The following is a 286220-nucleotide window of genomic DNA, read 5'->3' as shown; positions in this document are numbered from 1 at the left end:
TTCTCTGTGGTCATCCTTGTCAGCATCGGTCTCTTGGTGTACCGTCCTTCTCTGTGGTCATCCTTGCCAGCACCGGTCTCTTGGTGTACCGTCCTTATCTGTGGTCATCCTTGCTAGCACCGGTCTCTTGGTGTACCGTCCTTTTCTGTGGTCATCCTTGCCAGCACCGGTCTCTTGGTGTACCGTCCTTCTCTGTGGTCATCCTTGCCAGTACCGGTATCTTGGTGTACCGTCCTTATTTGTACTCATCCTTGCCAGCACCGGTCTCTTGGTGTACCGTCCTTCTTTGTGGTCATCCTTGCCAGCACCGGTCTCTTGGTGTACTGTCCTTCTCTGTGGTCATCCTTGCCAGCACCGGTCTCTTGGGGTACCGTCCTTCTCTGTGGTCATCCTTGCCAGCACCAGTCTCTTGGTGTACCGTCCTTCTTTGTGGTCATCCTTGCCAGCACCGGTCTCTTGGTGTACCGTCCTTCTCTGTTGTCATCCTTGCCAGCACCGGTATTTTGGTGTACCGTCCTTCTCTGCGGTCAACCTTGCCAGCACCGGTATCATGGTGTACCATCCTTCTCTGTGGTCATCCTTGACAGCACCGGTCTCTTGGGGTACCGTCCTTCTCTGTGGTCATCCTTGCCAACACCGGTCTCTTGGTGTACCGTCCTTCTCTGTGCTCATCCTTGCCAGCACCGGTCTCTTGGTGTACTGTCCTTCTCTGTGGTCATCCTTGCCAGCACCGGTATTTTGGTGTACCGTCCATCTCTGCGGTCATCCTTGCCAGCACCGGTCTCATGGTGTACCATCCTTCTCTGTGGTCCTCCTTGCCAGCACCGGTCTCTTGGTGTACCGTCCTTCTATGTGGTCATCCTTGCCAGCACCTGTATTTTGGTGTACCGTCCTTCTCTGTGGTCATCCTTGCCAGCACCAGTATTTTGGTGTACCGTCCTACTCTGCAGTCATCCTTGCCAGCACCAGTCTCTTGGTGTGCCGTCCTTCTCTGTGGTCATCCTTGCCAGCAGCGGTCTCTTGGTGTACCATACTTTTCTGCGGTCATCCTTGCCAGCACCAGTCTCTTGGTGTACCATCCTTCTCTGCGGTCATCCTTACCAGCATCGGTCTCTTGGTGTACCGTCCTTTTCTGTGGTCATCCTTGCCAGCACCGGTCTCTTGGTGTACCATCCTTCTCTGTGGTCATCCTTGCCAGCACCGGTATTTTGGTGTACCGTCCTTCTCTGCGGTCATCCTTGCCAGCACCAGTCTCTTGGTGTACCATCCTTCTCTGCGGTCATCCTTACCAGCACCGGTCTCTTGGTGTACCGTCCTTCTCTGTGGTCATCCTTGCCAGCACCAGTCTCTGGGTGTACCATCTTTCTCTGTGGTCATCCTTGCCAGCACCGGTCTCATGGTGTACCGTCCTTCTCTGCTGTCATCCTTGCCAGCACCGGTCTCTTGGTGTACCATCCTTCTCTGTGGTCATCCTTGCCAGCACCGGTATTTTGGTGTACCGTCCTTCTCTGCGGTCATCCTTGCCAGCACCGGTATTTTGGTGTACCGTCCTTCTCTGCGGTCATCCTTGCCAGCACCGGTCTCTTGGTGTACCGTCCTTCTCTGCGGTCATCCTTGCCAGCACCAGTCTCTTGGTGTACCGTCCTTCTCTGCTGTCATCCTTGCCAGCACCGGTATTTTGGTGTACCGTCCTTCTCTGCGGTCATCCTTGCCAGCACCGGTCTCTTGGTGTACCGTCCTTCTCTGTGGTCATCCTTGACAGCACCGGTCTCTTGGTGTACCATTCTTCTCTGCGGTCATCCTTGCCAGCACCAGTCTCATGGTGTACCGTCCTTCTCTGCGGTCATCCTTGCCAGCACCAGTCTCATGGTGTACCGTCCTTCTCTGTGGTCAACCCTGCCAGCACCGGTATTTTGGTGTACCGTCCTTCTGGGCGGTCATCCTTGCCAGCACCAGTATTTTGGTGTACCGTCCTTCTCTGTGGTCATCCTTGCCAGCACCGGTATTTTGGTGTACCGTCCTTCTCTGCGGTCATCCTTGCCAGCACCGGTATTTTGGTGTACCGTCCTTCTCTGTGGTCATCCTTGCCAGCACCGGTCTCTTGGTGTACTGTCCTTCTCTGTGGTCATCCTTGCCAGCACCGGTATTTTGGTGTACCGTCCATCTCTGCGGTCATCCTTGCCAGCACCGGTCTCATGGTGTACCATCCTTCTCTGTGGTCCTCCATGCCAGCACCGGTCTCTTGGTGTACCGTCCTTCTCTGTGGTCATCCTTGCCAGCACCAGTCTCTTGGTGTACCATCCTTCTTTGTGGTCATCCTTGCCAGCACCGGTCTCTTGGTGTACCGTCTTTCTCTGTGGTCATCCTTGCCAGCACCTGTCTCTTGGTGTACCGTCCTTTTCTGTGGTCATCCTTGCCAGCACCGGTCTATTGGTGTACCGTCCTTCTGTGTGGTCATCCTTGCCAGCACCGGTATTTTGGTGTACCGTCCTTCTCTGCGGTCATCCTTGCCAGCACCGGTCTCATGATGTACCGTCCTTCTCTGTGGTCATCCTTGCCAGCACCAGTCTCTTGGTGTACCGTCCTTCTCTGTGGTCATCCTTGCCAGCACCGGTATTTTGGTGTACCGTCCTTCTCTGTGGTCATCCTTGCCAGCACCGGTCTCTTGGTGAACCGTCTTTCTCTGTGGTCATCCTTGCCAGCACCGGTATTATGGTGTACCGTCCTTCTCTGCGGTCATCCTTTGCAGCACCGGTATCTTGGTGTACCGTCCTTCTCTATGGCCATCCTTGCCAGCACCGGTCTCTTGGTGTACCGTCCTTCTCTGTGGTCATCCTTGCCAGCACCGGTCTCTTGGTGTACCGTCCTTATTTGTGCTCATCCTTGCCAGCACCGGTCTCTTGGTGTACCGTCCTTCTTTGTGGTCATCCTTACCAGCACTGGTATCTTTGTGTACCGTCCTTCTCTGTGGTCATCCTTGACAGCACCAGTGTCTTGGTGTACCGTCCTTCTCTGTGGTCATCCTTGCCAGCACTGGTCTCTTGGTGTACCGTCCTTCTCTGTGGTCATCCTTGCCAGTACCGGTCTCTTGGTGCACTGTCCTTCTCTGTGGTCATCCTTGTCAGCATCGGTCTCTTGGTGTACCGTCCTTCTCTGTGGTCATCCTTGCCAGCACCGGTCTCTTGGTGTACCGTCCTTATCTGTGGTCATCCTTGCTAGCACCGGTCTCTTGGTGTACCGTCCTTTTCTGTGGTCATCCTTGCCAGCACCGGTCTCTTGGTGTACCCTCCTTCTCTGTGGTCATCCTTGCCAGTACCGGTATCTTGGTGTACCGTCCTTATTTGTACTCATCCTTGCCAGCACCGGTCTCTTGGTGTACCGTCCTTCTTTGTGGTCATCCTTGCCAGCACCGGTCTCTTGGTGTACTGTCCTTCTCTGTGGTCATCCTTGCCAGCACCGGTCTCTTGGGGTACCGTCCTTCTCTGTGGTCATCCTTGCCAGCACCAGTCTCTTGGTGTACCGTCCTTCTTTGTGGTCATCCTTGCCAGCACCGGTCTCTTGGTGTACCGTCCTTCTCTGTTGTCATCCTTGCCAGCACCGGTATTTTGGTGTACCGTCCTTCTCTGCGGTCAACCTTGCCAGCACCGGTATCATGGTGTACCATCCTTCTCTGTGGTCATCCTTGACAGCACCGGTCTCTTGGGGTACCGTCCTTCTCTGTGGTCATCCTTGCCAACACCGGTCTCTTGGTGTACCGTCCTTCTCTGTGCTCATCCTTGCCAGCACCTGTCTCTTGGTGTACTGTCCTTCTCTGTGGTCATCCTTGCCAGCACCGGTATTTTGGTGTACCGTCCATCTCTGCGGTCATCCTTGCCAGCACCGGTCTCATGGTGTACCATCCTTCTCTGTGGTCCTCCTTGCCAGCACCGGTCTCTTGGTGTACCGTCCTTCTCTGTGGTCATCCTTGCCAGCACCAGTCTCTTGGTGTACCATCCTTCTTTGTGGTCATCCTTGCCAGCACCGGTCTCTTGGTGTACCGTCTTTCTCTGTGGTCATCCTTGCCAGCACCTGTCTCTTGGTGTACTGTCCTTTTCTGTGGTCATCGTTGCCAGCACCGGTCTATTGGTGTACCGTCCTTCTGTGTGGTCATCCTTGCCAGCACCGGTATTTTGGTGTACCGTCCTTCTCTGCGGTCATCCTTGCCAGCACCGGTCTCATGATGTACCGTCCTTCTCTGTGGTCATCCTTGCCAGCACCAGTCTCTTGGTGTACCGTCCTTCTCTGTGGTCATCCTTGCCAGCACCGGTATTTTGGTGTACCGTCCTTCTCTGTGGTCATCCTTGCCAGCACCGGTCTCTTGGTGTACCGTCCTTCTCTGTGGTCATCCCTGCCAGCACCGGTATTTTGGTGTACCGTCCTTCTGGGCGGTCATCCTTGCCAGCACCAGTATTTTGGTGTACCGTCCTTCTCTGTGGTCATCCTTGCCAGCACCGGTATTTTGGTGTACCGTCCTTCTCTGCGGTCATCCTTGCCAGCACCGGTATTTTGGTGTACCGTCCTTCTCTGTGGTCATCCTTGCCAGCACCGGTCTCTTGGTGTACTGTCCTTCTCTGTGGTCATCCTTGCCAGCACCGGTATTTTGGTGTACCGTCCATCTCTGCGGTCATCCTTGCCAGCACCGGTCTCATGGTGTACCATCCTTCTCTGTGGTCCTCCATGCCAGCACCGGTCTCTTGGTGTACCGTCCTTCTCTGTGGTCATCCTTGCCAGCACCAGTCTCTTGGTGTACCATCCTTCTTTGTGGTCATCCTTGCCAGCACCGGTCTCTTGGTGTACCGTCTTTCTCTGTGGTCATCCTTGCCAGCACCTGTCTCTTGGTGTACCGTCCTTTTCTGTGGTCATCCTTGCCAGCACCGGTCTATTGGTGTACCGTCCTTCTGTGTGGTCATCCTTGCCAGCACCGGTCTATTGGTGTACCGTCCTTCTGTGTGGTCATCCTTGCCAGCACCGGTATTTTGGTGTACCATCCTTCTCTGCGGTCATCCTTGCCAGCACCTGTCTCTTGGTGTACCGTCCTTCTCTGCGGTCATCCTTACCAGCACCGGTCTCTTGGTGTACCGTCCTTCTCTGTGGTCATCCTTGCCAGCACCAGTCTCTTGGTGTACCATCTTTCTCTGTGGTCATCCTTGCCAGCACCGGTCTCTTGGTGTACCGTCCTTCTCTGCTGTCATCCTTGCCAGCACCGGTATTTTGGTGTACCGTCCTTCTCTGCGGTCATCCTTGCCAGCACCGGTATTTTGGTGTACCGTCCTTCTCTGCGGTCATCCTTGCCAGCACCGGTCTCTTGGTGTACCGTCCTTCTCTGCGGTCATCCTTGCCAGCAACAGTCTCTTGGTGTACCGTCCTTCTCTGCCGTCATCCTTGCCAGCACCGGTATTTTGGTGTACCGTCCTTCTCTGCGGTCATCCTTGCCAGCACCGGTCTCTTGGTGTACCGTCCTTCTCTGTGGTCATCCTTGACAGCACCGGTCTCTTGGTGTACCATTCTTCTCTGCGGTCATCCTTGCCAGCACCAGTCTCATGGTGTACCGTCCTTCTCTGCGGTCATCCTTGCCAGCACCAGTCTCATGGTGTACCGTCCTTCTCTGTGGTCATCCCTGCCAGCACCGGTATTTTGGTGTACCGTCCTTCTGGGCGGTCATCCTTGCCAGCACCGGTATTTTGGTGTACCGTCCTTCTCTGTGGTCATCCTTGCCAGCACCGGTATTTTGGTGTACCGTCCTTCCCTGCGGTCATCCTTGCCAGCACCGGTATTTTGGTGTACCGTCCTTCTCTGTGGTCATCCTTGCCAGCACCGGTATTTTGGTGTACCGTCCTTCTCTGTGGTCATCCTTGCCAGCACCGGTATTTTGGTGTACCGTCCTTCTGGGCGGTCATCCTTGCCAGCACCAGTCTCATGGTATACCATCCTTCTCTGTGGTCATCCTTGCCAGCACCGGTCTATTGGTGTACCGTCCTTCTCTGTGGTCATCCTTGCCAGCACCGGTCTCATGGTGTACCGTCCTTCTCTGTGGTCATCCTTGCCAGCACCGGTCTCTTGGTGTACCGTCCTTCTCAGCGATCATCCTTGCCAGCATTGGTCTCTTGGTGTACCGTCCTTCTCTGCAGTCATCCTTGCCAGCACCGGTCTCTTGGTGTACCGTCCTTCTCTGTGGTCATCCTTGCCAGCACCGGTCTCTTGGTGTAGAATCTTTCTCTGTGGTCATCCTTGCTAGCACCGGTATTTTGGTGTACCGCCCTTCTCTGTGGTCATCCTTGCCAGCACCAGTCTCATGGTGTACTGTCCTTCTCTGTGGTCATCCCTGCCAGCACCGGTCTCTTGGTGTACCATCCTTCTATGTGGTCATCCTTGCCAGCACCTGTATTTTGGTGTACCGTCCTTCTCTGTGGTCATCCTTGCCAGCACCAGTATTTTGGTGTACCGTCCTACTCTGCAGTCATCCTTGCCAGCGCCAGTCTCTTGGTGTGCCGTCCTTCTCTGTGGTCATCCTTGCCAGCAGCGGTCTCTTGGTGTACCATACTTTTCTGCGGTCATCCTTGCCAGCACCAGTCTCTTGGTGTACCATCCTTCTCTGCGGTCATCCTTACCAGCATCGGTCTCTTGGTGTACCGTCCTTTTCTGTGGTCATCCTTGCCAGCACCGGTCTCTTGGTGTACCATCCTTCTCTGTGGTCATCCTTGCCAGCACCGGTATTTTGGTGTACCGTCCTTCTCTGCGGTCATCCTTGCCAGCACCAGTCTCTTGGTGTACCATCCTTCTCTGCGGTCATCCTTACCAGCACCGGTCTCTTGGTGTACCGTCCTTCTCTGTGGTCATCCTTGCCAGCACCAGTCTCTGGGTGTACCATCTTTCTCTGTGGTCATCCTTGCCAGCACCGGTCTCATGGTGTACCGTCCTTCTCTGCTGTCATCCTTGCCAGCACCGGTCTCTTGGTGTACCATCCTTCTCTGTGGTCATCCTTGCCAGCACCGGTATTTTGGTGTACCGTCCTTCTCTGCGGTCATCCTTGCCAGCACCGGTATTTTGGTGTACCGTCCTTCTCTGCGGTCATCCTTGCCAGCACCGGTCTCTTGGTGTACCGTCCTTCTCTGCGGTCATCCTTGCCAGCACCAGTCTCTTGGTGTACCGTCCTTCTCTGCTGTCATCCTTGCCAGCACCGGTATTTTGGTGTACCGTCCTTCTCTGCGGTCATCCTTGCCAGCACCGGTCTCTTGGTGTACCGTCCTTCTCTGTGGTCATCCTTGACAGCACCGGTCTCTTGGTGTACCATTCTTCTCTGCGGTCATCCTTGCCAGCACCAGTCTCATGGTGTACCGTCCTTCTCTGCGGTCATCCTTGCCAGCACCAGTCTCATGGTGTACCGTCCTTCTCTGTGGTCAACCCTGCCAGCACCGGTATTTTGGTGTACCGTCCTTCTGGGCGGTCATCCTTGCCAGCACCAGTATTTTGGTGTACCGTCCTTCTCTGTGGTCATCCTTGCCAGCACCGGTATTTTGGTGTACCGTCCTTCTCTGCGGTCATCCTTGCCAGCACCGGTATTTTGGTGTACCGTCCTTCTCTGTGGTCATCCTTGCCAGCACCGGTCTCTTGGTGTACTGTCCTTCTCTGTGGTCATCCTTGCCAGCACCGGTCTCATGGTGTACCATCCTTCTCTGTGGTCCTCCATGCCAGCACCAGTCTCTTGGTGTACCATCCTTCTTTGTGGTCATCCTTGCCAGCACCGGTCTCTTGGTGTACCGTCTTTCTCTGTGGTCATCCTTGCCAGCACCTGTCTCTTGGTGTACCGTCCTTTTCTGTGGTCATCCTTGCCAGCACCGGTCTATTGGTGTACCGTCCTTCTGTGTGGTCATCCTTGCCAGCACCGGTATTTTGGTGTACCGTCCTTCTCTGCGGTCATCCTTGCCAGCACCGGTCTCATGATGTACCGTCCTTCTCTGTGGTCATCCTTGCCAGCACCAGTCTCTTGGTGTACCGTCCTTCTCTGTGGTCATCCTTGCCAGCACCGGTATTATGGTGTACCGTCTTTCTCTGTGGTCATCCTTGCATGCACCGGTCTCTTGGTGAACCGTCTTTCTCTGTGGTCATCCTTGCCAGCACCGGTATTATGGTGTACCGTCCTTCTCTGCGGTCATCCTTTGCAGCACCGGTATCTTGGTGTACCGTCCTTCTCTATGGCCATCCTTGCCAGCACCGGTCTCTTGGTGTACCGTCCTTCTCTGTGGTCATCCTTGCCAGCACCGGTCTCTTGGTGTACCGTCCTTATTTGTGCTCATCCTTGCCAGCACCGGTCTCTTGGTGTACCGTCCTTCTTTGTGGTCATCCTTACCAGCACTGGTATCTTTGTGTACCGTCCTTCTCTGTGGTCATCCTTGACAGCACCAGTGTCTTGGTGTACCGTCCTTCTCTGTGGTCATCCTTGCCAGCACTGGTCTCTTGGTGTACCGTCCTTCTCTGTGGTCATCCTTGCCAGTACCGGTCTCTTGGTGCACTGTCCTTCTCTGTGGTCATCCTTGTCAGCATCGGTCTCTTGGTGTACCGTCCTTCTCTGTGGTCATCCTTGCCAGCACCGGTCTCTTGGTGTACCGTCCTTATCTGTGGTCATCCTTGCTAGCACCGGTCTCTTGGTGTACCGTCCTTTTCTGTGGTCATCCTTGCCAGCACCGGTCTCTTGGTGTACTGTCCTTCTCTGTGGTCATCCTTGCCAGTACCGGTATCTTGGTGTACCGTCCTTATTTGTACTCATCCTTGCCAGCACCGGTCTCTTGGTGTACCGTCCTTCTTTGTGGTCATCCTTGCCAGCACCGGTCTCTTGGTGTACTGTCCTTCTCTGTGGTCATCCTTGCCAGCACCGGTCTCTTGGGGTACCGTCCTTCTCTGTGGTCATCCTTGCCAGCACCAGTCTCTTGGTGTACCGTCCTTCTTTGTGGTCATCCTTGCCAGCACCGGTCTCTTGGTGTACCGTCCTTCTCTGTTGTCATCCTTGCCAGCACCGGTATTTTGGTGTACCGTCCTTCTCTGCGGTCAACCTTGCCAGCACCGGTATCATGGTGTACCATCCTTCTCTGTGGTCATCCTTGACAGCACCGGTCTCTTGGGGTACCGTCCTTCTCTGTGGTCATCCTTGCCAACACCGGTCTCTTGGTGTACCGTCCTTCTCTGTGCTCATCCTTGCCAGCACCGGTCTCTTGGTGTACTGTCCTTCTCTGTGGTCATCCTTGCCAGCACCGGTATTTTGGTGTACCGTCCATCTCTGCGGTCATCCTTGCCAGCACCGGTCTCATGGTGTACCATCCTTCTCTGTGGTCCTCCTTGCCAGCACCGGTCTCTTGGTGTACCGTCCTTCTATGTGGTCATCCTTGCCAGCACCTGTATTTTGGTGTACCGTCCTTCTCTGTGGTCATCCTTGCCAGCACCAGTATTTTGGTGTACCGTCCTACTCTGCAGTCATCCTTGCCAGCACCAGTCTCTTGGTGTGCCGTCCTTCTCTGTGGTCATCCTTGCCAGCAGCGGTCTCTTGGTGTACCATACTTTTCTGCGGTCATCCTTGCCAGCACCAGTCTCTTGGTGTACCATCCTTCTCTGCGGTCATCCTTACCAGCATCGGTCTCTTGGTGTACCGTCCTTTTCTGTGGTCATCCTTGCCAGCACCGGTCTCTTGGTGTACCATCCTTCTCTGTGGTCATCCTTGCCAGCACCGGTATTTTGGTGTACCGTCCTTCTCTGCGGTCATCCTTGCCAGCACCAGTCTCTTGGTGTACCATCCTTCTCTGCGGTCATCCTTACCAGCACCGGTCTCTTGGTGTACCGTCCTTCTCTGTGGTCATCCTTGCCAGCACCAGTCTCTGGGTGTACCATCTTTCTCTGTGGTCATCCTTGCCAGCACCGGTCTCATGGTGTACCGTCCTTCTCTGCTGTCATCCTTGCCAGCACCGGTCTCTTGGTGTACCATCCTTCTCTGTGGTCATCCTTGCCAGCACCGGTATTTTGGTGTACCGTCCTTCTCTGCGGTCATCCTTGCCAGCACCAGTATTTTGGTGTACCGTCCTTCTCTGCGGTCATCCTTGCCAGCACCGGTCTCTTGGTGTACCGTCCTTCTCTGCGGTCATCCTTGCCAGCACCAGTCTCTTGGTGTACCGTCCTTCTCTGCTGTCATCCTTGCCAGCACCGGTATTTTGGTGTACCGTCCTTCTCTGCGGTCATCCTTGCCAGCACCGGTCTCTTGGTGTACCGTCCTTCTCTGTGGTCATCCTTGACAGCACCGGTCTCTTGGTGTACCATTCTTCTCTGCGGTCATCCTTGCCAGCACCAGTCTCATGGTGTACCGTCCTTCTCTGCGGTCATCCTTGCCAGCACCAGTCTCATGGTGTACCGTCCTTCTCTGTGGTCAACCCTGCCAGCACCGGTATTTTGGTGTACCGTCCTTCTGGGCGGTCATCCTTGCCAGCACCAGTATTTTGGTGTACCGTCCTTCTCTGTGGTCATCCTTGCCAGCACCGGTATTTTGGTGTACCGTCCTTCTCTGCGGTCATCCTTGCCAGCACCGGTATTTTGGTGTACCGTCCTTCTCTGTGGTCATCCTTGCCAGCACCGGTCTCTTGGTGTACTGTCCTTCTCTGTGGTCATCCTTGCCAGCACCGGTATTTTGGTGTACCGTCCATCTCTGCGGTCATCCTTGCCAGCACCGGTCTCATGGTGTACCATCCTTCTCTGTGGTCCTCCATGCCAGCACCGGTCTCTTGGTGTACCGTCCTTCTCTGTGGTCATCCTTGCCAGCACCAGTCTCTTGGTGTACCATCCTTCTTTGTGGTCATCCTTGCCAGCACCGGTCTCTTGGTGTACCGTCTTTCTCTGTGGTCATCCTTGCCAGCACCTGTCTCTTGGTGTACCGTCCTTTTCTGTGGTCATCCTTGCCAGCACCGGTCTATTGGTGTACCGTCCTTCTGTGTGGTCATCCTTGCCAGCACCGGTATTTTGGTGTACCGTCCTTCTCTGCGGTCATCCTTGCCAGCACCGGTCTCATGATGTACCGTCCTTCTCTGTGGTCATCCTTGCCAGCACCAGTCTCTTGGTGTACCGTCCTTCTCTGTGGTCATCCTTGCCAGCACCGGTATTTTGGTGTACCGTCCTTCTCTGTGGTCATCCTTGCCAGCACCGGTCTCTTGGTGAACCGTCTTTCTCTGTGGTCATCCTTGCCAGCACCGGTATTATGGTGTACCGTCCTTCTCTGCGGTCATCCTTTGCAGCACCGGTATCTTGGTGTACAGTCCTTCTCTATGGCCATCCTTGCCAGCACCGGTCTCTTGGTGTACCGTCCTTCTCTGTGGTCATCCTTGCCAGCACCGGTCTCTTGGTGTACCGTCCTTATTTGTGCTCATCCTTGCCAGCACCGGTCTCTTGGTGTACCGTCCTTCTTTGTGGTCATCCTTACCAGCACTGGTATCTTTGTGTACCGTCCTTCTCTGTGGTCATCCTTGACAGCACCAGTGTCTTGGTGTACCGTCCTTCTCTGTGGTCATCCTTGCCAGCACTGGTCTCTTGGTGTACCGTCCTTCTCTGTGGTCATCCTTGCCAGTACCGGTCTCTTGGTGCACTGTCCTTCTCTGTGGTCATCCTTGTCAGCATCGGTCTCTTGGTGTACCGTCCTTCTCTGTGGTCATCCTTGCCAGCACCGGTCTCTTGGTGTACCGTCCTTATCTGTGGTCATCCTTGCTAGCACCGGTCTCTTGGTGTACCGTCCTTTTCTGTGGTCATCCTTGCCAGCACCGGTCTCTTGGTGTACCGTCCTTCTCTGTGGTCATCCTTGCCAGTACCGGTATCTTGGTGTACCGTCCTTATTTGTACTCATCCTTGCCAGCACCGGTCTCTTGGTGTACCGTCCTTCTTTGTGGTCATCCTTGCCAGCACGGTCTCTTGGTGTACTGTCCTTCTCTGTGGTCATCCTTGCCAGCACCGGTCTCTTGGGGTACCGTCCTTCTCTGTGGTCATCCTTGCCAGCACCAGTCTCTTGGTGTACCGTCCTTCTTTGTGGTCATCCTTGCCAGCACCGGTCTCTTGGTGTACCGTCCTTCTCTGTTGTCATCCTTGCCAGCACCGGTATTTTGGTGTACCGTCCTTCTCTGCGGTCAACCTTGCCAGCACCGGTATCATGGTGTACCATCCTTCTCTGTGGTCATCCTTGACAGCACCGGTCTCTTGGGGTACCGTCCTTCTCTGTGGTCATCCTTGCCAACACCGGTCTCTTGGTGTACCGTCCTTCTCTGTGCTCATCCTTGCCAGCACCTGTCTCTTGGTGTACTGTCCTTCTCTGTGGTCATCCTTGCCAGCACCGGTATTTTGGTGTACCGTCCATCTCTGCGGTCATCCTTGCCAGCACCGGTCTCATGGTGTACCATCCTTCTCTGTGGTCCTCCTTGCCAGCACCGGTCTCTTGGTGTACCGTCCTTCTCTGTGGTCATCCTTGCCAGCACCAGTCTCTTGGTGTACCATCCTTCTTTGTGGTCATCCTTGCCAGCACCGGTCTCTTGGTGTACCGTCTTTCTCTGTGGTCATCCTTGCCAGCACCTGTCTCTTGGTGTACTGTCCTTTTCTGTGGTCATCGTTGCCAGCACCGGTCTATTGGTGTACCGTCCTTCTGTGTGGTCATCCTTGCCAGCACCGGTATTTTGGTGTACCGTCCTTCTCTGCGGTCATCCTTGCCAGCACCGGTCTCATGATGTACCGTCCTTCTCTGTGGTCATCCTTGCCAGCACCAGTCTCTTGGTGTACCGTCCTTCTCTGTGGTCATCCTTGCCAGCACCGGTATTTTGGTGTACCGTCCTTCTCTGTGGTCATCCTTGCCAGCACCGGTCTCTTGGTGTACCGTCCTTCTCTGTGGTCATCCTTGCCAGCACCGGTATTTTGGTGTACCGTCCTTCTCTGCGGTCATCCTTTGCAGCACAGGTATCTTGGTGTACCGTCCTTCTCTATGGCCATCCTTGCCAGCACCGGTCTCTTGGTGTACCGTTCTTCTCTGTGGTCATCCTTGCCAGCACCGGTATCTTGGTGTACCGTCCTTATTTGTGCTCATCCTTGCCAGCACCGGTCTCTTGGTGTACCGTTCTTCTTTGTGGTCAGCCTTGCCAGCACCGGTCTCTTGGTGTACTGTCCTTCTCTGTGGTCATAGTTGCCAGCACCAGTCTCTTGGTGTACCGTCTTTCTTTGTGGTCATCCTTGCCAGCACCTGTCTCTTGGTGTACCGTCCTTTTCTGTGGTCCTCCTTGCCAGCACCGGTATTTTGGTGTACCGTCCTTCTCTGTGGTCATCCTTGCCAGCACCGGTCTCTTGGTGTACCGTTCTTCTGTGTGGTCATCCTTGCCAGCACCGGTATTTTGGTGTACCGTCCTTCTCTGCGGTCATCCTTGCCAGAACCGGTCTCATGGTGTACCGTCCTTCTCTGTGGTCATCCTTGCCAGCACCGGTCTCTTGGTGTACCGTCCTTCTCTGTGGTCATCCTTGCCAGCACCAGTCTCTTGGTGTACCATCCTTCTCTGTGGTCATCCTTGCCAGCACCGGTCTCATGGGGTACCGTCTTTCTCTGTGGTCATCCTTGCCAGCACCGGTCCCTTGGTGTACCATCCTTCTCTGTGGTCATCCTTGCCAGCACCAGTCTCTTGGGGTACCGTCCTTCTCTGTGGTCATCCTTGCCAGCACCGGTCTCTTGGTGTACCATCCTTCTCTGTGGTCATCCTTGCCAGCACCGGTCTCTTGGGGTACCGTCCTTCTCTGTGGTCATCCTTGCCAGCACCGGTCTATTGGCGTACCATCCTTCTGTATGGTCATCCTTGCCAGCACCGGTCTCTTGGGGTACCGTCCTTCTCTGTGGTCATCCTTGCCAGCACCGGTCTCTTGGTGTACCGTCCTTCTCTGTGGTCATCCTTGCCAGCACCAGTCTCTTGGTGTACCGTCCTTCTCTGTGGTCATCCTTGCCAGCACCGGTATTATGGTGTACCGTCCTTCTCTGTGGTCATCCTTGCCAGCACCAGTCTCTTGGTGTACCATCTTTCTCTGTGGTCCTCCTTGCCAGCACCGGTCTCTTGGTGTACCGTCCTTCTCTGTGGTCATCCTTGCCAGCACCGGTATTTTGGTGTACCGTCCTTCTCAGCGGTCATCCTTGCCAGCACCGGTCTCTTGGTGTACCGTCCTTCTCTGTGGTCATCCTTGCCAGCACCGGTATTTTGGTGTACCGTCATTCTCAGCGGTCATCCTTGCCAGCACCGGTCTCATGGGGTACCGTCCTTCTCTGTGGTCATCCTTGCTAGCACCAGTCTCTTGGTGTACCGTCCTTCTCTGTGGTCATACTTGCCAGCACCAGTCTCTTGGTGTACCGTCCTTCTCTGTGGTCATCCTTGCCAGCACCAGTCTCTTGGTGTACCATCTTTCTCTGTGGTCATCCTTGCCAGCACCAGTCTCTTGGTGTACCATCTTGCTCTGTGGTCCTCCTTGCTAGCACCGGTCTCTTAGTGTACCATCCTTCTCTGTGGTTATCCTTGCCAGCACCAGTATTTTGGTGTACCGTCCTTCTCTGTGGTCATCCTTGCCAGCACCGGTCTCATGGGGTACCGTCCTTCTCTGTGGTCATCCTTGCCAGAACCGGTCTCTTGGTGTACCGTCCTTCTCTGTGGTCTTCCTTGCCTGCACCGGTCTCTTGGTGTACCATCCTTCTCTGCGGTCATCCTTGCCAGCGCCAGTCTCTTGGTGTACCGTCCTTCTCTGCGGTCATCCTTGCCAGCACCGGTCTCTTGGTGTACCGTCCTTCTCTGCGGTCATCCTTGCCAGCACCGGTCTCTTGGTGTACCGTCCCTCTCTGTGGTCATCCTTGCCAGCACCAGTCTCTTGGTGTACCGTCCCTCTCTGTGGTCATCCTTGCCAGAACCAGTCTCTTGGTGTACCGTCCTTCTCTGCGGTCATCCTTGCCAGCACCGGTCTCATGGGGTACCGTCCTTCTCTGCGGTCATCCTTGCCAGCACCGGTCTCTTGGTGTACCGTCCTTCTCTGCGGTCATCCTTGCCAGCACCGGTCTCTTGGTGTACCGTCCTTCTCTTTGGTCATCCTTGCCAGCACCGGTCTCATGGTGTACCGTCCTTCTCTATGGTCATCCCTGCCAGAACCGGTCTCTTGGTGTATCTTCCTTCTCTGCGGTCATCCTTGCCAGCACCAGTCTCTTGGTGTACCGTCCTTCTCTGCGGACATCCTTGCCAGCACCGGTCTCTTGGTGTACCGTCCTTCTCTTTGGTCATCCTTGCCAGCACCGGTCTCATGGTGTACCGTCCTTCTCTGCGGTCATCCTTGCCAGCACCGGTCTCTTGGTGTACCGTCCTTCTCTTCGGTCATCCTTGTACCGTCCTTCTCTGCGGTCATCCTTGCCAGCACCGGTCTCTTGGTGTACCGTCCTTCTCTGTTGTCATCCTTGCCAGCACCAGTCTCTTGTTGTACCGTCCTTCTCTGCGGTCATCCTTACCAGCACCAGTGTCTTGGTGTACCATCCTTCTCTGTGGTCATCCTTGCCAGCACCAATCTCTTGGTGTACCGTCCTTCTCTGCGGTCATCCTTGCCAGCACCGGTCTCTTGGTGTACCGTCCTTCTCTGCGGGCATCCTTGCCAGCACCGGTCTCTTGGTGTACCGTCCTTCTCTGCGGTCATCCTTGCCAGCACCGGTCTCTTGGTGTACCGTCCTTCTCTGTTGTCATCCTTGCCAGCACCAGTCTCTTGGTGTACCGTCCTTCTCTGCGGTCATCCTTACCAGCACCAGTGTCTTGGTGTACCATCCTTCTCTGTGGTCATCCTTGCCAGCACCGGTGTCTTGGTGTACCATCCTTCTCTGTGGTCATCCTTGCCAGCACCAGTCTCTTGGTGTACCGTCCTTCTCTGCGGTCATCCTTGCCAGCACCGGTGTCTTGGTGGACCATCCTTCTCTGCGGTCATCCTTGCCAGCACCGGTGTCTTGGTGTACCGTCCTTCTCTACGCACCAGTCTCTTAGTGTACCGTCCTTCTCTATGGCCATCCTTGCCAGCACCGGTCTCTTGGTGTACCGTCCTTCTCTACGCACCGGTCTCTTGGTGTACCATCCTTCTCTGTTGTCATCCTTGCCAGCACCAGTCTCTTGGTGTACCGTCCTTCTCTGCGGTCATCCTTACCAGCACCAGTGTCTTGGTGTACCATTCTTCTCTGTGGTCATCCTTGCCAGCACCGGTGTCTTGGTGTACCATCCTTCTCTGTGGTCATCCTTGCCAGCACCAGTCTCTTGGTGTACCGTCCTTCTCTGCGGTCATCCTTGCCAGCACCGGTGTCTTGGTGTACCGTCCTTCTCTACGCACCAGTCTCTTAGTGTACCGTCCTTCTCTATGGCCATCCTTGCCAGCACCGGTCTCTTGGTGTACCGTCCTTCTCTACGCACCAGTCTCTTGGTGTACCGTCTTTCTCTGCGGTCATCCTTGCCAGTACCGGTATCTTGGTGTACCGTCCTTCTCTGTGCTCATCCTTGCCAGCACCGGTCTCTTGGTGTACTGTCCTTCTCTGTGGTCATCCTTGCCAGCACCGGTATTTTGGTGTACCGTCCATCTCTGCGCTCATCCTTGCCAGCACCGGTCTCATGGTGTACCATCCTTCTCTGTGGTCCTCCTTGCTAGCACCGGTCTCTTGGTGTACCGTCCTTCTCTGTGTTCATCCTTGCCAGCACCAGTCTCTTGGTGTACCATCCTTCTTTGTGGTCATCCTTGCCAGCACCGGTCTCTTGGTGTACCGTCTTTCTCTGTGATCATCCTTGCCAGCACCTGTCTCTTGGTGTACCGTCCTTTTCTGTGGTCATCCTTGCCAGCACCGGTCTATTGGTGTACCGTCCTTCTGTGTGGTCATCCTTGCCAGCACCGGTATTTTGGTGTACCGTCCTTCTCTGCGGTCATCCTTGCCAGCACCGATCTCATGATGTACCGTCCTTCTCTGTGGTCATCCTTGCCAGCACCAGTCTCTTGGTGTACCGTCCTTCTCTGTGGTCATCCTTGCCAGCACCGGTATTTTGGTGTACCGTCCTTCTCTGTGGTCATCCTTGCCAGCACCGGTCTCTTCGTGTACCGTCCTTCTCTGTGGTCATCCTTGCCAGCACCGGTATTTTGGTGTACCGTCCTTCTATGGGGTCATCCTTTGCAGCACCGGTATCTTGGTGTACCGTCCTTCTCTATGGCCATCCTTGGCAGCACCGGTCTCTTGGTGTACCGTCCTTCTCTGTGGTCATCCTTGCCAGCACCGGTATCTTGGTGTACCGTCCTTATTTGTGCTCATCCTTGCCAGCACCGGTCTCTTGGTGTACCGTCCTTCTTTGTGGTCATCCTTACCAGCCCTGGTATCTTGGTGTATCGTCCTTCTCTATGGTCATCCTTGCCAGCACCAGTGTCTTGGTGTACCGTCCTTCTCTGTGGTCATCCTTGCCAGCACCGGTCTCTTGGTGTACCGTCCTTCTCTGTGGTCATCCTTGCCAGTACCGGTCTCTTGGTGCACTGTCCTTCTCTGTGGTCATCCTTGTCAGCATCGGTCTCTTGGTGTACCGTCCTTCTCTGTGGTCATTCTTGCCAGCACCGGTCTCTTGGTGTACCGTCCTTCTCTGTGGTCATCCTTGCTAGCACCGGTATCTTGGTGTACCGTCCTTTTCTGTGGTCATCCTTGCCAGCACCGGTCTCTTGGTGTACCGTCCTTCTCTGTGGTCATCCTTGCCAGTACCGGTATCTTGGTGTACCGTCCTTATTTGTGCTCATCCTTGCCAGTACCGGTATCTTGGTGTACCGTCCTTATTTGTGCTCATCCTTGCCAGCACCGGTCTCTTGGTGCACTGTCCTTCTCTGTGGTCATCCTTGTCAGCATCGGTCTCTTGGTGTACCGTCTTTCTCTGTGGTCATCCTTGCCAGCACCAGTCTCTTGGTGTACCGTCCTTCTCTGTGGTCATCCTTGCCAGCACCGGTCTCTTGGTGTACCGTCCTTCTCTGTGGTCATCCTTGCTAGCACCGGTCTCTTGGTGTACCGTCCTTTTCTGTGGTCATCCTTGCCAGCACCAGTCTCTTGGTGTACCGTCCTTCTCTGTGGTCATCCTTGCCAGTACCGGTATCTTGGTGTACCGTCCTTATTTGTGCTCATCCTTGCCAGTACCGGTATCTTGGTGTACCGTCCTTATTTGTGCTCATCCTTGCCAGCACCGGTCTCTTGGTGCACTGTCCTTCTCTGTGGTCATCCTTGTCAGCATCGGTCTCTTGGTGTACCGTCCTTCTCTGTGGTCATCCTTGCCAGTACCGGTCTCTTGGTGTACTGTCCTTCTCTGTGGTCATCCTTGTCAGCATCGGTCTCTTGGTGTACCGTCCTTCTCTGTGGTCATCCTTGCCAGCACCGGTCTCTTGGTGTACCGTCCTTCTCTGTGGTCATCCTTGCTAGCACCGGTCTCTTGGTGTACCGTCCTTTTCTGTGGTCATCCTTGCCAGCACCGGTCTCTTAGTGTACCGTCCTTCTCTGTGGTCATCCTTGCCAGTACCGGTATCTTGGTGTACCGTCCTTATTTGTGCTCATCCTTGCCAGTACCAGTATCTTGGTGCACTGTCCTTCTCTGTGGTCATCCTTGTCAGCATCGGTCTCTTGGTGTACCGTCCTTCTCTGTGGTCATCCTTGCCAGCACCAGTCTCTTGGTGTACCGTCCTTCTTTGTGGTCAACCTTGCCAGCACCGGTATCATGGTGTACCATCCTTCTCTGTTGTCATCCTTGCCAGCACCGGTATTTTGGTGTACCGTCCTTCTCTGCGATCAACCTTGCCAGCACCGGTATCATGGTGTACCATCCTTCTCTGTGGTCATCCTTGACAGCACCGGTCTCTTGGGGTACCGTCCTTCTCTGTGGTCATCCTTGCCAGCACCGGTCTCTTGGTGTACCGTCCTTCTCTGTGCTCATTCTTGCCAGCACCGGTCTCTTGGTGTACTGTCCTTCTCTGTGGTCATCCTCGCCAGCACCGGTATTTTGGTGTACCGTCCATCTCTGCGGTCATCCTTGCCAGCACCTGTCTCATGGTGTACCATCCTTCTCTGTGGTCCTCCTTGCCAGCACCGGTATCTTGGTGTACCGTCCTTATTTGTGCTCATCCTTGCCAGTACCAGTATCTTGGTGCACTGTCCTTCTCTGTGGTCATCCTTGTCAGCATCGGTCTCTTGGTGTACCGTCCTTCTCTGTGGTCATCCTTGCCAGCACCAGTCTCTTGGTGTACCGTCCTTCTTTGTGGTCAACCTTGCCAGCACCGGTATCATGGTGTACCATCCTTCTCTGTTGTCATCCTTGCCAGCACCGGTATTTTGGTGTACCGTCCTTCTCTGCGATCAACCTTGCCAGCACCGGTATCATGGTGTACCATCCTTCTTTGTGGTCATCCTTGCCAGCACCGGTCTCTTGGTGTACCGTCTTTCTCTGTGGTCATCCTTGCCAGCACCTGTCTCTTGGTGTACCGTCCTTTTCTGTTTTCATCCTTGCCAGCACCGGTCTATTGGTGTACCGTCCTTCTGTGTGGTCATCCTTGCCAGCACCGGTATTTTGGTGTACCGTCCTTCTCTGCAGTCATCCTTGCCAGCACCGGTCTCATGATGTACCGTCCTTCTCTGTGGTCATTCTTGCCAGTACCAGTCTCTTGGTGTACCGTCCTTCTCTGTGGTCATCCTTGCCAGCACCGGTATTTTGGTGTACCGTCCTTCTCTGTGGTCATCCTTGCCAGCACCGGTCTCTTGGTGTACCATCCTTCTCTGTGGTCATCCTTGCCAGCACCGGTCTCTTGGTGTACCGTCCTTCTCTGTGGTCATCCTTGCTAGCACCGGTCTCTTGGTGTACCGTCCTTTTCTGTGGTCATCCTTGCCAGCACCGGTCTCTTGGTGTACCGTCCTTCTCTATGGTCATCCTTGCCAGTACCGGTATCTTGGTGTACCGTCCTTATTTGTGCTCATCCTTGCCAGCACCGATCTCTTGGTGTACCGTCCTTCTTTGTGGTCATCCTTGCCAGCACCGGTCTCTTGGTGTACTGTCCTTTTCTGTGGTCATCCTTGCCAGCACCAGTCTCTTGGTGTACCGTCCTTCTTTGTGGTCATCCTTGCCAGCACCGGTCTCTTGGTGTACCGTCCTTCTCTGTTGTCATCCTTGCCAGCACCGGTATTTTGGTGTACCGTCCTTCTCTGCGGTCAACCTTGCCAGCACCGGTATCATGGTGTACCATCCTTCTCTGTGGTCATCCTTGACAGCACCGGTCTCTTGGGGTACCGTCCTTCTCTGTGGTCATCCTTGCCAGCACCGGTATTTTGGTGTACCATCCATCTCTGCGGTCATCCTTGCCAGCACCGGTCTCATGGTGTACCATCCTTCTCTGCGGTCAACCTTGCCAGCACCGGTATCATGGTGTACCATCCTTCTCTGTGGTCATCCTTGACAGCACCGGTCTCTTGGGGTACCGTCCTTCTCTGTGGTCATCCTTGCCAGCACCGGTATTTTGGTGTACCATCCATCTCTGCGGTCATCCTTGCCAGCACCGGTCTCATGGTGTACCATCCTTCTCTGTGGTCCTCCTTGCCAGCACCGGTCTCTTGGTGTACCGTCCTTCTCTGTGGTCATCCTTGCCAGCACCAGTCTATTGGTGTACCGTCCTTCTGTGTGGTCATCCTTGCCAGCACCGGTATTTTCGTGTACCGTCCTTCTCTGCGGTCATCCTTGCCAGCACCGGTCTCATGATGTACCGTCCTTCTCTGTGGTCATCCTTGCCAGCACCAGTCTCTTGGTGTACCGTCCTTCTCTGTGGTCATCCTTGCCAGCACCGGTATTTTAGTGTATGGTCCTTCTCTGTGGTCATCCTTGCCAGCACCGGTCTCTTGGTGTACCGTCCTTCTCTGTGGTCATCCTTGCCAGCACCGGTATTTTGGTGTACCGTCCTTCTCTGCAGTCATCCTTTGCAGCACCGGTATCTTGGTGTACCGTCCTTCTCTATGGCCATCCTTGCCAGCACCGGTCTCTTGGTGTACCGTCCTTCTCTGTGGTCATCCTTGCCAGCACCGGTATCTTGGTGTACCGTCCTTATTTGTGCTCATCCTTGCCAGCACCGGTCTCTTGGTGTACCGTCCTTCTTTGTGGTCATCCTTACCAGCACTGGTATCTTGGTGTACCGTCCTTCTCTATGGTCATCCTTGCCAGCACCAGTGTCTTGGTGTACCGTCCTTCTCTGTGGTCATCCTTGCCAGCACTGGTCTCTTGGTGTACCGTCCTTCTCTGTGGTCATCCTTGCCAGTACCGGTCTCTTGGTGCACTGTCCTTCTCTGTGGTCATCCTTGTCAGCATCGGTCTCTTGGTGTACCGTCCTTCTCTGTGGTCATCCTTGCCAGCACCGGTCTCTTGGTGTACCGTCCTTCTCTGTGGTCATCCTTGCTAGCACCGGTCTCTTGGTGTACCGTCCTTTTCTGTGGTCATCTTCGCCAGCACCGGTCTCTTGGTGTACCGTCCTTCTCTGTGGTCATCCTTGCCAGTACCGGTATCTTGGTGTACCGTCCTTATTTGTGCTCATCCTTGCCAGCACCGGTCTCTTGGTGTACCGTCCTTCTTTGTGGTCATCCTTGCCAGCACCGGTCTCTTGGTGTACTGTCCTTCTCTGTGGTCCTCCTTGCCAGCACCTGTCTCTTGGGGTACTATCCTTCTCTGTGGTCATCCTTGCCAGCACCAGTCTCTTGGTGTACCGTCCTTCTTTGTGGTCATCCTTGCCAGCACCGGTCTCTTGGTGTACCGTCCTTCTCTGTTGTCATCCTTGCCAGCACCGGTATTTTGGTGTACCGTCCTTCTCTGCGGTCAACCTTGCCAGCACCGGTATCATGGTGTACCATCCTTCTCTGTGGTCATCCTTGACAGCACCGGTCTCTTGGGGTACTGTCCTTCTCTGTGGTCATTCTTGCCAGCACCGGTCTCTTGGTGTACCGTCCTTCTCTGTGCTCATCCTTGCCAGCACCGGTCTCTTGGTGTACTGTCCTTCTCTGTGGTCATCCTTGCCAGCACCGGTATTTTGGTGTACCGTCCATCTCTGTGGTCATCCTTGCCAGCACCGGTCTCATGGTGTACCATCCTTCTCTGTGGTCCTCCTTGCCAGCACCGGTCTCTTGGTGTACCGTCATTCTCTGTGGTCATCCTTGCCAGCACCAGTCTCTTGGTGTACCATCCTTCTTTGTGGTCATCCTTGCCAGCACCGGTCTCTTGGTGTACCGTCTTTCTCTGTGGTCATCCTTGCCAGCACCTGTCTTTTGGTGTACCGTCCTTTTCTGTGGTCATCCTTGCCAGCACCGGTCTATTGGTGTACCGTCCTTCTGTGTGGTCATCCTTGTCAGCACCGGTATTTTGGTGTACCGTCCTTCTCTGCGGTCATCCTTGCCAGCACCGGTCTCATGATGTATCGTCCTTCTCTGTGGTCATCCTTGCCAGCACCAGTCTCTTGGTGTACCGTCCTTCTCTGTGGTCATCCTTGCCAGCACCGGTATTTTGGTGTACCGTCCTTCTCTGTGGTCATCCTTGCCAGCACCGGTCTCTTGGTGTACCGTCCTTCTCTGTGGTCATCCTTGCCAGCACCGGTATTTTGGTGTACCGTCCTTCTCTGCGGTCATCCTTGCCAGCACCGGTCTCATGATGTACCGTCCTTCTCTGCAGTCATCCTTTGCAGCACCGGTATCTTGGTGTACCTTCCTTCTTTATGGCCATCCTTGCCAGCACCGGTCTCTTGGTGTACCGTCCTTCTCTGTGGTCATCCTTGCCAGCACCGGTATCTTGGTGTACCGTCCTTATTTGTGCTCATCCTTGCCAGCACCGGTCTCTTGGTGTACCGTCCTTCTTTGTGGTCATCCTTACCAGCACCGGTCTCTTGGTGTACTGTCCTTCTCTGTGGTCATCGTTGCCAGCACCAGTCTCTTGTTTTACCGTCTTTCTTTGTGGTCATCCTTGCCAGCACCTGTCTCTTGGTGTACCGTCCTTTTCTGTGGTCCTCCTTGCCAGCACCGGTATTTTGGTGTACCGTCCTTCTCTGTGGTCATCCTTGCCAGCACCGGTCTCATGGTGTACCGTCCTTCTCTGTGGTCATCCTTGCCAGCACCGGTCTCTTGGTGTACCGTCCTTCTCTGCGGTCATCCTTGCCAGCACCAGTCTCTTGGTGTACCATCCTTCTCTGTGGTCATCCTTGCCAGCACTGGTCTCATGGGGTACCGTCCTTCTCTGTTGTCATCCTTGCCAGCACCGGTCTCTTGGTGTACCATCCTTCTGTGTGGTCATCCTTGCCAGCACCAGTCTCTTGGGGTACCGTCCTTCTCTGTGGTCATCCTTGCCAGCACCGGTCTCTTGGTGTACCATCCTTCTCTGTGGTCATCCTTGCCAGCACCGGTCTCTTGGGGTACCGTCCTTCTCTGTGGTCATCCTTGCCAGCACCGGTCTATTGGTGTACCATCCTTCTGTATGGTCATTCTTACCAGCACCGGTCTCTTGGGGTAAGGTCCTTCTCTGTGGTCATCCTTGCCAGCACCGGTCTCTTGGTGTACCGTCCTTCTCTGTGGTCATCCTTGCCAGCACCAGTCTCTTGGTGTACCGTCCTTCTCTGTGGTCATCCTTGCCAGCACCGGTATTTTGGTGTACCATCCTTCTCAGCGGTCATCCTTGCCAGCACCGGTCTCATGGGGTACCGTCCTTCTCTGTGGTCATCCTTGCCAGCACCAGTCTCTTGGTGTACCTTCCTTCTCTGTGGTCATCCTTGCCAGCACCAGTCTCTTGGTGTACCGTCCTTCTCTGTGGTCATCCTTGCCAGCACCAGTCTCTTGGTGTACCATCTTTCTCTGTGGTCCTCCTTGCCAGCACCGGTCTCTTGGTGTACCGTCCTTCTCTGTGGTCATCCTTGCCAGCACCGGTATTTTGGTGTACCATCCTTCTCTGTGGTCATCCTTGCCAGCACCAGTCTCTTGGTGTACCATCTTTCTCTGTGGTCCTCCTTGCCAGCACCGGGCTCTTGGTGTACCGTCCTTCTCTGTGGTCATCCTTGCCAGCACCGGTATTATGGTGTACCGTCCTTCTCTGTGGTCATCCTTGCCAGCACCGGCCTCATGGGGTACCGTCCTTCTCTGTGGTCATCCTTGCCAGCACCAGTCTCTTGGTGTACCATCTTTCTCTGTGGTCCCCCTTGCCAGCACCGGTCTCTTGGTGTACCGTCCTTCTCTGTGGTCATCCTTGCCAGCACCGGTATTTTGGTGTACCGTCCTTCTCAGCGGTCATCCTTGCCAGCACCGGTCTCATGGGGTACCGTCCTTCTCTGTGGTCATCCTTGCCAGCACCAGTCTCTTGGTGTACCGTCCTTCTCTGTGGTCATACTTGCCAGCACCAGTCTCTTGGTGTACCGTCCTTCTCTGTGGTCAACCTTGCCAGCACCGGTCTCTTGGTGTACCATCTTTCTCTGTGGTCCTCCTCGCCAGCACCGGTCTCTTGGTGTACCGTCCTTCTCTGTGGTCATCCTTGCCAGCACCAGTATTTTGGTGTACCGTCCTTCTCTGTGGTCATCCTTGCCAGCACCAGTCTCTTGGTGTACCATCTTTCTCTGTGGTCCTCCTTGCCAGCACCGGTCTCTTGGTGTACCATCCTTCTCTGTGGTTATCCTTGCCAGCACCAGTATTTTGGTTTACCGTCCTTCTCTGTGGTCATCCTTGCCAGCACCGGTCTCATGGGGTACCGTCCTTCTCTGTGGTCATCCTTGCCATCACCGGTCTCTTGGTGTACCGTCCTTCTCTGTGGTCATCCTTGCCAGCACCGGTCTCTTGGTGTACCATCCTTCTCTGCGGTCATCCTTGCCAGCACCAGTCTCTTGGTGTACCGTCCTTCTCTGCGGTCATCCTTGCCAGCACCGGTCTCTTGGTGTACCGTCCCTCTCTGTGGTCATCCTTGCCAGCACCAGTCTCTTGGTGTACCATCCCTCTCTGCGGTCATCCTTGCCAGCACCGGTCTCTTGGTGTACCGTCCCTCTCTGTGGTCATCCTTGCCAGCACCAGTCTCTTGGTGTACCATCCCTCTCTGCGGTCATCCTTGCCAGCACCAGTCTCTTGGAGTACCGTCCTTCTCTGTGGTCATCCTTGCCAGCACCGGTCTCATGGGGTACCGTCCTTCTCTGTGGTCATCCTTGCCAGCACCGGTCTCTTGGTGTACCGTCCTTCTCTGTTGTCATCCTTGCCAGCACCGGTATTTTGGTGTACCGTCCTTCTCTGCGGTCAACCTTGCCAGCACCGGTATCATGGTGTACCATCCTTCTCTGTGGTCATCCTTGACAGCACCGGTCTCTTGGGGTACCGTCCTTCTCTGTGGTCATTCTTGCCAGCACCGGTCTCTTGGTGTACCGTCCTTCTCTGTGCTCATCCTTGCCAGCACCGGTCTCTTGGTGTACTGTCCTTCTCTGTGGTCATCCTTGCCAGCACCGGTATTTTGGTGTACCGTCCATCTCTGTGGTCATCCTTGCCAGCACCGGTCTCATGGTGTACCATCCTTCTCTGTGGTCCTCCTTGCCAGCACCGGTCTCTTGGTGTACCGTCATTCTCTGTGGTCATCCTTGCCAGCACCAGTCTCTTGGTGTACCATCCTTCTTTGTGGTCATCCTTGCCAGCACCGGTCTCTTGGTGTACCGTCTTTCTCTGTGGTCATCCTTGCCAGCACCTGTCTTTTGGTGTACCGTCCTTTTCTGTGGTCATCCTTGCCAGCACCGGTCTATTGGTGTACCGTCCTTCTGTGTGGTCATCCTTGTCAGCACCGGTATTTTGGTGTACCGTCCTTCTCTGCGGTCATCCTTGCCAGCACCGGTCTCATGATGTATCGTCCTTCTCTGTGGTCATCCTTGCCAGCACCAGTCTCTTGGTGTACCGTCCTTCTCTGTGGTCATCCTTGCCAGCACCGGTATTTTGGTGTAGCGTCCTTCTCTGTGGTCATCCTTGCCAGCACCGGTCTCTTGGTGTACCGTCCTTCTCTGTGGTCATCCTTGCCAGCACCGGTATTTTGGTGTACCGTCCTTCTCTGCGGTCACCCTTGCCAGCACCGGTCTCATGATGTACCGTCCTTCTCTGCAGTCATCCTTTGCAGCACCGGTATCTTGGTGTACCATCCTTCTTTATGGCCATCCTTGCCAGCACCGGTCTCTTGGTGTACCGTCCTTCTCTGTGGTCATCCTTGCCAGCACCGGTATCTTGGTGTACCGTCCTTATTTGTGCTCATCCTTGCCAGCACCGGTCTCTTGGTGTACCGTCCTTCTTTGTGGTCATCCTTACCAGCACCGGTCTCTTGGTGTACTGTCCTTCTCTGTGGTCATCGTTGCCAGCACCAGTCTCTTGTTTTACCGTCTTTCTTTGTGGTCATCCTTGCCAGCACCTGTCTCTTGGTGTACCGTCCTTTTCTGTGGTCCTCCTTGCCAGCACCGGTATTTTGGTGTACCGTCCTTCTCTGTGGTCATCCTTGCCAGCACCGGTCTCATGGTGTACCGTCCTTCTCTGTGGTCATCCTTGCCAGCACCGGTCTCTTGGTGTACCGTCCTTCTCTGCGGTCATCCTTGCCAGCACCAGTCTCTTGGTGTACCATCCTTCTCTGTGGTCATCCTTGCCAGCACTGGTCTCATGGGGTACCGTCCTTCTCTGTGGTCATCCTTGCCAGCACCGGTCTCTTGGTGTACCATCCTTCTGTGTGGTCATCCTTGCCAGCACCAGTCTCTTGGGGTACCGTCCTTCTCTGTGGTCATCCTTGCCAGCACCGGTCTCTTGGTGTACCATCCTTCTCTGTGGTCATCCTTGCCAGCACCGGTCTCTTGGGGTACCGTCCTTCTCTGTGGTCATCCTTGCCAGCACCGGTCTATTGGTGTACCATCCTTCTGTATGGTCATTCTTGCCAGCACCGGTCTCTTGGGGTACCGTCCTTCTCTGTGGTCATCCTTGCCAGCACCGGTCTCTTGGTGTACCGTCCTTCTCTGTGGTCATCCTTGCCAGCACCAGTCTCTTGGTGTACCGTCCTTCTCTGTGGTCATCCTTGCCAGCACCGGTATTTTGGTGTACCATCCTTCTCAGCGGTCATCCTTGCCAGCACCGGTCTCATGGGGTACCGTCCTTCTCTGTGGTCATCCTTGCCAGCACCAGTCTCTTGGTGTACCTTCCTTCTCTGTGGTCATCCTTGCCAGCACCAGTCTCTTGGTGTACCGTCCTTCTCTGTGGTCATCCTTGCCAGCACCGGTCTCTTGGTGTACCATCTTTCTCTGTGGTCCTCCTTGCCAGCACCGGTCTCTTGGTGTACCGTCCTTCTCTGTGGTCATCCTTGCCAGCACCGGTATTTTGGTGTACCATCCTTCTCTGTGGTCATCCTTGCCAGTACCGGTATCTTGGTGTACCGTCCTTATTTGTGCTCATCCTTGCCAGTACCAGTATCTTGGTGCACTGTCCTTCTCTGTGGTCATCCTTGTCAGCATCGGTCTCTTGGTGTACCGTCCTTCTCTGTGGTCATCCTTGCCAGCACCAGTCTCTTGGTGTACCGTCCTTCTTTGTGGTCAACCTTGCCAGCACCGGTATCATGGTGTACCATCCTTCTCTGTTGTCATCCTTGCCAGCACCGGTATTTTGGTGTACCGTCCTTCTCTGCGATCAACCTTGCCAGCACCGGTATCATGGTGTACCATCCTTCTCTGTGGTCATCCTTGACAGCACCGGTCTCTTGGGGTACCGTCCTTCTCTGTGGTCATCCTTGCCAGCACCGGTCTCTTGGTGTACCGTCCTTCTCTGTGCTCATTCTTGCCAGCACCGGTCTCTTGGTGTACTGTCCTTCTCTGTGGTCATCCTCGCCAGCACCGGTATTTTGGTGTACCGTCCATCTCTGCGGTCATCCTTGCCAGCACCTGTCTCATGGTGTACCATCCTTCTCTGTGGTCCTCCTTGCCAGCACCGGTATCTTGGTGTACCGTCCTTATTTGTGCTCATCCTTGCCAGTACCAGTATCTTGGTGCACTGTCCTTCTCTGTGGTCATCCTTGTCAGCATCGGTCTCTTGGTGTACCGTCCTTCTCTGTGGTCATCCTTGCCAGCACCAGTCTCTTGGTGTACCGTCCTTCTTTGTGGTCAACCTTGCCAGCACCGGTATCATGGTGTACCATCCTTCTCTGTTGTCATCCTTGCCAGCACCGGTATTTTGGTGTACCGTCCTTCTCTGCGATCAACCTTGCCAGCACCGGTATCATGGTGTACCATCCTTCTTTGTGGTCATCCTTGCCAGCACCGGTCTCTTGGTGTACCGTCTTTCTCTGTGGTCATCCTTGCCAGCACCTGTCTCTTGGTGTACCGTCCTTTTCTGTTTTCATCCTTGCCAGCACCGGTCTATTGGTGTACCGTCCTTCTGTGTGGTCATCCTTGCCAGCACCGGTATTTTGGTGTACCGTCCTTCTCTGCAGTCATCCTTGCCAGCACCGGTCTCATGATGTACCGTCCTTCTCTGTGGTCATTCTTGCCAGTACCAGTCTCTTGGTGTACCGTCCTTCTCTGTGGTCATCCTTGCCAGCACCGGTATTTTGGTGTACCGTCCTTCTCTGTGGTCATCCTTGCCAGCACCGGTCTCTTGGTGTACCATCCTTCTCTGTGGTCATCCTTGCCAGCACCGGTCTCTTGGTGTACCGTCCTTCTCTGTGGTCATCCTTGCTAGCACCGGTCTCTTGGTGTACCGTCCTTTTCTGTGGTCATCCTTGCCAGCACCGGTCTCTTGGTGTACCGTCCTTCTCTATGGTCATCCTTGCCAGTACCGGTATCTTGGTGTACCGTCCTTATTTGTGCTCATCCTTGCCAGCACCGATCTCTTGGTGTACCGTCCTTCTTTGTGGTCATCCTTGCCAGCACCGGTCTCTTGGTGTACTGTCCTTTTCTGTGGTCATCCTTGCCAGCACCAGTCTCTTGGTGTACCGTCCTTCTTTGTGGTCATCCTTGCCAGCACCGGTCTCTTGGTGTACCGTCCTTCTCTGTTGTCATCCTTGCCAGCACCGGTATTTTGGTGTACCGTCCTTCTCTGCGGTCAACCTTGCCAGCACCGGTATCATGGTGTACCATCCTTCTCTGTGGTCATCCTTGACAGCACCGGTCTCTTGGGGTACCGTCCTTCTCTGTGGTCATCCTTGCCAGCACCGGTATTTTGGTGTACCATCCATCTCTGCGGTCATCCTTGCCAGCACCGGTCTCATGGTGTACCATCCTTCTCTGCGGTCAACCTTGCCAGCACCGGTATCATGGTGTACCATCCTTCTCTGTGGTCATCCTTGACAGCACCGGTCTCTTGGGGTACCGTCCTTCTCTGTGGTCATCCTTGCCAGCACCGGTATTTTGGTGTACCATCCATCTCTGCGGTCATCCTTGCCAGCACCGGTCTCATGGTGTACCATCCTTCTCTGTGGTCCTCCTTGCCAGCACCGGTCTCTTGGTGTACCGTCCTTCTCTGTGGTCATCCTTGCCAGCACCAGTCTATTGGTGTACCGTCCTTCTGTGTGGTCATCCTTGCCAGCACCGGTATTTTCGTGTACCGTCCTTCTCTGCGGTCATCCTTGCCAGCACCGGTCTCATGATGTACCGTCCTTCTCTGTGGTCATCCTTGCCAGCACCAGTCTCTTGGTGTACCGTCCTTCTCTGTGGTCATCCTTGCCAGCACCGGTATTTTAGTGTATGGTCCTTCTCTGTGGTCATCCTTGCCAGCACCGGTCTCTTGGTGTACCGTCCTTCTCTGTGGTCATCCTTGCCAGCACCGGTATTTTGGTGTACCGTCCTTCTCTGCAGTCATCCTTTGCAGCACCGGTATCTTGGTGTACCGTCCTTCTCTATGGCCATCCTTGCCAGCACCGGTCTCTTGGTGTACCGTCCTTCTCTGTGGTCATCCTTGCCAGCACCGGTATCTTGGTGTACCGTCCTTATTTGTGCTCATCCTTGCCAGCACCGGTCTCTTGGTGTACCGTCCTTCTTTGTGGTCATCCTTACCAGCACTGGTATCTTGGTGTACCGTCCTTCTCTATGGTCATCCTTGCCAGCACCAGTGTCTTGGTGTACCGTCCTTCTCTGTGGTCATCCTTGCCAGCACTGGTCTCTTGGTGTACCGTCCTTCTCTGTGGTCATCCTTGCCAGTACCGGTCTCTTGGTGCACTGTCCTTCTCTGTGGTCATCCTTGTCAGCATCGGTCTCTTGGTGTACCGTCCTTCTCTGTGGTCATCCTTGCCAGCACCGGTCTCTTGGTGTACCGTCCTTCTCTGTGGTCATCCTTGCTAGCACCGGTCTCTTGGTGTACCGTCCTTTTCTGTGGTCATCTTCGCCAGCACCGGTCTCTTGGTGTACCGTCCTTCTCTGTGGTCATCCTTGCCAGTACCGGTATCTTGGTGTACCGTCCTTATTTGTGCTCATCCTTGCCAGCACCGGTCTCTTGGTGTACCGTCCTTCTTTGTGGTCATCCTTGCCAGCACCGGTCTCTTGGTGTACTGTCCTTCTCTGTGGTCCTCCTTGCCAGCACCTGTCTCTTGGGGTACTATCCTTCTCTGTGGTCATCCTTGCCAGCACCAGTCTCTTGGTGTACCGTCCTTCTTTGTGGTCATCCTTGCCAGCACCGGTCTCTTGGTGTACCGTCCTTCTCTGTTGTCATCCTTGCCAGCACCGGTATTTTGGTGTACCGTCCTTCTCTGCGGTCAACCTTGCCAGCACCGGTATCATGGTGTACCATCCTTCTCTGTGGTCATCCTTGACAGCACCGGTCTCTTGGGGTACTGTCCTTCTCTGTGGTCATTCTTGCCAGCACCGGTCTCTTGGTGTACCGTCCTTCTCTGTGCTCATCCTTGCCAGCACCGGTCTCTTGGTGTACTGTCCTTCTCTGTGGTCATCCTTGCCAGCACCGGTATTTTGGTGTACCGTCCATCTCTGTGGTCATCCTTGCCAGCACCGGTCTCATGGTGTACCATCCTTCTCTGTGGTCCTCCTTGCCAGCACCGGTCTCTTGGTGTACCGTCATTCTCTGTGGTCATCCTTGCCAGCACCAGTCTCTTGGTGTACCATCCTTCTTTGTGGTCATCCTTGCCAGCACCGGTCTCTTGGTGTACCGTCTTTCTCTGTGGTCATCCTTGCCAGCACCTGTCTTTTGGTGTACCGTCCTTTTCTGTGGTCATCCTTGCCAGCACCGGTCTATTGGTGTACCGTCCTTCTGTGTGGTCATCCTTGTCAGCACCGGTATTTTGGTGTACCGTCCTTCTCTGCGGTCATCCTTGCCAGCACCGGTCTCATGATGTATCGTCCTTCTCTGTGGTCATCCTTGCCAGCACCAGTCTCTTGGTGTACCGTCCTTCTCTGTGGTCATCCTTGCCAGCACCGGTATTTTGGTGTACCGTCCTTCTCTGTGGTCATCCTTGCCAGCACCGGTCTCTTGGTGTACCGTCCTTCTCTGTGGTCATCCTTGCCAGCACCGGTATTTTGGTGTACCGTCCTTCTCTGCGGTCATCCTTGCCAGCACCGGTCTCATGATGTACCGTCCTTCTCTGCAGTCATCCTTTGCAGCACCGGTATCTTGGTGTACCTTCCTTCTTTATGGCCATCCTTGCCAGCACCGGTCTCTTGGTGTACCGTCCTTCTCTGTGGTCATCCTTGCCAGCACCGGTATCTTGGTGTACCGTCCTTATTTGTGCTCATCCTTGCCAGCACCGGTCTCTTGGTGTACCGTCCTTCTTTGTGGTCATCCTTACCAGCACCGGTCTCTTGGTGTACTGTCCTTCTCTGTGGTCATCGTTGCCAGCACCAGTCTCTTGTTTTACCGTCTTTCTTTGTGGTCATCCTTGCCAGCACCTGTCTCTTGGTGTACCGTCCTTTTCTGTGGTCCTCCTTGCCAGCACCGGTATTTTGGTGTACCGTCCTTCTCTGTGGTCATCCTTGCCAGCACCGGTCTCATGGTGTACCGTCCTTCTCTGTGGTCATCCTTGCCAGCACCGGTCTCTTGGTGTACCGTCCTTCTCTGCGGTCATCCTTGCCAGCACCAGTCTCTTGGTGTACCATCCTTCTCTGTGGTCATCCTTGCCAGCACTGGTCTCATGGGGTACCGTCCTTCTCTGTGGTCATCCTTGCCAGCACCGGTCTCTTGGTGTACCATCCTTCTGTGTGGTCATCCTTGCCAGCACCAGTCTCTTGGGGTACCGTCCTTCTCTGTGGTCATCCTTGCCAGCACCGGTCTCTTGGTGTACCATCCTTCTCTGTGGTCATCCTTGCCAGCACCGGTCTCTTGGGGTACCGTCCTTCTCTGTGGTCATCCTTGCCAGCACCGGTCTATTGGTGTACCATCCTTCTGTATGGTCATTCTTACCAGCACCGGTCTCTTGGGGTACCGTCCTTCTCTGTGGTCATCCTTGCCAGCACCGGTCTCTTGGTGTACCGTCCTTCTCTGTGGTCATCCTTGCCAGCACCAGTCTCTTGGTGTACCGTCCTTCTCTGTGGTCATCCTTGCCAGCACCGGTATTTTGGTGTACCATCCTTCTCAGCGGTCATCCTTGCCAGCACCGGTCTCATGGGGTACCGTCCTTCTCTGTGGTCATCCTTGCCAGCACCAGTCTCTTGGTGTACCTTCCTTCTCTGTGGTCATCCTTGCCAGCACCAGTCTCTTGGTGTACCGTCCTTCTCTGTGGTCATCCTTGCCAGCACCAGTCTCTTGGTGTACCATCTTTCTCTGTGGTCCTCCTTGCCAGCACCGGTCTCTTGGTGTACCGTCCTTCTCTGTGGTCATCCTTGCCAGCACCGGTATTTTGGTGTACCATCCTTCTCTGTGGTCATCCTTGCCAGCACCAGTCTCTTGGTGTACCATCTTTCTCTGTGGTCCTCCTTGCCAGCACCGGGCTCTTGGTGTACCGTCCTTCTCTGTGGTCATCCTTGCCAGCACCGGTATTATGGTGTACCGTCCTTCTCTGTGGTCATCCTTGCCAGCACCGGCCTCATGGGGTACCGTCCTTCTCTGTGGTCATCCTTGCCAGCACCAGTCTCTTGGTGTACCATCTTTCTCTGTGGTCCCCCTTGCCAGCACCGGTCTCTTGGTGTACCGTCCTTCTCTGTGGTCATCCTTGCCAGCACCGGTATTTTGGTGTACCGTCCTTCTCAGCGGTCATCCTTGCCAGCACCGGTCTCATGGGGTACCGTCCTTCTCTGTGGTCATCCTTGCCAGCACCAGTCTCTTGGTGTACCGTCCTTCTCTGTGGTCATACTTGCCAGCACCAGTCTCTTGGTGTACCGTCCTTCTCTGTGGTCAACCTTGCCAGCACCGGTCTCTTGGTGTACCATCTTTCTCTGTGGTCCTCCTCGCCAGCACCGGTCTCTTGGTGTACCGTCCTTCTCTGTGGTCATCCTTGCCAGCACCAGTATTTTGGTTTACCGTCCTTCTCTGTGGTCATCCTTGCCAGCACCGGTCTCATGGGGTACCGTCCTTCTCTGTGGTCATCCTTGCCATCACCGGTCTCTTGGTGTACCGTCCTTCTCTGTGGTCATCCTTGCCAGCACCGGTCTCTTGGTGTACCATCCTTCTCTGCGGTCATCCTTGCCAGCACCAGTCTCTTGGTGTACCGTCCTTCTCTGCGGTCATCCTTGCCAGCACCGGTCTCTTGGTGTACCGTCCCTCTCTGTGGTCATCCTTGCCAGCACCAGTCTCTTGGTGTACCATCCCTCTCTGCGGTCATCCTTGCCAGCACCGGTCTCTTGGTGTACCGTCCCTCTCTGTGGTCATCCTTGCCAGCACCAGTCTCTTGGTGTACCATCCCTCTCTGCGGTCATCCTTGCCAGCACCAGTCTCTTGGAGTACCGTCCTTCTCTGTGGTCATCCTTGCCAGCACCGGTCTCATGGGGTACCGTCCTTCTCTGTGGTCATCCTTGCCAGCACCGGTCTCTTGGTGTACCGTCCTTCTCTGTTGTCATCCTTGCCAGCACCGGTATTTTGGTGTACCGTCCTTCTCTGCGGTCAACCTTGCCAGCACCGGTATCATGGTGTACCATCCTTCTCTGTGGTCATCCTTGACAGCACCGGTCTCTTGGGGTACCGTCCTTCTCTGTGGTCATTCTTGCCAGCACCGGTCTCTTGGTGTACCGTCCTTCTCTGTGCTCATCCTTGCCAGCACCGGTCTCTTGGTGTACTGTCCTTCTCTGTGGTCATCCTTGCCAGCACCGGTATTTTGGTGTACCGTCCATCTCTGTGGTCATCCTTGCCAGCACCGGTCTCATGGTGTACCATCCTTCTCTGTGGTCCTCCTTGCCAGCACCGGTCTCTTGGTGTACCGTCATTCTCTGTGGTCATCCTTGCCAGCACCAGTCTCTTGGTGTACCATCCTTCTTTGTGGTCATCCTTGCCAGCACCGGTCTCTTGGTGTACCGTCTTTCTCTGTGGTCATCCTTGCCAGCACCTGTCTTTTGGTGTACCGTCCTTTTCTGTGGTCATCCTTGCCAGCACCGGTCTATTGGTGTACCGTCCTTCTGTGTGGTCATCCTTGTCAGCACCGGTATTTTGGTGTACCGTCCTTCTCTGCGGTCATCCTTGCCAGCACCGGTCTCATGATGTATCGTCCTTCTCTGTGGTCATCCTTGCCAGCACCAGTCTCTTGGTGTACCGTCCTTCTCTGTGGTCATCCTTGCCAGCACCGGTATTTTGGTGTAGCGTCCTTCTCTGTGGTCATCCTTGCCAGCACCGGTCTCTTGGTGTACCATCCTTCTCTGTGGTCATCCTTGCCAGCACCGGTATTTTGGTGTACCGTCCTTCTCTGCGGTCACCCTTGCCAGCACCGGTCTCATGATGTACCGTCCTTCTCTGCAGTCATCCTTTGCAGCACCGGTATCTTGGTGTACCATCCTTCTTTATGGCCATCCTTGCCAGCACCGGTCTCTTGGTGTACCGTCCTTCTCTGTGGTCATCCTTGCCAGCACCGGTATCTTGGTGTACCGTCCTTATTTGTGCTCATCCTTGCCAGCACCGGTCTCTTGGTGTACCGTCCTTCTTTGTGGTCATCCTTACCAGCACCGGTCTCTTGGTGTACTGTCCTTCTCTGTGGTCATTGTTGCCAGCACCAGTCTCTTGTTTTACCGTCTTTCTTTGTGGTCATCCTTGCCAGCACCTGTCTCTTGGTGTACCGTCCTTTTCTGTGGTCCTCCTTGCCAGCACCGGTATTTTGGTGTACCGTCCTTCTCTGTGGTCATCCTTGCCAGCACCGGTCTCATGGTGTACCGTCCTTCTCTGTGGTCATCCTTGCCAGCACCGGTCTCTTGGTGTACCGTCCTTCTCTGCGGTCATCCTTGCCAGCACCAGTCTCTTGGTGTACCATCCTTCTCTGTGGTCATCCTTGCCAGCACTGGTCTCATGGGGTACCGTCCTTCTCTGTGGTCATCCTTGCCAGCACCGGTCTCTTGGTGTACCATCCTTCTGTGTGGTCATCCTTGCCAGCACCAGTCTCTTGGGGTACCGTCCTTCTCTGTGGTCATCCTTGCCAGCACCGGTCTCTTGGTGTACCATCCTTCTCTGTGGTCATCCTTGCCAGCACCGGTCTCTTGGGGTACCGTCCTTCTCTGTGGTCATCCTTGCCAGCACCGGTCTATTGGTGTACCATCCTTCTGTATGGTCATTCTTGCCAGCACCGGTCTCTTGGGGTACCGTCCTTCTCTGTGGTCATCCTTGCCAGCACCGGTCTCTTGGTGTACCGTCCTTCTCTGTGGTCATCCTTGCCAGCACCAGTCTCTTGGTGTACCGTCCTTCTCTGTGGTCATCCTTGCCAGCACCGGTATTTTGGTGTACCATCCTTCTCAGCAGTCATCCTTGCCAGCACCGGTCTCATGGGGTACCGTCCTTCTCTGTGGTCATCCTTGCCAGCACCAGTCTCTTGGTGTACCTTCCTTCTCTGTGGTCATCCTTGCCAGCACCAGTCTCTTGGTGTACCGTCCTTCTCTGTGGTCATCCTTGCCAGCACCGGTCTCTTGGTGTACCATCTTTCTCTGTGGTCCTCCTTGCCAGCACCGGTCTCTTGGTGTACCGTCCTTCTCTGTGGTCATCCTTGCCAGCACCGGTATTTTGGTGTACCATCCTTCTCTGTGGTCATCCTTGCCAGCACCAGTCTCTTGGTGTACCATCTTTCTCTGTGGTCCTCCTTGCCAGCACCGGGCTCTTGGTGTACCGTCCTTCTCTGTGGTCATCCTTGCCAGCACCGGTATTATGGTGTACCATCCTTCTCTGTGGTCATCCTTGCCAGCACCGGCCTCATGGGGTACCGTCCTTCTCTGTGGTCATCCTTGCCAGCACCAGTCTCTTGGTGTACCATCTTTCTCTGTGGTCCCCCTTGCCAGCACCGGTCTCTTGGTGTACCGTCCTTCTCTGTGGTCATCCTTGCCAGCACCGGTATTTTGGTGTACCGTCCTTCTCAGCGGTCATCCTTGCCAGCACCGGTCTCATGGGGTACCGTCCTTCTCTGTGGTCATCCTTGCCAGCACCAGTCTCTTGGTGTACCGTCCTTCTCTATGGTCATACTTGCCAGCACCAGTCTCTTGGTGTACCGTCCTTCTCTGTGGTCAACCTTGCCAGCACCGGTCTCTTGGTGTACCATCTTTCTCTGTGGTCCTCCTCGCCAGCACCGGTCTCTTGGTGTACCGTCCTTCTCTGTGGTCATCCTTGCCAGCACCAGTATTTTGGTGTACCGTCCTTCTCTGTGGTCATCCTTGCCAGCACCAGTCTCTTGGTGTACCATCTTTCTCTGTGGTCCTCCTTGCCAGCACCGGTCTCTTGGTGTACCATCCTTCTCTGTGGTTATCCTTGCCAGCACCAGTATTTTGGTTTACCGTCCTTCTCTGTGGTCATCCTTGCCAGCACCGGTCTCATGGGGTACCGTCCTTCTCTGTGGTCATCCTTGCCATCACCGGTCTCTTGGTGTACCGTCCTTCTCTGTGGTCATCCTTGCCAGCACCGGTCTCTTGGTGTACCGTCCTTCTCTGCGGTCATCCTTGCCAGCACCAGTCTCTTGGTGTACCGTCCTTCTCTGCGGTCATCCTTGCCAGCACCGGTCTCTTGGTGTACCGTCCCTCTCTGTGGTCATCCTTGCCAGCACCAGTCTCTTGGTGTACCATCCCTCTCTGCGGTCATCCTTGCCAGCACCGGTCTCTTGGTGTACCGTCCCTCTCTGTGGTCATCCTTGCCAGCACCAGTCTCTTGGTGTACCATCCCTCTCTGCGGTCATCCTTGCCAGCACCAGTCTCTTGGAGTACCGTCCTTCTCTGTGGTCATCCTTGCCAGCACCGGTCTCATGGGGTACCGTCCTTCTCTGTGGTCATCCTTGCCAGCACCGGTCTCTTGGTGTACCATCCTTCTCTGCGGTCATCCTTGCCAGCACCAGTCTCTTGGTGTACCGTCCTTCTCTGCGGTCATCCTTGCCAGCACCGGTCTCTTGGTGTACCGTCCCTCTCTGTGGTCATCCTTGCCAGCACCAGTCTCTTGGTGTACCGTCCCTCTCTGTGGTCATCATTGCCAGCACCGGTCTCTTGGTGTACCGTCCTTCTCTGTGGTCATCCTTGCCAGCACCGGTATTTTGGTGTACCGTCCTTCTCAGCGGTCATCCTTGCCAGCACCGGTCTCTTGGTGTACCGTCCTTCTCTGTGGTCATCCTTGTCAGCACCGGTATTTTGGTGTACCGTCCTTCTCAGCGGTCATCCTTGCCAGCACCGGTCTCATGGGGTACCGTCCTTCTCTGTGGTCATCCTTGCCAGCACCAGTCTCTTGGTGTACCGTCCTTCTCTGTGGTCATACTTGCCAGCACCAGTCTCTTGGTGTACCGTCCTTCTCTGTGGTCATCCTTGCCAGCACCAGTCTCTTGGTGTACCATCTTTCTCTGTGGTCATCCTTGCCAGCACCAGTCTCTTGGTGTACCATCTTGCTCTGTGGTCCTCCTTGCTAGCACCGGTCTCTTAGTGTACCGTCCTTCTCTGTGGTTATCCTTGCCAGCACCAGTATTTTGGTGTACCGTCCTTCTCTGTGGTCATCCTTGCCAGCACCGGTCTCATGGGGTACCGTCCTTCTCTGTGGTCATCCTTGCCAGAACCGGTCTCTTGGTGTACCGTCCTTCTCTGTGGTCTTCCTTGCCTGCACCGGTCTCTTGGTGTACCATCCTTCTCTGCGGTCATCCTTGCCAGCGCCAGTCTCTTGGTGTACCGTCCTTCTCTGCGGTCATCCTTGCCAGCACCGGTCTCTTGGTGTACCGTCCTTCTCTGCGGTCATCCTTGCCAGCACCGGTCTCTTGGTGTACCGTCCCTCTCTGCGGTCATCCTTGCCAGCACCAGTCTCTTGGTGTACCGTCCCTCTCTGTGGTCATCCTTGCCAGCACCAGTCTCTTGGTGTACCGTCCTTCTCTGCGGTCATCCTTGCCAGCACCGGTCTCATGGGGTACCGTCCTTCTCTGCGGTCATCCTTGCCAGCACCGGTCTCTTGGTGTACCGTCCTTCTCTGCGGTCATCCTTGCCAGCACCGGTCTCTTGGTGTACCGTCCTTCTCTGCGGTCATCCTTGCCAGCACCGGTCTCTTGGTGTACCGTCCTTCTCTTTGGTCATCCTTGCCAGCACCGGTCTCATGGTGTACCGTCCTTCTCTATGGTCATCCCTGCCAGCACCGGTCTCTTGGTGTATCTTCCTTCTCTGCGGTCATCCTTGCCAGCACCAGTCTCTTGGTGTACCGTCCTTCTCTGCGGACATCCTTGCCAGCACCGGTCTCTTGGTGTACCGTCCTTCTCTGCGGTCATCCTTGCCAGCACCGGTCTCTTGGTGTACCGTCCTTCTCTTTGGTCATCCTTGCCAGCACCGGTCTCATGGTGTACCGTCCTTCTCTGCGGTCATCCTTGCCAGCACCGGTCTCTTGGTGTACCGTCCTTCTCTTCGGTCATCCTTGTACCGTCCTTCTCTGCGGTCATCCTTGCCAGCACCGGTCTCTTGGTGTACCGTCCTTCTCTGTTGTCATCCTTGCCAGCACCAGTCTCTTGTTGTACCGTCCTTCTCTGCGGTCATCCTTACCAGCACCAGTGTCTTGGTGTACCATCCTTCTCTGTGGTCATCCTTGCCAGCACCAGTCTCTTGGTGTACCGTCCTTCTCTGCGGTCATCCTTGCCAGCACCGGTCTCTTGGTGTACCGTCCTTCTCTGCGGGCATCCTTGCCAGCACCGGTCTCTTGGTGTACCGTCCTTCTCTGCGGTCATCCTTGCCAGCACCGGTCTCTTGGTGTACCGTCCTTCTCTGTTGTCATCCTTGCCAGCACCAGTCTCTTGGTGTACCGTCCTTCTCTGCGGTCATCCTTACCAGCACCAGTGTCTTGGTGTACCATCCTTCTCTGTGGTCATCCTTGCCAGCACCGGTCTATTGGTGTACCGTCCTTCTGTGTGGTCATCCTTGCCAGCACCGGTCTATTGGTGTACCGTCCTTCTGTGTGGTCATCCTTGCCAGCACCGGTATTTTGGTGTACCATCCTTCTCTGCGGTCATCCTTGCCAGCACCTGTCTCTTGGTGTACCGTCCTTCTCTGCGGTCATCCTTACCAGCACCGGTCTCTTGGTGTACCGTCCTTCTCTGTGGTCATCCTTGCCAGCACCAGTCTCTTGGTGTACCATCTTTCTCTGTGGTCATCCTTGCCAGCACCGGTCTCTTGGTGTACCGTCCTTCTCTGCTGTCATCCTTGCCAGCACCGGTATTTTGGTGTACCGTCCTTCTCTGCGGTCATCCTTGCCAGCACCGGTATTTTGGTGTACCGTCCTTCTCTGCGGTCATCCTTGCCAGCACCGGTCTCTTGGTGTACCGTCCTTCTCTGCGGTCATCCTTGCCAGCAACAGTCTCTTGGTGTACCGTCCTTCTCTGCCGTCATCCTTGCCAGCACCGGTATTTTGGTGTACCGTCCTTCTCTGCGGTCATCCTTGCCAGCACCGGTCTCTTGGTGTACCGTCCTTCTCTGTGGTCATCCTTGACAGCACCGGTCTCTTGGTGTACCATTCTTCTCTGCGGTCATCCTTGCCAGCACCAGTCTCATGGTGTACCGTCCTTCTCTGCGGTCATCCTTGCCAGCACCAGTCTCATGGTGTACCGTCCTTCTCTGTGGTCATCCCTGCCAGCACCGGTATTTTGGTGTACCGTCCTTCTGGGCGGTCATCCTTGCCAGCACCGGTATTTTGGTGTACCGTCCTTCTCTGTGGTCATCCTTGCCAGCACCGGTATTTTGGTGTACCGTCCTTCCCTGCGGTCATCCTTGCCAGCACCGGTATTTTGGTGTACCGTCCTTCTCTGTGGTCATCCTTGCCAGCACCGGTATTTTGGTGTACCGTCCTTCTCTGTGGTCATCCTTGCCAGCACCGGTATTTTGGTGTACCGTCCTTCTGGGCGGTCATCCTTGCCAGCACCAGTCTCATGGTATACCATCCTTCTCTGTGGTCATCCTTGCCAGCACCGGTCTATTGGTGTACCGTCCTTCTCTGTGGTCATCCTTGCCAGCACCGGTCTCATGGTGTACCGTCCTTCTCTGTGGTCATCCTTGCCAGCACCGGTCTCTTGGTGTACCGTCCTTCTCAGCGATCATCCTTGCCAGCATTGGTCTCTTGGTGTACCGTCCTTCTCTGCAGTCATCCTTGCCAGCACCGGTCTCTTGGTGTACCGTCCTTCTCTGTGGTCATCCTTGCCAGCACCGGTCTCTTGGTGTACCATCTTTCTCTGTGGTCATCCTTGCTAGCACCGGTATTTTGGTGTACCGCCCTTCTCTGTGGTCATCCTTGCCAGCACCAGTCTCATGGTGTACTGTCCTTCTCTGTGGTCATCCCTGCCAGCACCGGTCTCTTGGTGTACCATCCTTCTATGTGGTCATCCTTGCCAGCACCTGTATTTTGGTGTACCGTCCTTCTCTGTGGTCATCCTTGCCAGCACCAGTATTTTGGTGTACCGTCCTACTCTGCAGTCATCCTTGCCAGCACCAGTCTCTTGGTGTGCCGTCCTTCTCTGTGGTCATCCTTGCCAGCAGCGGTCTCTTGGTGTACCATACTTTTCTGCGGTCATCCTTGCCAGCACCAGTCTCTTGGTGTACCATCCTTCTCTGCGGTCATCCTTACCAGCATCGGTCTCTTGGTGTACCGTCCTTTTCTGTGGTCATCCTTGCCAGCACCGGTCTCTTGGTGTACCATCCTTCTCTGTGGTCATCCTTGCCAGCACTGGTATTTTGGTGTACCGTCCTTCTCTGCGGTCATCCTTGCCAGCACCAGTCTCTTGGTGTACCATCCTTCTCTGCGGTCATCCTTACCAGCACCGGTCTCTTGGTGTACCGTCCTTCTCTGTGGTCATCCTTGCCAGCACCAGTCTCTGGGTGTACCATCTTTCTCTGTGGTCATCCTTGCCAGCACCGGTCTCATGGTGTACCGTCCTTCTCTGCTGTCATCCTTGCCAGCACCGGTCTCTTGGTGTACCATCCTTCTCTGTGGTCATCCTTGCCAGCACCGGTATTTTGGTGTACCGTCCTTCTCTGCGGTCATCCTTGCCAGCACCGGTATTTTGGTGTACCGTCCTTCTCTGCGGTCATCCTTGCCAGCACCGGTCTCTTGGTGTACCGTCCTTCTCTGCGGTCATCCTTGCCAGCACCAGTCTCTTGGTGTACCGTCCTTCTCTGCTGTCATCCTTGCCAGCACCGGTATTTTGGTGTACCGTCCTTCTCTGCGGTCATCCTTGCCAGCACCGGTCTCTTGGTGTACCGTCCTTCTCTGTGGTCATCCTTGACAGCACCGGTCTCTTGGTGTACCATTCTTCTCTGCGGTCATCCTTGCCAGCACCAGTCTCATGGTGTACCGTCCTTCTCTGCGGTCATCCTTGCCAGCACCAGTCTCATGGTGTACCGTCCTTCTCTGTGGTCAACCCTGCCAGCACCGGTATTTTGGTGTACCGTCCTTCTGGGCGGTCATCCTTGCCAGCACCAGTATTTTGGTGTACCGTCCTTCTCTGTGGTCATCCTTACCAGCACCGGTATTTTGGTGTACCGTCCTTCTCTGCGGTCATCCTTGCCAGCACCGGTATTTTGGTGTACCGTCCTTCTCTGTGGTCATCCTTGCCAGCACCGGTCTCTTGGTGTACTGTCCTTCTCTGTGGTCATCCTTGCCAGCACCGGTATTTTGGTGTACCGTCCATCTCTGCGGTCATCCTTGCCAGCACCGGTCTCATGGTGTACCATCCTTCTCTGTGGTCCTCCATGCCAGCACCGGTCTCTTGGTGTACCGTCCTTCTCTGTGGTCATCCTTGCCAGCACCAGTCTCTTGGTGTACCATCCTTCTTTGTGGTCATCCTTGCCAGCACCGGTCTCTTGGTGTACCGTCTTTCTCTGTGGTCATCCTTGCCAGCACCTGTCTCTTGGTGTACCGTCCTTTTCTGTGGTCATCCTTGCCAGCACCGGTCTATTGGTGTACCGTCCTTCTGTGTGGTCATCCTTGCCAGCACCGGTATTTTGGTGTACCGTCCTTCTCTGCGGTCATCCTTGCCAGCACCGGTCTCATGATGTACCGTCCTTCTCTGTGGTCATCCTTGCCAGCACCAGTCTCTTGGTGTACCGTCCTTCTCTGTGGTCATCCTTGCCAGCACCGGTATTTTGGTGTACCGTCCTTCTCTGTGGTCATCCTTGCCAGCACCGGTCTCTTGGTGAACCGTCTTTCTCAGTGGTCATCCTTGCCAGCACCGGTATTATGGTGTACCGTCCTTCTCTGCGGTCATCCTTTGCAGCACCGGTATCTTGGTGTACCGTCCTTCTCTATGGCCATCCTTGCCAGCACCGGTCTCTTGGTGTACCGTCCTTCTCTGTGGTCATCCTTGCCAGCACCGGTCTCTTGGTGTACCGTCCTTATTTGTGCTCATCCTTGCCAGCACCGGTCTCTTGGTGTACCGTCCTTCTTTGTGGTCATCCTTACCAGCACTGGTATCTTTGTGTACCGTCCTTCTCTGTGGTCATCCTTGACAGCACCAGTGTCTTGGTGTACCGTCCTTCTCTGTGGTCATCCTTGCAGCACTGGTCTCTTGGTGTACCGTCCTTCTCTGTGGTCATCCTTGCCAGTACCGGTCTCTTGGTGCACTGTCCTTCTCTGTGGTCATCCTTGTCAGCATCGGTCTCTTGGTGTACCGTCCTTCTCTGTGGTCATCCTTGCCAGCACCGGTCTCTTGGTGTACCGTCCTTATCTGTGGTCATCCTTGCTAGCACCGGTCTCTTGGTGTACCGTCCTTTTCTGTGGTCATCCTTGCCAGCACCGGTCTCTTGGTGTACCGTCCTTCTCTGTGGTCATCCTTGCCAGTACCGGTATCTTGGTGTACCGTCCTTATTTGTACTCATCCTTGCCAGCACCGGTCTCTTGGTGTACCGTCCTTCTTTGTGGTCATCCTTGCCAGCACCGGTCTCTTGGTGTACTGTCCTTCTCTGTGGTCATCCTTGCCAGCACCGGTCTCTTGGGGTACCGTCCTTCTCTGTGGTCATCCTTGCCAGCACCAGTCTCTTGGTGTACCGTCCTTCTTTGTGGTCATCCTTGCCAGCACCGGTCTCTTGGTGTACCGTCCTTCTCTGTTGTCATCCTTGCCAGCACCGGTATTTTGGTGTACCGTCCTTCTCTGCGGTCAACCTTGCCAGCACCGGTATCATGGTGTACCATCCTTCTCTGTGGTCATCCTTGACAGCACCGGTCTCTTGGGGTACCGTCCTTCTCTGTGGTCATCCTTGCCAACACCGGTCTCTTGGTGTACAATCCTTCTCTGTGCTCATCCTTGCCAGCACCGGTCTCTTGGTGTACTGTCCTTCTCTGTGGTCATCCTTGCCAGCACCGGTATTTTGGTGTACCGTCCATCTCTGCGGTCATCCTTGCCAGCACCGGTCTCATGGTGTACCATCCTTCTCTGTGGTCCTCCTTGCCAGCACCGGTCTCTTGGTGTACCGTCCTTCTATGTGGTCATCCTTGCCAGCACCTGTATTTTGGTGTACCGTCCTTCTCTGTGGTCATCCTTGCCAGCACCAGTATTTTGGTGTACCGTCCTACTCTGCAGTCATCCTTGCCAGCACCAGTCTCTTGGTGTGCCGTCCTTCTCTGTGGTCATCCTTGCCAGCAGCGGTCTCTTGGTGTACCATACTTTTCTGCGGTCATCCTTGCCAGCACCAGTCTCTTGGTGTACCATCCTTCTCTGCGGTCATCCTTACCAGCATCGGTCTCTTGGTGTACCGTCCTTTTCTGTGGTCATCCTTGCCAGCACCGGTCTCTTGGTGTACCATCCTTCTCTGTGGTCATCCTTGCCAGCACCGGTATTTTGGTGTACCGTCCTTCTCTGCGGTCATCCTTGCCAGCACCAGTCTCTTGGTGTACCATCCTTCTCTGCGGTCATCCTTACCAGCACCGGTCTCTTGGTGTACCGTCCTTCTCTGTGGTCATCCTTGCCAGCACCAGTCTCTGGGTGTACCATCTTTCTCTGTGGTCATCCTTGCCAGCACCGGTCTCATGGTGTACCGTCCTTCTCTGCTGTCATCCTTGCCAGCACCGGTCTCTTGGTGTACCATCCTTCTCTGTGGTCATCCTTGCCAGCACCGGTATTTTGGTGTACCGTCCTTCTCTGCGGTCATCCTTGCCAGCACCGGTATTTTGGTGTACCGTCCTTCTCTGCGGTCATCCTTGCCAGCACCGGTCTCTTGGTGTACCGTCCTTCTCTGCGGTCATCCTTGCCAGCACCAGTCTCTTGGTGTACCGTCCTTCTCTGCTGTCATCCTTTCCAGCACCGGTATTTTGGTGTACCGTCCTTCTCTGCGGTCATCCTTGCCAGCACCGGTCTCTTGGTGTACCGTCCTTCTCTGTGGTCATCCTTGACAGCACCGGTCTCTTGGTGTACCATTCTTCTCTGCGGTCATCCTTGCCAGCACCAGTCTCATGGTGTACCGTCCTTCTCTGCGGTCATCCTTGCCAGCACCAGTCTCATGGTGTACCGTCCTTCTCTGTGGTCAACCCTGCCAGCACCGGTATTTTGGTGTACCGTCCTTCTGGGCGGTCATCCTTGCCAGCACCAGTATTTTGGTGTACCGTCCTTCTCTGTGGTCATCCTTGCCAGCACCGGTATTTTGGTGTACCGTCCTTCTCTGCGGTCATCCTTGCCAGCACTGGTATTTTGGTGTACCGTCCTTCTCTGTGGTCATCCTTGCCAGCACCGGTCTCTTGGTGTACTGTCCTTCTCTGTGGTCATCCTTGCCAGCACCGGTATTTTGGTGTACCGTCCATCTCTGCGGTCATCCTTGCCAGCACCGGTCTCATGGTGTACCATCCTTCTCTGTGGTCCTCCATGCCAGCACCGGTCTCTTGGTGTACCGTCCTTCTCTGTGGTCATCCTTGCCAGCACCAGTCTCTTGGTGTACCATCCTTCTTTGTGGTCATCCTTGCCAGCACCGGTCTCTTGGTGTACCGTCTTTCTCTGTGGTCATCCTTGCCAGCACCTGTCTCTTGGTGTACCGTCCTTTTCTGTGGTCATCCTTGCCAGCACCGGTCTATTGGTGTACCGTCCTTCTGTGTGGTCATCCTTGCCAGCACCGGTATTTTGGTGTACCGTCCTTCTCTGCGGTCATCCTTGCCAGCACCGGTCTCATGATGTACCGTCCTTCTCTGTGGTCATCCTTGCCAGCACCAGTCTCTTGGTGTACCGTCCTTCTCTGTGGTCATCCTTGCCAGCACCGGTATTTTGGTGTACCGTCCTTCTCTGTGGTCATCCTTGCCAGCACCGGTCTCTTGGTGAACCGTCTTTCTCTGTGGTCATCCTTGCCAGCACCGGTATTATGGTGTACCGTCCTTCTCTGCGGTCATCCTTTGCAGCACCGGTATCTTGGTGTACCGTCCTTCTCTATGGCCATCCTTGCCAGCACCGGTCTCTTGGTGTACCGTCCTTCTCTGTGGTCATCCTTGCCAGCACCGGTCTCTTGGTGTACCGTCCTTATTTGTGCTCATCCTTGCCAGCACCGGTCTCTTGGTGTACCGTCCTTCTTTGTGGTCATCCTTACCAGCACTGGTATCTTTGTGTACCGTCCTTCTCTGTGGTCATCCTTGACAGCACCAGTGTCTTGGTGTACCGTCCTTCTCTGTGGTCATCCTTGCCAGCACTGGTCTCTTGGTGTACCGTCCTTCTCTGTGGTCATCCTTGCCAGTACCGGTCTCTTGGTGCACTGTCCTTCTCTGTGGTCATCCTTGTCAGCATCGGTCTCTTGGTGTACCGTCCTTCTCTGTGGTCATCCTTGCCAGCACCGGTCTCTTGGTGTACCGTCCTTATCTGTGGTCATCCTTGCTAGCACCGGTCTCTTGGTGTACCGTCCTTTTCTGTGGTCATCCTTGCCAGCACCGGTCTCTTGGTGTACCGTCCTTCTCTGTGGTCATCCTTGCCAGTACCGGTATCTTGGTGTACCGTCCTTATTTGTACTCATCCTTGCCAGCACCGGTCTCTTGGTGTACCGTCCTTCTTTGTGGTCATCCTTGCCAGCACCGGTCTCTTGGTGTACTGTCCTTCTCTGTGGTCATCCTTGCCAGCACCGGTCTCTTGGGGTACCGTCCTTCTCTGTGGTCATCCTTGCCAGCACCAGTCTCTTGGTGTACCGTCCTTCTTTGTGGTCATCCTTGCCAGCACCGGTCTCTTGGTGTACCGTCCTTCTCTGTTGTCATCCTTGCCAGCACCGGTATTTTGGTGTACCGTCCTTCTCTGCGGTCAACCTTGCCAGCACCGGTATCATGGTGTACCATCCTTCTCTGTGGTCATCCTTGACAGCACCGGTCTCTTGGGGTACCGTCCTTCTCTGTGGTCATCCTTGCCAACACCGGTCTCTTGGTGTACCGTCCTTCTCTGTGCTCATCCTTGCCAGCACCTGTCTCTTGGTGTACTGTCCTTCTCTGTGGTCATCCTTGCCAGCACCGGTATTTTGGTGTACCGTCCATCTCTGCGGTCATCCTTGCCAGCACCGGTCTCATGGTGTACCATCCTTCTCTGTGGTCCTCCTTGCCAGCACCGGTCTCTTGGTGTACCGTCCTTCTCTGTGGTCATCCTTGCCAGCACCAGTCTCTTGGTGTACCATCCTTCTTTGTGGTCATCCTTGCCAGCACCGGTCTCTTGGTGTACCGTCTTTCTCTGTGGTCATCCTTGCCAGCACCTGTCTCTTGGTGTACTGTCCTTTTCTGTGGTCATCGTTGCCAGCACCGGTCTATTGGTGTACCGTCCTTCTGTGTGGTCATCCTTGCCAGCACCGGTATTTTGGTGTACCGTCCTTCTCTGCGGTCATCCTTGCCAGCACCGGTCTCATGATGTACCGTCCTTCTCTGTGGTCATCCTTGCCAGCACCAGTCTCTTGGTGTACCGTCCTTCTCTGTGGTCATCCTTGCCAGCACCGGTATTTTGGTGTACCGTCCTTCTCTGTGGTCATCCTTGCCAGCACCGGTCTCTTGGTGTACCGTCCTTCTCTGTGGTCATCCTTGCCAGCACCGGTATTTTGGTGTACCGTCCTTCTCTGCGGTCATCCTTTGCAGCACAGGTATCTTGGTGTACCGTCCTTCTCTATGGCCATCCTTGCCAGCACCGGTCTCTTGGTGTACCGTCCTTCTCTGTGGTCATCCTTGCCAGCACCGGTATCTTGGTGTACCGTCCTTATTTGTGCTCATCCTTGCCAGCACCGGTCTCTTGGTGTACCGTCCTTCTTTGTGGTCAGCCTTGCCAGCACCGGTCTCTTGGTGTACTGTCCTTCTCTGTGGTCATAGTTGCCAGCACCAGTCTCTTGGTGTACCGTCTTTCTTTGTGGTCATCCTTGCCAGCACCTGTCTCTTGGTGTACCGTCCTTTTCTGTGGTCCTCCTTGCCAGCACCGGTATTTTGGTGTACCGTCCTTCTCTGTGGTCATCCTTGCCAGCACCGGTCTCTTGGTGTACCGTTCTTCTGTGTGGTCATCCTTGCCAGCACCGGTATTTTGGTGTACCGTCCTTCTCTGCGGTCATCCTTGCCAGAACCGGTCTCATGGTGTACCGTCCTTCTCTGTGGTCATCCTTGCCAGCACCGGTCTCTTGGTGTACCGTCCTTCTCTGTGGTCATCCTTGCCAGCACCAGTCTCTTGGTGTACCATCCTTCTCTGTGGTCATCCTTGCCAGCACCGGTCTCATGGGGTACCGTCTTTCTCTGTGGTCATCCTTGCCAGCACCGGTCCCTTGGTGTACCATCCTTCTCTGTGGTCATCCTTGCCAGCACCAGTCTCTTGGGGTACCGTCCTTCTCTGTGGTCATCCTTGCCAGCACCGGTCTCTTGGTGTACCATCCTTCTCTGTGGTCATCCTTGCCAGCACCGGTCTCTTGGGGTACCGTCCTTCTCTGTGGTCATCCTTGCCAGCACCGGTCTATTGGCGTACCATCCTTCTGTATGGTCATCCTTGCCAGCACCGGTCTCTTGGGGTACCGTCCTTCTCTGTGGTCATCCTTGCCAGCACCGGTCTCTTGGTGTACCGTCCTTCTCTGTGGTCATCCTTGCCAGCACCAGTCTCTTGGTGTACCGTCCTTCTCTGTGGTCATCCTTGCCAGCACCGGTATTATGGTGTACCGTCCTTCTCTGTGGTCATCCTTGCCAGCACCAGTCTCTTGGTGTACCATCTTTCTCTGTGGTCCTCCTTGCCAGCACCGGTCTCTTGGTGTACCGTCCTTCTCTGTGGTCATCCTTGCCAGCACCGGTATTTTGGTGTACCGTCCTTCTCAGCGGTCATCCTTGCCAGCACCGGTCTCTTGGTGTACCGTCCTTCTCTGTGGTCATCCTTGCCAGCACCGGTATTTTGGTGTACCGTCATTCTCAGCGGTCATCCTTGCCAGCACCGGTCTCATGGGGTACCGTCCTTCTCTGTGGTCATCCTTGCCAGCACCAGTCTCTTGGTGTACCGTCCTTCTCTGTGGTCATACTTGCCAGCACCAGTCTCTTGGTGTACCGTCCTTCTCTGTGGTCATCCTTGCCAGCACCAGTCTCTTGGTGTACCATCTTTCTCTGTGGTCATCCTTGCCAGCACCAGTCTCTTGGTGTACCATCTTGCTCTGTGGTCCTCCTTGCTAGCACCGGTCTCTTAGTGTACCGTCCTTCTCTGTGGTTATCCTTGCCAGCACCAGTATTTTGGTGTACCGTCCTTCTCTGTGGTCATCCTTGCCAGCACCGGTCTCATGGGGTACCGTCCTTCTCTGTGGTCATCCTTGCCAGAACCGGTCTCTTGGTGTACCGTCCTTCTCTGTGGTCTTCCTTGCCTGCACCGGTCTCTTGGTGTACCATCCTTCTCTGCGGTCATCCTTGCCAGCGCCAGTCTCTTGGTGTACCGTCCTTCTCTGCGGTCATCCTTGCCAGCACCGGTCTCTTGGTGTACCGTCCTTCTCTGCGGTCATCCTTGCCAGCACCGGTCTCTTGGTGTACCGTCCCTCTCTGTGGTCATCCTTGCCAGCACCAGTCTCTTGGTGTACCGTCCCTCTCTGTGGTCATCCTTGCCAGAACCAGTCTCTTGGTGTACCGTCCTTCTCTGCGGTCATCCTTGCCAGCACCGGTCTCATGGGGTACCGTCCTTCTCTGCGGTCATCCTTGCCAGCACCGGTCTCTTGGTGTACCGTCCTTCTCTGCGGTCATCCTTGCCAGCACCGGTCTCTTGGTGTACCGTCCTTCTCTTTGGTCATCCTTGCCAGCACCGGTCTCATGGTGTACCGTCCTTCTCTATGGTCATCCCTGCCAGCACCGGTCTCTTGGTGTATCTTCCTTCTCTGCGGTCATCCTTGCCAGCACCAGTCTCTTGGTGTACCGTCCTTCTCTGCGGACATCCTTGCCAGCACCGGTCTCTTGGTGTACCGTCCTTCTCTGCGGTCATCCTTGCCAGCACCGGTCTCTTGGTGTACCGTCCTTCTCTTTGGTCATCCTTGCCAGCACCGGTCTCATGGTGTACCGTCCTTCTCTGCGGTCATCCTTGCCAGCACCGGTCTCTTGGTGTACCGTCCTTCTCTTCGGTCATCCTTGTACCGTCCTTCTCTGCGGTCATCCTTGCCAGCACCGGTCTCTTGGTGTACCGTCCTTCTCTGTTGTCATCCTTGCCAGCACCAGTCTCTTGTTGTACCGTCCTTCTCTGCGGTCATCCTTACCAGCACCAGTGTCTTGGTGTACCATCCTTCTCTGTGGTCATCCTTGCCAGCACCAATCTCTTGGTGTACCGTCCTTCTCTGCGGTCATCCTTGCCAGCACCGGTCTCTTGGTGTACCGTCCTTCTCTGCGGGCATCCTTGCCAGCACCGGTCTCTTGGTGTACCGTCCTTCTCTGCGGTCATCCTTGCCAGCACCGGTCTCTTGGTGTACCATCCTTCTCTGTGGTCATCCTTGCCAGCACCAATCTCTTGGTGTACCGTCCTTCTCTGCGGTCATCCTTGCCAGCACCGGTCTCTTGGTGTACCGTCCTTCTCTGCGGGCATCCTTGCCAGCACCAGTCTCTTGTTGTACCGTCCTTCTCTGCGGTCATCCTTACCAGCACCAGTGTCTTGGTGTACCATCCTTCTCTGTGGTCATCCTTGCCAGCACCAGTCTCTTGGTGTACCGTCCTTCTCTGCGGTCATCCTTGCCAGCACCGGTCTCTTGGTGTACCGTCCTTCTCTGCGGGCATCCTTGCCAGCACCGGTCTCTTGGTGTACCGTCCTTCTCTGCGGTCATCCTTGCCAGCACCGGTCTCTTGGTGTACCGTCCTTCTCTGTTGTCATCCTTGCCAGCACCAGTCTCTTGGTGTACCGTCCTTCTCTGCGGTCATCCTTACCAGCACCAGTGTCTTGGTGTACCATCCTTCTCTGTGGTCATCCTTGCCAGCACCGGTCTATTGGTGTACCGTCCTTCTGTGTGGTCATCCTTGCCAGCACCGGTCTATTGGTGTACCGTCCTTCTGTGTGGTCATCCTTGCCAGCACCGGTATTTTGGTGTACCATCCTTCTCTGCGGTCATCCTTGCCAGCACCTGTCTCTTGGTGTACCGTCCTTCTCTGCGGTCATCCTTACCAGCACCGGTCTCTTGGTGTACCGTCCTTCTCTGTGGTCATCCTTGCCAGCACCAGTCTCTTGGTGTACCATCTTTCTCTGTGGTCATCCTTGCCAGCACCGGTCTCTTGGTGTACCGTCCTTCTCTGCTGTCATCCTTGCCAGCACCGGTATTTTGGTGTACCGTCCTTCTCTGCGGTCATCCTTGCCAGCACCGGTATTTTGGTGTACCGTCCTTCTCTGCGGTCATCCTTGCCAGCACCGGTCTCTTGGTGTACCGTCCTTCTCTGCGGTCATCCTTGCCAGCAACAGTCTCTTGGTGTACCGTCCTTCTCTGCCGTCATCCTTGCCAGCACCGGTATTTTGGTGTACCGTCCTTCTCTGCGGTCATCCTTGCCAGCACCGGTCTCTTGGTGTACCGTCCTTCTCTGTGGTCATCCTTGACAGCACCGGTCTCTTGGTGTACCATTCTTCTCTGCGGTCATCCTTGCCAGCACCAGTCTCATGGTGTACCGTCCTTCTCTGCGGTCATCCTTGCCAGCACCAGTCTCATGGTGTACCGTCCTTCTCTGTGGTCATCCCTGCCAGCACCGGTATTTTGGTGTACCGTCCTTCTGGGCGGTCATCCTTGCCAGCACCGGTATTTTGGTGTACCGTCCTTCTCTGTGGTCATCCTTGCCAGCACCGGTATTTTGGTGTACCGTCCTTCCCTGCGGTCATCCTTGCCAGCACCGGTATTTTGGTGTACCGTCCTTCTCTGTGGTCATCCTTGCCAGCACCGGTATTTTGGTGTACCGTCCTTCTCTGTGGTCATCCTTGCCAGCACCGGTATTTTGGTGTACCGTCCTTCTGGGCGGTCATCCTTGCCAGCACCAGTCTCATGGTATACCATCCTTCTCTGTGGTCATCCTTGCCAGCACCGGTCTATTGGTGTACCGTCCTTCTCTGTGGTCATCCTTGCCAGCACCGGTCTCATGGTGTACCGTCCTTCTCTGTGGTCATCCTTGCCAGCACCGGTCTCTTGGTGTACCGTCCTTCTCAGCGATCATCCTTGCCAGCATTGGTCTCTTGGTGTACCGTCCTTCTCTGCAGTCATCCTTGCCAGCACCGGTCTCTTGGTGTACCGTCCTTCTCTGTGGTCATCCTTGCCAGCACCGGTCTCTTGGTGTACCATCTTTCTCTGTGGTCATCCTTGCTAGCACCGGTATTTTGGTGTACCGCCCTTCTCTGTGGTCATCCTTGCCAGCACCAGTCTCATGGTGTACTGTCCTTCTCTGTGGTCATCCCTGCCAGCACCGGTCTCTTGGTGTACCATCCTTCTATGTGGTCATCCTTGCCAGCACCTGTATTTTGGTGTACCGTCCTTCTCTGTGGTCATCCTTGCCAGCACCAGTATTTTGGTGTACCGTCCTACTCTGCAGTCATCCTTGCCAGCACCAGTCTCTTGGTGTGCCGTCCTTCTCTGTGGTCATCCTTGCCAGCAGCGGTCTCTTGGTGTACCATACTTTTCTGCGGTCATCCTTGCCAGCACCAGTCTCTTGGTGTACCATCCTTCTCTGCGGTCATCCTTACCAGCATCGGTCTCTTGGTGTACCGTCCTTTTCTGTGGTCATCCTTGCCAGCACCGGTCTCTTGGTGTACCATCCTTCTCTGTGGTCATCCTTGCCAGCACCGGTATTTTGGTGTACCGTCCTTCTCTGCGGTCATCCTTGCCAGCACCAGTCTCTTGGTGTACCATCCTTCTCTGCGGTCATCCTTACCAGCACCGGTCTCTTGGTGTACCGTCCTTCTCTGTGGTCATCCTTGCCAGCACCAGTCTCTGGGTGTACCATCTTTCTCTGTGGTCATCCTTGCCAGCACCGGTCTCATGGTGTACCGTCCTTCTCTGCTGTCATCCTTGCCAGCACCGGTCTCTTGGTGTACCATCCTTCTCTGTGGTCATCCTTGCCAGCACCGGTATTTTGGTGTACCGTCCTTCTCTGCGGTCATCCTTGCCAGCACCGGTATTTTGGTGTACCGTCCTTCTCTGCGGTCATCCTTGCCAGCACCGGTCTCTTGGTGTACCGTCCTTCTCTGCGGTCATCCTTGCCAGCACCAGTCTCTTGGTGTACCGTCCTTCTCTGCTGTCATCCTTGCCAGCACCGGTATTTTGGTGTACCGTCCTTCTCTGCGGTCATCCTTGCCAGCACCGGTCTCTTGGTGTACCGTCCTTCTCTGTGGTCATCCTTGACAGCACCGGTCTCTTGGTGTACCATTCTTCTCTGCGGTCATCCTTGCCAGCACCAGTCTCATGGTGTACCGTCCTTCTCTGCGGTCATCCTTGCCAGCACCAGTCTCATGGTGTACCGTCCTTCTCTGTGGTCAACCCTGCCAGCACCGGTATTTTGGTGTACCGTCCTTCTGGGCGGTCATCCTTGCCAGCACCAGTATTTTGGTGTACCGTCCTTCTCTGTGGTCATCCTTACCAGCACCGGTATTTTGGTGTACCGTCCTTCTCTGCGGTCATCCTTGCCAGCACCGGTATTTTGGTGTACCGTCCTTCTCTGTGGTCATCCTTGCCAGCACCGGTCTCTTGGTGTACTGTCCTTCTCTGTGGTCATCCTTGCCAGCACCGGTATTTTGGTGTACCGTCCATCTCTGCGGTCATCCTTGCCAGCACCGGTCTCATGGTGTACCATCCTTCTCTGTGGTCCTCCATGCCAGCACCGGTCTCTTGGTGTACCGTCCTTCTCTGTGGTCATCCTTGCCAGCACCAGTCTCTTGGTGTACCATCCTTCTTTGTGGTCATCCTTGCCAGCACCGGTCTCTTGGTGTACCGTCTTTCTCTGTGGTCATCCTTGCCAGCACCTGTCTCTTGGTGTACCGTCCTTTTCTGTGGTCATCCTTGCCAGCACCGGTCTATTGGTGTACCGTCCTTCTGTGTGGTCATCCTTGCCAGCACCGGTATTTTGGTGTACCGTCCTTCTCTGCGGTCATCCTTGCCAGCACCGGTCTCATGATGTACCGTCCTTCTCTGTGGTCATCCTTGCCAGCACCAGTCTCTTGGTGTACCGTCCTTCTCTGTGGTCATCCTTGCCAGCACCGGTATTTTGGTGTACCGTCCTTCTCTGTGGTCATCCTTGCCAGCACCGGTCTCTTGGTGAACCGTCTTTCTCTGTGGTCATCCTTGCCAGCACCGGTATTATGGTGTACCGTCCTTCTCTGCGGTCATCCTTTGCAGCACCGGTATCTTGGTGTACCGTCCTTCTCAATGGCCATCCTTGCCAGCACCGGTCTCTTGGTGTACCGTCCTTCTCTGTGGTCATCCTTGCCAGCACCGGTCTCTTGGTGTACCGTCCTTATTTGTGCTCATCCTTGCCAGCACCGGTCTCTTGGTGTACCGTCCTTCTTTGTGGTCATCCTTACCAGCACTGGTATCTTTGTGTACCGTCCTTCTCTGTGGTCATCCTTGACAGCACCAGTGTCTTGGTGTACCGTCCTTCTCTGTGGTCATCCTTGCAGCACTGGTCTCTTGGTGTACCGTCCTTCTCTGTGGTCATCCTTGCCAGTACCGGTCTCTTGGTGCACTGTCCTTCTCTGTGGTCATCCTTGTCAGCATCGGTCTCTTGGTGTACCGTCCTTCTCTGTGGTCATCCTTGCCAGCACCGGTCTCTTGGTGTACCGTCCTTATCTGTGGTCATCCTTGCTAGCACCGGTCTCTTGGTGTACCGTCCTTTTCTGTGGTCATCCTTGCCAGCACCGGTCTCTTGGTGTACCGTCCTTCTCTGTGGTCATCCTTGCCAGTACCGGTATCTTGGTGTACCGTCCTTATTTGTACTCATCCTTGCCAGCACCGGTCTCTTGGTGTACCGTCCTTCTTTGTGGTCATCCTTGCCAGCACCGGTCTCTTGGTGTACTGTCCTTCTCTGTGGTCATCCTTGCCAGCACCGGTCTCTTGGGGTACCGTCCTTCTCTGTGGTCATCCTTGCCAGCACCAGTCTCTTGGTGTACCGTCCTTCTTTGTGGTCATCCTTGCCAGCACCGGTCTCTTGGTGTACCGTCCTTCTCTGTTGTCATCCTTGCCAGCACCGGTATTTTGGTGTACCGTCCTTCTCTGCGGTCAACCTTGCCAGCACCGGTATCATGGTGTACCATCCTTCTCTGTGGTCATCCTTGACAGCACCGGTCTCTTGGGGTACCGTCCTTCTCTGTGGTCATCCTTGCCAACACCGGTCTCTTGGTGTACAATCCTTCTCTGTGCTCATCCTTGCCAGCACCGGTCTCTTGGTGTACCGTCCTTCTCTGTGGTCATCCTTGCCAGCACCGGTATTTTGGTGTACCGTCCATCTCTGCGGTCATCCTTGCCAGCACCGGTCTCATGGTGTACCATCCTTCTCTGTGGTCCTCCTTGCCAGCACCGGTCTCTTGGTGTACCGTCCTTCTATGTGGTCATCCTTGCCAGCACCTGTATTTTGGTGTACCGTCCTTCTCTGTGGTCATCCTTGCCAGCACCAGTATTTTGGTGTACCGTCCTACTCTGCAGTCATCCTTGCCAGCACCAGTCTCTTGGTGTGCCGTCCTTCTCTGTGGTCATCCTTGCCAGCAGCGGTCTCTTGGTGTACCATACTTTTCTGCGGTCATCCTTGCCAGCACCAGTCTCTTGGTGTACCATCCTTCTCTGCGGTCATCCTTACCAGCATCGGTCTCTTGGTGTACCGTCCTTTTCTGTGGTCATCCTTGCCAGCACCGGTCTCTTGGTGTACCATCCTTCTCTGTGGTCATCCTTGCCAGCACCGGTATTTTGGTGTACCGTCCTTCTCTGCGGTCATCCTTGCCAGCACCAGTCTCTTGGTGTACCATCCTTCTCTGCGGTCATCCTTACCAGCACCGGTCTCTTGGTGTACCGTCCTTCTCTGTGGTCATCCTTGCCAGCACCAGTCTCTGGGTGTACCATCTTTCTCTGTGGTCATCCTTGCCAGCACCGGTCTCATGGTGTACCGTCCTTCTCTGCTGTCATCCTTGCCAGCACCGGTCTCTTGGTGTACCATCCTTCTCTGTGGTCATCCTTGCCAGCACCGGTATTTTGGTGTACCGTCCTTCTCTGCGGTCATCCTTTGCAGCACAGGTATCTTGGTGTACCGTCCTTCTCTATGGCCATCCTTGCCAGCACCGGTCTCTTGGTGTACCGTCCTTCTCTGTGGTCATCCTTGCCAGCACCGGTATCTTGGTGTACCGTCCTTATTTGTGCTCATCCTTGCCAGCACCGGTCTCTTGGTGTACCGTCCTTCTTTGTGGTCAGCCTTGCCAGCACCGGTCTCTTGGTGTACTGTCCTTCTCTGTGGTCATAGTTGCCAGCACCAGTCTCTTGGTGTACCGTCTTTCTTTGTGGTCATCCTTGCCAGCACCTGTCTCTTGGTGTACCGTCCTTTTCTGTGGTCCTCCTTGCCAGCACCGGTATTTTGGTGTACCGTCCTTCTCTGTGGTCATCCTTGCCAGCACCGGTCTCTTGGTGTACCGTTCTTCTGTGTGGTCATCCTTGCCAGCACCGGTATTTTGGTGTACCGTCCTTCTCTGCGGTCATCCTTGCCAGAACCGGTCTCATGGTGTACCGTCCTTCTCTGTGGTCATCCTTGCCAGCACCGGTCTCTTGGTGTACCGTCCTTCTCTGTGGTCATCCTTGCCAGCACCAGTCTCTTGGTGTACCATCCTTCTCTGTGGTCATCCTTGCCAGCACCGGTCTCATGGGGTACCGTCTTTCTCTGTGGTCATCCTTGCCAGCACCGGTCCCTTGGTGTACCATCCTTCTCTGTGGTCATCCTTGCCAGCACCAGTCTCTTGGAGTACCGTCCTTCTCTGTGGTCATCCTTGCCAGCACCGGTCTCTTGGTGTACCATCCTTCTCTGTGGTCATCCTTGCCAGCACCGGTCTCTTGGGGTACCGTCCTTCTCTGTGGTCATCCTTGCCAGCACCGGTCTATTGGCGTACCATCCTTCTGTATGGTCATCCTTGCCAGCACCGGTCTCTTGGGGTACCGTCCTTCTCTGTGGTCATCCTTGCCAGCACCGGTCTCTTGGTGTACCGTCCTTCTCTGTGGTCATCCTTGCCAGCACCAGTCTCTTGGTGTACCGTCCTTCTCTGTGGTCATCCTTGCCAGCACCGGTATTATGGTGTACCGTCCTTCTCTGTGGTCATCCTTGCCAGCACCAGTCTCTTGGTGTACCATCTTTCTCTGTGGTCCTCCTTGCCAGCACCGGTCTCTTGGTGTACCGTCCTTCTCTGTGGTCATCCTTGCCAGCACCGGTATTTTGGTGTACCGTCCTTCTCAGCGGTCATCCTTGCCAGCACCGGTCTCTTGGTGTACCGTCCTTCTCTGTGGTCATCCTTGCCAGCACCGGTATTTTGGTGTACCGTCATTCTCAGCGGTCATCCTTGCCAGCACCGGTCTCATGGGGTACCGTCCTTCTCTGTGGTCATCCTTGCCAGCACCAGTCTCTTGGTGTACCGTCCTTCTCTGTGGTCATACTTGCCAGCACCAGTCTCTTGGTGTACCGTCCTTCTCTGTGGTCATCCTTGCCAGCACCAGTCTCTTGGTGTACCATCTTTCTCTGTGGTCATCCTTGCCAGCACCAGTCTCTTGGTGTACCATCTTGCTCTGTGGTCCTCCTTGCTAGCACCGGTCTCTTAGTGTACCGTCCTTCTCTGTGGTTATCCTTGCCAGCACCAGTATTTTGGTGTACCGTCCTTCTCTGTGGTCATCCTTGCCAGCACCGGTCTCATGGGGTACCGTCCTTCTCTGTGGTCATCCTTGCCAGAACCGGTCTCTTGGTGTACCGTCCTTCTCTGTGGTCTTCCTTGCCTGCACCGGTCTCTTGGTGTACCATCCTTCTCTGCGGTCATCCTTGCCAGCGCCAGTCTCTTGGTGTACCGTCCTTCTCTGCGGTCATCCTTGCCAGCACCGGTCTCTTGGTGTACCGTCCTTCTCTGCGGTCATCCTTGCCAGCACCGGTCTCTTGGTGTACCGTCCCTCTCTGTGGTCATCCTTGCCAGCACCAGTCTCTTGGTGTACCGTCCCTCTCTGTGGTCATCCTTGCCAGAACCAGTCTCTTGGTGTACCGTCCTTCTCTGCGGTCATCCTTGCCAGCACCGGTCTCATGGGGTACCGTCCTTCTCTGCGGTCATCCTTGCCAGCACCGGTCTCTTGGTGTACCGTCCTTCTCTGCGGTCATCCTTGCCAGCACCGGTCTCTTGGTGTACCGTCCTTCTCTTTGGTCATCCTTGCCAGCACCGGTCTCATGGTGTACCGTCCTTCTCTATGGTCATCCCTGCCAGCACCGGTCTCTTGGTGTATCTTCCTTCTCTGCGGTCATCCTTGCCAGCACCAGTCTCTTGGTGTACCGTCCTTCTCTGCGGACATCCTTGCCAGCACCGGTCTCTTGGTGTACCGTCCTTCTCTGCGGTCATCCTTGCCAGCACCGGTCTCTTGGTGTACCGTCCTTCTCTTTGGTCATCCTTGCCAGCACCGGTCTCATGGTGTACCGTCCTTCTCTGCGGTCATCCTTGCCAGCACCGGTCTCTTGGTGTACCGTCCTTCTCTTCGGTCATCCTTGTACCGTCCTTCTCTGCGGTCATCCTTGCCAGCACCGGTCTCTTGGTGTACCGTCCTTCTCTGTTGTCATCCTTGCCAGCACCAGTCTCTTGTTGTACCGTCCTTCTCTGCGGTCATCCTTACCAGCACCAGTGTCTTGGTGTACCATCCTTCTCTGTGGTCATCCTTGCCAGCACCAATCTCTTGGTGTACCGTCCTTCTCTGCGGTCATCCTTGCCAGCACCGGTCTCTTGGTGTACCGTCCTTCTCTGCGGGCATCCTTGCCAGCACCGGTCTCTTGGTGTACCGTCCTTCTCTGCGGTCATCCTTGCCAGCACCGGTCTCTTGGTGTACCGTCCTTCTCTGTTGTCATCCTTGCCAGCACCAGTCTCTTGGTGTACCGTCCTTCTCTGCGGTCATCCTTACCAGCACCAGTGTCTTGGTGTACCATCCTTCTCTGTGGTCATCCTTGCCAGCACCGGTGTCTTGGTGTACCATCCTTCTCTGTGGTCATCCTTGCCAGCACCAGTCTCTTGGTGTACCGTCCTCTGCGGTCATCCTTGCCAGCACCGGTGTCTTGGTGGACCATCCTTCTCTGCGGTCATCCTTGCCAGCACCGGTGTCTTGGTGTACCGTCCTTCTCTACGCACCAGTCTCTTAGTGTACCGTCCTTCTCTATGGCCATCCTTGCCAGCACCGGTCTCTTGGTGTACCGTCCTTCTCTACGCACCGGTCTCTTGGTGTACCATCCTTCTCTGTTGTCATCCTTGCCAGCACCAGTCTCTTGGTGTACCGTCCTTCTCTGCGGTCATCCTTACCAGCACCAGTGTCTTGGTGTACCATTCTTCTCTGTGGTCATCCTTGCCAGCACCGGTGTCTTGGTGTACCATCCTTCTCTGTGGTCATCCTTGCCAGCACCAGTCTCTTGGTGTACCGTCCTTCTCTGCGGTCATCCTTGCCAGCACCGGTGTCTTGGTGTACCGTCCTTCTCTACGCACCAGTCTCTTAGTGTACCGTCCTTCTCTATGGCCATCCTTGCCAGCACCGGTCTCTTGGTGTACCGTCCTTCTCTACGCACCAGTCTCTTGGTGTACCGTCTTTCTCTGCGGTCATCCTTGCCAGTACCGGTATCTTGGTGTACCGTCCTTCTCTGTGCTCATCCTTGCCAGCACCGGTCTCTTGGTGTACTGTCCTTCTCTGTGGTCATCCTTGCCAGCACCGGTATTTTGGTGTACCGTCCATCTCTGCGCTCATCCTTGCCAGCACCGGTCTCATGGTGTACCATCCTTCTCTGTGGTCCTCCTTGCTAGCACCGGTCTCTTGGTGTACCGTCCTTCTCTGTGTTCATCCTTGCCAGCACCAGTCTCTTGGTGTACCATCCTTCTTTGTGGTCATCCTTGCCAGCACCGGTCTCTTGGTGTACCGTCTTTCTCTGTGATCATCCTTGCCAGCACCTGTCTCTTGGTGTACCGTCCTTTTCTGTGGTCATCCTTGCCAGCACCGGTCTATTGGTGTACCGTCCTTCTGTGTGGTCATCCTTGCCAGCACCGGTATTTTGGTGTACCGTCCTTCTCTGCGGTCATCCTTGCCAGCACCGATCTCATGATGTACCGTCCTTCTCTGTGTTCATCCTTGCCAGCACCAGTCTCTTGGTGTACCGTCCTTCTCTGTGGTCATCCTTGCCAGCACCGGTATTTTGGTGTACCGTCCTTCTCTGTGGTCATCCTTGCCAGCACCGGTCTCTTCGTGTACCGTCCTTCTCTGTGGTCATCCTTGCCAGCACCGGTATTTTGGTGTACCGTCCTTCTATGGGGTCATCCTTTGCAGCACCGGTATCTTGGTGTACCGTCCTTCTCTATGGCCATCCTTGGCAGCACCGGTCTCTTGGTGTACCGTCCTTCTCTGTGGTCATCCTTGCCAGCACCGGTATCTTGGTGTACCGTCCTTATTTGTGCTCATCCTTGCCAGCACCGGTCTCTTGGTGTACCGTCCTTCTTTGTGGTCATCCTTACCAGCCCTGGTATCTTGGTGTATCGTCCTTCTCTATGGTCATCCTTGCCAGCACCAGTGTCTTGGTGTACCGTCCTTCTCTGTGGTCATCCTTGCCAGCACCGGTCTCTTGGTGTACCGTCCTTCTCTGTGGTCATCCTTGCCAGTACCGGTCTCTTGGTGCACTGTCCTTCTCTGTGGTCATCCTTGTCAGCATCGGTCTCTTGGTGTACCGTCCTTCTCTGTGGTCATTCTTGCCAGCACCGGTCTCTTGGTGTACCGTCCTTCTCTGTGGTCATCCTTGCTAGCACCGGTATCTTGGTGTACCGTCCTTTTCTGTGGTCATCCTTGCCAGCACCGGTCTCTTGGTGTACCGTCCTTCTCTGTGGTCATCCTTGCCAGTACCGGTATCTTGGTGTACCGTCCTTATTTGTGCTCATCCTTGCCAGTACCGGTATCTTGGTGTACCGTCCTTATTTGTGCTCATCCTTGCCAGCACCGGTCTCTTGGTGCACTGTCCTTCTCTGTGGTCATCCTTGTCAGCATCGGTCTCTTGGTGTACCGTCTTTCTCTGTGGTCATCCTTGCCAGCACCAGTCTCTTGGTGTACCGTCCTTCTCTGTGGTCATCCTTGCCAGCACCGGTCTCTTGGTGTACCGTCCTTCTCTGTGGTCATCCTTGCTAGCACCGGTCTCTTGGTGTACCGTCCTTTTCTGTGGTCATCCTTGCCAGCACCAGTCTCTTGGTGTACCGTCCTTCTCTGTGGTCATCCTTGCCAGTACCGGTATCTTGGTGTACCGTCCTTATTTGTGCTCATCCTTGCCAGTACCGGTATCTTGGTGTACCGTCCTTATTTGTGCTCATCCTTGCCAGCACCGGTCTCTTGGTGCACTGTCCTTCTCTGTGGTCATCCTTGTCAGCATCGGTCTCTTGGTGTACCGTCCTTCTCTGTGGTCATCCTTGCCAGTACCGGTCTCTTGGTGTACTGTCCTTCTCTGTGGTCATCCTTGTCAGCATCGGTCTCTTGGTGTACCGTCCTTCTCTGTGGTCATCCTTGCCAGCACCGGTCTCTTGGTGTACCGTCCTTCTCTGTGGTCATCCTTGCTAGCACCGGTCTCTTGGTGTACCGTCCTTTTCTGTGGTCATCCTTGCCAGCACCGGTCTCTTAGTGTACCGTCCTTCTCTGTGGTCATCCTTGCCAGTACCGGTATCTTGGTGTACCGTCCTTATTTGTGCTCATCCTTGCCAGTACCAGTATCTTGGTGCACTGTCCTTCTCTGTGGTCATCCTTGTCAGCATCGGTCTCTTGGTGTACCGTCCTTCTCTGTGGTCATCCTTGCCAGCACCAGTCTCTTGGTGTACCGTCCTTCTTTGTGGTCAACCTTGCCAGCACCGGTATCATGGTGTACCATCCTTCTCTGTTGTCATCCTTGCCAGCACCGGTATTTTGGTGTACCGTCCTTCTCTGCGATCAACCTTGCCAGCACCGGTATCATGGTGTACCATCCTTCTCTGTGGTCATCCTTGACAGCACCGGTCTCTTGGGGTACCGTCCTTCTCTGTGGTCATCCTTGCCAGCACCGGTCTCTTGGTGTACCGTCCTTCTCTGTGCTCATTCTTGCCAGCACCGGTCTCTTGGTGTACTGTCCTTCTCTGTGGTCATCCTCGCCAGCACCGGTATTTTGGTGTACCGTCCATCTCTGCGGTCATCCTTGCCAGCACCTGTCTCATGGTGTACCATCCTTCTCTGTGGTCCTCCTTGCCAGCACCGGTCTCTTGGTGTACCGTCCTTCTCTGTGGTCATCCTTGCCAGCACCAGTCTCTTGGTGTACCATCCTTCTTTGTGGTCATCCTTGCCAGCACCGGTCTCTTGGTGTACCGTCTTTCTCTGTGGTCATCCTTGCCAGCACCTGTCTCTTGGTGTACCGTCCTTTTCTGTTTTCATCCTTGCCAGCACCGGTCTATTGGTGTACCGTCCTTCTGTGTGGTCATCCTTGCCAGCACCGGTATTTTGGTGTACCGTCCTTCTCTGCAGTCATCCTTGCCAGCACCGGTCTCATGATGTACCGTCCTTCTCTGTGGTCATTCTTGCCAGTACCAGTCTCTTGGTGTACCGTCCTTCTCTGTGGTCATCCTTGCCAGCACCGGTATTTTGGTGTACCGTCCTTCTCTGTGGTCATCCTTGCCAGCACCGGTCTCTTGGTGTACCATCCTTCTCTGTGGTCATCCTTGCCAGCACCGGTCTCTTGGTGTACCGTCCTTCTCTGTGGTCATCCTTGCTAGCACCGGTCTCTTGGTGTACCGTCCTTTTCTGTGGTCATCCTTGCCAGCACCGGTCTCTTGGTGTACCGTCCTTCTCTATGGTCATCCTTGCCAGTACCGGTATCTTGGTGTACCGTCCTTATTTGTGCTCATCCTTGCCAGCACCGATCTCTTGGTGTACCGTCCTTCTTTGTGGTCATCCTTGCCAGCACCGGTCTCTTGGTGTACTGTCCTTTTCTGTGGTCATCCTTGCCAGCACCAGTCTCTTGGTGTACCGTCCTTCTTTGTGGTCATCCTTGCCAGCACCGGTCTCTTGGTGTACCGTCCTTCTCTGTTGTCATCCTTGCCAGCACCGGTATTTTGGTGTACCGTCCTTCTCTGCGGTCAACCTTGCCAGCACAGGTATCATGGTGTACCATCCTTCTCTGTGGTCATCCTTGACAGCACCGGTCTCTTGGGGTACCGTCCTTCTCTGTGGTCATCCTTGCCAGCACCGGTATTTTGGTGTACCATCCATCTCTGCGGTCATCCTTGCCAGCACCGGTCTCATGGTGTACCATCCTTCTCTGCGGTCAACCTTGCCAGCACCGGTATCATGGTGTACCATCCTTCTCTGTGGTCATCCTTGACAGCACCGGTCTCTTGGGGTACCGTCCTTCTCTGTGGTCATCCTTGCCAGCACCGGTATTTTGGTGTACCATCCATCTCTGCGGTCATCCTTGCCAGCACCGGTCTCATGGTGTACCATCCTTCTCTGTGGTCCTCCTTGCCAGCACCGGTCTCTTGGTGTACCGTCCTTCTCTGTGGTCATCCTTGCCAGCACCAGTCTATTGGTGTACCGTCCTTCTGTGTGGTCATCCTTGCCAGCACCGGTATTTTCGTGTACCGTCCTTCTCTGCGGTCATCCTTGCCAGCACCGGTCTCATGATGTACCGTCCTTCTCTGTGGTCATCCTTGCCAGCACCAGTCTCTTGGTGTACCGTCCTTCTCTGTGGTCATCCTTGCCAGCACCGGTATTTTAGTGTATGGTCCTTCTCTGTGGTCATCCTTGCCAGCACCGGTCTCTTGGTGTACCGTCCTTCTCTGTGGTCATCCTTGCCAGCACCGGTATTTTGGTGTACCGTCCTTCTCTGCAGTCATCCTTTGCAGCACCGGTATCTTGGTGTACCGTCCTTCTCTATGGCCATCCTTGCCAGCACCGGTCTCTTGGTGTACCGTCCTTCTCTGTGGTCATCCTTGCCAGCACCGGTATCTTGGTGTACCGTCCTTATTTGTGCTCATCCTTGCCAGCACCGGTCTCTTGGTGTACCGTCCTTCTTTGTGGTCATCCTTACCAGCACTGGTATCTTGGTGTACCGTCCTTCTCTATGGTCATCCTTGCCAGCACCAGTGTCTTGGTGTACCGTCCTTCTCTGTGGTCATCCTTGCCAGCACTGGTCTCTTGGTGTACCGTCCTTCTCTGTGGTCATCCTTGCCAGTACCGGTCTCTTGGTGCACTGTCCTTCTCTGTGGTCATCCTTGTCAGCATCGGTCTCTTGGTGTACCGTCCTTCTCTGTGGTCATCCTTGCCAGCACCGGTCTCTTGGTGTACCGTCCTTCTCTGTGGTCATCCTTGCTAGCACCGGTCTCTTGGTGTACCGTCCTTTTCTGTGGTCATCTTCGCCAGCACCGGTCTCTTGGTGTACCGTCCTTCTCTGTGGTCATCCTTGCCAGTACCGGTATCTTGGTGTACCGTCCTTATTTGTGCTCATCCTTGCCAGCACCGGTCTCTTGGTGTACCGTCCTTCTTTGTGGTCATCCTTGCCAGCACCGGTCTCTTGGTGTACTGTCCTTCTCTGTGGTCCTCCTTGCCAGCACCTGTCTCTTGGGGTACTATCCTTCTCTGTGGTCATCCTTGCCAGCACCAGTCTCTTGGTGTACCGTCCTTCTTTGTGGTCATCCTTGCCAGCACCGGTCTCTTGGTGTACCGTCCTTCTCTGTTGTCATCCTTGCCAGCACCGGTATTTTGGTGTACCGTCCTTCTCTGCGGTCAACCTTGCCAGCACCGGTATCATGGTGTACCATCCTTCTCTGTGGTCATCCTTGACAGCACCGGTCTCTTGGGGTACCGTCCTTCTCTGTGGTCATTCTTGCCAGCACCGGTCTCTTGGTGTACCGTCCTTCTCTGTGCTCATCCTTGCCAGCACCGGTCTCTTGGTGTACTGTCCTTCTCTGTGGTCATCCTTGCCAGCACCGGTATTTTGGTGTACCGTCCATCTCTGTGGTCATCCTTGCCAGCACCGGTCTCATGGTGTACCATCCTTCTCTGTGGTCCTCCTTGCCAGCACCGGTCTCTTGGTGTACCGTCATTCTCTGTGGTCATCCTTGCCAGCACCAGTCTCTTGGTGTACCATCCTTCTTTGTGGTCATCCTTGCCAGCACCGGTCTCTTGGTGTACCGTCTTTCTCTGTGGTCATCCTTGCCAGCACCTGTCTTTTGGTGTACCGTCCTTTTCTGTGGTCATCCTTGCCAGCACCGGTCTATTGGTGTACCGTCCTTCTGTGTGGTCATCCTTGTCAGCACCGGTATTTTGGTGTACCGTCCTTCTCTGCGGTCATCCTTGCCAGCACCGGTCTCATGATGTATCGTCCTTCTCTGTGGTCATCCTTGCCAGCGCCAGTCTCTTGGTGTACCGTCCTTCTCTGTGGTCATCCTTGCCAGCACCGGTATTTTGGTGTACCGTCCTTCTCTGTGGTCATCCTTGCCAGCACCGGTCTCTTGGTGTACCGTCCTTCTCTGTGGTCATCCTTGCCAGCACCGGTATTTTGGTGTACCGTCCTTCTCTGCGGTCATCCTTGCCAGCACCGGTCTCATGATGTACCGTCCTTCTCTGCAGTCATCCTTTGCAGCACCGGTATCTTGGTGTACCTTCCTTCTTTATGGCCATCCTTGCCAGCACCGGTCTCTTGGTGTACCGTCCTTCTCTGTGGTCATCCTTGCCAGCACCGGTATCTTGGTGTACCGTCCTTATTTGTGCTCATCCTTGCCAGCACCGGTCTCTTGGTGTACCGTCCTTCTTTGTGGTCATCCTTACCAGCACCGGTCTCTTGGTGTACTGTCCTTCTCTGTGGTCATCGTTGCCAGCACCAGTCTCTTGTTTTACCGTCTTTCTTTGTGGTCATCCTTGCCAGCACCTGTCTCTTGGTGTACCGTCCTTTTCTGTGGTCCTCCTTGCCAGCACCGGTATTTTGGTGTACCGTCCTTCTCTGTGGTCATCCTTGCCAGCACCGGTCTCATGGTGTACCGTCCTTCTCTGTGGTCATCCTTGCCAGCACCGGTCTCTTGGTGTACCGTCCTTCTCTGCGGTCATCCTTGCCAGCACCAGTCTCTTGGTGTACCATCCTTCTCTGTGGTCATCCTTGCCAGCACTGGTCTCATGGGGTACCGTCCTTCTCTGTGGTCATCCTTGCCAGCACCGGTCTCTTGGTGTACCATCCTTCTGTGTGGTCATCCTTGCCAGCACCAGTCTCTTGGGGTACCGTCCTTCTCTGTGGTCATCCTTGCCAGCACCGGTCTCTTGGTGTACCATCCTTCTCTGTGGTCATCCTTGCCAGCACCGGTCTCTTGGGGTACCGTCCTTCTCTGTGGTCATCCTTGCCAGCACCGGTCTATTGGTGTACCATCCTTCTGTATGGTCATTCTTACCAGCACCGGTCTCTTGGGGTACCGTCCTTCTCTGTGGTCATCCTTGCCAGCACCGGTCTCTTGGTGTACCGTCCTTCTCTGTGGTCATCCTTGCCAGCACCAGTCTCTTGGTGTACCGTCCTTCTCTGTGGTCATCCTTGCCAGCACCGGTATTTTGGTGTACCATCCTTCTCAGCGGTCATCCTTGCCAGCACCGGTCTCATGGGGTACCGTCCTTCTCTGTGGTCATCCTTGCCAGCACCAGTCTCTTGGTGTACCTTCCTTCTCTGTGGTCATCCTTGCCAGCACCAGTCTCTTGTTTTACCGTCTTTCTTTGTGGTCATCCTTGCCAGCACCTGTCTCTTGGTGTACCGTCCTTTTCTGTGGTCCTCCTTGCCAGCACCGGTATTTTGGTGTACCGTCCTTCTCTGTGGTCATCCTTGCCAGCACCGGTCTCATGGTGTACCGTCCTTCTCTGTGGTCATCCTTGCCAGCACCGGTCTCTTGGTGTACCGTCCTTCTCTGCGGTCATCCTTGCCAGCACCAGTCTCTTGGTGTACCATCCTTCTCTGTGGTCATCCTTGCCAGCACTGGTCTCATGGGGTACCGTCCTTCTCTGTGGTCATCCTTGCCAGCACCGGTCTCTTGGTGTACCATCCTTCTGTGTGGTCATCCTTGCCAGCACCAGTCTCTTGGGGTACCGTCCTTCTCTGTGGTCATCCTTGCCAGCACCGGTCTCTTGGTGTACCATCCTTCTCTGTGGTCATCCTTGCCAGCACCGGTCTCTTGGGGTACCGTCCTTCTCTGTGGTCATCCTTGCCAGCACCGGTCTATTGGTGTACCATCCTTCTGTATGGTCATTCTTACCAGCACCGGTCTCTTGGGGTACCGTCCTTCTCTGTGGTCATCCTTGCCAGCACCGGTCTCTTGGTGTACCGTCCTTCTCTGTGGTCATCCTTGCCAGCACCAGTCTCTTGGTGTACCGTCCTTCTCTGTGGTCATCCTTGCCAGCACCGGTATTTTGGTGTACCATCCTTCTCAGCGGTCATCCTTGCCAGCACCGGTCTCATGGGGTACCGTCCTTCTCTGTGGTCATCCTTGCCAGCACCAGTCTCTTGGTGTACCTTCCTTCTCTGTGGTCATCCTTGCCAGCACCAGTCTCTTGGTGTACCGTCCTTCTCTGTGGTCATCCTTGCCAGCACCAGTCTCTTGGTGTACCATCTTTCTCTGTGGTCCTCCTTGCCAGCACCGGTCTCTTGGTGTACCGTCCTTCTCTGTGGTCATCCTTGCCAGCACCGGTATTTTGGTGTACCATCCTTCTCTGTGGTCATCCTTGCCAGCACCAGTCTCTTGGTGTACCATCTTTCTCTGTGGTCCTCCTTGCCAGCACCGGGCTCTTGGTGTACCGTCCTTCTCTGTGGTCATCCTTGCCAGCACCGGTATTATGGTGTACCGTCCTTCTCTGTGGTCATCCTTGCCAGCACCGGCCTCATGGGGTACCGTCCTTCTCTGTGGTCATCCTTGCCAGCACCAGTCTCTTGGTGTACCATCTTTCTCTGTGGTCCCCCTTGCCAGCACCGGTCTCTTGGTGTACCGTCCTTCTCTGTGGTCATCCTTGCCAGCACCGGTATTTTGGTGTACCGTCCTTCTCAGCGGTCATCCTTGCCAGCACCGGTCTCATGGGGTACCGTCCTTCTCTGTGGTCATCCTTGCCAGCACCAGTCTCTTGGTGTACCGTCCTTCTCTGTGGTCATACTTGCCAGCACCAGTCTCTTGGTGTACCGTCCTTCTCTGTGGTCAACCTTGCCAGCACCGGTCTCTTGGTGTACCATCTTTCTCTGTGGTCCTCCTCGCCAGCACCGGTCTCTTGGTGTACCGTCCTTCTCTGTGGTCATCCTTGCCAGCACCAGTATTTTGGTGTACCGTCCTTCTCTGTGGTCATCCTTGCCAGCACCAGTCTCTTGGTGTACCATCTTTCTCTGTGGTCCTCCTTGCCAGCACCGGTCTCTTGGTGTACCATCCTTCTCTGTGGTTATCCTTGCCAGCACCAGTATTTTGGTTTACCGTCCTTCTCTGTGGTCATCCTTGCCAGCACCGGTCTCATGGGGTACCGTCCTTCTCTGTGGTCATCCTTGCCATCACCGGTCTCTTGGTGTACCGTCCTTCTCTGTGGTCATCCTTGCCAGCACCGGTCTCTTGGTGTACCATCCTTCTCTGCGGTCATCCTTGCCAGCACCAGTCTCTTGGTGTACCGTCCTTCTCTGCGGTCATCCTTGCCAGCACCGGTCTCTTGGTGTACCGTCCCTCTCTGTGGTCATCCTTGCCAGCACCAGTCTCTTGGTGTACCATCCCTCTCTGCGGTCATCCTTGCCAGCACCGGTCTCTTGGTGTACCGTCCCTCTCTGTGGTCATCCTTGCCAGCACCAGTCTCTTGGTGTACCATCCCTCTCTGCGGTCATCCTTGCCAGCACCAGTCTCTTGGAGTACCGTCCTTCTCTGTGGTCATCCTTGCCAGCACCGGTCTCATGGGGTACCGTCCTTCTCTGTGGTCATCCTTGCCAGCACCGGTCTCTTGGTGTACCGTCCTTCTCTGTTGTCATCCTTGCCAGCACCGGTATTTTGGTGTACCGTCCTTCTCTGCGGTCAACCTTGCCAGCACCGGTATCATGGTGTACCATCCTTCTCTGTGGTCATCCTTGACAGCACCGGTCTCTTGGGGTACCGTCCTTCTCTGTGGTCATTCTTGCCAGCACCGGTCTCTTGGTGTACCGTCCTTCTCTGTGCTCATCCTTGCCAGCACCGGTCTCTTGGTGTACTGTCCTTCTCTGTGGTCATCCTTGCCAGCACCGGTATTTTGGTGTACCGTCCATCTCTGTGGTCATCCTTGCCAGCACCGGTCTCATGGTGTACCATCCTTCTCTGTGGTCCTCCTTGCCAGCACCGGTCTCTTGGTGTACCGTCATTCTCTGTGGTCATCCTTGCCAGCACCAGTCTCTTGGTGTACCATCCTTCTTTGTGGTCATCCTTGCCAGCACCGGTCTCTTGGTGTACCGTCTTTCTCTGTGGTCATCCTTGCCAGCACCTGTCTTTTGGTGTACCGTCCTTTTCTGTGGTCATCCTTGCCAGCACCGGTCTATTGGTGTACCGTCCTTCTGTGTGGTCATCCTTGTCAGCACCGGTATTTTGGTGTACCGTCCTTCTCTGCGGTCATCCTTGCCAGCACCGGTCTCATGATGTATCGTCCTTCTCTGTGGTCATCCTTGCCAGCACCAGTCTCTTGGTGTACCGTCCTTCTCTGTGGTCATCCTTGCCAGCACCGGTATTTTGGTGTACCGTCCTTCTCTGTGGTCATCCTTGCCAGCACCGGTCTCTTGGTGTACCGTCCTTCTCTGTGGTCATCCTTGCCAGCACCGGTATTTTGGTGTACCGTCCTTCTCTGCGGTCACCCTTGCCAGCACCGGTCTCATGATGTACCGTCCTTCTCTGCAGTCATCCTTTGCAGCACCGGTATCTTGGTGTACCATCCTTCTTTATGGCCATCCTTGCCAGCACCGGTCTCTTGGTGTACCGTCCTTCTCTGTGGTCATCCTTGCCAGCACCGGTATCTTGGTGTACCGTCCTTATTTGTGCTCATCCTTGCCAGCACCGGTCTCTTGGTGTACCGTCCTTCTTTGTGGTCATCCTTACCAGCACCGGTCTCTTGGTGTACTGTCCTTCTCTGTGGTCATCGTTGCCAGCACCAGTCTCTTGTTTTACCGTCTTTCTTTGTGGTCATCCTTGCCAGCACCGGTCTCATGATGTACCGTCCTTCTCTGCAGTCATCCTTTGCAGCACCGGTATCTTGGTGTACCATCCTTCTTTATGGCCATCCTTGCCAGCACCGGTCTCTTGGTGTACCGTCCTTCTCTGTGGTCATCCTTGCCAGCACCGGTATCTTGGTGTACCGTCCTTATTTGTGCTCATCCTTGCCAGCACCGGTCTCTTGGTGTACCGTCCTTCTTTGTGGTCATCCTTACCAGCACCGGTCTCTTGGTGTACTGTCCTTCTCTGTGGTCATCGTTGCCAGCACCAGTCTCTTGTTTTACCGTCTTTCTTTGTGGTCATCCTTGCCAGCACCTGTCTCTTGGTGTACCGTCCTTTTCTGTGGTCCTCCTTGCCAGCACCGGTATTTTGGTGTACCGTCCTTCTCTGTGGTCATCCTTGCCAGCACCGGTCTCTTGGTGTACCGTCCTTCTCTGCGGTCATCCTTGCCAGCACCAGTCTCTTGGTGTACCATCCTTCTCTGTGGTCATCCTTGCCAGCACTGGTCTCATGGGGTACCGTCCTTCTCTGTGGTCATCCTTGCCAGCACCGGTCTCTTGGTGTACCATCCTTCTGTGTGGTCATCCTTGCCAGCACCAGTCTCTTGGGGTACCGTCCTTCTCTGTGGTCATCCTTGCCAGCACCGGTCTCTTGGTGTACCATCCTTCTCTGTGGTCATCCTTGCCAGCACCGGTCTCTTGGGGTACCGTCCTTCTCTGTGGTCATCCTTGCCAGCACCGGTCTATTGGTGTACCATCCTTCTGTATGGTCATTCTTGCCAGCACCGGTCTCTTGGGGTACTGTCCTTCTCTGTGGTCATCCTTGCCAGCACCGGTCTCTTGGTGTACCGTCCTTCTCTGTGGTCATCCTTGCCAGCACCAGTCTCTTGGTGTACCGTCCTTCTCTGTGGTCATCCTTGCCAGCACCGGTATTTTGGTGTACCATCCTTCTCAGTGGTCATCCTTGCCAGCACCGGTCTCATGGGGTACCGTCCTTCTCTGTGGTCATCCTTGCCAGCACCAGTCTCTTGGTGTACCTTCCTTCTCTGTGGTCATCCTTGCCAGCACCAGTCTCTTGGTGTACCGTCCTTCTCTGTGGTCATCCTTGCCAGCACCGGTCTCTTGGTGTACCATCTTTCTCTGTGGTCCTCCTTGCCAGCACCGGTCTCTTGGTGTACTGTCCTTCTCTGTGGTCATCCTTGCCAGCACCGGTATTTTGGTGTACCGTCCATCTCTGCGCTCATCCTTGCCAGCACCGGTCTCATGGTGTACCATCCTTCTCTGTGGTCCTCCTTGCCAGCACCGGTCTCTTGGTGTACCGTCCTTCTCTGTGGTCATCCTTGCCAGCACCAGTCTCTTGGTGTACCATCCTTCTTTGTGGTCATCCTTGCCAGCACCGGTCTCTTGGTGTACCGTCTTTCTCTGTGGTCATCCTTGCCAGCACCAGTCTCTTGGTGTACCATCTTTCTCTGTGGTCCTCCTTGCCAGCACCGGGCTCTTGGTGTACCGTCCTTCTCTGTGGTCATCCTTGCCAGCACCGGTATTATGGTGTACCGTCCTTCTCTGTGGTCATCCTTGCCAGCACCGGCCTCATGGGGTACCGTCCTTCTCTGTGGTCATCCTTGCCAGCACCAGTCTCTTGGTGTACCATCTTTCTCTGTGGTCCCCCTTGCCAGCACCGGTCTCTTGGTGTACCGTCCTTCTCTGTGGTCATCCTTGCCAGCACCGGTATTTTGGTGTACCGTCCTTCTCAGCGGTCATCCTTGCCAGCACCGGTCTCATGGGGTACCGTCCTTCTCTGTGGTCATCCTTGCCAGCACCAGTCTCTTGGTGTACCGTCCTTCTCTGTGGTCATACTTGCCAGCACCAGTCTCTTGGTGTACCGTCCTTCTCTGTGGTCAACCTTGCCAGCACCGGTCTCTTGGTGTACCATCTTTCTCTGTGGTCCTCCTCGCCAGCACCGGTCTCTTGGTGTACCGTCCTTCTCTGTGGTCATCCTTGCCAGCACCAGTATTTTGGTGTACCGTCCTTCTCTGTGGTCATCCTTGCCAGCACCAGTCTCTTGGTGTACCATCTTTCTCTGTGGTCCTCCTTGCCAGCACCGGTCTCTTGGTGTACCATCCTTCTCTGTGGTTATCCTTGCCAGCACCAGTATTTTGGTTTACCGTCCTTCTCTGTGGTCATCCTTGCCAGCACCGGTCTCATGGGGTACCGTCCTTCTCTGTGGTCATCCTTGCCATCACCGGTCTCTTGGTGTACCGTCCTTCTCTGTGGTCATCCTTGCCAGCACCGGTCTCTTGGTGTACCATCCTTCTCTGCGGTCATCCTTGCCAGCACCAGTCTCTTGGTGTACCGTCCTTCTCTGCGGTCATCCTTGCCAGCACCGGTCTCTTGGTGTACCGTCCCTCTCTGTGGTCATCCTTGCCAGCACCAGTCTCTTGGTGTACCATCCCTCTCTGCGGTCATCCTTGCCAGCACCGGTCTCTTGGTGTACCGTCCCTCTCTGTGGTCATCCTTGCCAGCACCAGTCTCTTGGTGTACCATCCCTCTCTGCGGTCATCCTTGCCAGCACCAGTCTCTTGGAGTACCGTCCTTCTCTGTGGTCATCCTTGCCAGCACCGGTCTCATGGGGTACCGTCCTTCTCTGTGGTCATCCTTGCCAGCACCGGTCTCTTGGTGTACCATCCTTCTCTGCGGTCATCCTTGCCAGCACCAGTCTCTTGGTGTACCGTCCTTCTCTGCGGTCATCCTTGCCAGCACCGGTCTCTTGGTGTACCGTCCCTCTCTGTGGTCATCCTTGCCAGCACCAGTCTCTTGGTGTACCGTCCCTCTCTGTGGTCATCATTGCCAGCACCGGTCTCTTGGTGTACCGTCCTTCTCTGTGGTCATCCTTGCCAGCACCGGTATTTTGGTGTACCGTCCTTCTCAGCGGTCATCCTTGCCAGCACCGGTCTCTTGGTGTACCGTCCTTCTCTGTGGTCATCCTTGTCAGCACCGGTATTTTGGTGTACCGTCCTTCTCAGCGGTCATCCTTGCCAGCACCGGTCTCATGGGGTACCGTCCTTCTCTGTGGTCATCCTTGCCAGCACCAGTCTCTTGGTGTACCGTCCTTCTCTGTGGTCATACTTGCCAGCACCAGTCTCTTGGTGTACCGTCCTTCTCTGTGGTCATCCTTGCCAGCACCAGTCTCTTGGTGTACCATCTTTCTCTGTGGTCATCCTTGCCAGCACCAGTCTCTTGGTGTACCATCTTGCTCTGTGGTCCTCCTTGCTAGCACCGGTCTCTTAGTGTACCGTCCTTCTCTGTGGTTATCCTTGCCAGCACCAGTATTTTGGTGTACCGTCCTTCTCTGTGGTCATCCTTGCCAGCACCGGTCTCATGGGGTACCGTCCTTCTCTGTGGTCATCCTTGCCAGAACCGGTCTCTTGGTGTACCGTCCTTCTCTGTGGTCTTCCTTGCCTGCACCGGTCTCTTGGTGTACCATCCTTCTCTGCGGTCATCCTTGCCAGCGCCAGTCTCTTGGTGTACCGTCCTTCTCTTTCGGTCATCCTTGCCAGCACCGGTCTCTTGGTGTACCGTCCTTCTCTGCGGTCATCCTTGCCAGCACCGGTCTCTTGGTGTACCGTCCCTCTCTGCGGTCATCCTTGCCAGCACCAGTCTCTTGGTGTACCGTCCCTCTCTGTGGTCATCCTTGCCAGCACCAGTCTCTTGGTGTACCGTCCTTCTCTGCGGTCATCCTTGCCAGCACCGGTCTCATGGGGTACCGTCCTTCTCTGCGGTCATCCTTGCCAGCACCGGTCTCTTGGTGTACCGTCCTTCTCTGCGGTCATCCTTGCCAGCACCGGTCTCTTGGTGTACCGTCCTTCTCTGCGGTCATCCTTGCCAGCACCGGTCTCTTGGTGTACCGTCCTTCTCTTTGGTCATCCTTGCCAGCACCGGTCTCATGGTGTACCGTCCTTCTCTATGGTCATCCCTGCCAGCACCGGTCTCTTGGTGTATCTTCCTTCTCTGCGGTCATCCTTGCCAGCACCAGTCTCTTGGTGTACCGTCCTTCTCTGCGGACATCCTTGCCAGCACCGGTCTCTTGGTGTACCGTCCTTCTCTGCGGTCATCCTTGCCAGCACCGGTCTCTTGGTGTACCGTCCTTCTCTTTGGTCATCCTTGCCAGCACCGGTCTCATGGTGTACCGTCCTTCTCTGCGGTCATCCTTGCCAGCACCGGTCTCTTGGTGTACCGTCCTTCTCTTCGGTCATCCTTGTACCGTCCTTCTCTGCGGTCATCCTTGCCAGCACCGGTCTCTTGGTGTACCGTCCTTCTCTGTTGTCATCCTTGCCAGCACCAGTCTCTTGTTGTACCGTCCTTCTCTGCGGTCATCCTTACCAGCACCAGTGTCTTGGTGTACCATCCTTCTCTGTGGTCATCCTTGCCAGCACCAGTCTCTTGGTGTACCGTCCTTCTCTGCGGTCATCCTTGCCAGCACCGGTCTCTTGGTGTACCGTCCTTCTCTGCGGGCATCCTTGCCAGCACCGGTCTCTTGGTGTACCGTCCTTCTCTGCGGTCATCCTTGCCAGCACCGGTCTCTTGGTGTACCGTCCTTCTCTGTTGTCATCCTTGCCAGCACCAGTCTCTTGGTGTACCGTCCTTCTCTGCGGTCATCCTTACCAGCACCAGTGTCTTGGTGTACCATCCTTCTCTGTGGTCATCCTTGCCAGCACCGGTCTCTTGGTGTACCGTCTTTCTCTGCGGTCATCCTTGCCAGTACCGGTATCTTGGTGTACCGTCCTTCTCTATGGCCATCCTTGCCAGCACCGGTCTCTTGGTGTACCGTCCTTCTGTATGCACCAGTCTCTTGGTGTACCGTCCTTCTCTGCGGTCATCCTTGCCAGCACCGGTCTCTTGGTGTACCGTCCTTCTCTGTTGTCATCCTTGCCAGCACCAGTCTCTTGTTGTACCGTCCTTCTCTGCGGTCATCCTTACCAGCACCAGTGTCTTGGTGTACCATCCTTCTCTGTGGTCATCCTTGCCAGCACCAGTCTCTTGGTGTACCGTCCTTCTCTGCGGTCATCCTTGCCAGCACCGGTCTCTTGGTGTACCGTCCTTCTCTGCGGGCATCCTTGCCAGCACCGGTCTCTTGGTGTACCGTCCTTCTCTGCGGTCATCCTTGCCAGCACCGGTCTCTTGGTGTACCGTCCTTCTCTGTTGTCATCCTTGCCAGCACCAGTCTCTTGGTGTACCGTCCTTCTCTGCGGTCATCCTTACCAGCACCAGTGTCTTGGTGTACCATCCTTCTCTGTGGTCATCCTTGCCAGCACCGGTGTCTTGGTGTACCATCCTTCTCTGTGGTCATCCTTGCCAGCACCAGTCTCTTGGTGTACCGTCCTTCTCTGCGGTCATCCTTGCCAGCACCGGTGTCTTGGTGTACCATCCTTCTCTGCGGTCATCCTTGCCAGCACCGGTGTCTTGGTGTACCGTCCTTCTCTACGCACCAGTCTCTTAGTGTACCGTCCTTCTCTATGGCCATCCTTGCCAGCACCGGTCTCTTGGTGTACCGTCCTTCTCTACGCACCGGTCTCTTGGTGTACCGTCCTTCTCTGTTGTCATCCTTGCCAGCACCAGTCTCTTGGTGTACCGTCCTTCTCTGCGGTCATCCTTACCAGCACCAGTGTCTTGGTGTACCATTCTTCTCTGTGGTCATCCTTGCCAGCACCGGTGTCTTGGTGTACCATCCTTCTCTGTGGTCATCCTTGCCAGCACCAGTCTCTTGGTGTACCGTCCTTCTCTGCGGTCATCCTTGCCAGCACCGGTGTCTTGGTGTACCGTCCTTCTCTACGCACCAGTCTCTTAGTGTACCGTCCTTCTCTATGGCCATCCTTGCCAGCACCGGTCTCTTGGTGTACCGTCCTTCTCTACGCACCAGTCTCTTGGTGTACCGTCTTTCTCTGCGGTCATCCTTGCCAGTACCGGTATCTTGGTGTACCGTCCTTCTCTATGGCCATCCTTGCCAGCACCGGTCTCTTGGTGTACCGTCCTTCTGTACGCACCAGTCTCTTGGTGTACCGTCTTTCTCTGTGGTCATCCTTGCCAGCACCGGTCTCTTGGTGTCCCATCCTTCTCTGTGGTCATCCTTACCAGCACTGGTATCTTGGTGTACCGTCCTTCTCTGTGGTCATCCTTGCCAGCACCAGTGTCTTGGTGTACCGTCCTTCTCTGTGGTCATCCTTGCCAGCACCGGTCTCTTGGTGAACCGTCCTTCTCTGTGGCCATCCTTGCCAGCACCGGTCTCTTGGTGTACCGTCCTTCTCTGTGGTCATCCTTGCCAGTACCGGTCTCTTGGTGCACTGTCCTTCTCTTTGGTCATCCTTGTCAGCATCGGTCTCTTGGTGTACCGTCCTTCTCTGTGGTCATCCTTGCCAGCACCGGTCTCTTGGTGTACCGTCCTTCTCTGTGGTCATCCTTGCTAGCACCGGTCTCTTGGTGTACCGTCCTTTTCTGTGGTCATCCTTGCCAGCACCGGTCTCTTGGTGTACCGTCCTTCTCTATGGTCATCCTTGCCAGTACCGGTATCTTGGTGTACCGTCCTTATTTGTGCTCATCCTTGCCAGCACCGGTCCCTTGGTGTACCGTCCTTCTTTGTGGTCATCCTTGCCAGCACCGGTCTCTTGGTGTACTGTCCTTCTCTGTGGTCATCCTTGCCAGCACCAGTCTCTTGGTGTACCGTCCTTCTTTGTGGTCATCCTTGCCAGCACCGGTCTCTTGGTGTACCGTCCTTCTCTGTTGTGATCCTTGCCAGCACCGGTATTTTGGTGTACCGTCCTTCTCTGCGGTCAACCTTGCCAGCACCGGTATCATGGTGTACCATCCTTCTCTGTGGTCATCCTTGACAGCACCGGTCTCTTGGGGTACCGTCCTTCTATGTGGTCATCCTTGCCAGCACCGGTCTCTTGGTGTACCGTCCTTCTCTGTGCTCATCCTTGCCAGCACCGGTCTCTTGGTGTACTGTCCTTCTCTGTGGTCATCCTTGCCAGCACCGGTATTTTGGTGTACCGTCCATCTCTGCGCTCATCCTTGCCAGCACCGGTCTCATGGTGTACCATCCTTCTCTGTGGTCCTCCTTGCCAGCACCGGTCTCTTGGTGTACCGTCCTTCTCTGTGGTCATCCTTGCCAGCACCAGTCTCTTGGTGTACCATCCTTCTTTGTGGTCATCCTTGCCAGCACCGGTCTCTTGGTGTACCGTCTTTCTCTGTGATCATCCTTGCCAGCACCTGTCTCTTGGTGTACCGTCCTTTTCTGTGGTCATCCTTGCCAGCACCGGTCTATTGGTGTACCGTCCTTCTGTGTGGTCATCCTTGCCAGCACCGGTATTTTGGTGTACCGTCCTTCTCTGCGGTCATCCTTGCCAGCACCGGTCTCATGATGTACCGTCCTTCTCTGTGGTCATCCTTGCCAGCACCAGTCTCTTGGTGTACCGTCCTTCTCTGTGGTCATCCTTGCCAGCACCGGTATTTTGGTGTACCGTCCTTCTCTGTGGTCATCCTTGCCAGCACCGGTCTCTTGGTGTACCGTCCTTCTCTGTGGTCATCCTTGCCAGCACCGGTATTTTGGTGTACCGTCCTTCTATGGGGTCATCCTTTGCAGCACCGGTATCTTGGTGTACCGTCCTTCTCTATGGCCATCCTTGGCAGCACCGGTCTCTTGGTGTACCGTCCTTCTCTGTGGTCATCCTTGCCAGCACCGGTATCTTGGTGTACCGTCCTTCTCTGTGGTCATCCTTGCCAGCACCGGTCTCTTGGTGTACCGTCCTTCTTTGTGGTCATCCTTACCAGCACTGGTACCTTGGTGTATCGTCCTTCTCTATGGTCATCCTTGCCAGCACCAGTGTCTTGGTGTACCGTCCTTCTCTGTGGTCATCCTTGCCAGCACCGGTCTCTTGGTGTACCGTCCTTCTCTGTGGTCATCCTTGCCAGTACCGGTCTCTTGGTGCACTGTCCTTCTCTGTGGTCATCCTTGTCAGCATCGGTCTCTTGGTGTACCGTCCTTCTCTGTGGTCATCCTTGCCAGCACCGGTCTCTTGGTGTACCGTCCTTCTCCGTGGTCATCCTTGCTAGCACCGGTATCTTGGTGTACCGTCCTTTTCTGTGGTCATCCTTGCCAGCACCGGTCTCTTGGTGTACCGTCCTTCTCTGTGGTCATCCTTGCCAGTACCGGTATCTTGGTGTACCGTCCTTATTTGTGCTCATCCTTGCCAGTACCGGTATCTTGGTGTACCGTCCTTATTTGTGCTCATCCTTGCCAGCACCGGTCTCTTGGTGCACTGTCCTTCTCTGTGGTCATCCTTGTCAGCATCGGTCTCTTGGTGTACCGTCTTTCTCTGTGGTCATCCTTGCCAGCACCAGTCTCTTGGTGTACCGTCCTTCTCTGTGGTCATCCTTGCCAGCACCGGTCTCTTGGTGTACCGTCCTTCTCTGTGGTCATCCTTGCTAGCACCGGTCTCTTGGTGTACCGTCCTTTTCTGTGGTCATCCTTGCCAGCACCAGTCTCTTGGTGTACCGTCCTTCTCTGTGGTCATCCTTGCCAGTACTGGTATCTTGGTGTACCGTCCTTATTTGTGCTCATCCTTGCCAGTACCGGTATCTTGGTGTACCGTCCTTATTTGTGCTCATCCTTGCCAGCACCGGTCTCTTGTGCACTGTCCTTCTCTGTGGTCATCCTTGTCAGCATCGGTCTCTTGGTGTACCGTCCTTCTCTGTGGTCATCCTTGCCAGTACCGGTCTCTTGGTGCACTGTCCTTCTCTGTGGTCATCCTTGTCAGCATCGGTCTCTTGGTGTACCGTCCTTCTCTGTGGTCATCCTTGCCAGCACCGGTCTCTTGGTGTACCGTCCTTCTCTGTGGTCATCCTTGCTAGCACCGGTCTCTTGGTGTACCGTCCTTTTCTGTGGTCATCCTTGCCAGCACCGGTCTCTTAGTGTACCGTCCTTCTCTGTGGTCATCCTTGCCAGTACCGGTATCTTGGTGTACCGTCCTTATTTGTGCTCATCCTTGCCAGTACCAGTATCTTGGTGTACCGTCCTTATTTGTGCTCATCCTTGCCAGCACCGGTCTCTTGGTGCACTGTCCTTCTCTGTGGTCATCCTTGTCAGCATCGGTCTCTTGGTGTACCGTCCTTCTCTGTGGTCATCCTTGCCAGCACCAGTCTCTTGGTGTACCGTCCTTCTTTGTGGTCAACCTTGCCAGCACCGGTATCATGGTGTACCATCCTTCTCTGTTGTCATCCTTGCCAGCACCGGTATTTTGGTGTACCGTCCTTCTCTGCGATCAACCTTGCCAGCACCGGTATCATGGTGTACCATCCTTCTCTGTGGTCATCCTTGACAGCACCGGTCTCTTGGGGTACCGTCCTTCTCTGTGGTCATCCTTGCCAGCACCGGTCTCTTGGTGTACCGTCCTTCTCTGTGCTCATCCTTGCCAGCACCGGTCTCTTGGTGTACCGTCCATCTCTGCGGTCATCCTTGCCAGCACCTGTCTCATGGTGTACCATCCTTCTCTGTGGTCCTCCTTGCCAGCACCGGTCTCTTGGTGTACCGTCCTTCTCTGTGGTCATCCTTGCCAGCACCAGTCTCTTGGTGTACCATCCTTCTTTGTGGTCATCCTTGCCAGCACCGGTCTCTTGGTGTACCGTCTTTCTCTGTGGTCATCCTTGCCAGCACCTGTCTCTTGGTGTACCGTCCTTTTCTGTTTTCATCCTTGCCAGCACCGGTCTATTGGTGTACCGTCCTTCTGTGTGGTCATCCTTGCCAGCACCGGTATTTTGGTGTACCGTTCTTCTCTGTGGTCATCCTTGCCAGCACCGGTCTCTTGGTGTACCGTCCTTCTCTGTGGTCATCCTTGCCAGCACCGGTCTCTTGGTGTACCGTCCTTCTCTGTGGTCATCCTTGCTAGCACCGGTCTCTTGGTGTACCGTCCTTTTCTGTGGTCATCCTTGCCAGCACCGGTCTCTTGGTGTACCGTCCTTCTCTATGGTCATCCTTGCCAGTACCGGTATCTTGGTGTACCGTCCTTATTTGTGCTCATCCTTGCCAGCACCGATCTCTTGGTGTACCGTCCTTCTTTGTGGTCATCCTTGCCAGCACCGGTCTCTTGGTGTACTGTCCTTTTCTGTGGTCATCCTTGCCAGCACCAGTCTCTTGGTGTACCGTCCTTCTTTGTGGTCATCCTTGCCAGCACCGGTCTCTTGGTGTACCGTCCTTCTCTGTTGTCATCCTTGCCAGCACCGGTATTTTGGTGTACCGTCCTTCTCTGCGGTCAACCTTGCCAGCACCGGTATCATGGTGTACCATCCTTCTCTGTGGTCATCCTTGACAGCACCGGTCTCTTGGGGTACCGTCCTTCTCTGTGGTCATCCTTGCCAGCACCGGTATTTTGGTGTACCATCCATCTCTGCGGTCATCCTTGCCAGCACCGGTCTCATGGTGTACCATCCTTCTCTGCGGTCAACCTTGCCAGCACCGGTATCATGGTGTACCATCCTTCTCTGTGGTCATCCTTGACAGCACCGGTCTCTTGGGGTACCGTCCTTCTCTGTGGTCATCCTTGCCAGCACCGGTATTTTGGTGTACCATCCATCTCTGCGGTCATCCTTGCCAGCACCGGTCTCATGGTGTACCATCCTTCTCTGTGGTCCTCCTTGCCAGCACCGGTCTCTTGGTGTACCGTCCTTCTCTGTGGTCATCCTTGCCAGCACCAGTCTCTTGGTGTACCATCCTTCTTTGTGGTCATCCTTGCCAGCACCGGTCTCTTGGTGTACCGTCTTTCTCTGTGATTATCCTTGCCAGCACCTGTCTCTTGGTGTACCGTCCTTTTCTGTGGTCATCCTTGCCAGCACCGGTCTATTGGTGTACCGTCCTTCTGTGTGGTCATCCTTGCCAGCACCGGTATTTTGGTGTACCGTCCTTCTCTGCGGTCATCCTTGCCAGCACCGGTCTCATGATGTACCGTCCTTCTCTGTGGTCATCCTTGCCAGCACCAGTCTCTTGGTGTACCGTCCTTCTCTGTGGTCATCCTTGCCAGCACCGGTATTTTAGTGTACCGTCCTTCTCTGTGGTCATCCTTGCCAGCACCGGTCTCTTGGTGTACCGTCCTTCTCTGTGGTCATCCTTGCCAGCACCGGTATTTTGGTGTACCGTCCTTCTCTGCGGTCATCCTTTGCAGCACCGGTATCTTGGTGTACCATCCTTCTCTATGGCCATCCTTGCCAGCACCGGTCTCTTGGTGTACCGTCCTTCTCTGTGGTCATCCTTGCCAGCACCGGTATCTTGGTGTACCGTCCTTATTTGTGCTCATCCTTGCCAGCACCGGTCTCTTGGTGTACCGTCCTTCTTTGTGGTCATCCTTACCAGCACTGGTATCTTGGTGTACCGTCCTTCTCTATGGTCATCCTTGCCAGCACCAGTGTCTTGGTGTACCGTCCTTCTCTGTGGTCATCCTTGCCAGCACTGGTCTCTTGGTGTACCGTCCTTCTCTGTGGTCATCCTTGCCAGTACCGGTCTCTTGGTGCACTGTCCTTCTCTGTGGTCATCCTTGTCAGCATCGGTCTCTTGGTGTACCGTCCTTCTCTGTGGTCATCCTTGCCAGCACCGGTCTCTTGGTGTACCGTCCTTCTCTGTGGTCATCCTTGCTAGCACCGGTCTCTTGGTGTACCGTCCTTTTCTGTGGTCATCTTCGCCAGCACCGGTCTCTTGGTGTACCGTCCTTCTCTGTGGTCATCCTTGCCAGTACCGGTATCTTGGTGTACCGTCCTTATTTGTGCTCATCCTTGCCAGCACCGGTCTCTTGGTGTACCGTCCTTCTTTGTGGTCATCCTTGCCAGCACCGGTCTCTTGGTGTACTGTCCTTCTCTGTGGTCCTCCTTGCCAGCACCTGTCTCTTGGGGTACTGTCCTTCTCTGTGGTCATCCTTGCCAGCACCAGTCTCTTGGTGTACCGTCCTTCTTTGTGGTCATCCTTGCCAGCACCGGTCTCTTGGTGTACCGTCCTTCTCTGTTGTCATCCTTGCCAGCACCGGTATTTTGGTGTACCGTCCTTCTCTGCGGTCAACCTTGCCAGCACCGGTATCATGGTGTACCATCCTTCTCTGTGGTCATCCTTGACAGCACCGGTCTCTTGGGGTACCGTCCTTCTCTGTGGTCATTCTTGCCAGCACCGGTCTCTTGGTGTACCGTCCTTCTCTGTGCTCATCCTTGCCAGCACCGGTCTCTTGGTGTACTGTCCTTCTCTGTGGTCATCCTTGCCAGCACCGGTATTTTGGTGTACCGTCCATCTCTGTGGTCATCCTTGCCAGCACCGGTCTCATGGTGTACCATCCTTCTCTGTGGTCCTCCTTGCCAGCACCGGTCTCTTGGTGTACCGTCATTCTCTGTGGTCATCCTTGCCAGCACCAGTCTCTTGGTGTACCATCCTTCTTTGTGGTCATCCTTGCCAGCACCGGTCTCTTGGTGTACCGTCTTTCTCTGTGGTCATCCTTGCCAGCACCTGTCTTTTGGTGTACCGTCCTTTTCTGTGGTCATCCTTGCCAGCACCGGTCTATTGGTGTACCGTCCTTCTGTGTGGTCATCCTTGTCAGCACCAGTATTTTGGTGTACCGTCCTTCTCTGCGGTCATCCTTGCCAGCACCGGTCTCATGATGTATCGTCCTTCTCTGTGGTCATCCTTGCCAGCACCAGTCTCTTGGTGTACCGTCCTTCTCTGTGGTCATCCTTGCCAGCACCGGTATTTTGGTGTACCGACCTTCTCTGTGGTCATCCTTGCCAGCACCGGTCTCTTGGTGTACCGTCCTTCTCTGTGGTCATCCTTGCCAGCACCAGTATTTTGGTGTACCGTCCTTCTCTGCGGTCATCCTTGCCAGCACCGGTCTCATGATGTACCGTCCTTCTCTGCAGTCATCCTTTGCAGCACCGGTATCTTGGTGTACCGTCCTTCTTTATGGCCATCCTTGCCAGCACCGGTCTCTTGGTGTATCGTCCTTCTCTGTGGTCATCCTTGCCAGCACCGGTATCTTGGTGTACCGTCCTTATTTGTGCTCATCCTTGCCAGCACCGGTCTCTTGGTGTACCGTCCTTCTTTGTGGTCATCCTTACCAGCACCGGTCTCTTGGTGTACTGTCCTTCTCTGTGGTCATCGTTGCCAGCACCAGTCTCTTGGTGTACCGTCTTTCTTTGTGGTCATCCTTGCCAGCACCTGTCTCTTGGTGTACCGTCCTTTTCTGTGGTCCTCCTTGCCAGCACCGGTATTTTGGTGTACCGTCCTTCTCTGCGGTCATCCTTGCCAGCACCGGTCTCATGGTGTACCGTCCTTCTCTGTGGTCATCCTTGCCAGCACCGGTCTCTTGGTGTACCGTCCTTCTCTGCGGTCATCCTTGCCAGCACCAGTCTCTTGGTGTACCATCCTTCTCTGTGGTCATCCTTGCCAGCACTGGTCTCATGGGGTACCGTCCTTCTCTGTGGTCATCCTTGCCAGCACCGGTCTCTTGGTGTACCATCCTTCTGTGTGGTCATCCTTGCCAGCACCAGTCTCTTGGGGTACCGTCCTTCTCTGTGGTCATCCTTGCCAGCACCGGTCTCTTGGTGTACCATCCTTCTCTGTGGTCATCCTTGCCAGCACCGGTCTCTTGGGGTACCGTCCTTCTCTGTGGTCATCCTTGCCAGCACCGGTCTATTGGTGTACCATCCTTCTGTATGGTCATTCTTGCCAGCACCGGTCTCTTGGGGTACCGTCCTTCTCTGTGGTCATCCTTGCCAGCACCGGTCTCTTGGTGTACCGTCCTTCTCTGTGGTCATCCTTGCCAGCACCAGTCTCTTGGTGTACCGTCCTTCTCTGTGGTCATCCTTGCCAGCACCGGTATTTTGGTGTACCATCCTTCTCAGCGGTCATCCTTGCCAGCACCGGTCTCATGGGGTACCGTCCTTCTCTGTGGTCATCCTTGCCAGCACCAGTCTCTTGGTGTACCTTCCTTCTCTGTGGTCATCCTTGCCAGCACCAGTCTCTTGGTGTACCGTCCTTCTCTGTGGTCATCCTTGCCAGCACCAGTCTCTTGGTGTACCATCTTTCTCTGTGGTCCTCCTTGCCAGCACCGGTCTCTTGGTGTACCGTCCTTCTCTGTGGTCATCCTTGCCAGCACCGGTATTTTGGTGTACCATCCTTCTCTGTGGTCATCCTTGCCAGCACCAGTCTCTTGGTGTACCATCTTTCTCTGTGGTCCTCCTTGCCAGCACCGGGCTCTTGGTGTACCGTCCTTCTCTGTGGTCATCCTTGCCAGCACCGGTATTATGGTGTACCGTCCTTCTCTGTGGTCATCCTTGCCAGCACCGGCCTCATGGGGTACCGTCCTTCTCTGTGGTCATCCTTGCCAGCACCAGTCTCTTGGTGTACCATCTTTCTCTGTGGTCCCCCTTGCCAGCACCGGTCTCTTGGTGTACCGTCCTTCTCTGTGGTCATCCTTGCCAGCACCGGTATTTTGGTGTACCGTCCTTCTCAGCGGTCATCCTTGCCAGCACTGGTCTCATGGGGTACCGTCCTTCTCTGTGGTCATCCTTGCCAGCACCAGTCTCTTGGTGTACCGTCCTTCTCTGTGGTCATACTTGCCAGCACCAGTCTCTTGGTGTACCGTCCTTCTCTGTGGTCAACCTTGCCAGCACCGGTCTCTTGGTGTACCATCTTTCTCTGTGGTCCTCCTCGCCAGCACCGGTCTCTTGGTGTACCGTCCTTCTCTGTGGTCATCCTTGCCAGCACCAGTATTTTGGTGTACCGTCCTTCTCTGTGGTCATCCTTGCCAGCACCAGTCTCTTGGTGTACCATCTTTCTCTGTGGTCCTCCTTGCCAGCACCGGTCTCATGGGGTACCGTCCTTCTCTGTGGTCATCCTTGCCATCACCGGTCTCTTGGTGTACCGTCCTTCTCTGTGGTCATCCTTGCCAGCACCGGTCTCTTGGTGTACCATCCTTCTCTGCGGTCATCCTTGCCAGCACCAGTCTCTTGGTGTACCGTCCTTCTCTGCGGTCATCCTTGCCAGCACCAGTCTCTTGGTGTACCGTCCCTCTCTGTGGTCATCCTTGCCAGCACCAGTCTCTTGGTGTACCATCCCTCTCTGCGGTCATCCTTGCCAGCACCGGTCTCTTGGTGTACCGTCCCTCTCTGTGGTCATCCTTGCCAGCACCAGTCTCTTGGTGTACCATCCCTCTCTGCGGTCATCCTTGCCAGCACCAGTCTCTTGGAGTACCGTCCTTCTCTGTGGTCATCCTTGCCAGCACCGGTCTCATGGGGTACCGTCCTTCTCTGTGGTCATCCTTGCCAGCACCGGTCTCTTGGTGTACCATCCTTCTCTGTGCTCATCCTTGCCAGCACCGGTCTCTTGGTGTACTGTCCTTCTCTGTGGTCATCCTTGCCAGCACCGGTATTTTGGTGTACCGTCCATCTCTGTGGTCATCCTTGCCAGCACCGGTCTCATGGTGTACCATCCTTCTCTGTGGTCCTCCTTGCCAGCACCGGTCTCTTGGTGTACCGTCATTCTCTGTGGTCATCCTTGCCAGCACCAGTCTCTTGGTGTACCATCCTTCTTTGTGGTCATCCTTGCCAGCACCGGTCTCTTGGTGTACCGTCTTTCTCTGTGGTCATCCTTGCCAGCACCTGTCTTTTGGTGTACCGTCCTTTTCTGTGGTCATCCTTGCCAGCACCGGTCTATTGGTGTACCGTCCTTCTGTGTGGTCATCCTTGTCAGCACCGGTATTTTGGTGTACCGTCCTTCTCTGCGGTCATCCTTGCCAGCACCGGTCTCATGATGTATCGTCCTTCTCTGTGGTCATCCTTGCCAGCACCAGTCTCTTGGTGTACCGTCCTTCTCTGTGGTCATCCTTGCCAGCACCGGTATTTTGGTGTACCGTCCTTCTCTGTGGTCATCCTTGCCAGCACCGGTCTCTTGGTGTACCGTCCTTCTCTGTGGTCATCCTTGCCAGCACCGGTATTTTGGTGTACCGTCCTTCTCTGCGGTCATCCTTGCCAGCACCGGTCTCATGATGTACCGTCCTTCTCTGCAGTCATCCTTTGCAGCACCGGTATCTTGGTGTACCTTCCTTCTTTATGGCCATCCTTGCCAGCACCGGTCTCTTGGTGTACCGTCCTTCTCTGTGGTCATCCTTGCCAGCACCGGTATCTTGGTGTACCGTCCTTATTTGTGCTCATCCTTGCCAGCACCGGTCTCTTGGTGTACCGTCCTTCTTTGTGGTCATCCTTACCAGCACCGGTCTCTTGGTGTACTGTCCTTCTCTGTGGTCATCGTTGCCAGCACCAGTCTCTTGTTTTACCGTCTTTCTTTGTGGTCATCCTTGCCAGCACCTGTCTCTTGGTGTACCGTCCTTTTCTGTGGTCCTCCTTGCCAGCACCGGTATTTTGGTGTACCGTCCTTCTCTGTGGTCATCCTTGCCAGCACCGGTCTCATGGTGTACCGTCCTTCTCTGTGGTCATCCTTGCCAGCACCGGTCTCTTGGTGTACCGTCCTTCTCTGCGGTCATCCTTGCCAGCACCAGTCTCTTGGTGTACCATCCTTCTCTGTGGTCATCCTTGCCAGCACTGGTCTCATGGGGTACCGTCCTTCTCTGTGGTCATCCTTGCCAGCACCGGTCTCTTGGTGTACCATCCTTCTGTGTGGTCATCCTTGCCAGCACCAGTCTCTTGGGGTACCGTCCTTCTCTGTGGTCATCCTTGCCAGCACCGGTCTCTTGGTGTACCATCCTTCTCTGTGGTCATCCTTGCCAGCACCGGTCTCTTGGGGTACCGTCCTTCTCTGTGGTCATCCTTGCCAGCACCGGTCTATTGGTGTACCATCCTTCTGTATGGTCATTCTTGCCAGCACCGGTCTCTTGGGGTACCGTCCTTCTCTGTGGTCATCCTTGCCAGCACCGGTCTCTTGGTGTACCGTCCTTCTCTGTGGTCATCCTTGCCAGCACCAGTCTCTTGGTGTACCGTCCTTCTCTGTGGTCATCCTTGCCAGCACCGGTATTTTGGTGTACCATCCTTCTCAGCGGTCATCCTTGCCAGCACCGGTCTCATGGGGTACCGTCCTTCTCTGTGGTCATCCTTGCCAGCACCAGTCTCTTGGTGTACCTTCCTTCTCTGTGGTCATCCTTGCCAGCACCAGTCTCTTGGTGTACCGTCCTTCTCTGTGGTCATCCTTGCCAGCACCAGTCTCTTGGTGTACCATCTTTCTCTGTGGTCCTCCTTGCCAGCACCGGTCTCTTGGTGTACCGTCCTTCTCTGTGGTCATCCTTGCCAGCACCGGTATTTTGGTGTACCATCCTTCTCTGTGGTCATCCTTGCCAGCACCAGTCTCTTGGTGTACCATCTTTCTCTGTGGTCCTCCTTGCCAGCACCGGGCTCTTGGTGTACCGTCCTTCTCTGTGGTCATCCTTGCCAGCACCGGTATTATGGTGTACCGTCCTTCTCTGTGGTCATCCTTGCCAGCACCGGCCTCATGGGGTACCGTCCTTCTCTGTGGTCATCCTTGCCAGCACCAGTCTCTTGGTGTACCATCTTTCTCTGTGGTCCCCCTTGCCAGCACCGGTCTCTTGGTGTACCGTCCTTCTCTGTGGTCATCCTTGCCAGCACCGGTATTTTGGTGTACCGTCCTTCTCAGCGGTCATCCTTGCCAGCACCGGTCTCATGGGGTACCGTCCTTCTCTGTGGTCATCCTTGCCAGCACCAGTCTCTTGGTGTACCGTCCTTCTCTGTGGTCATACTTGCCAGCACCAGTCTCTTGGTGTACCGTCCTTCTCTGTGGTCAACCTTGCCAGCACCGGTCTCTTGGTGTACCATCTTTCTCTGTGGTCCTCCTCGCCAGCACCGGTCTCTTGGTGTACCGTCCTTCTCTGTGGTCATCCTTGCCAGCACCAGTATTTTGGTGTACCGTCCTTCTCTGTGGTCATCCTTGCCAGCACCAGTCTCTTGGTGTACCATCTTTCTCTGTGGTCCTCCTTGCCAGCACCGGTCTCTTGGTGTACCATCCTTCTCTGTGGTTATCCTTGCCAGCACCAGTATTTTGGTTTACCGTCCTTCTCTGTGGTCATCCTTGCCAGCACCGGTCTCATGGGGTACTGTCCTTCTCTGTGGTCATCCTTGCCATCACCGGTCTCTTGGTGTACCGTCCTTCTCTGTGGTCATCCTTGCCAGCACCGGTCTCTTGGTGTACCATCCTTCTCTGCGGTCATCCTTGCCAGCACCAGTCTCTTGGTGTACCGTCCTTCTCTGCGGTCATCCTTGCCAGCACCGGTCTCTTGGTGTACCGTCCCTCTCTGTGGTCATCCTTGCCAGCACCAGTCTCTTGGTGTACCATCCCTCTCTGCGGTCATCCTTGCCAGCACCGGTCTCTTGGTGTACCGTCCCTCTCTGTGGTCATCCTTGCCAGCACCAGTCTCTTGGTGTACCATCCCTCTCTGCGGTCATCCTTGCCAGCACCAGTCTCTTGGAGTACCGTCCTTCTCTGTGGTCATCCTTGCCAGCACCGGTCTCATGGGGTACCGTCCTTCTCTGTGGTCATCCTTGCCAGCACCGGTCTCTTGGTGTACCGTCCTTCTCTGTTGTCATCCTTGCCAGCACCGGTATTTTGGTGTACCGTCCTTCTCTGCGGTCAACCTTGCCAGCACCGGTATCATGGTGTACCATCCTTCTCTGTGGTCATCCTTGACAGCACCGGTCTCTTGGGGTACCGTCCTTCTCTGTGGTCATTCTTGCCAGCACCGGTCTCTTGGTGTACCGTCCTTCTCTGTGCTCATCCTTGCCAGCACCGGTCTCTTGGTGTACTGTCCTTCTCTGTGGTCATCCTTGCCAGCACCGGTATTTTGGTGTACCGTCCATCTCTGTGGTCATCCTTGCCAGCACCGGTCTCATGGTGTACCATCCTTCTCTGTGGTCCTCCTTGCCAGCACCGGTCTCTTGGTGTACCGTCATTCTCTGTGGTCATCCTTGCCAGCACCAGTCTCTTGGTGTACCATCCTTCTTTGTGGTCATCCTTGCCAGCACCGGTCTCTTGGTGTACCGTCTTTCTCTGTGGTCATCCTTGCCAGCACCTGTCTTTTGGTGTACCGTCCTTTTCTGTGGTCATCCTTGCCAGCACCGGTCTATTGGTGTACCGTCCTTCTGTGTGGTCATCCTTGTCAGCACCGGTATTTTGGTGTACCGTCCTTCTCTGCGGTCATCCTTGCCAGCACCGGTCTCATGATGTATCGTCCTTCTCTGTGGTCATCCTTGCCAGCACCAGTCTCTTGGTGTACCGTCCTTCTCTGTGGTCATCCTTGCCAGCACCGGTATTTTGGTGTACCGTCCTTCTCTGTGGTCATCCTTGCCAGCACCGGTCTCTTGGTGTACCGTCCTTCTCTGTGGTCATCCTTGCCAGCACCGGTATTTTGGTGTACCGTCCTTCTCTGCGGTCATCCTTGCCAGCACCGGTCTCATGATGTACCGTCCTTCTCTGTGGTCATACTTGCCAGCACCGGTCTCTTGGTGTACCGTCCTTCTCTGTGGTCATCCTTGCCAGCACCGGTATTTTGGTGTACCGTCCTTCTCAGCGGTCATCCTTGCCAGCACCGGTCTCATGGGGTACCGTCCTTCTCTGTGGTCATCCTTGCCAGCACCAGTCTCTTGGTGTACCGTCCTTCTCTGTGGTCATACTTGCCAGCACCAGTCTCTTGGTGTACCGTCCTTCTCTGTGGTCAACCTTGCCAGCACCGGTCTCTTGGTGTACCATCTTTCTCTGTGGTCCTCCTCGCCAGCACCGGTCTCTTGGTGTACCGTCCTTCTCTGTGGTCATCCTTGCCAGCACCAGTATTTTGGTGTACCGTCCTTCTCTGTGGTCATCCTTGCCAGCACCAGTCTCTTGGTGTACCATCTTTCTCTGTGGTCCTCCTTGCCAGCACCGGTCTCATGGGGTACCGTCCTTCTCTGTGGTCATCCTTGCCATCACCGGTCTCTTGGTGTACCGTCCTTCTCTGTGGTCATCCTTGCCAGCACCGGTCTCTTGGTGTACCGTCCTTCTCTGCGGTCATCCTTGCCAGCACCAGTCTCTTGGTGTACCGTCCTTCTCTGCGGTCATCCTTGCCAGCACCAGTCTCTTGGTGTACCGTCCCTCTCTGTGGTCATCCTTGCCAGCACCAGTCTCTTGGTGTACCATCCCTCTCTGCGGTCATCCTTGCCAGCACCGGTCTCTTGGTGTACCGTCCCTCTCTGTGGTCATCCTTGCCAGCACCAGTCTCTTGGTGTACCATCCCTCTCTGCGGTCATCCTTGCCAGCACCAGTCTCTTGGAGTACCGTCCTTCTCTGTGGTCATCCTTGCCAGCACCGGTCTCATGGGGTACCGTCCTTCTCTGTGGTCATCCTTGCCAGCACCGGTCTCTTGGTGTACCATCCTTCTCTGTGCTCATCCTTGCCAGCACCGGTCTCTTGGTGTACTGTCCTTCTCTGTGGTCATCCTTGCCAGCACCGGTATTTTGGTGTACCGTCCATCTCTGTGGTCATCCTTGCCAGCACCGGTCTCATGGTGTACCATCCTTCTCTGTGGTCCTCCTTGCCAGCACCGGTCTCTTGGTGTACCGTCATTCTCTGTGGTCATCCTTGCCAGCACCAGTCTCTTGGTGTACCATCCTTCTTTGTGGTCATCCTTGCCAGCACCGGTCTCTTGGTGTACCGTCTTTCTCTGTGGTCATCCTTGCCAGCACCTGTCTTTTGGTGTACCGTCCTTTTCTGTGGTCATCCTTGCCAGCACCGGTCTATTGGTGTACCGTCCTTCTGTGTGGTCATCCTTGTCAGCACCGGTATTTTGGTGTACCGTCCTTCTCTGCGGTCATCCTTGCCAGCACCGGTCTCATGATGTATCGTCCTTCTCTGTGGTCATCCTTGCCAGCACCAGTCTCTTGGTGTACCGTCCTTCTCTGTGGTCATCCTTGCCAGCACCGGTATTTTGGTGTACCGTCCTTCTCTGTGGTCATCCTTGCCAGCACCGGTCTCTTGGTGTACCGTCCTTCTCTGTGGTCATCCTTGCCAGCACCGGTATTTTGGTGTACCGTCCTTCTCTGCGGTCATCCTTGCCAGCACCGGTCTCATGATGTACCGTCCTTCTCTGCAGTCATCCTTTGCAGCACCGGTATCTTGGTGTACCTTCCTTCTTTATGGCCATCCTTGCCAGCACCGGTCTCTTGGTGTACCGTCCTTCTCTGTGGTCATCCTTGCCAGCACCGGTATCTTGGTGTACCGTCCTTATTTGTGCTCATCCTTGCCAGCACCGGTCTCTTGGTGTACCGTCCTTCTTTGTGGTCATCCTTACCAGCACCGGTCTCTTGGTGTACTGTCCTTCTCTGTGGTCATCGTTGCCAGCACCAGTCTCTTGTTTTACCGTCTTTCTTTGTGGTCATCCTTGCCAGCACCTGTCTCTTGGTGTACCGTCCTTCTCTGTGGTCATACTTGCCAGCACCAGTCTCTTGGTGTACCGTCCTTCTCTGTGGTCAACCTTGCCAGCACCAGTCTCTTGGTGTACCGTCCTTCTCTGTGGTCATACTTGCCAGCACCAGTCTCTTGGTGTACCGTCCTTCTCTGTGGTCAACCTTGCCAGCACCGGTCTCTTGGTGTACCATCTTTCTCTGTGGTCCTCCTCGCCAGCACCGGTCTCTTGGTGTACCGTCCTTCTCTGTGGTCATCCTTGCCAGCACCAGTATTTTGGTGTACCGTCCTTCTCTGTGGTCATCCTTGCCAGCACCAGTCTCTTGGTGTACCATCTTTCTCTGTGGTCCTCCTTGCCAGCACCGGTCTCATGGGGTACCGTCCTTCTCTGTGGTCATCCTTGCCATCACCGGTCTCTTGGTGTACCGTCCTTCTCTGTGGTCATCCTTGCCAGCACCGGTCTCTTGGTGTACCATCCTTCTCTGCGGTCATCCTTGCCAGCACCAGTCTCTTGGTGTACCGTCCTTCTCTGCGGTCATCCTTGCCAGCACCAGTCTCTTGGTGTACCGTCCCTCTCTGTGGTCATCCTTGCCAGCACCAGTCTCTTGGTGTACCATCCCTCTCTGCGGTCATCCTTGCCAGCACCGGTCTCTTGGTGTACCGTCCCTCTCTGTGGTCATCCTTGCCAGCACCAGTCTCTTGGTGTACCATCCCTCTCTGCGGTCATCCTTGCCAGCACCAGTCTCTTGGAGTACCGTCCTTCTCTGTGGTCATCCTTGCCAGCACCGGTCTCATGGGGTACCGTCCTTCTCTGTGGTCATCCTTGCCAGCACCGGTCTCTTGGTGTACCATCCTTCTCTGTGCTCATCCTTGCCAGCACCGGTCTCTTGGTGTACTGTCCTTCTCTGTGGTCATCCTTGCCAGCACCGGTATTTTGGTGTACCGTCCATCTCTGTGGTCATCCTTGCCAGCACCGGTCTCATGGTGTACCATCCTTCTCTGTGGTCCTCCTTGCCAGCACCGGTCTCTTGGTGTACCGTCATTCTCTGTGGTCATCCTTGCCAGCACCAGTCTCTTGGTGTACCATCCTTCTTTGTGGTCATCCTTGCCAGCACCGGTCTCTTGGTGTACCGTCTTTCTCTGTGGTCATCCTTGCCAGCACCTGTCTTTTGGTGTACCGTCCTTTTCTGTGGTCATCCTTGCCAGCACCGGTCTATTGGTGTACCGTCCTTCTGTGTGGTCATCCTTGTCAGCACCGGTATTTTGGTGTACCGTCCTTCTCTGCGGTCATCCTTGCCAGCACCGGTCTCATGATGTATCGTCCTTCTCTGTGGTCATCCTTGCCAGCACCAGTCTCTTGGTGTACCGTCCTTCTCTGTGGTCATCCTTGCCAGCACCGGTATTTTGGTGTACCGTCCTTCTCTGTGGTCATCCTTGCCAGCACCGGTCTCTTGGTGTACCGTCCTTCTCTGTGGTCATCCTTGCCAGCACCGGTATTTTGGTGTACCGTCCTTCTCTGCGGTCATCCTTGCCAGCACCGGTCTCATGATGTACCGTCCTTCTCTGCAGTCATCCTTTGCAGCACCGGTATCTTGGTGTACCTTCCTTCTTTATGGCCATCCTTGCCAGCACCGGTCTCTTGGTGTACCGTCCTTCTCTGTGGTCATCCTTGCCAGCACCGGTATCTTGGTGTACCGTCCTTATTTGTGCTCATCCTTGCCAGCACCGGTCTCTTGGTGTACCGTCCTTCTTTGTGGTCATCCTTACCAGCACCGGTCTCTTGGTGTACTGTCCTTCTCTGTGGTCATCGTTGCCAGCACCAGTCTCTTGTTTTACCGTCTTTCTTTGTGGTCATCCTTGCCAGCACCTGTCTCTTGGTGTACCGTCCTTTTCTGTGGTCCTCCTTGCCAGCACCGGTATTTTGGTGTACCGTCCTTCTCTGTGGTCATCCTTGCCAGCACCGGTCTCATGGTGTACCGTCCTTCTCTGTGGTCATCCTTGCCAGCACCGGTCTCTTGGTGTACCATCCTTCTGTGTGGTCATCCTTGCCAGCACCAGTCTCTTGGGGTACCGTCCTTCTCTGTGGTCATCCTTGCCAGCACCGGTCTCTTGGTGTACCATCCTTCTCTGTGGTCATCCTTGCCAGCACCGGTCTCTTGGGGTACCGTCCTTCTCTGTGGTCATCCTTGCCAGCACCGGTCTCTTGGTGTACCATCCTTCTGTGTGGTCATCCTTGCCAGCACCGGTCTCTTGGGGTACCGTCCTTCTCTGTGGTCATCCTTGCCAGCACCGGTCTCTTGGTGTACCATCCTTCTCTGTGGTCATCCTTGCCAGCACCGGTCTCTTGGGGTACCGTCCTTCTCTGTGGTCATCCTTGCCAGCACCGGTCTATTGGTGTACCATCCTTCTGTATGGTCATTCTTGCCAGCACCGGTCTCTTGGGGTACCGTCCTTCTCTGTGGTCATCCTTGCCAGCACCGGTCTCTTGGTGTACCGTCCTTCTCTGTGGTCATCCTTGCCAGCACCAGTCTCTTGGTGTACCGTCCTTCTCTGTGGTCATCCTTGCCAGCACCGGTATTTTGGTGTACCATCCTTCTCAGCGGTCATCCTTGCCAGCACCGGTCTCATGGGGTACCGTCCTTCTCTGTGGTCATCCTTGCCAGCACCAGTCTCTTGGTGTACCTTCCTTCTCTGTGGTCATCCTTGCCAGCACCAGTCTCTTGGTGTACCGTCCTTCTCTGTGGTCATCCTTGCCAGCACCAGTCTCTTGGTGTACCATCTTTCTCTGTGGTCCTCCTTGCCAGCACCGGTCTCTTGGTGTACCGTCCTTCTCTGTGGTCATCCTTGCCAGCACCGGTATTTTGGTGTACCATCCTTCTCTGTGGTCATCCTTGCCAGCACCAGTCTCTTGGTGTACCATCTTTCTCTGTGGTCCTCCTTGCCAGCACCGGGCTCTTGGTGTACCGTCCTTCTCTGTGGTCATCCTTGCCAGCACCGGTATTATGGTGTACCGTCCTTCTCTGTGGTCATCCTTGCCAGCACCGGCCTCATGGGGTACCGTCCTTCTCTGTGGTCATCCTTGCCAGCACCAGTCTCTTGGTGTACCATCTTTCTCTGTGGTCCCCCTTGCCAGCACCGGTCTCTTGGTGTACCGTCCTTCTCTGTGGTCATCCTTGCCAGCACCGGTATTTTGGTGTACCGTCCTTCTCAGCGGTCATCCTTGCCAGCACCGGTCTCATGGGGTACCGTCCTTCTCTGTGGTCATCCTTGCCAGCACCAGTCTCTTGGTGTACCGTCCTTCTCTGTGGTCATACTTGCCAGCACCAGTCTCTTGGTGTACCGTCCTTCTCTGTGGTCAACCTTGCCAGCACCGGTCTCTTGGTGTACCATCTTTCTCTGTGGTCCTCCTCGCCAGCACCGGTCTCTTGGTGTACCGTCCTTCTCTGTGGTCATCCTTGCCAGCACCAGTATTTTGGTGTAACCTCCTTCTCTGTGGTCATCCTTGCCAGCACCAGTCTCTTGGTGTACCATCTTTCTCTGTGGTCCTCCTTGCCAGCACCGGTCTCTTGGTGTACCATCCTTCTCTGTGGTTATCCTTGCCAGCACCAGTATTTTGGTTTACCGTCCTTCTCTGTGGTCATCCTTGCCAGCACCGGTCTCATGGGGTACTGTCCTTCTCTGTGGTCATCCTTGCCATCACCGGTCTCTTGGTGTACCGTCCTTCTCTGTGGTCATCCTTGCCAGCACCGGTCTCTTGGAGTACCGTCCTTCTCTGTGGTCATCCTTGCCATCACCGGTCTCTTGGTGTACCGTCCTTCTCTGTGGTCATCCTTGCCAGCACCGGTCTCTTGGAGTACCGTCCTTCTCTGTGGTCATCCTTGCCAGCACCAGTCTCTTGGAGTACCGTCCTTCTCTGTGGTCATCCTTGCCAGCACCGGTCTCATGGGGTACCGTCCTTCTCTGTGGTCATCCTTGCCAGCACCGGTCTCTTGGTGTACCGTCCTTCTCTGTTGTCATCCTTGCCAGCACCGGTATTTTGGTGTACCGTCCTTCTCTGCGGTCAACCTTGCCAGCACCGGTATCATGGTGTACCATCCTTCTCTGTGGTCATCCTTGACAGCACCGGTCTCTTGGGGTACCGTCCTTCTCTGTGGTCATTCTTGCCAGCACCGGTCTCTTGGTGTACCGTCCTTCTCTGTGCTCATCCTTGCCAGCACCGGTCTCTTGGTGTACTGTCCTTCTCTGTGGTCATCCTTGCCAGCACCGGTATTTTGGTGTACCGTCCATCTCTGTGGTCATCCTTGCCAGCACCGGTCTCATGGTGTACCATCCTTCTCTGTGGTCCTCCTTGCCAGCACCGGTCTCTTGGTGTACCGTCATTCTCTGTGGTCATCCTTGCCAGCACCAGTCTCTTGGTGTACCATCCTTCTTTGTGGTCATCCTTGCCAGCACCGGTCTCTTGGTGTACCGTCTTTCTCTGTGGTCATCCTTGCCAGCACCTGTCTTTTGGTGTACCGTCCTTTTCTGTGGTCATCCTTGCCAGCACCGGTCTATTGGTGTACCGTCCTTCTGTGTGGTCATCCTTGTCAGCACCGGTATTTTGGTGTACCGTCCTTCTCTGCGGTCATCCTTGCCAGCACCGGTCTCATGATGTATCGTCCTTCTCTGTGGTCATCCTTGCCAGCACCAGTCTCTTGGTGTACCGTCCTTCTCTGTGGTCATCCTTGCCAGCACCGGTATTTTGGTGTACCGTCCTTCTCTGTGGTCATCCTTGCCAGCACCGGTCTCTTGGTGTACCGTCCTTCTCTGTGGTCATCCTTGCCAGCACCGGTATTTTGGTGTACCGTCCTTCTCTGCGGTCATCCTTGCCAGCACCGGTCTCATGATGTACCGTCCTTCTCTGCAGTCATCCTTTGCAGCACCGGTATCTTGGTGTACCATCCTTCTTTATGGCCATCCTTGCCAGCACCGGTCTCTTGGTGTACCGTCCTTCTCTGTGGTCATCCTTGCCAGCACCGGTATCTTGGTGTACCGTCCTTATTTGTGCTCATCCTTGCCAGCACCGGTCTCTTGGTGTACCGTCCTTCTTTGTGGTCATCCTTACCAGCACCGGTCTCTTGGTGTACTGTCCTTCTCTGTGGTCATCGTTGCCAGCACCAGTCTCTTGTTTTACCGTCTTTCTTTGTGGTCATCCTTGCCAGCACCTGTCTCTTGGTGTACCGTCCTTTTCTGTGGTCCTCCTTGCCAGCACCGGTATTTTGGTGTACCGTCCTTCTCTGTGGTCATCCTTGCCAGCACCGGTCTCATGGTGTACCGTCCTTCTCTGTGGTCATCCTTGCCAGCACCGGTCTCTTGGTGTACCGTCCTTCTCTGCGGTCATCCTTGCCAGCACCAGTCTCTTGGTGTACCATCCTTCTCTGTGGTCATCCTTGCCAGCACTGGTCTCATGGGGTACCGTCCTTCTCTGTGGTCATCCTTGCCAGCACCGGTCTCTTGGTGTACCATCCTTCTGTGTGGTCATCCTTGCCAGCACCAGTCTCTTGGGGTACCGTCCTTCTCTGTGGTCATCCTTGCCAGCACCGGTCTCTTGGTGTACCATCCTTCTCTGTGGTCATCCTTGCCAGCACCGGTCTCTTGGGGTACCGTCCTTCTCTGTGGTCATCCTTGCCAGCACCGGTCTATTGGTGTACCATCCTTCTGTATGGTCATTCTTGCCAGCACCGGTCTCTTGGGGTACCGTCCTTCTCTGTGGTCATCCTTGCCAGCACCGGTCTCTTGGTGTACCGTCCTTCTCTGTGGTCATCCTTGCCAGCACCAGTCTCTTGGTGTACCGTCCTTCTCTGTGGTCATCCTTGCCAGCACCGGTATTTTGGTGTACCATCCTTCTCAGCGGTCATCCTTGCCAGCACCGGTCTCATGGGGTACCGTCCTTCTCTGTGGTCATCCTTGCCAGCACCAGTCTCTTGGTGTACCTTCCTTCTCTGTGGTCATCCTTGCCAGCACCAGTCTCTTGGTGTACCGTCCTTCTCTGTGGTCATCCTTGCCAGCACCGGTCTCTTGGTGTACCATCTTTCTCTGTGGTCCTCCTTGCCAGCACCGGTCTCTTGGTGTACCGTCCTTCTCTGTGGTCATCCTTGCCAGCACCGGTATTTTGGTGTACCATCCTTCTCTGTGGTCATCCTTGCCAGCACCAGTCTCTTGGTGTACCATCTTTCTCTGTGGTCCTCCTTGCCAGCACCGGGCTCTTGGTGTACCGTCCTTCTCTGTGGTCATCCTTGCCAGCACCGGTATTATGGTGTACCGTCCTTCTCTGTGGTCATCCTTGCCAGCACCGGCCTCATGGGGTACCGTCCTTCTCTGTGGTCATCCTTGCCAGCACCAGTCTCTTGGTGTACCATCTTTCTCTGTGGTCCCCCTTGCCAGCACCGGTCTCTTGGTGTACCGTCCTTCTCTGTGGTCATCCTTGCCAGCACCGGTATTTTGGTGTACCGTCCTTCTCAGCGGTCATCCTTGCCAGCACCGGTCTCATGGGGTACCGTCCTTCTCTGTGGTCATCCTTGCCAGCACCAGTCTCTTGGTGTACCGTCCTTCTCTGTGGTCATACTTGCCAGCACCAGTCTCTTGGTGTACCGTCCTTCTCTGTGGTCAACCTTGCCAGCACCGGTCTCTTGGTGTACCATCTTTCTCTGTGGTCCTCCTCGCCAGCACCGGTCTCTTGGTGTACCGTCCTTCTCTGTGGTCATCCTTGCCAGCACCAGTATTTTGGTGTACCGTCCTTCTCTGTGGTCATCCTTGCCAGCACCAGTCTCTTGGTGTACCATCTTTCTCTGTGGTCCTCCTTGCCAGCACCGGTCTCTTGGTGTACCATCCTTCTCTGTGGTTATCCTTGCCAGCACCAGTATTTTGGTTTACCGTCCTTCTCTGTGGTCATCCTTGCCAGCACCGGTCTCATGGGGTACCGTCCTTCTCTGTGGTCATCCTTGCCATCACCGGTCTCTTGGTGTACCGTCCTTCTCTGTGGTCATCCTTGCCAGCACCGGTCTCTTGGTGTACCATCCTTCTCTGCGGTCATCCTTGCCAGCACCAGTCTCTTGGTGTACCGTCCTTCTCTGCGGTCATCCTTGCCAGCACCGGTCTCTTGGTGTACCGTCCCTCTCTGTGGTCATCCTTGCCAGCACCAGTCTCTTGGTGTACCATCCCTCTCTGCGGTCATCCTTGCCAGCACCGGTCTCTTGGTGTACCGTCCCTCTCTGTGGTCATCCTTGCCAGCACCAGTCTCTTGGTGTACCATCCCTCTCTGCGGTCATCCTTGCCAGCACCAGTCTCTTGGAGTACCGTCCTTCTCTGTGGTCATCCTTGCCAGCACCGGTCTCATGGGGTACCGTCCTTCTCTGTGGTCATCCTTGCCAGCACCGGTCTCTTGGTGTACCATCCTTCTCTGCGGTCATCCTTGCCAGCACCAGTCTCTTGGTGTACCGTCCTTCTCTGCGGTCATCCTTGCCAGCACCGGTCTCTTGGTGTACCGTCCCTCTCTGTGGTCATCCTTGCCAGCACCAGTCTCTTGGTGTACCGTCCCTCTCTGTGGTCATCATTGCCAGCACCGGTCTCTTGGTGTACCGTCCTTCTCTGTGGTCATCCTTGCCAGCACCGGTATTTTGGTGTACCGTCCTTCTCAGCGGTCATCCTTGCCAGCACCGGTCTCTTGGTGTACCGTCCTTCTCTGTGGTCATCCTTGCCAGCACCGGTATTTTGGTGTACCGTCCTTCTCAGCGGTCATCCTTGCCAGCACCGGTCTCATGGGGTACCGTCCTTCTCTGTGGTCATCCTTGCCAGCACCAGTCTCTTGGTGTACCGTCCTTCTCTGTGGTCATACTTGCCAGCACCAGTCTCTTGGTGTACCGTCCTTCTCTGTGGTCATCCTTGCCAGCACCAGTCTCTTGGTGTACCATCTTTCTCTGTGGTCATCCTTGCCAGCACCAGTCTCTTGGTGTACCATCTTGCTCTGTGGTCCTCCTTGCTAGCACCGGTCTCTTAGTGTACCGTCCTTCTCTGTGGTTATCCTTGCCAGCACCAGTATTTTGGTGTACCGTCCTTCTCTGTGGTCATCCTTGCCAGCACCGGTCTCATGGGGTACCGTCCTTCTCTGTGGTCATCCTTGCCAGAACCGGTCTCTTGGTGTACCGTCCTTCTCTGTGGTCTTCCTTGCCTGCACCGGTCTCTTGGTGTACCATCCTTCTCTGCGGTCATCCTTGCCAGCGCCAGTCTCTTGGTGTACCGTCCTTCTCTGCGGTCATCCTTGCCAGCACCGGTCTCTTGGTGTACCGTCCTTCTCTGCGGTCATCCTTGCCAGCACCGGTCTCTTGGTGTACCGTCCCTCTCTGCGGTCATCCTTGCCAGCACCAGTCTCTTGGTGTACCGTCCCTCTCTGTGGTCATCCTTGCCAGCACCAGTCTCTTGGTGTACCGTCCTTCTCTGCGGTCATCCTTGCCAGCACCGGTCTCATGGGGTACCGTCCTTCTCTGCGGTCATCCTTGCCAGCACCGGTCTCTTGGTGTACCGTCCTTCTCTGCGGTCATCCTTGCCAGCACCGGTCTCTTGGTGTACCGTCCTTCTCTGCGGTCATCCTTGCCAGCACCGGTCTCTTGGTGTACCGTCCTTCTCTTTGGTCATCCTTGCCAGCACCGGTCTCATGGTGTACCGTCCTTCTCTATGGTCATCCCTGCCAGCACCGGTCTCTTGGTGTATCTTCCTTCTCTGCGGTCATCCTTGCCAGCACCAGTCTCTTGGTGTACCGTCCTTCTCTGCGGACATCCTTGCCAGCACCGGTCTCTTGGTGTACCGTCCTTCTCTGCGGTCATCCTTGCCAGCACCGGTCTCTTGGTGTACCGTCCTTCTCTTTGGTCATCCTTGCCAGCACCGGTCTCATGGTGTACCGTCCTTCTCTGCGGTCATCCTTGCCAGCACCGGTCTCTTGGTGTACCGTCCCTCTCTGCGGTCATCCTTGCCAGCACCAGTCTCTTGGTGTACCGTCCCTCTCTGTGGTCATCCTTGCCAGCACCAGTCTCTTGGTGTACCGTCCTTCTCTGCGGTCATCCTTGCCAGCACCGGTCTCATGGGGTACCGTCCTTCTCTGCGGTCATCCTTGCCAGCACCGGTCTCTTGGTGTACCGTCCTTCTCTGCGGTCATCCTTGCCAGCACCGGTCTCTTGGTGTACCGTCCTTCTCTGCGGTCATCCTTGCCAGCACCGGTCTCTTGGTGTACCGTCCTTCTCTTTGGTCATCCTTGCCAGCACCGGTCTCATGGTGTACCGTCCTTCTCTATGGTCATCCCTGCCAGCACCGGTCTCTTGGTGTATCTTCCTTCTCTGCGGTCATCCTTGCCAGCACCAGTCTCTTGGTGTACCGTCCTTCTCTGCGGACATCCTTGCCAGCACCGGTCTCTTGGTGTACCGTCCTTCTCTGCGGTCATCCTTGCCAGCACCGGTCTCTTGGTGTACCGTCCTTCTCTTTGGTCATCCTTGCCAGCACCGGTCTCATGGTGTACCGTCCTTCTCTGCGGTCATCCTTGCCAGCACCGGTCTCTTGGTGTACCGTCCTTCTCTTCGGTCATCCTTGTACCGTCCTTCTCTGCGGTCATCCTTGCCAGCACCGGTCTCTTGGTGTACCGTCCTTCTCTGTTGTCATCCTTGCCAGCACCAGTCTCTTGTTGTACCGTCCTTCTCTGCGGTCATCCTTACCAGCACCAGTGTCTTGGTGTACCATCCTTCTCTGTGGTCATCCTTGCCAGCACCAGTCTCTTGGTGTACCGTCCTTCTCTGCGGTCATCCTTGCCAGCACCGGTCTCTTGGGGTACCGTCCTTCTCTGTGGTCATCCTTGCCAGCACCGGTATTTTGGTTTACCATCCATCTCTGCGGTCATCCTTGCCAGCACCGGTCTCATGGTGTACCATCCTTCTCTGTGGTCCTCCTTGCCAGCACCGGTCTCTTGGTGTACCGTCCTTCTCTGTGGTCATCCTTGCCAGCACCAGTCTCTTGGTGTACCATCCTTCTTTGTGGTCATCCTTGCCAGCACCGGTCTCTTGGTGTACCGTCTTTCTCTGTGATCATCCTTGCCAGCACCTGTCTCTTGGTGTACCGTCCTTTTCTGTGGTCATCCTTGCCAGCACCGGTCTATTGGTGTACCGTCCTTCTGTGTGGTCATCCTTGCCAGCACCGGTATTTTGGTGTACCGTCCTTCTCTGCGGTCATCCTTGCCAGCACCGGTCTCATGATGTACCGTCCTTCTCTGTGGTCATCCTTGCCAGCACCAGTCTCTTGGTGTACCGTCCTTCTCTGTGGTCATCCTTGCCAGCACCGGTATTTTAGTGTACCGTCCTTCTCTGTGGTCATCCTTGCCAGCACCGGTCTCTTGGTGTACCGTCCTTCTCTGTGGTCATCCTTGCCAGCACCGGTATTTTGGTGTACCGTCCTTCTCTGCGGTCATCCTTTGCAGCACCGGTATCTTGGTGTACCGTCCTTCTCTATGGCCATCCTTGCCAGCACCGGTCTCTTGGTGTACCGTCCTTCTCTGTGGTCATCCTTGCCAGCACCGGTATCTTGGTGTACCGTCCTTATTTGTGCTCATCCTTGCCAGCACCGGTCTCTTGGTGTACCGTCCTTCTTTGTGGTCATCCTTACCAGCACTGGTATCTTGGTGTACCGTCCTTCTCTATGGTCATCCTTGCCAGCACCAGTGTCTTGGTGTACCGTCCTTCTCTGTGGTCATCCTTGCCAGCACTGGTCTCTTGGTGTACCGTCCTTCTCTGTGGTCATCCTTGCCAGTACCGGTCTCTTGGTGCACTGTCCTTCTCTGTGGTCATCCTTGTCAGCATCGGTCTCTTGGTGTACCGTCCTTCTCTGTGGTCATCCTTGCCAGCACCGGTCTCTTGGTGTACCGTCCTTCTCTGTGGTCATCCTTGCTAGCACCGGTCTCTTGGTGTACCGTCCTTTTCTGTGGTCATCTTCGCCAGCACCGGTCTCTTGGTGTACCGTCCTTCTCTGTGGTCATCCTTGCCAGTACCGGTATCTTGGTGTACCGTCCTTATTTGTGCTCATCCTTGCCAGCACCGGTCTCTTGGTGTACCGTCCTTCTTTGTGGTCATCCTTGCCAGCACCGGTCTCTTGGTGTACTGTCCTTCTCTGTGGTCCTCCTTGCCAGCACCGGTCTCTTGGGGTACTGTCCTTCTTTGTGGTCATCCTTGCCAGCACCGGTCTCTTGGTGTACCGTCCTTCTCTGTTGTCATCCTTGCCAGCACCGGTATTTTGGTGTACCGTCCTTCTCTGCGGTCAACCTTGCCAGCACCGGTATCATGGTGTACCATCCTTCTCTGTGGTCATCCTTGACAGCACCGGTCTCTTGGGGTACCGTCCTTCTCTGTGGTCATTCTTGCCAGCACCGGTCTCTTGGTGTACCGTCCTTCTCTGTGCTCATCCTTGCCAGCACCGGTCTCTTGGTGTACTGTCCTTCTCTGTGGTCATCCTTGCCAGCACCGGTATTTTGGTGTACCGTCCATCTCTGTGGTCATCCTTGCCAGCACCGGTCTCATGGTGTACCATCCTTCTCTGTGGTCCTCCTTGCCAGCACCGGTCTCTTGGTGTACCGTCATTCTCTGTGGTCATCCTTGCCAGCACCAGTCTCTTGGTGTACCATCCTTCTTTGTGGTCATCCTTGCCAGCACCGGTCTCTTGGTGTACCGTCTTTCTCTGTGGTCATCCTTGCCAGCACCTGTCTTTTGGTGTACCGTCCTTTTCTGTGGTCATCCTTGCCAGCACCGGTCTATTGGTGTACCGTCCTTCTGTGTGGTCATCCTTGTCAGCACCAGTATTTTGGTGTACCGTCCTTCTCTGCGGTCATCCTTGCCAGCACCGGTCTCATGATGTATCGTCCTTCTCTGTGGTCATCCTTGCCAGCACCAGTCTCTTGGTGTACCGTCCTTCTCTGTGGTCATCCTTGCCAGCACCGGTATTTTGGTGTACCGTCCTTCTCTGTGGTCATCCTTGCCAGCACCGGTCTCTTGGTGTACCGTCCTTCTCTGTGGTCATCCTTGCCAGCACCAGTATTTTGGTGTACCGTCCTTCTCTGCGGTCATCCTTGCCAGCACCGGTCTCATGATGTACCGTCCTTCTCTGCAGTCATCCTTTGCAGCACCGGTATCTTGGTGTACCGTCCTTCTTTATGGCCATCCTTGCCAGCACCGGTCTCTTGGTGTACCGTCCTTCTCTGTGGTCATCCTTGCCAGCACCGGTATCTTGGTGTACCGTCCTTATTTGTGCTCATCCTTGCCAGCACCGGTCTCTTGGTGTACCGTCCTTCTTTGTGGTCATCCTTACCAGCACCGGTCTCTTGGTGTACTGTCCTTCTCTGTGGTCATCGTTGCCAGCACCAGTCTCTTGGTGTACCGTCTTTCTTTGTGGTCATCCTTGCCAGCACCTGTCTCTTGGTGTACCGTCCTTTTCTGTGGTCCTCCTTGCCAGCACCGGTATTTTGGTGTACCGTCCTTCTCTGCGGTCATCCTTGCCAGCACCGGTCTCATGGTGTACCGTCCTTCTCTGTGGTGATCCTTGCCAGCACCGGTCTCTTGGTGTACCGTCCTTCTCTGCGGTCATCCTTGCCAGCACCAGTCTCTTGGTGTACCATCCTTCTCTGTGGTCATCCTTGCCAGCACTGGTCTCATGGGGTACCGTCCTTCTCTGTGGTCATCCTTGCCAGCACCGGTCTCTTGGTGTACCATCCTTCTGTGTGGTCATCCTTGCCAGCACCAGTCTCTTGGGGTACCGTCCTTCTCTGTGGTCATCCTTGCCAGCACCGGTCTCTTGGTGTACCATCCTTCTCTGTGGTCATCCTTGCCAGCACCGGTCTCTTGGGGTACCGTCCTTCTCTGTGGTCATCCTTGCCAGCACCGGTCTATTGGTGTACCATCCTTCTGTATGGTCATTCTTGCCAGCACCGGTCTCTTGGGGTACCGTCCTTCTCTGTGGTCATCCTTGCCAGCACCGGTCTCTTGGTGTACCGTCCTTCTCTGTGGTCATCCTTGCCAGCACCAGTCTCTTGGTGTACCGTCCTTCTCTGTGGTCATCCTTGCCAGCACCGGTATTTTGGTGTACCATCCTTCTCAGCGGTCATCCTTGCCAGCACCGGTCTCATGGGGTACCGTCCTTCTCTGTGGTCATCCTTGCCAGCACCAGTCTCTTGGTGTACCTTCCTTCTCTGTGGTCATCCTTGCCAGCACCAGTCTCTTGGTGTACCGTCCTTCTCTGTGGTCATCCTTGCCAGCACCAGTCTCTTGGTGTACCATCTTTCTCTGTGGTCCTCCTTGCCAGCACCGGTCTCTTGGTGTACCGTCCTTCTCTGTGGTCATCCTTGCCAGCACCGGTATTTTGGTGTACCATCCTTCTCTGTGGTCATCCTTGCCAGCACCAGTCTCTTGGTGTACCATCTTTCTCTGTGGTCCTCCTTGCCAGCACCGGGCTCTTGGTGTACCGTCCTTCTCTGTGGTCATCCTTGCCAGCACCGGTATTATGGTGTACCGTCCTTCTCTGTGGTCATCCTTGCCAGCACCGGCCTCATGGGGTACCGTCCTTCTCTGTGGTCATCCTTGCCAGCACCAGTCTCTTGGTGTACCATCTTTCTCTGTGGTCCCCCTTGCCAGCACCGGTCTCTTGGTGTACCGTCCTTCTCTGTGGTCATCCTTGCCAGCACCGGTATTTTGGTGTACCGTCCTTCTCAGCGGTCATCCTTGCCAGCACCGGTCTCATGGGGTACCGTCCTTCTCTGTGGTCATCCTTGCCAGCACCAGTCTCTTGGTGTACCGTCCTTCTCTGTGGTCATACTTGCCAGCACCAGTCTCTTGGTGTACCGTCCTTCTCTGTGGTCAACCTTGCCAGCACCGGTCTCTTGGTGTACCATCTTTCTCTGTGGTCCTCCTCGCCAGCACCGGTCTCTTGGTGTACCGTCCTTCTCTGTGGTCATCCTTGCCAGCACCAGTATTTTGGTGTACCGTCCTTCTCTGTGGTCATCCTTGCCAGCACCAGTCTCTTGGTGTACCATCTTTCTCTGTGGTCCTCCTTGCCAGCACCGGTCTCATGGGGTACCGTCCTTCTCTGTGGTCATCCTTGCCATCACCGGTCTCTTGGTGTACCGTCCTTCTCTGTGGTCATCCTTGCCAGCACCGGTCTCTTGGTGTACCATCCTTCTCTGCGGTCATCCTTGCCAGCACCAGTCTCTTGGTGTACCGTCCTTCTCTGCGGTCATCCTTGCCAGCACCGGTCTCTTGGTGTACCGTCCCTCTCTGTGGTCATCCTTGCCAGCACCAGTCTCTTGGTGTACCATCCCTCTCTGCGGTCATCCTTGCCAGCACCGGTCTCTTGGTGTACCGTCCCTCTCTGTGGTCATCCTTGCCAGCACCAGTCTCTTGGTGTACCATCCCTCTCTGCGGTCATCCTTGCCAGCACCAGTCTCTTGGAGTACCGTCCTTCTCTGTGGTCATCCTTGCCAGCACCGGTCTCATGGGGTACCGTCCTTCTCTGTGGTCATCCTTGCCAGCACCGGTCTCTTGGTGTACCATCCTTCTCTGTGGTCATCCTTGCCAGCACCAGTCTCTTGGTGTACCGTCCTTCTCTGCGGTCATCCTTGCCAGCACCGGTCTCTTGGTGTACCGTCCCTCTCTGTGGTCATCCTTGCCAGCACCAGTCTCTTGGTGTACCGTCCCTCTCTGTGGTCATCATTGCCAGCACCGGTCTCTTGGTGTACCGTCCTTCTCTGTGGTCATCCTTGCCAGCACCGGTATTTTGGTGTACCGTCCTTCTCTGCCGTCATCCTTGCCAGCACCGGTCTCATGGTGTACCGTCCTTCTCTGTGGTCATCCTTGCCAGCACCAGTCTCTTGGTGTACCGTCCTTCTCTGTGGTCATCCTTTCCAGCACCGGTCTCTTGGTGTACCATACTTTTCTGCGGTCATCCTTGCCAGCATCGGTCTCTTGGTGTACCATCTTTCTCTGTGGTCCTCCTTGCCAGCACCGGTCTCTTGGTGTACCGTCCTTCTCTGTGGTCATCCTTGCCAGCACCAGTATCTTGGTGTACCATCTTTCTCTGTGGTCCTCCTTGCCAGCACCGGTCTCTTGGTGTACCGTCCTTCTCTGTGGTCATCCTTGCCAGCACCAGTCTCTTGGTGTACCATCTTTCTCTGTGGTCCTCCTTGCCAGCACCGGTCTCTTGGTGTACCATCTTTCTCTGTGGTCATCCTTGCCAGCACCGGTATTTTGGTGTACCGTCCTTCTCAGCGGTCATCCTTGCCAGCACCGGTCTCATGGGGTACCGTCCTTCTCTGTGGTCATCCTTGCCAGCACCAGTCTCTTGGTGTACCGTCCTTCTCTGTGGTCATCCTTGCCAGCACCAGTCTCTTGGTGTACCATCTTTCTCTGTGGTCCTCCTTGCCAGCACCGGTCTCTTGGTGTACCGTCCTTCTCTGTGGTCATCCTTGCCAGCACCAGTATTTTGGTGTACCGTCCTTCTCTGTGGTCATCCTTGCCAGCACCAGTCTCTTGGTGTACCATCTTTCTCTGTGGTCCTCCTTGCCAGCACCGGTCTCTTGGTGTACCATCCTTCTCTGTGGTTATCCTTGCCAGCACCAGTATTTTGGTGTACCGTCCTTCTCTGTGGTCATCCTTGCCAGCACCGGTCTCATGGGGTACCGTCCTTCTCTGTGGTCATCCTTGCCATCACCGGTCTCTTGGTGTACCGTCCTTCTCTGCGGTCATCCTTGCCAGCACCGGTCTCTTGGTGTACCGTCCCTCTCTGTGGTCATCCTTGCCAGCACCAGTCTCTTGGTGTACCATCCCTCTCTGTGGTCATCCTTGCCAGCACCAGTCTCTTGGTGTACCGTCCTTCTCTGTGGTCATCCTTGCCAGCACCGGTCTCATGGGGTACCGTCCTTCTCTGTGGTCATCCTTGCCAGCACCGGTCTCTTGGTGTACCATCCTTCTCTGCGGTCATCCTTGCCAGCACCAGTCTCTTGGTGTACAGTCCTTCTCTGCGGTCATCCTTGCCAGCACCGGTCTCTTGGTGTACCGTCCCTCTCTGTGGTCATCCTTGCCAGCACCAGTCTCTTGGTGTACCATCCCTCTCTGTGGTCATCCTTGCCAGCACCAGTCTCTTGGTGTACCGTCCTTCTCTGTGGTCATCCTTGCCAGCACCGGTCTCATGGGGTACCGTCCTTCTCTGTGGTCATCATTGCCAGCACCAGTCTCTTGGTGTACCGTCCTTCTCTGTGGTCATCCTTGCCAGCACCGGTATTTTGGTGTACCGTCCTTCTCTGCCGTCATCCTTGCCAGCACCGGTCTCATGGTGTACCGTCCTTCTCTGTGGTCATCCTTGCCAGCACCAGTCTCTTGGTGTACCGTCCTTCTCTGTGGTCATCCTTGCCAGCACCGGTATTTTGGTGTACCGTCCTTCTCTGTGGTCATCCTTTCCAGCACCAGTATTTTGGTGTAACGTCCTTCTCAGCGGTCATCCTTGCCAGCACCAGTCTCTTGGTGTACCGTCCTTCTTTGTGGTCATCCTTGCCAGCACCGGTCTCTTGGTGTACCGTGCTTCTCTGTGGTCATCCTTTCCAGCACCGGTCTCTTGGTGTACCATACTTTTCTGCGGTCATCCTTGCCAGCACCGGTCTCTTGGTGTACCATCTTTCTCTGTGGTCCTCCTTGCCAGCACCGGTCTCTTGGTGTACCGTCCTTCTCTGTGGTCATCCTTGCCAGCACCAGTCTCATGGGGTACCGTCCTTCTCTGTGGTCATCCTTGCCAGCACCAGTCTCTTGGTGTACCATCTTTCTATGTGGTCATCCTTGCCAGCACCGGTCTCTTGGTGTACCATCCTTCTCTGCGGTCATCCTTGCCAGCACCGGTCTCTTGGTGTACCATCCTTCTCTGCGGTCATCCTTGCCAGCACCGGTCTCTTGGTGTACCGTCCTTCTCTGTGGTCATCCTTGCCAGCACCGGTCTCTTGGTGTACCATACTTTTCTGTGGTCATCCTTGCCAGCACCGGTCTCTTGGTGTACCGTCCTTCTCTGTGGTCATCCTTGCCAGCACCGGTCTCTTGGTGTACTGTCCTTCTCTGTGATCATCCTTGCCAGCACCGGTCTCTTGGTGTACCGTCCTTCTCTTTGGTCATCCTTGCCAGCACCAGTCTCTTGGTGTACCGTCCTTCTCTGTGGTCATCCTTGCCAGCACCGGTCTCTTGGTGTACCATCCTTCTCTGTGGTCATCCTTGCCAGCACCGGTCTCTTGGTGTACCATCCTTCTCTGTGGTCATCCTTGCCAGCACCGGTATTTTGGTGTACCGTCCTTCTCTGCGGTCATCCTTGCCAGCACCAGTCTCTTGGTGTACCGTCCTTCTCTGCGGTCATCCTTACCAGCATAGGTCTCTTGGTGTACCGTCCTTATCTGCGGTCATCCTTGCCAGCACCGGTCTCTTGGTGTACCGTCCTTCTCTGCGGTCATCCTTGCCAGCACCAGTCTCTTGGTGTACCATCTTTCTCTGTGGTCATCCTTGCCAGCACCAGTCTCTTGGTGTACCGTCCTACTCTGCTGTCATCATTGCCAGCACCGGTCTCTTGGTGTACCATCCTTCTCTGTGGTCATCCTTGCCAGCACCGGTGTTTTGGTGTACCGTCCTTCTCTGCGGTCATCCTTGCCAGCACCGGTATTTTGGTGTACCGTCCTTCTCTGCGGTCATCCTTGCCAGCACCGGTCTCTTGGTGTACCGTCCTTCTCTGCGGTCATCCTTGCCAGCACCCGTCTCTTGGTGTACCGTCCTTCTCTGCGGTCATCCTTGCCAGCACCGGTATTTTGGTGTACCGTCCTTCTCTGCGGTCATCCTTGCCAGCACCGGTCTCTTGGTGTACCGTCCTTTTCTGCGGTCATCCTTGCCAGCACCGGTCTCTTGGTGTACCATCCTTCTCTGTGGTCATCCTTGCCAGCACCGGTATTTTGGTGTACCGTCCTTCTCTGCGGTCATCCTTGCCAGCACCAGTCTCTTGGTGTACCATCCTTCTCTGCGGTCATCCTTACCAGCATCGGTCTCTTGGTGTACCGTCCTTTTCTGTGGTCATCCTTGCCAGCACCGGTCTCTTGGTGTACCATCCTTCTCTGTGGTCATCCTTGCCAGCACCGGTATTTTGGTGTACCGTCCTTCTCTGCGGTCATCCTTGCCAGCACCAGTCTCTTGGTGTACCATCCTTCTCTGCGGTCATCCTTACCAGCACCGGTCTCCTGGTGTACCGTCCTTCTCTGTGGTCATCCTTGCCAGCACCAGTCTCTTGGTGTACCATCTTTCTCTGTGGTCATCCTTGCCAGCACCGGTCTCTTGGTGTACCGTCCTTCTCTGCTGTCATCCTTGCCAGCACCGGTCTCTTGGTGTACCATCCTTCTCTGTGGTCATCCTTGCCAGCACCGGTATTTTGGTGTACCGTCCTTCTCTGTGGTCATCCTTGCCAGCACCGGTATTTTGGTGTACCGTCCTTCTCTGCGGTCATCCTTGCCAGCACCGGTCTCTTGGTGTACCGTCCTTCTCTGCGGTCATCCTTGCCAGCAACAGTCTCTTGGTGTACCGTCCTTCTCTGCCGTCATCCTTGCCAGCACCGGTATTTTGGTGTACCGTCCTTCTCTGCGGTCATCCTTGCCAGCACCGGTCTCTTGGTGTACCGTCCTTCTCTGTGGTCATCCTTGACAGCACCGGTCTCTTGGTGTACCATTCTTCTCTGCGGTCATCCTTGCCAGCACCAGTCTCATGGTGTACCGTCCTTCTCTGCGGTCATCCTTGCCAGCACCAGTCTCATGGTGTACCGTCCTTCTCTGTGGTCATCCCTGCCAGCACCGGTATTTTGGTGTACCGTCCTTCTGGGCGGTCATCCTTGCCAGCACCGGTATTTTGGTGTACCGTCCTTCTCTGTGGTCATCCTTGCCAGCACTGGTATTTTGGTGTACCGTCCTTCTCTGCGGTCATCCTTGCCAGCACCGGTATTTTGGTGTACCGTCCTTCTCTGTGGTCATCCTTGCCAGCACCGGTATTTTGGTGTACCGTCCTTCTCTGTGGTCATCCTTGTCAGCACCGGTATTTTGGTGTACCGTCCTTCTGGGCGGTCATCCTTGCCAGCACCAGTTTCATGGTATACCATCCTTCTCTGTGGTCATCCTTGCCAGCACCGGTCTATTGGTGTACCGTCCTTCTCTGTGGTCATCCTTGCCAGCACCGGTCTCATGGTGTACCGTCCTTCTCTGTGGTCATCCTTGCCAGCACCGGTCTCTTGGTGTACCGTCCTTCTCAGCGATCATCCTTGCCAGCATCGGTCTCTTGGTGTACCGTCCTTCTCTGCAGTCATCCTTGCCAGCACCGGTCTCTTGGTGTACCGTCCTTCTCTGTGGTCATCCTTGCCAGCACCGGTCTCTTGGTGTACCATCTTTCTCTGTGGTCATCCTTGCTAGCACCGGTATTTTGGTGTACCGCCCTTCTCTGTGGTCATCCTTGCCAGCACCAGTCTCATGGTGTACTGTCCTTCTCTGTGGTCATCCCTGCCAGCACCGGTCTCTTGGTGTACCATCCTTCTATGTGGTCATCCTTGCCAGCACCTGTATTTTGGTGTACCGTCCTTCTCTGTGGTCATCCTTGCCAGCACCAGTATTTTGGTGTACCGTCCTACTTTGCAGTCATCCTTGCCAGCACCAGTCTCTTGGTGTGCCGTCCTTCTCTGTGGTCATCCTTGCCAGCACCGGTCTCTTGGTGTACCATACTTTTCTGCGGTCATCCTTGCCAGCACCAGTCTCTTGGTGTACCATCCTTCTCTGCGGTCATCCTTACCAGCATCGGTCTCTTGGTGTACCGTCCTTTTCTGTGGTCATCCTTGCCAGCACCGGTCTCTTGGTGTACCATCCTTCTCTGTGGTCATCCTTGCCAGCACCGGTATTTTGGTGTACCGTCCTTCTCTGCGGTCATCCTTGCCAGCACCAGTCTCTTGGTGTACCATCCTTCTCTGCGGTCATCCTTACCAGCACCGGTCTCTTGGTGCACCGTCCTTCTCTGTGGTCATCCTTGCCAGCACCAGTCTCTTGGTGTACCATCTTTCTCTGTGGTCATCCTTGCTAGCACCGGTCTCTTGGTGTACCGTCCTTCTCTGCTGTCATCCTTGCCAGCACCGGTCTCTTGGTGTACCATCCTTCTCTGTGGTCATCCTTGCCAGCACCGGTATTTTGGTGTACCGTCCTTCTCTGCGGTCATCCTTGCCAGCACCGGTATTTTGGTGTACCGTCCTTCTCTGCGGTCATCTTTGCCAGCACCGGTCTCTTGGTGTACCGTCCTTCTCTGCGGTCATCCTTGCCAGCACCAGTCTCTTGGTGTACCGTCCTTCTCTGCTGTCATCCTTGCCAGCACCGGTATTTTGGTGTACCGTCCTTCTCTGCGGTCATCCTTGCCAGCACCGGTCTCTTGGTGTACCGTCCTTCTCTGTGGTCATCCTTGACAGCACCAGTCTCTTAGTGTACCATTCTTCTCTGCGGTCATCCTTGCCAGCACTAGTCTCATGGTGTACCGTCCTTCTCTGCGGTCATCCTTGCCAGCACCAGTCTCATGGTGTACCGTCCGTCTCTGTGGTCATCCCTGCCAGCACCGGTATTTTGGTGTACCGTCCTTCTGGGCGGTCATCCTTGCCAGCACCGGTATGTTGGTGTACCGTCCTTCTCTGTGGTCATCCTTGCCAGCACCGGTATTTTGGTGTACCGTCCTTCTCTGCGGTCATCCTTGCCAGCACCGGTATTTTGGTGTACCGTCCTTCTCTGTGGTCATCCTTGCCAGCACCGGTATTTTGGTGTACCGTCCTTCTCTGTGGTCATCCTTGCCAGCACCGGTATTTTGGTGTACCGTCCTTCTGGGCGGTCATCCTTGCCAGCACCAGTCTCATGGTATACCATCCTTCTCTGTGGTCATCCTTGCCAGCACCGGTCTATTGGTGTACCGTCCTTCTCTGTGGTCATCCTTGCCAGCACCGGTCTCATGGTGTACCGTCCTTCTCTGTGGTCATCCTTGCCAGCACCGGTCTCTTGGTGTACCGTCCTTCTCAGCGATCATCCTTGCCAGCATCGGTCTCTTGGTGTACCGTCCTTCTCTGCAGTCATCCTTGCCAGCACCGGTCTCTTGGTGTACCGTCCTTCTCTGTGGTCATCCGTGCCAGCACCGGTCTCTTGGTGTACCATCTTTCTCTGTGGTCATCCTTGCTAGCACCGGTATTTTGGTGTACCGCCCTTCTCTGTGGTCATCCTTGCCAGCACCAGTCTCATGGTGTACTGTCCTTCTCTGTGGTCATCCCTGCCAGCACCGGTCTCTTGGTGTACCATCCTTCTATGTGGTCATCCTTGCCAGCACCTGTATTTTGGTGTACCGTCCTTCTCTGTGGTCATCCTTGCCAGCACCAGTATTTTGGTGTACCGTCCTACTCTGCAGTCATCCTTGCCAGCACCAGTCTCTTGGTGTGCCGTCCTTCTCTGTGGTCATCCTTGCCAGCACCGGTCTCTTGGTGTACCATACTTTTCTGTGGTCATCCTTGCCAGCACCAGTCCCATGGTATACCGTCCTTCTCTGCGATCATCCTTGCCAGCGCTGGTGTGAGCGTCGTCTACTGCTGTGTCTGCTGGGAGAACATCCACATTTTAGACTTTAATATGCAGTATGTCGTTGGCCTGGCTAATGACAAGCAGGACACATGTGCAATTGCCCCTGCCTTAGAGGCCACCTCCGGCTTCTTCAATCCCAGAATGTTGGCCGCCTTTGTTTGTCGAAAGGCCTGACGAAAGAAGTCCAGGGTGGGTGGTAGTCAAGTTATCAGGGAGCATCTGGGCACATAAGGGGGCTCACAGTGGAGATCAGAGAGGGGCTGCCAGTGGGGCTGTGACATGTTAGCTCCTCTAGGGTCAGGTATCTGTCAGATAGGACTTCAGGGTATGGCCACTGGGTAAACCCAAAAGCCCCAGTGTAGAGAAACACCTTTGACCTACTGGCCCATCGGCTTGGGAGAGGTGGAAGCTCCCTCCAGCCGCGCTTTACGTGACCGAAGGGCAAATGCAGAGGAAACCTTACCATTGGTTTGATACTTTGTTTTCTTGGGCAATGCTGCCAAGCTATAGAAGCAGAAAGCTCTGCGTTACCCACGGAAAAACCATTGAACACTGTCCCATTTAAGTGAATGAAAGAAAATAAATGCCCTTACTCTCGCAAGGGAAGATTCTAGCAAGCTTGTTCACTGCCCCGGCAGCCCTCACGGGGATACACTATTCCAACTTCTCTATACAATGTCCTCGATAAAACAAAGTAAACCCATAACCCACCCCCTAAACTTACCCCAGAGGATTTCCTAAAAGTAAAATACATGCTGCCGTGCTCGCAGAAGAACACAGAGCTAAGCAGGCCACGTCGGGGGAGGGGCCATGAGCATCAGCACACTGTCCAGCCAGGTTTAAAATCCAAAATAGTGATTGGTCCTTGTGTTACTTTAGATCAACCCCCTGAGAAACCACCCAACCAGGAGCCCGTGGCCCAACCAGAGAACAGCGCATCCCACAGCGCTCAGGTGCAGACTACTCCCTAAAGCACAGGCCAGGAAGGAGCAGCAGCCCTGTAGAACTCAGTTGAGCCAGAGTTTATCATTCGTGGGGCGAGTGTGAAGGAAGGCACGAGCTCCTGGGAGACCCGCTGTGAGGAGAGGTGGCTGAGGGAAGACAGGCCTGGGGAGAGCTGGCCAGAGGGCAGCGCCGCACCCTGGAAGACATGGGCCAAAGAGGGCTCATCAGAAGACCACAGCGCAACAGGGAGAAACCCCAGATGGGAGGTACCATTGTGGAAGTGCGGGGAAGTATAGAGATGCAGGACTGCAAGGGGGCGTGTCACTAGAAAAGAAGGATGCCAGCTGCAGGGTAATTACCTGTAGCCAGAGGGCACACTAACATGTGTGAGTCTTCAGCTTGTCTTGAGCCTTGCACCTGGAAGAACACATGATGTACAGGGTGCCCACCGAACAATATTGGTTAGAGAGTTTCACATAACTTAAGAGAAAAACTAAGAATATTGGCGAGCAAACCTGGATATGTCGCCTGAGACACCTGCAGAAACAGTTTGTATACATTGTCGAATTGTGGCTTAAAAGCATTGTCCCAAATTAACCCCTTGTTACCTTTCATCATGGCCGTCACGTAAAGAGGGTTGAGCAACATACACACGTGAATTCTGTCATCTGAGCTAAACTGAGTCTGTCAGCTTGCTGAGTTCACAATAAGTAATACGATTAGGTATTATGGCAAGTGGTTTTGCAAGACGTTTGGGGGCATTAGAGTTAGGTGACGTATAGACCAGGATTATTGTCCTGGCTGTGGCTATAGGCTGGATTATAAAGCACAAGGTAGGTGAAATGCATTGACTTTGCCTTTATTTATTTATTGTGCATACTTAAGGCACTTATACATTAGGTAAATTGCGTTTCAAAGTGCCCGCTGGGCAACAGGGAGGGAATAAGGGAATGAAAAGCAACATAACAATGGAAGATAGAGGCGGTCCTACTAGGCCTTGTGAGCATTCAGAACGTGAAAGTGCAGAGAGAGAGATAAGGGATGAGGGAGTGGGTGGTGAATGCTAGGCGTGCCACAGAGGGAAGTGCTAGGGCGTAAGCAGCTGTTAAGTGATTTGGTGAGAGTGCCAATAATTAAGTAAGTGAGTCCAAGGATAAGTCTTGAAGCCCTATTCTGGATTGGCCGGAGGGGTCGTAGAGAAGAAGAGGGTAGATTAAGGAAAAGGCTATTGCAGTAGTTAAGCCTAGAGAGAACCAGTGCTCTAGAGACATTGAAATTCTGGGGGAAAGTGAGAAAAGGAAGAATACCTTTGAGGAGCTGGAGTTGAAAGTGGGACTTCTCGGCAAGGTCCGGAATGTGAGGGAGGAAGGAAAGAGAGGCGTCGAGGATGACTCCAAGGTTTCTGGCTTCAGATGAAGGAGAAGGGGGAGAGCCATAGAAGATGGCCAGAGTGAAGGGGGGAAAGAGGGAGCAGGAATCCCAATAGGAAGGATCGCAGTCTTGCTGACGCTGAGGCAGAGATCATTGGAAGTACACCAGGACGAATGGCTGAAAGGCAGTCAGGAATGATGGAGGAAGTAAGGAGAGGATCAGAGGGAAGTTTGAAGAAGAGTTGTGTGTCATCTGCATAATACTGGAAGTTACGGGAGAAGATGGAAATGAGGTGCACAAGCAGAGCAAGATAGGTGTTAAAGAGACAGGGAGAAAGGTTGGAGCCCTGGGGGACGCCACATGTGGAGATAGAGGTGGAGGAGGAGAAAGAGCCCAGAATAACCTGGGATTAATGGTTATTGAGGAAGGAGGTCAGCCAGTCCAGTGCCCGCTCAGAGAAACCTAGGGTATTGTGGAGCCGTTTTGCTGCATTTTCCTTTGCAGAAGGAATCGATTTATGAACTCTGGCACTGGTAAAAGGGCAAGTGAGTCCTCAGGAAAATTCACATTTGCACCAGAAAGCCCATTTGCTTCAGGCCAACACACTCACCTTGGCACCTGTAGCAAACATGCAACCCACATCCTGGTTTCCACAATTGTTGTAGTTATATTTGGTTGACTGTGTTCTATCCTAGATACTTCCCTCAAGCCCCTAGAGAGAATTCACTTTGTAGTGCGCCTTGGACACAAAACTCAACCCAAGCACCCAGGAGTGACCTTGTGGGCACTATACAGAAAACCAAAAGTACAAGCAGCAAAGGAATTACGCACTGTGCATGGTACGAGACACATCAATCAAGCACCTAGAGAGGACCCAGTGTGAGCTACCCCCTAAACAAGAAAACCAACAACTACTGTGAGAAACCTAGGCGTATTCTCCCATGTAAACCCAGAGAACCCGCTATTCAGGTGGCCCGGGGAGGGGCATCGCTTTTCGATCTCAACCCTGTGGTGGACAAGTGACGGAGGGTCATCTGGGTAGGGGAGGCCGGGGTTGTATTCATGGGGGAGCCCCAGGCGAGACGCGGTATACCCACAGGACAAAAGGGGAAGAGAAAGAAGTCCCCGAAGACTTCATGTGGTTTACTGACTCTCTTGGCCCTTACACAGGCATTACTACTCCAAACTCAAAGCCCATTATCCATGGTCCAAGTAAGAGGAGGAACAGAGTTAGGTTCACAAGTTCGGGTGAGAGGAGAGGTCAAGCCCAACAGAGACAGGACCACAATATTAATATCCATTAATCTGTGGCCCAGCTAGACCCTAGGGGATACACTCAAGACCCATGCACGTGCAATAAAACACCAAATGGATGTAACACTCTGCCACAAGGGGAAGCCATCTCTGTCGATCTCCTAACAGTATTCTGGTAAATAGAATTAACCATCCATCCCATTCCATCCCCCCTCTCAATTTCCGACAAATACTGGGAAGAAGCGGCAACCAAGAGTAGTGAGGATTACCTGCACCTTGAGAAACAAAAGGAAGACTGCCACATACTACCATTAGGTTGTCCCATTAATAGAGTCAGGCAGAGTCAGGCATTTAACACCGACTACTCACACCTGACTCCACTTGACTCCTGTACGAAGTATAACAGGTGTGGTTTTGCACAATCAAGAGAGTGAGTTGTGAATCCTGATCGGAGCCGAGAAGCCAAGGAGCAGGGAGGTGATGGGAGAGAAGCATGGAGGATCCGGAGGAGAGAGGCGTGCTGAGACGCTGGCCTGGTGCTTGTGAGGGGCTGCAGGGTGGCTAGGAAGCTGTGTCTCTGGGGAGCCGGAGCGAGGCATCCCGTGCCCTGCTGGCAGCGTGCAAAGAAGTGCTTGTTCACTTGGGATGCGTGCCAGTCCCAAGGGGGTCTGAGGGGCAGGTGGTGAAACCCTGATCTCGATCCCATATTCCCAGAGAGACCGCTCGAAAGCGCAACGCTACCCGATCAGTTTCATGCCTGTATGCAAGGGAGAAACTCAGGAGCGTGCTGCTAGCTGGAGCGGGAAGGGAGAAAGACAGATTTCTGCAAGCGGCACGAAGCAGAAAGCAAGAGAGATAACGGAAAGTGAATGAAAAGTGAGAGAATGGTGCTGAGGAATCAGAAAGGAAGAAAAGGACTTGAAAGTAGATCAGAAGGGTGCGAGTGACCCGAAAGTAAAGGAAAGGTGCAAGTGAGCACCGGAGGGCGAGCCAAGTGTGAAAGAGGCACGCAAAGGAAAAGGACAGGTGGAAGGATGTATGGAAGTAAAGAAGTCAATGGGCAAGAGGCACAGTGAAGGGCAAGTGAACCAAATGAAGGTGCCAGGGGCACGACAAGGTGAGAGAAGAGAAAGTCAAAAAAGGTGCAAGTGTACACAGCAAAGGGGTGCAGGAAGCACATGAAGATGAAAGGATAGAAGAAAAGCAAGTCCACGAAATACAGAGAGGGGCTAAAGATCTGAGTGGTCGCACTGAGGAGGAGCAAAGAACCTAGCATTTTCGAAAGTCTCTGATGTTACCCCATGACAAGTTTCTACTATAAGTAAGAGAAAGGCACATCTTGACAACTTGAATCTTGTGATTGAAAGTGAACTTGTGTTGGAACTGAAGGGGCCTGAGCTTGGGGAAGGGAACCCTGAGAGTCCTAACACCGACGGATGCTTATTTGGTGAAACAAGGAGGCATAAGCCTGGGGAAGAGAACCCCGAGAAGCCTGAGAGAAACTGGGTTATATTTGTGCTTTGTTTGAAACGTGGAAGGACTGAAGCTTGGGGAAGGGAATCCCCAGGAACTAAAGCCATTGGGAGTTGTTTGAACAGAGCGAAAGACCTTTGTGGGGAAGAGTTAACGAACAACCTCTTTTTGATTGTGCTGAACTTTGATGATATTGACAGAGCCACATCTGGTGAGAAGACCACAGGAACACAGCCTTGGTATATATTTCTTTTTTAATCACTCTTTTTCTTTTAAAGAGACTTCCTCCTACCACATTTTATCAAAGAGTGATGGCAAGCATAGGTTTAGACACAGACAGATTTTGGTTTTGGACTTTCAGACATCGACGGCCCTTAGAAACATCAATTGAGGAAACCATCCCTTTAGAGTTAGGGCCAGTTCGGCATTGCACCAAACCCAGCATTTTAGTAAATAGAGGCTTTGAAACTATAACACTTGAGTCTGCGCCTCTCTTGATACCATGCCTGTCTCACATTACCCAGAAGCTATGTATGGGCCCTGTACAAGAAAATGTAGTCTTCAGAACATGAGTTGGTGTGTGTGTGTTTCATGCACAAACAATCTCTCAATGTCTGAGAGGTGATTCGATGTGCAGCACACTTTGCAGGAAAATCAATGAAAATAGCTGGAGGTGATCGAGATGCTTAGACTAGGAATCTCGGCAGATCCTAGAAGGGGATCAGTGTGCGTTACAAAGGAAAACAGACTAAAACACCTAGATTTCGTGCACAACATTCACTGTAGAAAGAAACTCACTTAGCCTCGTCAATGATGCTCCTTAGCAACCAAAGATGTTTGCAGGGGGAATCCTCCATAAAGAACAGTGTGTAAGTACGGTCACATCATCCTTAAAGGGCTGCACAACAAAATGTTTTTGCACCAAAATATATGAAGTATAAGAGTGGCACCCAGATTCCTGAGTGGGTTCATTCCCATCCATAGAAGTATATAGGTATCCACGTTTAGCTGCAGCAATCAGCACACCTGGCCTACTGAGATACCCCATGAAATCAGCTGCGTGGCGCTACATGTCCCGTTGCTCCATTCACAAGGGCATTCCAAATATTAGGTCAAAACAACGACTCAGTATCCAACTACTTCATTGGTCTGCACTGGGCTGTTTTGACCACTCCAGCCCCCGTCATTGGTCAAGTCCCATCTGCATGCTTGGACTTGGCCTTGTCCAGCAGTGGCTTATCTATTGCTGATTGGATGTTATGTTATGTTAAATGTTTTATAAAGCGCAACATTCACCCAAAGGCCGACACGCAACGCCAAAGCCAAAAGCAAGAAGCCATGCATCAGAACATAAAAAAGCAATGTTTTAAACGATCAACGGAAATGTAGGTGACCCTGAGTTGCCCGGAGAGCCCGTGGAAGAGCATTCCAGAGTCTGGATGCAATAGCTGAAAAGGCACACCCTCCAACCTGAGAGTACATACATATGGGTATTTGAACCAAATACGCCTTTTGCGAGCGCAAAAGACACCGAAGAACATAGGGATGGAATTTAAGTTGTACGTGTTCCACAACTACCCCAAAAAAAGCTTGATGTACTTAACAGAGGGATTTGAATTGAATTTGTTTGGCTACTGGGAGCCAACGTGAGGAACAAAGGACAGGGGAATGTGAGTTCTGTACGGGGCACCAGTCGCACTCCGCGCAGCTGAGTTCTGCAAGACTTGGAGGTGGTGATCAGATAGCCTGGCTGAGCTCGATACAAGGAGTTGCAGTAATCAATGATGCTAAACCCCAAGGCAGCAATAACTGGGTCGCGCAGGTGAAATGGAAGAATACAAAGAACCTTCTGGAGTATCTTCAGCTGGAAGTGACCAGACGGACAGACTGCACTAATCTGCGCGGCCAGAGGCAAATATGCAGATAGGTTCACAACCAGGTTCTTAACCACAGGCCCGGGGTGGGAAATCGGCCAATAGCAGAAGGCCAAAAAAGTCTGGTCCAAAGATAGGTCACAAAGGGGGGCTATCACCATCACCTCAGGCTTGTCCCAATTCAGCAGAAGCAGTTGTCGCTCATCCAACACCCCACCAACTCCAGGCACCCCCTCAGCTGGGACATTTAGGTTGTTATTTGGAGTGGGGGATTTCTGTAATTAACCCTATTGGATTTGTATTTATTTGTAGACTTTCAATGTCACATTGTTCTTACCGATTACGCACTTTTCAAGCACATTGCAGTGGGATGACGCCATGGGGGTCGGTTGAGCGCAGCTCTGCGGTAGCTTTGCCATCTGTTATCCAGCCCTTGCAGCTGTATGGAGATTCCAATCAACACACATAACGATGCATTTCAGGAATAAATAACAGGACGCTTGGGGCCTGCTCTGACTGCGTACAATTTCCTGTTTGCGTAATCAGAAGTCTTTACACTGGACGAACACGCTGCACATTTGTTTACAAGTACGCAAATCTCAGCTTATTGTACAGGTGCGGTGGTTCCCCGTTCACCTGCAGAAACATACCCCTGCAGGCTAGGGTTACCAGATAAAAAAACAAAAAACAGGACAGGCCATACAGATAGTAGTAGGACTAAAGTAAACACAAATAAAACTGTAGTCCCACTTCTATGTCGCTGGCCTGTTGAGGGGGTGAGAAGGGGTGTTCTCACAGGCACACTCCTCTCATTGGAGGAAAGCAGCCAGGGAGGGCAAGGGGAGGAAATGGGTGTGTGAAAAGCATTCACGTGCCCATTCACATGCAATAAGAGTAGCGCTGAGTCCAATTTCGGGATATCGAAATCGGGTCCGGGGAAAACCGGGACCGTAGCCACCCACCCTTCCAATCCCGGGACAGGGTTTATAAATTTAAAAAACTCCCGGGACACCGAGACGGAGGGTGATTTCCCGGGACGGTCCTGGGAAAACTGGGATGTCTGGTCACCCTACTGCAGGCGATTTATGGATGCGTCTGCGCCTTGTAGTCAGTGGAGTCTTACAGCTAATTCTATTCTTAGACAAGTGTTCCCCGCAATATTATAAATATGACGGATATCAGCCATACACGTCCAAGGTGGATTGATAAGAAAGCACTCACTCGCCCACCGTCTAACAGAAAGCCAGGCGGCCATCAGTGGGGTCATAGTGAAGAGGGGAAATCGAGACTAAACCCATGCCCCCTCACCCCAAGCGCATATATAGAAGAACAGCAGGAAGAACAAGGAGCGCACTTATCATTTGAACCAGGCCCCAGCGCACCCATGGGTGACAAATATGCTGAAACACACCCACTTCACCAACAGTGCAACTTCCATGCTACATTAGAATCAATGCTGCAATATCAGAATCTACAAACACAAAAATCCCTGTTTAAAGGCTTGCAAATGCCTATATGAATTAACATGGTCTAAATGCACAGTGTAAAGCTATGTTTCAGGAAAATTACAGCCAAGTTCATTTCACTCACTGAACACTGGCTGCGGGAGCCTCATCAACATTCCTCGCAAAAACATCCGACCTGCCAAGGCCGCAAATTCAAGATAAAATTGCTTTCTGCAGACAGACATTTTTTAATTATCCACAAATGCGAATAAACCACGGCAACCCAGTGTGCTTTTTTTTTCTTTCCGGGAAAGAAAGACATTTTCTCAAGGACTCGCACAACATTGAAACATGAATTGTAACAAGCCCAGAGCCCAGGTGCGAACTGCTTGTTCAGCTAAAAGTTATGGGAACAAAGTCACATTGCAACAAGATTAGAATTAGGTAATGGGGGCTGGCACAGCTAAATCAACCCACTGACGCAAGAGGTTAATATCCAATTATCAGGCTCTCTGTAAGGGCTACATAGGTAACCTACCACTTTGCAGCCAATAACAGGAGGAGATAGGTTTCTGGGAGCTGATCCAATTCTGTGAGGTCAGCCTGCAGTGTGATTATAAAGCTGGCTTGCAAGCCAGCCCCCGGGGGAGACGGCGCCTGAACTCGCGATGCACGATGCTCTGTGCTTTTCTTTTGTTTTTTTCTTTTTTCTTTGCCTAGAAATAAATGCAGTTTGAAACATGCTGCTGCCTGCTTGGGACTCTGTTGCATTTCTGGGGGCCATATGGGAGGTGTTGGGGCCTCCCATAGCTGGTGAGGGTATGGCTGCTGGCCCCCCACTGCCCTGGGGGGGGGATCCAGCTTCTCCCCAACAAGTTGGTGCCCTCTGTGAGGCTCATTGCTCATTGTAACATGGGTGAATGAGCTCTGCCTGTGCAAGCCCTGCGGTGGACTGAGCTCCCTGCCGCCGACTCAAGGAAGCTGTGGGACCCTCGCCTGCACCTGAAGACCACCGGAAAATGCGTAACCGGCTAAAGGCTTCGGGGGCCACTTGGAAATACCCCGCTTGAGGGCAGGTGAGAGCCCTGCAGGAGAAGGGGTCCGGTGAAGCGCATTGAGGGGGTGTCCAGCAGCGGTGCAACTGCCAGTGCAGCATAGGAAAATGTAAGTCAACCAGCAACATGGGCTTTGAGGGGGGGAAATGTTTAAAGTAGAAATGTTAAAGTGTTTTGTTTGGGTAGAAACTGAGGGAGGGATTGTAAATTGGGTGGTAGGTGATTGTACATTGTCGCAAAATTCAGCGCATTGGTGGTGATCGGCACGTGAATTGTAGTTGGGACTGGGGTGGTGGCAGTGGTCCCTTCTTGTGTTTTTGAGCGTATTGGGTGGGGTAGTGACTCCCTACACCTAGAACAGGAGTGCCGCGCTGATTGGTCTGGATGGTGATTTCATGTACGGGGTCTGGATTTCCTATGAATTGACATTATAGATCAATGAGTAGATGAGGTTCCCTGCTAATTGAGCGTTTAGTTCAGTGAGTGGAAGATAGTTGGCTGGTTAAGGTCCCCTGGTGAGGAGCGTATCACACGCTAGGCGATGCAGCGTGTGCAGTCCAATTATAAGAGTTTACTGTGGTTTACCTTGTTCCAGTTGAGACAGGAAGACAGCTGTGGGGATTGTGGGGTTTTATTTTGGGATTTTTGTGGGGTTGGGAGAAAAGGGTTATTGTTCTGTGTATGCACATTTGTTTGTTCATTTGCACTGTGTTTTTAGTTTGGTGACGTCACCTTCAGATTAATGCATAAGGACACAAAGTTTTGATGGTGAGGAGATAGTGGTGTGGTTTTGGATTTGGAGAATAGGTGACCCAGAGGCGGTGTGTGGAAGACACATGCGCAAGATTGTGGGGGTGTGCCGGAGAAGGCAATGGTTTGGTGAAGATGGGCTGCACGTGGAGTGCACTGGCTAAGGTGCGGAGCCAAGAAGGCTCACAGAAGTTGAAAAATGTTCAATTATCTTCTAACTTTTGCTCCCTGAACAGCGGACTATCGAAATTTTCGAATTGAATAGAGGTAAAATGTATCACACAATACAGAAATGACTCCCCTTCACCTGTTGTGTAGCACACAGCTTCCATGCCGAAATAAGTCAGTAAAACATAGTGTGCAAAGATTCAAAAGTACTGAAGGTAAATTAAAAAGACCATGGCTGCTCATAGGCGGCTTCTCCAGAAGCGTGCAGCAATCGCTAAGGACACACATACACGGCACTTACACGGGAATAGCTTTAAAAGCACATGGCTACAGTTGAACTGTGTGCACGAAGGAAAGGGAAGATGCGAGGGGTCAGCTGATGCTGAACAAACACGAGCAGAGGGAAGAGGGGACTCACCCTTCTGAACCTCCGGGAGTGTAATATTTGATGACACAGGGGCAGAGAAAGGGAGATGAGGACAAGTAGGCACAAAATAAATCATTAAAGTATGCAATGGGAGGGGCAGTTAAAAACAGCTTCAACACACACGCACAAGAATGACAATAGCAGTGTCAACAATCACCACAATATGCACCGCCCATGTGGGGAGGATACATGGGGCAGGATGGGATCATTTCAGCAGACACCACAAGCACCAACGCAGGTACTGTCACCACTACATGTACAGACACAACAAATGACAGCACCCCTACCCCAGGACTGACTAGAATCACAACACAGGGGCACTGCACAGCAGCCAGCACCCATACAGAACACTGACACAATAGCAATGGTACCGGTTACATGACTGGGTGGGGTCTTCCTGATGGGGAACAAATATTTCAAAGGACATAGATTGACATTATACCGCTAATAGGACAGCCCAAGACAAACTTGATTTGACTCACTCTGCTACACACACTCATGCTCCACCTCCCCGACAGAGCGGGCGAGACGCGCGCCAACACACACACTCACGCACACTCAATAATGCAGAGGACAATTGCATAGGGGTGGTGATAGGTATCAAAACATTTTCTTTTCTGGGTGACAGTGGGGCGACTAGGCCATGCATTAGGGAAGAGAGATTTGTGACATCATGAGCAATGTGGATATGACCACCTTATTAACAGAGAAATCCATAACTTGTTAAACACCAGACATACACATGTTGAAAGTAAGGAAGATTGTTTAAGCATAATGGGGGTGCACGGTACAGAGGGGGGTGCATAATGATAGCGCATCACGAGAGAGTACATTTAGCTACATTTTGAGCACACATCTTTCAGTGAGGAGACTGGGCTCATGAATACACGACTAACACAGAACAATTAAATGAGACACACAAGGTGGAAGAAGGTGCACTTGAGGCGGGAGGCCTACATTTCATTGACAGTTCACCACGGGAGGAGAGAAATGGAGGTAAAGGGTGGATGATCCATGTTCCCAACAGAATTGATTTGGCGACACAATAACAGTGCAAGTGGTACTGCCACTAGCGCTTTTGAAAATAGCACTGGCACAAATGCATTAGCCAACACACATAGGGAAAGAGGTCATTGCTGCACGAACTGGAGAATGATGGTTGTATTAAAATTTGAGAGCAGATATTGGGGGGAGAAATATATATTGTTTAAATGTAACAGTAATTACAGTAGTGGAGTAATAAAATACTAGATTAAATGAGTAATTAACAGAGTAGGTAGGCTTTAAAAAGTGGACATGGGGTGGGATAGAGAGAATGGGAGTAAATTGGTAGCGGATTTCATTAGTACCAGCTTAAAGTGCCTGCAGTTCACTGCGAGGCACGCCCTGAGAAGTGTGAGAGGAGCCATAGAAAAAAAAAAGATTTAAAAACCCTGCGATTATCTTAACTAAGTAACATGGTGTACTTAATTTAGAAACACAGGCACCCTATATGACAAATTTACCACCCTGATGTTTCCCTATTTAGCTTGTCAGTGCCTGATGCCCCACGGGACAAAGGCACGCACTATAAATAGCTTACAACAAAAGCACAGTAAATATAAAGATCCAAAGGCCCATTTGTACACTAGCACCCAAATTGCATATATATGATTAAAGTGTGTAATGAGTATCTTCACATAAATTAAGTGCCAACCCATTTTCTGGGTACATTTCGAATTGTGTAACAATTTACAGTCAGACCGCCATTGAACGCCACCAGGTGGTGACAGGATGGTGCATAGGTGTACCATTGGCTCCTCCCACTAGGACACTGAATAGTGTGAGAGTAGTGCAGAGAGGTTAGGTCAAGAAATTGAAGAATTTGTAAATGCTCAGGTCTCAAGCGCTTCCATTTCATTTCTCGCCAGATATAAAGGACCCAGGGCAGGCCTGAAGACAACGGACAACCAACACCCAATGGCTATGGACTACAGTGGGACATTTTCCCCTCCTGACAGACTTTGTTAGATGTGTGAGGCGTCAAGCCCTACAAAGCGGTGGCCACCCTGGCAACGAGGGAGCAACGATCAACAGGGCCAACACAAGAGATTTTCATGAACTGCAAAATAGCACGAACACTCCCGAGTTAGGGAAACATGGCCATCCCATGGTCCAACGCACACTAGCAACTAGAATAGGGACTGACACACGCATTTCCAAAGTTTAATTGAGTTTCATATTACATTTTTTGCACCTACAGCTGTAACACTGTTTTGTTTCTTCTCTTTTCCCTGCACATGCAGGTTGTTGCGTATGCATGCTGTTAGAAATGTGTAGGAAATTTCCTTAATGTTATCTTCCATTAGTAACACTGAGGACTACTAATTAAAGGATCGTGAAGCATTCCCCACTCAATTGCCCACCCTATCAAGAACCTCAGACCCCTTAGAGCATGTTTCCCTGAAGTATATTTCCTTGCTTCCATTGAATAAACAGCCCAAGATTTTCCCTACCCATATTGAGAAATTTTGAAAACACGAAATGTCCAGGGGGAGGTTTGATTTTTGCCCTTAGTGATTGTTTAGTTCGCGGAGCTTGAGGTTACTAACAAGTACTAACGTATTAACGCCTTTCTTGCGATTTTCAGGCGGGCAACTTTATCATCTCATCAGCTGCAAGGACCCAGCAGCGTAAGTGGTTATGGGCACGCAAATAAGGACTTTTACCTTCACGATGGGACTATTAATGATGAACGAAATAATGGGGGTGGTACTTTGAAAATTATATGTAATAGTGAGCATTACCGCTGTATCCCCTGCTAACATTCCCTAACCTAAGCAGGAAGAGTTACGGCGTCAGTGGGTGAGGAAAAGCTGCTGCTAAAGTAAGGAGAGTTAAAGGCAGACACAAGGGGAGTAAAACATACACATAACACACATATCAGAAGTGACCAACAACATGCACACATGTACAAAATTGGTAGGGACACCACTGGAGAGAGCTGTCCTGACTGTTCTTTAACATATGCCGGAAAAGAATTGACTACAACAGAAATTACTATAGCAGAGCACGACGCCCATGTATCCCAAGGTGCGAAGAAGATTGCAAGGGAAGACAGCAACATTGAGATTGAAAAAAATAAATAATTAAATAAATAAATAAATACATAAATAATAAAAATAAATAAATAAATAATAAAGGAAGAAAGAAAAACAAAAAGAGAGAAGAAAAAATAAAATGAAAAAGACAAAAATATGATAAGTGCCTAACAGAGTGGGAGAAAAGAGCAAAGATGGTCACTGAAGAAGGACGTATACTGTTAAGGTACCAGCGTTATGTTACCAGTACAACAGTGACAAGAAGTGGACAATCATTCTGGATGCAAGAAGGTTGAGAGAAGTTGCGAGATGAGAGCAGGAACATCACTGCTTATGGACTACTATTGAGCACATGCATCTAAAGATCAAGAGAAACTACCACTGAATTGGGGAGGAGAGTGTTCATTGGTGCGCATCAGCATGCCCTTGTTGGTGATGACCAAGGAAGATGTGAAGAGTGACACATTAACAAAGATGGAAAACAACGGAAGAAGAGAAACAGACAGAGAAGTAAAAAGAGGGGGAATTACTTCTCGAGCGAGACAGAAGAATAATTGGGTGAAGTACCAGCATACCAAAGAATGATCAGCAAAAAAAAAAAAAATGCATCTGAAAAGAGAAAGCAAAGAACTAGCTAGTGCTTGCATGGTAATGGATGACATCATGACTGCCTGGTTCATTGAAGGTGATAACGGAAGGACGAGTACCGAGCACAGCACCATTGTGCAAGATAGAGATACATTGCAAGAGAACAACAGAAGAAGACATCGGAATTCAAATAAGAGACATGGTGAAAGGAAGAGCCGGACTAAGATAGCGGTGTGCAACATGGTTCCAGCAGTAATAAAGGTGGCCACTCCCTGTGATCAGAGGAAGTATGAAGGGAAGTGAGTGTGGTGGAACACAGAAGGAGAACACTCCTATATGTACTGTTCATCAACAACAATGCAGAAAATTATGGACACTTCAAGGAATTGACAAAGATATGCAGACCGGAAGGAGGTGAATGTTGCTTGGTGGTGTGGTCGACAAAGTCGACCAGAGGGGGGACTGAAGAGGGGAAATCGAGACTAAACCCATGCCCCCTCACCCCAAGCGCATATATAGAAGAACAGCAGGAAGAACAAGGAGCGCACTTATCATTTGAACCAGGCCCCAGCGCACCCATGGGTGACAAATATGCTGAAACACACCCACTTCACCAACAGTGCAACTTCCATGCTACATTAGAATCAATGCTGCAATATCAGAATCTACAAACACAAAAATCCCTGTTTAAAGGCTTGCAAATGCCTATATGAATTAACATGGTCTAAATGCACAGTGTAAAGCTATGTTTCAGGAAAATTACAGCCAAGTTCATTTCACTCACTGAACACTGGCTGCGGGAGCCTCATCAACATTCCTCGCAAAACATCCGACCTGCCAAGGCCGCAAATTCAAGATAAAATTGCTTTCTGCAGACAGACATTTTTTAATTATCCACAAATGCGAATAAATCACGGCAACCCAGTGTGCTTTTTTTTCTTTCCGGGAAAGAAAGACATTTTCTCAAGGACTCGCACAACATTGAAACATGAATTGTAACAAGCCCAGAGCCCAGGTGCGAACTGCTTGTTCAGCTAAAAGTTATGGGAACAAAGTCACATTGCAACAAGATTAGAATTAGGTAATGGGGGCTGGCACAGCTAAATCAACCCACTGACACAAGAGGTTAATATCCAATTATCAGGCTCTCTGTAAGGGCTACATAGGTAACCTACCACTTTGCAGCCAATAACAGGAGGAGATAGGTTTCTGGGAGCTGATCCAATTCTGTGAGGTCAGCCTGCAGTGTGATTATAAAGCTGACTTGCAAGCCAGCCCCGGGGGAGACGGCGCCTGAACTCGCGATGCACGATGCTCTGTGCTTTTCTTTTGTTTTTTTCTTTTTTCTTTGCCTAGAAATAAATGCAGTTTGAAACATGCTGCTGCCTGCTTGGGACTCTGTTGCATTTCTGGGGGCCATATGGGAGGTGTTGGGGCCTCCCATAGCTGGTGAGGGTATGGCTGCTGGCCCCCCACTGCCCTGGGGGAGGGGGGCATCCAGCTTCTCCCCAACAATAGTTGTGTTCCTTGTGCTTTTTTGCCATCTGAATCAGTTCAAGACATCCTGCTTTTCACAGAGGGATTCATGGCAAGCAACAGGCCAGGACCATCAAGACTGCAGGGCTCAGGCCAGGGCAGGGAGAGCAGCGTTACCAAATGGAAACTTTCAGTCTGTAAAGTGAAGTGCCCAGCGGCACCATGCCCAGCAGTGGGCAGCGTATCGTCCCAGTAACACTCTTCTATTTGCTCTAAGTAATAGCACCCAAATGCACCCGTCCCAAGACCCCAGCATTCCAAGGTACCAGCCAGTCCCATACCACCGACCATAAATCTGTTAGACCCCCCAATTGATCAGGAAAGATCTGAAAGCAGGGCCAGGGTGCCTTCACCATCAGGTCACATGATTTGTACTGCGAGGTGCCGGGAGGGCTAAAACAACAGACGTAAAATGAGAATGGGGTGCTTTGGAAGGGTGCTGATGTGTCAAGGATTGAGCTGGGGTTTATGAGTTACAGTGACCTCGAAGTACCCTCTTGTCTGCAGTACCAGGTGCACATTAGGTTAGAGAGAGAGAATGTATTGTTTTTCTGTGTATAATGAGCAGTTAATTGTAGCTTTGTGCATGATGACGTGCGAGTAGGATTCAAAGTTGAAGAAGATGGACCGAAGAGACTGGAACCAATGGCCTAGCATCCCTTATGGAGCAGGTAGCCAATGTATAGGTTCGCACCAGCCAGCCATTCGGATTTGTAACCTATATAACGCTGTGTGCCTTTTTAACATGCTGCTTGCGCCGATTTCAGCCGAACGTTCCGTGGCAGCAGTGCTCTCTGCTGGCAATTCTTTCTTTTTGTGGAAATTAACCTTGTTCTCCTTGCTAGCGGTGTGCTCGGCCTGTTTCCCTAGTGGTTTGCATTTTTTCTGGTGTCAGCATTGAGGGGCTTCTCTACATTTTTGGTGACCCTGATGTGATCCCAGTGACCCCCGCGTAGATGGAGGCTTCCAAGCTGCATCTCTGGAGGTGCCGCGCCCGCCTACAGTGAAAAGTCTGCAGCACACAACCCGCAGTAGTGTACAGGAGCCGTTTTCACAGAATTCCTGTCTGCTCTTTGGAGAGGGGTGTATCTCCTAGGAGAGTGCACGCCATTGGTGTGACCCCATGACGGAGGAGCTCGGGTGAGCACGGAGATGTAAGTACACCTCTTGCGAGCATCAACAATGAGCATTCAGGGGCTTCTCTGCATTATTTACAATTGTACCGTAAGTGTCAGGATGCTGTTCAATCGTAACTAAAAGTTATGCCTGGACCGGGAGATACGATAGAGATGAGACAAGAACATTTGAAATTCAGGAGTGCTTTTGTTATACCTTAATTTACTCTATTTCTGTGGACACAAGTGAGACCTCACTATATAAGCATATGACGATGCTCAATTGGGGTACACAGTGGGGCTCACAGTGGGTCATGCAGTGGTGCTTACAGTGGGGCTCACAGTGGAATATGCAGTGGAGCTCACCGTGAGGCTTACAGTGGGTCTCACAGTGGAATACACAGTGGGGCTCACAGTGGGTCATGCAGTGGTGCTTACAGCGGGGCTCGCAGTGGAATATGCAGTGGAGCTCACCGTGAGGCTTACAGTGGGGCTCACGGTGGAATATACAGTGGGGCTCACAGTGGGTCATGCAGTGGTGCTTACAGCGGGGCTCACAGTGGAATATGCAGTGGAGCTCACCGTGAGGCTTACAGTGGGTCTCACGGTGGAATATACAGTGGGGCTCACAGTGGGTCATGCAGTGGTGCTTACAGCGGGGCTCACAGTGGAATATGCAGTGGAGCTCACCGTGAGGCTTACAGTGGGTCTCACGGTGGAATACACAGCGGGGCTCACAGTGGGTCATGCAGTGGTGCTTACAGCGGGGCTCACAGTGGAATATGCAGTGGAGCTCACCGTGAGGCTTACAGTGGGGCTCACGGTGGAATATACAGTGGGGCTCACAGTGGGTCATGCAGTGGTGCTTACAGCGGGGCTCACAGTGGAATATGCAGTGGAGCTCACCGTGAGGCTTACAGTGGGGCTCACGGTGGAATATGCAGTGGAGCTCACCGTGAGGCTTACAGTGGGGCTCACGGTGGAATATACAGTGGGGCTCACAGTGGGTCATGCAGTGGTGCTTACAGCGGGGCTCACAGTGGAATATGCAGTGGAGCTCACCGTGACGCTTACAGTGGGTCTCACGGTGGAATACACAGTGGGGCTCACAGTGGGTCATGCAGTGGTGCTTACATAGGGGCTGATAGTGAAATATGCTGCATGGCTCACAGTGGAGCTCACAGTGAGGCTTACAATGAGGCTCACAGTGACATATACAGTGGGGTGCACAGTGGGGCTCACAGTGGGGCATATAGTGGTGCTTACAGTGGGGCTCATACTGGAATATGCAGTGGTGTTCACTGTGGGGCTCAAAGTGGGGTTTGCAGTGTCGCTCACAGTGGAACATTCAGTGGGACTCACAATGGAGCTCACAGCAGGGCTCACAGTGGGGCATGCAGCAGTGCTTACGGAGGGGCTCACAATGGAATATGCAGTGACATCCACAGTGAAGCTTACCGTGGGGCTCACAGTGGGGCTCACGTGGAATATGCAGCGTCTCTCAGAGTGGGGCACACAGTGGAATGTGCTGTGGGGCTCACAGTGGAATATACAATGGGGCACACAGTGGGGCTCACAGTGGGGCTCAAAGTGGAATATACAGTGGGACACACGCTGGAATTTTCTGTGGGGCTTACACTGAGTCTCAAAGTGGACTATTCAGTAGGGCTCCCAGTGGGGCTTACAGTGGACTATATAGTGGGGGCACAGTGGGTCTCACAATGGAATAAATAATGGGGTGCACAGTGGATATACAGTGGGGTGCACAGTGGATATACAGTGGAGCGCACAGTGGAATACCCAGAGGGGTGCACAGTGGATATACAGTGGAGCACAGTGGAACATACAGTGGGTTGCACAGAGGATATACAGTGGGGTGCACAGTGGAATATACAGTGGGGCGCACAGTGGAATAGACAGTGGGGAGCACAGTGGATATACAGTGAAGTGCACAGTGGACTATATAGTGGGGTGCACAGTGGATATACAGTGGGGCGCACAGTGGAATACCCAGAGGGGTGCACAGTGGATATACGGTGGAGTACAGTGGAACATACAGTGGGTTGCACAGAGGATATACAGTGGGGTGCACAGTGGATGTACAGTGGGGCGCACAGTGGAATATACAGTGGGGAGCACAGTGGACTATATAGTGGGGGCACAGTGGGTCTCACAATGGAATAAACAATGGGGTGCACAGTGGATATACAGTGGGGTGCACAGTGGATATAAAGTGGAGGCAAAAGTGGAATACCCAAGGGGTGCACAGTGGATATACAGTGGAGCAAATTGGAACATACAGTGGGGTTCACAGTGACATATACAGTGGAGCGCACAGTGGAATATGCAGTGGGGTGCACAGTGTATATACAGTGATGCACACAGTGGAATATGCAGTGGGGTGCACAGTGTATATACAGTGGTGCACACAGTGGAATATACAGTGGGGTGCACAGTGGATATGCAGTGGGGTGCACAGTGGAATATACAGTGGGGTGCACAGTGGATATACAGTGGAATGCACAGTGGAAAATACAGTGGGGTGCACAGTGGATATACAATGGGGTGCACAGAGGAATATATAGAGGGGTGCACAGTGGAATATACAGAGGGGCACACAGTGGAACTTACAGTGGGGCGCACAGTGGAATATACAGAGGGGTGCACAGGTTATATACAGTGTAGTGCACAGTGGAATATACAGTGGGGTGCACAGTGGACTACACAGTGGGGCGTACAGTGGATATACAGTGGAGTGCACTGTGGATATACAGTCGGGTGCACAGTGGATATACAGTGGGGTGCACAGTGGAATATGCAGTGGAGCGCACAGTGGAATATACAGTGGAGCGCACAGTGGAATATACAGAGGGGTGGACAGTGGAATATACAGAGGGGTGCAGAGTGGATATACAGTGGAGCGCACAGTGGAATATACAGAGGGGTACACAGTGAATATACAGTGGAGCGTACAGTGGAATATACAGAGGGTTGCACAGTGGAATATACAGTGGGGCGTACAGTGGATATACAGTGGGGTGCACAGTGGATATACAGTGGGGTGCACCGGGTATATACAGTGGTGCACACAATGGAATATACAGTGGGGTTCACAGTGGACTATATAGTGGGGTGCACAGCGGATAGACAGTGGTGCGCACAGTGGAATATACAGTGGGTTTCACAGTGTAATATATACAGTGGGGCACACAGTGGAATATACAGTGGGGCACACAGTGGATATACAGTGGGGTGCACCGGGTATATACAGTGGTGCACACAATGGAATATACAGTGGGGTTCACAGTGGACTATATAGTGGGGTGCACAGTGGATAGACAGTGGTGCGCACAGTGGAATATACAGTGGGTTTCACAGTGTAATATATACAGTGGGGCACACAGTGGAATATACAGTGGGGAGCACAGTGGAATATGCAGTGGGGTGCACCGGGTATATACAGTGGTGCACACAATGGAATATACAGTGGGGTTCAAAGTGGACTATATAGTGGGGTGCACAGTGGATATACAGTGGAGCGCAAAGTAGAATATACACTGGGTTTCACAGTGGAATTTGCAGTGGGGTGCACAGTGTATATACAGTGGTGCACACAGTGGAATATACAGTGGGTTGCACAGTGGACTATACAGTGGGGTGCACAGTGGATATCCAGTGGGGTGCACAGCAGAATATACAGTGAAGCGCACAGTGGAATATACAGTGGGGTGCACAGTGGACTATACAGTGGGGCGTACAGTGGATATACAGTGGAGTGCACACTGGATATACAGTGGGGTGCACAGTGGAATATACAGTGGAGCGCACAGTGGAATATACAGAGGGGTGCACAGTGGATATACAGTGGAGCGCACAGTGGAATATACAGAGGGGTACACAGTGAATATACAGTGGAGCGTACAGTGGAATGTACAGTGGAGCGCAGAGTGGAATATACAGATGGGTGCACAGTGGATATACAGAGGGGTGCACAGTGGATATACAGTGGAGCGCACAGTGGAATATACAGAGGGGTACACAGTGAATATACAGTGGAGCGTACAGTGGAATATACAGTGGAGCGCACAGTGGAATATACAGAGGGGTGCGCAGTGGATATACAGAGGGGTGCACAGTGGATATATAGTGGAGCGTACAGTGGAATATACAGTGGAGCCACAGTGGAATATACAGAGGGATGCACAGTGGATATACAGAGGGGTGCACAGTGGATATACAGTGGAGCGCATAGTGCAACATTCAGTGGGACTCACAATGGAGCTCACAGCAGGGCTCACAGTGGGGCATGCAGCAGTGCTTACAGAGGGGCTCACAATGGAATATGCAGTGACATCCACAGTGAAGCTTACCGTGGGGCTCACAGTGGGGCTCACGTGGAATATGCAGCTTCTCTCAGAGTGGGGCACACAGTGGAATGTGCTGTGGGGCTCACAGTGGAATATACAATGGGGCACACAGTGCGGCTCAAAGTGGAATATACAGTGGGACACACGCTGGAATTTTCTGTGGGGCTTACTGTAACGCTCACCTGATTCCCACAGAGACGCTGACCCGAACTGGACTGCTACCGTGTCTTCTATCGTGAGGCGCAGGGCCTGGAAGATGCTCTGGACGGGGCCTCCGAATTTGGATTGCCTGGCTTGTAGAGTAAGTTTTCTGCAGGTGGAAGAAAAGGGATTGATTACCAGCTGGGGTGGATATGTGTTCCCACCAATCTCCCGTTTCTCACTCTTCTTGACCCCCAACTTGGTTTCTGCAAGCTCTCACCTTAGGTATTGTAAAGATGAGCTCTCCATCCTGCTTCAGGTGCAGGGGTGCGTAGAATCCAGTTATGTCACTGGATGGGAAATAGTTGCGGACACTGTGTCCTTCGTCTCTCCTGCGGTAGCCGTAAGTATGAGTGTCTTTTCTCCACAGGAGCCGGGGTCCAGAAACCTAAAGCTGGTAAGTCTCTCGGTGAGTATTTGTTCTCCGTGCTTAGTTAGTGCTCACCATGTATTCCTCTTATACAGGTGCTGGGATGTAGCTGGCGTCATAGCCGCGGTGGAGGAAGGTAAGTGAAAGAAAAGCGACTGCTTACTTCTAATGATTGTCTTTTTCTGCTTACAGGTGCCGAGATGCTGCCGGCGACACAGCCGCTGTCGCGTGTGATGAGGCACGTAAGTAAGTGGAAGAAATGTGGCCGCTTTAGAGCGGGCACCTCTAATGACTATTTTTTTCTGTTTTTCAGGTGCCGAGATGCTGCCGGCGTCGTGGCCGCGGTGGAATTCGGCGAGGCCACGGATGGGTAAGGCAAGGTGGCGCGGCTGCGAGCGTTTGAGAACGCTGCTAATCTTGTACCTTTCCTTTGCAGGATCGTCGGAGGTAGGATTGCTGAGGCCGGATTCCGGTAAGTAATTTCTAATGCTCGCCTTCTCTTTTCTTGTCTGTTTGCAGGTGTTCCGGGTGCTGGCGGGCGTGTCAGGAGCCAGGATGCAGGAGCCGACTCGGTGAGCGTCCTGCTGCTGATGCAGAATAACGCAAAGCACGTGTATTCCATTGGGCGTGGTTTAAATAGCAGAGAAGTGCTTCAGGTGTGCGTTCTTCCACCGGCCCCACCCAGGTAAGAAAAGAGTTCCTGAATACACAGTGCACAGTGGAATATACAGTGGAGCGCACAGTGGAATATACAGAGGGGTGCACAGTGGAATATACCGAGGGGTGCACAGTGGAATATACAGTGGAGCGCACAGTGGAATATACAGAGGGGTGCACAGTGGATATACAGTGGAGCGCACAGTGGAATATACAGAGGGGTGCACAGTGGATATACAGTGGAGCGCACAGTGGAATATAAAGAGGGGTGCACAGTGGAATATACCGAGGGGTGCACAGTGGATATACAGTGGAACGCACAGTGGAATATACAGATGAGTACACAGTGGATATACAGTGGAGCGCACAGTGGAATATACCGAGGGGTGCACAGTGGATATACAGTGGAGGGCACAGTGGAATATACGGAGGGGTACACAGTGGATATACAGTGGAGCGCACAGTGGAATATACAGAGGGGTGCACAGTGGATATACAGTGGAGCGCACAGTGGAATATACAGAGGGGTACACAGTGGATATACAGTGGTGTGCACAGTGGAATATACAGAGGGGTGCACAGTGGAATTTACAGATGGGTGCTCAGTGGTTATACAGTGGAGCGCACAGTGGAATATACAGAGGGGTGCACAGTGGAATATACCGAGGGGTGCACAGTGGATATACAGTGGAGTGCACAGTGGAATATACAGAGGGGTGCACAGTGGAATATACAGAGGGGTACACAGTGGATATACAGTGGAGCGCACGGTGGAATATACAGTGGGATACACAGTGGATATACAGTGGAGTGCACAGTGGAATATACCGAGGGGTGCACAGTGGATATACAGTGGAGCGCACAGTGGAATATACCGAGGGGTGCACAGTGGATATACAGTGGAGTGCACAGTGGAATATACAGAGGGGTGCACAGTGGAATATACAGAGGGATACACAGTGGATATATAGTGGAGCGCACAGTGGAATATACAGAGGGGTGCACAGTAGAATATACCGAGGGGTGCACAGTGGATATACAGTGGAGCACACAGTGGAATATGCAGAGGTGTGCACAGTGGAATATACAGAGGGGTACACAGTGGATATACAGTGGAGCGCACAGTGGAATATACAGAGGGGTGCACAGTGGAATATACCGAGGGGTGCACAGTGAATATACAGTGGAGCGCAAAGTGGAATATACAGAGGGGGGGAAAATGTGGAATATATAGATGGGTACACAGTGGAATATACAGTGGAGCGCACAGTTGAATATACAGAGTGGTGCACAGTGGAATATACAGAGGGGTGCACAGTGGAATATACAGAGGGGTGCACAGTGGATATACAGTGGAGTGCACAGTGGAATATACAGAGGGGTGCACAGTGGAATATACCGAGGGGTGCACAGTGGATATACAGTGGAGCGCACAGTGGAATATATAGAGGGCTGCACAGTGGAATATACAGAGGGGTGCACAGTGGAAAATACAGAGGGGTACAAAGTGGATATACAGAGGGGTACACAGTGGATATACAGTGGAGTGCACAGTGGAATATACAGAGGGGTGCACAGTGGAATTTACAGAGGGGTGCTCAGTGGATATACAGTGCAGCACACAGTGGAATATAGAGAGGAGTACACAGTGGATATACAGTGGAGCGCACAGTGGAATATACAGAGGGGTGCATAGTGGAATATATCCAGTGGTGCACAGTGGATATACAGTGGAGCGCACAGTGGAATATGCAGAGGGGAACACAGTGGATATACAGTGCAGCGCACAGTGAAATATACAGAGGGGTACACAGTGGATTAAGCACACAGTGGAATATACAGAGGGGTGCATAGTGGAATATATCCAGTGGTGCACAGTGGATATACAGTGGAGTGCACAGTGGATATACAGTGGAGTGCACAGTGGAATATACAGAGGGGTACACAGTGGATATACAGTGGAGCACACAGTGGAATATACAGAACGGTGCACAGTGGAATACACAGAGGGGTACACAGTAGATATACAGTGGAGCACACAGTGGAATATACAGAGGGGTGCATAGTGGAATATATCCAGTGGTGCACAGTGGATATACAGTGGAGCACACAGTGGAATATACAGAGGGGTGCACAGTGGAATATACAGAGGGGTGCACAGTGCATATACAGTGGAGCGCACAGTGGAATATACAGAGGGGACCACAGTGGATATACAGTGCAGCGCACAGTGGAATATACAGAGGGGTGCACAGTGCATATACAGTGGAGCGCACAGTGGAATATACAGAGGGGAACACAGTGGATTAACAGTGGAGTGCACAGTGGAATATACAGAGGGGTAAGCAGTGGATATACAGTGGAGTGCACAGTGGATATACAGTGGAGCGCACAGTGGAATATACAGTGGAGCGCACAGTGGAATATACAGAGGGGTACACAGTGGATATACAGTGGAGCGCACAGTGGAATATACAGAGGGGAACACAGTGGAATATACAATGCAGCGCACAGTGGAATATACAGAGGGGTACACAGTGGATTTACAGTGCAGCACACAATGGATATACAGTGGAGTGCACAGTGGATATACAGTGGAGTGCACAGTGGAATATACAGAGGGGAACACAGTGGATATACAGTGCAGCGCACAGTGGAATATACAGAGGGGTGCACAGTGCATATACAGTGGTGTGCACAGTGCATATACAGTGGAGCGCACAGTGGAATATACAGAGGGGAACACAGTGCATATACAGTGCAGCGCACAGTGGGATATACAAAGGGGTGCACAGTGGAATATACAGAGGGGTGCACAGTGGATATACAGTGCAGCGCACAGTGGATATACAGTGGAGTGCACAGTGGAATATACATAGGGGTACACAGTGGATATACAGTGGAGCACACAGTGGAATATACAGATGGGAACACAGTGGATATACAGTGCAGCGCACAGTGGAATATACAGAGGGGTGCACAGTGCATATACAGTGGAGCACACAATGGAATATACAGCGGGGAACACAGTGGATATACAGTGCAGCGCACAGTGGAATATACAGAGGGGTGCACAGTGCATATACAGTGGAGCGCACAGTGGAATATACAGAGGGGAACACAGTGGATATACAGTGCAGCGCACAGTGGAATATACAGAGGGGTACACAGTGGATTAACAGTGGAGCGCACAGTGGAATATACAGAGGGGTGCACAGTGCATATACAGTGGAGCGCACAGTGGAATATACAGAGGGGAACACAGTGGATATACAGTGCAGCACACAGTGGAATATACAGAGGGGTACACAGTGGATTAACAGTGGAGCACACAGTGGAATATACAGAGGGGTGCACAGTGGAATATACAGAGGGGTACACAGTGGAAAATACAGTGGAGTGAGCGCACAGTGGAATATACAGAGGGGTACACAGTGGATATACAGTGGAGGGCACAGTGGAATATACAGAAGGGTACACATTGGATATACAGTGGAGCGCACAGTGGGATATACAGAGGGGTACACAGTGGATTAACAGTGGAGCGCACAGTGGAATATACAGAGGGGTACACAGTGGATTAACAGTGGAGCGCACAGTGGAATATACAGAGGGGTACACAGTGGATTAACAGTGGAGCGCACAGTGGAATATACAGAGGGGTACACAGTGGATTAAAAGTGGAGCGCACAGTGGAATATACAGAGGGGTACACAGTGGGTATAAAATGGAGCACACAGTGGAATATACTGAAGGGTACACAGTGGATATACAGTGGAACACACAGTGGATATACAGTGGAGCGCACAGTGGAATATACAGAGGGGTGCACAGTGGAACATCCCCAGTGGTGCACAGTGAAATATACAGAGGGGTACACAGTGGAACACACAGTGGATATACAGTGGAGCGCACAGTGGAATATACAAAGGGGTGCACAGTGGAATATACAGAGGGGTACACAGTGGATATACAGTGGAGCCCACAGTGGAATATACAGAGGGGTACACAGTGGATATACAGTGGAGTGCACAGTGAAATATACAGAGGGGTACACAGTGGGTATAAAATGGAGCACACAGTGGAATATACAGAGGGGTGCACATTGGAACATACCCAGTGGTGCACAGTGGATATACAGTGGAGCACACAGTGGAATATACAGAGGGGTGCACAGTGGAATATACAGAGGGGTGGACAGTGGATATACAGTAGAGCACACAGTGGACTATACAGAGGGGTACACTGTGGATATACAGTGGAGCGCACAGTGGATATACAGTGGAGCGCACAGTGGAATATACCCAGTGGTGCAGGTCGGGTGATCTATGATGCTGCTATATAACATTTCACGAATATAAAAGTACTTACCAACCTTCTTACTGTAAGAGTGGTGCCATGTGAGAGGTCAGAGATGAGAGCCAGACACAAAGTTGTAGTATTTTCAAAGTAAGACATTTTATTAAATAGAAATGGGTTGGTAAAACGCCTCTCAAAGCCCTTTTCTAAAGAGGAACTGTTGTGCTTCTGCAAGTGTTGGAACACGAAGCGCAGACGTTTTTCCGCACTGCTCCACACGGCATTGCGAGCTGTAGCTCTTGCCGTACCGCTTCATGGAGGAGGCGTGTCTTCAGCGCTCCACGTGACCAAGCACGTGACTAGCCCACGGGCTTTTAATAAGTCTGGAAGCACCCTTGCGGCGTTAAGCCCGGCGGTGACAAGGCCGCTAACTGTGCTGTTGTGCGGCTGTTGGCGGAGGGTGGTGAGGTGACTTTGCTAGTTATTGGTAATATTTGCTATAATTCTAATCTCACAGAACCATTCATGAGACTCTGTTTAATCCAATTTTAGCTCATCTTTCAACCTATGTTATTAATATTGTATATTTCAGTGTCTAATTCACAATAAGGGAAAAGTTGTACAACTCCAAAAAAAATAAAAAAAAATAAAATAGAATTTCTTTTTTTTTTTTTACATTTTCATCCAAATGTTTAATGGTGAACCGGTCAAATGTTATGCCAAGTTCGTCGGATCATGAACCTCTCCCACAAACTCCCTTGAATAAGAATACTCCTAAAATACCGGATAAGTCTAAAAGTGGGACGCGTATCTCAAAGAAAAACATCATTTTAACTCCAATTAATAAAACACCCAGCCAACATGATATTCGCAATTTTTATGAAAAATTGCAAAGTGGTAGAGCTATGACCGACCCGACTGACTTGGCTTCTCTTGCGACTACTTTAATTAATTTGCCCTTAGCTAAATGTGTTCCAAGTGATCCAAGTTCACAGAAAATCCTTTTCTTAAATAATGATATCCTTGTTCCCCCCATAAGTGTTACTATTTCCGATCAAACTTTACTAACCATATCACATTCTCCAATCAAAAAATCCAAACCCGTTCAAACATTTGCCACAGTCATAGAAGAATCTATGCAAGAGTCTGTAAATATAATAAATGAAGGTCACACTTCAGCACGAGAAACATCTACCTTGAATGGCTCGATGGCATCTGTAATTATTGAAAATGTAGGGCAAGTTAGCCCAATTAAGTCTCTCTCACCCCCATGCCCCACCTCTCCTGAATGTAGGGACTTAGAAAGTTCGAGGGCTTCAGTCACGACTGATTATGCACAACCATGCTCCATGGATTCGACAAGACCGGATGAGGTCTCCTTTTTACAACCTACACCTCGCCGATGTCTAACTACTGACAGAAAAAAACAAGCCACTCTGTCTTTACCCAATCCTGCCCTTATAGAAATCACTTTGGGGGCCATTAATACCACTATATCTAGCCTATTTAAGCTCTTTGATTCTTTGGACCAGAAAATAATTGCTCAAACAAGTAAGCTAGACTATATTAGTGAGTGGATGAGAGACAATACAGTTAAATCTAATAAAAGTTTCTCACTAGAAAACTTGGAGCAAAGAATCAGCCTCCTTGAAACACACATATTATCTCAGCAGGGTTTGGTTGAAAATTCTGGTGTGCCTATCATGCAACGTCTTCGAACTTTAGAAGCTACAAGCCAAGCACCTTATATCACTAACTCAGTATTACCAACATTTTCCAAAATTATTCGACCAATTGAGTGTGTCGAAGAGGTTATGACCACAAAAAACAATGAGTCTTGGATTAGTGTAGACTCCCCAGCGATGATTGTCGATCAACCTACTGTTAATCCTAATCTTCGTGGTTGTCCTAAGCAAAATCCATCAAAAAATAGTCGCACAGCCGTGAATAATAGGAAATTAAAAGCTGTGCCAGCTAAGATTGGTATAAAAAAACAGTCCCAAATTAATCCCATGATAGAAGCCCCAAAAATTAATAATTGCATTCCATCTACCCCATAATTAGTGGTGGTGAAATCACAAACAGAGACACGGTTGCTACGTCCAGTGATCTCCCAGTTGCGTCATGTAATTCATTTCTTCCACAAGTTGTTTTAAAGGAGGATCTAGCCTCTCCGGTTGATTATGACCCTCTGATTGAGTTGGTAAATTTATTAACATCAAATTCTGATAACACATTAGCAAGACAAGTATCGCCTGCTGTACAGACGACTCCCGCACATTATCAAACAACTTCAATTGGTGAAGTCAAGCGAGCACACAAAGTCGTCCCCATAACAGGCGTTGAGGATCGTCTAAGCTCATTAAGAGATGCAGTAGATTCTTATTTATTAAAAAGAATCTCAGAGGTTCTGCCTGAAGTCTCAAATGGTAATGGTCAGCCGCCTCATAGTCACAAGCCACACAATGATAGCGTAACTGAGGTACCTGCCTGTAAAAACAGACCGGTTACCTGTTCAATTCTGAAACCACTTCCATGCAATAGTCGTCATAAACAAGATTTCACAAAACAAGAATTCAGAAACTGGCAAAGCTGGTATCAAATCTCATATAAATGATGCCAGTGCTGCCTTGTCAAAGAAATTTAATTCATTCTATACTCTAATCTTGAAGTGTCAAGACGGGCCCTTCCCAAAATACGACTTATGTCGAGCTAGTGTCTTCAACATTTTTGGAGATATTGAAGGTTTGGATGCTATTTCTTCCACCGATATAGATCAAATAGAGTTTTTGTGTGACAAGAACCTTTCCAAAATTAGATTGTGGATAAAATCGGGAATTGTCCGCAACACTCTATGGAATGCTAGAATGGACCTTTTTAATCTTGGTTTCTTACTAGCACAAGATCCAACACGACAACCTTTCAAGGAGTCTAACACCAATGAGCCCTCTGTTGGTAATAATCTTCAACCATTGTGTGATTGTAACTATTGTTTGAATGAATCACTTTCAGATCTCGTGGTTCCTGCTAATCCTTGTTTATAACCACGAGCAAATTCTTCCATTACTGAAATTTCACTTGCTTGTTGGAACACCCGAGGCTCCTCTCACTTGCAATGGACACTAAATAACCAGCTGAATACATATGATATAGTAGTACTACAGGAAACATGGTTACTAAAGCCGCCTACATGGGATGACCATGAGCGTATTCTTCTTCCAGCAGAACATAGCGGCAAAGGTAGACCTACTGCTGGTTTGTTAGTAGCGGTGAAAGTGAGTAAGGGTTATAAAATCTCGCCCTGGCAAGCACCAAACAAATATATACAAATGGTTAAGATTTCTTTCAACACACAAATATATGCTCTTATCAATGTGTATCGAAATCCTGTAGGTATTACTGATGATAGTTTTTATACTGCTCTATCGTCCCTCTTTGAATTGATCTCTGCTCAGGGCAATATCTCTGGAATTCTAGTAATGGGTGATTTAAATTTCTCTTGTGTTGAGTCTAATACAAGGAGCAAAAATCGCGATGGTCTAAGATGGTTATCTTTTATGGAAGATCTGGATTTAAAAATTGCAAATGGTGCAATCACAGGAGACATCCCTTCAGTGAATACTTGGGAGCGAGGTAACTCAAAAACCACAATTGATTACATCTTTATGTCCAACAACATCTTTATGAGCACTACCAAATTTGTTGTTGTAAAACAAACAGCTAGTGATCATCATCTTTTATCGTTATATTGGTCAGTCGAAATGACAAACTGTTTAAAAACATTGTTATAAACAGACTTTGTTAGTTAACAATGGCAAAAATCGATTTAAATGGTCCATTAACAAATTACTAGCATTGAATGGAGCAATTTTAAATAACCAATGTTCTCAAGAGTCTGCATCCTATATAGATGTATTAAGCACCTTTGCAAATCTCCAGCCTGTTCAGAATAGGCCACCCAGGAGTCACGTTCATGGGTTTGATTTGGCTCTCTGTGAGAGAAAGAAAGCTTACAGAAAGGAAATCAGAAAACTTCGGAAACTACCATTAAATGATCAGATTAAAGCGATTAGATCTGCCAAGTCAAGATATCGAAATTGGGTACGGTCAAGGAAGGCCACATTATACCAACTAGATAGTGAAAACTTTCTACGAGCCTGTCGTAATAAAAACTCTGCTCTGGTCTGGGAACTGCTAAATAAATGTAGCACAGCACCACAAGTATATCTCCAACTTAATGGTGTCTCTGAATCTGCGTGGGTTACACATTTTTCCACACTATATGATGATCCCAAGATGAGATGTTACAAATATAATGGCAGTTCTGCAAAATGTTGGAATTTGCAATGCACAAGAAATATCATTCAGTCCTTCATCAAAACATCGTCCTCGTCAAGAGCAGCAGGCCCTGACGGACTCTCAAACTGGATGTTTAAACAAAATATAAATGAATGGGCATTAATCTTGAACAACACATTTCATTACATTTTGCAAACTAAATGTATACCAGACTCCTGGCGTTCATCTGTGATTATCCTGATCTATAAAAAGGGTGATCGCATGGACGCCAAAAGTTATCGTCCAATAGCGCTATTGGATGCTCCAGGGAAGATTTTCACTAAGTTGGTATTAAGAGATTTCAACCTTTGGTCATCAACAGCTAGTCAACGTGACCCAGCACAAACTGGTTTTGTGGCTGGCCTGGGTACTGGTGTTAACTTACTCACTTTAAATGCCATCAGACAACAAGCTGAGAGTAAGAGACAGCCTAGATACTTTGCTTTTGTGGATCTTCACTCCGCCTTTGACTCGGTATCACGACCAAAACTCATTGATAAATTAATCAAGGCGGAGTGTCCCTCTACTCTTATTGATATCATTTTTGCTCTTCATTCAAAAACCAAGGTCTTTGTAAGATTAAATGCTGAGGACCTTCTAACATCTCCAGTTTACATGCACAGAGGGTTGAAGCAGGGGTGCAGTTTAGCGTCAGCCCTGTTTAACTTTTTTATTAATGATGTACGCTGGAATTTTAGCAAAATAATGGCTGATGCACCGAAACTAAACGGTGTCAAAATCAATGCATTATGGTATGCGGATGATCTTGTTCTAGTGTCAAAAACACTCAGTGGCTTACGCAATCTGTTGTCAGTACTTTGCTGCTACTTCAAAGAAAATGAATTAGTAGTAAATATTGCTAAAACACAGATTGTTAAGTTTGTCCCTAAAGGTCTACGCAAGCATTTGTTAGAATGGCAAATAGAGGGAACGCCCATAAAGATAGTTCCAAACTATGTTTATTTGGGCGTTATTTTTGACGGTTGTCCTACATTAGAGTCGCAGCTGAATAAGATCAAACAGAAGCTAACTCTGGCAATCTGTCAAACACGAATAATTGTTTCTAAATATGGCAAATTTTCAATTAAAGCAGCTCTCGTATATTGGAATCAAAATGTTGTCCCAACTATTCTTTATGGCTTAGAAACGCAAATTATTCCCTCTGGATTTCTTAATTTAATAGAATCCAAATTCTGGCGTGCCATTTTGCGTCTACCACAATGTATTCCCGGGGGGTAGATGCGATATGAATTGGGCCTAATTTCATTATCTGCCCTACATAATTGGCGCTTATGCGCCTTATTACGCAAATGCTTGCTTTCCACACGAGACACCTCCACATTGTCATCTATTTCTAGTTATCTACTTGAATCATCAGAAGAGTTTCCCAAACATTGGTCCACAAATGTTCTCGCCATTATGGTGAATGCCGATATATCGCTTGATCTTCTAATAGTTCACCCGGAGCGAGCAAAGAAGAAAGTATACATGATGGACTGGATTGACACTCGAGCAAAGTGCTTAACTTATAAAGATTTTGGCTCGGCAATATTTGGACCTAAATGCTATAAAGATACTGCTTCCTACTTGTCTTTAGCCCCTTCTGCTGCTATTAGATCTGACATTCTACGGTTGCGATTCAATATTTGGCCCACTCGGGAGGTTAAATCAAGAAGAAAGCAAATATCATCAGATCTTAATTGGTGTAGGTTTTGTCAAAATGCAGCTATTGTTGAGACCCTGCAACACTTATTATTGGAGTATTCAGCCCTCTCGAGTTTAAGAAGTATTCATTTCGTCAACTATCTTGCGTATTTTGCACAAATGGACCCTAGTAATAGATGGGTGGCTCTAGCTGCAACAGAATGTACAGGCATAAGGGTTGCTACCATTAACTTTTTAAAAGCCTTGAACATGGAATGAAAATGTTTTACTTGAAGATGTCTGTCTGTAAATGCATATTAATGTTTGTTACATTGTTCATACTTTTCGAAAATTTGGATTTTTTATGTATAAATTGAAAAAGTTGTTGTAATTTCAACTATATTCAATAATAAATAAAAAAAAAAAAAGAGGAACTGGTCTGTGTCAAATAGTCAGTAACTTAAAAACCACCCATGTGTCCAAAATGCCCTAAACTGGCCCTCACACTAGAAACAAAACAACAACGTGCTGCAAGGAAATGTCTTTGACTTGATGTTAGCAAAAAGTGTTCACAACCAAAAAAATCAGGATGACTCCAACAAAAGTGTCCTCCAAGGAAAGACCCTGGGATACAGAGCGTGGTTCCCTCCCCTGGATGTTTAGGAAGGATGGCAAAAGTGTCCTCCAAGGAGAAACCCTGGGATCCACAGGGTGGTTCCTTCCCCTGGATGTTTAGGTGGGATGGCAAAAGTGTTCTCCAAGGACAGACCCCTGGATTCAGAGCATGGTTCCCTTCCCCTGGATGTGCAGGTAGGATGGCAAAAGTGTTCTCCAAGGAGAAACCCTGGGATCCAGAGGGTGGTTCCCTCCCCTGGATGTTTAGGTGGGATGGCAAGAGTTTCTCTGTATCTCACGGTTTCTTTTTTGTCTTTACTGGACTCACTACGTTCTTGTTCAGACAATAAATTCCATAACAGCCTTTCTTTACCTCTTCTTGTAACTTTGGCAGATTGCCTGGTATACTCCCCTGCCAAGAATCCTTCTTAAGGTTTTCAGATCCCCTTGTATACTCCCCTGCCAGGTAGCTTCCCACAACGTCAGCTGCCTGGTATGATCGCCTGCCAGGACTTCTTTTCAGTTTCACTGTTCCTTTCACTATAGCACAGTAGCATATACCCTGAAGTGCTCGGTATATTCACCTATGGTAACACTTGTTTCAGCTTTCCCTCACACTGGCATCTCATGCATCTGTACTTGCTTGGGGTGTGTTTCTGTGCTTTGCCTGCTTTCAAATATTCTTCTTATTGGGTATTAAATTGGTATTGTATTTTGCCTGCATTCAAACCACTTTGGAGTATCGTCCACTTTAGCAATCTCATGCCATTCAGTCTCTCAGGTGCATGCATGTCGGTACGCCCCGGGGTCCCCAACGGTTCCGGGCAGACTCACTGTTCGTTCCCATCTCCAACTCTTGGCGTACCTCTGGGAAGCTTCCTCACTGGTTTGGCTTCTCACGTTGCGTGGACGTTCCCCCAGGGTTTCCTGCAGCTCTGCGATCACTTGCGGCTTTCCTCCGTGGGCTGGATCAGAGACCGCTGCCTCTATGCATGCCTGTGCCTCCAGGAGCTCCTCTGCAGATCCCAGTGCTTCCATGGTCCTCAGGGTGTGTCTGCTGCGTCTCGCCTCCCTTCTCGCCACACCAGTATGTGTGTCTCGTGTTTGCGAGCCACGTCTGGATTTGTGCGTCTTCTCTCATGCTGCTTTCTCCTGCACTGCCCTCTCCCGCACTGCCTTTTCCATTAGTGTGAATGCAATTTGTAAACATCCTGCACACTTTAGGTTCAGTAAAACACTTACCCTGCTTGTTAGGCTTTGGGCTTCTCTTGGTTTGCATAATCTCTTTCCTCCTCCTTCGCGTCTCAGTACTTGAGGGTTTATGGGCGTCCATAGATGTTACTAGATTTCTTAGATGGTGTTGTTCAAAAGTCTCATACAAAGAAGGCACATCAAAACCTGAAGATCTTATATGTGAGTTGTGAATGTTTGAGTCATGGATGGGGGTTTCACCAGAGTGGTAGAGAGCAAAGGTTTCCTGACTTTTACTATAAGGTGGAACCATTGGGTGACAACAAGCCATTAAGAACTTGGGTATTATAGAGTCTTCTGCATGGGAAAGGGGGGAATACATCTCGTCCGATGGCATCACCACCTCCCTCCGGTAGCTGTCTCCTCCCATGGGATCCTCCCTCATATAGCCGCCCCCAGGGTCAGGATCAGGTAGTGGCTGCCGTCCGTTGGCCATGGGAGGAGATCACCACCAGGGAATCCGTGATGACTCCACTAGCCCCCTCCTTGGTTCTCATTGTGATGCTGGAAATGCTTTAGATGGACAGGGCCTCCTCGTCCTTATCCAGCTACTTCCCTGTATGTGTCTTTCTGTCTGTTCTTTCCACAGGAGTCCAGTCTGGACCTCTGGCAGTGCAGCTCTTCATTTTTTAGTGTTTTGTGAACAAGACCCATGGGATACCCCTATTGAAGTAGGAGTGCACCTTGGTACCCCTAGTGTGTGTTTTTGGGCACACTTGTGTTGCCCACAGAGCAGGGTATGGGCTGATGGCAGCTACATGCTTACTTTGCAGTGGCTCTGGGTCTCCCCCATTTTGGGACACCCAGGCCCTGCTATAGGAATCAATGGATTCCAGAACAAAAGCAAGACGGCCACTGAAAGCCTCAAGGCTTCCTGCCTTTCTCTTCCTGTTTCTCAAAGTCCTGAGAGGCCTGGGCTCCATCTCCCTTCCCCTGATTGGGTGTTGGGTGCAGAGGTCGAAGTGGGCGGGAGCGGTCGGGAGCGGTGCTCCCATAATTATTTTAAAAAAGTTGTACAGTTCCTATACTTTTATTTTAAAAAGAAACCGTTCTGGAATGGTTTAGTTTTAAAATAAAAGTGTAGGAAGAAGTTGCAGCTTGCACTTCAGTGCACTGCACTGCACATTCCCATAAATAGCAGGTGTGTTTGTTTCGGGGTTTGGATTGTGTGTGGGAGGGGGCGCAGGGATGGGGTTTGTGGGGAGCGGGGCAGGCCAGCAGAGAACATAATTCGACTACTTCTTTTCGTACACTTCGACCACTGGTTGAGTGGAAGGACCATATATGGCCCTGGGGTTGCCCCTGCTAGGCTGTTAGGAGCCTTCGGAGGGACTGCTTGCTTTGGGTACACCCCAAGGGTGGAACCTGAATGAATGTAAAGGTGAGTCCATTCACATTCTGTGTTGTGGGTGTCTGGTTTTGGTTTTGTGTCACAATGCCTGTGGTCTGCCTGAGCCAGCCCTGACTGAAACTGGAGTGAATGCAGTGTGTGCTCTGATAGGCTGGGAGTTGCGCCTTATAAACATCCCCTGTTTGAGTGTCTGGTTTTGGGTGAATGACCTGAATGCCGAGAGCCTGATTGATGGCGGCATGATGAATGTTCTAGTGTCAGCTTGGCTGACCGAGCCTAGCTCAGCCCCCTCCCTTGCCTCTGTGTCAGAAGCTTGGAATCCTCCTGCGTCAGAAGCCTGGAGTTTCCTGGCAGTGTATCCTGAATCCAGCTGGAGGAAGAAGTTCTGCTGCTGCAACTCTGTAAGAAATCCAAAGGCTGCTGTGCTGATTAAAGGACTGATCAAGAGAGGGCCTGGACAGGAGACCTATTTCCGTACCTATGAGGGGTCGTCGTGCTACTGCTGTTCTTCACCAGAAGTGTCCAGGGAGCCGGTCCTGAGTGCCTGCTATCCTGCAGATGTATCTTCATGTGTCCTGAAGAAGAGTAACCAGACATCCTAAGCCCAATAAGTTCACCAGCATCGTCCTGTGTCTGTAGGCTGTCCTTAGGCTGTCCGTGACTAGAGGAAAACCAGACTGCTGTGTATCACTTGGAAGATGAGGTACCCTGGCATAGTGATGCTGGACGCTCGGAGCTTGACATGTTCCAACCAACCAAAGCAATCTTCAAGTGGCATGGCAGACACAACATCTGTCCACTTTTCCACGGCTGAGGAAGTCCAGTGTTACGACCTGCAGAGAAGTGCCTGCCGGTGGATTTCCCGCCATTCCAAACCAAAAAAGTAGTCCCAATGGCCATATTTGGTGATGCCCCTCAGAGAAGTCCAGTGCTCAAGTACAAGTCACCAGAAACTATCCTGTAAATTGTGCTGTGGCTGCAGTTTCGAAGAACCGAACAGCGACCAACCATGAAATAACGAGACCTGACACCTTCTTCTGTCACTACACCCGTCCCCACAGAAGGTCATCGATGAAATCCACAGGACTCATCCTCACCTCCCAAGCCTTGTTGAAGTCCTCAGTGAGTTTCAGTTTGTGGAACATCCACTGCCGATGTAGAAACCTGACCAAGGAGACCACTGCAACAGACCTTCACTGCTGCCTTTCCGACACGGCTTGGTTCCCTTCTCCTCCTCGACAGCAACGACCCAGTGACTTCTTCTTCCAGAGGGCGTCCATCCTCATGGGACATCATCGAGTAAAGCTGAGAAACTCCACCACTTCGCCTTCCAAGACACCCAATATACTGGGATGAGGAAGAGATGCTTCCTCCCTCAGGGTCCATCCAGGGCTCCCAGATTCATCGTGGGTCTGGCTCTCCTGTTGCTTCCCATGTAGTTTGGGGGTGGTGGCATCTGTAGAAACATAAGCAGACAATTACTGAACATTTAAGGGCTCGGTTTAACTACCTTTTACTGCAGGCTGCCCAGGGGTGGGGATCTTCACACAGAATTGCATTTTATCCTGGAAAGTATGCTGACAATGTTCTAGAGTAATTTACCTGCATTTCTACATCCATGTCTGTGAGGTTAAATGGTGTTTAATAATTGTAATGCTTGTTAGTAACTGTTACTGGTTGGTGCATTATTGATGAACTAAGAATAACTGTGGTACCGCATAGAACTGTATATATTGTGTTAACTATTATAGAGTGTCTTGTGTACACAGTGAGTCTTATTTATTTGTTTATTTTCACCGAACCCTAATCTATGTTAATAAAGGATCTTTGGTAGTACCTAACATAGTATGTGGGCATCCCTTTGTGGGGCTTGGGGATTCACTCCACCTAAGAACCAGCCTGCATCACCTCCTGAGAGCTCAAGCCTTGGGTGCTCGTCCAAAGCTACTATATAGAGAACCTTGGCTGGGGTGCTCTGTGCCTCTTCCCCAAATGTAAAGGGGGCAGAAATACAGGTACCCCCTACAGTCTTTACACTCATATGTAGTGGGGCTCAAAGTGGGATTTACAGTTGGGCTCATTACAGGGCTCGCATTGGGGCACACAGTGGTTATTACAGTGGGACTCATGGAGGGGTCTCACAGTGGTTATTACAATGGGACTCATGGAGGGGACTCACAGTGGTTATTACAGTGGGACTCATGGAGGGGACTCACAGTGGTTATTACAGTGGGACTCATGGAGGGGACTCACAGTGGTTATTACAGTGGGACTCATGGAGGGGACTCACAGTGGTTATTACAGTGGGACTCATGGAGGGGACTCACAGTGGTTATTACAGTGGGACTCATGGAGGGGACTCACAGTGGTTATTACAGTGGGACTCATGGAGGGGACTCACAGTGGTTATTACAGTGGGACTCATGGAGGGGACTCACAGTGGTTATTACAGTGGGACTCATGGAGGGGACTCACAGTGGTTATTACAGTGGGACTCATGGAGGGGACTCACAGTGGTTATTACAGTGGGACTCATGGAGGGGACTCACAGTGGTTATTACAGTGGGACTCATGGAGGGGACTCACAGTGGTTATTACAGTGGGACTCATGGAGGGGACTCACAGTGGTTATTACAGTGAGGATCACAGTAGGGTTTAGATTGGGATTCGCGTTCAAATTGACAGCGGGGCTCCCAATGCGGATCCCAATGGGGCTCAAAGTGGGGAGCAGAGTGGGTCATACAGTGGGCTTTACATTGGGGCTCACGTTCCAAAATACATCGGGGCTCACACTGGGGATCCCAATGGGGCTGACAGTGGGGCTTAGAGCGGGGCTCACAGCGGAATATACAGTGGGGGTCACAGTGATTACCTTGGAGATCACAGTTGCACTCTCAGTTTAATATACAGTGGGGCTCACAGTGGGAATCACAGGTGGAATCACAGGGGGAGTCACAGTGGGGATCACAGGGGGAATCACAGAGGGATGCACAGGGGGAGTCACAGGTGGAGTCACATTGGGGATCCCAGGGTGAGTCACAGTGGGGTACACAGGGTGAATCACAGGGGGAGTCACAGTGTGAATCACAGGGAGAATTACAGGCAGAGTCACAGTGGGATTCACAGTTGTGCTCATTGTAGGGCTTGCATTGGGGCCCACGGTCACACAGTGGTGATCACATGGGCATACATGTCAACATTCCAATGCACCTAGGAGGGAGATTTTGTCCGAGAAATTGAGAGAGATACATTTTCCCATAAGAATGCATTGGGGCTAGAATTGTTTTAGGCAGAAGAACGTGAAAACTAGCAATATGTGTCACTGAAAAATCGGGAGTCTCCCGCCTAAATTGGGAGGGTTGGCATGTATGCATTGGGGTACGCATTGGGACACACAGTGGTTATTACAGTGGAGATCACAGTGGGAATCACAGGAGGATTTGCAGGGGGAGTCACAGTGGGGATCACAGGGGGAATCACAGGGGGAATCACAGGGGACATCATAGTGGGTATCACAGGGGGAATCACAGGGGGAATCACAGGGGGAATCACAGGGGGAGTCACAGTGGGAATCACAGGGGGAATCACAGGGGGAATCACAGGGGGAGTCACAGTGGGAATCACAGGGGGAATCACAGGGGGAATCACAATGGGAACTACAGGAGGAGTTACGGGGGAGTCACAGTGGGAATCACAGGGGGAATCACAGGAGGGGTTACAAGGGCAGTCACAGTGGGAATCACAGTGGGAATCACAGGGGGAATCACAATGGGAATCACAGGAGTTGTTACGGGGGAGTCACAGTGGGAATCACAGGAGGGGTTACAGGGGGAGTCACAGTGGGGATCACAAGGGGGAATCACAGGAGGAGTCACAGGGGGAGTCACAGTGGGAATCACAATGGGAATCATAGGAGGAGTCACAGGGGGTGTCACAATGGGGATCACAGGGGTAATCACAGGGGGAGTCACAGTGGGAATCACAGGGAGAATCACAATGGGAATCACAGGAGGAGTCACAGGGGGAGTCACACTGGGGATCACAGGGTGAATCAGAGGAGGAGTCTCTGGGGGAGTCACAGTGGGGATCAGAAGGGGAAACACGGGGGTGTCACAGTGGGAATCACAGGGGGAATCACTGGGGGAGTAACAGTGGGGATCACATTTGGGCTCATCGCAGGACTAGCATTGGGTTCCACAGTCACACAGTAGGGCTCACATTGGGACTCGCTTTGGGAAATCACATTTGGGCTGGTGGTGGGGCTCACGGTGTGGTACACAGTGGGGTGAAGAGTAAAGGGTGTGGACGAAGAGTGAGGAGGGTGAATGAGAAGTGAGTTTGGCAAGCGAGGAAGAGAAAGGAGGATGTCCTGAAACAGGTTATGTACAAACGGCAGCAAGTGTTACAAGAGTTTGTTATGTCACCCACCTTTGCCTCTTCTGCAGCAATCATCCATCCCCTCCCCAAGTAGGGACAGGGAGGAAGAGAGCACCGTCAGAAGGAATTGCCTCATGTTAGTGTGTCTCGTTTTGGCAAGCTCCTTGAAGCCTCTTCAGTGGAATCTGTGCACTCTTACCACATAACCAACCTCTCTGCACTGCTAACCACAAGCTTCCCTGTGTGACACAGAAGGTAGCTTCTCTTTTGAGACTCTGTTGGCCCTACCCGTTTCTGCGGTGGCCTAGTTCCTGTTTCCGTTCTCAGGACTGGCAGAAGTGCACGGCGAGCCGCAACCAGACGAAGCAGTGTGGCCGAGGACCCCGGTCTTGAGATGGAACCCCTCCCGCTCCTTAGCTGCGTACTCCTGGCCACGGCATACACAGGATCACTGGCAGGTAGGACCTTTGGGGCACTGCACCTCCTGTCCCCCTGATCTCCATACAACCCCCTTCTCTTTTCCAGGGCTGGGCTTCTTGGTCCACTGAATAGCACACTCCAGAAACCCCAGCCATGTTTTCAGGACATCCGCAATGAGTATGCATGAGAAACATTTGCATGGAGTGACTTCCAGTTGAGATCAATTGCATATTTGTTGGTCATTCTGAAAACCCGACTGGATTTCACGAGTGCATCCTTTGAAGGCTGGAAAGATGTTGTGGTTCCTCGTTTCCTGCGGCGGCGTTTGAGACCATCTCTGTGGCTGGTCAGTCGCCGTTGAAATACCAGAGATAGCCCCGAACACTTGCCAGTGCCTCCTGATACTGTCTTTGCCTCCAGATTTCCCAGAGGATCAAAGAATACCCTGAATCTTCTTGAAAGATTGACAGGAACGGTGGCAATGGAGCGGTTAAGGAGTTTTTTGTTTAATCACCAGGGTATGGGTACTTGAGTGTGTAGAGTACACCCCCAGGCTCATCTTGACCTCCGGCTCTCAGAGCTGAGCAATCCTACTGGGTCTTCTGGAAACTGCTCAAGACCTTACCGTTTTCTGAAAATCTCCCCTTTGTCTGAACGCCACACGCCTATTCCCCTGCAACCATGTCTGCAACCAGCGCCTTGATGACTCTGGGCTTAGAGCGCTTAACAAACGCAAAAACAAATAAAAATTGTAGAGGCCTGAGTTAGTCCATGAGTGGCAGACCCGTATCTCTCCACCAATGGCACAAGACACAATGATCATGTGACACAGCTCTCTGAATGATCTTAAAGGACCGGGTAGGTTCAGAGTGCTGGAGAGTGATCTAGTTCTGTGTGATCTATTTAGAATCCTTTTCTTATAATTTTCTTACTTTGGGGCATTTGTCTTCGGTTCTTTTGGGATTGTGTGTTGAAAGACGGGCGCCATTTTGGTTGTGGCTTTAAAGGGGTCTCCAGGCCCTTGAAATCAATCTGTTTGTTAATTCCCTGTGTCTTCAAAGAGGGCCTTGCTGGGATCCCAAGGCCCCACCCTCAAGAGCAGGCAAGGAGATGGGAAGTGTCAGGAGCCTAAGGTTCTTTTTTAACAGAAAAATGATGCTTTTCTGGTGCCGGCCTCCATTGAAGTCACTGGTTTCTGAGTGACCAGCGAAGAGTGAGATTCTGCTCCATGGTTTGTTTGTTTGTTTGTTTATTTATTTATATGGCGCACCAGACCAGAAGGTATGAGGGCGCAGGCATAACACGGATATTCTCAACTTAGTTACTGTGCTGTACATTATTTACATTATTATACAAGGGTGCAGTGAGGAAATGCAGTTACAAGGAGACAATAGAGTACAATTCCGAAAGAGTTACAAGTTGAAAACATTTTTTTTGCAGTAGTTACAAAGGTTATTGGTCTTTGTTCTTTAGCCAGTGGATGTAGTTACGCCTAAATTGGTGGTAGGCTTGTGGTGCTCTAACAGGGGGTGGTAGTGTGTTCCAGTGTTGGGCTGCTTTCACCTGGAAGCTGTTGCCGCCCATTTTCGTTCGCTTGAATCCGGGAACAGCGAGCAGGTTAGCATTGCTATTTCTGGTGTGTCTGTTGCGCATGTATCTAGTTATTCGGTGTGTGACTCAGTGAGGCGGCTCTCTAAACATTTGCAGGCATGCATTAGAGGCGTGAGGAGAGGCGTGGCTGGTCCCTTCCTCGTGGCCTCACCAAGTCACGAGGGCAGGTGTTGGAGGGACACACTATGAGTGTGGGTGCTCGGGAGTGAGTGGGCTTCATGGCATAACTCTCAACTCACACACTTTCGGCAGGGTGTCGCCCGCCTTGTAATCGGGTCACTCCCTGCCAAGCCCCCAGCATGCCCATCATTGGCTGATTTCAGCCGCCCAGGGGACACACAACGTTGAGAGGTATGCTACATGGGCAGACTTCGACTGACAGACCAATCTGTGGTTTACCACCATAGGGCAATGCAAGCTGCCTGTCCTAGCCCATGGCACGAGACAGCTCATACTACCCACCTTTTTTACTGGCCTAGACTCCCCCTCTCCCCGTCTGTGTGGTAGACTCCCCTTCAGTCACAGTGTGGTTTACTCACACCCCCACCCACACTACCCCGATTCCTGTTCCTTCTGGAAAGAGACCACGATTTTGTTTTCTGATTGGCCAGTTATTTTCCTTTTTGTGCACACAAATCTGACCTAACCCCTTAACTGCTGGGCTATTGTGGATGGCTATGCAAATAGAATGAGCATACATGTCTATGCTAATAGGACGAGCATACTCGTCCTCAGTGCTTAAGAGGTTAAAGCTGAAATAGTGCTTAAAGCTGAAATAGTGCCTTCTTTTCTCGGAAAACTGGTTTTGCAAGCGTGCATGAAAATAGATTTTTTTTTCTGTCAGCAACGAAAAGCTGACTTTGTTTTGTGTTATTTAGACTTATGCCAATCTTTTTAACGGCTAGTGTGCTCTGAGGTTGGAAGGTCCCACTTGCTAATGACTTGGGACCTTCAAACAAGCGTTAGTAGTCGAAGGGGCGCAGCTTGACGCCAAAGAAGATGGCTGCTTGAGCGAGTGGCTGTGCTCCCTCCAGCACTTATAAAGGGTCAAAGATACATTTTGCCATCCAATCTGGCCATCCTCTATGGACTCTCCCCCTTTTCCTTCGTCTGAAGCCAGAAACCTTGGCGTCATCTTCGACTCCTGTCTCTCATTCCTCCCTCATATTCATGATATTGCCAAGAAGTCCCACTTTCGACTCTTCCTTCTCAAAGGAATTCACCCTTTTCTCACTTTCCCCCCAGATGCTTAATGTTACTCGAGCCCTGGTTCTCTCTAGGCTTGACTATTGCAATAGCCTTCTCTTGAATCTACCCTCTTCCTCTCTACGACCCCGCCAACTAATCCATCATAGGGCAGCGAGACCTATCCTTGACCTCAAGCCCAAGGACCGCATCTCTCCTGCCCTAAAAACTCTTCACTGGCTCCTGGTTGCTTCACGGATTAAATTCAAATCCCTCTGCATCATCCACAAGGATGCCTGGGGCCTGGGACCACACTATCTGCAACTTTCTCTTCGTAAATACTCTCCCTCTAGACCTCTACGTTCCTATGGCACCAACTCTCTGTGTGTAAAGCGTTTCGCTAAACAGCAAGCTAGTGGCCGATCTCATTCCTCAGCTGGCTCCCTCGTATGGAACAGCCTCCCCCTTCCTCTTCGTTGTGAGGCGGACTGTTCAAATTCCAGAAGCTCCGCAAGACTTTCCTTTTCACCTCCTCCTTCCCTCCATCTCTCCTCTTCTAATCTCACAATCACTGTGATTGGTGACCAGGGCCCTTATGTGCCTTTGGTGCCCTGGCATCCCACTCCCAATCGCCTCAGTCTCTGCCTACCCACAGCACTTGCCTCAGCACTAGGGGTGTACCGAATAGTAGATTTAATATTCGGCCGAATACCGAATAGTTAGCCAAACTATTCAGCCGCAGCCGAATAGTGACCGAATAGTAGATTACTACTGGAAATGTGTCACAATATGCATAACAAGCCAAAACTGTTGGCTTTGTCAGTGCTTGTTTTAACAGGACTTTAGTGAAGGACATGCATCGTGCTTATATTAAAATAAATTACAATTTATAAATTAAAGGGGAGGTAGGACGCCAATGAGACGTTTGTCATGAAGGGACATCGCTGATCTTATCAAGACTCAGGAACTCGACCTCATCGCCATCTCTGAGACCTGGCTGCACGCGGCATCTGGCCCGGCACTCTCTGGCCATCCCCACCGATTACTCAATCATCAGATGTGATCGCACCTCGAGAGGTGGAGGAATTGCATTTGTCTTTAGAAACTCATTAGGACTTAGAACCATCCCAAGCGCTAAGGTGGAATCCGCAGAGGTACTCTCTGTCAAACTCGGACTCTCAGCCAATCGGACGGTCACCATCCACCTAATATACAGACCCCCTGGTCCACCCACATCCTTTGTGGATGATATCTCTACCTTAGTACTCAACAATGCAAAATCTAGCACTCAAACCATCATTCTTGGTGACCTTAATCTAGGACACCAAGACCCTAATGACCCTGCGGCCCTCGACCTCGCTAATACCTTAACAGATTTAGGCTTCTCACACCACATACAGGAACCCACCCACATTAAAGGGCAGTCCCTTGACTGACTCAGTGACACCAATTGCAATATTAGCGTACTATCCAACGGCCCTTGCATCTGGTCTGACCACCACGTCATCACTTTCAGTATCGAAGCAGCTTCACCACCCATGCCTCTGGTCGACTCACACCACCTTCACCAGAAATAAAAAGAACATTACGACTGAAAAACTACTCCCCCTCGTCCTTCCCACATTAAATAATGCTCCTGACACTTGTTCAGACCCCCACCACCCTAGCCGACATGTACAACCAGTCAGTGCTTGCAGCCATCAACTCCATTGCCCCGCTCAAACTGAGGAAACCCAAACAACGAGCACACCTTAACTTGTGGTTCACCCCCCAGCTTAGAGTGTTACGTAAAGAGAAACGTACTGCAGAGTCACGCTGGAGAAGTCACCACTCTGACGACCACAAGGACAGTCTTCTGATAGCCACCCTTAACTATAAAGAAGCTGCACTCCAGGCAAAAAAAGATTCTTACAATAATCGCATTATGTCAGCCCAGTCTAACACCAAGGAACTCTTTAATATTCTTAAGGAACTTGAGACACCTGCAGCCCCCCCTGACTCTTGTACCAAATACAGCACTTGGTGCTCCAACATTCAGTCAGCACTCTTGGGTACAATTGCCACCCTCCAATCCAAAATCAGAGACAAATAGAAATCCCTACAGCTTAACCAACCACTGACCACACTCACACTCAATAAACACCTAGCCAATCCTTCTCATAAACCTTTCTCCTTCTCCCCGCTCACTATTCTCGAATTAGAAGGCATCATAAACAATTTAAAACCATCCAATTGCCAAGATGACCCTTGCCCAGCACCTATTATCAAGGAAGCATCTCATGAGTTAGCCCCGTTCATCACAGCATTCATAAATGCTTCTTTCAAGACGGGTATTGTCCCTGACAACCTAAAGGATGCATGGGTTATCCCACTCCTCAAAAAACCCTCCCTTGACCCTAATATCCCAACTAACTTCAGACCAATCACTACGGTCCCATTCCTGCTCAAGATCCTGGACCGCGCAGCCTACCTGCAGATTCAGGATTACCTCGAACTAAACAATCTTCTGGGTTTAAGACAATCAGGGTTCCGCCCTAAACATGGCACGGAGTCAGCTCTGATTGACCTGAAAACTCAGATGGTGTCACTAAAGGACAAGGGGAAGTTAGCTATTCTCCTCCTCCTTGACCTCTCCGCGGCTTTTGATTTGGTCAACCACCAAATACTCTGTCAGCATCTCAAATCTGCAGCCCACTTCTCTGACTCTGCCAATGCCTGGATCCATTGATTCCTGAGCAACAGATCTATGAGGGTCTTCTCACCCATGGCCTCAGTGGACCCCTCCCCCATTCATTGTGGCGTTCCTCAAAGCTCGTGTGTATCCCCTACGTTGTATAACGTATTCACCAAGCCCCTCTTCGATGTGCTCGACTATCTGGGTGTCTCCTACACCAACTATGCGGATGACACCCAGACACTCATCCCCATCACGGGAGACTACACAGCTGACACCAAAGCCCTTAACAATGTTTAATTGGTCATCCAGGCCTGGATGGCACATCACAAACTTTGCCTTAACGATGATAAGACTGAGCTCCTACTTCTAGGATCAAATCATCAGCTCAACAAATTAGACCAAACTTACAAGTCCTTCATTATTGACGGCAACGATATTAAAGTCTCCAAAGACACCAAGACTCTAGGCGTCTATCTCGACTCCACGCCCTCCCTCAACAGACAAACTAATGCAGTTAGGTCTGCTTCGGCTTATACTTACAAACTTATCACTGCCTGCAGACCCTTCCTAAACTCTACCAACTGCATCACCCTCGCCAGAACACTTGTCATGGCCGAAAATTGACTACTGCAGTGCTCTCTACCTTGGGACTAGTCAGTCTAGCCTTAATAAATTGCAAACTGTACAAAACAATGCCTTAAGGGCAGCCTTAAACACCCCGAGACGTTCCCATATCTCCTCCATCAGATCGGACTTACGTTGGCTCCTGGTAAAACAAAGAATTGCCTTGAAAACCCTAGCCCTGACTCACAAATGCCTGAGCAACAACGCCCCACCTTACCTGTCTGCTCCCTTCACACTCCACACATCCACTCGACCCATTAGAGCAGCCCAAACTCACAGCCTCATTCTGCCGAGATGTAAACTCCAAAAAGCTGGTGGGGTGAGTTTCCCTGTCCTAGCTTCCAAACTTTGGAACACTCTGCCCACGCCTATTAGAACTGAACCATCGTTCCACTCCTTCAAGAACAATGCTAAAACATGGCTGTTCTCCCAAGATCCATGATACGCTTACTCAGTCCAGTCTCCCTGTGTGGTACAGGACACGTATATACATCTCTGTCTGCTCTGTACTTGTATTATATTCTGTTAATGGTACCCCTCGGTATATGTATATATGCTGTATATTTTGTAACTTACTGTCTAACTACTGTTTTATTGTAACATGTTTAAGAAGAGTATGCGCCCGGTTTCCCCTGGGCCTGGTTTTCTACGCTTTATAAATAAATCAAATCAAATCAAATCAAATCAAGGGGGTGAGGTGAAGAGTGGGTGGGTGGTGAATAACACCCCCCTGTGTCAAGTCATCTCATATTAGAGCGTGGGGAAACTCACTTTGTACTCACTCTCACCTATATCCTCAGTGTCATGAAAGTTAATCAGAGAGAAATCTGGTAACAGGGGGAAAATGGGAAACTTTGTGAGAATCACTGTAGCACCCCAGGCGTTGTGCTTTAACAAGCCTTGACTGCAGGGCTGACTCTCCCGCAGAGGTCACTTAAGTTGTATCTTAGTGTCCTGAGGGGTGACTCCACCTGTGCATTTACAACACCACTGTCGTCAATTGGTTCTGGAGGTTTGGTTAGTCTGGTTCCAGATTGCATGGGTTTCAAATGCGATACGTGAAAAACAGGATGTATTCGCATATGAGCTGGCAATCCTAGTTTAATGGCCACTGGGTTTATTATGGCCGTAACTGGATATGGCCCCAGATATTTGGGATTAAAAGCGCGAGGTCCTTTGAGTGATAAGTGTTTGGTGGACAACCAGACCTGGTCCCCAATCTGGTATTGAGGGGCCTCGCTTCGGTGTTGATCTCTTGTACCTTTCTTTAGCTTGTGGTAAATGTGCAGCAGCTTCTTTGAAGGCTTTGGTAATAGCAGTGTGTAACTGATCCACGGCGGGTGTTCCAAGATCTTGAGGTGGATCGAGGTTGGAAGTTCGAGGATGAATTCCATACAAAGTGTAGAAGGGGCTTTGCCCAGTTCCAGAGTGAACAGAATTATTGTATGCATACTCAGCTATCCAAAGGATGTCCTTCCAGTTGCTCTCTGACTGTTGTAGCATGCATCGTAAATATTGTTCGAGAGTCTGGTTAGTTCTTTCAGTTTGACCATCGGTCTGGGGGTGATGGCTGGTTGAGAGTCTTACATCGATTTGAGCCAATTGACAGCAACTACGCCAAAAATGGGAAATAAACTGGCTTCCTCTATCTGAGATTAGTACCGATGGGAATCCGTGTAACCGGACAATGTTTTCAAGGAATTCTCTGGCTAGTACCGAAGCTGAGGGTAAGCCTTTTAACGGAATGAATTGGGCCATCTTGGAAAACAAATCCACAATAACAAGAATAGTGTTGTACCCGGAGCAGGAGGGTAAGTCTGTGATGAAGTCCATGGAAAGGGTATGCCAGGGACACGGTGGAATGTCTAATGGTTGCAGAAGACCAGCCAGCCTTTTCTTTTGACCCTTGTTTTGAGCGCACACACCACAGGACATCACAAATTCTTTTATGTCTTTTCTCTATGAAGGCCACCAGAAGTGTCTCTTCACTTTTTCTGTGGTTTTGGCGATGCCAGGGTGACCCTCCATTAATGAATCATGATAACAGGAGATTACCTGTTTTTGTAAATCGGCGTGTGGTAGGAATAATCGTCCTTGGAAATAAGGCAAGTCATTGTTTACGGTGAAGTTCTCTCCTCTTTGTAACCAGCTCTGTAAGTCTGATGGGGTCACAAGTTGTTTAGTTTTTGCCTCAATATCCTCGATGGATTGCAAAGAAATCAGACCCAAGATCCTTTGTTCAGGAATTATTGGTACGGGTTCGGGATTGACAAGGTTATCTCCCATTCCAATTCGGGAAAGAGCATCCGCTTTGCCGTTCTTGTTGCCCGGGCGGTAAGTGATCACAAAGTCAAATTCAGCAAAGAATAGAGCCTAGCGAAGCTGTCTGGAGGATTGAGCTTTGGCGGTTTTCAGATACTGTAGATTTCGATGATCGGTGATCACCGTAACGGTGTGTTTGGCCCTGAGAAGATAATGCCGCCAGGCCTTAAAGGCGGATTTAATAGCTAAAAGCTCTTTGTCCGTGATGGTGTAATTAATCTCAGGCGCCAAGAACTTTCGAGACCAAAACGCCACAGGATGCAGTTGGTTAGTCTCTGGATCCCTTTGTGATAGAACTGCTCCCATTGCTAAGCTGGAGGTGTCTGTTTCAACGATGTAAGGGAGATCTGGGCGTGGGTGTTTCAGTATTGGCGCCGAGGTGAACTTGGCCTTTAGCTCTTGGAAGGCTTGTTCAGCTTCTGCAGACCATTCAAAGCGCTTATTTTTTCTTAAGAGGGATGTGATGGGTTGTACCACTCGTGAAAACTCTGGAATAAATCTGCAGTAAAAATTGGCAAAGCCTAGCATGCTTTGAACGCCTTTCACGGAAGTAGGAGGTGGCCATTTGAGGATTGCGTCAACTTTTCTCGAGTCCATGTGGACTCCTTTGGGTGTCAGAATAAATTCCAGAAATTCGACCTCGGTGATATGAAAGGCACATTTCTCGAGCTTGGCAAAGAGTTTATGCTGGCGAAGTTTTTCAAGGACCGCCCTAACATGATTTCGATGATCAGCTTCCGAAGATGAGTATACAAGAATGTTGTCTATGTAGACGACAACACAGACATCAATGAGCTCTCTGAGGACATCATTCATGAAATATTGGAAGGCGGCCGGCGCATTGCATAGTCCGAAGGGCATCACTTGGTATTCAAATAGCCCATACTTAGTGCGAAATGCCGTCTTCCATTCATCACCTTCCTTGATCCGTACCAAATGATAAGCTCCCCGGAGATCAAGTTTGGTATAAATACAGGCGTTTTTCACCTGGTCGAGGAGTTCCGGGATCAGAGGTGAGGGGTATCTTTTTTACTGTTATCTTATTCAGAGCACGGTAATCAATGCAGGTTCTGAGGTCACCTTCTTTTTCTGGTACGAAGAACAGAGCCGAGGATGCAGGAGACTTTGACGGACGGATAAAGCCATTGGCCAGATACTGGTCTAAATACTGTTGCAGATGAAGGTTCTCAGCCTCGGTGAGGGCGTAAATCCTACTGCAAGGGGGAGTTGCACCGGGTAGCAGATCTATCTGACAATCGTATGATCTGTGAGGTGGCAAGGTGTTAGCCTGTTCCTTTTGAAAAACATCTTGGAACTCTCGATACTCTTGAGGTAATTGTGGACCGTCAGTTGTTGCTGATGCTAGGCCAATGCTGGGTCGTGGATAGCAGGTTGGTGCACACTCAGGGAACATTATCGTCTTTGCTCGCCAATCAATCTGAGGGTTGTGTTTCTCCAACCAAGGGATTGCTAGGATTACTTGGAATTGAGGAGCCTTGATCACGTCGAACACAATTACCTCCTGATGCCCGTCTTGGCCTAGTAACGTCACTTCAGCAGTGGTATGGGTTACCGGTCCGGAGGCGATTTCGGTCCCATCCACCATGGTAATGACGTCTTTAACCGCCTTTGGACAAAGAGGTAGGTTCATCCTGGAAGCCAATTTGCGGTCCACGTAATTTCCTATTGCTCCATTATCAATGTATGCCTTAATAGCATGCAAACGTTCTGGTTGCTTTTGGTTTACGAGGACCATAGGCATTATGAAGTGCGAGGTCAAAGAACTGGTTTTTAAGCTCGGCAAGCGGACCTCTACACTTGTCGGACGAGGTCGTTTCCCGGCTCAGGCTTTTCAGAGTTCTTGTCAGAAGCTCCTACTGTCTTCTTAGGTGGTTTTACTGGGCAATCTCGAAGAAAATGTCCAGAGTTTCCACAATAGAGGCACAATTGCATTTGTCGTCTTCTGTCACGCTCTTTCTGGGTTAAGGGACCCTTTACGGCCCCAATCTGCATAGGTTCAACGGTGTCGACCCCTTTGGCGTTGCTTTGTGTTTTCGTGAATACTCAGGTTTCAAACCTGGATCGGTCCGCCTTTCTGTTTTGGAGCCTATGATCCAATTGGACCACCAAATCAATATATTCCGAACAGTCCTGAGGAGGATTCACGACCTGGGCAAGGACGTCTTTAAGTTCACCACGCAGACCTCTGTGAAATAGCGTGATCCTTTTATCCTCGGGCCATCTAGTTTCCACGATTAACCTATTAAAAGATGCAATGTAGGCTAACAGGTCCTGGTTGCCCTGTCGCAGGGAGAGGAGTTCGTTGTCCAGGGCCTGCCCTTGGGAATGTCTTGCAAAAAGTCTCTCCATACTCGCCTGGAAGGCTGAGAAGTTCCGAAGAATTGGGTCATCCTGTGTAACCAGAGGGATCAACCAATCAGCGGCACTGCCGCTAAAATACGAAAGTACAAAGGCTACCTTGGTCTGGTCAGTTGGAAAGGCTGCGGGTCTACAAAGAAAGTGCAGTCGGCATTGATTTATAAACACTGCAAATCTTTTAGGGTCACCAGAAAAGCGTTCAGGTGGTGCCAATGGCACATTTCCAGGTAGGTTGATTTGAACGGGATTGGTTGAAGTAACTGGAGTATAATTCCCCCCTGAGTTAGGTAGAGGAGTTTGCCCCGCTTGACTCTGTAATAACTGTCTGGCGAGATCGTCAGTTCGTTCTTTTGACATTATCAATTCCCTCTTAAGGGCGTTCGTTTCCTGGCGAGCAGCATGGACTTCAGCTCTTAATTCCCCCAACAACTGGGCCAATTGGTCTGTATCGGAAGTTTCCATAGCGCCTGGGTAGGAGATTATGGGTAGGCTTCGCGTTCTGTAACGCTCACCGGATTCCCACGGAGGCGCTGACCCAAACTGGACTGCTACAGTTGCTTCTATGACTATGATGAGGCGTAGAACTCGGAAGACGCTCTGGGCAGGACCTCCGAATATTGACTGTCTAGCTTGTAAGGTGAGTTTTCTGCAGGTGGAAGAAAAAGGGGTAATTACAAGCTGGTTGGATAAGTTCTCCCACCAATCTTCTGCTTTTCCCACTTCTTGGTTCTCGACTGGTCTCCACAAACTCTCACCTTTGGTTTAGTAAAGCCGAGCTCTCCATCCTGCTTCTGATGCAGGGGCGCGTGGAATCCAGTTACGTCACTGGATGATTTCAGTGTTTAGGCTCAGTGTCCTTTTGTGGCTTGTAATAGTCCTTCAGGTGCCGAGGAGCTGTTGGCGACACCACCACTGCTGTGCAAGAAGAGGCTCGTGAGTATAGAAGATCTGAGGCCGCTTCTGAAGGAGCACCCTTTTATAATGTCCTTTTCTATCTTTCAGGTGCCGAGATGCTGTGGGCGATGCCGCCGCTGTTGCACGTGCAGTGGCACGTAAGTATAACTGAATTGTGGCCGTTTCCAAATGGGCGCCTCTGATAATGTCTTTTCCTTCCTTTCAGGTGCCGAAATGCTCAGGGCGATGCTGCTGCTGCTGCGCGTGAAGAAGCGCGTAAGTATTACTGAATTGTGGCCACTTCAAAATGGGCACCTCTAATAATGTCTTTTCCTTTCTTTCAGATGCCGAAATGCTGAGGGTGATGCTGCCGCTGCTGCGCGTGAAGAAGCGCGTAAGTATAACTGAGTTGCGAACCCTTCGGCTCGGACACCACTAACAATGTCTTTTGTCTTCCAGGTGCTGGGATGCTGCCGAAGCGAAGGCCGCGGTGAACTCCAGTGTGATCACGGATGGATAAGGTAAGTGAGCGCAGCTGCGAGCGTGTTGCCCGTTTTCTAACCTTATGTCTTTATTTGCAGGTTGTCGGAGACTGGACTCTTGTGGCTGAATTCTGGTGAGTAGATGTTCCTGTGCCTTTTCTTCATCCACAGGTTGCTGCTCGAGAAGCTGAGGGTGTGTCTGGACCTGGAATGCAGGAGCTGACTCGGTGAGCATCCTGCTGCTGTTGCAGAATAACGCGAAGCACGTGAATTCTATCGGGCGTGGTTTAAATAGTGGAGAAGTGCTTTGGTGCGTATTCTTCCTCCAGCCTCACCCAGGTAAGAAAAGAGTTCCAGTGTCAGAGGATTAGCATCAGCCCAACCCAGGTAAGAAAAGAGTTCCTGTAACAGAGGATTGGTCCCTCCCAGCCACTGGCTGGGACTTCACCCAGCTTGGATTGTTCTAGGTGAGTATGCAGCATGGTCTGCCACAGGTAAGTCCACCCAATCACTACTGCACATTTTAAGAATATGAGCCCGGCGCCCATGGCGCCGGCACTGTGGTTCCTTATGAGCCTGGCGCCAGAGGTGCCAGGACATGGTCCAAGGGGCCCCTGTAGGGGTCTGCTGGAACCGGGGGTGTGGATGATGAGCCTGCTTCCGGGGACGCTGGGTCAGTCTTGGCTCCTCGGGAGTAGCGCTCATGACACACGGTCCCACACTTTCCGTTTGTCTGCCTTTCTTTTTCCCCGCGTTTCGCTGTCCTCATTTTCTCTCTCACTCTCTCTTGAGTACACATGGCTCTGTGTTACAACGCCTTTGGTGTTCTTACTACAGAGCTCCAGGTCGGCTCTACAGTACTTTGTTTTCTCCTTTGTGGCATAACTCCTGTATTTACTTTTACTCAGTGGTGACTACCACCAGTTCTTTGCTTCAGGTGATATTAGTGGTTCTTTGTTTCTCGTTCCTTTCTTTCTTTATTGTTCTGTTCCTATTGCTCTTTTTGCCAAGTCTAGAACTACACCTTGGTATTCTTTGCCTTCCGGAGGTTCCTCTGCAGGATTTCAGTGGAGCACCCCATTTCATGGAATACAAGTTCATCTTCCAGTTGGGAAGTCGTTTGACTTGCTGTGTACATCATCTCGAGTTCAAGAGAAGGAGAAGGACTTTCATCTACTACCTCTACTCAGACATTCCATTAGGGTTTTTTGTGCCAACTTGGCTTTTTCCCTGTTTTTTGGGAGCCTGCGCCTTGGAGTTCTCCTGGGCTTGGGTTGCTCTTCAGCCCAAGGTGGATTCCGAGGGAGCTCGCCCTTACTTACATCAAAAGAAGAAGGTGAAGGAACCTAGGAAACCACGCAGAAAGAAGGACTCTGAAGCCCCAGACAGCTCTCTCGAGGATACAGATGAGGAGGAAGTACGGAAGGGATTCAGAGAGCGTGACAGTATACAACGCCCAACCATACCCATGGCATGAATGGAGCAGTATCAAGAGCTGGTGAATGCTATCCAAGGCCTCAGAATGGAAGTACAAACACTACAAACAGAGAACATAGCCCTCCGTCAACAGGAGGTAGCGAGAGACGAACACCATGGCGATCTTCCCCCATGCCTCTCCCTACTGGACAGTACGATGGTAATCCAAAGACACTAAAAGAATTCCTGGACGCTTGTGCAGTATATTTCACTTTTAGACCCAGGAAGTACGAATCCAGCTGAGCTAAAGTCGGCTTCCTGATCTCCAACCTCGTAGGAAACGCTTTAGCTTGGGCTACACCTCTGGTTACCCACTTCGACCCTTCTTTGGCGGACTATGATCAGTTTGTGTTAAAATTTATATCACGGTTTGATCGTCCAGAAGTACAGTTTTCATCATACAAAGCTCTCCTGGATATACGGCAGGGAACACAAGATGTGCAGACATACGTCTCCCAGTTTCAGAGGTTGTCCATCCATGCAGGTTGGCCAGATTCAGCACAGCAAACCTTATTCTGATGGGGCTTGCTTAATGAGATTAAGGACCAGCTAGCACGAATCGCTCGACCCAACACCTTCCAAGAGCTAGTGGCAGTTGCACTGCAAAGTGAATTCCGAATTTCTGAACAACGGCTGGAAAGAAGAAAAGCTTGGGGTTACCACCGGTCCCCACTCTACCTTCAGTACCTAAGGACAAAGGAAACACAGATGAGCACATGAAGATTGGGGCAGCGAGAGGACCTTTGACTCCAGAGGAGAGAAAGAGGCGTCAAGAGATGGGTCTCTGCATGTATTGTGGATCCTCCAAACATCTATTGCATGCCTGTCCTGAGGTCCCACCTAGACACCAGGGAAATGCGTCGTCCCGTTCCTAGGCAGGGGGGCAAACGAGAAGAACCAGAATAACCCCTGCAATCACACAATGATCAAGCAAGAAGAAGTGGATAACAGAGTGATGGTTTTCCAAATCTGCTTCTCGATCACTCTCGTTCCTAACCTGCAGGTATTAGCCATGCTGGACTGTGGAGCTGCTGGGAATTTTGTGGACATAACATGGGCTGAAGAGAACCATATTCCCTTGCCAGAAAAGAAGAATCCCCAGCTGGTTGAAGGTGTCGATGGTTAACCCTTGTCGTCAGGACCCATACAGAAGAAGACCCTGCCTGTTCAGGTTTCCATGGGAGACCACCAAGAAACCCTTGTATTCGATGTTATTAGGGCGGCTCACTTCCCCATCATCCTGGGTATACCCTGGTTGCGCCGCCACAACCCCCTGATTGACTGGAAGGCTAACATCATTAGGTTCACATCCCATGAATGCATGCAGGGATGCCTCCAGGATCCAGAGGAGAAGGTTCAACAATGTGATCCTGTCACCTTACCCCATCCTACCGTATCCTCCCTACCTGGTCCATACCAGGTGTATGCCGAAGTCTTCGAGGACCATAATCCCAAGCTGTTACCTTCACACAGAGCCGAAGACTGCGGCATCGACCTCAAGTCTGAAAAACCTTTGCCCTTCAGCAGAATGTACCCACTCTCGTTGCCAGAATGCAGAGCAGTCAAGGAATACCTAGAGGTGAATCTACAGAACGTGTTGATCAGAGAGTCCAAGTCCTCTGGAGGGGCTTCATTGTTCTGCATATCTAAGAAGGGTTCCACTGAGTTGCGTCCATGCATAGACTACCGGGGACTTAACCAGATCACGATCTGCGATAGGTATCCCATGTCCCTGATGAGAGACATTCTAGAGGCCGTTCAAGGCTCACAAGTATACACGAAGTTGGACCTAAGAAGGTCCTACCATTTGTTGAGGATACGAAGCAGGGATGAGTGGAAGACGGCTTTCAGGACTCAGCTGGGGCTGTTCAAGTATCAGGTCATGCCTTTTGGCTTGGTTAACGCCCCCGCAGTGTTCCCGAGGTTTGTTGATAAACTCTTCTCGGATCTCCTTTTTGTGTCGGTTGTAATCTATCTGGACGATATCCTCATATTCTCCCCTACTCTGAAGAAACAGCGCATGCATATAAAGGAGGTGTTAGGGCGCCTGAAGGAAAACCAACTATTCGCCAAACTGGAAAAATGTGTGTTTGCGGATTCTGAAGTCGCCTACTTGGGATTTATACTATCGGCAGAAGGGGTCAGGATGGATCCCGAGAAGGTCAAGGTGATCCTAAACTGGAGTGAACCCACCTCGGTGAAGGAGGTCCAGAGGTTCTTGGGTTTCGCCAACTTTTATCGCCGGTTCATCCATGACTTCTCTGAGATCATCTTGCCCATCACCAACTTACTCAAGAAGGGAGTAAAGTTTTCATGGACCCAAGAAGCTCAAACAGCCTTTTTGAAACTCAACACCGTGTTTATCACAGCACCAGTCCTCTTGCAGCCAGATCAGTCCAAACCCTTCATTGTGGAGGCTGATGCGTCGGATGGAGCACTAGGGGCAGTACTCCTTCAGATGGACAAGGACCAAGTGGAACATCCTTTTGCCGACTACTCTCAAACCCTCACCTCCAATGAGAGAAACTACTCTGTTTTAGAGAAGGAGTTGCTAGCGATCAGGTCAGCGTGGAAGGAATGGCGGCGTCTTCTTCAGGGAGCCTCCTACCCATTCACCATCCGCACTGATCACCGCAATCTGAAAGTTCTCCAACAAATAGAGTGTAAGAACTCGAGACATGCCTGATGGGCATATTATTTCTGGCTCTTTGAATTTGTCATCACCTACATACCAGGATCTAAGAACATCATGGCAGATGCTCCTAAACACATTCTGGGTGAAGAGGTCAGCAACTATACCACTGGAGAGAAGCTGCTCTCAGATAAGAAGATCCTTTCCATGGTAAGGCCATTTCTTCAGGAGCTCTGTGATCAGATCAGGAAAGAGGGTGAAACAGACCGACAAGGACTTTCCTTAAATCTGCGCGGTGAATACTTGTTTCACAAGCAGGCGCTCTATCTGCCTGGTAAACCATTACAGACGCAAGCCATTCAATGGTGTCACAACCACCCACTGGCAGGCCATAAGGGCCAGAAGGGTACTCTGGAGTTGGTTGCAAGGAATTTTTTGGTGGCATTCCGTGAATCGGGATGTTAAGGCATACGTGGCAACTTGCCCATCATTTGCCACCAGTAAGGTTTCCAGAAGCAGACCTCTAGGATTACTTCAACAGTATCAGCTACCTTTAAGGCCTTGGCTCCATATCTCGACAGACTTTATTGTCGAGCTACCTTCCTCCAAGGGCATTACAGCCATAATGGTCACCATGGACACCTATAGTAAGATGGCACACTTTTCTGTGCTACCTGGTATTCCTTCAGCCTCAAAGACAGCCACTGTGTTTCTCAAGGACATTGTAAGACTTCATGGATTACCCTGGACCAGCCTATCTGATCGCGGGTCTCAGTTTACCTCCAAATTCTAGGCCGCGCTATGTGATCAGTTGGGTATCCATAGAGCCTTGTCATCAGGGTTTCACCCTCAATCTAACGGACAAACGGAAAGATTGAATGCTAATTTGGAACAGTACCTCAGGGCCTTCTGCAACAGGGAACAAGATGACTAGGTTGACTATATACCAATGGCAGAATTTGTGTACAACAATTCACACCACACAGCCATCAAGAGGAGTCCCTTTATGTGTACGTATGGTTACCACCCTCAACACATCCCATGGTCCGACTTATCTACGTCAAAGGCGCCTGCAGTGGACAGCCTGCTCTCAGAGCTGCGGCACGTGCATAAGAACGCCCTGAACACCCTGGAGAACAGCCGCAAGGTATACAAGAGAAACGCTGATCGCAAAAGATGCTCTAATCCAGAATGGGAGGCAGGTGACCGGGTGTGGTTGTCCACCAAGTTCTTGCCGAGGTGGACACATGTTGGCAGGTTTTCCCCACGGTACATTGGGCCGTTTCGGATCCAGGCCAAGATCAACCCAGTAGCCTTTCAACTCCTCTTGCCACAGAGTCTAAGAAGAATATACCTGGTGTTCCACTCTTCCTTGCTCAAGGAGTTCAAGGAAGATCCTTACCAACGTACTGTGATCAGACATAAGATTGTTCCACCCACCACACCAGAAGAATACGAGGTCTCACGCCTGGTTGACTCCAGATACAGGAAGGGTGTGTTGCAATACCTAGTCCATTGGAAGGGGTACACAGCAGCCGAACAGACTTGGGAACCCAGGTCACGTGTACATGCACCCAGGCTGGTCCAACGCTTTCACAGTTTGTACGTGGGTAAGCCGGGGGGGTGCCGGTATGGGAAGGGGCCTGCTGTCATGCATCAGCCTTGGAAGCTATGGCAATGTTGGGGACACACGTAATCTGCAGTTCTCTTGCTGCGGTCTAGTCTTCCCCCAGTATGGCCGCTGCCTCTATATGGGTGGGCGGAGCCATTCGATCCCTCCATTGTATCTGTAATCTCTCGGAACACGCTTTCAGGATCTTTGTTTTGGAGTTACAGCTTTCTTTGTTTCGTGCTACACGTTGAACGCCTTTAGCCTTGGGGATCCGGCCCCAACCCTGTTTCCCTCGCTTGACTTTGTATTTCTCTTGCCCTCTGTCCTCTCGTTCCAAAGGCCTTCTTTTCTGCCTTCAGTCCCAGATTGTGCCTCTTGTTTGTTTTTTCCCTTGCCTGTCGATTCTTTCTGCGCCTCTTTTGCACGTACCTCTTTTTCTTGTGTCTCGCCCTTTCTCCTAGCGGTTCTGACTTTACTTGCTTGACTGTCTCTGCCGCCCTCGTGGCGTTCACTCTGTTCCATACGCCATCTCTTGAGCATCACGATCCCACACTTTCCATTTGTCTGCCTTTCTTATTCCCCGTGCTTCGCGGTCCTCGCTCTCTCTCTCACTCTCTCTTGGGTCCACGTGGCGCTGTGTTACAACGCCTTAGGTGTTCTTACTACAGAGCTCCAGGTCGGCTCTACAGTACTTTGTTTTCTCCTTTGTGGCATAACTCCTGTATTTACTTTTACTCAGTGGTGACTACCACCAGTTCTTTGCTTCAGGTGATATTAGTGGTTCTTTGTTTCTCGTTCCTTTCTTTCTTTATTGTTCTGTTCCTATTGATCTTTTTGCCAAGTCTAGAACTACACCTTGGTATTCTTTGCCTTCCGGAGGTTCCTCTGCAGGATTTCAGTGGAGCACCCCATTTCATGGAATACAAGTTCATCTTCCAGTTGGGAGGTCGTTTGACTTGCTGTGTACATCATCTCGAGTTCTAGAGAAAGAGAAGGACTTTCATCTACTACCTCTACTCAGACATTCCATTAGGGTTTTTTGTGGCACCTTGGCTTTTTCCCTGTTTTTTGGGAGCCTGCTCCTTGGAGTTCTCCTGGGCTTGGGTTGCTCTTCAGCCCAAGGTGGATTCCGAGGGAGCTCGCCCTTACTTACATCAAAAGAAGAAGGTGAAGGAACCTAGGAAACCACGCAGAAAGAAGGACTCTGAAGCCCCAGACAGCTCTCTCGAGGATACAGGTGAGGAGGGAGTACGGAAGGGATTCGGAGAGCATGACAGTTACCAATGGTGAAGCCCAGAACCTCATGCGAGGCTTAGGCCCTTATTCACAGAGTGTTTTCCAATGGGTTTTGCGACTATGAAACGCTTCTGTGAATTAGGCCCTAAACACGCTTAGAGAAAATGGCTGCAGGTCATGGAAAGAGTTAGGCATGTAAGCGGTGCACGACGGTAACCTCTGTGCAAAACATGGACAGTATTTCACCAGGAGCACGGCATACATTTTGAACATCACTGAAGGAACTCAGCACGAGGACTGTGATACTCGCTCCCTAACTTCTCTTCCCAAACTTCAGGCGGTATACTCTGACCTTTCACACCAGGCAAAACAACTATTTGTATGTAAGAAAAAGTGGAGAGAGGGCGGGAGTCATGACGCGATAAGAGTATGTTGGACAGTGGTGGTATTCAGATGATCCACAAGACCAGGGCTTTAAGTGGGCCCTGGCTAGCCCGGGCTGAGCCCCGACAGTCTCCCAAAATCCCAATCGAGCCGGGGCTCACACTACCCGCGACAGCCCTGACAACCACCTTTTTCTTTCCTTGCGTGGGTTTTCACGCACTTCCGGTGATTAGCCAGAGTCATGTTGCACTGTGCTATTACGTAGGTGGTGGATTTTGTTTATTTCATTCATAGACTCCTCGACACGAGCCCATAACGGGCTTTATGTGTCAAGAATCTATTGTATAAAACAAAAGAAATTCTGCACCTATGAAACAGCACAGTGCGAAACAGACACTGGTTTGTCAGTAACACGGCTTGGATTGGAATCCCCAGCACAGGACAATACAAAAGCTAATTTTTTAAGTGTCCCATGCTGGGGTTTGATGGCAAGCCTGTATCACATTGTACTGTGCTATTTCGTATGTGCTGAAGTCCAATAGTTTCATTCAATAGACTCCTTCACGCTGTCTAGTTAATGAAACAAAATCAATTGAGCACCAATGAGATAGCACAGTGAAATTCGACCCTGGCTTGTCACTGGTAGGGCTCGGGTGAATGCCTAGCGCAGGACAACAACAAAAAAAGTAACCCAACAACTTTTCATTTAAAAAATAAAATAAAAATGTATTTGAATTAGCTGAAATTAATCAACCTTTCAAAACTTTTAAACATGAAAATATACAGCAAAATAGATGAGTAAATAAAAGATACAAACATATAAATACAATATAATAGTGTACATTTCAGTTTGCCTAGCAGCAAAGACATACAAGCAATTGATATTAATACTTGCGCACTAAACAACAAAAATCAGATAACACACAAGTTGCATGTCCGGTCTCAAGTTCTTTGTCCCACTGTCTAAGTCCAGGCTTCTTAAAAAATTGATAGTTGCAATTTGCAACGGCATATGTGCTGACGAAAGTATTAACGCCCAGCATTGATCAGGGTCTAGGTCTCCCAAATATTTACAATGGCGGGCTGGGGACACCTCAGGCCACGCCCATAAGTTAGGCCACACCCCCTCGTTGCCGCCCCTCTCGATTTCTCCCCCACTTAAAGCACTGTTCAAGACCATGTGCGATAGTGTGCTTGCAGTAGGGAAATGGCGGCGTGGACTATTAAGACGGTGAGAGTAAACGGACTTCAGTAGACTAGGGGAGTACTGCTGTGTAGTGGGTCAGTTCAGGGTGCACTGCACTCTCCCCCCAGCGTTCACCACTCGTACCCGAGATTGCCGACGCTTGATCCGAAGATCAGCGGGAGAAGCGCTCGGCTCTGCTTTGACGTGCGCAGAGAAGCAGGTAGCTCCGGCATCCTCTTACAAGCCTACAGCGAAAATCAACAGCTGGTGCCCGGGACTACATGTGCGTTGAGGCGATATGAACAATACATGAAAACCATTGGCGAGCACTGCACAATTAGAATGACTAAGCGGTGACGCAATAAAGAGCAGGTCAGTGCAAGGCCCTTAGCAGTCAGTTATGCTCCCTCCTTCGACCGTATGGAATGAGATGATCTAAATATCGAGACTGTCAGCAGGGAGAAGTGGGGCTTACTCAACCCCAGGTTACAGTGCAAAACCCCCAAATGTTTAAGGGATAGCTATGCTCATGGAGGCCTACGACACATGTATGTGGCTGCAATGCCACCAATTATCCCATCGTCTTAACAAAAGAAGATATACCATGTGTAGGTGAACAGGCAAAGGAAACGTGGCAAATAACAAGGGGGGTCCTGGGAGACTCTCTGCCAGACATGAGTCCTGGTTACAAGAGACTTACCCAGAGTCTTTAGCTCACTATCTTTCACAGAGAAGAAATATCCCAAACATATCAGTCTTTGTCCTGCCCTGGGGCAGTCCAGCACCGTAATGCTAGGCAATTCTCCTCTGAACAAGAGTACCAACAGCAACCCCAGACACGTGTTTCGGTCTGGTTGGACCTCATCAGTAGGGTGGATCTGTGCCTCTCTAAGAATAGTGAGCAAGGGGTCCACGTCTGGATTCCCCTAGTAACTTAGGGTGAGACCCAAAGTTACTTCAAATATGCAAATGACAAGGGGGGCCCTGGTAGACTCTCTGCCAGACATGAGTCCTGGTTACAGGAGCCTTACCCAGAGTCTTTAGCTCACTAACTATAGGAAAAGTGGCAACAGCAGCTCCCACGCAGCTCTAGCAAAATGATGCTCGGAAGGAGGAGGAACACATCCTCCCTGCCACGTAAAGCTCGACAGATTGGTGGGTTAGGCGGCTACCAGCGTACAGATAAAGCAGCAGCCTCCTTATAAGTCGTTACAGTCAATCTTTAACAGTCTGCGAAGAATGACCCTGGTGAACAGCTCAGCTCTGTGAAAAGAACGCACCATCCTGCTCTCCCAATGCTCTAACCACTACCCAGATAATGAATCGAATAACAGTCTTATTGTTGCAGAAATTCCCCTAATGAGAGCGTCAGCCACTCAAAAGAGTGGACGTCACCCAAAATAACACAAACCAAAGTAAGGTACTTTAAATGGAGGCTGCACTCAAAGAGAGCCTGCCTAACGATTATTCATACTCCTCTGGAAGCTGCTGACAGCCTCATACATCTTCATCTCACACAGACCGGTGTAATCAAAGCCGGCAGCATCAACTAAAACAAGTCATGCACCCTTCTAAAAAGGAGCCGGTTAACAGCAACCTCAAGAGACCCAAAACTGACCCTATGTCTCCTCACAGATCACTGGGTGATTCAGCGTTTGACACAGTTCTGGCTCCACCCAAAGGTCTCAGCGCCAAATTAGACACCATCAAAAGGAAATTGAATAATATGTAAATCAAGGCCCAAGAGACTGAGAAAAGAGTCCAGAGACTGGAAACTCTCACTCCCAAAATAAAAGTAATGGCAACGGAAATCTGTAAGATGGTGTGGAGACAGTGAAAACCGCAACAGAAGAAATAATGTCCGCCTCTACGGAATCGCTGAAGGGGCTGAAAAAGAGGATCCAAGATGCATTCTACAATCTCTACTACCCAAAATACTTGACTTGGACCCCGGAGTCAAGGTAAACATCCAACGATTCCACCGCTTGGGTCAGAACAATACTACCACTAGTTCCTCCAGCCCGAGACCCAGAGATCTGATCATGTACTTTCCGGAATATACCCAAACCATGCAAGCCCTGGATGCCGCAAGGAAAAAGAAGAAAATAGTATGGCACGACCACAACATTTACATTTCACTGGGTGTCTAAAGGGCAACTGCAGCGAGAAGGACACCATTTTCAGATCTGAGGCCTAAAATGAGAGCTTGGTATACAGAATGGCATACTCCGCCCAGGTATTTGCAAAATAACTCACAACGACAGAAGAATGTCTTATGAATATTCTGGCTCCCTGTCTCGCTTCTTAAAATAATATAATCGCAGAAGAAATGGAAATCAATCAAGCTCATCAGACATCAACCAGGACTTACCCGGCTCCTGACCCATAATACCCAAAGTAACCTGAGTAAGGGTTAATCCTGAAGCGCAATGCCTTGGCAATATGCTCGATACTTTCCGAACTAGGATCATCCGGCTTAGGGCCTAAGCTACCCTATTGCCACCAAGTTCAAGTTTTTCCTACATAGTTGCAAATAGACATGTTTGCTGGTTTTGCTGGTTGCATGTCGTCTATTTATCTACATGTATCTACAAGTTAGAGTCAGATCTCTTCTTGATATCCAATCTCTTGGGTGAATGGGTTCTGGATGACAATGATGAGAAAGAGGAACGCGTTCCTAATTAGCCTCATTCTATGCATCCTATTCAATTCAATCCATTTTTATTGCGGATTCCTCCATTTACAAAAGCTGAAATAGACATTAAAACATATATTGCAAACCAATCTAACAATCATCTAAAATAAACACGTTTAAAATCTCTTATACCCGATACACTTTACATTTATAATCAAAAATCGTACTAATATTATCATTGATTAAAATGACCAGTGCTTATAAAAAATTCAACAAAATCACATAAAAATTATTCTTTGTCGCAATACATAATAGAACTTATTGCAGCTTTGCATGTCCTTATTCCATTGGCTGCTTTAAAACACAGAGATAGAAGATATCTTCTTTGTAGTTCTAAAAATTGTGGACATATCACCAAAAAGTGCATCATGTCTTCCTCACACTGCATGTCTCATCTGCATATTTCCATTTGGATTGTTGTCTTAATGGGAGGAGATTTAACCTAACACGCAATGCCCGTCGTCTCCAGATTGGAGAGGCTGCCTTCACAATCTGACCCGTACGACTTACTCTATTCTTCAAATGCCATGTGCGACTGGGTGAGATTTCCCATTTCTTGTTTTTCTGACTCCTTTCCCCATTCGTAGGCTTTTTCCCCGATCACCTTTGCCAACATATGTTTAGTCATTGGTTGTGGTCTCACACAAACGGTTTAACAGACCATTGTCTGCACAATTTTAGAACTCCTTGATGCCATCTATATTGTGACTGCGCCGTTACCATTTCAGGTATGGCTGTATTTACCATTGTGTTACCCGAAGGCCGCCGCTTATTCTTTAAATAGTAGTTCACATCTCTTACCTTGGCTTCTGAATTAATAGTTGGCATCCCCAGCTCTTGTCTTAGGCACTTGCTGGTGTTCCTGTGGGTAAACCTGTGATCTGCCTAAAGAACCAATTCTGCGTGATGTCAAGCTTGCGGCACTCTCGGTAGCCCCAAACTTCACTACTCTTGGGTGAATGGGTTCTGGATGACAATGATGAGAACGAGTAACACGTTCCTAATTAGCCTCATTCTATCTATACCAAGATAAATAACAGGTTGGCTCTCTCCACCTCTTGTTGTGTTCCTTGGACCCAAAACAGCCTTCTCAATAACATTCATCACTCTCTGCCAAGCTTAACCACTCTCACACATAATAAGCACACCTCTGCATAGCTCACACTCCTAGTACGTCGCTGCACCCACACCCGCTAAACTCGCAGATGCCCCATTTCCTTCCATCCTCGACCCCTCGACCACACCCTGTCAATCTCTTGCACTCATTCTCAACGACACCGAGCATTGCCAGAATATTATATGTCTTGCTGTCATCTCTCCTTTAGCAAGGAAAGTTCAATCCCAGGGATTTTGTGGTGATATGATAGGTTATTTATAACGCACTTAATACCCAGAGGTTTCTAAGCGCAGACCCGGGGATCAAACCTGTGTTGCTCCGCTTTGTCTTGCTTCCAATGTGAGCACGTTGCCCCTGAGCTATCCTCCCAAGACAGGTGTAATGTATAATGTATGCATAATATGTTGCTATTAGAAGCTGTTATTGTGCATCTTTATCAATGTCTTATTTCCTCCTCCTCCAACGTTTGCTGGATGGAGTTGCCAGATCGATATTTTCAGATCTGAGCGGCCCATCTAATTGCTTCATTTTCTGGCATTTCATGCTCCTCCCCACCCTATCATAATAGCCCTTATGCCTATCTATAAGATCATGTATTCTTTAGTGACTCCCTCGATAAATTCTTTTCTACTCTCTCTCTTATGTCTATCCTCTCTCTTATCCTGGCACTCTCGCCCCTTAGGTAGGCGGGAACCATCTTTCCAATATTTTATGAAGGAGCTTTTTAATATGTGGCATTTCTTGCCAATTGGCAGTCGATTCTATAGCAGAGCTATTCTCCACCCAGATCGGAATCATCCAAATAGACAGAGATTAAAAGACCGAATGGGAGATTTGGCCGAACTTCGGCCGTTCGAAAATAACGAACGGCTGAAAAGTTTGACCAAATCCCCCATTTTGTGGCGGGGGCTGCAAGGGTGTCCCTCGCACCCTTGCTCGCTATATTGTGAGTGGGGGTTGCAGGGGTGTCCCCCGCAGCCGGTCCTGAAAAAAAAGGAAAGGACCCTGCAGCGCTGGTCCCCAATTACAGAAGTGAAGGGGAACAGGCGTCGCAGGGACACAGTGAGTCGGCAGCAAGGTAAGTAGGGGTTGGGGGTGTGGGTGTGGGTGGGGGGTCAAGTCGGAAATGTTCAGGGGAGAAAAGACCGAAGGTTATTTAGAAAAAATATGTTTGTTTATTTCTCCCTCAAACATTTCCATCTCAAGCTTTCAACCCCGATCCGATATTTCTCTCCAAACTCCCCATCTAACTGGTGTACTATGGGCCACAAGCAGAATATGCAAAATATGAATGAGCACCTTACGGGAATCAATTGGACTTCTTGGCTCTAGGGCTGCAACTTCTCTGGTGGGGTTTGGGGACTCGTCAGGTCTTGCCCGCCCCATCCCTCATGGCGTCTAACCAGTGCCACTTCATATAATCTCATGGAGCGTCAGGGGACTCAACGACCCAATTAAAAGGCAAAACATCCTGTCACACATTAAGAAACTAAAAGCCGATATTGTCCTCCTCCAGGAAACACACCTAGCTGTGAATAAAGCTATTAAACTATTTTTATAAAAAGACCCCTTCGATCTCTGTTACTATTCTCAGGTAATTGGTAAGAAAAACGGGGTTATGCCACTCATCAATGCGTCAATTAAGGCATCTATCACCCATACCGAATCTGATCCGGAGGGAAGATGGCTCCTCTGCCCGCTACTTATAGACGGCAGCAAATATCACATTCTTTCTAATAAAATGGAATAAACTGAAAGGAAACCAAAGTAACCCATTTTTCTTGGAGAAAAACCAATTGGCCATGAATTTAAAGAGTCATTTGTAAAGTAGGTGGGGGTTTTGAGGAAGGATGGATTTAGATGAAGCACTCAAGGCCTAGAGCTCTGTCTCTCTTCAGCAGAATGACTCCACACAGGAACTTATACCATTTCCTTAACCATCACTAGCAGCCTAGGAGGGGTGCTGTCCAATCGGGATGCTTGGAGCGCGTGCTGTATTGTTGGGCAGCAGCCTTGGTGCTGCTGGCAGGCACCCCCTTCCCTTCTCCACTCCTCCTTCCTTTCCCCACCCTCCCCCTCACCTCTTAGCACCCATGTAGTTACCTGTGCAGAGGCTAAGAGTGTCTTTTTTAAATAAAATAAAATGAAACATACCTTTTTTGTGCAACCTGGCGCCACGCCATCGTTCCCGGAGTCTGTTGTCAGTGTCGATGACGTCAGTCATCAACATTGAAAACAGATTCTGAACCATGGATGCAGGGCCGGCCGTGCAGAAAAGGTACGTTACTTTTTCTTTAAAAAAGAAAAAGAAGAGACAACATTTGCATCCGTGTAGGGAACTACATGGGTGCTAATGGCGACATGCTGTCTCTGGGCATATGCGCCACTGGCTAAGGCTAACAAAAAGTACAGTAAAAGGTAACAAACAGTAACTGTTGCGGGTCATACAAAGAAACCCAATTGCACTGTATTGCATGATGCATTGTGCAATGTTAAAAAGTTACCAAAAAAGTAACATAGTTCCCCAGTACTGACAGCCTGAAGGACTAGTCGGTCTCCCCACGACATGTGATCAAAAGCTTAGCTTCACTACACTGTAAAAAGTCAGCACAGGATGAAAAACAAAAAGTAAAACGTTTGGGAGTCCATAGAATAGATACTAAAAGAGAAAACCTTCCAAACACCTGAAATATACACGAAAGAACGAAGCACGGCACTATATCCCTAAAGGAGTGAACTGAGTGCTATATCCATAAGGAATTGAGCTAGGCACTATATCCCTAAAGGAGTGAGCTGGGCTCTATATCCCTAAAGGAGTGAACCGGGTGCTATATCCCTAAAGAAGTGAGCTATGTACTATATCCCTGAAGGAGTGAGCTGAGCAATATATTCCTAAAGGAGTGAGCTAGGTGCTATATCCCTAAAGGAGTGAGCTAGGCACTATATCCCTAAAGGATTGAGCTGGGTGTGAAATACCTAAAGGAGTGAGCTAGGCACTATATCCCTAAAAGAGTGAACTGAGTGCTATATCCCTAAAGAATTGAGCTAGGCACTATAACCCTAAAGGAGTGAGCTGGGCTCTATATCCCTAAAGGAGTGAACCGGGTGCTATATCCCTATGTACTATATCCCTGAAGGAGTGAGCTGAGCAATATATTCCTAAAGAAGTGAGCTAGGTGCTATATCCCTAAAGGAGTGAGCTAGGCACTATATCCCTAAAGGATTGAGCTGGGTGTGAAATACCTAAAGGAGTGAGCTAGGCACTATATCCCTAAAAGAGTGAGCTGGGTGCGATATCCCTAAAGAATTGAGCTGGGCTTTATATCCCTAAAGGAGTGAGCTGGGTGCTATGTCCCTAAATGAGTGAACTAGGTACTATATCCCTAAATGAGTGAGCTAGGTACTATATCCCTAAATGAGTGAGCTAGGTACTTTATCACTAAAGGAGAGAGCTAGGCAAATATCCCTAAAGGAGTGAGCTAGTCACTATATTCCTAAAGGAGTGAACTGGGTGCTATATCCCTAAAGGAGTGAGCTAGGTACTATATCCCTAAAGGAGTGAGCTAGGCACTATATCCCTAAAGGAGTGAGCTAGGTGCGATATCCCTAAAGGAGTGAACTAGGTACTATATCCCTAAATGAGTGAGCTAGGTACTATATTCCTAAAGGAGTGAGCTAGGTACTTTATCACTAAAGGAGTGAGCTAGGCAAATATCCCTAAAGGAGTTAGCCCGGTACTATATACATAAGAGTGAGCTAGGCACTGTATACCTAAAGGAGTGAGCTAGGTGCTATATCTCTAAAGGTGTGAGCTAGGTGCTATATCCCTAAAGGAGTGAGCTAGGCACTATATCCCTAAAGGAGTGAGCTAGTGTTATATTCCTAAAGGAGCGAGCTAGGTAATATATCCCTAAAGGAGTGAGCTAGGTACTATATCCCTAAAGGGATGAGCTAGGTACTATATCCCTAAAGGAGTGAGCTAGGCACTATATCCCTAAAGGAGTGAGCTAGGTGCTATATCCCTAAATGAGTGAGCTAGGTACTATATCCCTAAAGGAGTGAGCTAGGCACTATATCCCTAAAGGAGTGAGCTAGTGCTATATCCCTAAAGGAGTGAGGTAGGTAATATATCCCTAAAGGAGTGAGCTAGGTATTATATACCTAAAGGAGTGAGCTAGGCACTGTATCCCTAAAGGAGTGAGCTAGGTGCTATATCTCTAAAGGTGTGAGCTAGGTGCTATATCCCTAAAGGAGTGAGCTAGGCACTATATCCCTAAAGGAGTGAGCTAGTGCTATATCCCTAAAGGAGTGAGCTAGGTAATATATCCCTAAAGGAGTGAGCTAGGTACTATATCCCTAAAAGGATGAGCTAGGTACTATATCCCTAAAGGAGTGAGCTAGGCACTATATCCCTAAAGGAGTGAGCTAGGTGCTATATCCCTAAATGAGTGAGATAGGTACTATATCCCTAAAGGAGTGAGCTAGGTACCATATACCTAAAGGAGTGAGCTAGGCACTGTATCCCTAAAGGAGTGAGCTAGGTGCTATATCCCTAAAGGAGTGAGCTAGGTACTATATCCCTAAAGGAGTCAGCTAGGCACTATATCCTTAAAGGAGTGAGCTAGGCACTATATCCCTAAAGGAGTGAGCTTGTTCTATATTCCTAAAGGTGTGAGCTAGGTACAATATCCCTAAATGAGTGAGCTAGGTACTATATCACAAAAGGAGTGAGCTAGGTACTATATACCTAAAGGAGTGAGCTAGGCACTGTATCCCTAAAGGAGTGAGCTAGGTGCTATATCCCTAAAGGAGTGAGCTAGGTACTATATCACTAAAGGAGTGAGCTTGTGCTATATTCCTAAAGGCGTGAGCTAGCTACAATATCCCTAAATGAGTGAGCTAGGTAAATATACCTAAAGGAGTAAGCTAGGTACTATATCCCTAAAGGAGTGATATAGGTACTATATCCCTAAAGGAGTGAGCTGGGTGCTACATCTGAGACTGTTAATGAGAACCAAGACGTGAGCTGGACCCAATATTATCCCTACAGAAATTAGGGGGACATAATAGTGAGCTGGGCTCTATATCCCATAGACAGGATTTGAGAAAGGAAGAGTTCAGCCAGGCCCTATTCTACTGGATAGAGTAACATTAGCAAGCTGTGTGCTATATCCCCGAGCTTGTTCTTTAAGGATTCAAAAAGCGTGCCGGGCATCACATCTGTAGAGGACAGGTAGGCATGTCATCCCTGGCTCCTGCCCCCTCAGCTCCGTCATACTGGAACATCAGGAGAAGGACCCTATTTGGGACACAAGGTATTATCCCAATTCTGCATAGAGTGTATGAGAGACGACATGCACTCAGACAACCATATCGAATGTACCCTCACACGAGATTTGAGATTTAACAACAACAGAGTGACGTCATAAAGAAAACCTACCAAGACGCACTGAAACGATATGAAAATACTTTAAGGGTGCAGTGTAACTTGAGAACAAGAGAAACATGTAACCGAATAAGAAGACATTGTATATGCAAAGAAAATAAAGTAATCAGCTGATTGATTAATGAACATACGCAGAAATGCAAGGTAGATGAGAAATATAGAAGCTTACAGCAGAAGAAAACATAATATGACTACGGTAGCCATGATGGGAAGATGGACGTCGGACTCATGTTAAAATCAGTCAAGTTATTTCGAAGCCAGAAGATGCTGGAAAAACAGGTTTGTGTGAGGCACAAAGAAGTGTCTATCGGCTTGGGATCAAGGATGCTACTATTGCATGGCAAAAGGAGGGTTGAATGGTTAAGCTCTGTGCATAAGACATATTTCTCTTAGATTAAGCAAAGAAGAAAACATCTGCAAGAGCCAAGTATTGACAATTAAAGATGTGAAAATCTCATGCATGATGCAGTGAGCATGTCTCTAGAGGCCAAGAATGGTAAAGACACCCAGTTCAATGTAATCAAACAGGAGTAAATGGAAGGTCAAGATGGACACATTTGCGGTCCGCTCACATGTGATTCAGCAGGCAAAAACCAGGTCTATCCATTAAGCTCAAATGGAGATAATTGTGTGCCTGCACTCCCTCGAATGTGCCAGGACAAAGGGCAGGCTTTGAGGTCAATTACAAAGGAGAACCTTGTCTTGGGGCCTGGCCGATGAGAGACACTGGACTAATTGGGAAAGTGGGGAGTAGTCTGACGTTGCTCGCGGCACCTGGGTTTCGTTTTGCTTACATGCTGCTAAATGAGTCGAAAGTCCAAGGTTGGGAAAGCATGCCAACAAATCAGAGGGTCTATGAAGCAACATGCTATAAAATGTAGCAAGGGCCAGCCAGCTGCCATCTTTCCTGCTATAGTCAGCATTGTACGTATTTAGAGGTGGTTCAAGGCGTACCCACCAGATAGAGGGTAGCCACTGAATTTGTTAACCCATACATATGCTATAGGTACATATATTCCGCTAACCAATCCCTCCCGTCTATAGGTTTTAAGTTTTCCATGTCGGACAACCTCATAGCTGATGTGCATTGGAGTATAACGCCTTTATGTAATCATATTGCCCATTATTCCAGATTGCCCCACTTTATTTGATGTTGATAATAAAGTAGTTTTTTTGCAATATTCCTGGAGTGTGTTTGGTTATTTGAGTCCAAGACTGTTATTGGTAATTCCATCTAGCACATTAGATGCTCCAAGGTGCTAGAGCACACATCTCTAAGACTAGGTGAGTCAGGAAGGATGCATGGCACGATATTCCTGAGACTGGGCGAGTCAGGAAAGGTGCAAGGTGCCATATCCCTGAGACTGGGGGAGTCAGGAAGGATGCAGGGCACGATATTCCTGAGACTGGGCGAGACAGGAAAGGTGCAAGGTGCCATATCCCTGAGACTGGGGGAGTCAGGAAGGATGCAGGGCACGATATTCCTGAGACTGGGCGAGACAGAAAAGGTGCAAGGTGCCATATCCCTGAGACTGGGGGAGTCAGGAAGGATGCAGGGCACGATACTCCTGAGACTGGGCGAGTCAGGAAAGGTGCAAGGTGCCATATCCCTGAGACTGGGGGAGTCAGGAAGGATGCAGGGCACGATACTCCTGAGACTGGGCGAGTCAGGAAAGGTGCAGGGTGCCATGTCCCTGAGGCTTGTTGAGTCAGGAAGGATGAATGGTGCCATATCCCAGAGACTGGGGGAGTCAGGAAGGATGCAGGGTGCTATGTCCCTGAGACTGGGTGAGTCAGGAAAGGTACAGTGCGCCATATCCCTGAGACTGGGTGAGTCAGGAAGAGTGCAGTGCACCATATCCCAGAGAATGGGTGAGTGAGGAAGGATGCACAGCGCCATATCCCCGAGACTGGAGGAGTCAGGAAGGATGCAGGGTGCCATGTCCCTGAGGCTTGTTGAGTCAGGAAGGATGAATGGTGCCATATCCCAGAGACTGGGGGAGTCAGGAAGGATGCAGGGTGCCATGTCCCTGAGACTGGGTGAGTCAGGAAGAGTGCAGTGCACCATATCCCAGAGAATGGGTGAGTGAGGAAGGATGCACAGCGCCATATCCCCGAGACTGGAGGAGTCAGGAAGGATGCAGGGTGCCATGTCCCTGAGGCTTGTTGAGTCAGGAAGGATGAATGGTGCCATATCCCAGAGACTGGGGGAGTCAGGAAGGATGCAGGGTGCCATGTCCCTGAGACTGGGTGAGTCAGGAAAGGTACAGTGCGCCATATCCCTGAGACTGGGTGAGTCAGGAAGAGTGCAGTGCACCATATCCCAGAGAATGGGTGAGTGAGGAAGGATGCACAGCGCCATATCCCCGAGACTGGAGGAGTCAGGAAGGATGCACAGCGCCATATCCCTGAGACTGGAGGAGTCAGGAAGGGTGCAGGGCGCCCTTTCCCTGAGGCTTGTTGACTCAGGAAGGATGAATGGTGCCATATCCCGAAGACTGGGCGAGTCAGGAAGGATGCAGGTGCCATGTCCCTGAGACTGGGTGAGTCAGGAAAGGTACAGTGTGCCATGTCCCTGAGACTGGGTGAGTCAGGAAGAGTGCAGGGCACCATATCCAAAGAATGGGTGAGTGAGGAAGGGTGCAGTGTGCCATATCCCAGAGACTGGTTGAGTCAGGAAGGTTGCAGGATGCCATATCCCAGAGACTGGGTGAGTCAGGAAGGGGGCAGGGTGCCATATCCCAGAGACTGGGTGAGTCTGGAAGGGGGCAGGGTGCCATATTCCTGAGACTTGGTTAGTTAGGAAGGGGGCAGGGTGCCATATCCCAGAGACTGGTTAAGTCTGGAAGGATGCAGGGTGCCATATCCCAGAGACTGAGTGAGTCAAGAAGCGTGCAGGGTGCCATATCCCTCAGACTGGGTGAGTCAGGAAGAGTGCAGGGTGCCATATCCCAGAGACTGGTTGAGTCAGGAAGGTTGCAGGATGCCATATCCCAGAGACTGGGTGAGTCAGGAAGGGGGCAGGGTGCCATATCCCAGAGACTGGGTGAGTTAGGAAGGGGGCAGGGTGCCCTATCCCAGAGACGGGTTGAGTCTGGAAGGATGCAGGGTGCCATATCCCAGAGACTGGGTGAGTCAGGAGGGTGGAGGGTGCCTTATCCCTGAGACTGGGTGAGTTAGGAAGGGTGCAGGGCGCCATATCCCTGAGACTGGGTGAGTCAGGAAGGAGACTGGGTGTGTCTGGAAGGGCGCTGGGTGCCACATCCCTGGGCCTAGACTAGGTGAGTTAGTAAGGGTGCAGGGCGCCATATCCCCAAAACTGGGAAAGTCAGTAAGGGTGCTGGGTGCCATATCCCCGGGCCGAGACTCAGTGAGTTAGTAAGGGTGCAGGGTGCCATATCCCTGAGACTGGGTGAGTTAGTAAGGGTGCAGGGCGCCATTTCCCCGAGACTGTGTGAGTCAGTAAGGGTGCAGGGTGCCATATCCCCGAGACTGGGTGAGTCAGGAAGGGTGCAGGGTGCCATATCCCCGAGAATGGGTGAGTCAGGAAGGGTGCAGGGCGCCATATCCCTGAGACTGTGTGAGTTAGTAAGGGTGCAGGGTGCCATATCCCCGAGACTGGGTGAGTCAGGAAGGGCGCAGGGCGCCATATCCCTGAGACTGGGTGAGTCAGGAAGGGTGCAGGGCGTGATATCTCAAGGCTTGGTGAGTCAGGAAGGATGCAGGGCGCCATAACCCTGAGACTGGGTCAGTAAGGGTGCAGGGCGCCATATCCCCGAGACTGGGTGAGTCTGGAAGGGCGCAGGGTGTCATATCCCTGAGACTGGGTGAGTCAGGAAGAATGCAGGGGGCCATAGCCCTGGAACTGGGTGAGTCAGGAACAATGCAGGGCGCCATATCCCCGAGACTGGGTGAGTCAGGAAGGGTGCAGGGCGCCATATCCCTGAGACTGGGTGAGTCAGGAAGGGTGCAGGGCGCGATATCCCGCGGCTTGGTGAGTCAGGAAGGATGCAGGGCACCATATCCCTGAGACTGCGTGAATCAGTAAAGGTGCAAGGTGCCTTATCCCCGAGACTGGGTGAGTCAGGGAGGGTGCAGGGTGCCTTATCCCCGAGACTGGGTGAGTCAGGGAGGGTGCAGGGTGCCATATCCCTGAGACACTGTGAGTCAGTAAGGGTGTAGGGCGCCATATCCCCGAGACTGGGTGAGTCTGGAAGGGCGCAGGGCGCCATATCCCGGGCCTAGACTGGGTGAGTTAGTAAGGGTGCAGGGCGCCATATCCCTGAGACTGGGTCAATAAGGGTGCAGGGCGCCATATCCCCGAGACTGGGTGAGTCAGGAAGGGCGCAAGGTGCCATATCCCTGAGACTGGGTAAGTCAGGAAGGGCGCCGGGCGCCATATCCCCGAGACTGGGTGAGTCAGGAAGGGCGCAAGGTGCCATATCCCCGAGACTGGGTGAGTCAGGAAGGGTGCAGGGCCCCATATCCCTGAGACTGGGTCAGTAAGGGTGCAGGGCACCATATCCCCGAGACTGGGTGAGTCAGGAAGGGCGCAAGGTGCCATATCCCCGAGACTGGGTGAGTCAGGAAGGGTGCAGGGCCCCATATCCCTGAGACTGGGTCAGTAAGGGTGCAGGGCACCATATCCCCGAGACTGGGGGAGTCAGGAAGGGTGCAGGGTGCCATATCCCTGAGACTGGGTCAGTAAGGGTGCAGGGCGCCATATCCCCGAGACTGGGTGAGTCAGGAAGGGTGCAGGGCCCCATATCCCTGAGACTGGGTCAGCAAGGGTGCAGGGCGCCATATCCCCGAGACTGGGTGAGTCAGGAAGGGTGCAGGGTGCCATATCCCTGAGACTGTGTGAGTCAGGAAGGTTCCAGGGCGCCATATCCCTGAGACTGGGTGAGTTAGGGTGGGTGCAGGATACCATTTCCACAAGACTCGGTGAGTCAGGAAGGATGCAGGGTGCCATATTCCCGAGAATGGGTGAGTCAGGAAGGGTGCAGGGTGCCATATCCCTGAGACTGGGTGAGTCAGGAAGGGTGCAGGGTGCCATATCCCAGAGACTGTGTGAGTCAGGAGGGTGCAAGGTGCCAAATCCGTGAGACTGGGTGAGTCAGGATGGGTGCAGGGGGCCATATCCCGAGACTGTGTGAGTCAGGAGGGTGCAAGGTGCCAAATCCGTGAGACTGGGTGAGTCAGGATGGGTGCAGAGTGTCATATCCCCAAGACTGGGGGAGTCAATAAGGGTGCAGGACGCCATATCCCCAAGACTGGGTGAGTCAGAAAGGGTGCAGGGCACCATATCCCTGAGACTGGGTGAGTCAGGAAGGATGCAGGGCGCCATATCCCTGAGACTACGTGAGTCAATAAGAGTGCAAGGTGCCTTATCCCTGAGACTGGGTGAGTCAGGGAGGGTGCAGGGTGCCATATCCCTGAGACTGTGAGTCAGTAAGGGTGCAGGGCGCCATATCCCCGAGACTGGGTGAGTCTGGAAGGGTGCAGGGCGCCATATCCCAGAGACTAGGTGAGTCAGGAAGGGTGCAGGGCGCCATATCCCAGAGACTGGGTGAGTCAGGAAGGGCGCAGAGCGCCATATCCCCGAGACTGGGTGAGTCAGGAAGGGCGCAGGGCGCCATATCCCTGTTACTGCGTGAGTCAGTAAGGGTGCAAGGCGCCTTATCCCTGAGACTGGGTGAGTTAGGAAGGGGGTAGGGCGCCATATCCCTGAGACTGGGTGAGTCAGTAAGGGTGCAGGTCGCCATATCCCCGAGACTGCGTGAGTCAGTAAGGGTGCAGGGCGCCATATCCCAGAGACTGGGTGAGTTAGGGAGGGTGCAGGGTACCATTTCCCCAAGACTCGGTGAGTCAGGAAGGATGCGGGGTGCGATATCCGTGAGACTGGGTGAGTTAGGGAGGGTGCAGGGCACCATATCCCTGAGACTGGGTGAGTTAGGGAGGGTGCGGGGTACCATTTCCACAAGACTCAGTGAGTCAGGAAGGATGCGGGGTGCCATATTCCCGAGAATGGGTGAGCCAGGAAGGATGCTGGGTGCCATATCCCTGAGACTGAGTGAGTCAGGAAGGGTGCAGGGTGCCATATCCCAAAGACTGTGTGAGTCAGGAGGGTGTAAGGTGCCAATTCTCTGAGACTGGGTGAGTTAGGAAGGGTGCAGGGTGCCATATCCCAGAGACTGGGTGAGTCAGGAAGAGGGCAGGGCGCCATATCCCCACGACTGTGTGAGTCAGGAGGGTGTAAGGTGCCAAATCTCTGAGACTGGGTGAGTTAGGAAGGGTGCAGGGTGCCATATCCCAGAGACTGGGTGAGTCAGGAAGAGGGCAGGGCGCCATATCCCCACGACTGGGTGAGTCAGGAAGGATGCAGAGCACCATAACCTAGAGACTCTGTGAGTCAGGTAGGATGCAGGGTGCCATATCCCTGAGACTGGGTGAGTTAGGAAGGGTGCAGGGTGCCATATCCCAGAGACTGTGTGAGTCAGGATGGGTGCAGGGGGCCATATCCCCGAGACTGGGTGAGTCAGGAAGGGCACAGGGCACCATATCCCTGAGACTGGGTGAGTCAGGAAGAATGCAGGGCGCCATATCCCCGAGACTGGGTGAGTCAGGAAAGGGTGCAGGGCGTGATATCTCAAGGCTTGGTGAGTCAGGAAGGATGCAGGGCGCCATATCCCTGAGACTGGGTCAGTAAGGGTGCAGGGCGCCATATCCCCGAGACTGGGTGAGTCCGGAAGGGTGCAGGGTGTCATATCCCTGAGACTGGGTGAGTCAGGAAGAATGCAGGGCGCCATATTCCCGAGACTGGGTGAGTCAGGAAGGGTGCAGGGCGCCATATCCCTGAGACTGGGTGAGTCAGGAAGAATGCAGGGCGCCATATCCCCGAGACTGGGTGAGTCAGGAAGGGTGCAGGGCGCCATATCCCTGAGACTGGGTGAATCAGTAAAGGTGCAAGGTGCCTTATCCCCGAGACTGGGTGAGTCAGGGAGGGTGCAGGGTGCCTTATCCCCGAGACTGGGTGAGTCAGGGAGGGTGCAGGGTGCCATATCCCTGAGAGACACTGTGAGTCAGTAAGGGTGTAGGGCGCCATATCCCCGAGACTGGGTGAGTCTGGAAGGGCACAGGGCGCCATATCCCGGGCCTAGACTGGGTGAGTTAGTAAGGGTGCAGGGCGCCATATCCCTGAGACTGGGTCAATAAGGGTGTAGGGCGCCATATCCCCTAGACTGGGTGAGTCAGGAAGGGCGCAAGGTGCCATATCCCCGAGACTGGGTGAGTCAGGAAGGGTGCAGGGCCCCATATCCCTGAGACTGGGTCAGTAAGGGTGCAGGGCGCCATATCCCTGAGACTGGGTCAATAAGGGTGCAGGGCGCCATATCCCCTAGACTGGGTGAGTCAGGAAGGGCGCAGGGCGCTATATCCCCGAGACTGGGTGAGTCAGGAAGGGCGCAAGGTGCCATATCCCCGAAACTGGGTGAGTCAGGAAGGATGCAGGGCCCCATATCCCTGAGACTGGGTCAGTAAGGGTGCAGGGCGCCATATCCCCGAGACTGGGTGAGTCAGGAAGGGTGCAGGGTGCCATATTCCCGAGAATGGGTGAGCCAGGAAGGATGCAGGGTGCCATATCCCTGAGACTGGGTGAGTCAGGAAGGGTGAAGGGTGCCATATCCCAAAGACTGTGTGAGTCAGGAGGGTGTAAGGTGCCAAATCTCTGAGACTGGGTGAGTTATGAAGGGTGCAGGGTGCCATATCCCAGAGACTGGGTGAGTCAGGAAGAGGGCAGGGCGCCACATCCCCAAGACTGGGTGAGTCAGGAAGGATGCAGGGCACCATAACCTAGAGACTCTGTGAGTCAGGTAGGATGCAGGGTGCCATATCCCTGAGACTGGGTGAGTTAGGAAGGGTGCAGGGTGCCATATCCCAGAGACTGGGTGAGTCAGGAAGGGTGCAGAGAGGTGTGTGTGTGTGTGTGTGTGTGTGTGTGCGTGCGTGCGTGCGTGCGTGCGTGCGTGCGTGCGTGCGTGCGTGTGTGTCATTGAGAGAACTAGGGGAGACCCTTGGGATACTGGGGCACACCAGCACAGCCATTGGCTCATGCACATAAGAGCATAATGTAACACATAATTGGCTGTTAAATGGCAGCATTTATTTAAATATATTTTACACTACAATTTTCACGCCAGTGTTTTTTAGGATTAAGGGGGACCTCTTGGGGTCATCTAAGAATATTGAGCATGTCCCGGAAGTACTTCTTATGACACAGAGGCACTTCCCTATGCCCCGGGAAATTGTTCATATATGAGAAAGAATTTTAGCTAGCAGGCAGATGAGAGGTGGGTTAAGAGAGGTAACTCAGAGGCGAGGAGGTAGGCCTTTAGTTTGGATTTGAACAAATCCGTGTGGTCTGCTTCTCGGATGTCCGGGGTAAGAGAATTCCATGCAAGTGGAGCAAGAAAAGAGAAAGAGCGGAAGCGAGTGGAAGCACAGGGAGGGCGGGGTGCCACATGGGTAGTTGAGGCAGAGCAGCGACTAATTGAAGGCTTGTAGAGGTGGATAGATACAGTGGTGCCTTACTGTGGATAGATTTGTGAACCAGAAGAGATTTAAATCCGGCCCTGTTTTGCATTGTCAGCCATCCAGCCTGTTGACGGTATGAGGAAATAGGTGTGTAGTGGGGGAGTTCAAAGAGAGTCCTGGTAGCGAAGTTAATGATCTTGTCGAGAGTGCAAGAAGCATAGTTGGGGAGACTAAAGAGGATGCTGGCACAGTAGTCCAGTTTAGAGAAGACAAGAGTAGCTACGAGATGCTTGGTGGTGTTGAAAGGAAGGAGGTGCCTGATTTTCCCAATATTTAGGAGTTTGAGGTGAGCTGCTGTTGCAGTTTGGGAGATGAAAGTGGAGAGGTGTGAGAAGGGTCATAGATGACGCTGAGAGTTCCAGCTGAAGAAGTGTAGGAGAGAGTGTCAGGTGGGAACTGTATAGGCAGAGGCAGAGATGCAAGAGAGCTTTTGGCAGGGAAGAAGAGTACCTCGGTTTTGGTAGAGTTTAACATCAGAGAGTGCAAAGCCATCCAATATTTAGTGGCAGAGAGACAGTGGAATTTTTGATGGAGAGATCAGAGGAGAGTTCAGGAGAAGAGAAGAAGATTTGGCTGTTGTCTGCAAAGAGTTGGTATGAGAACCCAAAGGAGGAGATTAGTGCTCCAAGACCAGAGGTGTAGAGTGTAGAGGAGCGGACCCAAGACAGAGCCGTGTGGAACATCAACGGTTAGAGGCAGTGGTCGAAGTGTATGAAAAGAAGTAGTGGAACTATGTTCCCTACTGGACTGCACCACTCCCCACAATCCCCATCATCACGGCCCCTCCCAAGCACAATACAAATCCCAAAACACATGCATCTGCTGTTTAAGGGAACGTCCACTGCAGTGCACTTACAGTGCACACTTCAACTTCTTCCTACACTTTTATTTTAAAACGAAACCGTTCCGGAACGGATTCTTTTTAAAATAAAAGTATAGGAACGGTAAAACCTAATTAAAAGATGTATAGGAGCACCGCTCCCGACCACTCCCACCCACTTCGACCACTTGTTAGAGGAGTGTGTTGAGAGGTGTTTTTCCTCCAGGAGACAGAGAATTGGCCAGGTGCAAGGTAGGATTCAATCCAGGCAAGAGCGTGTGCATGTTTTAAGTCCTCTCTATTTAGCCATGTGATTCACACTTTTTTATGCAGGTGCATTTAATTTGTAAAGGGATACATTGATCACAGGCCTCTGCATGATCATTTTTTCAATATTGCAAATTATTTTGACATGAACACTTTTAAGGTTAGTCAACAATGTAGGCTTTGACCTTCTTTTCCAGGGCTAAATTCTGTGATCTGGCAAAAGAGCACGCCGCTATGTTGCCATTGGCAGGAATTGGCATGTTCTGAAATGGCAGCGGGTTTTATTGTTTGACAAAGCAGAACTTTGTGTGTGCTGAATTCTCTTAAAAGCTATAACCACCAATGGATTGAAAACCTCCTCAGAAGGCTTTTGCATGTGCAGTCCCAAAAGAAACACACAAACTTCTGTCTCTAGCTGCACACCAGATTGCTGAGCACGGGTGGATAGCATGCAGTGTCAGCCTTCATGTTAATATCCCGATCGGTTTCCTCCATTCTAATGCGTTAGCCAATGTTTGTGGGACAGCTACTAATATAGGCAATATGTGATCTTACCGACCACAATTACAGAGTGGGAACTTTAATTGTGGAAAAAATACTGAAAAACACCATATTCTTTTGTTGTTTTTTAATTTGGGGAGGGGGTGTCCCCAAGCCCCTGTTTTTTTAATCCTTAAAACACCACCCCAACCCCATCCCGACCCATTTTTAACCCTTTACCCCACTACCCTTTATTTATTTAATGAATGGTCACTGTGTTTTTAGGTGTTTTTGTCCACTCTGAAATGTACCACTCTGTTTTGTTTCAGATATTTTGATTTAATACCATAAAAAATCATGAGAATAAGATGATTTTGAAGTCCTTGGTTTCTGTCCAAAGAGTAAATAAACCGCCCAAAAATCTAAGTACACATTCCCGTGATCATGAACATCGCCCTCCCCAGCAGCTCCCGCCAGTAGCTCCCGCCTAGTGACCGTCAACTACATGTAGCTCTTGCTAACATAGAGGTTGGAGGCCCCTGCTTTGAGTAATTTGAGTTCCAAATGTTTTCAACACTAGGGCGATCTTCCTGCTCACTGCTGCCATGTCTATTTCAGATTTGGATATGGAGGTGTTGATTGGCGGGACAGTCAACATGACGTGCAACCTGTCCAGTGAGGGCCTGGAGTGGTGGTGGGCGCCCCGTTACCACCGCTGCGTCACTCTGAGCAGCAAAGAAACAGTCATTTATAAACGCATGGGCAGTGCCACGGAGAACGTCACAGAACACTTTAAAGGCCGCCTTAAGATTGGGGGAAACGGCCTTGATATACTGCTGGAAAATGCCCGAGTGAATGATTCCGGAACCTTCTACTGTGCAGCCAGAGGCCAGATCTCCCCTGGCGTCAACTTGTCTGTCAGCAACGGTAGGTACTCGCTGCTGGGAAGGGGGTTAGAGAGAGCAAGCACCACAATGAAAGAGACAGCTGTTCATGTGGCTAGACTCATAGAGAAAGAGAGAGAGCTATGTGTGGGCTAGACTCAGAGAAAGAGAGAGAGCTGTGTATGTGGCTAGACTGAGAGAAAGAGAGAGAGCTGTGTATGTGGCTAGACTCAGAGAAAGAGAGAGAGCTGTGTGTGTGGCTAGACTCATAGAGAAAGAGCGAGAGCTGTGTGTGTGGCTAGACACATAGAGAAAGAGAGACAGAGCTGTGTGTGTGGCTAGACTCAGAGAAAGAGAGAGCTGTGTATGTGGCTAGACTCAGAGAAAGAGAGATAGCTGGGAATGTAGCTAGACTCATAAAGAAAGAGAGAGAGCTGTGTGAGTGGCTAGACTCAGAGAAAGAGAGAGAGCTGTGTGTGTGGCTAGACTCATAGAGAAAGAGAGAGAGCTGGGAATGTAGCTAGACTCAGAGAAAGAGAGCTGGGAATGTAGCTAGACTCAGAGAAAGAGAGAGAGAGCTGTGTATGTAGCTAGCCTCATAGAGAAAGAGAGAGAGCTGTGTGTGTTGCTAGACTCATAGAGAAAGAGAGAGAGCTGTGTATGTGGCTAGTCTCATAGAGAAAGAGGAGAGCTGTGTGTGTGGCTAGACTCAGAGAAAGAGAGAGAGCTGCGTGTGTGGCTAGACTCATAGAGAAAGAGAGAGAGATGTGTGTGTGGCCAGCCTCATAGAGAAAGAGAGAGAGCTGTGTGTGTGGCTAGACTCATAGAGAAAGAGAGAGAGCTGTGAATGTAGCTAGACTCATAGAGAAAGAGAGAGAGCTGTGTGTGTGGCTAGACTCAGAGAAAGAGGGAGAGCTGTGTGTGTGGCTAGACTCATAGAGAAAGAGAGAGACCCGTGTATGTGGCTAGACTCAGAGAAAGAGAGAGAGCTGTGTGTGTGGCTAGACTCATAGAGAAAGAGAGAGAGCTGTGTGTGTGGCTAGACTCAGAGAAAGAGAGAGAGCTGTGTGTGTGGCTAGACTCATAGAGAAAGAGAGCGAGAGCTGTGTGTGTGGCTAGACTCATAGAGAAAGAGAGAGAGAGCTGTGTGTGTGTGGGGTTAGACTCATAGAGAAAGAGAGAGAGCTGTGTGTGTGGCTAGACCCATAGAGAAAGAGAGAGAGCTGTGAATGTATCTAGACTCATAGAGAAAGAGAGAGTGCTGTGTGTGTGGCTAGACCCATAGAGAAAGAGAGAGAGCTGTGAATGTATCTAGACTCATAGAGAAAGAGAGAGTGCTGTGTGTGTGGCTAGACTCATAGAGAAAGAGGGAGAGCTGTGAATGTATCTAGACTCATAGAGAAAGAGATAGAGCTGTGTGTGTGGCTAGACTCATAGAGAAAGAGGGAGAGCTGTGAATGTATCTAGACTCATAGAGAAAGAGATAGAGCTGTGTGTGTTGCTAGACTCATAGAGAAAGAGAGAGAGCTGTGTATGTGACTATACTCAGAGAAAGAGAGAGAGCTGGGTGTGTGGCTAGACTCATAGAGAAAAAGGAGAGCTATGTGTGTGGCTAGACTCAGAGAAAGAGAGAGAGCTGCGTGTGTGGCTAGACTCATAGAGAAAGAGAGAGAGCTGTGTGTGTGGCCAGCCTCATAGAGAAAGAGAGATAGCTGTGTGTGTGGCTAGACTCAGAGAAAGAGAGAGAGCTGTGAATGTAGCTAGACTTACAGAGAAAGAGAGAGAGATGTGTGTGTGGCTAGCCTCATAGAGAAAGAGAGAGAGCTGTGTGTGTGGCTAGACTCAAAGAGAAAGAGGGAGAGCTGTATGTGTGGCTAGACTCAGAGAAAGAGAGAGATCTGTGTGTGTGGCTAGACTCATAGAGAAAGAGAGAGAGCTGTGTGTGTGGCTAGTCTCATAGAGAAAGAGAGAGAGCTGTGTGTGTGGCAAGACTCAGAGAAAGAGAGAGAGCTGTGTATGTGGCTAGACTCATAGAGAAAGAGAGAGCTGTTTGGGTGGCTAGACTCAGAGAAAGAGAGAGAGCTGTGTGTGTGGTTAGAGAGAGAATGGAGGCGACACTGTGGCCTGCGAAGTGGCGACCATTAGGGGTCACCATGCGTGCCCTCTGCGTCATCTCCGTGTGGACATGTTTGGCAGCCCCGGAAATAACGTCATGGTGAAGGGGTGCTGCATGTTGGCCACACCCTTATAAGGACTCGAAGGGCCGGTGAGCGCCCTCTCTTGCTGCCGTTGCCGCTACTCACAGCACGCAATTTTACCCTGTGTGCGCAGTTTTCTAATTTCAAGAAGTGTCTCATCACTCTTTTCATGCCTGGCTTTTTTGAACATTTAATTTCTCTGCTTTTATTTTGTGTGGTGTGTGGTCAGAGGTGTACTTCGTAGCATAAAAAGGCTCTAAGGTATAACCCCTAAGAGAGGGCGAGAGGGGTAACTAGAGAAAGAAAGAGATGTGTGTGTCACTAGAGAGAGAGGCAGAGGTAACTAGAGAAAGAGAGATGTGTGTGTCACTAGAGAGAGGGAGAGGTAACTAGAGAAAGAGAGATGTGTGTGTCACTAGAGAGAGAAGGATATAGAGAGGGAGAGGTAACTAGAGAAATATGTGTATGTCACTAGAGAGAGGAGGAGATAGAGAGGGAGAGGTAACTAGAGAAAGAAAGAGAGATGTGTGTGTCACTAGAGAGAGAAGGAGAGGTAACTAGAGAAAGAGAGATGTGTGTGTCACTAGAGAGAGAAGGAGAGGTAACTAGAGAAAGAGAGATGTGTGTGTCACTAGAGAGAGAAGGAGAGGTAACTAGAGAAAGAGAGATGTGTGTGTCACTAGAGAGAGAAGGAGAGGTAACTAGAGAAAGAAAGAGATGTGTGTGTCACTAGAGACAGAGGGAGAGGTAACTAGAGAAAGAAAGAGATGTGTGTGTCACTAGAGAGAGAGGGAGAGAGGGGTAACTAGAGAAAGAAAGAGATGCGTGTGTCACTAGAGAGAGAGGGAGATAGAGAGGGAGAGGTAAGTAGAGAAAGGGAGATGTGTGTGTCACTAGAGAGAGAAAGATATAGAGAGGGAGAGGTAACTAGAGAAAGAGAGATGTGTATGTCACTAGAGAGAGGAGGAGATAGAGAGGGAGAGGTAACTAAAGAAAGAAAGAAATGTGTGTGTCACTAGAGAGAGAGGGAGAGGTAACTAGACAAAGAGAGATGTGTGTGTCACTAGAGAGAGAAGGATATAGAGAGGAAGAGGTAACTAGAGAAAGATGTGTATGTCACTAGAGAGAGGAGGAGATAGAGAGGGAGGGGTAACTAGAGAAAGAAAGAGAGATGTGTGTGTCACTAGAGAGAGAAGGAGAGGTAACTAGAGAAAGAAAGAGATGTGTGTGTCACTAGAGAGAGAGAGAGGGAGAGAGGGGTAACTAGAGAAAGAAAGAGATGTGTGTGTCACTAGAGAGAGAGGGAGAGAGGGGTAACTAGAGTAAGAAAGAGATGTGTGTGTCACTAGAGAGAGGAGGAGATAGAGGGGGAGAGGGAACTAGAGAAAGAGAGATGTGTGTGTCACTAGAGAGAGAAGGAGAGGTAACTAGAGAAAGAGAGATGTGTGTGTCACTAGAGAGAGAAGGAGAGGTAACTAGAGAAAGAAAGAGATGTGTGTGTCACTAGAGACAGAGGGAGAGGTAACTAGAGAAAGAAAGAGATGTGTGTGTCACTAGAGAGAGAGGGAGAGAGGGGTAACTAGAGAAAGAAAGAGATGTGTGTGTCACTAGAGAGAGAGGGAGATAGCGAGGGAGAGGTAACTAGAGAAAGAGAGATGTGTGTTATGTATCTGATTATATCATTACAGTCACCATGTTTCTATTAAATAATGCCAGGAGACAACCTTCATGTCTCAACTCCTTTTATTCCATTTCTTAACTGACTGCTCTTCAATCCTTTTCCTGGCATACCCATTCTAGTTCTATTCTCTCTTCATTCCACATTCTACAAGCCACAACACCCCCCCCCTTGCTTATCATATGGGTTCATTCCCCATCTGTCCAGCAAGATTACCTCTATATCTGCTCAATCAGGCGTGCAGGCTTACGAGTATTTCTTTGGGGCCGAATATTGACTGTCCCCTGACTTCCCTCACCAGCTACACATGGTGGAGAATGTCCACAGTCTTTAAGTGACATGACATCAACAGGTTCTTCATTTCCCCGTTCCTCTTGCACCTCTTCATTTCTTCTCTCCTCATATGCTTCTTCCCCACCTGAATCATCTTGAAACAATGCATGAAAGAACCGATCCCCAGACACTTCATCTCTCCTTGCAATGATCACGGCCCTTTACACTCGGTCACAAAGAGAGGCTCTGACTCATCATTAAGGCCTATCTTCTTGACCATCTTCCTTTGCTGCCTTTGACCCCATTGCATGCTCTCATCCCCATCCATCAAATGTTCCTCATGTTCCTCAACTTTCCTCTTACCAGTTGTCCAAACTCTGTCCCACTTTACTACTTCCCTTTCAATGTCACCATCCTCCTCTCCATTTACACAATTATAATTTTCACACCCTAGGAAGCAGTCTTTTCCTTGGTAGCTGACCATTCTTTCACTGAGAGCACATCCTGTCGCTTTATGGGAACTCATCCATTGTGCTCTACACGCGTGGGTTCGAATCCCATCCTCGTCGCCAAATGTTATGTATCTGATTATATCATTACAGTCACCATGTTTCTATTAAATAATGCCAGGAGACAACCTTCATGTCTCAACTCCTTTTATTCCATTTCTTAACTGACTGCTCTTCAATCCTTTTCCTGGCATACCCATTCTAGTTCTATTCTCTCTTCATTCCACATTCTACAAGCCACAACAATGTGTGTGTCACTAGAGAGAGAAGGATATAGAGAGGGAGAGGTAACTAGAGAAAGAGAGATGTGTGTGTCACTAGAGAGCAGAGGAGATAGAGAGGGAGAGGTAACTAGCGAAAGAAAGAGATGTGTGTGTCACTAGAGAGAGAGGGAGAGGTAACTAGAGAAAGAGAGATGTGTGTGTCAATAGAGAGAGGAGGAGATAGAGAGGGAGGGGTAACTAGAGAAAGATGTGTGTGTCACTAGAGAGAGGGAGGGTAACTAGAGAAAGAGAGATGTGTGTGTCACTAGAGAGAGAAGGAGAGGTAACTAGAGAAAGAAAGAGATGTGTGTGTCACTAGAGAGAGGGAGAGGTAACTAGAGAAAGAGAGATGTGTGTGTCACTAGAGAGAGAACGAGAGGTAACTAGAGAAAGAGATATGTGTGTGTCACTAGAGAGAGAAGGAGAGGTAACTAGAGAAAGAGAGATGTGTGTGTGTCACTAGAGAGAGAAGGAGAGGTAACTAGAGAAAGAGAGATGTCTGTGTCACTAGAGAGAGAAGGAGAGGTAACTAGAGAAAGAGAGATGTGTGTGTGTCACTAGAGAGAGAAGGAGAGGTAACTAGAGAAAGAGAGATGTCTGTGTCACTAGAGAGAGAAGGAGAGGTAGCTAGAGAAAGAAAGAGATGTGTGTGTCACTAGAGAGAGAGGGAGATAGAGGGGGAGAGGTAACTAGAGAAAGAGAGATGTGTGTGTCACTAGAGAGAGAAGGATATAGAGAGGGAGAGGTAACTAGAGAAAGAGAGATGTGTGTGTCACTAGAGAGAGGAGGAGATAGAGAGGGAGAGGTAACTAAAGAAAGAAAGAAATGTGTGTGTCACTAGAGAGAGAGGCAGAGGTAACTGGAGAAAGAGAGATGTGTGTGTCACTAGAGAGAGGAGGAGATAGAGAGGGAGAGGTAACTAGAGAAAGATGTGTATGTCACTAGAGAGAGGAGGAGATAGAGAGGGAGAGGTAACTAGAGAAAGAAAGAGAGATATGGGTGTCACAAGAGAGAGAAGGAGAGGTAACTAGAGAAAGAAAGAGATGTGTGTGTCACTAGAGAGAGTGAGAGGTAACTAGAGAAAGAGAGATGTGGTGTCACTAGAGAGAGAAGGAGAGGTAACTAGAGAAAGAAAGAGATGTGTGTGTCACTAGAGAGAGGGAGAGGTAACTAGAGAAAGAGAGATGTGTGTGTCACTAGAGAGAGGGAGCGGTAACTAGAGAAAGTGAGATGTGTGTGTCACTAGAGAGAGAAGGAGAGGTAACTAGAGAAAGAGAGATGTGTGTGTCACTAGAGAGAGAAGGAGAGGTAACTAGCGAAAGAGAGATGTGTGTGTCACTAGAGAGAGAAGGAGAGGTAACTAGAGAAAGAGAGATAACTAGAGAAAGAAAGAGATGTGTGTGTCACTAGAGAGAGAGGGAGAGAGGGGTAACTAGCGAAAGAAAGAGATGTGTGTGTCACTAGAGAGAGAGGGAGATAGAGAGGGAGAGGTAACTAGAGAAAGAGAGATGTGTGTGTCACTAGAGAGAGAAGGATATAGAGAGGAAGAGGTAACTGGAGAAAGAGAGATGTGTGTGTCACTAGAGAGAGGAGGAGATAGAGATAGAGAGGGAGAGGTAACTAGAGAAAGAAAGAGATGTGTGTGTCACTAGAGAGAGAGCGAGAGGTAACTAGAGAGAGATGTGTGTGTCACTAGAGAGAGGAGGAGATAGAGAGGGAGAGGTAACTAGAGAAAGATGTGTATGTCACTAGAGAGAGGCGGAGATAGAGAGGGAGAGGTAACTAGAGAAAGAAAGAGAGATGTGTGTGTCACTAGAGAGAGAAGGAGAGGTAACTGGAGAAAGAAAGAGATGTGTGTGTCACTAGAGAGCGGGAGAGGTAACTAGAGAAAGAGAGATGTGTGTGTCACTAGAGAGAGAAGGATATAGAGAGGAAGAGGTAACTAGAGAAAGAGAGGTGTGTGTGTCACTAGAGAGAGGAGGAGATAGAGAGGGAGAGGTAACTAGAGAAAGAAAGAGATGTGTGTGTCACTAGTGAGAGAGGGAGAGGTAACTAGAGAAAGAGAGATGTGTGTGTCACTAGAGAGAGGAGGAGATAGAGAGGGAGAGGTAACTAGAGAAAGATGCGTATGTCACTATAGAGAGGAGGAGATAGAGAGGGAGAGGTAACTAGAGAAAGATGTGTATGTCACTAGAGCGAGGCGTAGATAGAGAGGGAGAGGTAACTAGAGAAAGAAAGAGAGATGTGTGTGCCTCTAGAGAGAGACGGAGAGGTAACTAGAGAAAGAAAGAGATGTGTGTGCCACTAGAGAGAGGGAGAGGTAACTAGAGAAAGAGAGATGTGTGTGTCACTAGAGAGAGAAGGAGAGGTAACTTGAGAAAGAAAGAGATGTGTGTGTCACTAGAGAGAGGGAGAGGTAACTAGAGTAAGAGATGTGTGTGTCACTAGAGAGAGAAGGAGAGGTAACTAGAGAGAGATGTGTGTGTCACTAGAGAGAGAAGGAGAGATAATTAGAGAAAGAGAGATGTGTGTGTCACTAGAGAGAGAAGGAGAGGTAACTAGAGAAAGAAAGAGATGTGTGTGTCACTAGAGAGAGAGGGAGAAGTAACTAGAGAAAGAAAGAGATGTGTGTGTCACTAGAGAGAGAGGGAGAGAGGGGTAACTAGAGAAAGAAAGAGATGTGTGTGTCACTAGAGAGAGAGGGAGATAGAGAGGGAGAGGTAACTAGAGAAAGAGAGATGTGTGTGTCCCTAGAGAGAGAAGGATATAGAGAGGGAGAGGTAACTAGAGAGATGTGTGTGTCACTAGAGAGAGGAGGAGATAGAGAGGGAGAGGTAACTAGAGAAAGAAAGAGAGATGTGTGTGTCACTAGAGAGAGAGGGAGACGTAACTAGAGAAAGAGAGATGTATGTGTCACTAGAGAGAGAAGGGTATAGAGAGGGCGAGGTAACTAGAGAAAGATGTGTATATCACTAGAGAGAGGAGGAGATAGAGAGGGAGAGGTAACTAGAGAAAGAGAGATGTGTGTGTCACTAGAGAGAGAAGGAGAGGTAACTAGAGAGAGATGTGTGTGTCACTAGAGAGAGAAGGAGAGATAATTAGAGAAAGAGAGATGTGTGTGTCACTAGAGAGAGAAGGAGAGGTAACTAGAGAAAGAAAGAGATATGTGTGTCACTAGAGAGAGAGGGAGAAGTAACTAGAGAAAGAAAGAGATGTGTGTGTCACTAGAGAGAGAGGGAGAGAGGGGTAACTAGAGAAAGAAAGAGATGTGTGTGTCACTAGAGAGAGAGGGAGATAGAGAGGGAGAGGTAACTAGAGAAAGAGAGATGTGTGTGTCCCTAGAGAGAGAAGGATATAGAGAGGGAGAGGTAACTAGAGAGATGTGTGTGTCACTAGAGAGAGGAGGAGATAGAGAGGGAGAGGTAACTAGAGAAAGAAAGAGATGTGTGTGTCACTAGAGAGAGAGGGAGAGGTAACTAGAGAAAGAGAGATATGTGTGTCACTAGAGAGAGGAGGAGATAGAGCGGGAGAGGTAACTAGAGAAAGATGTGTATGTCACTAGAGAGAGGAGGAGATAGAGAGGGAGAGGTAACTAGAGAAAGAGAGATGTGTGTGTCACTAGAGAGAGAGGGAGACGTAACTAGAGAAAGAGAGATGTATGTGTCACTAGAGAGAGAAGGGTATAGAGAGGGCGAGGTAACTAGAGAAAGATGTGTATATCACTAGAGAGAGGAGGAGATAGAGAGGGAGAGGTAACTAGAGAAAGAGAGATGTGTGTTTCATTAGAGAGAGGAGAAGATAGAGAGGGAGAGGTAACTAGAGAAAGAGAGATGTGTGTATCACTAGAGAGAGGAGGAGATAGAGCGGGAGAGGTAACTAGAGAAAGAGATGTGTGTGTCACTAGAGAGAGAGGGAGAGGTAACTAGAGAAAGAGATGTGTGTGTCACTAGAGAGAGGAGGAGATACAGAGAGAGAGGTAACTAGAGAAAGAGAGATGTGTGTGTCACTAGAGAGAAGGATATAGAGAGGGAGAGGTAACTAGAGAAAGAGAGATGTGTGTGTCACTAGAGAGAGAGGGAGAGGTAACTAGAGAAAGAGAGATGTGTGTGTTACTAGAGAGAGGAGGAGATAGAGAGGGAGAGGTAACTAGAGAAAGAGAGATGTGTGTGTCACTAGAGAGAGGAAGAGATAGAGAGGGAGAGGTAACTAGAGAAAGATGTGTGGGTCACTAGAGAGAGGAGAGAGAGAGGGAGAGGTAACTAGAGAAAGAGAGATGTGTGTGTCACTAGAGTGAGGAGGAGATAGAGAGGGAGAGGTAACTAGAGAAAGAAAGAGATGTGTGTGTCACTAGAGAGAGAGGGAGAGAGGGGTGTGTATGTGACTAGACAGTCATCAACAGAGAGAGAGAGAGAGAGAGAGAGAGATGTTTATGTCACTAGAAAGAGGTGTGTATGCGACTAGACAGTCGACAGAGAGAGAGGGAGGATTAACTAGAGACAGAGATGCATGTGACCAGAGCGAGAAGGAGAGATAGAGGGGTATATGTGACTAGACAGTCATCAACAGAGAGAGAGGTAACTAGAGACAGAAATAGAGAGAGTTACATATTTGACTAGAGAGAGAGGGGTGTATGTGACTAAACAGTCATTGACAGAGAGAGAGAGGGGTAACTAGAGAAAGAGAGAGATATGTATGTGACTAGAGAGAGAGGGGTGTATGTGACTCTAGTCTCACAATGAACAAGCATATCAATGCTCTTGCTTTCTCCACGGCGCACACAGCAAAACTCATCACACTAAGCAGGCCCCTCTTCTCTGCTGACAATTGTCTCAATCTGGCCAGAGCCCTTATCTTAACCAATTTAGACTATTGCAACGTCCTACTGCTAGGTACTTCAAAAAAATAATTTAAACTAACTGCAACTCCTTCAAAACAAAGCCCTTAGAGCAGCTCGGGGCATAAACAGAAGAGACCACATTTCTCAACACAGAAGAGATGCCCACTGGCTCCCAGTCCAAGCAAGAATTCTCCACAAAACTCTCACCATCACTCACAAATGTATATCTGATAGTGCCCCCATTTACCTCAGCCATTGCATTTCTCGCAAAACCTCGGCCAGAACTCTCAGATCCAGCGCCAACATACACCTACACATCCCACGTTTCACTAGCTCCAGAGCAGGTAACGCTAGTTTCCCTACTGCTGCCCGCGCATTTGGAACTCGCTTCCCAACCACCTTAGCAAGGAAACCTCCTTCCCGAAATTTAAGAAGCTACTAAAAACCTGGCAATTTACAAATTTTAACAGCGTTGCATGATCTTGCCATGTCTTCTCCAGCTCTAATTGTGTAACCTACCTGTCTTTATACACTCATGTAACTGATCAAGAAACCCAAGATGTATGTAACTGTTTCAAGTTGAAATGTCTAAGACAAATGTAACCTACGCCGTGATACCCAAAGGTTTGGGCGTATATCCAAATGTAATAAATAAAAAAAAAAACAATCAACAGAGAGAGAGAGAGAGAGAGAGAGAGAGTGAGGGGTAACTAGAGACAGAAAGAGAGAGAGATATATATGTGACTATAGAGTGAGAGGGGTGTATGTGACTAGACAGTCATCAAGAAAGAGAGAGAGAGAGAGAGAGAGAGAGAGAGAGAGAGAGAGAGAGAGAGATGTGTATGTGACCCTCTGTGAGATGACAGATAGAGAAAGAGGGAGGAACATGGTGTGCGTGTTATGGGTTTGGGTTTAGGGAGCTCCTAGGATCTGGACTTGGTTAGTACACATTAACTAGTTATGATATTCTAGGACAAAGACAGGGGCAGACTGGCCCATCATTTTGTCCCGGGCACTAATGAAAAAGTGGCCCATCGTTCATTCCTTTTGTGACACTCTTTGAATAGTAGCCAGGGTGGAGTTTTTTGATAAAATGTGATGCAAATTGTGCATTTAAAGAATATTGGTCAAAACTATTAACCGCATAGTGAAGTAACTCATCAAACTGGCCCACATTGGCCACAAAAATAGGCCCACAGCGGAATTTAGTGTTTTTGCATCGGCCATGGGACAATTGCCCTATAGACTTATGTATGTCTGGAATACCAGACCGACCATTCATAATTTTGAATAAGTCATATTTAAGACAATTACCTCTATTAGAAAAAGAACACTTTTGTAATAATGATCGTTCAGTCAATTTTGATCACAAGAATACATCTTTGTTTTATTCATGATGGTGGAGCTGTGGAGGGCCCAACGCGTTTCGAGTGGTAACCCTCTTCATCAGGGGCAAGAACAAATTCTGGAAAACAATATATATACAATATTTACATTCAAAAAGTTTTACATTCAAATCTTTTTTTTTTTTAAACAGTTTTATACACAACAGCCTTAAGTGAAATATACCCGTGAACTAGGAGATATTATCTTCAAAAAACCTCAGTTAGAGACTCAAGACCAACATCAGTGTAGTCGGGAAATTCAATCCCGATAGAACGGAGTTTAGTAAATGTCAAAATGCACGACTAGTGCGGTGAAGTAGGGTTCCCTGTCTATTTATTGGACAACTTAAATGGTGATGGAAAAGCATCGTAAAAGGAAAAAAATCACATTAATGGTAATACCAATAACTGCGGCAATGTGTTTATTTAGGGAATAGAGATTATAAGAATCAACTATGGAAGGTATATAATCCGACTCTGGAAAGTAAAGTCTAAGGAAAGTGCGAAATGCTAACCTTGTGATATATCTGTGGTTCATGAAGTGTAAGAGAAATCTTCAAGATCTTGGAACACAGGATGACGGTGCTCAGGGAATTCAGGGCACTAGACTCTCTACAACAGTAAGGAGTAATGTGATAGTTAGCTGAATCGAACTTTATAAATATCTAAAAATCATAAAAGGGTGATACTAGCACTCACTCAGAAATGAAGGGTGTTCCAAGCAGAAATGCAGAGTCCAGTAGGGGCAGTCTGCAAGACAAGCTAGGATAGCTCGGCCAAACTCCAGTGCAGGGCTGGGTTCAGCGATAAGTCTGCAAAAAGTAAGTTAACTAGTCAAGATAAAGGCTAGTTATTAAGAGGTAGAATTATAGGAGCTCCTTAGAGCTCTGTTTCAGAAGTATCAAAAAATTAACAAAAAATTACCTGCAGCTTCCAGAGTTGCCAAAGGAATCGAGCGATCCGGAGAGGACATCAGATTTCCTTCGCAACGCTCAGGCGACTTAAATACAAATCATGACGTCACTACGCGCAAGCGCGTGTGACGCATTGGAGTAGTTAAAAGAAATCTATAAAGTGTTCAAAAATGCCGTCATGAGGTGGATTCAGAAGGAGAGCTGCTGCGCGTAATCATTGCAGCAAGGTCACTGTTGAATGGAAAAACATGGAATTAACAACATCAATGTACAGAAAACCTACTGATGTTAATAACTCCTTGCACTAGAACAGTTTCCACCCAAAGCACCTAAAGGAATATCTTCCCTACAGTCAGCTCTTACGGGCTAAACGGATTACTTCAAATACTGAAAGACTTCAGACTGAGTTTGAGAATATGCGAGAAAGGTTTTTGAAAAAAGGATTTCCAGAGGAAGTGGTTACACAAGCTATCTCAAGGACAGCCGCTAACCCAAGGGAAACTCTACTATCTAAACAGACCAAACAAACGAAATCCAATCTGATCTACACCTTAAAATATTCAGCACAAAGCTTTCAAATTAAGAAGATTATTACCAAAAACTGGGATTTGATTAAATCTGACCCCAACTTGAATCGGCTATTTCCAACCCCCCCCCTATGCTAGCATACAAAAGAGGGAAAAACTTCCGAGACACTCTGATCAAAGCAGAAAGAGTAAAGAAATCTACTCAGAGGATACTCACTAAACAAAAAAATTGAACCTTCCCATGTCTTAATTGCCAGCATTGTTCCAATGTTATAAAGGGAGACCACATTAGGCATCCAAACAATGGGAAATAAATCCCCCTGAATCACTACTCAACTTGCGAATGTAAAAATGTCATTTATACCATCAGATGCCCCTGTGGCAAGTACTATGTGGGCAAGACAAGTAGACGTGCGAAAGAAAGATGGACCAAACATAAGTCCCAGATTGGAACAAAAAATCCCAAATCTCCTGTCTTCCGACATTTCAGGGACAACAGCCACAACATCTCACAAATGAGATTTGCAATATTGGAAGTAATACATCCACTCCCAAGGGGTGGGGACCTATCCAAAAAAATTTCCCAAAGAGAATTCTATTGGATTCATAAACTTGATGCCATGTCACCTCTTGGCCTCAACAAAGATTTTTATTTGGGACCCTTTATATATGGAAAACAGGTTCTCTCTGTCCTTTTACCTCTCTTCTCCACAAAGTGTTTTACATTTGCTACTTAGACACTTGCTGTACTCTAGATCACCCATCAGAATGTGAACCAGGTCCTAGGCAGAAGAATTAACCAATTACTAAATATGTTTTTTTGTTTGACTAGAGTTTTTGACTATTATAAGGTATTACATGTGAAGTTCATGGGTGTATCTCCTGATTGTTCCACATTTAACTATTGCAAAATGATCTCCCTAAGTGTACACAAAGGTTTCACTCTTTATTATAGTGAAGGAACCCCCCTGTTTTCACCTTCGAGTCCATTTGGGTAGTATGCATTTCCAGTGAGCTACTCACCAAGGACACCCCCTCTTATGAGACCAGAACTACTGATGAGCTCTTTTGATAGTCTCGAGTACCCCTCTTTTCTTATGCCGACTAGTTCCGCCATGATTATTATATTACCTGGGCACCTTATGGGCTTGTGATTAAGATGATGGACCTCTTGTTAATGTCCTCTTCCTTTTCCACTAATTTCTTTTAACTATCACATCATTCTCTTCACTCGTGCTTTGTTTACATATGACGTCACTCACGCGCTGGCGTGATGACGTCACTATGTAAACACCACAAAATACAAGTGACTCTCAGTAACTTCTATTATTTAGTACTTACCTTGCTGCAATGATTATGCGCAGCAGCTTTCCTTCTGAATCCACCTCATGACGGCATTTTTGAACACTTTATAGATTTCTTTTAACTACTCCACTGCGTCACACGCGCTTGCGCGTAGTGACGTCATGATTTGTATTTAAGTCGCCTGAGCGTTGTGAAGGGAATCTGATGTCCTCTCCGGATTGCTCGATTCCTTTGGCAACTCTGGAAGCTGCAGGTAATTTTTTGTTAATTTTTTGATACTTCTGAAACAGAGCTCTAAGGAGCTCCTATAACTCTACCTCTTAATAACTAGCCTTTATCTTGACTAGTTAACTTACTTTTTGCAGACTTATCGCTGAACCCAGCCCTGCACTGGAGTTTGGCCGAGCTATCCTAGCTTGTCTTGCAGACTGCCCCTACTGGACTCTGCATTTCTGCTTGGAACACCCTTCATTTCTGAGTGAGTGCTAGTATCACCCTTTTATGATTTTTAGATATTTATAAAGTTCGATTCAGCTAACTATTACATTACTCCTTACTGTTGTAGAGAGTCTAGTGCCCTGAATTCCCTGAGCACCGTCATCCTGTGTTCCAAGATCTTGAAGATTTCTCTTACACTTCATGAACCACAGATATATCACAAGGTTAGCATTTCGCACTTTCCTTAGACTTTACTTTCCAGAGTCGGATTATATACCTTCCATAGTTGATTCTTATAATCTCTATTCCCTAAATAAACACATTGCCGCAGTTATTGGTATTACCATTAATGTGATTTTTTTTCCTTTTACGATGCTTTTCCATCACCATTTAAGTTGTCCAATAAATAGACAGGGAACCCTACTTCACCGCACTAGTCGTGAATTTTGACATTTACTAAACTCCGTTCTATCGGGATTGAATTTCCACACTACACTGATGTTGGTCTTGAGTCTCTAACTGAGGTTTTTTGAAGATAATATCTCCTAGTACACGGGTATATTTCACTTAAGGCTGTTGTGTATAAAACTGTTTTTTCCCCAAAAAAATGTTTTGAATGTCAAACTTTTTGAATGTAAATATTGTATATATATTGTTTTCCAGAATTTGTTCTTGCCCCTGATGAAGAGGGTTACCACTCGAAACGCGTTGGGCCCTCCACAGCTCCACCATCATGAATAAAACAAAGATTTATTCTTGTGATCAAAATTGACTGAACGATCATTATTACAAAAGTGTTCTTTTTCTAATAGATGTAATTTTCTTAAATATGACTTATTCAAAATTATGAATTGTCGGTCTGGTATTCCAGACATACATAAGTGTGCAGGGGGACGGGAGTTCCCAAATTGGGAACTCGTTTGTTGTTTCTAGTACTTAGCTCAACCTAGGTGTCAAGGTTGCATTTCTCTCCCCTGCACCTTGAAAATTTTCTTTCAGTAATTTACCTACTTCCTAGACTTTGTTACACACTATTCTTTATCTGTTTAAATAGGGTGTGCTTCTACTGTCCTCTTTTCCCTTTTACAATTGCCCTATAGGCCAGTCTGAGCCTGGACAAAATATAACATGTATTTCAATGGACTAAAAGTATGCACTGATTTCTAACAGACACGCACTAATTATTTCCAGGAAATGGTCATAAGGAAATGAGAAACTGTCCAGTAGAGGGTGCTGTATGTCGGAATCATGAGATGGGCAAGGTGGTATTGTAACTGATTTCCTTTTAGTTTTCCAACACATATCTAAGCTGTCCCTATGCCTAAGATTCTACTCCATAAAGGAAATGTCCAAAGGATGCTCGCCAAGGTGTCTTCACAAAAAACAAGAAAGTCCTCTGTCCAGAATCCTATACTAACCGGAGCTCTGTCCCGACCACTATTAACAGAACATGAAATCCAACCAACAATACACTTAGGGCCCGATTCATGGAAATGTGCGCAGAAATCCTGTAAGGGCCGCGTGTCGAGAAGGACACTGTGGGAGGTTGCGCGCAGAAAGAAATATGCATGCCGCACGTATTCATGGAATTCACACCGCAAAGTAACCGTATTCGCAAGTCACGCCCGGCATGCCCAACCGCGAAGCATAAACAGCCAGAACAGCTAACTTTGTGCACTCCCCTGTGCACGAATACATGCACCCTTCAAACAGTGGGCGGGGTCCCCCGTTAGCAGGCCTGCAACTCGGAGACACTGCTCGGGGTGCCCTGTAGCTGTATCCGGCACCCCAACAACATGCGTATTAAAAATCGTAACTCAACAATAACTCTGGGAAATCTGCATGTCAACCCCCTTAAATCTTTCCTGCACCACGCTACACTGCTTACCCGTACCCCTAAGTTACATCGGAACCCCGATCGAGTACACGCACTACGAAATCCAACATGCAACCCCACCTGCGTGCTGCAAATCTTACACGCAAGTGTACTTACACCTGCCTTTGGGTGGCGGACCGTGTTAAGGACTTGCGTGGCCATTACCTAGCCAATACGTTGCACGGTCAAATCCATGATTATGTCTCGTGCTGCTCAATTGTGAGCGGGGCCGTACCTCGGAACACCCACTTTTTTGCAAGTTCTTACCCATTTTTAGTCTTCCGTCCCCTTCCCAGCCCTCTGTCCAAGCCACGCCCATGCTCTGCTTGGAGTCTCACGCAAGGCACTCAACGGCTCAGACAGACGTGTCGAGCCCGCTTGAACTCCACGCAAGTCAGAGAAAAGCATGGCGCGTTCTATTCCATGAATCGACGAAAGCGGATCTGCGTGCAGTTCCGCACGAGAGTACCCTATTTTCCGCTCAGATAATTCCATGAATCGGGCCCTTAGTCTGTTGGTCCTCACAAGTGAATGATGGCTGTTTCTGACCCCCACCCTGGTATGTCTTTCACAATAGGTGTCATTGCTCCTGGTGCACAGTCTTAGGCTGAATGTCTTTTCAATCACACTTTCTTCTACACAGTTACATTAAATTAGCAAAAATATCTCTTATTCTCTTTTCCCCCATTGAGGACCTCCTGGTACGTGTCCTACCCCCTGTAATGAGGGTATCCATGGTACTCTTTATCATGAACATTTAGGGATTTTTTTTGCCCTCAAGGCAACTCTTGGATTTTACGCCGCATTGGGTTTCGATGTATGTCAGAGTAGGTGAGGCAGGGAGAGCACTCCAAAGAGAGAGAGTGAGACAGCTGTGTGTGTCTGAGGGACTGAAAGAGAGATAGAGATAGAGATAGAGATAGAGATAGAGATAGAGATAGAGATAGAGATAGATATATATATATATATATATATATATATAGAGAGAGAGAGAGAGAGAGAGAGAGAGAGAGAGAGAGAGAGAGAGAGAGAGACAGGTGTGAGAGTAGATGAGGCATTAGAGATAACCAAAGAGGCAGAGACAGCTCTGTGTGTCAGAGTCTATGACAGAGGAGATAGCGGGGCGAGAGAGAGAGAGACTGGTCGAGAGAAAAAAAAGAAAGAATGGTGAGAGGTGTATGTGGGAGTAAAGAGGCAGAGAGAGAGAGAGAGAGAGAGACAGAAGCTCTCTGTGTCAGAGTTTATGTGAGGGGGACAAAGAGAGAGAGAGGGATGTGTATGTGGCAGAGAGATACAGCTCTGTGTCGGAGTCTATGAAAGGGGCAGTAGAGGGACGAGAGACAGGGAGGGGTGCATACCTGAAGGATGTCACGATGTATAATGGCAGTTCTCTTTTCCTCACAGTGTGTAACACAACCACACCTGCCGAAGGCGCAGATAAACTTGGCCATTCGATGAAACTGTCGTGCTGCAGAAATGGAGAAGGGACAACACAGAACAGGAAGGTCAGCTGGCTCGTGAACTGGCACAGGCTCAATGACAGCCTTATTAATCGACATTTAAGAAATGGCGCGATAGTTATCCAGGGGCTGACCGCCGAGCACCGGGGACTATGGACCTGCCTGGATGAAGACGGGGAGCTTTTAACCGAGGTCTGCCTGGAGGTGGCACTGGCAGGAAATGGCACCCACACGACTGCGCAACCAACCCCCAGAAATCATAAAAGACCTGGCTCCAAAGGTGAGTCGCGGCCTCTTGCCAGTCTACTAACTTAACACAGGTGACACGGCTTGAGAAAACACAAGATGTGCGGATACTAGTTATGAGCAAATTATCAATACTTAGGCCCTGATCCATGGAATTATTTGCATGAAAAACGGGGATTATCATGCCATTCTGCACGCAAATCCCCATTAGTCGAACAGGGATTATTTTCGGGCAGAAAGGCATGCAAATCCCTGTTTTACACGCAAATAATTCCATGACTCAGGGCCTAAGTATTTGGCATGCAAATCCCCGTTTTACACGCAAATAATTCCATGAATCATGGCCTAAGTATTTGGCACGCAAATCCCAGTTTTACACGCAAATAATTCCATGACTCAGGGCCTAAGTATTTGGCACGCAAATCCCTGTTTTACACGCAAATAATTCCATGAATCAGGGCCTAAGTATTTGGCACGCAAATCCCCGTTTTACACGCAAATAATTCCATGAATCAGGGCCTAAGTATTTGGCACGCAAATCCCCGTTTTACACGCAAATAATTCCATGAATCAGGGCCTAAGTATTTGCATATGGGTGGGTGCTCGCAACTGACCATTTTGCTTCTAGCATGGTCCTTATGTAAGGGTATAAACAGGGCCAGCCTTAGCAGCGGCAGCGCCCCAGGCATCAAAACAAAAATGTGGCACCGCCCCCCGTTCCCCTGTTAATGCGAAAGCATCAGCACCCGATTGTTATTAGTGTTATTGTGCTCCCAAGAGTGTTTCGTTCACCCAGAAGCCACACTTTGAAGCAATCAGAGATGCGCTTCAGATGGGCCGGTCGTGAGAGATAGCAATGAGTATTTAAACTTCAAAGAACTATGGCGGCAGGCCGGCATGGAAAGATCGATGTGACCGCTCGCCTGTACGCAGAGGCCCTGCAGGCCTGTCAGGTAAGTCCCCAGCACTCAGCTGCCCCTTAGCTTTGCATTTCCCCCCTGACTCATTCTCTTAGCCCAGAACAGAGCCGTACGGATTAGGCGTATCGCTGCTGGATATTTTATAAATAGGGTATTTATAGTAATCCGGCTGCCCCCAGCGCCGATCTAATGCATCCACTCCACCACTGGCGTGGCACCCCACGCAATTCAAGCAGGCGTGGGGTGCAGCGTTTGCTTTAGGAAAGATGTATTGAAGCTTCGCAGAGCGCTGTGCCTATAATCATTGCCCGCCACACCCACTCTTTCTCCAAACTTGCTGCACAGCCATTGTGGCCCTGGGGCCCACAAACCCAGGTTGACTACCTTCGCCAACACCACGACCCAGCAGATGTAACAACCAACTGCCTATTCAGCCACTGATCCCCACCCAGGCACCCACGCTATTCTCGCCCCCCCCCCGCCTCCTACAGCCCGGCTAGAATGCCCTTAGCATACGCTCAGACACAATCCAATAGAAGCCCCATTACATTTCGAGTTGGCCTCCACCTATGCTTTTTTGCTTGTCCATGTTATTACTAAGCACTGCACAGACATAACCCGGGCATTTGTCCATTTGCTACGCCATATGCATTACCAATTTCTCATTCCTGTAAGCTCCTTATCCTCCCCCCCAGTAAGCTGCTGCATGAGACATTTTCCTTTGGTTTGGCATAACAAGGCCGCAGATTTATGTTCACATATATACAACCACAGCAAATAGATATTGAAAATAGCCCCAAAGGTGCGGCGACTGCTCCATATCCTGCTTCCCCCTTTTTTCCATGTCCATCGTAGGCCCATCTCCCCCAAGACCTTCGAGTCTGAGAACCACCTGCCCCTGCAGGTATTTGCGGACTGGGGGAGCGCTGTTTGCTGGGGGGAAGCTGAGACCACATTGCTACCGCCAGACACCCCCGCCGTTTAGGCTCCCAGGAGGTGCTGTCCAGAGTGAGCGAAGCCCCTTCCGGTTTAGCAATGGCTCATTCGGAGTCTGTCTCTTATCATTGGTCGCCACAACACTGCACTGTCGTCCTGGGACAACGACGTCCAGGCTCTGCCGTAGCTGCTCCTCCTGTAGGGTGGGTGGGTGGGAAACGAATTCCTCTCCTGGTCGGCGGGCGCCCGGCTGCTGAAAGAGCTGCAAGTGCTCCTGTGCGGGGCGCCCGCTGCTGGAAGAGCTGCAAGTGCTCCTGAGCCGGGGGCCCGCTGCTGGAAGAGCTGCAAGTGCTCCTGTGCCGGGCGCACGCTGCTTATGAAGCCCTTGCTCCTCCCCTTTCCATTTTTGCCCCTTGTGGGCTTTTGGTGCGCTTGGAGCTTCTTTTGGAGTCATTCCGCCCTCTCCCCTGCTCCTGAGGGGTGGGAGGGATGAGAGAGCAGCAGGAGGAAGGCCCCTGCCCCAGTTATCGGGGTGCCTCCTCCATTGTCCCTTTGGGTTTCCGTCATCACCTTCATTCCTTTAAGCCTGCGCCTCAACCCGCATGGAGCCCCTCGTCCATTTCCATGGCGGCCAGAGCAGGGATGGGAGGAGCTGCGCCAGCGGGACTCGCCGATGCAGCGAAAAGGTAAGTGGGATTGCGGGAGGGATTTTTTTTTAAAATGAAGTCGGGTGAGGAGAAGATGGCGGGCGGGGGAGCAGGCCATCAGGCAGCATAGAATGCAGGCTTTCACTGGTAGTGTCGGCCCACGTTCTTAGCCACCTGATTCTTCTCAGCTTCTTGAAAGAGGGCAAATAATGGCAGTTACAGCCCTCAGGGGAGGGCTCTAATGTATGAATGATAACCACTGGGAAATGCACTGCAAAACATCCATTCCCTACTTTTTGAGCCCACTGTGGCATTAGAGAATGGGAAAAGCCATATGCAAATCTGGTTTTGTACCTCCCTAAAAGGGCACAGTCCAGACAAGAGGTCTAGGTCCCATCCCTTCTTCATTAGACCGAAAGCAACGACAGACATGTTCGGCTCGCTGGGCACCTTCAGTGAGGTGGAGCTTGTGACCCCAGGGTCAGCGAGCTGCAAGTAGTGGGCACTTACTGAAGGGGCATGGCAAGTGGTACCGGTGGAACGAGACTTAAGTTGACACCAGTGGCACATGGAGACCCTCCCTAGGTCATCAAGACCTAGGAGGCCCTGCTCAAATACATGTTGAGATAGAGGAGGTTTCGACACAATGCGCAACACTGCACTAGAGACACAATGGGGAGAGCTTTCAAGGGAACTCCTGCAACGTCAACCTTGCAGTTATAGTCAGCTGAAAGGGGATTATATGTGAGGGGGGGGTTGTGGGTGATATCCTGAACTCAGATTATTCAGAGTTCATACATTTGAACTCTGTAAGATTCAGACTTTTGGATGCAATATTTGGTGGAAGCCATCTGTATTCTGATTGGGACAATATCAATCCCTGGGCATTTGTAATTTTAGTTGGCCAATCAGGCTTTAGAATCAAAGTGTTTTGTCTGCATGTGTCTGTAGTCCAGATTGGTGGTAGTGTCCTAAATAGGAAGTCCTGGTGATATTGTGGGTGACCGTCTAATTATTACTTTCCCTATCACAGGTACTTCCAAGACCATGAGAGACCGCATCATGTGGGGGGTCGCCGGGGTCCTCGCCACCCTCCTCTTCATCTTGCTGCTGGTCGGTGTCTACTGCTGTCTGAGGGCACGGAACCAGAGGGCGACGGCGAGGTACGGCAAGGGCATGGTGCACCACAGTTACCACAGGAAACATCACTCACAGTGGCTATCACATGACCACCAGAAAGCGGTGACCCCCCCTTACACCAGCAGAGACATCAGTCGCAGAAAAGTAACGTATTGCCGGTAGGAGGTGACATCGCCCACACCATACTGACGTAATGCCAGTCCTAGACAGTCTTAGATTAAATCTCCCACATTATAATGACTTACTCCCAGTTTGAGATAACATCTCCTGCATCATATTGACTTATTGGCCTTCTGAGGTGAAATCTCCCATATAATGTGGGGCTATTCTGGGGTGAAATCCCCCACACCATGTGGATGTATTGTTATTTTGAGATGAGTTCTACCACATCATATAAATAATTGCTAATCTGAGATATCTAATAATAATAATTCAGCATTTATATAGCGCTACAAACCCTCAGGTATCTAAGCGCTGCTTATTATTAACCACAATGTGTGGTGCTCCTTCATCATACTGATTTATTGCTCTTGTGAGGTGAGATCCCCCACATCATGTGGATGTATTGCTCTTCTGAGGTGCGATCCCCCACATCATGTGGGTGTATTGCTATTCTGAGGTGAGATCCCCCACATCATGTGGGTGTATTGCTATTCTGAGGTGAGATCCCCCACATCATGTGGATGTATTGCTATTCTGAGGTGAAATCCCCCACAACATGTTGGTGTATTGCTATTCTGAGGTGAGATCCCCCACATCATGTGAGTCTATTGCTATTCTGAGGTGAGATCCCCCACATCATGTGGATGTATTGCTATTCTGAGGTGAGATCCCCCACATCACATGGATTTATTGCTCTTCTGAGGTGAGATCCCCCACATCATGTGGATGTATTGCTATTCTGAGGTGAAATCCCCCACAACATGTTGGTGTATTGCTATTCTCAGGTGAGATCCCCCACATCATGTGGATGTATTGCTATTTTGAGGTGAGATCCCCCACATCATGTGAGTCTATTGCTATTCTGAGGTGAGATCCCCCACAACATGTGGATGTATTGCTCTTCTGAGGTGCGATCCCCCACATCATGTGGGTGTATTGCTATTCTGAGGTGAGATCCCCCACATCATGTGGATGTATTGCTCTTCTGAGGTGCGATCCCCCACATCATGTGAGTCTATTGCTATTCTGAGGTGAGATCCCCCACATCATGTGGATGTATTGCTCTTCTGAGGTGCGATCCCCCACATCATGTGGGTGTATTGCTATTCTGAGGTGAAATCCCCCACAACATGTTGGTGTATTGCTATTCTGAGGTGAGATCCCCCATATCATGTGGATGTATTGCTATTTTGAGGTGAGATCCCCCACATCATGTGAGTCTATTGCTATTCTGAGGTGAGATCTCCCACATCATGTGGATGTATTGCTATTCTGAGGTGAAATCCCCCACAACATGTTGGTGTATTGCTATTCTGAGGTGAGATCCCCCACATCATGTGGATGTATTGCTATTTTGAGGTGAGATCCCCCACATCACATGAGTCTATTGCTATTCTGAGGTGAGATCCCCCACATCATGTGGATGTATTGCTCTTCTGAGGTGCGATCCCCCACATCATGTGGGTGTATTGCTATTCTGAGGTGAAATCCCCCACAACATGTTGGTGTATTGCTATTCTGAGGTGAGATCCCCCACATCATGTGGATGTATTGCTATTCTGAGGTGAAATCCCCCACAACATGTTGGTGTATTGCTATTCTGAGGTGAGATCCCCCACATCATGTGGATGTATTGCTATTTTTAGGTGAGATCCCCCACATCATGTGAGTCTATTGCTATTCTGAGGTGATATCCCCCACATCATGTGGATGTATTGCTCTTCTGAGGAGCGATCCCCCACATCATGTGGGTGTATTGCTATTCTGAGGTGAGATCCCCCACATCATGTGGATGTATTGTTATTCTGAGGTGAGATCCCCCACATCATGTGGGTTTATTGCTATTCTGAGGTGAGATCCCCCACATCATGTGAGTCTATTGCTATTATGAGGTGAGATCCCCCACATCATGTGGATGTATTGCTCTTCTGAGGTGCGATCCCCCACATCATGTGGGTGTATTGCTATTCTGAGGTGAGATCCCCCACATCATGTGGGTTTATTGCTATTCTGAGGTGAGATCCCCCACATCATGTGAGTCTATTGCTATTATGAGGTGAGATCCCCCACATCATGTGGATGTATTGCTCTTCTGAGGTGCGATCCCCCACATCATGTGGGTGTATTGCTATTCTGAGGTGAGAACCCCCACATCATGTGGATTTATTGCTATTCTGAGGTGAGATCCCCCACATCATGTGGGTGTATTGCTATTCTGAGGTGAGATCCCCCACATCATGTGGATGTGTTGCTCTTCTGAGGTGTGATCCCCCACATCATGTGAGTCTATTGCTATTCTGAGGTGAGATCCCCCACATCATGTGGATGTATTGCTCTTCTGAGGTGCGATCCCCCACATCATGTGGGTGTATTGCTATTCTGAGGTGAAATCCCCCACAACATGTTGGTGTATTGCTATTCTGAGGTGAGATCCCCCACATAATGTGGATGTATTGCTATTCTGAGGTGAAATCCCCCACAACATGTTGGTGTATTGCTCTTCTGAGGTGAGATCCCCCACATCATGTGGATGTATTGCTCTTCTGAGGTGCGATCCCCCACATCATGTGGGTGTATTGCTATTCTGAGGTGAGATCCCCCACATCATGTGGGTTTATTGCTATTCTGAGGTGAGATCCCCCACATCATGTGAGTCTATTGCTATTATGAGGTGAGATCCCCCACGTCATGTGGATGTATTGCTCTTCTGAGGTGCGATCCCCCACATCATGTGGGTGTATTGCTATTCTGAGGTGAGATCCCCACATCATGTGGGTTTATTGCTATTCTGAGGTGAGATCCCCCACAACATGTGAGTCTATTGGTATTATGAGGTGAGATCCCTCCCATCATGTGGATGTATTGCTCTTCTGAGGTGCGATCCCCCACATCATGTGGGTGTATTGCTATTCTGAGGTTAGAACCCCCACATCATGTGGAGTTATTGCTATTCTGAGGTGAGATCCCCCACATCATGTGGGTTTATTGCTATTCTGAGGTGAGATCCCCCACATCATGTGGGTTTATTGCTATTCTGAGGTGAGATCCCCCACATCATGTGAGTCTATTGCTATTCTGAGGTGAGATCCCCCACATCATGTGGATGTATTGCTCTTCTGAGGTGTGATCCCCCACATCATGTGGGTGTATTGCTATTCTGAGGTGAGAACCCCCACATCATGTCGATTTATTGCTATTCTGAGGTGAGATCCCCCACATCATATGGGTTTATTGCTATTCTGAGGTGAGAGCCCCCACATCATGTGAGTATATTGCTATTCTGAGGTGAGATCCCCCACATCATGTGGATCTATTGCTCTTCTGAGGTGCGATCCCCCACATCATGTGGGTGTATTGCTATTCTGAGGTGAGAACCCCCGCATCATGTGGATTTATTGCTATTCTGAGGTGAGATCCCCCACATCATGGGTTCCATGTGTGAATTCCGCTGCAAAAATATTGCGATGCAAAAATATTGCCATATTTTTGTGGCAAAATTCACACATGGACCCTGCGGGGGACACCCCTGTAACCCCTGCATCATTTTTTTATGTGTGGGGGACAACCCCGCAACCCGCGCTCCCACATAATATCCCCCCCAAAAAATATTGCCTATGGCGAACCAAACGGCCCTATCTACGGCTATATTTTTGTTGGGGACATCATGTAGTGATACCACATCATGCGGGTGTATTGCTATTCTGAGGGGAAATCCCCCACATCATGTGGGTGTATTGCTATTCTGAGGGGAAATCCCCCACATCATGTGGGTGTATTGCTATTCTGAGGTGAGATCCCCCACATCATGTGGGTGTATTGCTATTCTGAGGTGAGATCCCCCACATCATGTTGGTTTATTGCTATTCTGAGGTGAGAACCCCCACATCATGTGGGTGTATTGCTATTCTGAGGTGAGAACCCCCACATCATGTAGATTTATTGCTATTCTGAGGTGAGATCCCCAACATCATGTGAGTGTATTGCTATTCTGAGGTGAGATCCCCCACATCATGTGGGTGTATTGCTATTCTGAGGTGAGATCCCCCACATCATGTTGGTTTATTGCTATTCTGAGGTGAAATCCCCCACATCATATGGATGCATTGCTATTCTGAGGTGAGAACCCCCACATCATGTGGGTGTATTGCTATTCCGAGGTGAGAACCCCCACATCATGTGGATTTACTGCTATTCTGAGGTGAGATCCCCAACATCATGTGAGTTTATTGCTATTCTGAGGTGAGATCCCCCACATCATGTGGATGTTTTGCTATTCTGATGTGAGATCCCCCACATCATGTGAGTCTATTGCTATTCTGAGGTGAGATCCCCCACATCATGTGGATGTATTACTATTCTGAGGTGAACTCCCCCACAACATGTTGGTGTATTGCTATTCTGAGGTGAGATCCCCCACATCATGTGGGTTTATTGCTATTCTGAGGTGAGATCCCCCACATCATGTGAGTCTATTGCTATTCTGAGGTGATATCCCCCACATCATGTGGATGTATTGCTATTCTGAGGTGAAATACCCCACAACATGTTGGTGTATTGCAATTCTGAGGTGAGAACCCCCACATCATGTGGATTTATTGCTATTCTGAGGTGAGATCCCCCACATCATGTGGGTTCCATGTGTGAATTCCGCCGCAAAAATATTGCGATGCAAAAATATTGCCATATTTTTGCGGCAAAATTCACATCATGTGAGTCTATTGCTATTCTGAGGTGAGATCCCCCACATCATGTGGATGTATTGCTATTCTGAGGTGAGATCCCCCACATCATGTGGGTTTATTGCTATTCTGAGGTGAAATCCCCCACAACATGTTGGTGTATTGCTATTCTGAGGTGAGATCCCCCACATCATGTGGATTTAATGCTATTCTGAGGTGAAATCCCCCACATCATGTGGGTGTATTGCTATTCTGAGGTGAGATTCCCCACATCATTGGGATTTATTGCTATTCTGAGGTGTAATCCCCCACATCATATGGATGCATTGCTATTCTGAGGTGAGATCCCCCACATCATGTGGATGTATTGCTATTCTGAGGTGAGATCCCCCAGATCATGTGGATTTAATGCTATTCTGAGGTGACATCCCCCACATCATGTGGGTGTATTGCTATTCTGAGGTGAGATCCCCCACATCATGTGGATTTATTGCTATTCTGAGGTGTAATCCCCCACATCATGTGGATTTAATGCTATTCTGAGGTGAAATCCCCAACATCATGTGGATTTATTGCCATTCTGAGGTGACATCTCCCAACTCATGTAGACCTATTCCCGGTCTGAGATGATTTGTCCCATGCCACACTGACTTATTGCCAGTTTATGGTAACATCTCCTGCACTATATCTGCCTCTCTTTCCAGTGTAAGGCGACATCGCTTTTCAAAGTGTAAAGCCCCATCCACAAGGTCGCCATTGGAGAACTGCTTGGATGTGTGGGTGAAGGCTGTTTATGGGTGTTCCCGCTGGGCCCCCTAGCATGCCATGGTTGACATGCCCAATGTGCCAGTGCGTGCGGGGTGCAGGCACGTTAGGCTATCTGAGCACCGGCAACAGAACGGAAAGAACAGGCGTGAGCGCAGGTGAGAGAGGACAGACACTGGGACCCTGGAGAAGAGAAAAGAGAACGAGGCAGTCTGCACGATTGAGACAGTCACTAAGCGACACTGCAAATCTAATCTCTGCTCTTGTGTCTCCTAGAGGAAAAGGTGGTGTCACGATGGATGTCCTGGAACCTGAAGGTGAGTGCGGTCCCCCTCCTCTGAGCACACTCACGCCCCCCACACCACCACCTAAAGGCCAGCCTAGAAAGTACACCCCGGGGACCCAGGGAAATAAGTAAAGCCAGGAACCTAAATTCACCCCCAAACCTGTAGACACTACCCTGGCCCAATGGAAGAGAGTCAGGGAATCGAGTTCCCTTTGTCACGTGATTCAGACAAAGACGCCATCACCATCATCATAAAGACATTCCGACCAATGAGAAAGCCCCTTTCACTCAGCCAATCTAGAACTGATCCCTAAACTGCTTAAAAGTGATCCAATGACCACTAGTTCTCCCAGATAGCGACCAGCTGATCACTGGTCTCGCCGCAACGAACACAAACGCCCAAAGTTCCCTCCACACCTTCCTGAAGTTTATAAGAAGTAGAAAGAGCCTGGCCTCCTTTACTCAATTCAACATTTGCAAACTCCCCAAAACAGACACAAAGCACTAGCATCTCTCTCAGAACACGGCGCTATTTCCACTACTGGGAGAAAGGCGTGGTGCCGTCTACTTGACATGTCCACCAAAACATACGCACTATGCGATAAATACAATACACAAGCAGGTTGCCGGCCCGCTCTTCCATTCGTTTTTCTCGAAATGTGAGAACCCAAACCGCGCCTGCGCACATTCGGAACATCCTTTCAAGTAGAACGGAAAGTCCTTGTAGGGAGAATCGGACCATAATTAACCAATCCATCTTTTATAACGCGCTCAGTACCGGAGACTAGACTCTAAGCGCGGGACCAGGATCCGAATCTTGCTTCCAAGACGAGCAGGTTGCTCCTGAGCTATCCTCCCAGCCCTACCATTTGTAGGCATTGCTTTGGCTCGCCAATCCTCGATAGGCGTCTGCAGTCAATAACCTATTGGCCAATGCCAGCAGATGCGTAGAGTTAATGTGGAAGGAAAGCTCGGGGTCAACGCGTTTGTCTTGGAAACAAGACAACGCAGAGTTACACAGGTTCGAATCCTGATCCTGGCTTAGAAACCACTGCTAGTATTAAATGGGTTAAAAAAGAATAATTATAATAGGCACTGAAAAGCCCTTATCTTTGAAGTTGTAGTGTCAGGTTTTGGGATATTTTGATGAAATCATTGGATTGACTCTGTTTTAATTGGTTTGAAATCTAAATTGATGTATTTCTCAGAAGATGGGGTAAATGACTGCAGGTTCTCTGTGTCCCCAGATTATTGCAGCTGGTGTCATTGGGTAGGTGAGGGCTTGTTGTCTTTTGCACACATCCACCGCCACGAAAGAGTGTTACTTCTCCTTTGCCGCCATCTCTAAGAGCAACATTGCCATTCCAGGTTCTCCCAAATAAGTGGGTCCTCTGCTCACCCGGTCGGCCTATCAATAGAAGCGTGTAGCAGTGGAAAACGTTTCCTTATATGGCAAGGAGCCTGGAACAAGATGTCCTCAGACAGGAAATTCTGAGAAGTAAATTCATTGTGCCTACGACGCATGGATTCCCACCACAGTGCTGTCGGCCATTTTCATTATTGTTAGGGTATATATTGAATCCAGACCTAGCTTCCGGGAGCAACAAAGCACTTTACAATCATAGGGTGAAGGCCATGATGAGGGATCAGAGATACAAGGGAGCAGAGAGCTCACAGGTGAAGGGAAGGGGGGGCAAGTTGTCAGCAAGGGATCTACAAGCAATCAGTGGAGGAAACAGTGGGGAGCAGATCGCCCTGTCTCAGGTTAGGTGGGGAGGGTGTGTGGACCTAGGTGTTAGGGAGGAGCCATTCCTTGAAGAGGATGGCCTTGAGCTCCTTCCTGAGCTGTAGAAGCAAGAGGGTGAGTCTGATATTGACGGGGAAGAAGTTCCAGAGTCTTGGGGCATAGACAGAGAAGGCCTGTCTTCTGGTTCTTTCCTTCCTGCACTACGGGAGTTCAAGACTGCACAAGTATTTACTTCTGGTGGATCGCAGGCCTCCGGAGGTGCTAGTTTCTCAGTGCGGTCGCTTGGAGACTTCAGGGTGACAGCCTTGTAGAAGATGCAGATGGGTTCAAGGTCCAGGGGAATCTTGGGTGGAGCTGAAAACATGAGCACCCTAAAACTGTGCCCAATCTGTGCTCTGACTGATCCATTTCTTTTGTAAAGCCCGGCACGCCTGCTATTACCAGAACACAATGTGGAGGGTGGGTATGGGGAACAGACCAAGGACCAGGGCCTGGAAATTACAAGAAGGGAAATAATAGGCGCGGGGGCGGGGGCGGGGCAGGACATCTAATTACACTTTGAATAATATTGCAGTTAACTAAATATTAACAACAACAATGAAATGTGCAGTCCTGCGGGAGGTCCAAGCAGAGAATGAGCCAGTGACCCATGAGCGTAAAGTCCAACAGGAATAGGGTGACCAGACGTCCCGGTTTTGCCGGGGCTGTCCGGGTATTTTCACCTACGTCCCGGGGTCCCGACACAGTTTTTTAAGTTTGAAAACACTGTCGCGGGATTTGGGGATCGGGTGGATCCCATCCTGGTTTTTGGCCGGATATCATAATTTTTGCCTTGGGATGCCTGGCGCTGAAACATGACACACACAGACATAGAAGTAGGACTACAGTTTCACTGCTGAAGCTGTAGTCCTACTTCTATGTCAGTGGCCTGTCCCGGTTTTTTATTTGCGAAATCTGGTCACCCTAAGCAGGAATGAAGTTCCAGTCTGAATGCTTGAGTACACAGAAGAGTTTGCAGGCGCTCTGTGAACTTCAGTAAACTCATTCCACTTCTCATGTGTTGGAAGGTTATTCCAAAGTTCAGGGCTGACATTAGAATGGTGTTGACCACCATGTCGCTGTCCCGTCTGTCTGAAGTGATGTCTTCTTTTCGGCTCCCGGTTCACACCCCGGTGAAATGAAGCAGGGTTTTTCCATATGTATTTGGGACTTTATAAATTCCAAACCTAAGCCAGAAAGCATTAGAGCGCTGCACATGTCGTTCCGGGTAACATATAAGGCAAGGAGGGCGAGGTTACAATATGTGGCCCGGGATGTTGCCACCATGTGGGAGGGATATGATAAAGGAACGCAAGGAGCCATGGTGGCCCCTGGCCATTGGCTGGAGAGCAAGGTCTCGTGTTCCATCCTGATCTGTAAGAGCGTTGTCATGGTCCAGATGACATCCGGGAGTGTGTTCCAGTAGGCAGGGGCATAGCAAGAGAAGACTCTGTTCCTGTTGGTTTTCCATGAATGCCAGTTTCGTCTCGAGCCTAACGCTGACCTGGCTCCTGTAGGAGCGTGACCCACCTGAGCTGCAGAGTTTTGCAGGAAGGGTCTACGCGGGCACAGGAAGCTCCCACATACAAGGCAGGTGTGGTCCCAGCTAGAAAGGGGTAGAGTGGGGAGGTAATGAGCCATGCCCTCCCTACACATAAAAAGTCAAAAAATCCCAACGCACCTAATCAGAAATAAACCTAGCAAAACCCACTGTAAGACAGTGCATGTGGTAACCCAACCTCAAAAAAGCAACGGCCAGCGTGACTTTTTACACCGGGCATGCACCATACAGCCGGGGCTGGAAATGGCAGACCGAGGGCAGCTGGAACAAAAATGAAAAAACGTTGCGCCCATGGTAGCGAAGAAGTGGGAAACAGAAACTGTGGGTGTGGGGCTGTTGGGAGCAGGCACCAGGACCAGACATATGGCGAGGTAAGAGGGTGGGCAGAGAAGGGTATCACAGGTGTGAAAAGACAAGGGGAACCTTGCATTTCAAGTGCGGCTACATTGGTGGGCTCCTAATAATGGGCAAAAGCAATTAGCTTTGCATTACATATACTTTTTGGGGGGGGGGGTTGTTTTAATATTTTTTTAGGCTATTCAAAGCAGAATAACCAAGGCTAGTATGTGGCGAATGCCAATTAAGATAAACATTTCTCTAGGCTAATATTTGTAATGTATTGTCTTAATCGAAAAAGTTATGTTTATGACAATAAGGCAAAAAACAATACGAGAACACAAATCAATGAGAGTGTTTTTAATATATTAAAAGTGTTTTTTATCAAGTTAAAGTTTTATGATTAAAAACAATTTAGCTTCAGCCAAAAACAAGATTGGCGAAGACGATATTGATATTTATTGATGTTGATATTGTATTTGTATCGCGCTCATACACAAGTGTTTCAGAGCGCGATACGATAGTTGAGACTTTTTTATAACTAGCTCTTTGAGACACGTTGGCCGGTATTGTGACCTTGTTACATCGCAAGTATCTTTATCATTGTCCATATGTCAACCTAGTCAGTCTCCACAATTCTATCTCTGTTGTTACTCAGGCCATCCCTCCAATGCCATCTGTGCGTGACTCAAATTGCAGCCCATGGATCTATCTAGATGTGACCCGTGCCCATTCCCATAGCTCCATCTGGGTGTGCCGCGGGTCAGTTCAGTCGTCACCACCATGTCCAGATTTGACGCAAGGCAGTCACCATAGCTACGTCTCCGTTCATTTTGGTTGTGTGTGTCGGGCTAGTCATTTCAGATGTAAGTCCATCTCCAGAAATACTGCCTGGGTTCCGTGTATGCCAGTCTAATGGATTCTATCTTCTACTTATTAGCTTATGTGTGGGTTTCTTAGTGTAGCACTGGTGGTCTCGTTTTGGCTAGTGGGTTTGCTTATATGGTGAGGTTGGTTTGAACATGGCTATATTGTAAGCGTGATATAATTGTTGAATAGTGTGGCTGCAAAGTTGCATTGGGTTGGCGGCTTACGCATGAGGTTATGTTGTCATGTCTGGCAGAGGGGGATGCTGGGTAGTGGGTTAGGTTGTTAGTTGTGCCTGTTGTCTGTGTCAGCCTTGTTAGGTATTGTTTGGTCCTGATTGGATTGTGGCTCGTGGTCGGCTTAGCCTTGCATTGTCCCTTTAGTTCTTGCGGGTGGTCCCCTTCTCTGTTGGTTCTCGGTGTTATCCGTCCCGTCATGGGTTTGTTGTTAATTGGCTCTCTTTGCATTTTGGGTTTTATTGTTTCAGTTGTCTCCGTCTGGTTCTGAGATCTTGAAGAGCCAGGTTTTGAGCCGTTTTCAGAATTTTAGGTGGTCTTTTGTGTTTCTTATTTCTTTCGGGAGGTTGTTCCAGGTTTTTGCTGCCAGGTGGGAGAAAGAGGAGCCCCCACGTTTTTTCCTTGGATATGGTTTTGGTTCCAAATGGATTTCGTTGGCTGATCTAAGGGGTCTCGTCGACTTGTAGGTGGTTATTTTCTTTTGTAGGAATTCTGCTCCCTGGTCGCTGATTGCTCTGTGTGTTATGCACATTGTTTTGAAGGTGATACGTTGTTTGATTGGAATCCATTGTTGCATTGTTAGCGCTGGTGTGATGTGGTCTCTTCTAGATAGTTTGCGGAGAAGTATGGCTGCTGCGTTTTGGATGCGTTGCAGTTTCTTCAGCAGGTATTCCGGCATTCTGAGTTAAAGGCTGTTGGCGTAGTCGATTCTTGAAATGATGAGGGCGACGATTGTCAGTGTTTTGTGGGTGAAGGACAGGAAGGTAGGATTCTTTTTTTGAGTGAAGGAGGAAGAAGCATTTCTTAATGCTTGTGTTTACTTGTGGTTCTAAGTGTAGTGCGTTGTTCATTAGGACCCCCAGGTTTTTTACTACTTTTGATGGTGTGGGCGCCGGTCCCAATTTTATCGGCCACGTGATGTAGGTGTTGTACTCTTGGTATTTGGATATAATCATGATTTCTGACTTTCCTGGGTTGATTTTTAGCTTGGTGGCGTTCATCCAATCGTAGATTTCTTTGAGACATTTTCCTAGAGTGGTGTTTTCTTCTTGTGCATCTTCAATTTTGTAGATGATTTTAGTGTCGTCTGCGTAGTTGTAGCACGTAAGATTGTATTTATTGAATATCTTGATTAGAGGAGTCTGGTAGATGTTGAAGTACAGTGGTGATATGGAGGATCCTCGTGATACTCAGCATTCGTTCACTTGTGGAGCTGATTTGAAGTGCTCTATCCAGACAGTCTCTGTTCTATTTGGTAGGAATGATTTTATCCAGAGTAGTGCTAAGTCTGTTATACCTATTTCTTCTAATCTCTTGATGAGGGTTTCATGGCTTACTGTGTTGAATGCTGCGGATATGCAAAGTAGAATAAGGGCAGATGTTGTGTTGGAGTAAGCGTTTGTCTTTAGGTCATCACAGATGGATAGGAGTGGCGATTCTGTTCCTCTAGCGGGTCTGAAGGTGACTTATGCTTGGTCCAACAACTGGTGTTTTTCAACATGCTCTTGAATTCATTTGTATAAGTAGTTTTCTAGGAGTTTTGCCGGGTAGAGGATGTTTGAAATAGGTCTGTAGTTGGAGAGGTCTTCCATGTCGCCACTTCTGTTCTTAAGGAGTGGTTTAATATATATGCTGATTTGAAGGCTTGTGGTGCAGTCCCTGGTGCGAGCGACAGGTTCAAAAGATTTCTGTAATATTCTGATGGCGTTCCTTGCATTAGGATTGATTTGTAGATGTCTGGGGTCAAGGGGTCCATGGGCGAGCCTGCTTTCTTGCTATCTTTTACCAGATTGACGAATGTCCCAACTGATATTTGCTGTAAGTTTTGGAGTTTGTGCTTTGGCTCCTCATTGGATCAGATTGGTTACGTGTTACGATTGGACGGTCTGTTTTGTATGATTTGTCGGATGTTGCTGATTTTATTTTTGAAATCGTCTGCTAGGTTGTCGCATAGTTTCTGTGAAGGTATTGGAGTGTTGTCGCAACCTGGTGGGTTTCTCATTTCTTTTATGATGTTGAACATTTCTTTTTGTGCGTTGGTGGCTTTGGTGATTCTGTTCTCATAGTGCCTTTTCTTTGCCTTTTGAATTTCCTTCTTCTAGGATCGGATTTGCCCCTGGAACTGAGTTTTCTTACCTTGGTCATATTCTTTCCTCCATTCTAGTTCTAGCTTCTTGATCTTTTTCATGGTGCTTAGTAGTGGGGTGAACCATTTTGCCATTGCTCTTTTTCTTGAGGGGGTGAACTGTTTTTCCAGGGAGATGCTGTCGATTGTATCAGCGATCCATTTAGGTATTAGCTCTGTTTTTCCGTCTAGGCCTGCCTTGTCCATTTCCATTGTGGATGGTTTTATGAGCTACAGTTGTTCTATTAGGTTGCTCGCTTTGATGGCTTTCCAGTTTCTTTTTGTGGTGTTTGGAAGTTTGAGGGGCTGGTTGGTTGCTTTAGCTGGTAGCGTGATCACAAATTGGATGATGAGATGGTCGCTCCAGAGCATCTGTATCGGTGGTGCAGTGGTGATAAGATTTTTATTGGCAAAAATTGCGTCAGGTTTGTGTCCTGCTGTGTGTGTTGCTCATTTGACCAGTTGTTGTAGTTTCATGGTTGAACTTTGCGGGTTGGCATGTTTTTCTTTGGCATCTCCGCAGCATTCTACAAATTCCTTCTTAGTTGCGGTACATGTTTGTAATCTCAATCCTCTCTAGAAGTTACGTAAACTGATATTCACAATCTTCTTCGGATATGAGGCTGGGAGGATTCACAGGTTTGTAATCACAATTGTCTCTAGATGTTACGTCGGCTAATATTTGTAATCCTTTCCGGATGTGAGGCAGAGAAGATTCACCTCTCTAGATGGGAGGCAGGTTAATATTCCCAGTCCTCTCTAGATGTGGCGCTGACTAATGTTCACAGTCCTCTCTAGTTGCAAAGCAGTTTATTATTCATAATCTTTTCTGGATTGTCATCAACTGGCCACTCACTTTCTTCATTGCTGTGGATTGACGTAATCTGACAGGTACATGCCCCTTTGTAAAAAAATTGCAATCAACTGTTACGTTTTCCACCATTAGGACGTGGGCTGCACGAGAAAACACTTTGCAGGCTGCCCATCCTTGTAGCAGGAGAAGGTTGCTGACAACTTCTCTTTCCATGACATCATGGAAAGGGAAAACAGACTCCAAGGCTGTATCATTGCAAGGCAACACTATGACTGATTAGCCGCCTTGTATTTGTCATACTGGGTGACATGGATGCAGCATGCGGAGGGTGGGCACACGAAATGGCACTGTGTGCTCTGCCCACTGCATGCCCCAGATAATATCTACGAGCATCGTAGGAGCCAAAATCCACAATGGCCGGTTCTCATTGAATACTACATATGACGCTCATTAACCCCTGCCTCTGGAAAATATGACACTGTCATATCATCATTTTTAAAAGGTGTACTTTTTTTGTGGCGACAGGTAGAAGGAGCAGTGAAGTCGGAGATGCGGAAGACGACACCCTGTTGGGATATGCACCGCCCCAGACAGAGCCGCCTCAGCACGCGGAGGATGTAAGTGCAAAGCCCGCGACAAAAACAAAAAGGGGGGCGGGGGATTATACACCCGAGTCCCCAGGACATATTTTGCAGCGCTGAAAGGTGGGGTAACTTTAGCATTCATTAATGACGTCAAATATTTGATGGAAATGTTTTGAAGGAGGGCGAGTCCCAAGGCCCACCTGCTGGTGGATGTGGCCACCCTCTTAGTCTGAGTCTCCGGGACGGGGAATGTTACCTTTATGGCGGATCTTTTATTCCGACTCCCTGAGCTTTTGTCCTTTTCACAGCACACAGGGCCACAACACCGGAAACCGTTTCTCATAGCAGCCAATCACTGTGCATGTGGGGTACAGTGCCATGCCCCCATCCCTTACATGTGGGAACAATCAATATAGACGCAATGGTGCGGATTCTCAAATCATGTTTTGGGGCAAGTCATGAGATGTGCCTGGAAGAGACACCAAGAGTTTGCTTCTAACGGTGAGCGAGGGTGTGCAAAGGGGGGGTGAAGCGATGTGTGTGACCGGTGAGCGAGGGTGTGCAAAGGGGGGATGAAGCGATGTGTGTGACCGGTGAGCGAGGGTGTGCAGAGGGTGGATGAAGGGATGTGTGTTACCGGTGAGCGAGGGCGTGCAGAGGGTGGATGAACTGAAGGGATGTGTGTGACCGGTGAGCGAGGGTGTGCAGAGGGTGGATGAAGGGATGTGTGTTACCGGTGAGCGAGGGTGTGCAGAGTGTGGATGAACTGAAGGGATGTGTGTGACCGGTGAGCGAGGGTGTGCAGAGGGTGGATGAACTGAAGGGAAGTGTGTGACCGGTGAGCAAGGGTGTGCAGAGGGTGGATGAAGGGATGTGTGTCACCGGTGAGCGAGGGTGTGCAGAGGGTGGATGAAGGGATGTGTGTGACCGGTGAGAGAGGGTGTCCAGAGGGTGGATGAAGGGATGTGTGTGACCGGTGAGCGAGGGTGTGCAGAGGGTGGATGAACTGAAGGGATGTGTGAGACCGGTGAGCGAGGGTGTGCAGAGGGTGGATGAAGGGATGTGTGTGACCGGTGAGCGAGGGTGTGCAAAGGGTGGATGAACTGAAGGGATGTGTGTGGCCAGTGAGCGAGAGTGTGCAGAGGGTGGATGAAGGGATGTATGACCGGTGAGCGAGGGTGTGCAGGTGGTTGATGAAGGGATGTGTGTGACTGGTGAGCGAGGGTGTGCAGAGGGTGGATGAAGGGATGTGTGTGACCGGTGAGCGAGGGTCTGCAGAGGGTGGATGAAGGGATGTGTGTGACCGGTGAGCGAGGGTGTGCAGAGGGTGGATGAAGGGATGTGTGTGACCGGTGAGCGAGGGTGTGCAGAGGGTTAATGGAGGGATGTGTGTGACCGGTGAGCGAGCGTGTGCAGAGGGTTGATGAAGTGATGTGTGTGACTGCTGAGCGAGGGTGTGCAGAGGGTGGATGAAGGAATGTTGTGACCAGTGAGCAAGGGTGTGCAGAGGGTTGATGAAGGGATGTGTGTGACCGCTGAGCGAGGGCGTGCAGAGGGTGTATGAAGGGATGTGTGTGACCGGTGAGCGAGGGCGTGCAGAGGGTGGATAAAGGGATGTGTGTGACCGGTGAGCTAGTGTGTGCAGAGGGTGGATGAAGGGATGTGTGTGACCGGTGAGTGACGGTGTGCAGAGGGTGGATGAAGGGATGTGTGTGACCGCTGAGCGAGGGTGTGCAGAGGGTGGATGAATGGATGTGTGTGACCGGTGAGCGAGGGTGTGCAGAGGGTTAATGAAGGGATGTGTGTGACCGGTGAGTGAGGGTGTGCAGAGGGTTGATGAAGTGATGTGTTTGACTGCTGAGCGAGGGTGTGCAGAGGGTGGATGAAGAAATATGTGTGACCAGTGAGCAAGGGTGTGCAGAGGGTTGATGAACGGATGTGTGTGACCGCTGAGCGAGGGCGTGCAGAGGGTGGATGAACTGAAGGGATGTGTGTGACAGGTGAGCGAGGGCGTGCAGAGGGTGGACGAAGGGATGTGTGTGACCGGTGAGCGAGGGTGTGCAGAGGGTGGATGAAGGTATGTGTGTGACTGGTGAGCGAGGGTGTGCAGAGAAGGATGAACGCATGTGTGTGACCGGTGAGCGAGGGTGTGCAGAGGGTGGATGAACTGAAGGGATGTGTGTGACCGGTGAGCGAGGGTGTGCAGAGGGTGGATGAAGGGATGTGTGACCGGTGAGCAAGGGTGTGCAAAGGGTGGATGAAGGGATGTGTGTGACCGGTGAGCGAGGGTGTGCAGAGGGTGGATGAAGGGATGTGTGTGACTGGTGAGCGAGGGTGTGGAGAGGGTGGATGAACTGAAGGGATGTGTGTGACCGGTGAGCGAGGGTGTGCAGAGGGTGGATGAAGGGATGTGTGACCGGTGAGCGAGGGTGTGCAGATGGTTGATGAAGGGATGTGTGTGACCGGTGAGCAAGGGTGTGCAGAAGGTGGATGAAGGGATGTGTGTCACCGGTGAGCGAGGGTGTGCAGAGGGTGGATGAAGGGATGTGTGTGACCAGTGAGAGAGGGTGTGCAGAGGGTGGATGAAGGGATGTGTGTGACCGGTGAGCGAGGGTGTGCAGAGGGTGGATAAAGGGATGTGTGTGACCGGTGAGCGAGGGTGTGCAGAGGGTGGATGAACTGAAGGGATGTGTGAGACCGGTGAGCGAGGGTGTGCAGAGGGTGGATGAAGGAATGTGTGTGACCGGTGAGCGAGGGTGTGCAAAGGGTGGATGAACTGAAGGGATGTGTGTGGCCAGTGAGCGAGAGTGTGCAGAGGGTGGATGAAGGGATGTATGACCGGTGAGCGAGGGTGTGCAGGTGGTTGATGAAGGGATGTGTGTGACTGGTGAGCGAGGGTGTGCAGAGGGTGGATGAAGGGATGTGTGTGACCGGTGAGCGAGGGTCTGCAGAGGGTGGATGAAGGGATGTGTGTGACCGGTGAGCGAGGGTGTGCAGAGGGTGGATGAAGGGATGTGTGTGACCGGTGAGCGAGGGTGTGCAGAGGGTTAATGGAGGGATGTGTGTGACCGGTGAGCGAGCGTGTGCAGAGGGTTGATGGAGTGATGTGTGTGACTGCTGAGCGAGGGTGTGCAGAGGGTGGATGAAGGAATGTTGTGACCAGTGAGCAAGGGTGTGCAGAGGGTTGATGAAGGGATGTGTGTGACCGCTGAGCGAGGGCGTGCAGAGGGTGTATGAAGGGATGTGTGTGACCGGTGAGCGAGGGCGTGCAGAGGGTGGATAAAGGGATGTGTGTGACCGGTGAGCTAGTGTGTGCAGAGGGTGGATGAAGGGATGTGTGTGACCAGTGAGTGACGGTGTGCAGAGGGTGGATGAAGGGATGTGTGTGACCGCTGAGCGAGGGTGTGCAGAGGGTGGATGAATGGATGTGTGTGACCGGTGAGCGAGGGTGTGCAGAGGGTTAATGAAGGGATGTGTGTGACCGGTGAGTGAGGGTGTGCAGAGGGTTGATGAAGTGATGTGTTTGACTGCTGAGCGAGGGTGTGCAGAGGGTGGATGAAGAAATATGTGTGACCAGTGAGCAAGGGTGTGCAGAGGGTTGATGAACGGATGTGTGTGACCGCTGAGCGAGGGCGTGCAGAGGGTGGATGAACTGAAGGGATGTGTGTGACAGGTGAGCGAGGGCGTGCAGAGGGTGGACGAAGGGATGTGTGTGACCGGTGAGCGAGGGTGTGCAGAGGGTGGATGAAGGTATGTGTGTGACTGGTGAGCGAGGGTGTGCAGAGAAGGATGAACGCATGTGTGTGACCGGTGAGCGAGGGTGTGCAGAGGGTGGATGAACTGAAGGGATGTGTGTGACCGGTGAGCGAGGGTGTGCAGAGGGTGGATGAAGGGATGTGTGACCGGTGAGCAAGGGTGTGCAAAGGGTGGATGAAGGGATGTGTGTGACCGGTGAACGAGGGTGTGCAGAGGGTGGATGAAGGGATGTGTGTGACTGGTGAGCGAGGGTGTGGAGAGGGTGGATGAACTGAAGGGATGTGTGTGACCGGTGAGCGAGGGTGTGCAGATGGTTGATGAAGGGATGTGTGTGACTGGTGAGCGAGGGTGTGCAGAGGGTGGATGAAGGGATGTGTGTGACCGCTGAGCCAGGGCGTGCAGCGGGTGTATGAAGGGATGTGTGTGACCGGTGAGCGAGGGTGTGCAGAGGGTGGATGAAGGGATGTGTGTGACTGGTGAGCGAGGGCGTGCAGAGGGTGGATGAAGGGATGTGTGTGACCGGTGAGCGAGGGTGTGCAGAGGGTGGATGAAGGAATGTGTGTGACCGCTGAGCGAGGGTGTGCAGAGGGTGGATGAAGGGATGTGTGTGACGGGTGAGCGAGGGTGTGCAGAGGGTGGATGAAAGGATGTGTGTGACCGGTGAGCGAGGGTGTGCAGAGGAAGGATGAAGGGATGTGTGTGACCGGTGAGCGAGGGTGTGCAGAGGGTGGATGAAAGGATGTGTGTGACCGGTGAGCGAGGGTGTGCAGAGGGTGGATGAAGTGATGTGTGGGACCGCTGAGCAAGGGTGTGCAGAGGGTGGATGAAGGGATGTGTGTGACCGGTGAGCGAGGGTGTGCAGAGGGTGGATGAAGGGATATGTGTGACCGGTGAGCGAGGGTGTTCAGAGGGTGGATGAAGGGATGTGTGTGACCGGTGATCGAGGGTGTGCAGAGGGTGGATGAAGGGATGTGAGTGACCGGTGAGCGAGGGTGTGCAGAGGGTGGATGAAGGGATGTGTGTGACCGGTGAGCGAGGGCGTGCAGAGGGTGGATGAAGGGATGTGTGTGACCGGTGAGCGAGGGTGTGCAGAGGGTGGATGAAGGGATGTGAGTGACCGGTGAGCGAGGGTGTGCAGAGGGTGGATAAAGGGATGTGTGTGACCGGTGAGCGAGGGCGTGCAGAGGGTGGATGAAGGGATGTGTGTGACCGGTGAGCGAGGGTGTGCAGAGGGTGGATGAAGGTATGTGTGTGACTGGTGAGCAAGGGTGTGCAGAGGGTGGATGAACGCATGTGTGTGACCGGTGAGCGAGGGTGTGGAGAGGGTGGATGAACTGAAGGGATGTGTGTGACCGGTGAGCGAGGGTGTGCAGAGGGTGGATGAAGGGATGTGTGACCGGTGAGCGAGGGTGTGCAGATGGTTGATGAAGGGATGTGTGTGACTGGTGAGCGAGGGTGTTCAGAGGGTGGATGAAGGGATGTGTGTGACCGCGGAGCCAGGGCGTGCAGCGGGTGTATGAAGGGATGTGTGTGACCGGTGAGCGAGGGTGTGCAGAGGGTGGATGAAGGGATGTGTGTGACTGGTGAGCGAGGGCGTGCAGAGGGTGGATGAAGGGATGTGTGTGACCGGTGAGCGAGGGTGTGCAGAGGGTGGATGAAGGAATGTGTGTGACCGCTGAGCGAGGGTGTGCAGAGGGTGGATGAAGGGATGTGTATGACGGGTGAGGGAGGGTGTGCAGAGGGTGGATGAAAGGATGTGTGTGACCGGTGAGCGAGGGTGTGCAGAGGGTGGATGAAGGGATGTGTGTGACCGGTGAGCGAGGGTGTGCAGAGGGTGGATGAAAGGATGTGTGTGACCATTGAGCGAGGGTGTGCAGAGGGTGGCTGAAGTGATGTGTGTGACCGCTGAGCGAGGGTGTGCAGAGGGTGGATGAAGGGATGTGTGTGACCGGTGAGCGAGGGTGTGCAGAGGGTGGATGAAGGGATGTGTGTGACCGGTGAGCGAGGGTGTTCAGAGGGTGGATGAAGGGATGTGTGTGACCGGTGATCGAGGGTGTGCAGAGGATGGATGAAGGGATGTGAGTGACCGGTGAGCGAGGGTGTGCAGAGGGTGGATATAGGGATGTGTGTGACCGGAAAGCGAGGGTGTGCAGAGGGTGGATGAAGGGATGTGTGTGACCGGTGAGCGAAGGTGTGCAGAGGGTGGATGAAGGTATGTGTGTGACTGGTGAGCAAGGGTGTGCAGAGGGTGGATGAACGCATGTGTGTGACCGGTGAGCGAGGGTGTGCAGAGGGTGGATGAACTGAAGAGATGTGTGTGACCGGTGAGTGAGGGTGTGCAGAGGGTGGATGAAGGGATGTGTGTGACCGGTGAGCGAGGGTGTGCAGAGGGTGGATGAAGGGATGTGTGTGACCGGTGAGCGAGGGTGTACAGAGGGTGGATGAAGGGATGTGTGTGACCGGTGAGCGAGGGTGTGCAGAGGGTTAATGAAGGGATGTGTGTGACCGGTGAGCGAGGGTGTGCAGAGGGTTGATGAAGTGATGTGTGTGACTGCTGAGCGAGGGTGTGCAGAGGGTGGATTAAGGAATGTTGTGACCAGTGAGCAAGGGTGTGCAGAGGGTTGATGAAGGGATGTGTGTGACCGCTGAGCGAGGGCGTGCAGAGGGTGTATGAAGGGATGTGTGTGACCGGTGAGCGAGGGTGTGCAGAGGGTGGATGAAGGGATGTGTGTGACCGGTGAGCGAGGGTGTGCAGAGGGTGGATGAAGGGATGTGTGTGACCGGTGAGCGAGGGTGTGCAGAGGGTGGATGAAGGAATGTGTGTGACCGGTGAGCGAGGGTACGCAGAGGGTGGATGAAGGGATGTGTGTGACCGGTGAGCTAAGGTGTGCAGAGGGTGGATGAAGGGATGTGTGTGACCGGTGAGCGGGGGTGTGCAGAGGGTGGATGAAGGGATGTGTGTGACCGGTGAGCGAGGGTGTGCAGAGGGTGGATGAAGGGATGTGTGTGACCGGTGAGCGAGGGTGTGCAGAGGGTGGATGAAGGGATGTGTGTGACTGGTGAGCGAGGGCGTGCAGAGGGTGGATGAAGGGATGTGTGTGACCAGTGAGCGAGGGTGTGCAGAGGGTGGATGAAGGGATGTGTGTGACCGGTGAGCGAGGGTGTGCAGAGGGTGGATGAAGGGATGTGTGTGACCGGTGAGCGAGGGTGTGCAGAGGGTGGATGAAGGAATGTGTGTGACCGCTGAGCGAGGGTGTGCAGAGGGTGGATGAAGGGATGTGTGTGACGGGTGAGGGAGGGTGTGCAGAGGGTGGATGAAAGGATGTGTGTGACCGGTGAGCGAGGGTGTGCAGAGGGTGGATGAAGGGATGTGTGTGACCGGTGAGCGAGGGTGTGCAGAGGGTGGATGAAAGGATGTGTGTGACCATTGAGCGAGGGTGTGCAGAGGGTGGATGAAGTGATGTGTGTGACCGCTGAGCGAGGGTGTGCAGAGGGTGGATGAAGGGATGTGTATGACCGGTGAGCGAGGGTGTGCAGAGGGTGGATGAAGGGATGTGTGTGACCGGTGAGCGAGGGTGTTCAGAGGGTGGGTGAAGGGATGTGTGTGACCGGTGATCGAGGGTGTGCAGAGGATGGATGAAGGGATGTGAGTGACCGGTGAGCGAGGGTGTGCAGAGGGTGGATAAAGGGATGTGTGTGACCGGAAAGCGAGGGCGTGCAGAGGGTGGATGAAGGGATGTGTGTGACCGGTGAGCGAAGGTGTGCAGAGGGTGGATGAAGGTATGTGTGTGACTGGTGAGCAAGGGTGTGCAGAGGGTGGATGAACGCATGTGTGTGACCGGTGAGCGAGGGTGTGCAGAGGGTGGATGAACTGAAGGGATGTGTGTGACCGGTGAGTGAGGGTGTGCAGAGGGTGGATGAAGGGATGTGTGTGACCGGTGAGCGAGGGTGTGCAGAGGGTGGATGAAGGGATGTGTGTGACCGGTGAGCGAGGGTGTACAGAGGGTGGATGAAGGGATGTGTGTGACCGGTGAGCGAGGGTGTGCAGAGGGTTAATGAAGGGATGTGTGTGACCGGTGAGCGAGGGTGTGCAGAGGGTTGATGAAGTGATGTGTGTGACTGCTGAGCGAGGGTGTGCAGAGGGTGGATTAAGGAATGTTGTGACCAGTGAGCAAGGGTGTGCAGAGGGTTGATGAAGGGATGTGTGTGACCGCTGAGCGAGGGCGTGCAGAGGGTGTATGAAGGGATGTGTGTGACCGGTGAGCGAGGGTGTGCAGAGGGTGGATGAAGGGATGTGTGTGACCGGTGAGCGAGGGTGTGCAGAGGGTGGATGAAGGGATGTGTGTGACCGGTGAGCGAGGGTGTGCAGAGGGTGGATGAAGGAATGTGTGTGACCGGTGAGCGAGGGTGCGCAGAGGGTGGATGAAGGGATGTGTGTGACCGGTGAGCTAAGGTGTGCAGAGGGTGGATGAAGGGATGTGTGTGACCGGTGAGCGGGGGTGTGCAGAGGGTGGATGAAGGGATGTGTGTGACAGGTGAGCGAGGGTGTGCAGAGGGTGGATGAAGGGATGTGTGTGACCGGTGAGCGAGGGTGTGCAGAGGGTGGATGAAGGGATGTGTGTGACCGGTGAGTGAGGGTGTGCAGAGGGTGGATGAAGGGATGTGTGTGACCGCTGAGCGAGGGTGTGCAGAGGGTGGATGAAGGGATGTGTGTGACCGGTGAGCGAGGGTGTGCAGAGGGTTAATGAAGGGATGTGTGTGACCGGTGAGCGAGGGTGTGAAGAGGGTTGATGAAGTGATGTGTGTGACTGCTGAGCGAGGGTGTGCAGAGGGTGGATGAAGAAATGTGTGTGACCAGTGAGCAAGGCTGTGCAGAGGGTTGATGAAGGGATGTGTGTGACCGCTGAGCGAGGGCGTGCAGAGGGTGTATGAAGGGATGTGTGTGACCGGTGAGTGAGGGCTTGCAGAGGGTGGATGAAGGGATGTGTGTGACTGGTGAGCGAGGGTGTGCAGAGGGTGGATGAAGGTATGTGTGTGACTGGTGAGCGAGGGTGTGCAGAGGGTGGATGAAGGGATGTGTGTGACCGGTGAGCGAGGGTGTGCAGAGGGTGGATGAACTGAAGGGATGTGTGTGACCAGTGAGCGTGGGTGTGCAGAGGGTGGATGAAGGGATGTGTGACCGGTGAGCGAGGGTGTGCAGAGGGGGGTGATGAACGCATGTGTGTGACCGGTGAGCGAGGGTGTGCAGAGGGTGGATGAACTGAAGGGATGTGTGTGACCGGTGAGCGAGGGTGTGCAGAGGGTGGATGAAGGGATGTGTGACCGGTGAGCGAGGGTGTGCAAAGGGTGGATGAAGGGATGTGTGTGACCGGTGAGCGAGGGTGTGCAGAGGGTGGATGAAGGGATGTGTGTGACCGGTGAGCGAGGGTGTGGAGAGGGTGGATGAACTGAAGGGATGTGTGTGACCGGTGAGCGAGGGTGTGCAGAGGGTGGATGAAGGGATGTGTGACCGGTGAGCGAGGGTGTGCAGATGGTTGATGAAGGGATGTGTGTGACCGCTGAGCGAGGGCGTGCAGAGGGTGTATGAAGGGATGTGTGTGACCGGTGAGTGAGGGCTTGCAGAGGGTGGATGAAGGGATGTGTGTGACTGGTGAGCGAGGGTGTGCAGAGGGTGGATGAAGGTATGTGTGTGACTGGTGAGCGAGGGTGTGCAGAGGGTGGATGAAGGGATGTGTGTGACCGGTGAGCGAGGGTGTGCAGAGGGTGGATGAACTGAAGGGATGTGTGTGACCAGTGAGCGAGGGTGTGCAGAGGGTGGATGAAGGGATGTGTGACCGGTGAGCGAGGGTGTGCAGAGGGTGGATGAACGCATGTGTGTGACCGGTGAGCGAGGGTGTGCAGAGGGTGGATGAACTGAAGGGATGTCTGTGACCGGTGAGCGAGGGTGTGCAGAGGGTGGATGAAGGGATGTGTGACCGGTGAGCGAGGGTGTGCAAAGGGTGGATGAAGGGATGTGTGTGACCGGTGAGCGAGGGTGTGCAGAGGGTGGATGAAGGGATGTGTGTGACCGGTGAGCGAGGGTGTGGAGAGGGTGGATGAACTGAAGGGATGTGTGTGACCGGTGAGCGAGGGTGTGCAGAGGGTGGATGAAGGGATGTGTGACCGGTGAGCGAGGGTGTGCAGATGGTTGATGAAGGGATGTGTGTGACTGGTGAGCGAGGGCGTGCAGCGGGTGTATGAAGGGATGTGTGTGACCGGTGAGCGAGGGTGTGCAGAGGGTGGATGAAGGGATGTGTGTGACTGGTGAGCGAGGGCGTGCAGAGGGTGGATAAAGGGATGTGTGTGACCAGTGAGCGAGGGTGTGCAGAGGGTGGATGAAGGGATGTGTGTGACCGGTGAGCGAGGGTGTGCAGAGGGTGGATGAAAGGATGTGTGTGACCGGTGAGCGAGGGTGTGCAGAGGGTGGATGAAGGGATGTGTGTGACCGGTGAGCGAGGTTGTGCAGAGGGTGGATGAAAGGATGTGTGTGACCGGTGAGCGAGGGTGTGCAGAGGGTGGATGAAGTGATGTGTGTGATCGCTGAGCGAGGGTGTGCAGAGGGTGGATGAAGGGATGTGTGTGACCGGTTAGCGAGGGTGTGCAGAGGGTGGATGAAGGGATATGTGTGACCGGTGAGCGAGTGTGTGCAGAGGGTGGATGAAGGGATGTGTGTGACCGGTGATCGAGGGTGTGCAGAGGGTGGATGAAGGGATGTGTGTGACCGATGAGTGAGGGTGTGCAGAGGGTGGATGAAGGGATGTGTGTGACCGGTGAGCGAGGGTGGGCAGAGGGTGGATGAAGGGATGTGTGCGACCGGTGAGCGAGGGTGCGCAGAGGGTTGATGAAGTGATGTGTGTGACCGCTGAGCGATGGTGTGCAGAGGGTGGATGAAGGGATGTGTGCGACCGGTGAGCGAGGGTGTGCAGAGGGTGGATGAAGGGATGTGTGTGACCGGTGAGCGAGGGTGTGCAGAGGGTGGATGAAGGGATGTGTGTGACCGGTGAGCGAGGGTGTGCAGAGGGTGGATGAAGGGATGTGTGTGACCGGTGAGCGAGGGTGTGCAGAGGGTGGATGAAGGGATGCGTGTGACCGGTGAGCGAGGGTGTGCAGAGGGTGGATGAACTGAAGGGATGTGTGTGACCGGTGAGCGAGGGTGGGCAGAGGGTGGATGAAGGGATGTGTGTGACCGGTGAGCGAGGGTGTGCAAAGGGTGGATGAACTGATGGGATGTGTGTGGCTGGTGAGCGAGGGTGTGCAGAGGGTGGATGAAGGGATGTGTGTGACCGGTGAGCGAGGGTGTGGAGAGGGTGGATGAACTGAAGGGATGTGTGTGACCGGTGAGCGAGGGTGTGCAGAGGGTGGATGAAGGGATGTGTGACCGGTGAGAGAGGGTGTGCAGATGGTTGATGAAGGGATGTGTGTGACTGGTGAGCGAGGGTGTGCAGAGGGTGGATGAAGGGATGTGTGTGACCGGTGAGCGAGGGTGTGCAGAGGGTTAATGAAGGGATGTGTGTGACAGGTGAGCGAGGGTGTGCAGAGGGTTGATTAAGTGATGTGTGTGACTGCTGAGCGAGGGTGTGCAGAGGGTGGATGAAGAAATGTGTGTGACCAGTGAGCAAGGGTGTGCAGAGGGTTGATGAAGGGATGTGTGTGACCGCTGAGCGAGGGTGTGGAGAGGGTGGATGAACTGAAGGGATGTGTGTGACCGGTGAGCGAGGGTGTGCAGAGGGTGGATGAAGGGATGTGCGACCGGTGAGCGAGGGTGTGCAAAGGGTGGATGAAGGGATGTGTGTGACCGGTGAGCGAGGGTGTGCAGAGGGTGGATGAAGGGATGTGTGTGACCGGTGAGTGAGGGTGTGGAGAGGGTGGATGAACTGAAGGGATGTGTGTGACCGGTGAGCGAGGGTGTGCAGAGGGTGGATGAAGGGATGTGTGACCGGTGAGCGAGGGTGTGCAGATGGTTGATAAAGGGATGTGTGTGACTGGTGAGCGAGGGTGTGCAGAGGGTGGATGAAGGGATGTGTGTGACCGGTGAGCGAGGATGTGCAGAGGGTGGATGAAGGGATGTCTGTGACCGGTGAGCGAGGGTGTACAGAGGGTAGATGAAGGGATGTGTGTGACCGGTGAGCGAGGGTGTGCAGAGGGTTGATGAAGTGATGTGTGTGACTGCTGAGCGAGGGTGTGCAGAGGGTGGATGAAGGAATGTTTCGACCAGTGAGCAAGGGTGTGCAGAGGGTTGATGAAGGGATGTGTGTGACCGCTGAGCGAGGGCGTGCAGCGGGTGTATGAAGGGATGTGTGTGACCGGTGAGCGAGGGCGTGCAGAGGGTGGATGAAGGGATGTGTGTGACCGGTGAGCGAGGGCGTGCAGAGGGTGGATGAAGGAATGTGTGTGACCGCTGAGCGAGGGTGTGCAGAGGGTGGATGAAGGGATGTGTGTGACCGGTGAGCGAGGGCGTGCAGAGGGTGGATGAAGGGATGTGTGTGACCGGTGAACGAGGGTGTGCAGAGGGTGGATGAAAGGAAGTGTGTGACCGGTGAGCGAGGGTGTGCAGAGGGTGGATGAAGGGATGTGTGTGACCGGTGAGCGAGGGTGTGCAGAGGGTGGATGAAAGGATGTGTGTGACCGGTGAGCGAGGGTGTGCAGAGGGTGGATGAAGGGATGTGTGTGACCGGTGAGCGAGGGTGTGCAGAGGGTGGATGAAAGGATGTGTGTGACCGGTGAGCAAGGGTGTGAAGAGGGTGGATGAAGTGATGTGTGTGACCGCTGGGAAAAGGGTGTGCAGAGGGTGGATGAAAGGATGTGTGTGACCGGTGAGCGAGAGTGCGCAGAGGGTTGATGAAGTGATGTGTGCGACCGGTGAGCAAGGGTGCGCAGCGGGTGTATGAAGGGATGTGTGCGACCGGTGAGCGAGGGTGCGCAGAGGGTGGATGAAGGGATGTTTGCGACCGGTGAGCGAGGGCGCGCAGAGGGTGGATGAAGGGATGTGTGCGACCGGTGAGCGAGGACGCGCAGAGGGTGGATGAAGGGATGTGTGCGACCGCTGAGCGAGGGTGCGCAGAGGGTGGATGAAGGGATGTGTGCGACCGGTGAGCAAGGGCGCGCAGAGGGTGGATGAAGGGATGTGTGCGACCGCTGAGCGAGGGCGCGCAGAGGGTGGATGAAGGGATGTGTGCGACCGGTGAGCAAGGGCGCGCAGAGGGTGGATGAAGGGATGTGTGTGACCGGTGAGCGAGGGCGTGCAGAGGGTGGATGAAAGGATGTGTGTGACCGGTGAGCGAGGGTGTGCAAAGGGTGGATGAAGGGATGTGTGTGACCGGTGAGCGAGGGTGTGCAGAGGGTGGATGAAGGGATGTGTGTGACCGGTGAGCGAGGGTGTGCAGAGGGTGGATGAAGTGATGTGTGTGACCGCTGAGCGAGGGTGTGCAGAGGGTGGATGAAGGGATGTGTGTGACCGCTGAGCGAGGGTGTGCAGAGGGTCGATGAAGGGATGTGTGTGACCGGTGAACGAGGGTGTGCAGAGGGTGGATGAAGGGATGTGTGTGACCGGTGAGCGAGGGTGTGCAGAGGGTGGATGAAGGCATGTGTGTGACCGGTGAGCGAGGGTGTGCAAGGGATGTGTGTGACCGGTGAGCGAGGGTGTGCAGACGGTGGATGAACGGATGTGTGTGACCAGTGAGCGAGGGTGTGCAGAGGGTGGATGAAGGCATGTGTGTGACCGGTGAGCGAGGGTGTGCAGAGGGTGGATGAAGGGATGTGTGTTGTGCAAAGGGTGGATGAAGGGATGTGTGTGACCAGTGAGCGAGGGTGTGCAGAGGGTGGATGAAGGGATGTGTGTTGTGCAGAGGTTGGATGAAGGGATGTGTGTGACCGGTGAGCGAAGGTGTGCAGAGGGTTGATGAAGGAATGTGTGTGACCGCTGAGCGAGGGTGTGCAGAGGGTGTATGAAGGGATGTGTGTGACCGGTGAGCGAGGGTGTGCAGAGGGTGGATAAAGGGATGTGTGTGACCGGTGAGTAAGGGTGTGCAGATGGTTGATAAAGGGATGTGTGTGACCGGTGAGCGAGGGTGTGCAGAGGGTGGATGAAGAGATGTGTGTGACCGGTGAGCGAGGGTGTGCAGAGGGTGTATGAAGGGATGTGTGTGACCGGTGAGCGAGGGTGTGCAGAGGGTGGATGAAGGGATGTGTGTGTGACTGGTGAGCGAGTTTGGATGAAGGGATGTGTGTGACCGGTGAGCGAGGGTGTGCAGACGGTGGATGAAGGGATGTGTTTGACCGGTGAGCGAGGGTGTGCAGAGGGTGGATGAAGGGATGTGTGTGACCAGTGAGCGAGGGTGTGCAGAGGGTGGATGAAGGGATGTGTGTTGTGCAGAGGTTGGATGAAGGGATGTGTGTGACCGGTGAGCGAAGGTGTGCAGAGGGTTGATGAAGGAATGTGTGTGACCGCTGAGCGAGGGTGTGCAGAGGGTGTATGAAGGGATGTGTGTGACCGGTGAGCGAGGGTGTGCAGAGGGTGGATAAAGGGATGTGTGTGACCGGTGAGCGAGGGTGTGCAGAGGGTGGATGAAAGGAAGTGTGTGACCGGTGAGCGAGGGTGTGCAGAGGGTGGATGAAGGGATGTGTGTGACCGGTGAGCGAGGGTGTGCAGAGGGTGGATGAAAGGATGTGTGTGACCGGTGAGCGAGGGTGTGCAGAGGGTGGATGAAGGGATGTGTGTGACCGGTGAGCGAGGGTGTGCAGAGGGTGGATGAAAGGATGTGTGTGACCGGTGAGCAAGGGTGTGAAGAGGGTGGATGAAGTGATGTGTGTGACCGCTGAGAAAAGGGTGTACAGAGGGTGGATGAAGGGATGTGTGTGACCGGTGAGCGAGAGTGCGCAGAGGGTTGATGAAGTGATGTGTGCGACCGGTGAGCAAGGGTGCGCAGCGGGTGTATGAAGGGATGTGTGCGACCGGTGAGCGAGGGTGCGCAGAGGGTGGATGAAGGGATGTTTGCGACCGGTGAGCGAGGGCGCGCAGAGGGTGGATGAAGGGATGTGTGCGACCGGTGAGCGAGGACGCGCAGAGGGTGGATGAAGGGATGTGTGCGACCGCTGAGCGAGGGTGCGCAGAGGGTGGATGAAGGGAAGTGTGCGACCGCTGAGCGAGGGCGCGCAGAGGGTGGATGAAGGGATGTGTGCGACCGGTGAGCGAGGGCGCGCAGAGGGTGGATGTAGGGATGTGTGTGACCGGTGAGCGAGGGCGTGCAGAGGGTGGATGAAAGGATGTGTGTGACCGGTGAGCGAGGGCGTGCAGAGGGTGGATGAAGGGATGTGTGTGACCGGTGAGCGAGGGTGTGCAGAGGGTGGATGAAGGGATGTGTGTGACCGGTGAGCGAGGGTGTGCAGAGGGTGGATGAAGTGATGTGTGTGACCGCTGAGCGAGGGTGTGCAGAGGGTCGATGAAGGGATGTGTGTGACCGCTGAGCGAGGGTGTGCAGAGGGTCGATGAAGGGATGTGTGTGACCGGTGAACGAGGGTGTGCAGAGGGTGGATGAAGGGATGTGTGTGACCGGTGAGCGAGGGTGTGCAGAGGGTGGATGAAGGCATGTGTGTGACCGGTGAGCGAGTTTGTGCAAGGGATGTGTGTGACCGGTGAGCGAGGGTGTGCAGACGGTGGATGAACGGATGTATGTGACCAGTGAGCGAGGGTGTGCAGAGGGTGGATGAAGGCATGTGTGTGACCGGTGAGTGAGGGTGTGCAGAGGGTGGATGAAGGGATGTGTGTTGTGCAAAGGGTGGATGAAGGGATGTGTGTGACCAGTGAGCGAGGGTGTGCAGAGGGTGGATGAAGGGATGTGTGTTGTGCAGAGGTTGGATGAAGGGATGTGTGTGACCGGTGAGCGAAGGTGTGCAGAGGGTTGATGAAGGAATGTGTGTGACCGCTGAGCGAGGGTGTGCAGAGGGTGTATGAAGGGATGTGTGTGACCGGTGAGCGAGGGTGTGCAGAGGGTGGATAAAGGGATGTGTGTGACCGGTGAGTAAGGGTGTGCAGATGGTGGATGAAGATATGTGTGTGACTGGTGAGCGAGGGTGTGCAGAGGGTGTATGAAGGGATGTGTGTGACCGGTGAGCGAGGGTGTGCAGAGGGTGGATGAAGGGATGTGTGTGTGACTGGTGAGCGAGTTTGGATGAAGGGATGTGTGTGACCGGTGAGCGAGGGTGTGCAGAGGGTGGATAAAGGGATGTGTGTGACCGGTGAGTAAGGGTGTGCAGATGGTTGATAAAGGGGTGTGTGTGACCGGTGAGCGAGGGTGTGCAGAGGGTGGATGAAGAGATGTGTGTTACCGGTGAGCGAGGGTGTGCAGAGGGTGTATGAAGGGATGTGTGTGACCGGTGAGCGAGGGTGTGCAGAGGGTGGATGAAGGGATGTGTGTGTGACTGGTGAGCGAGTTTGGATGAAGGGATGTGTGTGACCGGTGAGCGAGGGTGTGCAGACGGTGGATGAAGGGATGTGTGTGACCGGTGAGCGAGGGTGTGCAGAGGGTGGATGAAGGGATGTGTGACCGGTGAGCGAGGGTGTGCAGAGGGTGGATGAAGGGATGTGTGACCAGTGAGCGAGGGTGTGTAGAGGGTAGATGAAGGGATGTGTGTCACCAGTGAGCGTGGGTGTGCAGAGGGTGGATGAAGGGATGTGTGTGAGCGGTGAGCGAGGGTGTGCAGAGGGTGGATGAAGGGATGTGTGTGACCGGTGAGCGAGAGTGTGCAGAGGGTGAATGAAGGGATGTGTGTGACCGATGAGCTAGGGTGTGCAGAGGGTGGATGAAGGGATGTGTGTGACCGGTGAGCGAGGGTGGATGAAGGGATGTGTGTGACCGGTGAGCGAGGGTGTGCAGAGGGTGCATGAATGGATGTGTGTGACCGGTGAGCGAGGGTGTGCAGAGGGTTGAGGAAGGGATGTGTGTGACCGGCTGGTGGGTGAGGTACTGCTGTTCACAAGATGTGTGCGAGTTGCTAGGTGATACCCCAAAAAGCCTCTCCTGAGTAATGGCCTCCAGCTCCCCTCTCCTTCGTGATGGCCTCCAGCCCCCCTCACCGGCGTGATGGCCTCCAGCCCCTCTCCCCTGCGTGATGGCCTCCAGCCCCCCTGTCCTGCGTGATGGCCTGCAGCCCCCCTCCCAGCTGCGTGACGGCCTCCAGCCCCACTCTCCTGCGTGATAGCCTCGAGTCCCCCTCACCTGCGACATGGCCTCCAGTCCCCATCACCTGCGTCATGGCCTCCAGTCCCCCTCACCTGCGTCATGGCCTCTAGCCCCTCTCCCCTGCATGATGGCCTCCAGTCCCCTTACCTGCGTGATGGCCTCCAGCCTCTCTCCCCTGTGTGATGGCCTCCAGCCCCTTTCCCCTGCGTGATGGCCTCCAGTCCCCCTCGCCTCCGTGATGGCCTCCAGTCCCACTCACCTGCCTGATGGCCTCCAGCCCCTCTCCCAGATGCGTGACGGCCTCCAGCCCCCCTCTCCTCCGTGATGGCCTCCAGCCCCTCTCCCAGCTGCGTGATGGCCTCCAGTCCCTCTCCCAGCTGCGTGATGGCCTCCTGTCCCTCTGTCCTGCGGGATGGCGTCCAGTCCCCATCACCTGCGTCATGGCCTCCAGTCCCACTCACCCGTGTGATGGCCTCCAGCCTCTCTCCCCTGCGTGATGGCCTCCAGGCCCTCTCTCCTGCGGGATGGCCTTCACAACACCTCTCCTGCATGATGGCCTCCAGTCCCCATCACCTGCGTCATGGCCTCCAGTCCCACTCACCCGTGTGATGGCCTCCAGCCCCTCTCCCCTGCGTGATGGCCTCCAGGCCCTCTCTCCTGCGGGATGGCCTTCACAACACCTCTCCTGCAGGATGGCCTCCAGTCCTTCTCTCCTGCGGGATGGCCTTCAGCACACCTCTCCTGCATGATGGGCTCCAGTCCCCATCACCTGCGTCATGGCCTCCAGACCCACTCACCTGCGTGATGGCCTCCAGCCCCTCTCCCCTGCGGATTGGCCTCCAGCCCCTCTCCCCTGCGTGATGGCCTCCAGCCCCTCTCCCCTGCGTGATGGCCTCCAGCCCCTCTCCCCTGTGTGATGGCCTCCAGTCCCTCTCCCAGCTGCGTGATGGCCTCCAGTCCCTCTCTCCTGCGTGATGGCCTCCAGCTTCCCTCTCCTGTGTGATGGCCTCCAGTCCCCCTCCCAACTGCGTGACGGCCTCCAGCCCCCCTCACCTGCGTGATGGCCTCCAGTCCCACTCACCTGCATGATGGCCTCCAGCCCCTCTCACCTGCATGATGGCATCCAGCCCCTCTCCTGCGTGATAGCCTCCAGTCCCACTCACCTGCGTGATAGCCTCCAGTCCCCCTCACCTGCGTCATGGCCTCCAGTCCCCCTCACCTGCGTCATGGCCTCTAGCCCCTCTCCCCTGCGTGATGGCCTCCAGCCTCCCTCACCTGCGTGATGGCCTCCAGCCTCTCTCCCCTGCGAGATGGCCTCCAGCCCCTCTCCCCTGTGTGATGGCCTCCAGTCCCACTCACCTGCGTGATGGCCTCCAGTCCCACTCACCTGCGTGATGGCCTCCAGTCCCCCTCACCTGCATGATGGCCTCCAGCCTCCCTCACCTGCGTGATGGCCACCAGTCCCACTCACCTGCATGATGGCCTCCAGCCCCTCTCACCTGCATGATGGCATCCAGCCCCTCTCCTGCGTGATAGCCTCCAGTCCCACTCACCTGCGTGATAGCCTCCAGTCCCCCTCACCTGCGTCATGGCCTCCAGTCCTTCTCACCTGCGTCATGGTCTCCAGTCCCCCTCACCTGCGTGATGGCCTCCAGCCTCCCTCACCTGCGTGATGGCCTCCAGCCTCTCTCCCCTGCGAGATGGCCTCCAGCCCCTCTCCCCTGTGTGATGGCCTCCAGTCCCACTCACCTGCGTGATGGCCTCCAGTCCCACTCACCTGCGTGATGGCCTCCAGTCCCACTCACCTGCGTGATGGCCTCCAGTCCCCCTCACCTGCATGATGGCCTCCAGCCTCTCTCCCCTGCGAGATGGCCTCCAGCCCCTCTCCCCTGTGTGATGGCCTCCAGTCCCCCTCACCTGCGTGATGGCCTCCAGCCTCTCTCCCCTGCGTGATGGCCTCCAGCCCCCCTCTCCTGCGTGATGGCCTCCAGCCCCTCTCCCCTGTGTGATGGCCTCCAGTCCCCCTCACCTCCGTGATGGCCTCCAGTCCCACTCACCTGCATGATGGCATCCGGCCCTTCTCACCTGCATGATGGCAACCAGCCCCTCTCCTGCGTGATGGCCTCCAGCCCCTCTCACCTGCGTGATGGCATCCAGCCCCTCTCACCTGCGTGATGGCATCCAGCCTCTCTCCTGCATGATGGCCTCCAGCCCCTCTCACCTGGATGATGGCATCCAGCCCCTCTCCTGAGTGAAGGCCTCCAGCCCCTCTCCCAGCTGCGTGATGGCCTCCAGCCCCTCTCCCAGCTGCGTGATGGCCTCCAGTCCCTCTCTCCTGCGGGATGCCCATCAGCCCCTCTCCCCTGTGTGATGGCCTCCAGCCCATCTCCCAGCTGTGTGATGGCCTCCAGCCTCCTCTCCTACGTGAAGGCCTCCAGACCCTCTCCCAGCTGCGTGATGGCCTCCAGCCCCTCTCCCAGCTGCGTGATGGCCTCCAGTCCCTCTCTCCTGCGGGATGGCCATCAGCCCTTCTCCCCTGTGTGATGGCCTCCAGCCCATCTCCCAGCTGTGTGATGGCCTCCAGCTCCTCTCCTACGTGATGGCCTCCAGCCCCTCTCCCAGCTGCGTGATGGCCTCCAGTCCCCCTCACCTGCGTGATGGCCTCCAGTCCCCCTCACCTGCTTGATGGCCTCCAGTCCCACTCACCTGCGTGATGGCCTCCAGCCCCTCTCCCCTGCGTGATGGCCTCCAGGCCCTCTCCCCTGCGTGATGGCCTCCAGCCCCTATCCACTGCGTGATGGCCTCCAGCTCCTCTCGCAGCTGTGTGATGGCCTCCAGTACCTCTCCCAGCTGCGTGATGGCCTCCTGTCCCTCTCTCCCGCGGGATGGCCTTCAGCACACCTCTCCTGCATGATGGCCTCCAGTCCCCATCACCTGCGTCATGGCCTCCAGTCGCACTCACCTGCGTGATGGCCTCGAGCCCCTCCCCCCTGCGTGATGACCTCCAGCCCCTCTCCCCTGCGTGATGGCCTCCAGTCCCACTCACCTGCGTGATGGCCTCCAGTCCCCCTCACCTGCGTGATGGCCTCCAGACCCCTCTCCTGCGTGATGGCCTCCAGCCCCTCTCCCCTGTGTGATGGCCTCCAGTCCCCCTAACCTCCGTGATGGCCTCCAGTCCCACTCACCTGCATGATGGCATCCAGCCCCTCTCACCTGCATGATGGCAACCAGCCCCTCTCCTGCGTGATGGCCTCCAGCCCCTCTCACCTGTGTGATGGCATCCAGCCCCTCTCACCTGCGTGATGGCATCCAGCCCCTCTCCTTCGTGATGGCCTCCAGCCCCTCTCACCTGGATGATGGCATCCAGCCCCTCTCCTGAGTGAAGGCCTCCAGCCCCTCTCCCAGCTGCGTGATGGCCTCCAGCCCCTCTCCCAGCTGCGTGATGGCCTCCAGTCCCCCTCGCCTCCGTGATGGCCTCCAGTCCCACTCACCTGCCTGATGGCCTCCAGCCCCTCTCCCCTGCGTGATGGCCTCCAGCCCCTCTCCCCTGCGTGATGGCCTCCAGCCCCTATCCACTGCGTGATGGCCTCCAGCTCCTCTCGCAGCTGTGTGATGGCCTCCAGTACCTCTCCCAGCTGCGTGATGGCCTCCTGTCCCTCTCTCCTGCGGGATGGCCTTCAGCACACCTCTCCTGCATGATGGCCTCCAGTCCCCATCACCTGCGTCATGGCCTCCAGTCGCACTCACCTGCGTGATGGCCTCGAGCCCCTCCCCCCTGCGTGATGACCTCCAGCCCCTCTCCCCTGCGTGATGGCCTCCAGTCCCACTCACCTGCGTGATGGCCTCCAGTCCCCCTCACCTGCGTGATGGCCTCCAGCCACCCTCTCCTGCGTGATGGCCTCCAGCCCCTCTCCCCTGTGTGATGGCCTCCAGTCCCCCTAACCTCCGTGATGGCCTCCAGTCCCACTCACCTGCATGATGGCATCCAGCCCCTCTCACATGCATGATGGCAACCAGCCCCTCTCCTGCGTGATGGCATCCAGCCCCTCTCACCTGCGTGATGGCATCCAGCCCCTCTCACCTGCGTGATGGCATCCAGCCCCTCTCCTGCGTGATGGCCTCCAGCCCCTCTCACCTGGATGATGGCATCCAGCCCCTCTCCTGAGTGAAGGCCTCCAGCCCCTCTCCCAGCTGCGTGATGGCCTCCAGCCCCTCTCCCAGCTGCGTGATGGCCTCCAGTCCCCCTCGCCTCCGTGATGGCCTCCAGTCCCACTCACCTGCCTGATGGCCTCCAGCCCCTCTCCCAGATGCGTGACGGCCTCCAGCCCCCCTCTCCTCCGTGATGGCCTCCAGTCCCACTCACCTGCCTGATGGCCTCCAGCCCCTCTCCCAGCTGCGTGATGGCCTCCAGTCCCTCTCCCAGCTGCGTGATGGCCTCCTGTCCCTCTGTCCTGCGGGATGGCCTTCAGCACACCTCTCCTGCATGATGGCCTCCAGTCCCCATCACCTGCGTCATGGCCTCCAGTCCCACTCACCCATGTGATGGCCTCCAGCCCCTCTCCCCTGCGTGATGGCCTCCAGTCCCTCTCTCCTGCGGGATGGCCTTCACAACACCTCTCCTGCAGGATGGCCTTCAGTCCCTCTCTCCGGCGGGATGGCCTTCAGCACACCTCTCCTGCATGATGGCCTCCAGTCCCCAGCACCTGCATCATGGCCTTCAGTCCCACTCACCTGCGTGATGGCCTCCAGCCCCTCTCCCCTGCGTGATGGCCTCCAGCTCCTCTCCCCTGCGTGATGGCCTCCAGCCCCTCTCCCAGCTGCGTGATGGCCTCCAGTCCCCCTCACCTGCGTGATGGCCTCCAGTCCCCCTCACCTGCTTGATGGCCTCCAGTCCCACTCACCTGCGTGATGGCCTCCAGCCCCTCTCCCCTGCGTGATGGCCTCCAGCCTCTCTCCCCTGCGTGATGGCCTCCAGCCCCTCTCCACTGCGTGATGGCCTCCAGCACCTCTCGCAGCTGTGTGATGGCCTCCAGTCCCTCTCCCAGCTGCGTGATGGCCTCCTGTCCCTCTCTCCTGCGGGATGGCCTTCAGCACACCTCTCCTGCATGATGGCCTCCAGTCCCCATCACCTGCGTCATGGCCTCCAGTCGCACTCACCTGCGTGATGGCCTCGAGCCCCTCCCCCCTGCGTGATGACCTCCAGCCCCTCTCCCCTGCGTGATGGCCTCCAGTCCCACTCACCTGCGTGATGGCCTCCAGTCCCCCTCACCTGCGTGATGGCCTCCAGCCCCCCTCTCCTGCGTGATGGCCTCCAGCCCCTCTCCCCTGTGTGATGGCCTCCAGTCCCCCTCACCTCCGTGATGGCCTCCAGTCCCACTCACCTGCATGATGGCATCCAGCCCCTCTCACCTGCATGATGGCAACCAGCCTCTCTCCTGCGTGATGGCCTCCAGCCCCTCTCACCTGCGTGATGGCATCCAGCCCCTCTCACCTGCGTGATGGCATCCAGCCCCTCTCCTGCGTGATGGCCTCCAGCCCCTCTCACCTGGATGATGGCATCCAGCCCCTCTCCTGAGTGAAGGCCTCCAGCCCCTCTCCCAGCTGCGTGATGGCCTCCAGTCCCTCTCTCCTGCGGGATGGCCATCAGCCCCTCTCCCCTGTGTGATGGCCTCCAGCCCATCTCCCAGCTGTGTGATGGCCTCCAGCCTCCTCTCCTACGTGAAGGCCTCCAGCCCCTCTCCCAGCTGCGTGATGGCCCCCAGCCCCTCTCCCAGCTGCGTGATGGCCTCCAGTCCCTCTCTCCTGCGGGATGGCCATCAGCCCTTCTCCCCTGTGTGATGGCCTCCAGCCCATCTCCCAGCTGTGTGATGGCCTCCAGCTCCTCTCCTACGTGATGGCCTCCAGCCCCTCTCCCAGCTGCGTGATGGCCTCCAGTCCCCCTCACCTGCGTGATGGCCTCCAGTCCCCCTCTCCTGCTTGATGGCCTCCAGTCCCACTCACCTGCGTGATGGCCTCCAGCCCCTCTCCCCTGCGTGATGGCCTCCAGCCCCTCTCACCTGCGTGATGGCCTCCAGCCCCTCTCCACTGCGTGATGGCCTCCAGCTCCTCTCGCAGCTGTGTGATGGCCTCCAGTCCCTCTCCCAGCTGCGTGATGGCCTCCTGTCCCTCTCTCCTGCGGGAAGGCCTTCAGCACACCTCTCCTGCATGATGGCCTCCAGTCCCCATCACCTGCATCATGGCCTCCAGTCGCACTCACCTGCGTGATGGCCTCGAGCCCCTCCCCCCTGCGTGATGGCCTCCAGTCCCTCTCTCCTGCGGGATGGCCTTCAGCACACCTCTCCTGCATGATGGCAACCAGCCCCTCTCCTGCGTGATGGCCTCCAGCCCCTCTCACCTGCATGATGGCATCCAGCCCCTCTCACCTGCGTGATGGCATCCAGCCCCTCTCCTGCGTGATGGCCTCCAGCCCCTCTCACCTGGATGATGGCATCCAGCCCCTCTCCTGAGTGAAGGCCTCCAGCCCCTCTCCCATCTGCGTGATGGCCTCCAGCCCCTCTCCCAGCTGCGTGATGGCCTCCAGTCCCTCTCTCCTGCGGGATGGCCATCAGCCCCTCTCCCCTGTGTGATGGCCTCCAGCCCATCTCCCAGCTGTGTGATGGCCTCCAGCCTCCTCTCCTACGTGAAGGCCTCCAGCCCCTCTCCCAGCTGCGTGATGGCCTCCAGCCCCTCTCCCAGCTGCGTGATGGCCTCCAGTCCCTCTCTCCTGCGGGATGGCCATCAGCCCCTCTCCCAGCTGCGTGATGGCCTACAGTCCCCCTCACCTGCGTGATGGCCTCCAGTCCCCCTCACCTGCGTGATGGCCTCCAGCCCCTCTCCCCTGCGTGATGGCCTCCAGCCCCTCTCCCCTGTGTGATGGCCTCCAGCCCCTCTCCACTGCGTGATGGCCTCCAGCTCCTCTCGCAGCTGTGTGATGGCCTCCAGTCCCTCTCCCCGCTGCGTGATGGCCTCCTGTCCCTCTCTCCTGCGGGATGGCCTTCAGCACACCTCTCCTGCATGATGGCCTCCAGTCCCCATCACCTGCGTCATGGCCTCCAGTCGCACTCACCTGCGTGATGGCCTCGAGCCCCTCGCCCCTGCGTGATGGCCTCCAGCCCCTCTCCCCTGTGTGATGGCCTCCAGTCCCTCTCCCAGCTGCGTGATGGCCTCCAGTCCCTCTCTCCTGCGGGATGGCCTTCAGCACACCTCTCCTGCATGATGGCCTCCTGCCTTACCCCAAATAGTAAGTAGCATAATGATGACATCACAGGCAATTATGTCACATCAATTTTACCCACTAAATGACAAAGAAATACATCTGGGGGGTTAACAGTCCACGATTATCAGGAGATGGCCAGTCGGCAGAGAGCTGAAACAGGAAAAACCCACTGCATGCTAGACATCTTTCCATGTCAGCAAGTGCCTGTTGTGGAGGAACCAGTGTGAAAAGGCAATGAGGGGAGAGCACTTCTGTGGACCCCAAGGCAAGTGATGGCCGCAAGGATTCCGGCAAATGCAGCTTGTAAGGCAAGCCCCAGAACAAAAGTGATCTAGAGGGAAATATATTGCTGTGTTATAAGACTAACTGACAGCATGGGGCAGTTGCTGGGGGCATCCACGAGGCTCATGGCCCCTTTCACCGAAAAAGTTGAAAGGCCCTGATGCCGTACCTGCCCTTGACGCAGGAGCTTCTTGTTCCTCCCTTCCTGACTTCTTTTTGTGCACTGAGCGACAAGCGCAGTACCAGAGAGACACTTCTCTGCTGAGCGGGGAACGTGCAAGAGGCCGAGGGACAGGTCTAGGGTAGGTCTGGCTAATGGGGAACAAAGAGCCAGGAAGCAGCAGCCCCCCCCCACTTAGTTGAGGGACACTCTGTTCTCTTCAATGTATGGGTGGGCTCAGGGTATTCATGGACCCCCTTGATGATGCACCAGATTCGGTATCTCCAGGGTGGGGTAAAAGTCCATTTTTAGCAAGTCCCCTGCAGTTGGGTGCAGTGTTCAGCTGCTCACACACACCAAGGGCAGCCATGTGATGGCAAATGGTCAACAGGGTGGGTCGTAGTTTTTAAAAACAGTGTTCAGTGTATTTCTCTCACCGGGCGAAGTGTTTACATTAAAACCAGGTAATGTATTACAGTTCAATAACCGCACATACACTGTAAACCGCTCGATGTGCAGAACATGTGTGGTCTGCATCATTACATGATCATTTCTACATGTTACCCATCACAAGTCAACATTTCCATTCCAGACTATCATGCGGTTTACAATTTCACTGGTGGCTGTGTGTTTATTCTTCATTCCGGACATAGCATAAAATGGAGCAGGGTCCTGGCTTTAATACTCACATTGCCACTCTACCGGGGCCAGAGAAATGAACTATAGTGCTGAACTGCTTCTCGGCGCTAGAGCTACGCTATGTCAAATGCCTGAAATGTCCTATTATCATTAATAGTGCTAGAATAAAGATCTAGAGGAAATTGTAAGATTCGACATGCAGATGAGATCCAGACCCTCCCCAGATCCAAACTAAAAGGAAATTAAAAAGCACTCACGACCTCCCGTTCCATTTCCAAATGTTGATACTCCATTTAGAAGCACGACCCTACACCAAACAACATGCTACAAAGTGAAGGAGCCATTTAAGACGCCCACCTTCTGCATGCCCGGGATGGCACTCTGCTCACGCTGGTTAGGGAGGCAGGCTTGGAAAGCGGCGGGATTGGAACCTGACATCTGTAAGCGTTAGGACTGCGTTAAAAGCAGTACGCTCCATCCCAAATCAGTAGGATTGGCAAGTATGCCTCTCCTGCATAATGGCCTCAAACCCGCTCGCCCTCTACTCTGTGATGGCCTCCAGCCCTCTCCCCTGCGTGATGGCCTCCATCCTCTCTCCCCTGCGTGATGGCCTTCAGCCCACCTCTCCTGCGCGATGGCCTCGTGCCCCTCTCCTTCTTGATGGCCTCCTGCCCCGCTCTCCTGTGTGATGGGCTCGTGCCCCTTCTCCTCCGTGATGGCCTCCAGACCCCCTCACCTGCGTGATGACCTTCAGCCCACCTCTCCTGCGTGATGGCCTTCAGCCCACCTCTCCTTCTTGATGGCCTCCTGCCCCGCTCTCCTGTGTGATGGGCTCGTGCCCCCTTCTCCTCCGTGATGGCCTCCAGACCCCCTCACCTGCGTGATGACCTTCAGCCCACCTCTCCTGCGTGATGGCCTTCAGCCCACCTCTCCTTCTTGATGGCCTCCTGCCCCGCTTTCCTGCATGATGGGCTCTAGCCCCCTTCTCCCCTGTGATGGCCGCCAGGTCCCCTTTCCTGCGTGATGGACTTTGGGTCTCTCTTCTGCGTGATGGCCTCTAGTCCCCCCCTCTCCTGTGTGGTGGCCTCCAGATCCTCTCCTGCTTGATAGCCCCCGGGCCCTTGTGATGGCCTCCGCCCTTGCCATCTCCTAAGTGATGGCCTCCAGGTCCCCTTGCCTGCGTGATGGACTTCGGATCTCTCTCCTGCGTGATACCCTCGGCCCCCTGTGATGGCCTTCAGGCCCCTCTCCTGCGTGATAGCCCACCCCGCACTGCCCCCTGTAATGACCTCCAGGCCCCTCTCCTGTGTGATAGCCCACCCCCCCACGGCCTCCTGTGATGGCCTCCACCCCTGCCATCTCCTAGGTGATGACCTCCAGGCCCCTCTCCTGCGTGATAGCCCACCCTCCACTGCCCCCTGTGATGGCCTCCGTGGCGTTGCCCCTTTAAGGGACGCGAACGCAGCGGCGTGACGTTGCACTCCACCGCGTGCAGTATAAATAAAGGGGGCATTCCCAGCCGCGGCAGTGCGACCGGGAAGCCTGAGCAGAGCGGACGTCTCCGTGTGAGTCTGTGAGTGCTTGGGGGCTTACGGCATCGCAAGTGGGGGTCATGGGACACCCATAAAAGTGGCGACGAGGTCGGTGTTATGCCTGGGACCGGCAGTGAAAGTCACTTTCAATTTTTCTTCGGGAAACGGAGATATTGGAAGTTTTTCGTTTCACGCCATAGGCCGTGCAATTACCATGCGGCAGGCGGCCATCTTGGATTTTGGCCATGGACACTCACTGAGCTCCAGTGCGAACGGTGAGAGGCATCCAGGCCCAATTTTTGGAAAAACTGTTAGCAGGCAGTTAAACCTGCACATCCATGCCCGAATTTTGAATTTTTCTTAATTTCCTACGTCGAGTGAAAGCGAGGTGAAGGGCTGAAATGGCTGGGCCTGCTTAGCCCAAAATCTCCTTGGCTCAATTTTTGGGGCATCTGTGCCTGAACACAGCACTACAGCAGCTGAGGATTCATTTCTTCATCATCCTTTTCATCATCATGTCTAGCTGCTGTGTCTGTGCATGAGACATTCTGTGGGGGTGGAATCTCGACCATCATCATCATCATCATGCCAGGTTGGACTTTGTATTGCCTGTGTGTGTGTCAGGACTGTGCTGTGGTGGTGGGAGTGAGTTGTGGCCCCCAGGAGCTACGCTGGGGGTGCCTGTGCGCTCTAACCCATGAACGGGCCTGCTGACCAGGACGGTGGGCAGCCCGCAGACCAATAGCAGCCTCCCGGCCAGCCCCAACTTCCGGTGCAGCCTCAGGCCCCAGCAGTGCTTCAGGCTCCAGTGCTTCAAGCTCCACCAGTGGCACAACCCGTTGTTCAGCCGCCACCTCCTGTCATGGCCCAAGCCCGGGCCCCAGCGACTCTACAGCCTATTCTTGAGTTCGATGTCTCAGGCCCACCATCCAGCCTGCGGCCCAGGTGGAAGAAGTGGGTGGACCGCCTCGACATGTATATCAGGGCCACAATGGAGACGGACGATGACAGCAAGCTGGCCACCATGCTCTATGCGGCAGGACCTGCGGTGCAGGACATTTTTGAGTCGCTACAACCAGTTGATGCCTCCTATGCAGCTGCAAAGACAGTCCTCTAGGCTCATTTTCTACCCCTCGCCAACGCGGACTACAAAAGGTTTGTGATGTCTGCAAGGCAAAAGGAGGATGAGACTTTGGACACTTTTTATGGCCACCTCAGGCGCCTGTCGCTGGCATGTGCATGGGGTGATGCGTAGGACATGATACGAATGATGCTCATCCAGGCGTGCTCCTCAGGTAAATTGAGACGGCAGGTGCTGCGAGAACCAGGCACCACGCTGGCTCGCATCCTTGAGTTGGGACGCTGTCACGAAGTGTCCGAAGCCTGGGCGTCCAGGATGGAGGCTGGCACACGTCCGGTCAAGACCGAGGAAGTATGTGCCATGTGGCGAGGTGGAAGAGGCGTCAGAGGAACTGGATCTGGCCTCCGTGACAGAGGTGGAAGAGCGGGCGAGTCATGCCAGAAGTGTGGGTATGACCTACCCCACAACGCTGAGTGTCCCGCGGCTGGAAGAACATGCGGAAGGTGTGGTCTGGTGGATCACTATTCCCGGGTGTGCAAGGCAGCCCTGCCTGTGATGGTGCCCAGAGGCCCCATTTGATCCGGATTCATTCGCCAGAATCACCCACCGAATGTGGCTCAGGTTGACCAGAGCAAGGAGGGTGCCCCAGGGGATGAAGAAGAGGAAGAAGAGGAAGAGAACATCTTCTTCGTGTCGAGTGTCGGGGCCCTCAAATCGAAGAACAGGCGACAGCCAAGGTGTGTGGTGGAGGTCAACAAGTCACCGGTCCCAGTCCTCGTGGACATGGGTGCGTCGGTCAATGTGATGGCCGTGGGCACTATGATGCAATGGACACACCTCCCAAGCAGGTCTGCCCGTAGGCCCGCATCTTTGCCTTCAGAGGGTTGGAACCCATACTGCTGGACGGTGCCTTTGTAGCAAAGGTGGAGCATGATGGCTCACAGATCACTGCACGCTTCTATGTTACGCCGGTGAGCATGAACACTCTCCTGAGCTGCGCTGCCGCGGAGGCCCACAGCATCGTCAGCTTCGCATATTCAGTGTATCTGGAGGATATCAGCGACCTGGTAGACAAGTACTCCACTCTATTCAATGGAATTGGGCAGATGGCTGGTGACCCGGTAAGGCTGCACATAGACAAATCAGTGCAGCCCATAGCCCTGAAACATTGCAGGGTGCCTTTTCATCTTCGAGAGCAGGTGGACAAAGAGCTGGACAATCTTGTAAACCTCAATATCATCGAGAAGGTGGAGGGTCCGACTCCCTGGGTATCCCCAATCGTCGTGGAAACCTAAGAAACCTGACTCTGTCCGCATCTGTGTCGACATGAGACTGCCCAACAAGGCCATTAAAAGGGAGAGACATCTTACTCCAACGATCAACGACATCATTGCGGAAGTGTAAGGAGCTCGGTTTTTCTCTAAATTGGACCTTCGGGCGGGCTACCATCAGGTGGTCTTACACCCTGAATCCAGATACATCACAACGTTCACCACGCACCGTGGACTCTACCGTTATAAGAGACTATGTTTTGGCGTGTCATCGGCAGCGGAAATATTCCAAAATGTGGCTGACTTGGAGGGCGTCTTGAACATTAGTGATGATATCCTAGTGTTCGCCAGAATGGAGGTAGACCACCTGCGCAGGCTGGCAATAACCTTTGAGAGACTGCAGGCGCTTGGCCTCACCCTTCACAGGGAGAAATGTGAATTTTTGTGCCCATCCATTGAGTTCTTTGGCTTTGTTTTCAAAGAGGGAGGTGGGTCGCCAGATCCGAAGAAGGTCCAGGACATTAAGAAGGCGCAACCACCTGAGTCGGTGTCCGATGTGAGGAGTTTCCTCGGCATGGTTACTTATTGCGGACGTTTCATCCAGAACCTTGCCTCAAGATCTGAACCACTGAGGGCCCTTACAAAGAAGGAATCCACCTGGCATTGGGGCCCCCTTGAGCAGGTGCCATTCAACGACATTAAGAGCGCACTTGCGGCTGAAGACACTATGGCGTTTTTCGATCCTGCCCTGCCATCTGAAGTCATTGTGGACGCCAGCCCCTTCGGCTTGGGGGCCGTATTGACACAAGTAGATCGGGATGGGGGTGTCCGCCCGGTGGCAGTAAAGCGCTGTCCGAGACCGAGCAGCGGTACTGACAAATTGAGCATGAGGCTCTGGCGGTACTTTGGGGCTGTAGGCATTTCAGACTCTATGTCCTGGACCGCCCGGTGATGGTCGTGACAGACCATAAACCCCTGCTTCCCATCCTGGCGTGGTCGTCATCCAAACCGGCGGCGAGGATAGAGCAGTGGATGCTTGCCCTCCTGGAGTATTAGGGCACCCTGGTGTATTGGCCGCGGGAGAACAATGCAGCGGACTATCTGTCCAGACATCCAGGTGCACATGGAGGGGAGGAGCAAGACACCTGTGCCGATGAGGCGGACGATCATGTCCGCATGGTGGTGGAAGCTGCCACTCCTAATGCTATGCTCCTTGAAGACCTAGAGGCAGCAGCCGCGGGAGACGAGTACTTCCAGATCTTAAAACACTCCATGCAGCAGGGCTCCTGAAAGTCAGTGCTGGAATCCCTGGCTGGACGTACTCAAGAGGCCAAGACCGGGCTGGAGCAGCTGTGGAAGGTGAAGGAAGAGTTGTCTTTCTCAGCGTCAGGCCTTCTGCTGAGAGGTGACCGGATAGTCGTCCCCAGTCAAAGGTGAAAGAGGTGATCAGTTTTGCCCACCATGGACAGCAGGGCGCTGCGAAGATCAAGGCCCGACTAAGGCTCAAGGTGTGGTTTCCCGAGTTAGAGCGGAAAGTGGATGACTTTGTGGCTGCCTGTGTCTGGTGCCAGGCGGCGTCCCCTCTGCAAAGAGAACCGGCCATAGAGGCGATGCCTCGAGAGACGCGGCCCTGGTAGGTGGTACACGCTGACTTTGGAACTACGATGCTGGGTACCTACTTCCTGGTGGTTGTGGATGAATACTCGAGGTATCCAGAGGTAGAGTTCGTGGACTGGTGGTGGCCATTGAGAAGGTGTTTGAGGCCCATGGGTTTCCCCATACCTTGTGCTCCGACAATGGGGCGCCGCTCCAAAGTGAGCGGTTCTCGGAACTGATGGAGTGATATGGGGTACAGCACAGGAAGATCAGCCCCCTCTGGCCGAGGGTGAATGGTGGCGAGGCTGAGAGGCTGAAGAGGACACTAAACAAGACCTTCCGGATCGCCCAAGGCCAGGGACAGTGCCTGCAGAGGGCCCTTTACCAGTTCCTGCGGGTGTATCTCACTAGCCTGCATGCCTCCACGGGGGTGGCACCGCGGAAGCACTGTTTAAGCAGTGTCCCCGAGGGTTGCTGCCCGAGGTGGGGGAGAAGGAGCCTGGGGTGATTGACGATCAGCAGGTGGAGATGGACCGGCGGCTGCAAATCGAACAGGAGAATGCTAGGAGAGGGCTCCGCCCGCAGCGACTGGAGCCGGGAGACGAAGTCCTCATCAGGAACAGGCATCCCCATGGAAAGCTCTCCCTCCCCAACGAACCGGAGCCACTGGATGTGGTGGCCATCAAGGGGTCCATGGTGACAGCTTCGGACGGTAGGTCGGCTGTTACCCGGAATGTGAGCTTCTTCAAGAAGCTAGGGGACCCCAGGACTGAGCCTCCCCTGGAACCGGACCTAATGGAGGTGCCTAATGGAGGACGAAGGAGGCCAAACCTCCACACCCGCGTCCCCCGCCCGGGAAGTGCCATCGGATGGACTGCCCGTGCCGGAGGTAAGCGGGAGGTACCCCCAGAGGGCTGGGCGAGGGAAACCCGCTTACCTCAGCGACTACGTGTTGGGACACATTTCATGATTGGCCCGTGGGCCCGTAATGTTAGTTAAGGGGATCCAGGGTGGTTGTGAATAAAGGGGTGTGTGAGGATTGTTTAAAATGTTGTGTTAATGTGTTATTTGGTTTGTGATGTTTAGTATTAAAGTATTGCTGTTTGTCCTCATGGTAAAGGAGGAGTGTGGCGTTGCCCCTTTAAGGGACGAGCATGCGGCGGCATGACGTTGCACGCCGCCGCGTGCAGTATAAATAAAGGGGGCGTTCCCGGCCACGGAAGTGCGACCGGGAAGCCCGAGCAGAGCGAACTTCTCTGTGTGAAGTCTGGTTCCCTGGAATCCTCCGTCCCAGGTGCTGGACTCGGCTTCACTTGATCTGAAACGCCCACTCTTCCGATCGGAAGGAGCAGGCGCACCTCGTTATCTTCACTCCTTCCTTGGTGTCCACTGGGCGCAGGACTAGCGCCCCCTGCACAGAGGCCTTCCCCGAGAACCTCCGAGCAATGTGGCTAGCATTGGAAGGAAAGGGCCCGTACACCAACCCATGCAGGGCCTCACACCCACCCTTACGTCCCAGCCCAGTGGTCCAGTACCTAGGCCTGTGCAGCACTTTGGTGCCCACCCTTAAGGTCAATAGCTCAGCCTGGTGTGGGTGCCTAAGGTACCATTTCACTCATTTTGGGGCATATTACTACTCCAGAGTTTGGGATGTGTCATGTCAGTGTAGTTCACATAGTTCCCACTGGAGCGCAGGGCAGGACTTCTTTCGCTACTTGACTTCACAGCTAAGAGCCCAGGACAGATTAAAGAGATCTTAAGAGTCACGTGGTCGTGGAGCAGGAGGCGCGCGTGGGTCACGAGGCTGGCCTCTCGCAGTGAGTCACAGGACCAGCCCGCGCCCCAGGCATCCGCTCGGTCACGAGCTCCTTTGTTGTGTACATGGGTCATTTATGCTCCAGCCACTTTTCGGCCCCATCCGATGTATCTAAAGGAGCACAACGAATTTGCATCTCTGCCGTGCTGTCCTCCTTGCAAGAGCCACGCGTTTTAGATTTTTCATGCAGGCGTAAAATTAATGGATTCCTTTGGAATCCTCTTGGAATTAGCACCTGCTAGAAAGGAAGGAGATGCCATAGGAATCTGTTTGCAAACGCTGTCAGCAAGGCGGAATTTGCAGTTACAATGAACTTTTTTTTTTACAAGACCCGCATAAAAGTAAAGTGTAAATACTATATGTGACGTAAACAAAAAAAAAAGTCACTATAAAAGTGAAAAAACAGGACTAAAGGCTATTTCACAGGGTTTTACTCTTTACTTTTGCACTACACTTTGCAAAAGTTCTAAATTGCATTCAGGGGGTAGAACAGCATGTACGGGTTAATGCTGGTGGTCTCCTGCTTTCAATTTGAATTAAAAAAAAGACCCTGTAAGTGTGTTGAGTGCCTGCCTGTCACATCAGGGTTGGTTTGTACCGCGGAACGCCTGTTGAGTGGTGGGCAACGCGCCGGGAACCGCTCAGTGTCCCGTTTTCAGGTCGGATTTTGATGACACGAGCGAGGCAGATTCTTTGCAGTACGCATCTTGGGCGGCGTTCTGGCACGAGGCGAGTGAGCCAGGACTACTCTGGTCAGCCCTAACCAGGCTTGCAAACCCTCAAGTTTAGACACTGCTTCCACCCGTTACATTTACAGTTCTTGAACCTGTTGTCTGCGGTGTGAGCACATATTTCCGCAGAGAGCACCAAACACAGTGAGCTATCTGTACTCTTAGCGAGCATGTTCTGTGTAGATGCAGGTGACCAGGACTTACATTGATGACTGTAGAAAGGCGGCTCTGCATTTTAGCACATAGGCCCTTTAGTTGGGCTAATGTGTGATTTTCAGCTTTTTGCCTCTACTTGGGCAAAGAGAGCGGGGGAGAGAGGGGTTACTGACCACATGCAGGGGGGGGGGGCGCAGCCCCACCAGCAAAAAACCACCCCTGGAGATTTTGATGCTGCCCTCCCACTGGGAGAATACCCAGTCTGTTTAATGGCCAGTCCACCCCTGCAGCCAAGTAACATGTAGAGAGCCACACCACATGAGTATTGCACTGAACTCTCCGGCACTCAAAGCAAGGCCAGAGAATAGCAGCTGGTTTAAAAGAAGCCCTTCTAAGCGCTGAAACGCGAAATGACTGTGTTCAGAAAAGCGATGAGGTGGCTATAGGATATCCTCACAAGAGCAAATTCTAAAGCGGAGCCCAGGGCGCCGCTGAATCTAGGGCAGCGGCGGTAGATGTGGTAAGCCACAGTGAGGTGGCTGTGGCCTGCAGCTTCAAAGATGAAACGGAAGCCATGATTTGCAATATGCGGGTAAGTCCCAGGAGCAACCCCAAGGCACTAGGAACGTTCGTAGCAGCAGTAACAGTGATATGCCACGCTCTCTGGTAAGAGTTCTGGGTGCAGTTTGCTCCCCAGTCCATACTTTTCCTGCCGTTTCCAATTTAAATAGGGGAAAACAAGATAAGGAACACGAGGAATGTGAACCACGAATGTCTCTAATTAGGAGTAGAACCGGCTAGTTTAGCCATTAGATATATCGTTTTGCCCTGTAGAAGACCCGCAGTGGTCGAAACACGTATGACGGCTGAATTTTGCTACCTATATGAATTGATGATTAAATGAATGTAATTTATTTTTTCTCGTACATTATGGCTGTTTTTGTGTTACCTTTGTTGGATTCTTGCTTTGGTGAACAAACCAAGTGTTCTAAATACCAATAGTGAAAAATAGTGTTCAGATAAAAAAAAAGTGACCGAGCTCAGTATGTGCACAAGTCTCCCCTCCAAGTTCTCTGGCGAATTACCACAATTGTCCCATCCATTGGGTGCAGCCAGCCTGAACATTTTGGGGGGCTCGAGGAGAGTTTTAAAAAGTGGGTCGCAAGTGGGGCCTTGATGGATCCCTCAATACCCTGCAACCGCCTCCACACCCACTGTCTCATGCTTCTGGTTTGGGCGCTCTGATCTCGGTAACCCTCCTACACAAGCTGTCTCTCTGCTCCTGACAGACCGAGCAAATTGGGGGCAAAACGGAAGCCTATGGGACAGTGCTCATAAGTGACTTCTGCTAGGAAACCAACAGAGCAGCCTTCTGCGGCTGATGTCAGGTGACCACAGGTGCCAGCAGAGCAAAGAACCCTGTAGCAGCATCTCACCAGGCACTGGAGGTTTGGCTGCAAGTTACACGCAGAACGATGAAATAGGTGCTTTAACCCACTGGGTTGTCCACACCCCTTACCCTGCCTCTGAGACCAGGATGCTGAATAGCTATTACGCCTTCCTTTGGCCCAATAATGGCATCTTTCACCCCAATTCAGAGAATATTTAGTTTCACAAAGAGATGCTAATCATCGGAGGTGTGAGCCAAAGAGATGCTAATCATCGGAGGTGTGAGCCAAAGAGATGCTAATCATCGGAGGTTTGAGCCAAAGAGATGCGAATCATTGGAGGTGTGAGCCAAAGAGATGCGAATCATTGGAGGTGTGAGCCAAAGAGATGCAATCATTAGAGGTGTGAGCCAAAGAGATGCTAATCATCGGAGGTGTGAGCCAAAGAGATGCTAATCATCGGAGGTGTGAGCCAAAGAGATGCTAATCATCGGAGGTGTGAGCCAAAGAGATGCTAATCATCGGAGGTGTGAGCCAAAGAGATGCGAATCATTGGAGGTGTGAGCCAAAGAGATGCTAATCATCGGAGGTGTGAGCCAAAGAGATGCAAATCATTGGAGGTGTGAACCAAAGAGATGCTAATCATCGGAGGTGTGAACCAAAGAGATGCGAATCATCGGAGGTGTGAGCCAAAGAGATGCGAATCATCGGAGGTGTGAGCCAAAGAGATGCTAATCATCGGAGGTGTGAGCCAAAGAGATGCTAATCATCGGAGGTGTGAGCCAAAGAGATGCTCATCATCGGAGGTGTGAGCCAAAGAGATGCTAATCATCGGAGGTGTGAGCCAAAGAGGTGCTAATCATCGGAGGTGTGAGCCAAAGAGATGCTAATCATCGGAGGTGTGAGCCAAAGAGATGCGAGTCATTGGAGGTGTGAGCCAAAGAGATGCGAATCATTGGAGGTGTGAGCCAAAGAGATGCTAATCATCAGAGGTGTGAGCCAAAGAGATGCAAATCATTGGAGGTGTGAGCCAAAGAGATGCTTATCATTGTAGGTGTGAACCAAAGAGATGCTAATCATTGGAGGTGTGAGCCAAAGAGATGCAAATCATTGGAGGTGTGAGCCAAAGAGATGCGAATCATTGGAGGTGTGAGCCAAAGAGATGCTAGTCATTAGAGGTGTGAGCCAAAGAGATGCTAATCATCAGAGGTGTGAGCCAAAGAGATGCAAATCATTGGAGGTGTGAGCCAAAGAGATGCTAATCATTGGAGGTGTGAGCCAAAGAGATGCAAATCATCGGAGGTGTGAGCCAAAGAGATGCTAATCATCGGAGGTGTGAGCCAAAGAGATGCGAGTCATTGGAGGTGTGAGCCAAAGAGATGCGCATCATCGGAGGTGTGAGCCAAAGAGATGCGCATCATTGGAGGTGTGAGCCAAAGAGATGCAAATCATTGGAGGTGTGAGCCAAAGAGATGCTAATCATTTGAGGTGTGAACCAAAGAGATGCTAATCATTGGAGGTGTGAGCCAAAGAGATGCGCATCATTGGAGGTGTGAGCCAAAGAGATGCAAATCATTGGAGGTGTGAGCCAAAGAGATGCGAATCATTGTAGGTGTGAGCCAAAGAGATGCTAATCATTGGAGGTGTTAACCAAAGAGATGCTAATCATTGGAGGTGTGAGCCAAAGAGATGCGAATCATTGGAGGTGTGAGCCAAAGAGATGCTAATCATTGGAGGTGTGAACCAAAGAGATGCGAATCATTGGAGGTGTGAACCAAAGAGATGCTAGTCATTGGAGGTGTAAGCCATCTAAAAGCTGAGCCCAGCAGTTAAGTCTTTGGCTTCATCAGGGGGTTACATTGAGATGGGGAGGGCCGGATTTTGTCCTGTGCCGCTGTACGTTTGTTGAGGCTGCCTGATAATGAGGGTTTAATCACTGCTCTCCATGGTGAGAGATGTGACAAGCTCATGTTGTAGCACCTGTTTCCCATCACTGCCTTGGCTGAGCATCACAGCACAGTGCTGCCTTCTGCATGCCACTTCCTCAGTTTGGGCAGGTTTAAGCCCTGCCGGACTGCTGGCTGGCTCTGCCACTGGTCCCATGAGAAACCGGGAATGTGCTGCCACCTGTGGCACCCATTTAAAGCAGGGTCGCCAGAAGCCGCGCCGCAAGGTCACAACGCTGGGGGAGAGCGCTGCCAAAGGAAGTGACTGTCACAAAATGGACAATGAAGTGTTGGCATTCACCAACGAGAACCCCCATTTGCATCATGAGCGTTGATGGTAATGAAGTTCAGGTGATGGCGGGCTCCTGCTCAGGTCTCATCGTGGTGCCTCTGGATGTGTACAAGAAGAGGATGCTCCAAGGCAAAGCATCCCTGTCAAAACTGTGAACCTTAAGCCCACAGTGTTTAGAGGCACCTGTGCAGACTGTTTTATGATACAAACAAGGCACCGTTGACTTTAAGTGGTGCATGAAAGGTGCATTTTGTGAGCATGGCCCGGCCTTCCTCGGGTGGCACGAGGAACCTCCATCCCTGAAGCACAGAACAGGTAATGAATGTGGGTAACGGAACATAAAAGATGCAAAGATGTGCCCTTGAAAGGAGTATGATGTGTGAAGAGAGTCCTGCACAAAGTGCAACTATGCCAGGGAAGGCACCCCAGGCAAACAAATAGTCAGACTAATACCAGCAACTGCCAGGTAGACCCCCAAAGACCTAGTATGGGAAGTGGAAGCAGAAAGAACCATCGAACTGGAATGGCTGAGTCCAGTCGTCCTCTTCGGGAAAGCAAATTCCAATGAAGTGCGAATCAGCATGGACCGACGGCCTCAACAGAGTTCACTTCCAAGTATCCCAGAGCTATTACTCATGCTGAACAATGCCCCAGTGTTCACCAAGCACAACATGAAGGAATGCTTAATAGATCACTACATTCCTTTGAGACCTCTCAGAGAATAAGGCAAAATTCATTTCTAACTTCTCAGAAGAACTAGAATCTATGGGACTGGGTTCAGCTGGATATGATATGATAGTTTATTTATATAGCGCCTATACACAATGTGCTTCAAAGCACTTCAAGGCAAGGTAGGGAACAAGGGAAAATACAATGACATTCGTACAGGCCATGAACAACAAGAATGTGAAATTAATTATCGTACTCTCGGCCTGACAACATTTCAGATAGTGCAAGAGCTAAAACACAGATGGGAAGGAAATGGGAAACAGACAGGCGACTACCGTACTATGCCTGACAACATTTCTGGGAGAGCCGGAGATTAAAAAGAGGTGAGGGAGGGGGAGGAGAAAGGCGGGAGATGAACAAAACAAGCGACAATCGTACAAGGCCTCATAACATTTCAGATAGTGCTTGAGGGGCAGGGAACAAGTAAGGTAGAGGGGAGGAGACAAACATGTGTTGCTATCATACTAGGTCCAGGGACAATTCTGATAGAGTAAGTACATAGAAGAAAGTAAGGGGAGAAGGGGAGGAGGTAGAAAAAGGGAGAAAGGGGAAGGAGGAGAGAACAGAGAGTAAGCAGTCAAAAAGAGTGGAGAGGCAAGAGAGTAGAGGGAATACAATTGCAGAAGTCAGTAGTAACACATAATGTTGCAAGCCTGGATACAAGATGAAGATGGGAACAGCATGATTCAGGGCCACCATGAGTACAAGATGCAAAGGAAGTCCAGCATGAGAGGTGAGACAGGGTGACACTGAATCAATGAAGTTCATAAAAGTCAAATCCAGCATTGGCCACAAGACGGTGATGGTGAAACCAGAATGTATCAGGACAGACTCCTGCAGAAGTAGGCTGGAGGGAGAGGGGGAGCAGGCTAGAAGAATTAAGGACAGGGAGCATCTGCTGTAGTCAGGCCCAACCTCTCCTAGACCATCTGACCCCAAGCTGGACACATGCATCACACTGGATGCCAATGTGCAGGAAATTGAACCAGCCTTACCACAGAAGAAGAAGAACACAGACACGAGAACATAAGTACACTGGCCTCCAAGGCTCATCAGCACCCAAAAGGTACCACTCTGTAGTTCAAAGAGAAATGTGGGCCTGTGTGTGGGCAGCCTTGCAATATGGAACACACACATAGGGGCTGCAACTTCCACATCCCGATGGACCAAAAACCCCCATTGTACATGTTGAATACAGTTGGCACCAAGTCATCCACACGGAGATTGGCAAAGCTTGCAGTGAAACTACAAGAGTACAGTTTCACTGTTGAACAGGTCACAGAGTGTAGGAACAGCCAAGATGACTGTGAAGAGGAAGTGTGGAGTATCGTCCCCACTCCAGTTGCCCCCCTCCCATTACCTATTGAGTTCACACCAAAGAATGTGACGTGTGAAGAACAGTTAAATCAGCTGAGAGCATCACATGGGCTCTGCCCAGTACCTATCAGTATAACAGCACCTATTAATATACCTACACCTAAGAAAACCTGGACAGTGAGGTATCCATTAAAAAAGCCATATCTACATTCTAAACAATATGACGGTTGTTTGAATAAAATACCTGAAGAAGCAAAGAAGATAATGAAGGAAGATGAATGGTGACATCATAAGAAATCAGACTGACGCACAAATAGAAGATATGACGACCAGAGAATGCTGACAAGAGACGAAATACTAAGGATAAGTGACGTCTTGAGCCTAAGGGTAAGAAGTTGATGTAAAAATGAAGAAACTAATGCCACATACATGTTATGTTATGTTATGTTATGTTATGTTATGTTATGTTATGTTATGTTAATGGTACTTGTATAGCGCACTGTCACCAACGGAATTGGCCCCCAGGCGCTCTGGAGGATCTGTAAATGAGAAGGTGGGATGGGTTAGTAAGGTGAAGACGGCGTAGGATAGTCGGAGGAGTGGTGTACTGCTGGCAGCTTCAACTCGGTAGACACCGGGTGCTGAGCTTTGGTGCGAGTATTGTATCGGTGTCAGTCCGCACGTGCTTTACATGATGAAGATATTTAGTTAGTTTAACGTGTACAGATGCAAGTAACTGCAAGAGGCAAAGAAATTGTGAAGCTGGCTTATGCTTAATAGTTAATAGATTGTGGCAAGCTCCAAAGTTTGCAAGTATATACATCAAGAAGCACTTTATGTATGAATGCAAGTCCACTACGCATATGAGCAGAATTGAACAAAGGTTAATAAAGGCCTCAGATGGAGGGTGTCACAGCAAGAAAATCGAGAATCAAGACAGAACAAAACTCAGCTAAAGGATGACCATGCCGAGAAGCCAAGGTCTTATCTGGCTGGAATAGGTCTACATTGGATACAATTAAGGAGAGAAAAGAACACAGGATCCTGTCCAGGAAGGTCAAGAGGAGCCACAGATGTCAGAGAACTGATAGAATTAAATCAAATATATAAAAAGACACGCAGAAAAGCTGATTTCATGGTGTCCAGTCACGTGACAAAGGCAGGCTGGAAGGGTGAAACCTTCACACCTACGCATTGGATCCCCGTCATGTCCATACTCCTTGAAAGTTCTCAGAGCACAGAGTAGACTCAAGGACAAACTACAAAGCAGTAATTGACACATGACCACTGAGGTGATGATTGATTGTAGCATAATTGGTGAGAAGCTGGGGTGCAGACAAGCTTCTCTGCACCTGATTGTTCTTTCTGTGTGCTGCTAGACGTAGGTGGGAAGGTATGAGTGGGGTTGATGCCAACCCAATCATAGTGGACCATGTAATCTAGGGTCCTATAGTGAGCAGAGCCAATGGGACGTCGTACTTTTAGTGACGTTCATAGTGGCCATTTTGAAGTTGCCCCACCTGACATTTATTATCCAATCTCTGCTCCCCGTTACCATATACAGATATAGTGCCTATGCTAAGTTACCTCCTATAACCAATCACGTTGCATGTTAGGTTTTTAAGATTGTAACATAGAATGACGTTAGTACATGCGCAGGTTGTACATCAGCAATGACAAGTTTCTGCTCAGAGTCCCTTTGCCAAACTATTGAGTTGTCATAATTATTTGATGCAAGAGTACGAATCTGCATCCCAATCTATCTCGAGGGTGCTGCTACTCATCTTAAAGGGCTGTTTGGAGATCATCCAGTTCAACTGCATATTGTGTCGTCCCTGTAAGCAACTGGCAGCAACCACATTCCCACATTCCTAACTGACGACCGTGTAGTGGCCTCGCTTGAAGGCATTGCGAGTGAAGGTGGGACATTCAACATAACGACTGTGTAGTGGCCTGGCTTGAAGGCATTGCGAGTGAAGGTGGGACATTCAACATAACGACTGTGTAGTGGCCTGGCTGGAAGACATTGCCACTGATGAAGGCGAGACGTTAAATAGGATGACCCTGTAGTGACCTCACCAGAAGACATTGGCAATGATGAGTGTGGGACGTTAAATAGGACGACCCTCTAGGGGCCACGCTGGAAGACTTTGGCAGTGATGAAGGTGGGGTGATAAATAGGAATGACCGTGTAGTGGCCCGCTGGAAGACATTGGCAGTGTTAAGGGTGGGATGATAAATAGGATGACCGTGTAGTGGCCTCGCTGGAAGACTTTGGCAGTGATGAAGGTGGGGTGATAAATAGGAATGCCCGTGTAGTGGCCCACTGGAAGACATTGGCAGTGTTAAGGGTGGGATGGTAAATAGGATGACCGTGTAGTGGCCTCGCTGGAAGACTTTGGCAGTGATGAAGGTGGGATGACAAATAGGAATGTCCATGTAGTGGCCCACTGGAAGACATTGGCAGTGTTAAGGGTTGGATGTGGGATGATAAATATGATGACCGTGTAGTGGCCTTGCTGGAAGACATTGTCAGTGTTAAGGGTGGGATGATAAATAGGATGACCCTGTAGTGGCCTCGCTGGAAGACATTGCCAGTGGTAAGGGTGGGATGATAAATAGAGTGACCCTGTAGTGGCCTCCCCGGAAGACATTGGCAGTGATGAGGGTGTGACGTTAAATAGGATGATCCAGTAGTGGTCTCGATGGAAGACATTGCCAGTGATGAAGGTGGGATGACAAATAGGAATGACTGTGTAGTGGCCCACTGGAAGACATTGGCAGTGTTAAGGGTGGGATGATAAATAGGATGACCCTGTAATGGCCTCGCTGGAAGACATTGGCAGTGTTAAGGGTGGGATGATAAATAGGATGACCCTGTAGTGGCCTCGCTTGAAGACATTGCCAGTGGTAAGGGTGGGATGATAAATAGGATGACCCTATAGTGGCCTCCCCGGAAGACATTGGCAGTGATGAGGGTGTGACGTTAAATAGGATGATCCAGTAGTGGTCTCGCTGGAAGACATTGCCAGTGATGAGGGTAGGATGTTATAAAGTATGACCCTGTAGGGGCCTCACTGGAGGATATTGTCAGTGATGAAGGTGGGACGTTAAATAGGATGACCCTGTAGTGGCCGTGCTAGAAGACATTGCCAGTGATGAGGGTGGGATGTTATAAAGGATGACCCTGTAGTGGTCTCACAGGAAGACATTGGCAGTGATGAAGGTGGGACATTATAAAGGATGACCCTGTAGTGGCCTCACTGGAGGAAATTGGCAGTGATGAAGGGGGATGTTATAAAGGATGACCCTGTAGTGGTCTCGCTGGAAGACATTGCCAGTGATGAAGGTGGGACGTTAAATAGGATGGTCTGTAAACAGAGTGGGGTTTTTGTTGCCAGATCATAGGATGGTCCTGTGGATGACCCTGTAGTGGCCTCGCTGGAAGACATTGCCAGTGATGAGGGTGGGGCGTTATAAAGGACGACCCTGTAGTGGCCTCGCTGGGAGACATTGCCAGTGATGAAGGTGGGACGTTAAATGGGACGACCCTGTAGTGGCCTCACTGGGAGACATTGCCAGTGATGAGGGTGGGACGTTATAAAGGATGACCCTGTAGTGGCCTCGCTGGGAGACATTGCTAGTGACGAAGGTGGGACGTTAAATGGGACGACCCTGTAGTGGCCTTGTTTGGAGACATTGCCAGTGATGAAGGTGGGACGTTAAATGGGACGACCTGTAGTGGCCTCGCTGGGAGACATTGCCAGTGATGAGGGTGGGGCGTTATAAAGGATGACCCTGTAGTGGCCTTGTTGGAAGACATTGCCAGTGATGAAGGTGGGATGTTAAATGGGACGACCCTGTAGTGGCCTCGCTGGGAGACATTGCCAGTGATGAAGGTGGGACGTTGAATGGGACGCCCCTGTAGTGGCCTCGCTGGGAGACATTGCCAGTGATGAGGGTGGGGCGTTATAAAGGATGACCCTGTAGTGGCCTTGTTGGGAGACATTGCCAGTGATGAAGGTGGGACGTTAAATGGGACGACCCTGTAGTGGCCTCGCTGGGAGACATTGCCAGTGATGAGGGTGGGGCGTTATAAAGGACGACCCTGTAGTGGCCTCGCTGGGAGACATTGCCAGTGATGAGGGTGGGACGTTAAATGGGACGACCCTGTAGTGGCCTCACTGGGAGACATTGCCAGTGATGAGGGTGGGACGTTATAAAGGATGACCCTGTAGTGGCCTCGCTGGGAGACATTGCCAGTGATGAAGGTGGGACGTTAAATGAAAGATAACGGATCGAGGCAATGTCTGCAGATGAAGCTCTACAGCAAGTTCAGACATCTATAGTTGATGGGTGACCATATAAACATTGCCTTCTCTGACCTCTACTGCCTTTCAGGAAATGTATCCCCGATCCCTATGTAACGAAACAGGCGTAATTCAGAGGTGACCAATTGCCATTGTCAAGGCGCATGAAGGATATCCAGGATGCACGCTCAGCAAACACAGAACTAGACAAGCATGCTGGAGGCCAAAGGTGGACGATGACATGGAGAGAGTGGATGAGGAGCACAGTGACTATCTCACTGGAAACAATAAGTTACGTGCCACGCAAGCATCATTGGAGGGTATGGCAAGTCCAGAAGCATCATCGGACAAGGCAGGACTGGATATTATATGTCCCCCTGGATCCGAGGGACTCCGACAGCCTCTACCGCACGGTGGATCATCGCTCCAGGTGGAGAGAGCTTCACGCTATCCCTGATATGGCCCCAGTAACTGTGATTGGAGCCTTGAGAGACATTTCCAGAAGGGAAAGTGTCCTGAGAGAGGTGGTGAGGGAACATTTAATTCAGCTGGAGTCCTATGAAAGGACAGCTCTCTTCAAGGAATGTAATGCCACATCACTAAAGGCTTCCTCGTACCACTCGTAGCCCAATGGACAAGTGGGAATGGCCAACAGGTTCCTCAAAGGGAGTTCAAGCCGGCGGTGGATTCAAGCAAAGACCCTACATTGATTGTCCTGGATGCAGTAGCAGTCACCAGACTGACACCCAGGATGGGGGTACCACTGTTCCAAGAAACGTGGGCCGCTCCAGCTCAATTGCCTAGTTGTTGGCCATCAAAGAGACCAGCGAAGTATCAGTAGAAGACATATTAGAGAGTGTAAAGAGGAAAGATGTTAAAGAATAGCGTCTCCAGGGCCAACGGCATGCTGTTAATACCCCGGATATACCACCCGGCGAATGGTGCAAGGTGAACTTTACTGCAGGTACCGAGGTACCCTCTGTAGGTACATTCCACCACTTAAAGTGATCACAGTTGGAAAGAGCTTCATTCTCACCAAAGACCTTAGAGTCCGGAATGTGGAAAAAGTAGCTGCCTACGAAAGGAAGTTCAACTTTGACTAAGCGCACAGGGTAGCGAACGAAATCAAGGGCGTCCCAATTGTCACATCGGAGACTCCATTGAGACGGACACAATAAGGGATTTGATCCAGGTGGGAACGGCATCCCATCACAGAGCATTGAGAATCCTGGATTGAGAGAACATAGTACTCCCAGGGTGGACCCGTGTGAGGTGACCTCCAATGGCTCAACCCTGTCAGGGTGTGGGGGGTGAGAAGAACCCCAGAAAAGCTCTGAAAATGTGAACTATTTGGGCAGGGCACTTACTACATTCACTTCTGTAGACGAGGAGTATGTAGTATGAGAAACCGCACAGCGTCCCGCTTCCGGGTCACGTGTTAATGTGGAGTGCTGGGATGCGAGCAAGCTGGAGAGGCAGCAGCACGCACTTGAGCGGGCGTTCTGGTTCAAGGCGGCTGTAGCAGAATTGGTGTGGGCCAGCCCACATCCCTGGGCCCGCAAGCCTTGAGGTGTAGATCAGTGCTTCCATTTCTAAATAAATTCATGCTTGAAATGACGACTAGAGCGAGTTCCCCAGCACTGGCTTTGTCGTTTGCAAGCTTTGGTTTTTACCATTGTCACAGGGGGGCTGCAATGGCTCTGGGAGAGGATGGCTTTATTTTTGAAGGGGGTGTCGTCCCAATTAATGCTGTGATTCTTTCAAAACCCTCCTCGGATGAGGTGATTTTCAGGGCTTATCTGTGGGTGCAAAGAGCTCCAACGGTTAGGTTCCGACAGTCCCACTCATTGCATCGCACATTGGGTCGCCCAATGAGGTTGCCATTCCTTCATCCGAATTTTTAAGTGGGTACGTGCTTAAAGGCCTGATTCCGCAGGTATCCAGGTCCTCGAGCATGCAGCCTTAGTAAACCACGCAGAGTGTCTTGAATTCGATGATTTGTGCCACAACCCCTTTCAGCTTCCTGTTTGACCATTCCCTACCCCATAAGCTCAAGACCACCACCAACATGCAACATTCCAAAAAGGCTACGCTGAATCCTACTCCCCTGCAGTGATCCGGCCACTTCTCTGCGCACCACTTCCTGTTCCTGTACAAGCCAAACCCACCTGCTCCCAAAGCATCTGGGTCCCCAGGAAGCCACATGGACACCCCACTGTACTCCTTCAGAAATGGAAGCTACACCTTGAGGTCCTCTCTCACCACTGTGGCGAGTCAGAAGGAGGACACAGACTCTCAAGAGGTCCTGATCTACAATCTTTTATTAAAGTAATGATATCACTTTCCCTATGTCTATGGATGGTCCCCGCCTATCTTACTAAGGTGCTCGTTCATCAGTCGTGAATGTCCAAAGAAATGCATCCGCTGTCCAAAACGACCCTAACTGACCCTACCGTAAATAAAGTAACTTAAGTTACGAGAATGACTCCCTTCTCCTGAAGTACTTCTAGTACCAATCTCTAATTTACAATTTGCAAATAGTATCTTGTGACTTCATGTATTAGTCTCTTCAGTTCCCAGAGGAAAACCTTGAGCTTTTTCTTGACCTGGACGTCCTTTTGGCCGCCTCCTCTCAGTAGAGACGTCATCGTGCCCTTTTGAGGGAATATGATCCTTAGTGGTTTTCACTCTTAATCGCCTTTCCCGGTGTAACATATACCGCTCTAGCAGATGTTAAAGGTCAATATCGGTCTGTAATTCATTGGGTCATGCCTGTCCCCGTGCTTAAATATCGGAATTACCAGTGATCACTTCCAGGAAGGGTTCATAGGTCCCTGTGACGTATTAATGGTCATTAAAAAAAGCCTAAACATATCAGATGGAATGAGAGATATGCAGCACGGTATAAGAACAGTATCTAAGGTCCACTGATTACACAGACCTCTATGATGTGTCTATGTAGACGCATAATTGTCAACCTTGTTCCAGTGCAGAGTCCCCGTGATGGCATACGAATGCGTAGTAGCATAATTACAGCACCTACTTTCTGTTTTAGCTTGTGAGAAGGCATTCCTCCTACAGTGTTTCACTATTTAGAGGCTGAAACGTAGAGCCAGTAAATAACTGTTCATTGACACTGGAACCGCCGTGCGAAGAGAAGTGGGGGTGGAAAGAAGTAACGTGAAATTGTTCCGAATGTTTGCAATAGTGGAAGGGGAAGGTGACCGCGTAGAGCCGTGCTCATTCTGTTTGTTAAAACTGTAGCTATTGTTGAAGTGGAAGGGCAAGCAGAGGTGCACTTTGCCTTTTGGACAGCAGAGGGCAACCTAACACTGATGAATTGCATTAGATTAGCACAGAAACATATCTGAGAATTTTATATGTATAGATATTATAATAGTTCCAACTCTCCTGAGTCCCCTGATTCTGTATATGATTTACGGGTATAGACTCATGACAGTGGGCCTCATTACAAGTCTGACGGTAACCCTGACAGTGCTACCGGCGGGTTGCTGCTGGACTTGCAATATTTACCGGGGCCTGGCTCTTTAACATATTCGTCCCAGTAAAGTGAGCGTTCTGATTTAAAGGGGCATGATCCTTTCTCCTCATAGAACGATATCCTTTAGGAGTTTTTTTGTCCCAGTTCTGACAGTTCATTTTTTCTGATACTTTAAAACATCCCATGTAGGCCACAGTGTATTCAGCTGCAGGGATCTCCTCGCAGTCCTAGTCCCGACAGGGGGAGTCTCTCCCATTGAGGTCCCACTTGCCTCTACCCCTAGGGAGTGTCTGGCGGAGCAGGCTCACCTCCCTACCCTCACAAGGAAAGGCTCACCCTGGGGGGAGATGGGATGAATTCCCTCGATTCGTCATACCGCCCGACCATCTTACCCAATCAATCAATAGACTTTATTTAAAACAATAGAATTCTTATAAAAGTAAAACAACATATCTAAAAAACAATTACAACATAACACTAGAATACAACAGTAAAAAACAATCATAATAGGGGTTTTCAATAAAACCATAAATAGCACAGGATACACCTTTGCAAGGGAGAGAAAACAGAAACCTCTTAGCAGCATGTAGGGTTCTAATGTTGAACGTGGCGAGTGTGGGAAAGAGACACTTTCTCCACAAGTCGTTTACAATAGGACAGAAAAATGAGAAATGCATCAGGTCCTCCACAGAACCGCCATTACGGTGGCGAAATGGTGAAATGACCTGTTTTTATTCGCACTCCACCTGGCAGCTACAGAGGCTAATGGCAAACAGCTGTGAAGTCAAATAAAATGCCCCTATTGTGTGGATTCACAAACCAATGTGTGTAATTACCCATGCAGTATTGGGGACAATGTTCTAAAACGTGTTGTGCCAAATGCTTTACAAGCTCCTGGTTGTGGCGGCACGTCAACTATTTCCCCTGGATGTAGTCAGCATTCCCTGTACTCATATTGGCTGATGCTTCCTCAAAAAGCTCAATAAATGGCTTGCGAAAGCCCAACACAGCCAAATCTCCATTTATTGATTGTAGCCAGGGGCTACAATCACCAAGATGTGAAGCCAACAAGTCTTTAATAATCCAGTGCGTTAGGTGGTATTCAGTGCCACGGTTGCGCAACAGTCTCACCCAGAGTTAATGGTTTAAAGTTTAACATATCTGAAATAACACCCCAACCTGCCTACAGGTGCAACACATAGGTTGGAGCACCCCTTGAAACTTCAAACAGGCATCTAAAATAGTGGTTCTCTGTGTGTGGAATTTAGGCTACGGGGGAAGGACCCCATACTTAGCCCCCATAACTTGCTGTTGACATGGCGTTGGCAACGAAGACAGGTCGTATGGTATCCAGAGTGCAGCCACCCAGACCCTTGCTGGGCCCAAGTACTGTGCCACTAACGTGTGCATATGTCGTGGCACAATAGGACACCGGGGAGCCCCAAACCAAGACAACCTCGCCCTCTGATGCAGCAATCTGGGCCCCAACATTGAACAGGTAATGTTCCTGCAGAACACTCCTCCAGGCACTACCACCTTGCATGCAAAGTTCAGGTGCCTCCACAACTTTGGCAACTCCTTCCTCTGCACCACAGGGGCCGCCACTAGCAATTGCAGCAGCGTTATCACCTTCTCTCGCAGCAGCCTAGAACCCATAGCCATGGGGTCCAGCTCAGTGCCCAAGAATGTCAACACGCAAGTCAAATCATCATGGCCCCACACCCGAACATCCTTACTAAAGACACTGCCCGATCCATGCCAGCATAGGTCACCACACATTCCGCCCCCCGCGATGAAACCATTGACCGATGTCCCCTCTGGCCATGATAAATGATGTATTAGTCTAAAATCCCCGCCAACCTTATTTGGCAAAACTCCCTGCCGGAACAGAGCCAAATCCTTCCAAGGACAATCACTAAATGGGCCCTCCACTCTCCCTTCCGTAATTTACTTTCCAAATTCTCTGCCAACCTTCTCACCCCTCGACCCCAATGCTCCAATCTAAACCCAAATTGAAGCCCACCCTCCAGCAACTTCGCCCCTTCTCTGTCCGGGTAGAACTCCAACCTCTTCTTCAGCGGCCCTAGCTTAAGCTGCAGAGGGGCCTTTCCCACAATCCCCCTACGAATGCCCACTCCCTGGCAGCCCAAACCCCTATCAGCGACTGGGAAGCACAGAGTAAACGCGTACCGTCCCGCGCACCTGCTGCACTCATGCTTTAATTTGCACACTGCTCCAAAACATGCCACTTTGTTATAGACTGAACATGCCATAGCTTGCTGCCCCACCCCTTCCTGGGTGTGGCAGCTGAGAAAGGGCCGATAGGGCAAAGGCAGGCCGCTTGCATCGCTGGTGCCGGCTGCACCAGCTACTGTAGCCAGAGGCCCAGGTCCAGCTCTCCTCCAAACCACAATGTCCTCCTCCCACACCCCAGCCCTAAATTCCTCATCATGCCAGACTCATGTCACACCCCCCAATGCGCCTTGGTGTAAAGCACTCTACAAATCAATCAATCAATCAATCGATCAAATTAACAAATGCCTTCCGGATAACACCCAGATACTTAAATAGCGCCACGCACTGCTCCGGATATTTCTCACACTACACTCTGGCATATATAATAAAAGCGCATGTCCAATTCTCTATAGTCGCTGGTACCCTCGACCTCCTTGCCAACTCCCTTTCCTCCTCCATAGACCCCTCGTTAGCTTCCTCATGCCCATATACCATGCCCTTACCTTCCCCGGCTGCGCCACTTCCTTGTCCTTTCGCGTTCCACCTCCCTGTGAACGCCATCCTTCATTCTGCTCCTCCTCTTTCTCCAAATCCTGCCCCCACTGCTACCCCCACCTGCAGTGTATCTGACCCTGCATCCTCCTTGGGCCTCTCCCCATCCCACGTTTGCACCTCAATACCCACTTTCAATGTTATTCCTCCTGCCCTGCTCCTTACTCACTTGGCCGGTCTTACCCCTCGTTATACCAACCTCTCCCCATCCAACGAAGCCACCCATCCACATCACTGCCCCTTCCACCCCCATCACGTGGCCCAAAGCTGCCCTTTCTCACCTATTAGAAACCACGAGGCAGAGGCGTTGCTAGAGGGGGCTGAGGGGGTTATAGCCCAGATCTCTTCGATGTAGCCCCGGATAGAAGCTCAGGGGCTATAACCAAAAAACTAGCTCACAGAGTACCGGCAATCCCGACATTATCGTAGCCCCAGATCTTTTGCAGACCTAGCAACACCCCTGCCGGGAGGTCTTGCCCAACAAGGTGATCCTTCCAGCCAGGGATGGCGCTAGGCGTGTGCAGCATGTGTAGCTGAACCTGGCCCCGCTGACTCGCGAGGATAGCTCAGGGGCAACGTGCTCACCTTAGAAACAAGACGACGCAGAGCAACACAGGTTCAATCCCCGGGTCTGCACTTAGAAACCTCTGGTTATTAAGCACCTTATAAAAACCAATTACAAAATGACATAGGGCCCCTGTGCTGAGGGTGCCATTGAGTCCCTCTTCTTGTAGGCTGCAGCGTGGGCCATGTGCTCCGAGAACCTAAACGTGCTGCAGTGCACTCTGAGCGCACGGGCAGCACCGTTGCAGCATGCATGATGACAGGGAAGCTTGCCGGAATATCTTTCAAAAGTGGCTGTTCTACCTCAAGGTTTGGCTCCCTTTTGTTTCTTCTGGTGAGGCAACTTGTCACATCTCAACCTCTTGCTGTGAAGCTGGAGAGGCGCATGCCCCCCTCCCAGAAGCCCAATAGGCGCGGGGGGCCTCATAAGCACTGCTGATCACTTTCTTTCTTAAAGCAGAGCGTTTGAAGTGGGTGCAATTTACTATTGAGGGCCTATTTAAGAGACCATTGTTGTGTTAAGAACTGCAAAGGGGCATTTTTATTTTGAAAGCACATGCAAAGCAGCAGTTAGCTGCCTACAATCGGTGCCTTCCTCCAGTGCAATTAAATAAATTGCACAAAACGGTTTTAGCCATTTGCCTTATTACCACATGTTTATATTTACCAAGCCAAAAAGCGTTTAAGTAGAATGTAACATTTTCCTCACATTATGTATGAAGCCTGCAAGTGATAATAATATTATATGATAGTTTATTTATATAGCGCCTATACACAATGTGTTTCAAAGCGCTTCACGGCAAGGCAGGGAACAAGGTAAAATACAATGACATTCATACAGGCCATGAACAACAAGAATGTGAAATTAATTATCGTACTCTCGGCCTGACAACATTTCAGATAGTGCAAGAGCTAAAACACAGATAGGAAGGAAATGGGAAACAGACAGGCGACTACAGTACTATGCCTGACAACATTTCTGGGAGAGCCGGAGATTAAAAAGAGGTGAGGGAGGGGGAGGAGAAAGGCGGGAGAGGAACAAAACAAGCGACAATCGTACGAGGCCTCATGAAATTTCAGATAGTGCTGGAGGGGCAGGGAACAAGTAAGGTAGAGGGGAGGAGACAAACATGTGTTGTTATCATACTAGGTCCAGGGACAATTCTGATAGAGTAAGTGCATAGAAAAAAGTAAAGGAGGGCCGGAAGAGAGAAGGAGAAGGGAGAGGAGGAGAAAACAGAGTATAAAACTGAAGAAAGAAAAAAAAATATACATATATATATATATATATACATATACAACCTTGAAGCTGTATTTCTGTGAGGTGAGCCTTGAATATTTGCCCAGGATGTGACAAGAGGGGCTGTCATCCTGGAGACTGGAGGGGATATTTTCTCTGGTTCTGGCCCTGTACTGATTTTCAGGGCACAAGTCGATACATGTGGGTGGACAGCGTCCGCCCACTTTTTTCAACGGTTGGACGCAACCCTGGTTGTGTGTTTTCAAGGCTAGCCTTAAAAAAAATGTTTGCTTGCTCACGTTTTCAGCAACTAGGATTTCACAGCAGGTTGTCATGTTTCCAGTGCAGACGCTTACCCACAAGAACACATAAAAGTGCCAATAAAGTGCACGTCTCATGTTTGGATTTTGTTTTCTTTGGAATATTTCATTATAAATTGTTGGGCTTAAAGGGTGGGCACCTTTCATACTCTGCTAATGTATTTATTGGACATTCTCCTCTCTGATTATTTATGTACCTTTCTTTTATACCATCTTTTCGCTGCTGCCTACATACATAGTGGTCATTATCTTGTGATTTCACTTCCTGTGATGTCATGAAATGCAATTTAAGGGCCCCCCACTTAATTTGCTGCACTTGGCCCCACAAATCCTAGGGCCAGCCCTGCTCCCCTATCCCTCTGCACCGTCTCTTGCCCCCCCCCTTTATTTACTAAATATGCAACCACGCATCAGCAGGCTCTGCGGTATTTTCTATAAATTGGTAAAGTGCTGTCCCTTGCCCAAACATGTTGCCGCAGCTGTGCTCCAGTCACTCCCATCATATTAGAACGTGGGCACTGTGACAGCTCCACGCCAATGGCCACACTCACCTTAGAATGGGGGCGGTAAAATGTGGTCCGGGGGAGCACGTCAGAGTTCCACGCCACAATTCTATAGCCCTCATAGTCGAACCCTGGGAGCGTCAGCGGTGTTAAGTGCTTGCAATAGTCCCAGGTGAAGTGGCAGAGAAAAGGCTTGACATCCCGCAGTGAGCTTGGGTCGTGCAGTGTCCCTGAAGCGATTAAAATGTCCCCAGTCGATCGAAAACACGGGATGAAAGATGGGATTCAGGTGGAGTAACAGGTTGAAAGGTGTGCCCAGGGATAGAATATGAGGTGAGTGGGGTTGCAGGTTGGGAGGTAGGTGGGCACAGGTAAAAAGCCGGGTGTTACAGTGGTGGCAGGGGTTCCAGGGTGGGTGTGGAGTTGATTTGCTGGAGTTTGTGTTCCTCAGACCCTCTTATTTCTGTTTCCCCCCATTCTGCAGGGTAATGGGGAGGTCCACTACTGCCTCCTGGACTTCCACATGGCAGAGGAAAGGGCAGAGCCCCCCAGTGTGTCAGAGAACACCACCCTCTACTCAGAAGTATCGAGCAAGTCCTGAGAAGACCACCAGCCGCTTCTCCTCCAGCGCGAGCTACGACAGCCTTTTTACCAGGACCTCATTCCCACCTCCAGTGGGGAAGTGTCTTCGCAGTGAAGGAGCTATAACTGTTTGGGGCAGTCCTGGACCTTCTGGGGGGACTTGGTGCCTCTGCGAGAGCTATCATGAGGATGTGTAGGTGGCACACATCGTCCTGGCCGCTCCCAAAGCACCTCAAAGTGGGCCCTGCCCCAGCCCTGTGCCCCAAACCCTTCTTTTCACTTTGTTGCTTAAAAAAAATAAAACAAGGTATGGCTGTTTTACTTGTACCTGCAGCAGACCCACAAGAGTTCAGAAGAGGGACTTTTCTCAGAAAAATGTCATCTTTTATTAAGTGTTAATGTTTGAGGTATACGCCCTCAGATAGTACATATGCTTACAAAGCTTCAATTTAACTCCTCAATCTGTGTCTACTCCTTAGTAAATTGAATTTCAAAGTAAATATATATTTAAACTTTATAAAGGCAACTGGTTCATGATGTCTGCTTGCATGATGTTCATAAAACATGTTCATCTTGTTTTGTGGAATGCCAACTATTACGTGCATTATTGTGTCATAAAATGACGCACCGCAATGACTATTACCCAGACTGTCACGGGGGGGGGGGGGATTCTAATCTTGAAAGCCACACAACCGATGAACCAGCTTGGTGAGATCTCAAGTTGTCAGCTGTGAAATAATCATTCACTCCTGGCTTTTAGGCACACATCATATTGCATTCTGGTACTTGTAGTCCTGCATTCAGCTCTGCTGGATTTTGGAATTTTCATACAAAATGTGTGTGTTGATTACTTTTGGGCTGTCAATTCCATGCAAGCCCAGCTCCACACGGCAAAGTATGTGTGGGTGGTGCAATTGGGCACACACGGCTGCCACATACCTACACTTCTGTTGTCTCATTGCCATGGAAACCAAAACGTCAGGGTGCTCTGGTGCAGCACCGGAACTGAGGGTTGAGATCAGGGTTTGCATGCTTCTTGAGCCTGCTGGTGGCCACGGGCATTCTAAAGTGGCCAAAGAAAAGATGAACACAGTATGCACACCCAAGTGAACCAGCAAATGCTTATGATGCTGCTCGGGATTTAGTGAGGTGCAGAGGAGAAAAACACTGCCTTGACACTAGGTAGTGGTACATAACAAAAAGAAGAAAAGTGTCCACGGGCTGTGGGACACTCGCGTCCCCTGCACACTCGGGATATTGCCAGTGGCATTCAGTAGTTCAAAAAAGTCTAAATCCTGTTCTCTGGGATCTATTTCAACGTTCAATTTATAAATTGCTTGTAGATCACACATATAATCAACATATATAGAGAGATAGACCACTGTCCCGCCCCAGCGGGCTTACTAAAGTGCTCTGTCCATATTCCTTAATAATCATTGTTACTATTCTCAGTTAGGCTCCCAAACTAGGTCTGCTTTTACACTACAGCACTCAATGTTCAATTGTATTTCAAGGTGTTCAGAGGTCGATCCAATTAACATAACAAATTGATCTATGAAACATTTCCAGTTCAAACATTGTATATATTCTAAAATGTCATCCAATTCAAAAATTCAAACAAAAAAAGTTCTTAGCTACAGTTTTTAACACATATATCATTTAAAAAAAATGAAGTCAATTCATTCATTTTCTTCAGATAGTCATATAAATGTGTAGCCAATTCCTCATCAGAGCTGTGTCCCTTAGGTTTCTTTGAGTTAAATACAATGATTAATCTAGATTCCAATTTCCGCAATGTACGTTCTCTATTACCATTTATTTTGTGTTCAGTTACATGTGCTAATGTAAGATGGGAGTTGCTGCGGGTATCAGGCAGCACAATGTTTCAGCGAGTGAAGCTGGACGAACGGCTGCAGGGTGGCCGA

At 51.8% G+C, this 286220-nt stretch overlaps 1 protein-coding gene across 1 annotated transcript; it reads left to right on the top strand.

The window, feature by feature from the left end:
* Positions 1-154463: 154463 nt before the first annotated feature.
* Positions 154464-284816, top strand: MPIG6B (megakaryocyte and platelet inhibitory receptor G6b). The gene is made up of 7 exons (XM_069635161.1): positions 154464-154607; positions 195305-195613; positions 213178-213513; positions 217016-217145; positions 223005-223045; positions 231265-231356; positions 284198-284816. The coding sequence occupies exons 1-7, from the start codon at positions 154544-154546 to the stop codon at positions 284312-284314; spliced, it is 1089 nt and encodes a 362-aa protein (XP_069491262.1). The 5' UTR covers positions 154464-154543; the 3' UTR covers positions 284315-284816.
* Positions 284817-286220: the final 1404 nt, after the last annotated feature.

Source organism: Ambystoma mexicanum, chromosome 13 (genome assembly GCF_040938575.1).
Source record: "Ambystoma mexicanum isolate Mex_15411 chromosome 13, UKY_AmexF1_1, whole genome shotgun sequence".
In the NCBI taxonomy this organism is placed as follows: domain Eukaryota; kingdom Metazoa; phylum Chordata; class Amphibia; order Caudata; family Ambystomatidae; genus Ambystoma; species Ambystoma mexicanum.
This window is presented reverse-complemented; position numbering and strand designations above follow the sequence as displayed.

Bases quoted from the DNA above. Each gene is read 5' to 3' on its own strand.
- MPIG6B (XM_069635161.1), top strand. From the start codon at position 154,544: ATGGAACCCCTCCCGCTCCTTAGCTGCGTACTCCTGGCCACGGCATAC. The intron at 223,046-231,264 runs GTGAGTGCGGTC...TTGTGGCGACAG, and splicing joins GGATGTCCTGGAACCTGAAG to GTAGAAGGAGCAGTGAAGTC. The intron at 231,357-284,197 runs GTAAGTGCAAAG...CCCATTCTGCAG, and splicing joins CGCCTCAGCACGCGGAGGAT to GGTAATGGGGAGGTCCACTA.